This window comes from Symphalangus syndactylus, chromosome 9 (genome assembly GCF_028878055.3).
Source record: "Symphalangus syndactylus isolate Jambi chromosome 9, NHGRI_mSymSyn1-v2.1_pri, whole genome shotgun sequence".
Lineage (NCBI taxonomy): Eukaryota > Metazoa > Chordata > Mammalia > Primates > Hylobatidae > Symphalangus > Symphalangus syndactylus.
In genome coordinates this window covers 99,442,496-99,686,288 of record NC_072431.2, presented here as the reverse complement: position 1 = coordinate 99,686,288, position 243,793 = coordinate 99,442,496, and the positions used below count along the sequence as shown (strand labels likewise).

Below are 243,793 nucleotides of genomic sequence, written 5' to 3'. Positions count from 1 at the left end.
GATCATCAGGCATTAGATTATCTTAAGGAGTGCGCAACCTAGGTCCCTTGCATGTGCAGTTCACAATAGGGTTTGTGATTCTATGAGAAGCTAATGCTGTTGTGTCCGGAATTGGTGGGTTCTTGGTCTCACTGACTTTGAGAATGAAGCCGCGGACCCTCAGGGTGAATGTTACAGTTCTTAAAGGCGGCGTGTCCGGAGTTTGTTCCTTCTGATGTTTGGATGTGTTCGGAGTTTCTTCCTTCTGGTGGGTTCATGGTCTCGCTGACTCAGGAGTGAAGCTGCGGACCTTCGCAGTGAGTGTTACAGCTCTTAAGGTGGCACGTCTGGAGTTGTTCGTTCCTCCTGGTGGGTTTGTGGTCTCGTTGGCTTCAGGAGTGAAGCTGCAGACCTTCACGGTGAGTGTTACAGCTCATAAAGGCAGTGTGGACCCAAAGAGTGAGCAGCAGCAAGATTTATTGCAAAGAGCAAAAGAACAAAGCTTCCACAGTGTGGAAGGGGACCCCAGCGGGTTGCCACGGCTGGCTCGGGCAGCCTGCTTTTATTTTCTTATCTGGCCCCACCCACATCCTGCTGACTAGTCCATTTTACAGAGAGCCAAGTGGTCTGTTTTGACAGGGTGCTGATTGCTGCGTTTACAATCCCTGAGCTAGACACAAAGGTTCTCCACGTCCCCATTAGATTAGCTAGATACAGAGTGTCCACACGAAGGTTCTCCAAGTCCCTACCAGAGTAGCTAGATACAGAGTGTTGATTGGTGCATTCACAAACCCTGAGCTAGGTGCTGATTGGTGTGTTTACAAACCTTGAGCTAGATACAGAGTGCCAATTGGTATATTTACAATCCCCTAGGTAGACATAAAGGTTCTCCACGTCCCCACCAGAGTCAGGAGCCCAGCTGGCTTCACCCAGTGGATCCTACACCCAGGCCGCAGGTGGAGCTGCCTGCCAGTCCGGCGCCATGCGCCTGCACTCCTCAGCCCTTGGGTGGTCGATGGGACTGGGAGCTGTGGAGCAGGGGGCGGCGCTCGTTGGGGAGGCTCGGGCTGCACAGGAGCCCAGGGGGGTGGGGGAAGGCTCAGGCACGGTGGGCTGCAGGTCCCAAGCCCTGCCCCGTAGGGAGGCAGCTAAGGCCTGGCGAGAAATCGAGCGCAGTGCCGGTGGGCTGGCACTGCTGGGGGACCCAGCACACCCTCCGCAGCTGCTGGCCCGGGTGCTAAGCCCCTCATTGCCCGGGCCCAGCAGGGTGCCCACACCCACCCGGAACTCACACTGGCCCGCAAGCACTGCGTGCAGCCCCGGTTCCCGCCCGCGCCTCTCCCTCCACACCTGCCCGCAAGCTGAGGGAGCCGGCTCTGGCCTTGGCCAGCCCAGAAAGGGGCTCCCACAGTGCAGCGGCAGGCTGAAGGGCTCCTCAAGCATGGCCAGAGTGGGCGCCAAGGCTGAGGAGGCGCCAAGAACGAGTGAGGGCTGTGAGGGCTGCCAGCATGCTGTCACCTCTCACTGTGGCTCATTGGACAGGAGGTGGAGCTCAGGTGGTAATGCTCCTTTGCGGCTGCTCACCTCCTGCTGTGTAACCTGGTTCTTAACAGGCCATAGACCCATACTGGTCCACAGCCCCGGGGGTTGGGGACCCCTGATACACAGTCTCTTATGGAGCACAAATCTGTCTCATGTTATTCTTTCATTATTACCCATCATCCATCAGTGTGTCTTCACAGCTGGAACACGAGGGCCCCTGGACCAAGCATCACACTGTCTCCTGCAACTCTGCCCTTCTCTCTCTACATGTAAGAGCATATGGCTCTTTCTCACATAGCACAACATGTTCAAAAGAGGCTTCTCAAAGAACCATCGCAGGTTGAGAGGGGAAATCGCCTGGAGATTATGGTGCACTCTGCCACATTAAAGCCACATCCTATGGAGACTGTATAGGGTGAGACAGTTGCTTCCCAAGTGTGGTACATGTGCCAGTGGTGGTTGCAAGGTGATTTAGGTGAATGCATACCTTTCTGGTTTTGTGTTTGTTTTAATGTGTATTAGAGATTTAATAAGCACATAAAACCCAAGATCTTGTGGCTATTACTGCTTGGGAACACTTTCCTTTTAAAATAAATTGTAAAACATGTATGTGGATTTAAAGAAAATAATACATAAGTAACAGTATAGGGGTTAAGGGCTGAATTGTGTCCTTCAAAATTCCTGTGTTGGGCTGGGTGCGGTGGCTTACGCCTGTAATCTCAGCACTTTGGGAGGCCGAGGCGGGCGGATTGCCTGAGGTCAGGAGTTCAAGATCAGCCTGGCAACATGGTGAAACCCCGTCTCTACTAAAAGTACAAAAATTAGCTGGGCATGGAGGTGGGTGCCTGTAATCCCAGCTACTGGGCAGGCTGAGGGAAGAGAATGGCTTGAATCCAGGAGGTGGAGGTTCACTTGGCAGTGAGCTGAGATCGCGCCACTGCACTCCAGCCTGGGCACCTAAGCAGGACTCTGTCTCAAAAAAAAAAAAAAAAAATTCCTGTGTTGAAGTCCTAATGCCTGGTACCCCAGAATGTGACTGTTGAATAGGGTCTTTAAAGAGGTAATGAAGTGGAAATGCAGTCATTAGGGCGGACCCTATTCCAATACAACTGATGTCCTTTTAAGAAGAGATTAGGACACAGGCACATGCAGACGGCTAGCCACGTGAAGACACTGGGAGAAGGTGGCCATCTATAATAGAGGCCAGGGAGAGAGGCCTCAGAAGAAACCATCCAGCTGACACCTTGATCTTGGTCTGTAGCCCTCAGAACTGGGAGACAATAAAAGTGTTGTTTAAGCCACCTGGTCTGTGGTACTTTGTATGGCAGCCCAGGCAAAGGAATACAATAGGTAACATGCAGAAGTGGCAAAGATTGTGAAGGTGGAACCCAGGTGACTAAGTTTGGGGAAAATGTACTGGGCTTGGTTAGAAACCCAACTTTCCCAGTACCCAGCTGTGTGGGCCTCAGCAAAATCTTAGCCTTTCTGAATTTCAGTGTCCCGTTTTAAAGAATGGGGCCAACAGTAACCACCTAGCCAGGAAGTTGTAAGGATTAAAAGTGCAATCGTGAGTTAAGGGCTTGGTGATCAATAAATAGCAGTCTCATTATGGGAAAGCAGGCACCAAGGGGGCGAGGAACATGTCCTCTAATTTCGGTGCCCAAGAAGCAGAATCCTGGGCTTCCTTGCCCCCACGGTCCCGGCCCGCCAAGGTCAGTAGCGTTGGTGGCCCCAGAGGGGGCCGTGGTGCTGAGGGTGGACCTGAGGGGGTCACTTCCCTGTGAGTTTAGTCCTCCAAAAACAAGGAGGCATCCTTCCCATTTTATGTCTAGGAAAATGGAGCCTCGGAGCGGAGCGGTAATTTGTCCTTGGCCTCTCAGATGACCAGGGTCAGGGTCAGGGTGAGGCCCCGAGTCCGCAGCCCGTGGGCGGGGCCCTGGGCGACCCCGGGGCGCCCTGGCTGCGGCCTCCCACTCTGAGACGCGAGTTTGCAGGACGCCCCACCCCTTCCCTCCCGCCCCAGCCCGCCAGCCCCAGGGAAGGGGAGGAGTTCTCGCCGCGCCGACGCCGCCGTCGCCACGGCAACGCGGCCATACTGCGCCGGACAGCCCTAGCCGCCTGGTGCTGCGGCTCGGCGTGGGCCTCATGGGCAGAGCCAGAACCAGAGCTAGAGCCATGGACAGCCTCTTCGTGGAGGAGGTGGCCGCCTCCTTGGTCAGAGAGTTTCTCAGCAGAAAGGTAACCGCTCGCCCCCTCGAAAGCCCTGGAAGTGGCTCTAATTTGGGGGGACCATCGGGGTCTCCCCTGAAGGCTTTGCACCTTCTGGGAGGGCGTCCGTTCCCTGCCTACTGCCTGCTCCAGAGATGCCCCAGAAGAGCGCCGCTTTCCCGGGACAGGGGAAACTACATTTCCCATGAGGCGTTTCTGCCGTCGTCACCGGGCGCTTCCGCAAGGCAGGGTTTGAGCCCCGTCCGCTGCCCTCCTGGGGCATCCGCGCTCCGGGGCGTCGGCAGCTGGGGAGGGGGTTCGGTGGCCGCGCCAAGCAATCCTAGCGCGGGCGCACAGCGGGCAGGCCTGTGCCCCAGCCTGGCTGCCGGCCTCCGTGCGCGACCCACGCAAGTCAGGGTCCCACTCGGAAAGAACTTCTCCCCAGAGGGAACCCCCAAAGGCCCAGAAAAGTTCTTGACGGTCAAGCCCTTAGTCATTTTAGTCAACAGTGGGAATTCCAGCGGTTGCTTTAATTTTTTTAAGTTTTCCTATTGTCTTGTCTCAGGAGAGTTTTTGCAGCGTTCCTTCCCAAGCTTGGAAGGTCGTTAGCTGTCATCCGGCCTCAGGGTGGAGATGGGGACCTCGGTGGGGAAGGAGCTCGCCGGGAGATCTTGGGCGTGGTAGTGAAGGGGGACATACATTAGTTCATTCAACACATGGTGACTGAGGGCTGCACTCATGTGTGTTTTGTCTACCCTTGCAGTGTCATACCGGGCTGGGGCGATGGGCACTTGTCTGGTATGAAAACACATACACGTAATTTTTTGAATGGAGGAAAGGGGAAGGACTTTGAAGTCAGACGGAGAGGGTTCAAATATTTGCTACTAGTTTGCAGTGTGAACCTCCATACTTTACTCAATGCCTCAATTTCGTTATCTGTAAAACACGAAAATAAGACCTACCCTTTGCAGAGGATTAATACTAACATATGGGCAGCTCCCAAGCATTGGATCTGACATATAGATACAGTGTGCACGTAGGTGTTCCACTTTATACCTCCTCGCACCCTCACTGTTTCTGACACCAAACAGGTGTCTCTGAAGTGCACCTGTTTGGAAAGTGTCTTTGTGTGTTTTTTATGATTTATTTTTATTTGAAGAAAATTTAAATGCATTTGGCTTTGTCGCATCTGCCCTGTCTTTATGCTAATTGACCTGCCATCACCAAGTCCTGGCTGCATGTTGGATGTTAATTGACACACTCTGGAAAGCTGACTGTTACCATCATTTCTTTTGAGTCTGGGTCAGTGAACAGAACTGTTAGAGAGGGCTTCCTCATGTTCTTTCTTGAGTACAAATGAAATCCAGTGTCCTCACTGACATCCAAGCCTGTCCTGTAGCTTGACCCCAGCTTCCCATCTCAATCTCATTTCTAGCCTCTCCCACATCCCTTCCCCCTACCCCCCACTTGACATGGCCAAGTTCCCCTGGTCGCCTCTCCCTCCCATGTTTTACCTGGGCACACTAAGGCCCTAAGAGTAGAAAGAATTTGCCCACAGTTACTCAGAAGTTCACGGCGAGCTGGGACTGCAGCCCAGGTATACTACTTTCTCATCGCCTTCTGCTCCAGGGCAGAGACCACCGTGCTCCCCACAGAGTTTTGCACAGGCAGTCATTGCACCCAGCAGTCATAACCAAGAGAGCTGCCACCTTGGTCCAGGTACCTAGAAGTTGTCTCAGATTCTCGTAACAGCCCTGAAAGATAGGTATAAGTATTCCCTTTCACATAAGATTATCGTGAGACCAGGAGGGCAAGACTTGCCCAGGGTGAGCAGATCAGACCACGTAATTCCCCTGCTCAAACCCCTCTACTGGCTTCCCATCATAATTAGACTTCAAGTCTTTCCATGACTTGTCTCTGGCTACCCTCAGACCTCATATTCCATGACTGCTTTCTCTGCCCTCTACCCTCCAGCCACTTTGGCCTACTTGAACTCACCAAGTGTGGTCTGCCCTCAGGGAGAGTCATGATAGTCTGCTGGAGATGGCAGGGTCCACTGAGGTGACTCTTCTGCTGCCCAAGCCTCTTGGGTCTGTGGCTCCGCTCCTGCAGTGACTGTGCCATCCTCCCTCTGCTACCCTGCCCCATGGTCATGAGCTGGGCTTGTCGTTACCAGTACTGCTCCCTTTCCGTAATCTCAATCCCAAGCTTCCCACCTGTCAAAATTTCTAGCTCGTCCCCCTTCATAGCCCCATGTAAACTCGTCTCCAGCCTCACCACATCTATATTGCATTGTTCCTGCCAACTTTTCACAGTCTCTCGGGCCTACCATAACCCATCTACTTCTCACCTACCCATCGTTGTAGTTGCATCCTCTATAACAGGTACAGCTGTTTTGCCCTTCTCTCCCTTCATCATTCTCTTCTGATGGTAAAATTCCACTTGTCCTGCTCCACACTTGCACCCATAGAGCTGAATGAGATTGGAGAGAAACACACACCACCATGTTGATGGTGTCACTCTAAATCCATGGCCACTCACCCTTGTGGTGCCTTATGGGTGCCTGCTTACCTGATTGCAACTCTCCAGAGTCCTTGTAACAGTCCTGAAAGATAGGTGTAAGTATCTCTCAAATCCTGGATGACCATTTCATACCTTCTCTCTCCTCAAACCCGGAAGCTCCTTCCCCATCTAATTTCACTGAGAAAACAGAAGTCATGAGAGAAGTCCAGCAGGCTTCCACTACTACAGTTACTCACCTCACCTTCCTGGGCTGCACCGTTCACTCTGCTCTCTCTGGTGTTCCTGTGGATGAATTCTCCACACCCCTGGTTAGGCCTGCCCCTCCATGTGTGCATGTCCCCTCTTGTGTGCTCAGGGATGTCACTGTCTCCTGCACCATGCATTTCCCTCCTCTACTAGGTTACTCCTATCAGCACATGTCGTGCTCCTGCAGAATCCCATCTTGACCCCCAAACCCCAGCTACTGGTTTATTATTTCCTCCCTTTATATAGAAACCCCATAAAGGAGCTGTGTCTACTCTCATTTTAATTCTTTTCTCTGCTTTCTCAAACCCATTCTAATCAGACTTTTGTCCCCACCATTCCATGGAAATAGCTCTTCTTAGGGCCATTATTAACCTGGAATTTTTAGTCCTCGCCCTTCTTGATCTAATGATTATGTTTGTCACAGTTGATTGTGTCCTTCTGCTTGTCTTCTAGGAGACTGTCCCTCTTAGCTTTCCTCCTACTCCTCTGGATGCTCCCTTCAGGGTCTTCGCTGGTCCCCCTAGTTTCTCTGTCCTGTGCACTCTGGTGGGCTCAAGGACTCAGTTTATGGCTCTCTTCTCTTCTTCTGTCCATTCACTCTCAAGACATCTCAGCCAGTCTTGTGGATTCCCATACCATCTATATGCTGACAATTCCCAAATGTCTATCTCTAGCTGAGACCTCTCCTTGAACTCTTGAATTATTACAACTGCCTATTCTACATATCTACTGGGATGGCTAACAAGCATCTCAACATGTCTCTGATAGTGTTTCTGCTCACACTTCAGACACCAAATGTATGGGGGATTTTTTACAAACGAAATCTCCAACTCTCCAGACACCAATTGGGTGTCGTATAATTCAAATCAGTCCTGACACTACCTAGAGTTAGTGCAGACCCTGCAGGTTAAGTCAGGCTCATGACTGCCCCCACTTCAGATGCTAGTCAGAAGTCCCAAGTTGCCACCTGAACTTCTGACCAACTAGCTATACATTGAGGGTTCCCACAACCCCCTCCACAGTTTTAATAATGTGCTAGAATGGCCCACAGAACTTGGAGAAACACTTTACTTACATTTACCAGTTTACTATAAAGGACACAATTCAGGAACAGCCAGATGGAAGAGATGCATAGGGCAAGGTGTGGGTGGAGGGTCATGGAACTTCATGCCCTCTTCAGCATGCTGCCCTCCCAGCACCAACCTGGGAACTGCCTGAACCCCATCATTCAGGAGATTTTATGTCAATTCTGTTATATAGGAATGATTAAATCATTGACCATTGGTGGTTAGCTCAATCTATAGCTTCTCTTCCCTCTCTGGGAGATTGGGAGGTAGGGCTGAAAGTTCCAGCCCTCTAATCAAGGTTTACTCTTTCTGGTGACCAGCCCCCATCCTGAAGCTATCTAGGGGTCCCCAGCCACTAGTCATCACATTAACATGCAGAAGACATTCTTATCACCTTGGAGATTCCAAGCGTTTTAGAATCTATATGCCAGGAACCTGGGACAAAGAACAAATATATATTTATCATAATGTCCAAAACTCAATTTCTGATTTCCTGTTCCTCCTACAACTGTGCCCATTGGAATAAATGGCATCTCTGTCCTTCTAATTGCCTGGGCCCAAAACTTTGGAATTATTCTTGGCTTTTTCCTTTCTTGTGCACCTCATATCCAGTCCATCAGCAAATCTGTTGGCTTTATCATCAGAGCACATACAAAACGTAGCCACTTCTTACCACTTCTGTTGCAAACACCTTGCTCCAAGCCACCCCTTTGTTTCATGTGATTTGTGAATTGCTCAATAGCCTCCTAAATGGTTTCTCCTTAATCTCCTGCCTCCTACAGTTTATTTTCAACCTAGCAGCCAAGTGATCTTTCAAAAATATATCAGTTCAAAATAGTAGCCTTCCCATTTCATAAAAGGCCACAAGGCCTTTCCTTATGAGTCTCTGGGTGACTTCTGACTTCCTTTCCTCCTTTCCCCTGCCATGCAGCTCTAGATGCGCTGGCCTTTTGCAACTGGTTCAGGGCCTTTGCACTTGCTGTTCCTTGCCTGGAACACTTTTCTCCAAAGTGTCTGTGTGGTCTGCTCTTTTGATTCCCTCATCAATCAATGATGCCTTTCCTGACCACCTTTGATAAAGTAGCAGCCCATCCCCACACTCACCCTAGCCCTCTCTGTCTCCTTATCCTACTTTGTATGTTTTTTCCCCATGTCATACTATACTTGTCGTCTCTCCCCCTATAGAGTGCAAGCTCCCTGAGGACTGGGACTTTCATCTGTTCACTGCTCTGCCTCTAGCAACTGGACTTACGGACTAGTGATCTGTTCCCTTCGTTTCACAGATAGGGAAACTGGGACAGGAGTAAGCATGTGGATGATGCTGAACAAATAGCTGACCATCTAAAACAGTGGCCTTTGTCCTTGTCTTCCCTCTCCCTGCTTTGTCTCCCTAGTAGTGCATATTAGCAGCTGCCGCACTATACATTTATGGTCTGCTTTCCCAACAGAACATCAGCCCTTATTCCTTCTTTCTCTCCTGCATCTAGAACAGAGCCTGGCACATAGGAGGTGCATGACAGGTGTTTGTTGGGCAAATGAAGTTTGAATGGGCTGGATGGGACTGAGGACTAGCTGACTCCCAAGGGCACCCTTGTCCTCTAACCCAGTGGTATTTCTTTTCTTTTCTCTTTCCTTTTCTTCTTTCTTTCTTTTTTTTTTTTTAATTTTTTTATAGAGATAGGGTCTCACTCTTTCATCCAGGATGGAGTGCAGTGGTGTAATCATAGCTCACTGTGGCCTTGAAGTCATGAGCTCAAAGATTCCTCCTGCCTCGGCCTCTCAAAGTTCTGGGACTGCAGGCCTATGGCACCATGCCCAGGCCTCCGGTGGTTTTCAAATGCTGGTGTGCATCACACTTTAGAGCCAGGGTGAGGGTGGGGTTTGTTAAATGTGCAGGGCTTGCTGATTTGAACTGTTGACAGACATAAAGAATTATCCATCAGAGAGAGACCCTCATTATAGCATGTTCCACATCACTTTGACTGGAGGGAAAGCCATGGTTAAGCCCAGATGAAATGCGCGTGTTTGGTTTTGAACCCCACCTCTCCTTCAAATGGACTCTTCCCGATGCACCTAATCCACCTTTTTTCTGACACATATATCCATTTCTTTCCATTTCCCTTCCCTATGGCCTCCTCTTTCCTCTGTTTGTTTCAAGATTGTGTCCTTTTAGTTTCCCAAATTGACCTTCTTAGCTAAATTCATGGTGGGCATGGGTTTTGTCATGTTTCCCCAGCAGCTAGAGCCTCTGTAAAATTCTGAACACAAAGGCTGTGAGAGAAGCTGAAGCCTGTGTAGCACTGGGGGTCTGGAATCCATTAAGAACAAGGAATACCCCTAACACCAGGCTGAGCTGTTGGTAAGGCATGTTCTCAGCCTCAGCCATTTGACAATCATCATGGCCCAGTGAGGTGGGCAGAAAGCAACTGCTGTGGTTGTCTTTCAGATGGAGAAGCCAGGCACTTGCGAACAGGACCCTCACTTCCCCAACCCCAGATTTTCCATTGCTAGAGCATGTCTCAGCTGGGCCTTGAACCTTGGTCTTCTGGCACTTCTGGGTGGGACGATGGAAAGTGGCTTTGCTCATGACTTAGCATTTACCAAGAGCTTCTCATGGGACTGGGTCCCAGAGTCACGGACTCACAGATTGGGATGGTTACAACCTCCACCTGTGATGTGATTCCATTGTGTTACCTTGGGCAAGGCAACCCCATCTCCTGGTTTCCCCATCTGAGAGTGAAGGGAATGAATATTAGCCTTTTGTTTATGTTTTCTCTTTTGTTTATTTTTAAAGCTTCATATACTATGGTTCCAAATCTAGGGCCAAACCCAGGACTCCTGTGTGTGAGTCCTGAACTCACTCCTTATCTGTGAAATGGCCTGAAAACTTCAGCCTTCACTTAGCCCATGAGGCTGTTGTAAGAATCAGAATAATATTAATTATTGCAAAGGTGATGTCAATTGTAAAGGTTATATGAGAATTATCTTGGTGACATCAGGAATCTTTTGCTTGTGCTTTATGAGAACAGTGGGCTTTGATTTAAGATGGTAAACAGCGATTCAGATTTCTTCCCTCAGGGCTTAAAGAAGACATGTGTGACCATGGACCAGGAACGCCCACGCTCTGACCTCAGCATAAACAACAGAAATGATCTTCGAAAGGTTTTGCATCTCGAATTTCTCTATAAGGAGAACAAGGTGTGTGCTTTCTAAGGTGTGGTGTGGAGTCTTGGAACTGAGTTTGGCACTGCCAAAGCACTCACGGGCCCTGCCAGTGACAGGAGAGGCTTGAGGTGCTCCTGGCCTGTCACACTTGCAGTCAGAGAGAAACGGACCCCCCAAATGTGGACAGATCCCCAGCGGGAGTGGGTTTTCCATCTCGGTCAGCTGGTGCCGCCCATTGGCAAGTTGTGTGTGTGTGGCTGTCGGGCTCATTTTGAACAGAGCCTGTGGCAGTGCTCAGCCTCCCACAGTTATTCCCTGTGCTCCCTCCTCCCAACATGAGGCTATTTTTAGTAAGACTGTACTTAAGAATATCATATCCAGTTATACTAAAATTTTCCATTCCCTGCTTATGTAAGAGTTTCCTTCTTCAGTTCTGAGTAATACCTTAGTCTTGAGTCTCCTGTGACATATAATTTAGGTAGAGGACGGAATTGGGTTCAGCTAACCCAGGTGCATTAGAGTTGGGAAAGCAAATGGAACTGTGTTTTCTTGGGCGGGAAGGGGGCTTCTCTGATCCCCCAGACTTGATCTCCTCCAACCTGCTATTATAGGCTTTCATGGCACCCTATAGTTTTCCTGTTTTTGTGTTTATCACATTGGCAATAGAATATTTATGTGATTTTAAAATTAGTATCTGCCTCCCCCAATACCTTGGACACAGCAGAAGCCAGAAATGCAGTCTTTTTTGTTCACTATTATATCCCCAAACATAAAGTGTTGTCCAACGGTGTGGTGAATAGTCAGTATTTATTTGTGGAATAAATGAATGACTATATGAATGAATGAAACTACACTTTCTACTTAATTTTTTTAATCTGTTATGAAGACAGAAAAAGAATGGGCTGTCCAGCAAATGTTGCCGTGTGGTTGGGCATAGTGTCAGAGTCAAAAAGAAAATGATATAGTTCAGCATTTATCACAATTTTTTAAAACAATAAAATGATATCTCATGTGGAAGTCCAATATGCAGAGCAAAGAAGGGAAAATGCCCTATCTGAAGTTGGGAAAAGGAGGTCTTGCTTTATTGGCTAGCCTCTCAGGGTCCAGCTTTAAACCACCGATCAATTCCCTCCTCTCAGGAAGGGGAGCTGTGAGCCAGAGAGAGTTGAGAGTTGGCTATCCAAGGTCTCACGGTCAGTTACCAGGTAGGGTTGAGGCTAGAACCAGGTGTTTTGATTCCCAGTCCTATTGTAGGAGTGATGATCAAGCATATTTTAATTGTAATCCTTTTTTCAAATGAGACTTTAGCAGATTGGATTCGTATGGTGGTAGGACCAAGGCTATTTTTTTAAGACACCCAGAAGATCCACCGAACCACTTGAAAACTATGCAAGTACATGTCATAGGCCAGGGAGGAACCTAGGCCAGCCATCTCTCAGTAAAGTAAAGGATGGAATTTCAGGCAAACATATAAACTAAAAACAACTGGCACCTACAGGAGCACTCAGGTTGCCAGAAATTCTCTTGCTCCCCTTTGAGGAGAAGTAGGCAATGGCAGCCCCGTGAAGTTTATCAGAGGCTCAGTAAAGACATTAAATAGAAGGCCTTTGTCCTCTGGGTCCTGGGGTGACATGCAGGCACCTCTGTCTCCTGTCCTGTAGCAAGTACTTTCTAAGTCCTGTGGAAAGACTGGTGACCCAGGCAGCAGATGCTCTGCAATCCTCCGTCTGCTGTATTCTAAGGCAGGAGAGTGGACTGTACACTTTAGGAGAATTTTGCACAGAGAGTGAGACAACTACCCAGAAAATTCAATTAACCATTCTGGTTACATCGGGCTTTTAACGTAAATGTACCTTACCTAATTTCCCAAAAGTGTCTTTGACATTCAAGCTATTTTTATTCCCTCATTGTAATATAGTCTTCCTAAAGTAATTGTTATCTTAAGATACTTAAGATATTTTCATGAGCTACTGATAAGTGCCCTGATTTATACAGTAGTTATTAGCTGTTATACAATGAATCGGAGTGTATATTTTACAGGAAAATTACTTATTAATATCTATTACATAATAATTTTGACATTCATTCAGCACAAAGCTAGCCTGATTCCAGGAAAGCCCTGCAATTTAATGTTAATATTTCCAGTAACTTGTTCTAACCTATTAGATATAGGATAGATAAAAATGCCTATGTAAATTGAGATTTTGAAAAACAATATCTAGATTCATATAAAGGCTATATCTGTTGTGAGCCAAGTGATGTGAAAAAGCATAAGGGATAATCAGGCAATTCAGGGGCTACAATAAATATAGTATCTTTCCCCTAACTCTCTTTATTGTAAGCTTCATTTAATCTTGGACAAAATAGTTTTTGTTTTTAATCTCTTACTGAAAACAATAGTAAAACTGTCCTGGTTTTTGTCTGATGAATCTGTTGAGTTTGGTCGTAGTCCATGGGCTGTGGGTCTTAGTCCTGGAGTCCTGCTGCATGGATGAGAGGAGTACGAAGGGGGAGGACTTGGCATGCCCTGAGGGCCTGCTCTGCCAGACTCCTTGTCAGGTGCCTTGCTAGTCTGCAAAATCACAGCGTGCCCCATGTCCAGCCATGGCTCCGCAAGTCCTGGGTGTCACTGGGCGAGTGGGTTGGGGACTGACATATGGCTGGGTCCCTGAGGCCAGCCTGCATATTGTTGCATGAATAGCTGTGTTTATCCAAATTACTTAGGGGAATTTAAATCCTTGCTGTTCTGGTGTAGTAAGTGTCAGTAGGGTGTGAGAATCTGTATTTTTAAAAAACGTCCAAAGGGAATATTTGGTATAGGCAGGGCTGGAAAATACTGGTATCGTTTAATTCCAAAATCTACTACTGAAGACTTTCATTTGCCTTTTGTTTTTAAGGTTGGAGTGTAAAGTGAGTCAGTCCTGACTGCCTCTCTGTGCTCTTCACGTTAACCTTCTGCGTCAGTTGTCTCTATCATCACTGGTGTCAGTGTTAGATGCAGAGCTTACAAGCTAAAAAAATATTCAGGCCCTAAATACTTATGAATCTGTAGGGTTAGTGTTCCCTACAGATTCCATTTTTTAAATGAAGGGATATATATTTTATAAAGTTATTCCTTGGAGCAAAAAATCAAGAGGAAATTTGCTTGGGCATGCCTCTATTCCTATCACATTTTATTCTAGTTGTTTATTGAATCACCTGCCTCATGCATTGGATGCTGGTTCTTTTAGGGTAGAGATTTTGTTTTTGTCTCTGTGTCCCTACCCAACATAGTACCTGACATATATAATATTTGGCCAGTAAATGTTGGCTGAAAGCTTGTATGAATGAATGAGAAGTTGATAAACTTAGTCAAAGAAGTGGAATAGTTGTCTTTTCCACTGTTCCCTGAAGCTGTATATAATGATTTTTTTTCTCTCCCAATGATAGGCAAAGGAAAATCCTCTAAAAACAAGCCTTGAACTTATCACCAGATACTTTCTGGATCACTTTGGAAATGCGGCTAACAATTTCACTCAAGATACCCCAATCCCTGCACTCTCAGTTCCAAAGAAAAATAACAAAGTGCCATCGAGATGCTCAGAGACTACACTGGTAAATATATATGACCTTTCAGACGAAGATGCAGGATGGAGAACATCATTGTCAGAAACAAGCAAAGCCAGGTATCTTTTCCCATTATTGTGTTTATTAGTTTCCTATTGCTGCCATAACAAATTACTATGTACTTCATGGCTGTGTCAGTCAGTAGTCTCCAGAGGAACAGAATCAATATGGTCTCCGTGTGTGTGTGTGTGTGTGCATGTATCTATATGCATATGTACCTCTATGTATATATAAAGAAGTTTGGCCAGGTGCAGTGGCTCACGCCTGTAATCCCAGCACTTTGGGAGGCCAAGGCAGGAGGATCATTTGAGGCTGGGAGTTCGAGTTAAGCCTGGACAACACAGAGAGACCCTGTCTCTACAAAAACAAAAAAAAATTAGCTAGGGGTGGCAGTGTGCACATATAGTCCCAGCTACTTAGGAGGCTGAGGTGGGAAGATCACCTGAGCCCAGGAGTTCGAGGCTGCTGTGAGTTATGATCACACCACTGCACGGTAGCTTGGGAGATGGAATGAGACCCTGTCTCTTAAAAAAGAAAAAAAAAAGGTTTATTTTAAGGAGCTGGCTGATGGGACTGTAAGGGCTGGCAAGTCTGAAATCCATAGGGCAGGCTGGAAATCTGGAAACTCAAGACAGGATTTTTATGTTACAATCTTGAGAAAGAATTTATTTGAGAAACATCAGATTTTGCTCTTAAGGCCTTCACCTGATAGGTTGTGGCCCACCCACATCATTGAGGATAATCTGCCTTACTTAAAGTCAACTGATTGTAAATGTTAATCACATTTACAAAATGCCTTCACAGCAACAGCTAGATTGATACTTGACTAAACAATTGGGTACCGTAGCCTAGCCACATTGGCACATAAAATTTAATCCTCACAGTAGTTAAAGCAATACCAATTTATTCTCTTACAGTTCTGGAGGTCGGAAGTGTAAAATCAGTCTCACTAGACTAAAGGCAAGGTGTTAGCAGGCCTGGTTCTGTCTGGAGGTTCTGAGGGGAAAATCCATTTTCTTTTCTTTTTTGGCTTCTAGAGGCCACCTATGTTCCTTGACTCTTGGCCCCTTCTTCCATTTTAAAGCACATCACTCCAGCCTCTGCTTGTGTTGTTACATCTCCTAACTTTACTACTACCTTTGATCCTCATGTCTCCTTCTAAGAAGGACCCCTGTGATTACATTGGGCCCACCAGATAATTCCATTTAAAAATTCTTAATTTAATCACATCTGCAAAATCCTTTTTACTGTGTAGCTAGCCCACTTATGTAGTTAACCAAAAGTGGGTTAACCCACTTATGCCTAGTGTTCCATTATTGGAACACTAAGCATGAGGGAGTTATTTATACCCTACTGCTGAAGGTTATTGCCAAGATCTGATTTTTCACTCATGCAAAAATTTAAAAAATTGCAACCTCTGACATAAATGAATTAATAGATTCCGGGGATCAGGATGTGAAAATCTTTGGGGGGGGTCACTGTTCAACTTCCCACACTCTGTGTTTTCAAAATCTCTGCTGTGAAGTGCTGTTATTTTCCTGTTGAGGCTGTGAGAATGGACGACTTTGTGATGAAGAATAGTTACAATTCACTGTGTTTATTTTAAATTCCATGATCGTAAGGTTCAAGCACTTGCTTTATTTGATTTTCTTTAAAACAGGGGTATGGTATTCTAAAAGGCAACAGAACACTGTAGAGATGGGAAAAATCTGGAAAATAAGCTCTTTTAAAAATCTTATGAAGAAAATGAATTGGCATTCTTGATTGAACCTCTATTATCTGGGAAACAATGACATTAAATTATGACCTTAAGACACTGCAGTCCCCAGTAGTGAGCTTAACTTCCTGGGAATGGGTGCTTTCTTCTGGCTCCATTGAAAAGCACTTCCTTTCCTGAGGGTCGCTGAAGCTCAGGGCATGGGTGTCGAGCTGCCAAAAGGTGGCACCATGACAAGCAATTAGCACAAGGATTCGGAGGTAGAGGGTCATAAGGGGCTATGAAGAAGCTCTTCCTCCAAGGCACTTACTACCTGGCTGGGAAGTGAAATACTTCTGGTACAATAAAAAGGCAACTAGGAAGTTGAAGCTCCTGAGTCCCACCCAGTTACCCAAGCCAAAAATTTGAGTGTTCTTACCTCTGCCTCGTCTGTCATCTTCTGCGTCTGTGAGTCCTGTGAGCTCTTCACCCAGAGTGATAATAGGCACTTTCCTTCTTTCCTCCTTTCTCTGCCCACCGGTGAGGGCCTCAGTTCACACTCCCATCCTCTTTTCCTGGTTAATTCCCACAGCCCCTCCCTGGTCTCCAGGGCTCTAGTGATCTTCCCCTCAAATCCACCCTTGCCCTAAGATAGCGTGAGCTTTCCACGAAAAGAGTCTGGCCATGCCGCTATCCTGCTGAAGGGCTTCAGACATTCCCTGCAGCTTTCAGGGTAAACTCCTTAGAATACCAGCCCCGGCTGCTCCCCTGAGCACATTCTGCCTTAGAGGCCTGCGTGCTGGGGCTGGGCCTTCTGGGGACCTCTTGCTGCCTGATTCTCTCAGACTCAGGTGCTGCCTTCTTTGGGAGCCCTTCGGGATTTCCCCAGGCTGGTTCCAGCCTCTTCCTCTGCCTGACATGCCGCAATCACAGCACGCACGACTACCCTCCCACATGTGACCCAGGGCCTGGTAAGCAGCTTGGCATAGGGTAGGGGGCAATACCCATTTATGGCAGAGCCCAGCGGTAGAAAATAGCTGAGCCTGTGTCACAGGAGTGCTGGCTTCTGGGTGATCAGAGGTAAGATTCCCCTTTGCCTAGGTCTCTCGCTTTGTCTCGTGGACTCTCACTCTTGTTCTTTCTCACTCTGTGCTTATTCTCACTGTCTCTCACCTTCTTTTGCTCTTTCTTGCTCTCTTACTTCCTGTCTCTCTCTCTGACACACACACACACACACACACACCCATTGGCACACCTGACTTCAGCTTTAGCTTAACAGTGGGGAATGCCAAGTTTGCTATGGGTCTTCTCCACGCCTCTCAGTGGTGTGCGGCAGGGCTGGGCTTTGCATACCGCATGACTGTACTGAAAGGTTATAGTTTTCCTTAATCATTCAGGTCTGGAAGACTAAGGATGCTCTTTAGTCTTAAGGACTTGAGGGGTCCTGTTATGGATCATCATCTCTGAATTTGTTTGCTTGTTTACTGGTCTTATTTTGTAGGGCAGACTCACCTTGATACCAGAGTATTTTCTGTTCCTTGTCTTTCATGATAACGCACTGGCTGGTTAGAGGTCATCATAGATTTATTAATGGGCTTGCTTTGACTGCCCATTGAATGTGGAATTTGCTGTCTTTGTTACTGATTCCTTTTGGGGAGTCTGTTTTAATGGAAATAATTCCTTTTTCACAGACATGACAATCTTGATGGAGATGTACTTGGTAATTTTGTATCATCTAAAAGGCCCCCACACAAAAGCAAGCCCATGCAGACGGTCCCGGGTGAAACTCCTATGCTGGCTTCTGCATGGGAGAAGATGGACAAGCTTCACTCGGAGTCTTCCTTGGATGTGAAGAGGATGGGAGAGAATTCCAGGCCAAAGTCTGGTCTGATTGTGCGAGGCATGATGTCTGGGCCCATCGCCAGCTCCCCACAGGTGGGGCTGTTGCTCTTTCTGTTGTTATGGGACTGGAGGCTGAGAACTGGGCTGGGCTTAAGGCACACCTGGGTTTATTTGGGGTACCCCACAGGGCAGTCCGAGAAGAGGGTCTGTGTGTGGGGTGAGAAGAACAGTGCCTCTGTTTTCTCCCTGGCTCTACTGTCAATGACACATGGGGCCTTGAGCAGGTCTTCTTTCCTGCCCTTAGCTTACCCATTTTGTTTGTGAGGTGGATGCCATGGTTTTCTGTTCCTCTGCTGGGTGAGAATACCTACTCAGCTTTGTCTTTGCAGTTCAGGAGTGGAGAACCTATCCAGGTTCAGAGAGCATCTTTAGACTGAGTGTGGTGGCTCACGCCTATAATCCCAACGCTTTGGGAGGCCAAGGTGGAAGAATCGCTTGAGCCTAGGAATTTGAGACCAGCCTGGGCAACATAACGAGACGCTTGTCCCACCGCCCCATCTCTACAAAAAATAAAAAAGTTAGCCAGGTGTGGTGGTGTGCATCTGTAGTCCTAGCTACTCAGGAGGCTGAGTGGGGAGGTTTGCTTGAACCTGGGAGGTTGAGGCTACAGTGAGCTGTGAGCATGTGACTGTACTCTGGCCTGGGCAAGACTGAGACCCTGTCTCAAAAAGAAAAGAAAGAAAAAAAGGAAAAAACAACATCTTTTAAAATAAATCTAAAACACGATAGTTAAAAGGGACTAAACCCCCCAAGCCTTATAGTTTCATTTATTCTGCTTTTATTTTTTTCTCTTTCGAAGAAAGATTCTAAAAATTTCACATTATTGTTTTATAGTCTCCCTTACAGGATGACCATGGTAGAGTTCCATTAAGCAGAGAGACAAAACAAAATCAGAGACAAATGTAAAAGAAGTTTGTAAAACAACAATCAGAAAAGCAAAACAGAAGCAAACACCAAACTCAAAGTGCCGTATCAGTCAAATCAGGGAGCCTGAGCCAACCAAAAACGGGGTGTCTGTGTCCACCTGCACTCTCAGTTACCTGTTGTATGTTTAGGTGTGGGTGTAGGTGCTGGCACTGTTCTCCCAATTCATTTCGAATTAGGATGGAAAGAAGTGAGTCCTCTCCCTGCCCCTGGCGCTATCTTGTGGGATCTTTGGTCAAGGTTTTTATTTCTCTTGGTTGCAGTCTCTTCTATTAGACCAGCTGTCTAAGGCCCCTTAGGGCTCTGGGATTTCAGTGCTCTCGAGATCATGCAGTCTTGGGGTCCAGATTAAGAAAGAGCCTGCCCGCCACTGTGTAGTTCAGGCCACACCTTGATGTCATACCCCATCCTAGGCCTTCTTGTTGGAGAAGGACATTCATAAACTGAACCCTGTCCAGGGGAAAGGGGCTAGAACGGTGAACAATTTGGAGGAAATTGAAAGATTTGGAGATGTTTAATCTTGTGGGAGGTTGGCAGAATGTAAGAGATTTCTTCGAATATGGAGGTTGGAATAGCCTGTCTCCATGTGAGATACTCTATTTGCAATCTTGAGCTTAGTCTATAAGCCTCCCGAGAGCAGGACACTGCTGTGTTTCTGTGTAGTGCATCGTGTGTGCTTGCTGGCACCATTATTGGGTTGAGTAGTATAGCCTTGCCTAGTAGCTCCAGACAGCACAGCTGGGACCAGCGGATGGAGGTTGGTATAAGAGCCCTCCATTAGTCAGAGCCACCTCAGCAGTGGAAAAGGTTGTTTTGGAAGGGACTCGGCTAGTTGTGTAAGAAGGAAGTTAGGTAACCCATCTGCTGGGGACACTGTGGAAGGAGCCCTGCCTGGGTGACAGTTTAGACTACATCAGTGGTTCTTAGACTTTTAGCCTCAGGCTCTCTTTATACTCTTAAAATTATTGTGGAGTGCAAAGAGCTTTTGTTTATGTGGGTGTGTCTATTGCTATTTACTATATTTGAAATTAAAAGTGAGAAGTTAAAAATATTTACTTACAAAAATCATTAAAAGTAACAGTAGTAAACCTATTACATGTAACATGGTATATGTTAATGAAAAAATAACTATATTTTTCAAAACAAAAAATTAGTGAGATGAGTAGCATTTTTTTGCAAATCCCTTTAACGTCTTGTTTAGTAGAAGACAGTTGAAGCCTCATGCTTGCTTTTGCATGCAGCGTGTTGCAATATGGTGTTTTGGTTGAAGTGTATGAAGAAAATCTGGCCTCACACAGATAAGCAGCTGGAAAAGGGAAAGTATTTTAATAGTCTTTTCAGAAAACTGAGATATTTTTCTTTGATACTACACCAAAACTAGACAAGTTGTAGTTTCTTAATGTGAAATCTTAAACCGTATCAGTGAACTTTTTGTACCTTATCAGTTTCCCTTGATATGTCTTGCACTTTGAATTTTTTACCCCTGAATGATTTAGTAACATAATATATTGGCCATTTGGAAAATATTGGTTACTGAGTTATATAGATCTTCCAAATGTGGACATGTCTCATTAGACAAAAAGAAAATCACACCAAAAAATTTCATTCATTGATGTCACCCCAAGCTCATCCAAGAAGTTTTTAAGTATTGCAATGCTCTCAAGCTCACGGTGGCAGATAGAAGTTTTCCAAAATTCTAATTTTTACCTGACAGCTTGTGTTTTATCACTGACAAAAATACACCATTTGTTTCCCTTGAGGTGACAGGCTCAATTGATTTTCAAGAAAATGCCTGCCAAATACCCACGCTTGAGTAACCATAGTTTGTCTGTCAGTGGTTCCATGAAAAAACCAGCAAGTTCACTCGCAGCCTAGACGGTCGTGCAGTGCCAGCTGCCATCCTCCACGCTCAGCGGAATGCCTGCACGTCCCTCCCACTGTGTCACTCAGGGTGTTGAAGAGATGTGTGCTGGAGAGTCTAAAGGCATAAAATGAATAATTTTTGTGTCAGCATGGACATTCCTCAGTGAAGTCAGCACTTTATTCACCTATTTTCATTGTGAGTGTGTCAGTGGTAAAGAGAGCCTTGGGCACTAGTGGAGTTTGGTGCCACTGCCTTGATTCATGCCTGGGGCCAGCAGTTTTTCCCATTATTGCTTTGTGCACAAAGTCAACACAGTGGAAAAAGGCAAATTGTGTCATCTTACTACTATGAAAATAGTTTTGAATTCCCTAAAAGGATCTGGGGACTCTTAGGGGTTGGTGGACTACTCTGAGGACCGGTGAACCAGAGGAGCACCAGGGTCCTGTCCTAGCATGACGTCCTGATCATCAAGCGTGTCCAGTGGAGACCCCCTTTATACCTGTGGTGTGAAGGAGATGGCTTGGACCTGCTTCGCTGCTGAGGGCATTGCTGCAAACTTCTCCTTTTGGTAATTGTTTTGGGAGGTGGTATCTGAAACCCGCAAAGGATGTTGAAGCATGGGTTGCTATAGAATTTCGCCAGATTCTCTAGAAGGGACATTGTGGCCTTTGAGTACCTTGGCCATACTTACTGGTTGCTCAGGAGAAAAGAGCCAAAGACTGTTGGGTATTTCATCATTTTTACTATATCAGTTCTGTTTTTAAGAATGACTTAAGAGGCTGGGCTCCCTGCAGCAGCTCCAGCTCCCTTCAGCCAGAAGTTTGAGTCTCCTCGGGAATGGTGACTAATGTTTTCCTCACTTTGTGGAGGGGATGTCCTGAGTGGCTTTGAGAGGAGGTGTATAGTGCTTAGTAATGTCTGCTTAGCCAGAACACTACAAAATTAAGGTTTCCTTATTCCAGCCCAGGCTTTACTATTTGGTCGTGGATTATTTCTGGAAATATTGAAAGGTTCAGAATTTTAAACCAAGGAAAAGTCTGGTAGGTTGTTTTTGTCTCCCCACCCTCCCATTAATAACAACATGAGTTCCCATTTCCTCCACTAATCTTTGACGGTAAGGGAGGATATTTGGATATTTCAATTGACTCCTCTAGAATTCATTGCAAAAGCTAAGCAAATCTTGAATGCCTATTAGGTATAGGCTGCTGAGTTGCGTGCTCTGTGAACACCAGAGGCAAATTAAGAATGACTTCTGCCATCAGGAGGGGGTTAAGACCATATGTAAGTGGGCACAGGGCAAATACGCATAGGAGTAGTGAGCGTTTGCTGACTGCTGCAATACGTCTGGCTCTGTGCTAGTGCCTTGCACAGGTCTCATTTCATCCTCCCTACAGTCTTGTTGGGGAGAAGTACTACAGGTGCCTCATCCCTCATCCAAAACCTTTGGGCTGGATATCTTTTGGAATTTATATATATTTTTTAAATCTTGGAAAGAAAGTACAGTGCATGAGCCACATACCACTTACTGCCTTTACTAGGGTTTGTGGTAGCACCCCGTAAGCAAAAAAATGACCATTTCAGCAACTCCATGTATGAATATTCACACTTTAAAAAGACCGTAAGCAGCCTCACAACAGTTAAGAATTTACCACAGGATTTTAAAAAACCTTTCATTTTCAGAGGTTTTGGGATTTATTTATTTTTTTGAGATGGTGGCTCGCTGGCCCAGGCTGGAGTACAGTAGTGCGATCTTGGCTCACTGCAATCTCTGCCTCCTGGGTTTAAGTGGTTCTCCTGCTTCCACCTCCCGAGTAGCTGAGATTACCTCGGCCTCCCAAAGTGCTAGGATTACAGGCATGAGCCACCATGCCCAGCCTGGTTTTGGGATTTAGAAATGACAGGTAGTGGATTGAGGACTGGTTATATTACAGGTGAGGAAATCAGGGACAGAGAAGTTAAGCAGCTTGCCACAGGTGACACAGCTGGTAGGTGGTGATGCAGACTGGAGCGACAGCTTCACCTGCTGCATGGACCTGCTCTCTGTAAGGGCTGCAAGAGAAAGGCCCAGGCCTGCTCTGAGGTTCCAGCAGGCGGGCTGTGCATCACTGAAAGCCCAGAGGTGGGGGCATTTGAGTAGCTACTTAAATAATAGGCAGGATATTAAGGGAAAGAGTCAGGGGTGGGAAAAGACATTCCTGGGAGAGACATCACATCATGGGCAAATGCTTGAAGTGGGATCTTTGTTTTCCAGCTCCCCTCAAAGGGTCCTCACTGCTTTTGTCCTTACTCCCTTTAGGATTCTTTTCACAGACGCTCTCTGAGACGGTCCTCACCGTCAAGCAGCTCCACCCAACCCCAAGAAGAGAGCTGGAAGGTCCCTGAGCTCTTTGTCCGCACCCAACAGGACATTCTGGCTTCGAGCAACAGCTCCCCCTCCAGGACCTCCCTGGGTCAGCTTAGTGAACTGACCGTAGAAAAGCAGAAAACCACTGCCAGCAGCCCTCCCCATCTGCCCAGCAAATGGCTGACCCCACGGGACAGGGCCAGGCCAAGAGATCCCTCCGAGGACACCCCAGCAGTGGACGGCAGCACAGACGCGGACAGGATGCCCTTGAAGCTCTACTTGCCTGGTGGTAATTCCAGGATGACCCAGGAGAGGCTGGAAAGAGCGTTCAAACGGCAGGGCAGCCAGCCCGTACCTGTCAGGTGAGTGTGCTATGCAAAGGTGACAGCTTTTCAAAAAGAAGCTCCACCTCGCACATGTTGTCTAGTCCCTTATGGCTCCCAAGGGGACTTCTTAGTCTCCTTGATCTCTCAGAACAAGCCTGCGAAGTAACCAGCAAGGCAGAGTTTGTTATGGTCAACCAGGAAGAAAACTCAGCCAGAGCTCACACACCTGGAAAGCTGAAGAATGCTCTAGACAGGGGTGTCCAACCTTTTGGCTTCCCTGGGCCACATTGGAAGAACAATTGTCTTGGGCCACGCATAAAATACACTAACAATAGTTGATGAGCTAAACAATATTGCAAAAAAACCTCAATGTTTTAAGAAAGTTTATAAATTTGTGTTGGGCTGCATTCAAAGCCATCCTGGGCTGCATGTGGGCTGCGGGTTGGACAAAACATACCTGCAGCAACATGGCCAGGCAGACATGGCTAAGAGTTTCTTGTGGGAAGCCAGAGATATAACAGTGATGAATCAGCTCCCACAAGGCTCCCTTTGGGCATTATTTCTATTTTATTTTATTTTTCATCCTATCCTTACTTTTATTCTTTACAATAAGCATTGATGATTCCTACATTGATTGATTTTTGAATGTTAAGCCAACCTTACATCCTAAGAATAAATCCCACTTGGCTATGATATATTATCTTTTTATATATCATTGGATTTGACTTATTAATATTTTGTGTAGGGGTTTTGTGTATAAGTTTATGAAGGAGATTGGCTGGCAGATTTCCTTTCTTGCAACAGCTTTGTCAGATGCTGATACCTAGGTTATGCTAGAAGTGGTCCCTCTTTTTCTGTCCCCTTGAAGAGTGAGTGTAAGATTGATGTGATTTCTTTCTTAAATATTTGGGAGAATTTACTGGAGAAATTTTCTGTGCATTAAGTTGAAAGGTTTTAAATTATGTATTCAATTAAAAACTTTTTAATTCAAATTTCAACATTCTTCTTGTATAAGTTTTGGCTAGTTGTATTTTTTCAAAGAGTTTGGCCACTTAATATGTGTGTTTAAATTTATTGGTATAAAATTGTGTAATTATATTATCCTCTTATTATCACTTTGAAGTTTGTAAGATCTGTAGTTATGTCTCTGTTTCATTCCTGTGATTGGTAATTTATGTTCTTTCTCTCTTAACTAGTCTCACTAGGAATTTATCATTTGTGTAATATACTCAAAGAAAACTTTTGGCTTTGTGTTTGTTTTCTATTTCATTGACCTCTGCTCTTATTATTTTCTTCATTCTGTTCTCTCTGAGTTTAATTTGCTATTTTTTCTAGTTTACTGATTCTCAGCCTTCTTCTTTTGTAATATGTTTTAAAGCTGCAAATTTCTCTGTAAGTAATGTTTTGTCTGTATTCCATAAGTTAATATGTTACATATTCGTATAACTTAGTTAATATATTTTCTAATTCCCATTATGGTTTCTTTTTTTTTTTTAACCCATGGGTTATTCAGACATGTACTACTAATTTCATACATTTAGGGTATTTTTTGTTTATATTTATATATATATTATATATATTGTTTATTTTTTGTTTATATAATTGTTTATATATGTATTATTCTTTATGATTACAATCCTTTGATATTTGCTGAGATTTCCTTCTAGTATATAGTTAAAGCTTATCTCTGATAGACAGCATGTATTTGGAACTTTAAATCCAGTCTGATAATTTTTTGTTCTAGTTGGAATAATTATGGCATTTATATTTTCTTTTTACTCAAATAACTTCCTTTAGTATTTTTTTTAGCAGGTATGTTAAATTTTTTTTCCTAGTTTTTGTTCGGAAAGTCTTTGGTTTGCTTTTTTTTTTTTTGGAGACAGGGTCTGACTCTGTCACCTAGGATGGAGCACAGTGGCGCAATCACAACTCACTGCAGCCTTGACCTCCCGTGCTCAGGCGATCCTCCCACCTTAACTTCCCAAGTACTTGGGACCACAGATGCACTAATTTCCACACACCTGGCTAATGTTTTGTATTTTTTGTAGGGACGGGGTTTTGTTATGTTGCCCAGGCTGGTTGTGAACTCCTGGGCTCAAGCGAACCTCCCATCATGGGCCCAGGGCAGGTATTCTCATGTAATATATGGTGAGGAGGGGCTGCTCGTGGAAGAGCAGCCCACTTCCAAGAGGAAAAAGGGCAAAGCTGAGCCTAAATGCCTTTTATTTTTTATGAAATTTATCAGTCATATAATTCACATTTCCTCCCTTAGGGTGGAGTGATTAAAGAGGGGGAGAATGGCCAGGTGTGCCAGACCAGCAGAGCCTTCTTCAAACTTCTAGAAAACATTGGGAGTTGAGAAAAAGCATCCTTCAACCCAGCAATTATTATCCCCATTTCACAGATGAGGAAACTGAGGCACAGAGAATCCAAGGAACCTGACAAGGTTCTGGGTGGATGCAGATCCAAGGGCGCACAGACTGGCAAATGGAATATGGGCTGGATTTCAGCTCTCTCTCACTGCCTCAGTGAGGCGTCTTTGTGTAGTGCACATACTACACAACTCTACACAGTGCTGTTGATTTGAAACCAGGGCCAAAGTAATCCCAATGGTAAATATATCTGCATCCCCTGCCCTTCCCAACTCCCCTCCATCAGTGCCCCCTTCCCCTTGTTCTTTGTTTAATTCAGTTTGGTAAACATGGGTCTCAGTCCTAGTGTGTACCAGGTCCTGTGAGTTCCTCAAGGGGAGACACACATGTGCACATATAATTCTTCTAAAGCGTGGGAAAGTACAGTGAGATGGCATCAGAGCTGGCCATATGCACACAGCCAGCTCCACCGCTCTGTCCTAAGGAAGCTGGAGGAGAGGGGGCTACTTGGGGCCCTTTTTGGGCCTCCAAACATCAGGTTCAGGAAAATCCATGGAAGTCACACCTAGGGGCACAGGTGGGGTTAGGGGGCAGGTGGAGGACGCAACCTGCTGAGATGTTAGGGGGTGTGAGTATCTGTGCAGTCAGGCCCTCCTAACTCTGACTCCTCAGATCTGACTCCAGGAGCTGAAGGGACTATTTTCTGGTTTATTTTTTGTTTTTCTTCTGTGTCCTTTCATATCAAAAGATGCTTGGAAAATATGTCACCTGGACTCCCATTGTGGGGGTTGTGGCTGTTTGGGGCCACCTGTCACTTGTCACTGGCTTGTCAGGGCTGCCCTCGTTGAGTTCCTCTCACCATCACTCAGAACTATGGGGACTCTGGCCCTGACTTGGGCAGTCCTCTAACCCTCGCCTCTCTCTCCCTCTGCTAGAGTGCCGTGTTGCGGGCAGGGGCCTTTCTCTACACATTTGTGGCTCTTGCTGTCACCCACACACCTGACCTGAGTAGACCCTCGGGAAACTTCAGATGTAGTACGGAGCATGGGAGAGGAAATTTTTACTTACAACCCCCCAGGGCTAGGTCTTCCAAGCCTCTTGGCTCCTCAGGGGCACTTCGTGAAGGTGGGTTGTTTGGAGGCACCTCACTTGTGTTGCGCACAGCCCTCTGTTGGGGTGTGCTGGCCTGTCATTTGTCTGAGGGTCCCTCAGAGTGAGTTTCTGGACCTGCAGATGGCCACATGGACACTCCTGTGGTTGGTTTTCTGCACATTAACTCAAAACACACCATGCTGGGCATCTAGCAATAGGTGTAGGCATAGGCTGCACAAGTTCCAGCCACTTACTTGCTCAGTCTGCTTCAGAAACCTGGGTGTAACTGTGGTCATGAATTGAAAAGAGTTTTATTCTCCCTTAGGAATTCAACCCACAGCAGTTGTCACAGCACTGACATCTAAGGGTCAGGGCTGGTGAGCAAATCTGTGCCCTGTCACATGGCTTCAACCATGGAGCCGTGGGATCCAGGGGTACCAAGACATGAAGGCCTATGGTATAAATGAGGGTGCTGAGGCCCAGAGAGGGGCACAGACTTCTCCAGGGTCACACAGACCATCAGGATCAGGGACCAGATGACCTGACAGTATAGGCAAATAGAGGGGTGCATGTTTTTCCTGTTGCTGGTGTAGCATTACCATAAGCTTAGTGGCTTGAGGACAAACACAGATTGATGGTTCTGGAGGTCAGAGATCTGAAGTATGTCTCACTGGTCTGCAATCCAGGTGTCAGCAGGCTGCATTCCTTCTGGAGCCTCTAGGGGAGAATCCGTTTCTTTGCCTTTTCCAGGTTTAAGAGGCCACCTGAATTCCTTGGCTCCCTTCCTTCACCTTTGAAGCCAGTGACGTTGGCTGAATCCTGCTCAGGCCGCTTTCTTTCTGCGTTTCTCCTTCCTGCTCCCTCTTCTGCCTTTGAGAACCTTTGTGATTACCTTGGACCCACCTGGTTGATCCAGAACACTCAACACATCTCAAGGTCAGCTGATTAGCAACCTTGATTTCATCTGCAATCTTAATCCCCCCTTGCCATGTAACCTAACACATTCAGGGGGTCTGGGATTAGGATGTGGACATAGTTGAGGGAGGGGGTCATTATTATGCCTGCCACAGAGGGCAGCTGTTTGTTGGAGCACTGTACATTTTTTTTTTTTTTTGGTCTCACTACGGTTTTTAAAATATTCACCTATTCTCTCTGTCTCCCTTCTGACCACTCTCAAAAGATTTTTTTGTGTTTTTCACATTTCCCCCTGTCTCACTGTCACATCTGTCTCTTTTTTATCTGGGCCTTGTGTGGAAAAGGCAACAGGAAACCCACAGCCATGCCATCCCCAGAAGCAGCAGGCTTAGGTGAGGGGAGGATGTCTAGCTTTGGGGCCTGCTGTGGCGGGTCCATGGAGCTTAGGGTCATCATTAATTTCATGAAATGGATTTTGTCTGGGAGAAAGTGAATATCTTCCCAGAGTACAACCTTGAGGTATGATATAGTCCATGCAATTGAAGTCTAATTGAGACTTTTAAAAAAGATTTTAAATTGAACATTTTAAAATGCAGAGTGGAATGCATGCATCTTTAGGACTTGTTTGCATTCTTAACTTCATAGACTGTCAGTGCTGGAAAGATCCTTAGAATCCAAGCCCTTTATTTGGCAGGCGGGGAAAATAGAGCCCCAGAGAACAGAAAGGAAATGACTCACTTGAGCTTTTGCAGGTGTAGCAAAGTTTTTTTCATAAACTCTGTTTTCACTTTGTAGTTAATGTTTAAAGCTTTCTTTTTAAATAGGTATGCTCCTCATGTATTCACTTAAAGCCTCCATCACAGATGTCACTAACCAACATATGATATCTTGCTCTTCATGTTACAGATCCTTTGGTTTTGGGTAGACTTGATTTCAGACTCTGAATTCCTGGAGTCATACCCTCTAAAAAAAAAAAAAGACCCTGTCAATTCACAGACATACTCGTTTATTCAGTTAATTTATTTAACAGCTATTTAGCAAGGACCAGCAATATGTTAAAGGTGGCTTGTACTGGCTTCGAATGCTGATTTTTAGTGCCCCTTCTCAACTTTGCATTCAGTGACATCACATTGGTAGCTTGGAATTGGTCATGGTTAGAATATTTATACCGTGGAGATTGGCAAATGCAGCAAATCAAGGTCCCCATCCCTGGAGAGCCAGTTGTTAACATTTACTAGCACACCACCTGTGATGGCCTACTGTGTGCCAGACCCACCAGCCAGTCAGCTGTGAACAAAGCAGATTGAGTCCCTGCCCTCTTGGAGCTTCCACTTCCAGTGAGACGAGGCAGCCACAATAACACCAAAACAAGGAAATATATAACATATCTGAGGATTACAAGTGCTAAGGGAAAAATAAATCATGGGAGAGTGACAGGGAGCCCTGTGGACAGAGCTGCTATTTTATAAAGAGGTAGCCAGGAAGACCTACCAGAGAGGGTTACACTTGAGAGGAGGCCAAAAAGGAGACAGGGAACATGCACTTTGATCTCTGGACGCAAATGCCGAGAGCAGTTGCGCACAGGCCCTGCAGTGGGAGCATGTTACTGATTGAGGCTGGAGCACATGAGGGAGAGAGGAAAAGAAGCAAGAAAGGAAGCAAGGGCTTGGTCATGTGGGGCCTGGAGGCTGCTGAATGCATTGGCTTTTACTTTGGATACTCCTGTATCTAGGAGATATAGGAGCCTTTGGAGGTCGAGCAGAGACATGCTGTGATCTCACTTGTGTTTTAATAGGATCCCTCTGGCTGCTGTGTTGAGTAGATTCAAGTGGGGAAGGAGGAAGGCAAGTGTGGAGGCAGGGAGACCAGTTAGGCAACTGCAGTAATAGAAGAGAGCTGATGGTGGCTTCCATCAGGGAAATGGCAGTGAAGGTGGTGAGACATGGGCTAGAATATGTGTGTATACATATATACAGACACACATCAGCAGGGCTACATTCTGAGAAATGCATTTTCAGAAGCACATCCAGATCTGTGGGCCCCTGGAGGCACTGAAGGACCCGGGAGAGTTTGGGGTGCACCTGTCTCTCTCCTCGAGACTGCTGAAGTGGAAACATCATAGAGTGTACTTACACTGATATAGATGGTGCAGCCTACTACACACCTAGGCTAAATGGCTTAGCCTGTTGCTCCTAGTATACAAACTTGGACAGCATGTTGCTGTATTGAATGCTATAGGCAATTGTAACACAATGGGAAGTATTTGTGTATCTAAACACATCTAAATTTAGGAAAGGTACAGTAACAAAATGATATTATAATCTTAGGGAACCACTGTCATATATGTGGTCTGATATTGACCGAAACCACATACCTCATTGGGATTTGCATATGGAATGGATGTGCTGTGTTAGAGAAAGAAAGGAGGCAAGGATAACTGCAAAGATTTTGCTGAACAACTGTAAAAGGGGGGTTGCCGTTCCCTGAAATGAAGACTGTGGGAGAAGCAGGTTTAGGTCGTGGTCATTGGGCCATAATTTATACCTCTGGTCTGCATGTTACTTTCTTTTTTTTTCTTTTTGAGATGGAGTCTTGCTCTGTCACCCAGGCTGGAGTGCAGTGGTGTGATCTTGGCTCACTGCAAGCTCCGCCTCCCGTGTTCACGCCATTCTCCTGCCTCAGCCTCCCGAGTAGCTGGGACTACAGGCGCCCACCACCACGCCTGGCTAATTTTTTTTTGCATTTTTAGTAGAGATGGGGTTTCACCCTGTTACCCAGGATGGTCTCAATCTCCTGACCTTGTGATCCGCCCGCCTCAGCCTCCCAAAGTGCTGGGATTACAGGCGTGAGCCACTGCACCCGGCCCTGCATGTTACTTTCTATCAGGCCAGTGGTGTTTCTTTGTGAACTGGCCTTCCTGTGGCCTTAGTTCAGGGTCCATGTACTTGCAGTCCACACATGTGAGCAGTGAGCTGTCCTGTTACTGTTGTGCTGTGACATTTTTCCTCTGGCACTGGGGTTTTATTGAAGCTGTTAAGAGGTTTCTACACCAGGACTACTACTAGAGCCCAAGTTAGTAGGATTGCTCACAGCTACTGTCTGAGGACAGTAAAAGCAAGTCCCCATCTCGCCTTTACGTCATGCACTTCTTTGTCCTGTGCTTGCAGGTTGCAGTTTGCTGAGCAGACCTCCAGGCCTCTCTGGGCCTCTGTGCTCCTGTCTGTAAATGAAGGGGTCGGATGGGCTGCTCTGTAATGGCTCTCCGATTCTACCCTCTACACATGCCTGGACCAGACTTCTGACTTCTTTTGTAATCTCTGAATCACCTTGATTCAGTTGACCTCTAAAGGCTCATCTTATGTAAATAATGAGCCTGTAAACCAGGGTCCTGTGACTTTGGAGTCCCTCCTAGACTGTGGGCTCCTGTGAGCATCTATGGTTATATAGTAAATGGATTTAGGACACAGCAACGTGGAATCACTCCCAGCCCTGAGTATGAGCGTCTGTCACTGGAGGCCTGTTCCAGGCTGTTCCTGGCTGCAGCATTTTGTGCTGAAGGCAGGCTGACTAGGGCAAGGTTAAATTCCACCATCCCTAACCCCTTCGCCTATTACTTGTTGAATGGTTTCTCAGGTTAGGTTCCTAAGAACAATGGTTCTTAAACTGTGATCTCTGGACTGGCAGCATCTGCATCATCTAGGAACTTGTTAGAAACAGCTTATCTGACCCACTGAGTCAGAAGTTTGGGGGTGGAGCCCAGGAATCTGGGTTTTAACAAGCTTTTTAGGTGATGTCATGCATGTCAAGCTTTGGGAAGCAATGCCCTAGGGGCCAAGCCTGAGTCAGATTCTGGTACATGTAATTTGTTGGGGGCATGCTCTCAGGAGGAAGTGGGGAGAGGAAAGTGGAACTGGGCAGGGGAAGTAGCTCAGCAAAGGTGTGAGGGCTAAGGGCTCAGGCTGATCCCCTGGGGAGATGCGGAGCATGAATTGACTCAGAGTTAGTCCCATGTTTAAGCAAGGGAGTGAGCTTTTTGTGCCCCTCTTAGTCATTGGCTGTGGGCTGCCCATCCTGGAGTGGGGCGGGCAGTGTGCAACCTCCTAGATGAGTTTGGCAAAGGACAATTCTCCAGAAAAGGATGCAGCTGTGAGCCCTTAGCAGCTGACATTGACAGCAGCTGGAAAGTATGTACCTGTCCGAGGCAGCTGGGCAGGACACCTGTGGCCTCCATGTCAGTTCTCATGGCTCCTTCTGCATTCACCCAACCCCTATGTATTACAGTAAAGATAAACTGCAAAGCCTGTCCCTGGATATCACCTTAGGTGCATTGGATGCCCTGGTGAGGTGGGCCAAGCAGGGATCTTTTACAGGTTAGGATACAGACTCCAGAAGGGGAGACTGAGATGAAACTGTTTCCAGTCTCAGACAGCCTTTCCTATCATGACATCTGCAGCCCTCTGCAAGAGCATCATATTAACCCATTACTGGCTTTATGGCTGGGTTACGTCCTTTTGTCTTAGTCAGGTGAGAGGTGTCATAGCCCAGGTAGGCACTGGGGATGCCAATGCATGATATGGTTCCCTGCCTCCAGAAGCCCAGGGTGCACTGGGATGCCCTGTGTAATTGGGTGCTAAATTGTGGCCCTCACAGAGGAGTGGAAGTTCAGGGAGCAGTTAAGGGACACTATTGAGGGGGCTTGGAGAAGCAGTGTTTAATGCAAAAGACTTCCTGGTGAACCAGTAACATTGGAGAAGGAATGGCTGTACTTTTAATTCACAGATCCAGGGGAAGATTAACCTGCCTTGTTCTGCTGTGGGTCACTGCAGCCTTGATACAGCCAAGGTCCCGAAGCCTCAGTGTTTCTGCCTTTGTATCTAAACACTCCTCTGACATTGGGCATGCGTGGCAGTTTTTCAGGTTTTGCAGAAGAATGGACAGTAGATGGCAGCAGATCTTCATCAATCCTCCCAACCCCAGCGCTTTAGTCTTGTTGCCCTTGTTGCATAATTTAATTCAGTGGACACTCACCAGGCCCCTACCAGACCTTTCTTAAGCAGTCCAGGGGGAGAGAGACAAGTGCATCCCAAACTCTCCCAGGTCCTCTAGTGCCTCTGGAGGCCCCCAGATCTGGAGTGAAAGCCACAGGCGCACAGATGCCTCTCTGTGTCCTAAGGGGGAATGAATTGTGCCAGCCGGGACTTGGAGGAGGCTTCACAGAGGATGTGGCATTTGAGGTTCATTGACTGTTCCCTGCTTCTGAGCATCCCAGCTCTGAAAACATCTGCACCTCATGGGATGAGTAATGGGGAGAATTTTCATTTTAATTTGTCTTTATGCATTATTTGGACTTCACATCAGACTATTAAGGTTCAAAATCTGACTCTTGAGACACACAATACCTAGTTCCTTTCTAGCATGCCGGGCATCCTGTGTGGATAGTGGCCTGCTTGGGCTCTTGCACTGGTTCAGCCTCACCTTCTTAACCTGTTCTGGGGACCTCTCTTCTGTGGTGGATACAGCTGTCCTCCACACCTGCCATTGATGCCCGATGCTCAGCCACTTCTCCCCACTTCTCAGCCTGTTGATCACATTTTACCCTATACATGTGCCCCCAGTCCACAGTGGAACACCATTTCTCTCTCCTTCTGATTGCTAGCCTCCTGAAAGTAGGCACAGGAGATTAAACATGAGAAACAGCTCCAGTGCATGTTACAGGCCACTCTGAGCCCTCCAAAAATGGGGTTGATGACCCCTAAACCTTGTGTGGTTATTATAACCCCAAGGTACCTTCAGTTTCATGGTTTCCAAGTCTCTGACCTGATGCATCTGTCAAAGGAAAGAGATTTCCCTTGACTCAGATTTCCTTTGAGATCTAGAAAGTGCGGCTAAAGAAGTGAGAGAGTGGCCACACATCTCCCTGGAAGGGAAGATGAGTGATCTTGTATTGTCCATCTGTGGACAGCATGGCAGCTCTGAGATCTCCCTTAGACCACACCTGGGCCCTTGCAAGCTCCATCCTAGGTTCTGAGTCCTGGGATACAGGCTGGGAAGATGTTCCATGCAGAAGTGGCAGCTGTTGGAAGGAAGTTGTTGAGGCTCTGAGATAATATTTGGGAGATGAGTGTGAGAGAGCAGGAGTGGTATTATGGAGAATCTTTCCTGTATTCCTTTTTTTTTCACTCCAAGATGCTTTTGTGCTGCTCTCTTAGCTATGTTCCAGCAGTTCCTGGCTACCAGAACCCCAAATAAAGTCCCACATAGAGGTTAATAGGACCACGACAACGCTGAGTGAGGTGAAGCATCTAGGATGCAAAATGTAAGGAGCTACTCACTCTCACAGTTGTTCAGCTGCAGGCTGGACACCTGCATGAACCTGAGGGGGAAGGTCTCTTTAAATTTTGCACCTTAGGCTTCTTGATTATCTCACCCTAATCCTATCCTGGTTAGCAGAGTCTGGCTGCTTTCTTTTGTTCCCTCAGTATCTTGGACAACCTTCAGTATAGAACAATGATTTGATAACTCATATTTATATTCATGAACTTTTTGAGGCCTGGAATGGGGCCTTATTTCTCTGTCTTTACTCAGCCATGTCTCTGGACCTGGCAATAATAAGTGCCAAGCAAATGAGAGAGTGCACTCAGCAAGGAGAATGGAAGGGAAAGTTCTGCTAATCTGTCTGGGATAGTATCATGAAACTTAAAAGTGGTAAGTTTTTCATATAATTGGAACAATTTGAACTTTAGTTTGCCTAATTTACTCAGTAATTTTTTTGTTCATACAAAACTAGTTACATGACTGCCTGATCACCCAACCATCTATCTAGCTAACCAAACATCTAACCAGCCATCTGACCACCCAACCAACCAACCATCCCAACCGACCAAACCAACCAACCCAACCAACCATCCAACCATCCATTCATCCAACAAACCATCCCACCCACCCAATCATCCCACCCACCCAACCAACCCACCCAACCAACCAACCTAACCAACCCAGCCAACCAACCATCCAGTCAACCAGCCAACTATCCAAACATCCATCCGTCCAACCAACCCACCCAATCAAACCAATCAACTCACTGTCCCAACTGTGATGCCCCATCTTTAAGTCGTCTTGAATGTTGCCTTCTTTAAGAAACCTTTCCTGATCTCTTCACTCTACCTATACTTGGACATGATCTGTTTCTCAGACCTCTCATGGCACATGTCGTGCTGGAGAGAGTTGGCAGGCTACTTTGTTCCTCCTGCTGGACTGTCAGCTGCCTGAGTATAGGAGTGACTTGTCTGTGTCCCTACCTTTTTGAGTTTTGCTCAGAATTATTCCAATAAATAAGAATTGAGATGGATTCTTGACTTTGCCTGGAATTTGGGAGGGGAGAATGAAGTATGAGGTCTTTCCTTAACTCAAGAAGTTCATAGAAGAGCAGAGTTAGTGACTTAGCACACAGAAAAAGTCAACTAAAAATAGCAGGCAGATCTGTTTCAGGGTCAGATGGATGGTGCTAATTGAGATGCCATAGGAGCTTAGAGGAGAGGGAGGGGGTTTTCTGGATGAAGCAGGGCTGAGCTGAGCCTTGAAGGCTGAGTGGGTTTGAATAGCCCAGTTTTGTGTGGCAGGGGGCAGTCTTATTCTTCAGGCCTTATTGCTGTGCCTGGAACATATTCATCACTCTTCTCTGCCTTGCTCTAAGCCTGAGGTTTTTTTGGGGGGATAGGGGTGAAAGTTTACTAGTATCCCTGGGGTCTCATTCCTAAAGACTGAAGCAGCTCTCTTGTTCTTCCCCAGCGTATTTTTCTACGGCCTGCATTGGGTTTTGCTGCATTTGCAGACATTTTTGCATAATGTACACTTATGGTGGGTCATGGAGAAAACCTAAGCTCATAGCTCCACCTAAGGATCATGGCATTTATTTAGGGAAAAGATGGGCATCCTTGTTCCTACCCTGTGATAGGCTGGATGCCTTGGGGCCTGACATAGAGAGAGCCAAAGTCTTTCCCTTGCCAAATCCCATTCAGTCCTGCTGGAGTACTGGGTGGATGCCTTCCCTCATGACTCTTGGGCTGGTTTTCTCAAATGGTGGCTGAGGGATGGAATTCTGCTGTGACTGTCAGAGCTGTGTCTCCATTTTGGAAAGATGGCCTCTGATGCTGAGTTCTGTTAGGGGCATATTGGGCAGAGTTCCTCAAATCACAAAGATGACCTGCCAGGGCAGCTTCCTGTATGGCTAGATTCCATGTGTGTGCCTCATTCCAGAAAATTCTACTTTGTTTTCTCTACTCATTCCACAAGAAGTTAGTAAAGCCATGGGATTTCTTTCATTTCCTTCTGAGGCCAGTTTTGTGGTCATAGGTCCCTCAGAAGTGGGGCCTTTTCCCGATCAAATAAACAGTTTTTGATCTCAATCTAAATATATGGTATTTAATTTTATTCAACAAAGCATTTATAGAGTGCCTCTTGCTTGTTCGAATGGTGTTGGGGAGAGAAATGCTGAAGATGAGGTTCCTGCTCCCAAGAGGCTGAGACATCCCGACAAATATGTACTACAGGATTAAGAAAAAGATGAGTGTGATAAGGGATCTGGCAGAGTGCCACAGAGATAGAGTCTGGATAGTTTGAGGGATAATTATGCTGTCAATATCTGTTGAGTCCTCACTATCTGACTGGCCCTGTTATAGGAGCTTTGGATGTATTACTTCATTTAATCCTGACACAACTTTACATATTTACAAGTGAGGAAACTGAGGCACAAAATGACCTAGCAGTCTGAGTTCATGCAGGTTTTCTGGCTCTTGGGACCTTAGTCTTAATCATTATCCTTGGCCCTGACCTGGGGGAAGAGGACTGTTGAGAGCTGGCATTAGCAAGGACATAGAGGGCAGGTCTGGCAGTTCAGAGAGTGGAAGAATCCCAAGCTGAGGGGATGCTGTGAGCAAAGAGGTGGGCAAGTTGGTGTAGCTGGAGCCCAGGGGATGTGTGAGTGGTGGGAAGAGGGTGGACTGCAGGCCCGACAGGTGCCCCAAGAGCCAGACCTTCTTCTCTAGGCAATAGGGAGGGATAGAAAGTTCTCTTGTGTTTTGGGTTCTGTTGTTTTTTAACCAGGAAGATGTGCCGCAAGGTGAGTCTAGGGGTGCAGCAGGTCTGAGCAAGGTGACTGACAGCAGGGCCCCCGCTGGGAAGGCAAGCGGGCTCTGGCCTGGATGTGCCAGAGGGGTAAGGAGCCAGGGAGCTGAGGAGGAGAATCCAGAGGATGAGGCAGTCAAGGAGCACTGTGGGCCTGGAGGAAGGGGAGGCTGGGCAGGTAGTTAGCAGGAGTAGGGGCACCTGAAGGGGAGGTGCTGGTTGAGTCAGGAAGATGAGGAGTTGTTTCTGGATATGTCCAGTGGAGTTTTTGTTTCCACAGTCAAGAGTGGGGCAGAAACGCAGGTCCCAGGCAATGTTGGGAGGAGCTGGCATGGGCTGAAAGCTCAATTCCCTGGAGGGTGGACATTGCCAAGGTCAGTATCTTGCAGTGGAGACCACATGCTTGGTGTGGAGCAGGGCAAGAAAAGGGAGTGGTCAGAGCAGAGCCCCACCCAAGGTGAGGGAAGAGCCAGTCTCCTGGAGGGAGGCAGGAGGTTGCATTTTCGGACCCTTAGGAGAGGTTGGGAGGTCACTGGGCCTGGTGATGGCGGTTCCCAGGTGGCTTTGGAGAGAGTTCCTTGAGCAGAGTGCTCGGGGGCAGAAAGTCAACTGTAGTGTGTTGAGGAATGGGAGGAGATGAGGACACATGTGGAGAGCCTTTGTGAAATAAGTTTAGAGATGAAGGGTACACAGGAACAGGGTGGCAGCTCAAGAAAGAAGAAGGTTAAGGAATAGGGCCTTTTATTCAGGACAAGAAAAATGTGTGCATGTTTGCGAGCCATGTTTGCACCAGCAGCAGAGACGAGAAATTCACCATTCACAGAGGCAGGGTGCACGTGCTTGGGCGGGGCCCGGGAGGGAACAGTGCTGACAATACCAGAGTCATTTTCTGTTACGCTCAGTAACGATAATTGATGTCTGTAATGATGGGCCCAGGGCATTACAAGTTCCCGAAGTGCCTTTTAAATCTCTAATGAAAGAGTCAATTCTACTCAGCAGAGTTGTTGAGTTACTTGAAATTTATTCCAATTAAGCCAAGCTTTGTTAAGTCAAGTTATTGAGATCTGCTATTTGGGAAACATTGCACTGTATTGTATTCTGAGACTTTGAAACTTGGCTCGCCATCTTTCACATATTTAGTAACTCTTGGCATGGTGAGGTTGAAAGGGCCCTGCTTTAGAATTGAACAGATTTGGGTGCAAATCCTAGCTCTGCCATATACTAACAGGGCAAAGGCAAAAACTTTTTAGCCTCTTTTAACTCTTTTAAGATTGTCATAAGGAATAAGTAAAATAAAATATATAAAATATTTGGCCCACAATGATTATTTTAATAAATATTAGCTTTCCCCCCACTCTAGCTATTTGGTTAGCCAAAACACCCATTAAAAAAAAATAGATGCATATATTCCTGAATAGATGGGGATTTTATGAGAAGGATGGAAAGTGAGGTTGGAGTCAGATTATGGAAGATTGTATGGTCAAAAGAGAAATGTTCAGGGTAGTTGTGAGAGCCATGGCCAAGGGCTCCTGTGCCCCTGGGCATGTCTTTCCCCTGGGGTCAGGCATATAGTCTTTTGGAAACTTGTGTTGATTGAATGAATTTGCCTGCCTTGAGGCATTCCTTCTTTTTTTATTGAAGGCTAGGGGAAGCTGGGTCTGTTTGAAAGCTCTGGAGGGTGAGGCAGATGTGTCTTCCTATCCTCTTCTAGAAGATTTTCCCAGGTCAGGCCTGGACAATGGGCTGGCACAATTGGCTCCACTTCCCTAGGCCCATGTGGCTGTGGTCCTCCATGTCCCTGCTTCTGCCTTGAGCCCAGGGTTTCACTCAGTTGTGTGAAGGGTCAAGATGCATGGAAAGTCTAAGGGAGGACAGTGGCATTTCTGTAACTGATGCTGCTTCCTTTGTTCCCAGTGTCATTTGTTTAGCCTTTCTTCTTTAAATAAAATTTCTTTTGAATGAGAAGAAAAGGAAATCATGTAAATTGAAAAAGTCCCAGATGGAAACTGAGACCAAGCACTTTGCCACCATCTGAGGATTAGAGGCTGTTTGGCAAGGCTGAGAGCCACGTCCATTATTTCATGTCCACCTCCTCATGGAGCAGTGGCACACTGAGTGGCCATATTCCAGAAGCTGCTGTATGGAGGGCAAATGATCTTATAAGGGCATTTTGGCAGGTATCTAGGAGTCAACCCCTGGAGCTGCCAAAGAAACCCATCCACACACAGAATTCTCCCACCCATAGTCTCCCTCTGCCCCTGCTCAGCTTCCTAACAAATCTCAAGTCACTTTCTAGCCTTGACATGGAAGATCAGATATCTTTAAAATTCAACACACTCCTGGGAGTATATTAAAAGAAGAAAAGAGAAGTTGAAAGTATCCATTTTAGATTAAAAAAAAAAAAAGCAGGTCTGGTCTAAGGGAGGAGACCACCCCTCATATTGTCTTATGCCCAATTTCTGCCTCCAAAGAAAGAAGGAGTAAAAACTAAAAGGCAGAAATGAAATCCACAAGCAGACAGCCCGGCGCCACACCCTGGGCCTGGTAGTTAAAGATTGACCCCTGACCTAATCAGTTATGTTAACTATACATTACAGATATTGTATAGAAAACCACTGTGAAAATCCCTGTCCTGTCCTGTTCTGTTCTGTTCTGTTCTGTTCTGTTCTGTTCTAATTACCAGTGCATGCAGCCCCCAGTCACATACCCCTGCTTGCTCAGTCGATCACGACCCTCTCACGTGGACTCTGTTAGAATTGTGAGGCCTTAAAAGGGACAGGAATTGCTCACTCAGGGAGCTGAGTTGTTGGAGACATGAGTCTTGCTGAAGCTCCCAGCCGAATAAAGCCCTTCCTTCTTTAACTCGGTGTCTGAGGGGTTTTGTCTGTGGCTTGTCCTGCTACATTTCTTTGTTCCCTGACCGGGAAGCGAGGTGATTAATGGATGGTTGAGGCAGCCCCTTAGGCGGCTTAGGCCTGCCCTGTGGAGCATCCCTGTGGGGGACTCCGGCCAGCTTGAGCGATGCGGATGCTGAGAGTGCTCCCGGGTAGGCAATTGCCCTGGTGGAATGTCTCACCAGAGCAGTGTGTGGCAGGCCCCTGTGGAGGATCAATGTGGTGACTGAACACTAGGAAGGAATTGGCACTTGGAGTCCGGACATCTGAAGCTTGGTAAGACTAGTCTTTGGAACTTGCCCACTCCGTTTGAGTGGAAGCGTGGCCTGATCACCCATGGCATGCCTGTACTGGCACTTTGGTTTTTGTTTTTGACTTGACTTGGATTGCTTGATACTTTGGTTTTGGTTTTGACCTGGCTTGGATTTCTTGATACTCTGATTTTGGTTTTGATTCTGGTTTGGTGTAAACTATAAAAGTGTGTGTGTGTGTGTGTGTGTGTGTGCCCTTTTTACCCGTTCTTTGTTTTGTGGTGTGCATGTGGTGTGAGCGTGGTGTTTTGTCTTGAAGAAGCATGGCAGGCACAAAGTAAGCCCACCCCACTAGGAACTATGTTGAAAAATTTCAAGAGAGGATTTAAGGGAGACTATGGAGTACTGTGACACCAGGAAAACTTAAAACTTTGTGTAAAATAGACTGGCCAGCATTAGAGGTGGGTTGGCCATCAGAAGGAAGCCTGGACAGGTCCCTTGTTTCAAAGGTACGGCACAAGGTAACCTGTAAGCCAGGGCACCCAGACCAGTTCCCGTACATAGACACTTGGTTACAGCTGGTTTTAGAGCCCTGTTGCCACCCCCCGCGGCACAGTGGCTGAGACAACAGCAACATAAGCAGTTGGCAGAGACAAGGAAAGACCAACAGAGAGAGAAAGAGGAAGAGACAGAGAGACAAAGAGGGAGTCAAGGAGAGAGAGAGAGGCAGAGAGAGAGAAAGAGACAAATGGGAAAAGGAAAAAGAGAAAAAGACAGAAAATCAAAGAGAGAAAGAGAGATATACAAGTAGTTAAGAAAAAAAAAACAGTGTACCCTATTCCTTTAAAAGCCAAGGTAAATTTAAAACCTATAATTGATGATTGAAGGTGTTCTCCGTAACCCGATAACGCTCCAATACCACTTTGTTGTCAGTGTAACCAAGGATGTATCCCGAAAGCACTGAGGCCTTCCTATCAAAAATCCTTAACCCAGTAACCTGCGGATGGCCCACGTGCATTCAATCTGTAGCGGCAACTGCTTTGCTAACAGAAAAAAGTAAAAAAATAACTGTTAGAGGAAACCTCATTGTGAGCACACCTCACCAGTTTGGAAGTATCCTAAGAAAAAAAAAAAAAGGATAATTTAACATTAACCACTGAAAATTCCCTTAACCCAGCAGATTTCCTAACAGGAGATCTAAATCTTAATTACCATACAAGGGCCCGACCAGACCTAGGAGGAACTCCCTTCAGGACAGGACCATCGATGGTTCCTCCCAGGTAATTGAAGGAAAAAAAAAAAAGCCATCTATACAATTCTAAGTTAATTTGGACAAAACAAGGTCTTATTAATAGCAAATAATTAAAATCCCAAACTTACAAGTGTTTCAACAAAAGTAAAGTTTGCTAAAAGTTAACAGTGTAACATGTATTATAGTAACTTCTAATCTTGTGGCCTTAGACAGTCTAGTCCACAGACATAAAGGAAGTTTGCTTTGGAAAAGAATGGTTATCATCTTCGAAAAAAAAAGGGGAAAAGGAGGGGGGGGCAGAATTTTTGTAAAAAGAGTGTTATATGGCACATTCTTGTCCTGAAATAAATTAACTGGTTGTCTAAAGAAAGAAATGTTTAGGCTGGGTGAGGTGGCTCACATCTGTAATCCCAGCACTTTGGGAGGCCAAGGCAGGCGGATCATGAGGTCAGAAGTTCGAGACTAGCCTGGCCAACATAGTGAAACCCTGCCTCTACTAAAAATACAAAAATTAGCCAGTCATGGTGGTGCCCGCCTGTAGTCCCAGCTATTCGGGAGGCTGAGGCAGGAGAATCGCTTGAACCTGGGAGGCGGAGGTTGTGCTGAGGTGAGATTGCGTCACTGCACTCCAGCCGGGGTGATAGAGCAAGACTCTATCTCAAAAAAAAAAAAAAAAAAAAAATTTGCAGTAAGTCAGAAAGTTGAGGCATGTCGAAGAATTGTCTGTGAACGTCGTGAAAGAGAAAAATGTTACAAAAAAAATTTATGCAAGAAATGTTGTATAATTTAAAAGTAACTAGACCTCCTAAATATAAAACTATTGAAAAAAAAAAACAGTTTATGTGCAAGGTGTACAAGGAAAGTAAAATAGACCTTTGGTAAAAGGATTATAAGGAGGCATAAGGATGTAAATTTTTACCTATATTAAAAGGTTAAAAAAATTGTTTTGAAGGTTTAAGCAAGTTTTAAAACATTAATTGTATAAAAAAAATTCTGTGTGTAAACATATTAGCTAAAGTTAAAGGGATCATCCAGTTTTTCTGTGAACTGTTCATTAAAGTAAAAACACGATGGGTTTTTCTTAAAGCACTAACAAAGATTATAAAAGGTTAAAAGGAGTCTATAAAAATCTTACCTTATGGTCCGACATTCAAAATTGAATAAATATGTATACAAAGTTTTATTAAAACTAAGTTTAATATTAATAGCACACTAATATAAAGGTGAAATTTAGCTTATCTGGTATAAAAATCATATAAGAAGCATTATTAAATATAAAATGGTGTTTGGCTTTCTTTGGTCTAAAAACTAATAAAAATAGGTGCTAAAGGAAATTTCTCAGTAAGAAGGCACCAAAGACTATAAAGTCCACTGTTGATGTCCCCACATTTGAAACAAAAAGTCAATTTCTTAGAAATTATGTACTTGGTCTATCTTCCACTTCTCTTTCCCTCAAAACTAAAAGTATTTTAGCACAGGTACCACCCCTAGAATTTCCAGTAAACCAGCACCAGCCTGAAGATCACCTTCTTATCAAAGGGTGGAAAGAAAAGAAACTCAAGCCAGCCTAGGAAGGACCCTACCTTGTGCTGCTAACCACTGAGACTGCTGTTCATTCAGTGGAAAAGGGATGGACTCATCACACCCGAGTCAACATGTTAACAGTTAACAGTGTAACATGTATTATAGTAACTTATACTATAAGACAGACACCTTTCCTGTGGGAAGACAGCTGCCTTGGGCAAAAACTGTATAATAATACTACAAAAACAGCCACCTAGTGGAGTTCAAACCACGCTAAGAAAAATCCGTTTAGTAAATTCCCAAAGATGCAAACTGTGTAAACCCACCCAGAGTCCCACTGGGACTGGACAGCCCCCACTGGATTATACTGGATATGTGGGCATAGAGCTTACACCAAATTACCCGACCAGTGGGCAGGTAGTTGTGTTATTAGCTCTATTAAAGCATCTTTCTTCCTACTGCCCATAAAGACAGGTGAACTCCTGGGCTTCCCTGTCTGTACTTCCTGCAAAAAGAGAAGCATAGCTATAAAAAATTAAAAAGATGATAAATGGCTCCCTGAGAGAATCATACAATATTATGGGCCTGGTACTTGGGCACAAGATGGCTTGTGGGGTTACCCAACCCCCATTTACATGCTCAACCGAATCATACAGTTACAAGCTATCTTAGAAATAATCACTAATAAGGCTGGCAGAGCCTTGACTATTCTGGCCTGGCAAGAAACTCAGATGAGAAATGCTATCTATCAAAATAGATTGGCTCTCGACTACTTGCTAGCAACTGAAGGAGGGGGCTGTAAAAAATTTAACCTTACTAATTGCTGTCTACACATAGATGATCAACGGCAAGTAGTTGAAGACATAGAAATATGACAAAACTGGTACATGTGCCCCTGCAAGTGTGGCATGGATTTGATCCTGGGGCCATGTTTGGAAAATGGTTCCCAGCACTAAAAAGATTTAAAACTCTTGTAATAGGAGTTATAATAGTAATAGAAACCTGCTTACTGCTCCCTTGTTTCCTACCTGTACTTCTTCAAATGGTAAAAAGCTTCATCACTACCTTCGTTCACCAAAATGCTTCAGCACAAGTGTACTGTATGAATCACTACCGATCTGTCTTGCAAGAAGACATGGGTAGTGAGAATGAAAGTGAGAACTCCCACTATTGAGTGAGATTCTCAAAGTGGGGAATAAGGGAGGAGACCACCCCTCATATTGTCTTATGCCCAATTTCTGCTTCCAAAGAAGGAAGTAAAAACTAAAAGGCAGAAATAAAATCCACAAGCAGACAGCCCGGCGCCACACCCTGGGTCTGGTAGTTACAGATCGACCCCGACCTAATCGGTTATGTTATGTATAGATTACAGACATTGTATAGAAAAGCACTGTGAAAATCCCTGTCCTATTCTGTTCCATTCTAATTACTGGTACATGCAGCCCCCAGTCATGTACCCCTTGCTTGCTCAATCGATCATGACCCTCTCACGCGGACTCTGTTAGAATTGTGAGCCCTTAAAAGGGACAGGAATTGCTCACTCGGGGAGCTCAGTTGTTGGAGACGTGAGTCTTGCCAAAGCTCCTGGCCGAATAAAGCCCTTCCTTCTTTAACTTGGTGTCTGAGGGGTTTTGTCTGTGGCTTGTCCTGCTACAGGTCCATTTAATATTTAATAAAGACATTACTACTGATTTATTATTCTTCTTTTTAAATAAAATAACTACAAAAGGGCCCGTGTGCCAGATGCAAGGATCTGGGAGAACTTAGACAAGGATCCTGGTTTTAAAAAGTGTTGTCATACAAACAAACCCCATGTGGATTTGGCAGGAGAGCATCCTTATTCTAAGGAGATGCAGGGTGAAATATTTAGGGATGGTATGTCATGATGTCCACAACTGGCTTTCAAAGCGTTCAGCAAAAGAAAAATAGTGTGTGTGTGTGTGTGTGTGTATGTGTGTGTGTGTGTGTATGTGTGTGTGTGTGTGTATGTATGCATCGAGAGAGAGAAAAAACAAGTAAGGCATGTTAACAATTTGTCACTATAAGTGAAGGGTATATGCTGGTGTGTGTTTTATTTTTCATTCAGTTTTCCTGTTAGTCTAAGATTTTTCAAAATAAAAGAGAATTAAAAAACACATGGAATAGATAGGAAAAATGAATAGTTAATAGTATCTATCTCTTATCTCTGGGTAATGATCATAAAGAAGTGTAACCAGGTTATTCAGTGCTGGAATCTGGGTGAGGTGATGGTATAAAAACCCAAGCCTAGCCCAAAACACGCTGAGGGAGCACCTCAACACAGCTGATGAATTTCTTGTTACATGGGCATCTGCAAGCTCTTGCACTCCAAAGAATCAGTGGTTACAGAAACAACAGCTTGCACATGTTTTCCAGGTGCATAGAAAACAGGCTTTTTCATGTAGGTCTGCTGAGCCCTGGGAAGCTGATTCCCACCTCCCTTTTCCAGACCAATCTTACCCCCTCTAACCAGCTGGGGCTGGAATCCTCACCCAACCTTCTGGTTGTTTTCTCAAAACTTCTGGACTTTTGCTTCCACCCCCATTGTGAGGCTCAACATGACATTTCCAACAGGAGATTGCCCAGAATGGGTCCAGCTGCTTCCGATGGTTTTCCATTTGTTCTGGAAAAAGCTCCAGATACCTTTGGTCAGTGCTCTTCCCGGTGTCTGCCTTGCTGGGGCCATTTCTTGCCCACACCATCCGGAAGGGGCTGCCGTTTGTAGGTCCCTGCACATCTGTCCTACTGGGGAGGGAGACGATGGTGGGAGAGTGCAGCTTGGAGAATCAAGGACTCAGGATTTTGGAGGGGGTACTTTCAGCCTCATGCCTGCATTAGATTCAGATCCTTAAAAACCAGAGAACCAGAGCCCTGCCAGAGGGCTTCATTCCGCTTCTGTAGAAGTTTCATTGTCAGGAGAAAAGGGATTGTGCTGCTTCGATTTTTTCTTTTCTACTTCTACAAACTCATGTGAATTATTGTTACCTTTTAAGGATCTGGGAGGGAAACTTGCCTGTGTTAAAGTGTTCAATCCCTAGGTCCTGAATTCTATGTGAGGCGGGCCTTGTGCTCCCGTGCTGTGGGGTTCATGGAAAGTTTCAGTACAGACTTTCCACCCTTAAGTGGCTGGATTCTCAGCCATGTCCAGCCCCTCAGTGACTGCCCTCACCTGCTGGGCTTTCCACTCACAGCCACCTGTGATGAACAGCTGTGGAACCTCAGCAGAGGCAGGAGGCAGTAACCCCAGAGTGGGGGCAGGGAGGAATGGGACCCACAGTTTGCTACCCAAGGACCCTCAACAGCCCATTTCCAGGGAAGATGACTGCCAGGAGAGGCACAGGGGGCTGGCAGGCTGGCTCAGGGACACAGCTAATTTTAGCCCAGGGTGTACTTGTCCAAATTGGGGCTGGCTCCCTCATGGAAATTCCACAGCTCTCTGGTTTTATGTGTATGAGTGGTGTAATGCTCAAAATTTGCAAAGCTGACTTGGGTTTAAAGCAACACGTTTCTTTCTCCTTCTTCTAAAAATGCCCAGAAAATAGTCATTTCTCTGTGCTTTGGGAGTAGGTCAAAATTTCCTGGAGGTTCTTTTTGCATGATGGGGCAGTGTGGGGTGGAAGGAAGCATAGCTCTAGGAAGCAGTCTTGACTTGATCTTGCTCTGGCCAAACCAGGGCAGGACAGAGAATCACAGTCTCTGTGCCCACGGAGACCTTTGGATCATCCATTTGGTGCAGTCAGTGAAATAAATTACTTTAAAAAATACTGGAGGACCAGCATCAGGTTCAGAGGCAGAGTCAGACATTGTGGGCCTGAAACTTACACAATGTGAGTGACCTTTTTAAGAGAAAGAATATGAAAGTATTTAATTTTCACAAATTTTCCAAAAATACAAGACCATGTGAACATACATTTCTAGGGCCTCTTAGAAAGGTCCCTGAAGCTTAAGCTTCATTAGCTTCATGGTAAATCAAATGCTATTCGGGTTGTTATTATTATTTTTTTCTGGCCAAGTAAGGACATTAAAACAATTTCATAAAATTTTACAAGTTGAGGTAGACATAATCTTATTTCAAGATTATGTCAACCTTTAAAATGAACAAATTAAGCTTTGCGAAACATTTTGCCGCATTGTTTTTTATTTTTCTCATGTCACCATGGACCTGTGTGTCCTGGACAGTTGGTAATTTTTCAAGCCTCAGTGTCTTCATTTGTAAAAAAATAGTGCTAAAAAGTTCTTATGCTGCTTTCTACACAGGACTTTCGTGAGAATTAAATTTTAAAATGTGCTTAGCAAGTGCCAGGAAAAGTAGAAGGTGCTGCTTAGATAAGCAATTATTATTGTAAGGGCAAAGCTACAGAACATTTAGCACCCTTAGAAGGTCACAGAAAGGTAAATCAAAGCTCAGGGAAGGTGAATATTTGCCCAGGGTCACTTAGAGAAAGGCATGAGCTCCAAAAATAAGTGGTATTTAAATGTAAGCCTCTTCACCTTTCTAAAAGTAAATGAACCCAAATTTCTTTCTTTTCAAATGCCTATGAGGTCAATCTTGGACCCTGTCAGAGCTGTTTCGAACGTGTGGCTCACAGCTCTTATATAAATGCCTATGTAGGGGAATGCCTTATAAATTTGAAAGGAAGATACTTCATCCTGGAAGTTGTTTTAAGTCATGCTTTGACATATTTAACCAAACAGAGCCTAAGTGGGTTTAGTGTTTTGTGGGACTCAGCCTCTTGGTGCAGCTTACTTCCTTGACATGTTGGTTGGCCTTTATTAGGACAGTCATGGGCAGGATTGGTGCCCCAGAGTGGCTTCTCCTAGCAGCTAAGTAAACATCTCCACACAGCTTTTCAGTCCACTGTGGAAACTGGCAGCAACTCCTTCAGGCAGCCACTCCTTCAGGCAGCTTGTCAGAACCTTCCCTTTTGTCATGCCAAGGATGACTTTAGACCTCCCTGGGACAGGGCCCAGGCTGTAGAGGCAATCCTTTCCATCCTGGGCTCTTACACCATCCTTGGGAGGCAGCCTCAGAGACCGCTGGGGAGGGAGGCTGGGCTGCCAGGAAGCCCTAATCAGAGGCAGCGTTAGTGGCCCCACCCACTGGGTGTGTAGCCTGTGGCCCACCCACACCTGGGACACCTCATGCTGTGGGCCAGGCATCTCATCACATCTCTAGCATTGGCCCTGGTCACTGGGCTCATCCTGCATCTCATGATGGGTGGGCTTGGTCAAGTCCAGCAGCCACGGGCTGGTGTGCAGAGGGGTGGAGGTGAGACCAAGATGAAGGGAGATCATGGGCTAGCAACATTTTGCTTGGTGAACTGCATACCCCAGGCCAGAGTGGTTAGTCAACAAATTTGAGTGTGTTCCAGAGACATGCTTCATAGAGATCACTTTTCCTTTGAGAAGATATTTTTCTCTCCCCGGGGTAACATCACATCTACCCACCCTTTCACTGCCTGTTGAGCAACTCCTGCCTCTTGCACCAGTCACCTTTTGGAGCTGACTTCAGCCATGCCCAGGAAACTTCAGCCTGAGAGAAGGGCAGGGAGGTGTGAATTGGGAGGGCCACAAAGTCCTGGTGTGTGTCTCCCCAAGAGAAGAGCAATCAGTCCTAATGCATTTTTGAGTCTTAAGAAAATGAAGGCAGTGCCTCAAATATCCAGCATGGGATAGATTAAAATAAACCAAGATGAGAGTCAGGAGCCTAAAACTCTATTTCTGCCTACTAACCAGGGGCCCTGGGAAAGCTCTGTCCTTGACTCCCACCTCCAGCAGGGCTGCAGGATTAGACTAGATGGTCTGGATTAGCCTTTTCAGCCCTTCCAGCTGGATGAGCTGTATCTAGGTGATCTCTGAGTACTCCTCAGCTTCCAGAGGGAGCATCCATTGAATACCAATTGCATGCCCGGGTCTCGTATGCCAAATTGGAAGAATAGGGAAATAATATGAGGGAAGGTCACATCTTTGTACAGTTTTGTTTTGCAAACTGCATGCCCTTGAAGAAAACTTCTGAGTCTGAGACTGTGGTAAATTTCTTCTCCGTTCCTGGAAGGTTCCAGAATCCAGCCTGACTCAAGGAGCAGAGATACAGGAAGGAGAAATGTTGGAACTGATTTCAGATCTTGCTCTGGCTCTGCATACTTCTTGTGAAGGACGTGTGCCAAGGCCTGTCGGGAGGGACACATACGGAAAGAGAGTTAAGCTGAGAAACCATCACCCCGACAGAACAATGGCTTAGGAGGCTGGAGTACAGCATGTGTTCTCTGCAGCCAAACAGCCTGGGCCCGATGGCTTTTCCAGGAGGATGAGGGGCCATCCGTTTCTCCCTCCCTCCCGCCCCCCTTCCTCCCAAATCTGTTCTCACTGGGCGATCCCTATCTTTGTCCACCTTTGTCATCATGGACCCAGAAGAGAGAGACTTGGGTATGCAGCCCAGTTCCCAATTAAGGGATTCACTGGTTTCAGGAAGATAATTTATTTGAGTTGAATTGTTAAGGCAGATTGTTTTCACAGGATTCCAAGCAGAGAGCTTTTCTCACAGGAAATGTCAGGCCAGCAATTCTAGTCAGGTTTTCCACATCCTTAAGAGGAAAGAAAAGACAGAGAGAAAAAAATATTCCTTTTATATGTTGTAGGTCAACCGTTTGAGAACTGGCAACTGCAGGGTATAAACTTAAGATCTGTTAAAGTTGCTACACATTGTGATAGTTAGTGCACGCGATGACTTCTCGATAACCCAACCCTTCATGAGACCTCATGTTCTTTATGGCTTAATTTGAAAAATGCCTGTGAATATCCAGTGGCCAAGGGAGGTAGAAGAAGCCCCTCCAGAGGCTCAGAGTCCCACTGAGCTCCCAGGAGATGAAGACACTGAAGAACTCCCATCCTCTTCCTGGAGCTTGGTTTCCTTGTCTGTAACACCAAAGGTCATGCCAGGTGACGTCTAAGTGCCATCCAGCTCTAACCACAATTCTGTACTCCACCTATACCTAGAGGAGCTTGGCTGAGGAGCTACAGGAAACTAAAGAAAAAAGGAGAGCAGGAAAGTGAAAGGAAAAAAAGCTTTTCTTCCATGGAGAACTTGGGTTTGTCTTTTTTTTTTTTTTTTTTTTTAGCATTCTACATTAAAAAAAATTTTTTTTAGTCTTTTTATATCAACTTGCCCTCAGGGATCTGACTCACAAAAACTTACTGCTTCTCCAGCAGTTCAGTCATTCATGAGAACTGTTGAAGTGATGGGGGTTATGCAGAGTCACTGATGGAAAAGCCAGGAAGGAGTACAGCACCGCTGTCCCTGGTGGGCACCACCAGTGTTTGCTGTGTACGTACATGGTCAAGAAGTGCTTGCAGGTGGGGAGGGGCTGGGTCTGAAGAGCAGAAGCCCAGGTTCCCGAAGTGTTGTGGTTCTTATAGCCCCTCAAAGACAACTCCGGCAAAAGGGAGGTTGAGACTAGAGGCAATGCATCTGTTGCCAGGTGATGCCAGTCTTACCTAGCATGTGCATGTCCATCCAGTTCCTATATGTCTGTCCATGTCTGAACAACTCTCTCATTCATTATAATCTAACCCTCTTGTTCATTGCAAAATGATGTTCTGTTTCATATGGGAGAGTGGTAGGAGTGCTGAATTTGTAGTCAGGAAACCTGGACTCTGGTCCTGGGGTTTTCAGTTTCACTCGCCTTGTTGCTTGGCCTCTAGTAAGTATATCACCAGCATATTGGGTATGTGTGGGATGCTGGACATCCTCACCTTGTTACTGACTCTAGCAGGGATGCTTCCAATGCCTCAGCGTTAGGTAGGATGTTCTTCAGGGTTCAAATAAAATCCTTTCCTTCCCTTGAGCATGCTAAGAATTATTTTTAAAGAAACATATATGGATATTTATTTTTATCAAGTGCTTTTTCTGCATCTATTTAGATTATTTTATATTTTTTAAATCTCTTGGTATGAATTACATTATTAGATTTTCTACTGTTAAAATAGTCTTGCATTTCTATTTGGTCATAATTTCTCTCAAACTCATGGTAATACAGTTGTCTATTGTATTTTATATTTTTGTATTTTATGTTTACAGGTATTAGATTTTTAGAATCAAGGTTGTGGTAACCTCATTAATCATCATTATCTCAACCAACACATAGCAATTTCTGTATGTAGGGTGCTATTCCTAGTACTTGATGTATTAACTCATTTAATTCTCATAACAATCTTTTGAGGGAAGACTATTATTAGCCCCATTAGATGAAAAATAAAGAACAGATGAAGAATCTGAAGCCCAGAGAAGCTGGACACTTGCCTGTCCTGCACAGACTTCTAGTGTGTCAGTGAGGTTTATAGCTGGGATGGGTGGTTCCAGAGTCCGAGTGCACTCTATTTGGGAATGTAAACTGGGGAGATTTTGTTATATTTGGTGGAACACATCAGTAAAACTCTTCGTGTGTATGTTGGGGCTGGAAATGGGGGTGAATTTTAAATTAATGATTTAAGAAAATGATTATAGGTAGTTTCAGATTTTCTGTTCGTTTTTCGTCAGTTTTGTGATTTTTCTAGAAAATGGTCCCATCTGTCAGTTTTCAGATATATTGGTTTGAACTTATTCATACTATTTTCTTCTTACTGAAAAGCTCCTATTGATAATGTTTAGTTTTATCCTTCCTTTTCACTCGTAGTATTGTTTATTTATACTCTCTTCTCTTTATCAATCTTGCCAAAGGTTTGCCTTTTTATTAATCTTTTAAAAGAATCAGTTTTGAAGGTTGTTGAATCTATTATTTTTTATTTCAGTAACTTTTTCATCTTGCATTTATTTTTCCTCCTTCCTACTCTCTTTTGGTCTATTCTGTTGTTCTCTTTTGCTGGGGGATGCTTAGCTCTTTGGCTTTCCACTGTTCCACAGTAATAGGTGCCTTTATGCTATACACTGCCCTCTCCATATTACTTTAACTGCTTCCCATAAGACTTTATAAGTTGTGTTTTTAATGTTAGCCATTTTGAAATATTTTCTGCCATTATTTCTTTAAAATGTTGTAATGCATGGGTTATTTTGGGGGAGTGTAGAGGAGCTATCTCTTTATCATTGAATTCTTTTTTTATTTCTTTATAATCAGAAACACAGTTTGGAATTTTTTGAGACATAATATGTGGACTGCTGTATGGTCAATATTTATACATTTGTGCTTGACAAGAATATATTATTTAACAGTTGGATGTTTTGGATCAAACATGTTATTTTAATGTTCAAATAGTCTTTATTCTTATTAATGTTATTTTTCTGCTTGATCTGTTAGTTGCTGGGAGAGATGTGTTAAAATTTTCTATCATGCTCACGGATCGAACAGTTTCTCCTTGTAGTTCTGTCAAATTTTTGATAATATGTTTTGAAGCTTTGTTGTTAGGAGCATAGAGTTTCATGATGGCTACATTTTTCTGTTGAATTTTTCCTTTTATTATTCTCTAATGAGTAAGTTTATCACTAATAACACTTTTTATTCCAAAGTCTGTTTTTATCTGATAGCATTTAGCTATATCGCCTTTTAAATGGCTAGTATACAAGTGGTATATTTTTGCCATGCTTTACTGTTACACTTTTGTATCATGTGTCTTAAAATAGCATATAGATAATTTTTAAAAGTAAAATTCAATCTGTGTCTTTTTTAACTGGCAAGTTTAATTTTTTTTGCCTTTAGTATAATTGCTGATTTACTTGAATTTATTTGTCCTGTTATATATCATACTTCCCTTTTGCCACATTTTTTCTTTGTATAATTTCTCCTCTTTTCTTGCTTTCTTATTTTTTAAATTAACCATTTGAAAGTGAACAATTCAGTGGCATTTAGTACATTCACAGTGTTGTATAACCACCACCTCTGTCTAGTTCTAGAACATCTTAATTTCTTCAAAGTAAAATCCCTTATGCATTAAGCAGTTTTTCTCCATTCCTCCCCCAACCCCCAGTCTCTGGCAACTACCAATCTGTGATATTTCACATAAGTGGAATCATATAATATATAAGCTTTTGTGTCAGGCTTCTTTCACTTAACATAATGTTTTTGAGGTTCATCCATATTGTAGCATGTATCCATACCTCATTCCTTTTGATGGCAGAATAATATTCCATTGTATGGGTATATAACATTTTATTTATTTACTCATTTGTTGATTGACAGTTGGGTTGTCTCCACCTTTTGGTTATTGTAAATAGTGCTGCCGTGAACATTTACGCACATGTATTTGTTTGAGTCCCTGTTTTCAGTTCTTTGGGGGTGCATACTGAAAAATGGAATTGGAGAATAATTCTATTTTTAACTTTTTGAGGAACTCCCAGACTGTTTTCCACAGTGGCACTTACTTGTGAATTAACTGAAATGTATTTTTTTTCTACTCCTTTCACATTTAGAAATTATACGTCATGTTTTTATTGTTCTAGTGGTTACTTCTAAATTTTTAATCTTACTTGACTTTAATCAATCCCTCTACCCCCTCAAAAAAATGTGAGATTTTAGGAAGCTTTAACTCTGATGATTGTTTCCCATTCCCATGCTCCTGTTTATTATGTCTGGTGTTTTAGTTTCCCTTTGTTTTTAACTGCTCTTAAATTAGTTACTATTGTTATTACTTTAATTGTTTTTATTATCAGTTCTCATTCAGGTTTATCTAAATGCTTACTGATTTCTTTTCTTCCTGATATGAGTCCTTAATCGTTCATTCAGTGAAGGTCTGTGATAGTAAACTGTTTTAATCCTTGTCTGAAAATGTCTTCATTTTGTTCTTACTTTTAATGATGTTTTAGTTGGGGATTTCAAAGTTGACAGTTTTTTTCTTTCAGCTTTGGAGATGTTATTTTATTGTCTTATGCCCTTGTCATTGCTATTGAGAAGTCTGCTGTAACTGTTTATAGGTAATCTGCCTTTTCTCTAAGATTTTTTTCATTGTCTTTTGTATTCCAGTAGTTTTAAAATGACATGTCTAGGTATGCATTTATTTTTACATGTCCATTTGAATCTCGTGTTTCTGTGAGGATGCATGTCTGGAAAGTTCTTAGCAATTACCTTTTCAGGTATTTCCCTTCCTAAATTCTCTTTATTCTTTCATTCTGGAGCTTCTTTTATATGTATGTTGGACTTTAGAAGTTTTTCCACCATGTCTCTTATTTGCTCCTTCATGCAGTTTATCTCTCTCCTGATTGGTGATATTTTGAGTAATGTCATCTGATAGCTCTTAGTAGTTAATGATGTCTTCACTATATCTAATCTACTGTTTATGTTTACCAAAAGATTTTTCCAAATTTTAAAGAAGTTCAAACCTGCAAAAAGCTTGAAAGAAGAGTGCAATGAATATCTGTAGACTTTTCACTTAAATTCAGCAATTGGTATGATTTTGTCACATTTGTTCTTTTGCTCTCTCTCCCATCTCCTCCTCCCCTATATATTATATGTATTTATATATACACTTATTTTTCTGATGATTCATTCTAAAGTAAAATACAGATATACTGACATTTCACTTGTAAATATTTCAGCTTGCATCTCCTAAGGGCAAGAACATTTTCCTCCACAACCACAGTACCTACAAAATTTCTTTCTTTCTTTCTTTTTTTTTTTTGAGACAGAATCTTGCTCTGACACCCAGACTGGAGTGCAGTGGTGTGATCTTGGCTCACTGTCACCTCCGTCTCCCAGATTCAAGGGATCCTCCCATAGTCCTGTAGATGGGACTATAGGCTCACACCACCAAGTCTGGGTAATTTTTGTATTTTTAGTAGAGACAGGGTTTTGCCATGTTGCCCAGGCTGGTCTCAAACTCCTGACCTCAAGTGGTCCTCCTGCCTCAGCCTCCTAAAGGGATTATAGGTGTGAACCACTGTACCTGGCCCAATAAATTTCATATTGATTCAATAACATTATCTGACATGTAGCCCATAATCAAATCTCTCTCAAGTGTTCCCCAGATATTCTTTTAGGCTTTATTTTTTTTCAATCCAGGATCCATTCGAGGTTTGCTCATTGTCTTGGTTGACGTGCCTCTCTATTTTATTTATTTATTTATTTATTTATTTATTTATTTTTAGACAAGGTTTCACTCTTGCCTAGGCTGGAGTGCAGTGGCATGACCACAGCTCACTGCAGTCTTGGCTTCCCAGGCTCAAGTGATCCTCCCACCTGAAGCCTCCCGAGCAGCTAGGACTACAGGCATGCACCACTACACTTGGCTAATTTTTGAATTTTTTTTTTTTTTTTTGCCGACACGGGTTATCACTATGTTGCCCAGACTGTTTTCCGACTTCTGGGCTCAAGCAGTCTGCCCACCTTGGCCTCCCAAAGTGCTGGGATTACAGGTGTGAGCCACTGTGCCCAGCCTCTAGTCTTTTTTAATCTCAGTTTTAGTTTTTCATGAAGAGAATGGGCTTGTCCGAAGAACACCCATATTCTAGATTTGTTGGTTTGTTTCATTATTAGGTTTACATTAAGCATTTTTTTTTGGCAAGGACAATACATAAGTGATGTTGTGTATTTCCTGTTACATCACATCAGGACCTCATTAATGTCAGTTTGTTTTATTTTGATGATGCTAAGTTGGATCACTCTGTTAAGGTGGTGTATGTCACTCTCTCTGTCATTGTAAAGATAACTTTCCCTTTTGCAATTAATAAGTAATCTGAAACTTTCAGACCATATGAATATCCTGTTCCTCAAAAACCTTCCATCCAGTTGTATTGGCATCTACTGATGACCCTTTCCCATATAAATGATTAAATTGGAGTGTGTAAAATGATGATTTTCTAATTTTATAATTCCTTCTACATTCATTGACGGTATTCTGTAGAAAAGAGCTTGTCCATCTTCTCTGTCTTTTCCTTGCACTCCCTCCACCTTCTTCCTTCTTGTCCTTCATTCCTTCCTCCTTCAGTAGCAGACTCATGAATTTTTTTTCAATATTTAATATATCATCTATCACCATTGTTATATGCCCGTTATTTCAATGACTGCATTTACTCCTCAAAACTGCCCATTCTTTTTTCATAATGTCTAGCTCTTTTCTTATGATTTCCATTCCTGTTTTTAAAAAGTTTCTAGTTTTTCTAATTTACAGCCTCTCTAAGATTTTTGCTCCATCTTGAGTCTTTGGGAGTCCTATTTGCTGTGTCTGTTGGCTTTCACTCATGGTACATCGTTTCTCATGTGTTTAAGAGTTTTTTAGTTTGAGCATATTTTGGTAGGACTTAAAAAAACAAATAAAAAAAAACAAAAAAAACCTCTCTCTTCCAGGGAATCTTGTTTGAACTGGTTTGTAGAAGTGCTCTGCCAGATAATTTTACATTACTTTGGTTAGGTGTGCTGGGGTATCATTGACTTGGGAAAAATTTATGTTAATTTCTTATATTCTAGATTCTTGTGCCATATAAATGGGGTAAATTTGAACTTCCTTGACAGTGGGTTCTGATAGTTCGTCAAATATATAGCAAATGTCTTAGTCTATTTTCTGTAGCATATAACAGAAAACCTGAAACTGAGTAGTTGTAAGGAAACAAAATTTGTGTCCTATAGTTCTGGAGGTTGGAAAGTCCGAGGATGGGAGGTCACATCTTGTGAGGGCCCTCTTGCTAGTGGAGGCTCTCTGCAGAGTGCTGAGGTAGCTCAAGGCATCACATGATGGGGGGGCTGAGTGTGCTAATTCAGGTCTGTCTTCCACTTCTTAGAAAGCCACCAATTCCACTCCCATAACAACTTGTTAATTTATGAACCCATTAATCCATTCATGAAGGCAAAGCACTCATGACCCAATCATCTCCTGAATGCCCTGTCTCTCAATTTGACCACACTGGGGATTAAATTTCAGCATGAGTTTTAGAGGGGTCAGATACTCAAACCATAGCAGTAAGTGATCAGTATCTTTATTTTCATGAGATGCCTTTCTTTTAGAACCCATAACTAATTTAGCTAAGAATCTAGGAACAAACACAGAGGAATAAGCATCTCGTCTTCTCAGTTTTTTTTTTTTTTGCTATTTATTTTTATTTTTATTTTTTAGAGGTAGCGGCTTGCATGATCATAACTCACTGCAGCCTTAAACTCCTGGGCTCCAGCAATCCTCCCATTTCAGCCTCCTGAGTAGCTGGGACTACAGGTGCGTGACACCATGCTCAACTAATTTATTTATTTTTTGTAGAGAGAGGGTCTTGATATGTTGCCCAGGCTGGCCTCAAGTGATCGTCGCGCTTCCGCCTCCCAGAATGCTGGGACTATAGGCATGAGCCACCACACCTGGCTTCTTCTCTGTTATTATGTGAGAGTGGCTCTTTCCACCAACCCAAGGATTCAGAGATTGAGTCCTGGTCCCATGGAGCCCAGAACACCAGCAGTGATCTGGCTCGTGCCTCTCCCTGGCGGGGCATGAGAGGAGCTGTGGTGGGAGGTGGAGGCCTTAGAAGAGGAGTGAGCTGAGTTCTGCCAGCTGGCCCCCATGAATTTATTAGTTGCATGCTTTGACACATGTCTCTGGGTTATCAGCACAATCACACTTTGAAAAAGTGTTTTGAGTCCCTTGATTTATCTTTTTGTCATTGTTGTTCAGAATAGTTTTCACTCAAAGGCAGGAACATGCTTTTAAACTGACCTTTTAAACTTTGTAAAGCTTATGCCACAGAGAGACACATGAAAGGAACAATAAGCACATTCTCTATGTGGAAGCATAATTGAAGTCTCCTCTGGTGATGAGATCTATGGGAACCTGGCACAAAGCATCTGAGCTGGGCTCTTGTAGCTGATGGATGGCCCTCTGGGTGGAAGTCCCATGACTGGAGAGAGAGGCCAAGCTGTACCCTACCCAGTGGAAACATTATTCCCACCATCTCAGCGGGCTCATGGCCACCTGCCTACCCTCAGGAGCCAAGGGAACCACTTGGGAGATTTGGCCCTTGTCCTGTGGTCTTCAGGAAGCCATGGAAGTTTCTGAGCAGGGGAAGGATGTGGAAAATAGAGGCAAGAGCAAAGTAGAGCATTTGAAGCCAGCAGCCTGGGTTTGAATCGTGACTCTGGCACTTCTAAGTCATGTGACCTTGTGTAAGCCACCTAGCTTCTGTGAGAATCATCTGGCATTGAGCACCCATTTATGGAGCACTGGCTACATGCTGGACACCTGGGATCCAGAGGAGACCAAGAGAATCCTGCAGTTCTTTTTTCTTCCTTGCTTGTAACTCTTACCATGGTATTAGTTTACTATTGCTGCCATAACAAATTACCACAAACTAAGTGGCTTCAAACAACATGAATTTATTATCTCATAGTTCTGGAAGGCTGAAGTTCCACTGGGCTAAAGTCAAGGTGTTGAAAGGGCTGGTTGTTTCTTGAGGATCCAGGGGAGAATTTGTTTCCTTGCCGTTTTCACTTTCTAGTACCCACCTGGATTCCTTGGCTTGCAGCTCCTTCCTGTCTGCAAAGTAAATCACTCCAATCTCTGCTTCCATGTTCACATCGCCTTCTCTTCTTCTGTGTCAAATCTCCCTTTACCTCTTTATGATAAGGATACTTGTAATTACATTGGTCCCATTTAGGCAATATAGGATAATTTCCTCATCTAAAGATCCTTCGCTTATTCTTATTTGCAGAATCTCTTTTGCCATGTAAAGTAACACTCAGGGATTAGGATGTGGATATAATTGAGGGCCGTTATTCAGCCTACAACACCACGCGACATTGCATGTAACATCTGTTCATTTTACATATCTGTGTAATGTGTTTCTTCTGGGCAGTGAGGTAGGCCTGCCAGATAGCCTCACGTGTGTGCTGGGTGAGTGAGTGAATAAATGAATAAATGTGTTCTTTGGAGTTGAGAAGAAGCTGATGTTCCACTTGGGCTTTAGAGGATTAGTGTGAGTTTGTTTGCCAGACTATTCTAGATGGAATGAGCAGCTTATGAAAAGATACAGAGACATGAGCTGAGACGCTCAGCATGCAGGAAATGCAGGCGGAGTGTGATGGCCTAGAGTGAGATGAGGCTGGGCAGTAGGTGACCAGGTCATGGAGAGCCTTGCAGAATACCCTCATGGGCCTGGATTTTATTTTTATAAGGAAGCAGTAAATGTAGTTATTGCCATTGTCTTTGGAGTTATCGCCTGGGTTTAAATTCCTGTGCTGCCACTTACTTGCTGTGTAACCCTAGGAAAATTACTAAACATTTTTGAGACTCAGTGAAATAAGTGCTTCATAAACCTGTTCTGAGAAGCAGATGACTTCTGAGGCTTGCAAAGCACTTAGCACAGTGTGTGGAACAGTCAAAGGAGCCTTTAGGAATATATTGGCACTCTTGCTGTTATTTTAATACATGGGATTATTGTTATTGTTGATGGTGATGATGGGGACTCTTTGAAGAATTTCAGCCAGGCTTCAGTGTCGTGGTCAGATTTGCTTTCTAGGAAGATGACTTTGGTAGCCATATGAAAATGTTGGGGGCCAAGGGTGGGTGACACTAAGGGTCAGGAAACCAGTTAGGAGCCTATTAAAATAATCTAGGTGAGAGGTGAAGAGGCAGAGAGCAGAGGTGGGGGTTCAAGAGAGATGTTATTGGATGCAGGATGTTGGAGAGATGTCTTTGCTGCTGCTGTGCCCTGCTTGAAATGGTTCAAGGAGGATTTTAGAGGCTTAGTACCAATGCCTTGGTCCTTAATTTTCAGAAAGGGACACTGAGGCACAGCAAGGGGAGGATGCCTTGCCTTCATCTCCAGATGAAACAGTAACAGACAGGATAGGCAGGGTAGAACTCAGGTCCTCAGCCCTTTGTTGCAGAGCGGGCAGAGGTGGGAGAAGTGTGGCTGGAAGAGGCTTCTGATGAAAGTGCAGTTCTTCATGGGTGGGGGTGCTCTGACAACCTCAGTGTCGACTGCCCCTTCCACATCCCTCTAACCACCCCCCTATGCCTTAACTCCTCTTTCCAGCTCATTCTTCCACCAGTCCCCACAAGAATGCCTGTAGAATCCTGGTGGTGTTGGGTGGAGGGATTTTGTGGTTTTGAATTAAGGCGAATGACTTGACTGAGTCGAGGAGGACACATGGAGGATGAGGACTGCCTGGGAGGGAGGGTGAGGGAGTTCTGTGTTCTAGCGCCAGTGAAAGAAACCCAGAGTCTGAAGAAGTATGTACTCAGGGATTTGGTACTGTGCGTCCTCTGAGGTCTTCCATTCACGCCCCTTCATACATCTTCAGGAGGAAACCAATTCAATGGAGTACACCAGGGCAAGATTACGATTGTTACTTCAATCATATCTTACCCTGCAAGGATGTTGGAGGAAAATATATTTCAATGCCACGCTCAAAAGAGCTGTCATTTTTTAACATAGTAAATGGGTTTTCAGAGAGTGATGTAATATTGTTATTTTTAATACATTCTCTTTAGAAATGATTTTACTTTAGTTCAGGTTGATGCATGCTGGAGAACAGAAAAATCTAAAGGGAGCTTCAGAAAATGCTCCCTCAAAGGGTCCACCTTTTAAGAAAGCTCTGTGTGCACATACTTGAATTTACAAATCAGAATCACAGGGCAATGTTTTAAGTCACAGGAAGATACAGGAGGGTTCCTTTAAACCCTTTCGTGCATGCCGGAGGTTTCTTATAAATAGCTGCTGATGGCTTTACCAGAAAGCTAGGAGAGAGGAAACAAACAAACGAAAAACATGGAGATGAGATGAACAAATTCTAGGCAATGATGACAGGAACTCAATTTGTGTGTGTGTGTGTGTGTGTGTGTGTGTGTGTGTGTGTGTGTGTTTCCCAGAAGTATTGCAGTGAAATTGGCGAGACAGCCTACATGCAGTGCTTGGCAAATGCCAACCTACAGAGCTGACCATCCTGTATTGGCTGGTGTATGAGTCTGTTTGTGAGAACACAGAATTGACAAGCATCATGGGGGCTATTTGGTCCCATCCCATGTGGAACCTGTGGCTGAGAGAGGGGGAGTATTCAAGGCACACAGAGGCAAGGCCAAGACTAGAGAGACCTGTCTCCTGAATGCCTGTCCATTGCTCTTAACAATCTTCTCTGCCGTTTACGTTTATCTGTCAGTCTCCTCTGGTACATTGATATTTTCTATTTTCCAGGAAAAATCAGTTGCTGCCGTCTGACAAGGTGGATAGTGAGCTGGGTGCCCTGCGGCTTGGTAGGTGCAGCGGGTGCCTCTGTGCTGTGCCCATCAGGGCCCAAGGGGTCCTCGTTTGCTCTGTCTGGGTGATGGGTGGTGGGGGGCCCCTTTCCTTCCACCTGACCTCAGCAAGTGGGGCCGGTCAAGTGAGTAGAGCAGACTACTCTCTCTCTGATTGTGTCTTCTACTGCTTGCCCTTCTCTCCTGGGGACATCCTTGTAAGAAGACCAGTCATTTCTGGATCTACACTGTGGGGCCAGAGAAGCTCTTTCTGCATTTGGTATTTTTTTTAGGGCCATTCAGTAACGGCCTCTTAGGAAGTTAACTAAGGTCTCCAGAAAAGAGTTCTCATTCAAAGTATCTGTATGGCTCTGTCTGGGAAGGCCCATCCTTTTTAAAAGTTTATCAGTGTATTATGGAGGCATAAGACACAAACAGTGAAGGCATTAAGTGTACAACCTTAAGTGCCCTGGTCTGCATCTTCACTTCTGTGTACATCTGTGTAACTGCTCTCTGAGATCAAGATAGAGCACATTTCCTTCCACTCTTTAGTTTTGAAGCTAACTTTTTTTCTCTCTCTTTCTGTAATTCCCTACTCTCCAAAGACTGATGCATTTGCAGGGTTTTGCAGAAGCAGCTAGAGACTGAGGATGTTGAGACCAAGGACTGGCCGTGAGAGGATGAGGCTTGAGTGCTGCCAACATTTGCTCCTTTTCTGGAGCCAACAGTTTACCTATTGCACCATTTGGGCAGACAAGAGCTGTTCACATGCTCTTCTTCTCCCTTTTGAACTCTCCCTTTTAAACTGAAGGAAGAAAGCAGTTCCCCTATTTAGAACTCTCTTGTGTGAGACGTGTAGTCTGACAGTTTGCTTTGATGAGGTTGAAAGAAAGGTGCAGGCCTCTGAGCTGCAGAGGCGGAGGTGGGGGTTTGTTTACTCTGCATAACTCATCCTAGAAGTAGCAGATCCTCAGAGCTCCCCAGATGGGGTAGATTTCTGTGCATGGCTGTGCAGAGTACACCATGGAGTCAGGAGGTGCTGGCATCCAAACCCTTTTTATGCACCGCTGCACTTTGAGATTTTGCTGTGAAAGCTGCTTGTGTTTGGACACCAGCAAAGCAGTTCCTGGTCTTCAGAACCCAGAGAGCTTCTACTGGAAGGAAGGCTGTTAGCAATTTTTAGAAGCAGCTGTTTGAAGTGTGTGTGTGTGTGCATGTTTTCTGGAGGAAGGCCGACCTCTCTTTGCTAATGGCTCAGCTAATGATTTAGGAAAGGAGAAGAAGGTGAAGGATAGGAGACCGTGGAACCCAGTCATGGAGAGAGTTCATGAAAGGAAAGGAAGGAGAAGTCTTGTGGGGGTCAGGGGGTTAGGGGTTGAGAAGTTCAGAAACAAAAATCAAATTTGGTTAGAGGAACAGCACTCCTTCTCCATCCCCGTTCATTTTACTTTGGTTCAGTTCAGTAAACTCTTGTCAGTAATTACCTGCCAGCGCATATGCAAGGCTCTGTAGAAGGCAGACCAAGGTGAATAAAAGGTGGCCTTGCCTTTTTGGAGGGTGGGGTGGGTAGGACAAAGGAAGAGAGGTGTCTTCCCATAGCAACACATGAAGCAGATGCCCAGCAGTGCCTAAGTGCTTTAATAAGCCAAGTTCTGTGATGGGTTTCTGTATTAGTCTGTTCTCATGCTGCTAATAAAGACATACCGGAAACTGAGTAATTTATAAAGGAAAGAGGTTTAATTGACTCACAGTTCAGCATGGCTAGGGAGGCCTCAGGAAACTTACGATCGTGGCAGAAGGGGAAGCAAACATGTCCTTCTTCACATGGCAGCAAGAAGGAGAAGTCCCCAGCAAAAGGGGGAAAAGCCCCTTATAAAACCATCAAATCTCAGGAGAACTCACTATTATAAGAATAGCATGAGGGTAACTGCCCCCATGATTTAATTACCTCCCATCAGTTCCCTCCTATGACACACGGGGATGATGGGAACTACAATTCAAGATGAGATTTCGGTGGAGACACAGCCAAACCATATCAGTTTTGGAAGCTTCCATAGTGTGTAGGTATTTAGTCTGAACTCTGAAGAATGAGCAAGGTCTTGTCAAATAGCAATATGGAAGGAGCCGCATGGGCAAAAGCCTGGTGTATGTATGAGAAAGATTGGTTGGAGGTGATGGCCCTGTCGGGGAGGGTGTGGGGGTCAGTGTGAGAGGAGGCTGAAGTGAAGAGTGGGCTGGGCAAGATGATTTTGAGTGCTGTGCTAAAGAACTGGACAGCAAGTCATTGGGCAGAGATTCTGTGCTAGTGAGATATCTAGGGCTGCACATTTGGGGGCTAGGTGTAGAATAGACTTTAGGCATACAAGCTTAGATGTTGGGATACTGGTGAGGGGCTCTTGGTGTAGTCCAGAGAAGAGCTAATGAGACCCCTGTTACCTGGGAAATCCAATGGGTATTTCAGGACCTGCCCAAATTTCACCTCTTATGGGAAGTTTCCCTGAGCATTTATGGCAGAATTAATTGCCTCCCTCTCTGCTCTGAAAACCCTTGCACTCGTCCCTTTTTCAGCACTTACTGGGTTATGTTGTAATTTTTCAGGGGGCTCTGTCTCTCCCTTGGCAGGGAGTTGCTTGAATGAAGGGGTGGGGCCTTAGTCATCTCTGACCTCTGTCCCACATCATCCCTAGTACATCATGGGTGCTAAAGAATGCACTTGCTGAGAAAACAGAAAGATAAGGACATATTCCTGTAACAGTGGAGAGACAGAGGCAACGGGGAGACAGGATATGAGACATTCTGGAGGCAGAGTGATCCAGAGGCTGGACTGGCATGGTGGGTGAGAGAGGGTGGAGGTTTCAGTCTGGGACTCTGGTAGAAGGCTAGAGGAGAGATGGGGTCTTTTATTGAAACTGAAGCCAGGAAGGGTTCTGAGTTTCTGGTGTTGGGGCACTTCCAGAAGATATCTTGTGGTCAGTAGGAAATTCTGCACAGGCTCCCAGAAAAAAGCTATGTGGCCCATTCTCCCTATGGAATCTTCCTATGAATATCATTCCCCTTGGTATCTTTGACTCCCTATTGAAATAAAATCCAATTACTTTATGCATATGTACATATATCCTACAAAAAGCACATAAAATGGTATGGGAAACAAAACCCCTTGCTTCTTTTCAATCAGACATTTAAACCAGGACCTTAAAAATAGCATTCTCAAACCACTGACATTTACAGATGGCCTTGTCTGCCTGGCCAACATGTCATTCTGGAGTGTTTTATTTTTCCCTTGCATGGCGTTCCCACCACATCTGGGCCCGAGGCCTGCTATATGGTCCTGAACCAACTCCCTGCACTCGGGCCAATTCCTCCCTGCAGAAGCCAAAGGAGTTTGCCTTTTCCAAGGGGCTCACCCTGGCCTATGCTCCATTGGCATCTGCTTTTCCTGGGCCCCCAGCCTTCATTCCCAGATTTACTTCATGGGACCCAGGCAGAGCATGTTTCAGGCCTGGCTCCCTCCCTGACAACCTCAGACTAAATAGAAACCTCTAAATAGGCTTAAATACTGTCACTTTGTGCCTCCAGGAAACAATCTGGCTCAAGCCATTGCAAGAAACCCTTCAGGGTCAGTCCTCCAGTAATCTGGAATCACTCAGGTTATCCTGCCCCTTTGTTTGGGGCCTCAGATGTCTAAGGTGGAGTTAATCACACATCTCTTTTCCTCCAGAGAACATTCTCAGTGTTGGTCTTTGCAAAGCCTGCCTATCAGTCTTCTTCCCTTTCTTCCTTCCCACTCTTTTTTTTGAGATGGAGTCTTGCTCTGTTGCCTAGGCTGGAGTGCAGTGGTGTAATCTCAGCTTACTGCACCCTCCACCCTCTGCTTCCTGGGTTCAAGTGATTCTTAGGCCTCAGCCTCCTGAGTAACTGGGATTACAGGCCCGTGCCACCACACCTGGCTAATTTTTGTATTTTTAGTAGAGACAGGGTTTTGCCATGTTGGCCAGGCTGCTCTCGAACTCGACCTCAGTTGATCCACCCACCTCGGCCTCCCAAAGTGTTGGGATTACAGGCATGAGCCACGACGCCTGGCCCCCTTCCCTCCCTTTTACATTTTCCTCTCTCCTTCCCTTTCTCCCTCTTAACTTACTTTCACTATTTATCTTTAGCCCTACCCCTTATACTCTTATTACCTTCCTTTCCCATAGGCAACCATTCTCTTATGCTTAATCTATATCTTGTATATGTTCTTGCAAAATCTATACTGTTTTGTGTGCATCATTTTTACTTGACATAGATAGCATTGTGTTATATATCTCATTTGGTTTCTTACTTTCTCTACCCAGCATCATGTTTTTAAGACCCATTCTTGTTGCTGGGTAGACATCTGGTCTTTGTTTTAGGTTATTTATGTAAGGCCATGGTCATAGGGTAGCTTTTCAGAGACGCTAACTAAGAAACTGTATTAGTCCATTTTCACGCTGCTGATAAAAACATACCTGAGATTGGGCAATTTTCAAAGGAAAGAAGTTTAATAGAGAACTCACAGTTCCACGTTGCTGGGGAAGCCTCACAATCATGGCGGAAGGCAAGGAGGAGCAAGTCACATCTTATGTGGATGGTGGCAGGCAAAGAGAGAGCCTGTGTAGGCAAGCTCCTGTTTTTAAAAGCCATCAGATGTCATGAGACTTTTTCACTCTCATGAGACCAGCACAGGAAAGAGCCACCTCCATGATTTGGTTATCTCCCACAATGTCCTTCCCACAACATGTGGGAATTATGGGAGCTACAAGATGAGATTTGGGTGGGGACACAGAGCCAAGCCATATCATTCTGCCCCAGCCCCTCCCAAATCTCATGTCTTCACATTTCAAAACCAATCATGCCTTCCCAACAGTCCCCCAAAGTCTTAACTCATTTCAGCATTAACCTAAAAGTCCACAGTTTAAAGTCTCATCTGAGACAAGGCAAGTCCCTTCCACCTATTAGCCAGTAAAATCAAAAGCAAGTTAGTTACTTCCTAGATACAATGGGGATACAGGCACTGGGAGAATGCAGCTATTCCAAATGGGAGAAATTGGCCAAAAAAAGGGGCCACACACCCTACGCAAGTCCAAAATCCAGCAGGGCAGTCAAATTTTAAAGCTCCAAAGTAATCTCCTTTGACTCCATGTCTCACATCTAGGTCATGCTGATGCAAGAGGTAGGTTCCCATGGAGTTGGGCAGCTCTGCCCCTGTGGCTTTGCAGGGTACAGCCTCCCTCCCAGTTGCTTTCATGGGCTGGTGTTGAGTGTCTGTGGCTTTTCCAGGCACATGGTGCAAGCTGTTGGTGAATCTACCATTCTGGGGTCTGGAGGACAGTAGCCCTCTTCTCACAGCTACACTAGGTGGTGCCCCTGTAGGGATTCTTTGTGGGGCCTCCATCCCCACATTTCCTTTCTGCACTGCCCTAGCAGAGGTTCTCCATGAGAGCCCCGCCCCTGTAGCAAACTTCTGCCTGGACATCCAGGTGTTTCCATACATCCTCTGAAATCTAGGCGGAGGTTCCCAAACCTCAATTCTTGACTTCTTTGCACCTGCAGGCTCAACACCACATGGTAGCTGCCAAAGCTTAGGCCTTCACCCTTTGAAGCCACAGCCTGATCTGTACATTGGCCCCTTTTAGTCATCACTAGAGTGGCTGGGATGTAGGGCACCAAGTCCTTAGGCTGTACACAGCACAGGGACCCTGGGCCCAGCCCATGAGACCATTTTTTCCTCCTAGGCCTCTGGGTCTGTGATGGGAGGGCCTGCCATGAAGACCTCTGACATGCCCCGGAGACATTTTCCCCATTGTCTTGCGGATTAACATTCGGCTTCTGGCTACTTATGCAAATTTCTGCAGCCAGCTCGAATTTCTTTTCAGAAAATGGGATTTTCTTTTCTATTACATTTCTTTTCTGTTGCAAGTTTTCTGAGCTTTTATGCTCTGCTTCCCTTATAAAACTGAATGCCTTTAACAGCACCCAGGTCACCTCTTGAATGCTTTGCTGCTTAGAAATTTCTTCCGCCAGATACCCTAAGTCATATCTCTCAAGTTTGCAAATCTCTAGGGCAGAGGCAAAATGCTGCTAATCTCTTTGCTAGAACATAACAGGAGTCACCTTTGCTCCAATTCCCAACAAGTTCCTCCTCTCCAAGACCTTATTGTTCATACTACTATCAGCATTTTTGTCAAAGCCATTCAGCGTGTCTCTAGGAAGTTCCAAACTTTCCCACATTTTCCTGTCTTCTTCTGAGCCCTCCAAACTGTTCCAGCTTCTCCCTGTTACTCAGTTTCAAAGTCACTTCCACATTTTCAGGTATCTTTTCAGCAGCGCCCCACTTTACTGGTACCAATTTACTGTATTAGTCTGTTTTCATGCTGCTGATAAAGATATTCCTGAGACTGGGCAATTTACAAAAGAAAGAAGTTTATTGGACTTACAGTTGCACATGGCTGGGGAGGCCTCACAATCATGGCAGAAGGCAAGGAGGAGCAAGTCACAACTTATGTGGATGGCGGCAGGCAAAGAGAGCTTATGCAGGCAAACTCCCGTTTTTTAAAACCATCAGATGTTGTGAGACTTATTCACTATCATGAGAACGGCACAGGAAAGACCCACTCCCATGATTCAGTTATCTCTCACTGGGTCCCTTGCACAACACATAGGAATTATGGGAGTTACAAGATGAAATTTGGGTGGGGACACAGAGCCAAACCATATCAGAAGCATTCTCATCTAAATTCAGATTCATATTTAAATTCCAGACTTTTTGTCCCCAGCCCAACAGTAGAATCTATCTGCTTGTTCAGTGGCCTGAGTCTCTAGGAGTTCCCTTTGTGCTGTGGCTGGTTCTCGCTGGGGAGAAAGGAGGCTGTAGCATAAGATATAAGCTGTGTGTCCTGGGAATGGTGGCCCTTGATACCACCCCTGCCCACATAGGCCTGCTCTGGCAGGCCCCTCTAGGGAGCTGGATTCACAGAGCCAAGCCCTCAGCTACCCTCTGGAGTTCACTCTGCTCAGCCTTGCCGGCACCATTGCCTTGGCATTGTTTCTCCCTGGGTCCTTTATCACTGTGTTCTGGTGAATGCAGCAGCAGCAGGTGTAATGACAAGGGGGCCTTAGCTAACTGGGAAGTCACAGCTGGTGCTACCGGAGACCCAGGTGGGACCCTCTCTAGGCCTCAGTTGTCCCACTGTGAGATAACAATATCTGGAATATGGCTTAAGGTCCCTGCTGGAGGTCCAGAACAGTGGGATGGCAGAGTGACTAGCAGTCACTCTCTCTGCCACTTTCCATTTGATTGACTTGGGGCCAGTTACTTAACTCCTCTAAGCCTCAGTTTCCTCATCTATAAGTGGAGATAATAATAATTACTTTCTCATAAGGCTGTGGTGGAGGAAGGTGATCAAATTCAAGCAGTCAATAAATGCAAGTTACAATAGTGATCATCTGCAATACTTCTTTTATCAGCAATGGTTCCATTTTCTTTCCTAGTCCTGTCCTCTTCACCTTTGTCCTCGGGGGAATGATCTTTCGAGTCATGCCCACCTTTTGTAAGAAATGTGTCTGAGCTAGGCTTTCCTGGTCCTGGTTCGATGGCTTAGGCCCCAGACACTTGTTCCACTGTATGTCCATGCGTGGAACTTTCTAGTGGGACCAGTAGCTAAGTCTCACTCGGCAACATCCTCATGGTATGAACAGGGCAGGGTTGTGACAAGGAGCGTGGACTTTCTTGCTCTGGTTGCTTTCCTTCCGCTGAGGGTCTGGGAACTTCAAAACAGAGCTGGGGTGAATGAATGCAGGGAGGAACCCTCCTTTCACTCAAACCTTCTACAAACTTAGCAATGTCTGTGGTGTTCAGTGACTTCATGTTCTGTTCTCCGTGAGTCATAACAAGGGATTCACATGGCCATGGTTTTCTTTCAGAGGATGTGGAGGATGAGTTGATAAGGGAAGAGTTCATCCTGTCCCCAGTCCCATCAGTGCTCAAGTTGCAGACAGCATCAAAACCAATCGACCTCTCTGTAGCAAAGGTAAGTGTAAGGAGACTCCTGGGTTAAATGTGTCTTGATTTGAATGGATATGGATGGTGTGATTTTGGTGTTTCTGCCCCAATCCAGCTCATTGTAATCTCTTGGTCATTGTTGAAATGGAAATTTGGGTGTGATGTAGAAGAAAATGTGAACTGAGAGTCAGGAAAACTGCAGTCTACTCCTGGCAGCTCTCGTTCCCTCTCCAAGACAAAAGGTGAGGGAGGAGGTTATGTCCTCCCCTCCAACCACTGTGGGAATAGAGCTGCTTCATCATGTCCCTGTGGGCACCCTTAGGGTGTGATGGAAATGGTCCAGTTGTCCCCATTAGAGCAGCGCTGCTCCTGTACTGGTCTCCTAAGCCCTGGCCAGGTTGCAGTGAGGGAAGGACAGGGAGGTGTTAACAATTCTTCGGCACTGTCCAGGTGCCCTCCCTTGGCCACTTAAAGGGCCCCGTGGTCACGGGACCAGGAGCAGGTTCCTGGCCACAGCAGCCTCCTCTGCAGGGGTGTCTTGGATTGCTCACCATCCTCGGCTACCAAGGTGGCTTCACCACTCCTGTGACCAGAGGCTCCTGCAGGATGGAATGTCATTCCTGCTGTCCTCTTCTGGCCTTTCACCAAGATCCAGGAGGGAAAAATAAAACTCCTAGGGACACAGCTAACCTCCTTCTCTTTCTTACTACATATTTACTCAGCATACAAATCAAAGAGCAAAATATTTTTCTAGAGGTTTTGTCCTTTCATTTCCTTCCCCTCTCCTCCCCTCTCCCCTTTTCTCTCATATCTCCCCCTTCTCCTTCCTTTCTCTCTTTTGAAGCTACAGAGGGTCAGATACACTTAAGTGGCCCCAAACCTGGGAGGAGGTGCTCTGTCATCTGTCACCACGCAGTGAGTCTTTGCAGAGCGCACTTATGCTTGGGGCAGGCCCCTTAGGCTCCTAAAGACTACGCAGCAGTAGCGTCTCCAAAAGCAACTGGAAAAAGTGAGGCCTGCAGAGAGAACAGGAGGGCCCAGGGCACGTGGCCTCTGTGGAAAGCAGAGTCCAGGTTCCCAGGCTCTGTTGACCACACTGTGCCTAGCGGGAGCTGTCATTCTGAGCCTTGACAGATGAATCCACACATCCTTTCTCCTGTGTGCCACCAGCCCACATTTGATGACATGTGAACAAATGCTTCTGTCAAAGAGATTTTTCCTTATATTTAATGAAAAGGAAAAAAAGAGCTGATTCTGGTGGAAAATAATGAGTCTGCAGGAAAGGTCTGGCCCAGAGAGGGGGTGCAGGGAAGTGGCTGTAGAATCCACCTGCTGGTCTTGGGGCTCACTCAAGGCTTCAGAGACCCCCTCAGATGTAAAACCATGGCAGAGAGAGGGCGGGCCCATCATGAGGAGAGTGGGTGGGGACATGCTGCCTTTCTCATCTGAGGGCCTGTCCATGGGGAAGGGATTGACCATTTTGGGGGCTCTGGAGGGTGATGCATGGGTTGATGGGAAATGAACAGTGAACTCATTATCAGCCAGAAGTCTGGAGAAGACAGATGTGAAAAAGCAGAGGGGCTGCCTTGAGAAGTGGTGGGAACCCCTTCACTGGGGGGTTGGGGTGGTTCAGGCAGAGTTCATGGGGGACCGCTCACGAGCAGCATCACAGAGGAGGTTCTTACGCATGGTGGAGAGTTGTACGAGACCAGGAGTTGGCAGACACTTTCTGTAAAGGGCTCAATAGTGTATTTTTGGCTTTGCTGGCTGTGTGATCTCTGCTGCACCTATTCAACTTTGCCATCATGGTATGAACGCAGCCACGGATGGTATGGAAACAAATGGGCTTTGCTGTGTGCCAGTAGAACATTATTTACAAACAGGTGGTGGGGGCAGATTTGGCCCATGGGTCACAGTATACTAACCCTGCACTAGAGCACTGGCTCTCAAATCCGGTGCACTGTGGAATCACCTGGGGGAATCTTAAAACTACTGATACTGGGGTTTAATTGGCTGGTGTGTTTTCTCAACATCAAGATTGTTTCTAGGAACTTCGTATCCTAGATGGTTCTAATGTGAGGTCGAGTTTGAAAACCCCTAGTCTTGCCTGTGGGAGATCAGAGGACCTCCAAGATCCCTTGCAAATCTAAAATTTTGTTTCTCAAGGCCCCTGTAAGGAGCTTACAAAGATTTTGGCCCATGTCAGCACAGGCTAGCTTGGTTTAAAGATGTTCCAGAGGTAAGACCCTCAGGATTGAGTTTCTCTTTCCTCAAATATAAGAAGAATGAGCTTGAAAAATAAAAAGAAAAGAGATGAACCATGCTAGAAAATTGACTTCCCTGCTAGAATTCAAGAACAACTTCTGCAGGAATATGCACACTGAACATCGTATTGTTGCTTGCTTTTAAAACAACCAGTAAAACTCTCTCTTCTTTTTATAGGAAATAAAGACCCTTCTGTTTGGTTCCAGCTTTTGCTGTTTCAATGAAGAATGGAAACTTCAGAGTTTTTCCTTTAGTAACACAGCCTCGTTAAAATACGGCATTGTGCAGAACAAGGCAGGTTGCTCCTAGTTTTCCTTGGGACCTTTCTGCGGGGCCATCATGCATAGGGGCGGGTGTATCTTCCAGTTTTGGTTAATCCTGTGAGCATTAGCTGGGCTATTCTGGGCCATCCAGCCCCACATGTGCTGAGTTGTCACTTGGTACAGGCACTTCAGATGTGGCTGGTGGAGTGAGAGCTGGGGAATAAGACCCTCTGCTTTGGAGATGTTCAAATTGAACATGGATTTAAGAACACTTGCTGTGAGTGGTGCAGGTGCTGGGATCCTCAGCAGGAGAGAGCAGTAGGAGGCCTTAAGTCTGCTTGGGGCCACTAGAGGGGCCTTCTTAGGCTGATCATTGAGAGATTCACAGGATTTTGCAGATAGAGCTGGAAAAAGGGCACTCCAGGCAGGTGGCAGCATTAATGAAGGGGAGGTGGTTTGAAAGTCTAGGGGCTGCAGGAAAAGGCAGAGGGATCAAGTGTGCAGAGCAAGTGCTTGAAGAGAAGGATGTAATAGAAGCTGGGCTAGCGGAGGCCAATGGTTGCAGGCCTAGAACATGGCTTATACCCAGTTCCCACATTATACTCATGGGCAGAAAATAAGCTAAACCCAGGATCAAGAATCAGCAGATGAGCAGGGCAGCTTGGTCCGGTTCAGTTTCTTAAGCCCCAGGAACCTCCCCTGCCCCACACTGCCTGAGGTCGAGCCCCAGGACCACCAGCTTCTGTCCCTCCCTCTCGTGGCCAAACTCAGCTGGTCTTCATGAGCACCCCAGCCTGCCATTCAGACAATCCTTAAACTGGATGAAGTCTGTTTGTGTTGTTCAGTCCCACTAGCCTTTGCCAATGTGTCCAGGAGTCAGATCCTGTGCTAAGCCCCGTGATGCCTACAGAGATGAGCTCCTCAAGAAGCCTCTGCACTACAGGGTGGGAAAGGACAAAGATACACCTAATGTGGTGCTGAAGCAGGCCACGAGTGGGGCAGAAGAGAGCGCAGAGCTCACGTAACCACAGGCTGCTGAAGGGGCTCACTGCCAGCCGCGATGGTCAGGAAAGGCTTCTTGGAAGAGGAGGCCTTTAGGATGGGCCTTGAAGTCTCGGTAGACAATTAACACCCTCAACCTGTAGACACAGAAACATTTCCCTAGATGATGGAAAACCTATGGTGATGTCCTTGGCTTCACAGCTGACTGGTTATGAAGAGTCACTTTCCTCCCATGACACACTGCCAACTGTCCCCTTCCCCTAGGAGTGGACACAGGGCCTTGTCACTCCCTCTCTGTGACCCAAGGTTAGTGTGTTGGAGAAGCAGTTGCCACATGAGAGGCCCTTCTGTTGCAGAAGGCAGGGCCCCTTTACTCTATCAGTTGGGTTCTGGGGTGGATTTGGGTGAAACCAAAAACTCTGCCCCAGGCCAGTTCTCACTGGCAGCAATGGTCTCATTCTTTGCAGGGTGGTCCTTGCGGAGTCCTGGCAGCTGTCCAAGGCTGTGTCCTACAGAAACTCCTGTTTGAAGGAGATAGCAAAGCTGACTGTGCTCGGTAAGTCAGTGCTCATTCTGGCAATATCTTGTTTTCCCAAGTCTTCCCTAGAGTGTCCAGAAAAAACAAGCAAGGAAGCGTGTGTGTTCCCTGATATTTCCTGTCTTCTGCAGGTCAAGAAAGGAGAGGTTAATGGAAGCTAGCTGACAAGGCCTGCACAGACCAGTGTTAAGGGGACTTGTGCTCGTTTGTTTCTGAAAGTGGGGAGGGTTCTCAGTGGTGCTCCACCTGGGAAGGGGCTGCAGGAACGACATCGAAACCAATTTCCCCTCCTCAGACGGCAAGCTGCCCGAATCCCTTCCACCCACCAGGTCGACCTGCTGACCTTTTGACTGAGTCCAGGCCTCCCCTCCCTCCCCACGCTATCTCCCTTCTGCCAACATTCATAACCACACATTCCAGGCCGCCCCACAGATCGTCACTTCCACTCCCTGCAGCCGTTCAGTTTCCATTTCACACATTAAGTGTTTGCACATGAGCACCTTATTCTCATTCATTCAGCACACATTCCTGGAACATCTGTGTGCAGGCACAAATGATACAGGGGAGAATTAGATGAGTTCTGTCCTCTCCAGAAATGCTCCTTGAGGTTGAGAGGCAGATAGAAAACCCCAATCCCATACCATCGTTGGTGCCAAGATGAAAGGATTGGCAGGGCACTGGTGGGGCTGGAGGCGAGGCCTCCTTGAGGAAGTGATCTGCCTCTCTTTCCCTCCCTGCAGGCCCAGTTACCAGCTTGTACCGAGTCACCCTCAGAGCTACAGAACTTCTGGCAGTTGGCCTTTAAAAAAAAAAAAATTTTTTTTAGTTAAAATATAACATATACACAGTAGTTATACTATATATGTTCTGCTCAATGAATTATCACAAAACCGGACACCCATGAATACATTGTCTAGATAAAGAAAAAATATTTCTAGTACTCCAGAATAATCCTCTGGTACCCAGCAGGTACCCCTATTCTCCTGAAGTTATATTAATAATTAAATGGATTTTAAAACCATAGCTTAATCTTGCCAGTTCCTGAACTTTATTGAAAGGTACTTGTTCTTTGAAATAAGCATTTGAGAATCTTTTTTAAAAAAGCCTGGGTGTTACCCAGACAACAAGGCCCATTTCCCATGCATTCCTGGGAAAGACACTGTTCACTGGGAGAGCCATCCAGCCAAGCTTGGTACTCCAATGAAACACATTTCACCAGCATGGATGATTTTGTCTTAGATAGGGTTCAAGTTAAGGTGGCTTTTCATGCTTGGCATCTTATAATTTTTTCCAACGGTTTTGCACAATCGAGGTGTTTCCTCTCCAACCAAAAATGCTAATCAGCAGCACAGCAATGTAACACTTCCGTGGCAAGATCTCACCTGTCCTTGTTCTTCTCTCTGCTTCCCCTCCCCTTTGCTCTCAGGTCTATCCTTCATGGCTCTTGTCTGCACAGGATCAGGCCCCACTGCCTGCTCTGGAAGTTCAGCCCCACAAAGGGCTGGGAGGTTTGAATGTCATGGGCAGAGACCCTGCCATCAGCTCTCCCTGGTGGGCTCAACACAGTCCTGTATGCTCAGGAATGCTCCTGACTGGGTGGAACTTGCTAAGTGAGAACCGCTGGCAGCTCTCAGAGGGTACAGGGATACTGAGCACATATGCACCTACCTACCTACCTACCTTCCTTCCTTGCACTGAAAAAAATGTGCAGAGTGTACTTACCAGGTCCTTAGCAGGGATACAGGGCTGAACAAGACACATGCAGGTGCCCTCATGGCACCTATGATTGAACAGGAGAGCCAGACAGGAACAGGTGGTTACAGGGGATATGCATGGTGCTAAGGGTTCACCTGGACATGAAGTGGCTCAGGGCGGGCAGCCTGGTGGACTGACATTTTCATCTTACGGAGATATGAAGGATGGACAGAACCCCTGATTCCCCTTCATGTGCATCCTTGCACACTCTTATTTCCCCTAATTTTTTTCCCCTTCCCGGCAAATATTCTCAAACTCCTTCCTGAGCCCTCAGGCTCTGTGCTCAGGCACTGTGCCTGCTGGCTCCTTTCATTGCACAGAGGCCACATCTTTGTGGAGGCCTCCTGGGACTTCCCCCATTAAGATAAAGCCAGGCCCTGCCTATAATAACTCCACTGCCAGTTGGTGCTCTTGCTCATCGATGTGGTTACCTGTCCACATCTGCTGCCACCTACTACTGCCCACCCCACTCCAGAACACAAGCCCCGTGAGAACAGTGACCTTCCTGAGCTGGTTCACAGCCAGGGCCCTGGCATCCAGCCCTGTGCCTGGTCCACAGAAGAGGCCCTCAGAATTTTTGTTGAGAGAACACATGGACAAATGAATGAGTTATCCAAACAGGGAGGGGAGGCAGAATGGTATTCCAGTAAAGAGAACAAGATGTGCAAAGCCTGTGGGCAGGGAGAGGAGTGGAGGAGTCACTGGGGGTGGTTAGGGCAGCATTTGGAGGAGGAGGGTGTGATCTGGGGTAGTGGCAGTTCAGTGCCAGGCTGCCAGAGGGGCCTTGGGTGCTGCCAGCTGCTTGGATCAAGCCTTGGCCCTTGCAGGAGATTGTCTCTAAACTCATTTAGGCCCAGTGCTCCTTCAGAGTTGCTTTTGAACTTCAATGTGGACTTCTGGGGAAACTTGCGGATGGTTTCCCAACAGTCAGGACAAGGCATTTAAACATGTTCTAGGAAGAGCCGACTCTGCTCAGGGCACAAGGCAGACTTGGTTTTTGTTACCCCACCCCCACCCTACTAAGGGGATGTGAGAGCTTCTGTATCCCCCAGGCCACATCCATGGGGTGGAAGCCCACTGCTGTCCACACCAGGGAGGGAAGGCAGGCCTTAGAAGGCAAAAGCCATCCAGGTTGGGATCCCAAGGGGGTCTCTGGGTAGAAAGAAAACTGCTAAGCTGGAGGAGTGAGGTTTTCTATCTGTCATTGCCGGCCAGGCAGGTACCTCCTAGCTGCAGGCCAAGGATGGTGCAGCCCAGTGGGTCCTGGTGCCATGGGGGTGGGCAGAGGAGGAGGGAAGAAGGAGCTGCTGGCCTGTTGGGGGTCATCATGTGTGGGAGTGTGCCAAGTGCCAAGGAGCCAGACCTTATGGGGGGGCCTGCCTGGCTGGACCAGAGGAAGTCTGTGCTGTGTAGCTAGGAGAGCATGGCCTGCTGGCCAGGGCCGCCACCTCCAGCGAGCCTGGAAGGATTCATGGTATAGGAGTGACCTCGCCTTTGTTTGGAGCCCTGCAACTCTGGGTGCTGCTTGTAGCCCACCCCCTGGGCTGGGTGCTGCTTGTAGCCCACCCTACCGCTGCTGCCCCATCACAGAGGTGCTGTGCTGTGCAGGTTGAGTGAAGCGGTCTGACTTCCTGCTCCCACAGACCTCCTAGCAGGCCTCAGGGGACATTCTTCAGACTCAGCTGAGAGGGAGGAGTGGAGAGCCTGGCTCAGTTATGGAGCTCGCTGAAAAAGCCTCAGGGGACTCAGGCAGAGGTGTCACAGGGAGACAAGCTGGGGAGGCCCAGAGACCGTCTCCCCTGACCCCAGCAAGGACTGGCCTCCTCCTGGTGGTGGGCCCTGAGCAGCAGGCACCAGATGCCCTCCCCAGCCCTCCCAGCCCAGTCTCCTCCCACTCTCCGGCAGTGGTCCTGCCTCAGGTCGCAGGTAGATAGGGGTTGGGGAGGAAGAACCCTCCTGAGGACAGGTTAGGGCTTCTGTCAAGTGAAGACCCAGAAGACCAGGGAGTAAGGGCCTGCTGCCTGGGGCCTGGAGAAGAGAAGGGAGGTGGAGTCCATGTCACTGCTTTGCCAAGGCCCTGAAGGTCAGAGGCTACAGAAGGTTGTCCTTGCCAAGTGGGTGGGTGTCTAGCCTGTAGATGTTGGTGCCCAGGCTGGGAGGGGGAATGCCTGGCTTTGTGCCCCTCAGCCACCCTGGGAGAGGGGAAGGGTGCTGAAGAGGGTACCGGACCAGGTCAGGACCTGGATTATGGTTGTATGGAAACAGGGCATCACTTCTCCATTTGCGAACTAGGAATAGTCATCTCTGGCTTGCCTAAATTGGACTCAATAAGAAAATGCAAAGTCCTTTGTAAATCTTCAAGGGCTCTACAAGTGAGTAGGGCCATTGAACTCAGCCTGCCATGGTACAGATGGGGAAACTGAGGCCCAGAGAGGGAAAGATGGTTGTTCAGGGTCACATCTGGCATCCCTGGCAGAACCAAGACTGGCACCTGGTGCCCCTATATCACACTGTGCTGCTGTGCCCTGCAAGAGGCATGGAGCAGTGGGGGCCCAGGGAAGCCAGGAGGGAGGCTGAGGGCTCTGAGTTTTTAGACTTCCATCGCTGGACACCCACACAGACTCCTAGGGACCAAGGGGTGGCTCTGTTCATGAACGGCTTCACGGTGGAACCTCCCCTTTGGCTTTAAGTTAGAAAAGATGAACACAGAAGAGCACAGAGAGCAACACAGCAAACACCTTCAGAGCCCCCGCCCCACACAAGCAAAGGGAAACACTGGGTCACGTGGGCAGGAACCTCTCTCAGTCCTCAGCTTCTTGGTTTCATTGACTTATATAGTTTTCACATTGATTGATTGTGTTATTGATGTTCCTTCAAAAGCCATGTGTGAATGGTTGGGTGTGAGGCCTCAGCACTCCCTTTTGACTCTGAAATTCTAGGATTTCAGACATGATCCAGCTTTAAAAAAAAAAAAAAAAAAAAGAAGGCAGGCTCCTCTGTTCTCTTCAGGAACACCACAATGACCTGCCATCAGCTGCCATCTGCTCTGCGGCTCTGGGGAGCTCAGGCCCTGTGGACCCAGGGGCAGCCCCTGCACTTTCCTGCCTGTGTGCGGGGTCTGCCTTGGCACTGGAGGCCCCCACCTCAGATGTTGCCCACCACCACTGGTGGGGAAATGGTTCTGTGAAAGCAGATGGAGGATGGGATCAAACCCTCCAGGGAAGTCACGCTGAAATAAAGGCATCTTGGCAGCGGTGGTGTTTTTTCTGCAGGACTGGTCTGGCTTCATTAAGACTCATTCCATCAGGCCGGCACCCGGCCTCTCCTCAGTCGGGAAGGACGGAGCTGGGCGGCAGGACTTGGTGTTTTTCCACTTGAGAAGATGCTGTGCCAGCTCGGCTCACAGAAAGAGATGAAGAGCTCTTGATCCCCCTGAAGGCCTGGAGAGAGCCACAGGCCAGGAACGGCCCTCAGAGGCGGGTGCAGATCTAAGAGTCGGGGAGTCCAGGAAGTCCTCGTCTCACTTCCACTTCCCCTCTGAAGTTGGGGAATTCGAGGCCCAAATAAGGAGGGGTGCTTGCCCAAGGCCTCTGTGGACATTGGTAGCAGAACGCATGGTCCTGCAGCCCCAGGCCAGCGTTTCTACCCCCTATTGCAGCTTTTGACCCTGAGAGGGGGCAGACAGGGAGCTCCCCCAAATTGTCTATAGACTCTGTACATGGCTTCATAGGCACGTCACAGTGGACAGGTGAGGCTATTTTGAGAAAGTTAGGGTAGAAACATCTCTTTCATCTGAAACACTTGGGTAATTTAGGTAAAAGCAGGATGTATTATTCCCTCAAGATCATTTATTTTCCCTATCTCTAGATAAATTCTTTTTCCTGCACTTCACCTGTGAGGAATTCGACTCTTAGAGAAACTTCTCTTGGTTTAAGAGCCTGGCCAGGTGCCAGCCTTCTGGGAGGAGTCTGACTGATCAGGAAATGCAGACCTGTTTGTCAGCCGGGTTCTGCCAGTGAAGGCGTGCGCTGAGCTATCTGGTAAAGGCCTGGGCGATTCAGACGCAGCACCTTTCCCTGTTGTCATCTGTGGGTGCAGCTTCTCATGCAGGCACATACAGCCCTGGCTAATCTGGGGTGGGTTAAATCCACGGTCCCCAGCCTTTTTGGCACCAGGGACTGGTTTTGTGGAAGACAATTTTTCCATGGACTGGAGGTGGGGGTGGGATGGTTTCGGTATGATTCAAGTACATTACATTTATCATTAGATTCTCATAAGGAGTGCGCAACCTAGATCCCTCGTATGCACAATTCACAATAGGGTTCCTGCTCCCGTGAGAGTCTAATGCCACTGCTGATCTGACAGCAGGCGGAACGCAGCTTCACTGGCTCGCCCGCTGCTCACCTCCTGCTGTGCGGCCTGGTTCCTAACAAGCCACGGACCAGTGCCGGTCTGTGTCCTGGGGGTTGGGAACTCCTGGGTTAAAGACAGAATGGCAGTGTTGCAATTATGCTTTGGGGGCATCTGACCCAGTGCCTGCATTTGTAGGTGGGCAGGGAAACAAAGGCCAGGGAGGGCAACGGTTTCACCAGAACCTGTGAGCCAGGAATCCAGCCCAAGCTCTTACCTGTCTGACCACTGTACTTTTTCCAATTCTACTGTGTTTTCTAGAAAACTGTGTCTCAAAAGAGAAAGATGGAGAAGGCCCAGGGAAGAATAGAGAGACTGGCAGAGTTACTAACTGGAAGCCAATGAAAATAATGAGGACTTGTGCTTGGAGATGTGGTGGTTCAAAGGGGCTGTAAGCAGAGCCTGTAGGATCAGGGGACAGGCCCCGCCCAAGAGCAAGATCTCTTGTGTTACATGGTGCTGAAAAGACAGGGTCAAAGGCAAAGGAGGCTGGTTCCTGAAACCAGGTGCCCAGGGCGGTTGGTTCTACTTACCCAAGCTCTCCTTCTTTCCTCAGTGTTTATTTTTTCCAGTTTTTACTAACGATCTGCTCTGAGTAAATCACTGTGTCTCCATGCCTCAGTTTTCCCATTTTACAAAGAGGATATAATAGTACCTCCCTCATAGGGTTGCTTTAACAATTTGATGAAATAACATGGAAAGAGTTTATAGCAGTGTCTGGCACATGATAAATACTCTATATGTGTGTGTGTGTGTGTGTGTGTGTGTGTGTGTTTTGTTTGTTTTTGTTTTTTTTTTAATGTTTTTGGTTTTTTTTGTTTGTTTTTAGAGACAGGGTATCACTCTGTCACCTAGGCTAGAATGCAGTGGCACGATCATGGCCCACTGCAGCCTCCAGCTCCTGGGCTCAAGCAATCCTCCTGCCTCAGCCTCCTAAGTAGCTGGGACTGCACGTGCCACCACACCTGGCTGATTTTTTAATTTTTCTAGAGAGTCTCGCTATGTTGCCCGGGCTGTTCTCAAACTCCTGGCCTCAAGCGATCCTCCCACCCAGGGCTTCCCAAAGTGCTGGGATTACAGACATGAACCACTGCACCTGGCCAATGTTGGCTTTCAAAATCTTATTTGTTGCTACACTGAGAAGCTTCCAACTGAGAATTACCTGCTTCAGTTAAGTTAGTGTAGAAGTGTTTGACAGGGGGTCTCCTTACTTCCAGATATGGAGCTTTTCCAGCATAGGTGTTCTAGGCAGAAAGTACACTCCAGGCATGATTTTGTGTAACGTCTATCCATGTCGGGGAACACTGGTCACACCTGTGTTGTAGGAAGACACGCCCCCACCCCCACCCCATGTGTATGTGCAATGGTGATTGGACGGTGGGGTGAGATGGAGCAAAACTGCTGGTGGGGCACTGGCTGTAGCAGCTGAACTGAGGGGCAGAACACCCTGGCCTGGGCCACACAGCAGGGGGAGGGTGGGCATGAGGTACTCAGGATGTGCAGTTGACAGTACATGGCCATCATTTGTATGAGAGCAGGGCATGAAGCAGGAGCTGTGGGCGTGATGGAGTCACATTTGCGGGTTCTGAGTCCAGTCCTTTCTCCTTTTTCTGATAAGCTCTGCTTTCCAGGGACCCCTTAGTCCTTGGTGTGGGCTCTCCTGAAACCTAGAGCAATGTTTTCTCATGGTTGTTTTCATAGTGAACCATGACCTGGGCCAGTGCTCCCAGCAGCTGGGGCATCCGGTTAGGTGAATGCTTGGTAACTATTTCCTCCAAGGAACATAATGGGCTTCCTGAGGCCAAAGAAGTGTCAGGCAGTCGCTGTTTTATTTTCTTAAGTGCTCGAGTGCTTGTTGCTTGTCTCATTGGATTTGAAGGATTTCCAGTGTCAGAGGCTTGGTGTCAACTTTCATATTAGATGTTGGAAATTCACTTTCCCCTTGTCATGGCCCAAGTGGGGACTTGATGTTTTCATAAAGACAATAGTAATAGGCACCACTGATTGAATAGTCACCACGTGCCAGCCACTGGTCCATGGACCTTACAAACATCTCGTTTAAAGCCACGAGGGAGGTGCAGTGGTCATTGCCAGTTTATGGATGAGGAAACTGAGGGGCCACTGTGTTCTGTCACCTTTTAAAGTAATTGGACCACAGCAGCCTGGGTGTAGGTCACTGGCTATGTGTCCCAGGCACTGGGCAGTGACCACATGCTGCCCACTGTGGTGGGCTGGGTCCTGGTCTCTTGGTTTCTTTTCTCCTGCCCTGGGAAAGAGGGACAAACTTCAGTATTCTTCCTCCCCGGCACAGTTCCGCATGGAGCTCAGGAATTATTTGGTGACTGAAGGCAGGGAACCCCCTCCTCTGTATTCCTTTGAGCCCTAGCAGGGTCTTCATCAAGTCCTTTTGTTTGTTAGGGAGAGACCAGCTAGCTTCCCTATGAGTTTTTAAAAAATTTGCAGAATCCAAGAGAAGCCTAGAAGTACACCTCGAAGGAGTCCTGGGAATGTGAAATGGAAAGAAATATGTATATTTGGCTGTTTCCTTCCCTCTCATTCAGTTCGGGCACCAGGGACCTCTTAGTTACCATTTTTATTATAGAGAGGTCTCTGCCATGTTTGATACAGCTGACTGCCTGTCCATTTGCTCCTACGACTGTGTCGTGGCACTCTCTCCTCATACTGCCCCTCTGACCCTTCCTCCTCTACCTCCGCTGATTCCTTAGAGTTCCACAGGGTTCCACCCTTGGCCACTGTCTCTGCTTTTCCTCATTCTGTCTCTGGGAAATCTGTGCCCAGCCCCAGCTGCTCTCTTGGGCTTTCTACATGTCTGACAGCCTTATCTAAAGATCTGAGTGCATCTCAAACTCAGTAAGTCTGAAGTGCGACTCATCATCTTCTATTTGCAGCTACCTCTTCCCAGCCACATTGTCCTTATTTCACTTGATGGCACCACCATGTGCCCACTCAAAACACAGAGCTCATCCTTGAATCCGTCCTGTCACTCATCCCCCACTCTGTGTGTCTAAATGTCCAGCAAGTGAGGCTGCTGTCCCCTTGGCCCTAGGAGTGAAGAGCACCTGCCTGTACATGCTACTGACTCCAGGGGCTTGGAGGTGGGCATGGCCAGGGCCAGGGCAGGGTCCTGAGATGGCAGTCATTCCCGAGCACTGCTGGCTGGGCCTCCCAGTCCCTGCCGGAACTCATAGCCCTTTCTCTCACACACTTCTGGGCTCCACCAAGCCTGCAGAGCCCTCTTTGCTCCTGTGGGCCCTTTCCTCTGCCTCCTCCTTCACCAGCCCCACCCAGGGCCTCCCACTTGAAGGCACCTCCTTTGGCCCTCAGCTGTGGAGATCCCTCTTTCCTGGGCTTTGCCTTGGGGCTCCTGGGCTGCAGGTGGCCCCTCTGCAGGCCAGGGAAATAACAGGCCATCTGCGGAGGGGGCTGCCTGACTACACTAAGCAGAGCTGCACCATCTCAGCCTTGTGTCCACGTGAGCATAAATGCCTTCCTTTTCTTGTCCACAGGGGACTGCAGCCTTCAGATGCCCACCGGACCCACTGCCTCACCCTGGCCCTTGCAGACATTGTGTGGCGGGCAGGGAGCCGAGAGAGAGCCGTTGTCGCGCTGTAAGTGGTTCCGAGGTCTGTGTTGCTGTGGCTCATCGTCTGCTGGCAGCTGCCGGCAAGCTGGCTGTGTGTGCTCCTATCCTTGGGTCCTGCCGGTACCCACCCTGTGCCACATGCTGGGATGAGCCCTGCAAGCCAGCCTGATGTGCTGAGCAGCTGCAGACTCAGGGAGAGCCCTGGCCTTCCATGCGGCCCTGTGATGCCCTCTTTGGGCTCCAGTTCTCATGTCAGAAGGCGTCGTCTGTCTGCCCTGCCTTCCTCCTGAGGAGCTCTGGGGGTGACCCCTCAGAGGAAGCCTCTGAGCCCTGCAGCCAGCTCCTCTCTATAGTTCTCTGATCTGGAGGCCTCGGGAAATAGCCCCTCAGGTTGAGTCAGTCCTGACCCCACTGTACTGCTCTTCCCAGTCCCCAAAGCACATTGCCATTTGCTCTGTCACTTGGGTCCCCATCCCATAAAGACTCAGGGAGGTGAGGTGGAGCCCAGGCCCTGGACCCAGTTATCCTGACCCGCATCGTCTCTTCACCACTGGCCCCATTCTACTGCATATAACCCACATGCAAGGTTTGCTGGCTCTTCAGCCTGATCCATCAGAGTGGAAGCATCGCTGTCCCAGCTGTGAGGCTAAGCGATAGTAAAGGAGATCACTTTTGGGGCCAAGGACCATACTCGGGGCACATTGGTCACTGTAGCATATTGCTTCAGAGAAAGGACTCTTAGGTCAGACTCCCAATGCTGTTGCTTATTGGCTGTGTGACATTGGGCAATTGATGTAATCGCTCTGTTTACTCATCTGGAAAATGGGGATGATTATAACAATTACTTACTGGGATGACTGTGAGACCTAAATGAGTCAGTATAAAGAAATGATATAAATATGATTTTTAGTTTAAATCATTTTGTCAATATGAATAGCTGATAAATAGTAATAATTGTGAAGTGCTTAGGACAGTGTCTGGCACATACTAAGCACCACGTGTTAGATATCGTTATTTGTTTTGTTATTATTACTGTCACTTGTCTTTGTTACTCACCTTCCAGTTAACTTATTAACCCTGGCCCTTACGGTCTGCAGGGCAGCCCTGAAAACAGATGGGGCAGGAATTCAATTTCTCCCTGTTTTACAGATTAGGAAACAGAAGCCCAGAGAGGGAGGGTGGCTGGTCCAAGGCTACACAGCCACTAAAGGAGCACGGGGCCCCACACCCGGCTCCAATTCCTGGACATCTTGGGCTGCACACCCCTGGGGACTGCACACCCAGGGGGAGCCTCAGAGAGGACGGAGGCGGAGTTCCTCCATCAGTGAAAACAAAGGGCAAGTCAGCATTCCGCAGTCTGGAAACACATTTGTCAGTTGTGGGTGAGAGTCAGACTTCCTACTGTCAGGACTTGGGTTTGGGTTTGGTTATTCCAAGCTCTCCCTTTGCGGTCTTTTTCCTATTTCTTTTTTTTTTTTTTTTTCTTTTAAATCCTGCTATTGGAGTTCTCTGGGCCCAGCCTAGTGGGTGAGTTCAAAGTGGGGAAAAAGGAGAAATTCTTGGCTCCATTTTCTCTCTGGAGCCACCTTCTTATTTGTCCTTATTTAATGACACATGTGGTTTCGCCCCAGCTGGAGGGCACGCCTTCTTTCCACTCAGAGGACTCATGCACCTTCCTTTCCTTTTTAGGGCTTCAAGAACACAGCAGTTCAGTCCAACAGGGAAATACAAAGCAGATGGAGTCTTAGAAACAGTACGGCTTTCTGGAAAATTATCACGCAACTTTTGGCTTTGTTTGGGGACTGTCTCCTTTCATATCAGTAAATCCTTCCTCAGCTGGGGACAGGCTGGCCTTCCGCAGCCCAGGTCCCAGGAATCCTCATCCTGGGATTAGGGTGGGGACAGACGTGGGATGGCTTTGGGGATGGGTTCCTGCTACAGCTGGCTTTACGGCCAAAAGGCTGACTGGCTCCCTGTCCCCTCGAGGGTGTGCAGAGCTGAAGTCTGTACGGAATGCCTTTTGGTTAAGCCCCGGGCTTCCCTGTGGCTTCCCTGTGTCCTTCTTCCTCTTTCTTTAGCATCTGCTCCAGGATTGTTGTGGGAGGGGGTGGCGCAGGGGTGGTAAGGAGAGGGAGAGAAAGTTAGAATGTGGGGAGGAACTTTAATAGCATGGAACACCAGCCATAAAGCCAGATCTAAGTCATACACAATCGGGGAAATAATGGGAGACATACATTTTTGTATTTTGTAAAATATAAAAACAGTGAAGTTTTTCAGCTACCTCTTGCCAACCTCTTCACTGAGAATTTTTGTTTTAACAAATTAGTTTCGTTTGACCTCGATTTGGGCACGTGTTGCCCTGTGACCCTAATTGAGGGTCTCGCATTGTTGAATGTTTTCTCTTGAAGTGTTTTTTCCTGGCCTGCCTGAAAAAGCAAAGGAGACTCCTAAGGGCTGCTTCCTGCTGAACTCAGGACACGGCCTGTTGGCTTCCACTTGGCCTGGCTATTGTGATTTGGATATGGCCCCTGCCTGATCCACCTCCCTGACAGCCTCCTCTCTGATATCAGTGACTCACCCATGGGGTGCAGCCCTCCTCTGTTGGGGCCACACAGGATGCTGGAATTCTGGGGTCTCAGGCCCAGAGCTGCCATAGGGCCACCTGAACCCTGGCGACTCCAGCGGTACCGGCCAGCCTTTCAGTCACATACAAGTATGGTCGTGCCTCTCAGCCCTGACCTGGGGACGCTGCTCTCTGATGCAGGGACATTCCCAAGTTGGATTTTGTAGCTACTAAAGCCAGGGAGCAGAAGCTAATTCAGGATGGGGCACTGCACGGGGCTTGGGCCACTCATCCTGAGTGTTTGTGTCTTCTCAGCTCACGCTTCACAGTTTGACCTGCTATGAGGACCTGGTGACTTTTCTTCAACAAAGCATTCATCAGGTATGAAGCATGCCTTACTCCTGTGGGATGTGCATCACTAAGCCTTCTGATTTCATTGTGGGAACAATGCTGTGAACTGGAGTTGTTCTCCCTGTCGTCCCACCCTGGGATGGCGAGGAAGCTGGGAAGGAGTGATGCTGGCCCCTGGTTGGGGGCTGAGGAGAATGGACTTGGGGTGAGGGATCTGGCTCCTGCCATTGCATCCTCAAGAGCTGGTCCTGAAGGCAGGGCACAGGGAGCAGCCACAGCCAGGGCTACCGACAGCAGAGCTGGATGGGTGGGGTCAGGACACAGGAAGCAGCTGTTAGATGGAGGTCACCAGAGCTTTCTCTCTGTCCGAGTGGAAGCAGCCGCCACTGGAATACAGGAGCTCTTTATCAGTGGAGTGCGTCCTGGGACCAGCTGGTGAGGTGACCAGAAAGCGGCTTCTTGGGTGGGTTGGAGGGCTTAGCAGTGTGATACACACCTTGATTAGTATCCCTGGGGTGGCAGGGCTGTTCTAGGTGGGGGCTCTGGAGCCCCCCCACCTGCCAGAGGAGAGCTGTACATCCACTCCTGGCCATGAGCTGGGCGGGACATGGCCAGGGCCAGACAGCAGCAGATCGCAGGGCTCCGAGAAGTCATGGCAGAGCTGTGGTATCACAGGCTCTGTGGGGAGGGGCTACACACTCCAGGGGTAAAGAGCGCGGTCTCTGGAGCTGGTTGGCCTGGCTTTGAATCTAGTTTCACCCTTCAGTAGCTCGCTGACCTCAGGCAGCTTACTGAATCCTTCTGTACCTCACTTTCCTCATTTGTAAAATGTGGGTCAGAAGAACAGTGCCTGCCTCAGAGCATCGTGCAGAGAGCCTAGGGCAGCTGGCCTGTGCTTGATGTTCTCAGTAGTTGTTAGCTTCTGTTGTTGACATTAGGATTGCCATTGTAATGATGCTCTAAGGGCAGCCTTGAGATGGGTTCCTTGTAGACATGTAGAAATGAGAGGGAGGCATTACAGAAGGCAGGTGTGGCCTGAGCTAAGGCCAGCAGACCCACGACCTCTGAGACCCCCACTACGAGGCCTCACAATTCTGACATCTGTGTGTCAGGATTGAAGCAGCGGAAGAACACAGACCTTTCTCTTCTGGTGTGCTGGCTGGTCCCTGAGCTTCCCCTTGCCTTCCCTTTGGCCTTCTGGATGTGGGATCCATTCTTTTCGGCCCCACAGAAGGCACTGGAGGGTTTGGTGGTAAGCCGGAGAGTGGGAGAACTTGCTGGAAATGGGACCAGGACTAAAGCTCCTGCTGTCAGACTGCCTTCCGCAGAACTTTCCCAAAGACCCTGAAGGCTTGGGCACAGCCCTGGGAAATGATCAGGCCCTGGCAGCACCAGATGTCCCTTGGGTAGGCAATGGAGCCTACCCTAGGAACAAAAGGAGGCAGGTGAGGTCACCGGAGGGGCAATCCACCTGAAGTGCTTTCACCCCTCAGCCTGGGGAGAGGGCTCAGGGCCTGTCCCAAAAGCATGGATTAGGATGGCCCCCTTTCTACGTGAGTTGCTCTGTCCAGGCGCGTGGGAGGAGTGCTGGCTGGGGCATCGGGAGCCCCAGGCTGTCTGTCCTTTGCTGCCTGTTCCCAGCTCTGGTTTCTCACTGGAGTCACTCAGCAGGCCATCTGCTGATGCGGTGCATCCACCGCCTGGCCTGTGCAGAGGAGGCCTGGAGCAGAGGCCTGGGGGCCTCCTCTGGCTTATTCTTTAGTCACATGTAGCCTTGGGAAAGTCACTGGGTCTCAGTTTCCTCATCTGGAAAATGGAAGATGGAGCAGTTATCAGGTAGCTTCCAGCTCTTCGTCATCTCAGTGTGGTTCTCAAAGAAGAACCTTAAACACGTGAAGAAGGGTGTCTTCCAAATGCAGTACTAGGCAGTCTGAAGGAGCAGAAAGGAGACCTGCTGTTGATCTAGAGTGTCGTGGGAGTGCAGCAGTCACAGGAGAGACGAGCAGAGCCTGATGGCGTCCGTGTGTGGGATCTGGCCAGGTTGGCCAGGAATGGGATCACCTGGTCACACTCTCAGCTGAAACAGAACGTGGAGCCACCAAAGCCAGGAAAAGGAAGTGACTGGTGAGGCTTCAGGGGTTAAGGTGGAGCCTGAGGGTGATTGCTCAAATGGCCACAGATCCTGAGGCTTGTAGCTGCCCACTGATGGACTGGGGTGGCCCCTCAGCACCAGGACCTCTGCATCCTTGTCCATGAGATAGAGCCTCCCCCTCAGCCCGTACCCCAGGGCTTTGATGAAGCCTAATGAAGACAGGGACTGTGGATGGGGTTCAGAGAGTGGGATTTGTTCCAGGGCGAAGGGGCCTCCTTTCAGTGATGCCTCTGGACTCAAAGCAATAGCCTCCTCGCCTGGCTTTGGTCCTTGGTACAGGCGGTCAATATTTGGCCCTCCTCACTCTGGAAGGCAGCTCTCGCCCTGCAGTTTAATTCATGTTTTTGCTGGAAGCAGTTGAGCTGCCTCAGCACTGCCCTCACCAAATTCATTTTTCATGGCCTGGGCCTAAGAGGGGTTCCTCGTGCCAGGCCTGGAAATGTACACCAAGCCATCTTTGCCCAAAATAAATAGCCTCCTTGCTGTGTTTTCATTACTGCTTACCCTCTGGGCAAGGTGTCTGGCAGGCTCCTGGCAAGCTGGAGGATGCCCCCGCCTCTGCCTCCCATTGGAGTTCCTTGGTAGACTCAGGTCTCTATGGAGTGCAGAGCAGCACTGGAAGAATGGCCCCTTCTTCCCAAATGGCCCCACTTTCTAGACCCTGATGGCAGTTTTCAGGCCAGTCGCCTTGCCTGACCTCGCCTTTCAATGCAGGCATGTTGCCCTGTGGCCTCCCATGTCTTGGCAGCTTGAATTTGATGAGATAATTGTAATAAAAGTTTTAAAAAACAAAATGGAATATTGGTGCCATTTAGTTGTGTTCCAGCAAGGGCAAGAAGCCTCAAGCAGGGTTCTTCCCCACCCACTGCAGAGAGGCATGTCCAGGGCTCAGGGGGTCCCTTTGAGGGTGTTCCTAGGACTGGGGGAAACGCTGGCATAAATGTCATAATAGTTCCCCAAATTTACACAGAGTTGGGGTTTACAGTGGGCTTCTGTTTCTGTTATTTCATTGCAGGTAGGTAGGCATTATAGGCATGGCGGAAGGGGAAACAGACCACAGACCAAGAAAGTACGGCAGCTGCCCCAGGACAGCATATATGTCCATGGCAGAAGGCAAGAATTCTAGAAGGAGAAACTGAGACCAAGAACACTTTGTGACTGTCCAAGGGGAGATGGAAATTTGTGGCAAATTAGATAGGCTTTCTATGGAAAGGGACACCGAGACCAAGAGCTTCGTGACTTCCCTAGGCAGCATGCAGAGCCGGGACAAGGGGCTGGTGGCCCAAGTCCTCCTGAGCCTGCATCGCCCTGTGCAGGGGGAGACATCAGCATTACTCTTTGCCATTGTCAGAGCACTTCCACAGACATTGTCTCAAGAATGTGCACCATAAGCCAAGGAAATAGGCCAGGTGGGTCTTCATTATTCCTGTTTTGCAAAGAGGAAACTGAGGGCAGCAGAAATGAAGTGGCTGGCCTGAGATCACCGAATTAAGATGAGGTTGATTTAAGATTGTTGTTGATTCATTCATTCCATTCCTACTTCCAAAAAAAGATTGGAAGTTGCTTTTAAAAGAAAATGACGTCCTCAGGGCTCTGCTGTGCCCCCGCATAGTCAGCTTGCCCTCTCTTGCTTGCGGACCTTTGCACGTGCTTCTCCTTTTGGAACAACGTTCACTTTTCTGATTCCTTACTGTCCCTTAGGTTTCTGTTCAGACATCGCTTTCTCCAAAAACCCTTCCTTGATACTCCCTCCCCAAACTTGAAGTGTGTGTTGAAGGCCCTTCCTGCGTGTTTTTGAAGGAGCCTACATTTCTGTCATGGCAGGACCCCTTCTCCCAGCCTTTTCAAGTTGCTTATTGTTTTTTCTTCCCTAAGTTACTTCCCCAAGAGGAGAGATCCATATCCACCTTGTTAACAAGTACAGCCTCAGCCAGGAGAATCTTCGGCACAGAAATTTCACCAATACATTTTTTTTAAAAGACTGATTGACCAAGTGAATTCCTAGATGACAATAAATAGTATATTTTGAGGAAAAGAAAAGGTAATTTTTTCAGAAGCTTGAGCTGCAATAGTTACCATAGTAGAGCACCATATTTGGCTCTGAGCTTCCTGGCAGCCAAGGCAAAAATGTAAACATGGTAAGTTTTATAATTTTCATTGTCTGTTCCAGGAGAAACAAGTTGGGATTTTTGTTTCTAATTTTAAGTCCAAAATGTGATTACACATAAGGAACACTAACTATTATAACAGGCGGTGTCTTCAGTCACAGTTCATGGTTTCCAAAGTGGAATGGGTGAGGCCTTCACACTGACTTGCAGGTGGGGATGGTGTTTCTCTGGGGAGCAGAAGTGACATGGCCCATTCCAGTAGGCTGTGGCCCACTGGGCTCACTGGACAGATGGGCAGGGCAGAGCCAGCTTTGTTCTAACAGCTAACACAGGTGCCAGGCCCTGTTTGAAGTGCTTTATAAGGATTGACTCATGTAATTTTCACAACTTGATGAGGGTAGGTGCTGTGATTATTACCCTCTTTTTACAGATGAGAAGACTGAGGATAGAGGAGTCCAGGAATGTTTCCATGGTCACATAGCAAGGAGTGGCAGAGCGAGGATTTAAATTAGGCGGACAGGCCCCGGGACACCAGCTCCAAACCAGAGTTGGGAGGAGGACTCACTTTGGATGCAAAATCTAAGGGGGTGCCAAAAATCTCAGAAATTAGCAAAACCTATCTTTTTAAAAAATCAAAGTTAATCAGAAAAATCCACAATGAACAAAATACCAAAATGTTGATGTTTTAAAATATATATATAAAAATTTAAGACATGCATCTACATGGCTGCTTCCTTCGCCTCACCGGATCCTGACTCTGCTCCAAACCTGCTCTCTGCTGCTCTCAGCACAGCACAGTTCTTCTGAGTAAGGGATCTGGAATTAGAGGTCCCTGGAGTCCCAGTGTGCTGCTGACAAGCTGTGCGGCCTCAAGCTGGTCACTCAGTTTCTGAGCCTCAGTTCCACATATGCTAGAGGGCAGTAATCATAGTACTGTCCCCCCAGGCCTGTTGGAGTGTTCGGGGTGATAATGCCCATTAGACGCTTGCACCATAATGGAGCTGGCCATGACTGTTGCTGTCTCGTGAGTTTTGACGATTCTGAGGTCACTGATGCTCTCTGTGGTGGCCCCTGCATCACCCTCGCTGTGCTGTCATTGTCATTCGGGCCGTTCCAATGTTCCGTCCTTTAGGAGGTCAGCTTTCGGGTCACCCAGCAACCCCAGGGCTGGGCTGGAGGCAGTTGGCTCAGGGCAGGCTGCTCCCTGGGGTGTGGCTCCCACAGAGGTGTGGGGCTGGGAAGAGGGAGGTGCAAATGGGATGGAGCTCATTTTTCTCTCCCCCTTCCAGTTTGAAGTGGGCCCCTATGGCTGCATCCTGCTCACCCTGTCTGCCATCTTGTCCAGGTCTACGGAGCTGTGAGTATCTTTCTCCCTCAACTCCCTGGGACTAGGCTGGTCTATCTTGTTCACTGCTGCCTCCCTAGAGCCCAGGATGGTGCTTGGCACATGTTGAGGGCTCCGTGAGTGCTGTGGAAAGGATGAATGAAGCAGTGGAGTAGGGGAAGGTCTGCTGGTGGAGGAGAGAAAGCAGTCACATTCTACATATACACGTGTCCAGGGCTACCATGTGTGTGGTGGACAACCTGAAAGACACGCCACCAGCCCTCAAGGAGCTTGCCTGGAACTGCAGTGTGTGCACATGAGCACTCAGGGGGATGCCCCTGGCACTTGTGCAGGGGATGGACAATTGAGGCTGAGACCCAGGAGATGGCTGAGGGCCCTCTAGAGCTCAGGACAGGAAGGCCTTGCTGTAGACCAAGGCAGCCCTGCAGCTGCATGGACAAGGCTGGCATCCCGGGTGGTGAATGGGCAGTGGCCAGGAGGCCCTGGAGGCAGGGAGAGGTGGCAGGGCGGCTTGTCCTAATCTCCCCTGCCTGACCCCTTTTGGCAGGGTCTCTATGCTGCCTCTGTATCAGGTGGAACATGGCCCCCCAGCCTGCTCCACAGCTGGAGTTTCCCCGTGAAGCTCATTCGCTAGGAGCTTTTTAGGCCTCTTTGTCTGTATTTGTCACCTGGGCATGTCACCAGGAAGTATAGCCGATTAATAGCGCATGAATGGCTGTGGAAAGTACAATTGATTGCCCCATTCACTTTCAAGCAGAGGACAGAGCCCTGGGGGCCTGGAGTCCTGGGAGAGTGAATCTTACTTTGAGGGGTGCATGGAGGGGAGGAGTTGGGAACAGCTCTCAGCCGGTGGGCCCTGGGAAGTGGGGAGGCAGGGTGAGTAGCCTTGTGGTGCCCAGGGGCGGGAGGTCACAGCAGGAGACACTTCTTTCCTGGCCTGGTTGGGTCTGGTCGGTGCCCTCCCTGTTTCCAGGGGCCTCTGCTGTGGATTCGGGGGAGGACGGTGGGGGCTCTGTGGCCTCGTGCGCCAGGCTGCCTGCTGCTTGCTGCTTCTGACCTTATTAAATGCGGTGAGCGCACAGCGCTTTCCAACTTGTAATCCTGCCGTAATGATATGATTCATTCCTGGCGTGGACTCACGTGCATGGAGACCATAAGCTGCACCACCTTCTCCCCAGGACTGGGTTTGCTCCTGGTTTGGCTCATTCCTGGGCTGAGAGGTTGGGTGGGAATCTCCAGATCTCCCTGAGGGGAAGCTGCACTCTCAGGAGGGCCAGGCTCAATGATGCCAGTCTCAGCGCCCCCATCCATGTGGGGGCCCTCTGGCTCTGGGAGTCTAGGGCTCTGTGCTCGAGTGTGTCAGTTCTGGTGGTCACCAGGGCAGCCTGGGAGTGGGCGCCTTGTTACATGCATGCTCCTGCATGTAGCCCTATCCCTCTGAAAGGGGCTTCAGGGTTCCATGCCCAGGCCAGTCTTCATGTTGTGCACAGCTGGGGGACTAGGGCTGCTTCTTCCCCCTCCCTACCCTTTCCAATCAAGCTGGGCACCTGTGGGGAATTAGTGTGGGGAATGCTGCCCTGCTGGACCTGCACAGCCTCATGCTTATGGGCCTGAAGTCACACTCCTGCCAACACGCATACACAAACACACACATAGATACACACAGATATACAGATGTGCATACATGGCCACACACAGAGACACACACTCAGACACACAAAAACTCACAAAGACATGGACACACACAGAGACACATAGTCAAGCTGTTCTTCCAGGACATCTGAGGCCCTTCCCTGTGTCCTGCAGGCAGATGGTCAAGGCCCTGGGGCAGTATAGGCCTCTGCCTCCCAGACGGCCCAAATAGAGCCCTGCTGTGGTGTTTGGGCCAGGCAGGCAGGCATGAGTTGGGCTTCATCTTACCCTGTGGCCTCCCCTTCTCTTCTCCTTAGACGACAGTGTGTAGGCAGGTTTCATTGCCAGCGGTAAGGATAGCGTCTGTGAAGCTTCCCGTGTGCCAGGCTCTTTGCCTTAACATTTTGCACACGAATGCATCGAGTCCACAGCAGCCCTGTTAGGTGGGCACCGCTGTGAGTGCTCTCACCATCCCTGTTTTTCAGAGGAGGAAGCAAGGCTGAGGGAGGTGAGTAGGCTTCAAGATTTTACAGCAAGTAAAACTGGTGGCCCTGGGCCCCACCCAGGCCATCTGGCCCCAGAGCTGGCATTTTGGGCTTGCTGTTTGAAAACCTGAACTTTGGGAAAAGTTGGTTGGTTTTAGGCCTGACTCTCTACTCCTCCGAATAGAGCTGGAGTTTCTTCCTCTAACGTGGGAGTGAGAATTCCTGCCTCATAAGATGTAGCTGTGCTTAGCACAGCTCCTGGTGGGTACAAGCCAGGAATAATGGCCACGGCTGGTCTGACCCTATCCCAGGAGCTCAGATGCCTCTGTGTGCCTTCTTGTCTTTTCTTGCCTGCAGCCTTGGCCTGTGGTGGAGGCCGTGCTGCCATCTCGGTAGGCACAGCCACAGGGATGTCCAGCAATTCCTGATGGGGCTTCTGTGGTGACGCTCACCCTTGGCAGGCATGTCCGGAGCAACCGAGAGCTCCCTGTCCTGAGGGCCACCGGAGGGGTGAGGAGGCGCCTTGGGACCAAGCCCCGCCCAGGGGCATGCAGTTCAGAGGTGTACTTGAGAAGACACCCAGCTCTCTCTGATTTGTTCAAGTTCAAGAGAACTTTAGTTAAGCTTTTAGTTAAACTGAGGGCTTCAAGTGAGGAACAGGGCAGGCCTTGGGCAGCCTGTGCTGCCTGGGGGCTCCTCCAGTGCTCCCTCCTGACTGTTGCATGCCTCCCCCGAAGGGCTGCAGGAGATGTGGGCATCTGAGTGAAGCTAACCCTCCCACCCCACCTGGGGCCCAGGGGAGACTCCTGAAGAGGCAAGACAGGAATGCCAGCAAGAATGGGAATAGCCTGGGCAGTCATGGCGCTGCCCAGATCCCATGAGACAGCCACACTGAAATTATTTCAGATAATGTGCTAGCATTCCTGCATGTGGGAGTGCGCCCGTGAATAAACCATTCTCTGGCCTTCCAGAGGGTAGTCCCCAGAACAGCCTGCTCGTCTCGCGTGCCAGGCACACTGCACTCCAGCGGCGCTCCCTGCATCCCGTCACCTCCAGCCTTGGCTCTCTGAGGGATACCAGGCTCTGCTGAAGGTTTGCAGTGATTCGCAGGGCAATGATAACAGTTCTGGGGCTGGAATCCCAACTCTGCCTGCTGCCTCCAGGGCTAGCAGCCAGCAAAGGCCTTTCTCTACAGACATTTGGACACTTGGGTGCAAATGTCACCCACCTCAGGCTCCATTAGGTTTGTCCAGGGAAGCCCAGCGGGGTGGCAAGTCACAGGAAAGCACTCACTTTGTGACCACAAGAAGAGCACCAGGATACCTAGCTCCTCAGCGCAGCTCAGTCACCCACAGCCGTGTGGCTGACCCAGCCTGTGCCTTAGGTTCTTTATCTAATAGGAGGGGTTGGGCTGGTGCTTTTAAAACTATGTTTGTAATGAAAACAAAATCTGATTTTTTTTTTTTCCCAAATAAGCTTTATTTTTAAGCTCACTGTGTGAAGCAGATGCAGCAGAATGACTTTGATTAGAGCAGCAGAGGTGGGAGGGAGAGGTCCCTGCTGCCCCTCCCCAGGCTGCCAATCCAGCACCAACCCCTGCTCTCCAGCCACCATCCCTGAGACCCCCCTTTGGAGAAGCCCCAGCTCTGCATATGCAGCTTAAAAACCTCAGGACCAGATGATCGCCGAGGGCCTTCCTGTTCTGGGGTTCAGATTCAGCTTTACCAAAGAATCCTCTGATGCCATTTCAGGGCAATCTGTTACCACTTTGGGCAATTGAAAACATGTCCTGGTAGCAAAAGGAGACAGCTGAGTCTCCGGGACCAACTGCGGTTCAGCTCGAGAGAAGCAGAGTGGCGGGCTGAGAAAACCCAGCCAGTTCTTTACAAACACAGTGTGTGTATGTGTACATTTGTGGTGGTGTGATGGTGTGTGTGTGGATGGGAGAGATTGGTGACACTGTATGGCCGGGTGTGAGATGACATGGGTGTTGGTGGTTGTGTTGGAGATTGTGTGAAGGGTGACTTGATTGTGTACATGTGCATGTGATTGTGATATGTGTTGGAGAGGGCGTGGTGGTCCCTCCCCCTTGGTGAGGGTTCTCTGACTCATGCCTGGGCACTGGAGGCTTCTTTTCTTTGGCCCTTGCACCAAAGTCAGTGTCTCCTGTCTGTTGGTCATTGCTAACCCAGACCAGAACCAGGGTGAGGACACCATGGACAGATGTAAACCTAGCCAAGTGCTGCCGACCACTGCCTGCCTGGCCACTTCATTGTCAGAGGCCCCAAGAACAGTCGAGAAACAGACCTTTGAGGTTTGTTTATCCCAGGCTGTGCAAAGCCTTGTGAAGGTTTTTTTTCCACTTGATTTCAAGCCGTTTATTTTCTTTTCTAATATCTCGAATTGCTTACGGTAAATCTCATGCAGGATCTCATGCTCGCCAAGCTTTGCTGCTTTTCAAACCACATGGCTACAACTTTCCCCAGGGAGCTCTCGCAAGCCCCAAGGATGCTCAGGGTCCTGGGGTCAGGACCAGCTCTGAACCAGACCTGGGCAGCACTGAGCATGGGCTACTCCGGTGCCTCAGTGGAGCACAGACCTGGCCAGGTCATTGAGGCCCTGAGAAGGTCCAGTGAGGGTGAAAACCTTTTCATGCAGTAGATTCTTGGCCTTCATTACAGCAGCAAATTCAGCTGCCCAAAGTCAATCTTGAAAGTCCGGAAGAGGTGGTAGCTTGTCATTTGTTGAAACAGTTTTAGAACAGCACAAGCTAGGTGCTGAGGGTGAGGGATGACACTGGGCAGAACTCACACCATGTCACTCTGTGGCTCTTCGTAACTCTCCTCAAGAGATTAAAAGCAATGGCAGCAACAAAATTGTTGATTCCTTTGTGCAAATAGTCCTGAAACAAAAGCCAACCATGAGTGTTGGTTGGAAAGACAGTGACAGAAGCTCAATTCCCAGCCAGTGTAAGCAGAAACAAAGCTACTGACTGATTCCTATCAGAAGCCCAGGCTTTAAGAGGGGCTGGATCCAGGAACCCAGACATTGTCTTTGGGAATTGGTGTCTGTTCTTTTGTGTCTTCTCTTTTGGCTCCTCTGTCCCAGCTGCATTCTCAGGAAGGTCCTCCTGCACGGTGGGCTCAAGGGAGCCCTTCTCCAGCAGCTCCTCAGCCTGCTGGGTGCTGGCTGCTGGCTGCCATTCCTGGTGTGATTGCCGTGGCCAGGCCTAGGCTGCACCATCACATACGTATGGACATGGGGTATCCCCAAAAGGCAGTCACCGCCCAGAGAAGGCCACCACATCCGCTAGCAAAGGGATAGGGTAGAGTCAAGAAACAAATATCTGAGAACAGGAGAGCAGATGTGGGTTTGGGGTGGGCTGAGCCTTCGTGGAGGCCCCCAGGCTCCTCTCCGTAGTGGAGAAAAGAGATCACCAAGCTTTCTGTTCCAGCAAGTGCGGGCAGCACTCACCCCATCAGAGACCCTCTGGGGGGAATCACGGGGGTGGGTGGTTCATGGGGTGAGATGTGAACAGAGGCTGTTCCCCTTGAGAATCATGGGTTCTTGGAGGTTCAAATGTGCTGTTCTGAATGGGAGGGGTCCATTTGATGCTCGTCAGCTTACCTGGGACTCTGCTGAGCCTCTGCCAGCCCAGGATAATGAATAATGAGGTGTGAACAGAGCCACCCAGACCAGGAGCCTGACCCCTGGGCTCCCGTCTCTGCACAGACACCCTGGCCTTGTGGCTCACTTGCTGTCTCTCACCTGAGTCTTCCCCCAGGTCACATGTGAGGCAGGGTGGGTTGGGTAAGTATCCTTCCTACCCAGCGTGCTAAGACCTTTTGAAGCTTAGCTGGGAAACAGGAGGAGAGGAACTTCCTCAATAAACTCCAGCCGAACTTTAACACTGATTCAGATTAGGGCAGAGTCTCCACTAATGAAGATTTTCAGCAATGTCACAAGAGACCAAGGTGACAATGGAAGGTGGACCCATGGGGGCATGGATGCCAGTGTCATGGAAATAGTGGGCCCACCACTGAGACTCCACTTCCTTACATTGACTCTGTCTCTCTCCCTGGTCCCATCCCTGGGAGCCACCTGCTCCTTTGTCCCCAGGCCCCTTTACAGGGAAGCAAATTCTGTCCTGTAGATCTCTGCCTCGCTTCCTCTGGAGACCCTGTGCAGACACCTGACCCTGTGGAAGACTGAATCTGGAGGCTTAGCCTCAGCGGGAGCTGGAGGTAGAGGAGAGAGGGAAAGGGCCCTTACTGCCATCCTGGGCCTTTGTGGTCTTGTGGCAACCCAAGGGATGGGCCTACAGGCTGGAACCCTTATCTCATTTACAGGTGTGAGAACTTTGAGAAGTGAAGGGTCAGTTAATGGCACAGTTGGCAGCATCACCCGAGGCTCCTGGCTCTCAGTCGAAGACCCTGTGCCTGCATTGTCTTCCCTGGACTGTGGGAGGGGTAACAGGAGCTGCTCAGCTGTGTCTGCTGACTTAGAAAGAGAGGTGGCAAATGAGGCCCTAGATAGGCCCATACCAGCTGGGTGCTTGACTACCTGCTGTCCTCGTGCAGTGCAGCTGGCATGGGCTGGGCTAAAGCAAGCCAACTGTGCCTGGGCCAGACCCCTAGGCTGCTGAGGTGGCAAGTCACAGCCACTGAGCTGTGAGGACAGTCATTCTGCCGTGGACACCAAGCCTGAGAGCTGGGTGGGAGGGGCCCACCTGGCACAGCTGAGAAGGGGGGCCACACCCAGGCTGCTGAAGAGCTGAGGGGGTCTCCTGACCCTCGGTCCTGTGTGCATCTCCTGCCCCTACCCACTCACCCAGGGACCTTACCTACATGTTCACGAAGGGCCAGGTGCGCAGAGAAAGAGGACAGGCCTCAGAAGGAGGGAGACGTAATTAACCTGCTGAAAGGGTCTCCTGTGCCGGACCAGCCTCAACTGTGCAGGTGGGGTGCTCACTTCCACCTGCCTCTTCCAGCTCCTGGAAGCTGTTCCACCAGGGCCTTTCTCACATGCAGTGTCACCCGAGGTAGGTGTGGGTAGGGTCATGTTATTTAGGGGCACAGTTGCTGTGCACCTGCAGGGTCTGGAGACCAGTTCTAGCCCTCAAAGTCCTTGCCACCTGGAGAGGCAAGACAGGTGTGTGAAAAGCAGTTGGTGGGTACCCTTAGGAAGAGGAGGAGAGATGGGGCATTTCTGTCCCTGGGGTGAGTGAGATTTTAGAGGAGGTGACATTTAGCAGGGCTCTGAGGGATAAGTGGGAAGGGTTTTGGCAGGCAGCAAGAACAAAGTAGGCAAAGGCCACTGGTGGGGGTTTGCAGGTATCAGTTGCAGAGGGTCTAGTTGGGAGGGAAGGAGCTGGACATGGTGGGTGGGAAGAGGTGGGTGGCAGAAGGCATCTTGGGAAGGGCTTTGGCCAGCTGCTGATGAGCCTGGGGCCCTGCTTTCCCTTCTTCCTTCTTGCAGGTCCCTCTTTCTCCATCCTGCAGAGCCTTCCACCAACTCTCCCCCTGCCTCCTGGGCTCCCATCCTAGCCCTCTCCTCTTACTGCTTTGAGAATGGAAACAACTTTGACCCTCTAGCCTGTGGGGCGCTCTGCAGTTTGCAAGACCTGATATGGTCTAGTCCCTTATTGCAACAGCCCTTTGAGGTAATTATTGTTATCCCTGTCAGGATGACACACCGGAGGCTCAGAAATGGAAAGCGATTTACCAAAGGTCACGTAGTGCAGGTGGCAGAAGGGGCCTGACACCCATTGGTTCTGACTCATCGTCTACTCTCTCTTGGCCGTCCTGGGAAAACAGTTGATATCCGCTCTATCCAAATCCTCTTCAGATATTCACAGCTCCATTTCAACTGCTTGGAGTTCTCAGTTTATTCTGGGTTCTTGGCCGTGATATGAGTGGTTGAGATGGCAGGAATCATGACCTCTTGGTCATTGTTTTTTGTTTTGTTTTGTTTTTTGTTATTATGGTTGTTATAGTAGAAAAAAGGAAGTGACATTTACCGAATGCCAAATGCTTTATATAGTTCATCTCATTCAGTTCTCACAGCAGTCTTTAATAGAAGGAGGCATCATCGTACCTGTATTGCAAATGGGGAGACTGAGGCTCAGAGAGGGAAATAACTGATAAGTGGCAGTAATTGGATTTGACCAGGGCCCTCTGACTTTAGAGCCCAAGTTCTCTTGGTTGTACCACAGCTACCCTTACACTATTGATGTTGTCCTTAAAAGTCAATATAAACCCCACGAAAGGGCTGTTATCTCTGGAGGTTGCTGCTGGTGGGTGGGGGAAGTGTGGTCAAGGGTCAGTTTCTGGGAGCGGCAAGCAAGAGCTAGCCTGGTAGGACAGGGTTCCTCCAGGGCCTGGTGCCCTAGTGGTCAGGTGGAGGGGGGATAGCTGGTTGGGTCTCCCCAGGGTAAGTACTGCCTACTTCAGGCTTGATGTTTTCAACAGAGTCATGGATCAGGCACACTTGTGCACATCCTAGGAGGCCCCTAGAGATTTCTCGCTCCAGTCCTCTGGTTTTCTAAGTGAAGACACAAGCTGAGAGAGAGGTCAGGACATGCCTGAGGTCACTCACCAGTCAGGGGCTGAGTGGACGCTGCTGTTAGGTGAATGGCTGTGACTGTAGGCTGGGACCTGGTGTCTAGGCCACTTGGACTTATTTTCCTTCTTATTCAGAAACTTTTATACCACATGCCCAGATTCACACAGGGAGGCTTTTAGATGAAGGGACAAGCTGTGCCTGAGCCAGCAATGGTGGGGGCTAGGGGTAGGGCTTTGGGACCCCGGGGCTTGCTTGGAGCTGGCTGGCCTGGCTGATCATCCTGTATTTCAGGCCACAGCAGACACTGTGATGTTGGTACTAGGGACAGAGTCCTAGTCCTGCCTACTCTGTGTGACCACAAAACCACGAGTCCTTTTTACTGACTGGACCTCAGTTTCCCCATCAGTAAAACAGAGATGGTGGTCTTACCCTCCTGGCCTTACAAGGCTTTTGAGAGAAAGATGCATTTGAAGGTGCCTGAGACTATGTAGATTCAAGGCCCATGCGTTGTGCAGCCTGCTCAGTGGCAGAGCCTCTTCCCCTTCCGGGATGTATGGACAGAGGGCAAGTGGAGAAGGGAAGCAGAGGGCCCTGAGTCTGGGCTGACATCTGTCACTAACTCAGGGCCAGTTCCCTACTCTCTCTGGGCATTCATCTTACCTTCTGCAAAATTCCGAGCCTTGCAAACTCTCCCAGGCCTGATATCCTCTTTGTTCTGTTTCTTGGTACAGCATAGTATCTCAGGGACCTTCTGATGGTGGACAGAGTTGGGAGGTTTGGTCCTTGCTGGCACCCTGGGCAAAGCTCTCTATTCCTCCTCCTCTGTCTTTGGGTGATACAGGCATCCCTGGAGGCTGGGTCATCACCCCAGACCCTTGGTTCAGGGTTCTGACCCTTCGCTCCCAGAATGCTGCGGAGGTTGGTGTCAGGGCAGCCAGGACCAAGCCTATTCTGTGAGTTTTCACCCCCTGGTCAAGCCCATCTCTCCTTTGTGCTTATTGGATTGAAATCCCAGCAAGCTCTGCTCCCTGGAGAGGCCCCCAGTGCAGGACAGCTTCCATTTTGTCTGGTCCTGGGCCCTCCTGGCTCCTGTCATCCAGCTTGGTGCCTGGTTCCTCAGGCTGTGCAGAATTCTCTGAGGGCCCAGGGTCGTCCAGCCCCCAGGAGGACATGAAGGAGACAGCTGCTCATTAGACTGGATGGTTAAATCAGTCTTTGGTAAGGGACTGTCACAGCTGTGGCTCAGGTGGCCCCTGCTCCTAGGATGCTGCATGTCCTTGGAGATCCAGGGGCTGATAGAGGAGGAGAAGGATGGGACAAGCCTCCACACTGCCTTCAGCCCTTATGTTTCATATAATGGGCTTCTGCCTGTAGTATTGCATTTGAAGAAAGGGCTCTGAATCTAAAAAGATGTTGGAGGCCACTTGTGTTGGTTTCTAGGGCTGCCATAATGACAGACATTTGTGTCTCACAGCCCTGGAGGTGAGAAGTCCAAGATCAAGGTGCCAGAGGGTTGGTGCCTTGTCAGACCTCTCTCCCGGGCTCGCAGGTGGCCACTTTCTCACTGAGTCCTCACTTCATCTTTTCCTTGTGAGTGTGCATCCTTGGTGTCCCTCTGTGTGTCCAGATTTCCTGTTCTTCCAAGTTGGATTGCATCAGGGTCAACCCTAATGGCCTCATTTTAACTTAGTCACCCCTTGAAAGGCTCTCTTTCCAAATACACATTCTGAGGTGCTGGAGGTTAGGACTTCAACATATGAATTTTAAGGAGATGCAGTTCATCCCATTACACCTCTCATCTTGTCAGGCCCTCGTGCTGCAGGAGGGGAGACCAAGGCCACACAGCAGGCTGGGACTAGCCATGTGGATTACCTTCTCTCTGGGGCAGTGCTGAGGCTGTTGTTCCTCTGCTCAAGGACTCCTCACACTCAGCTCTCCAGAGAATTCCCCTAGAGGGAGGTCTGGGCATCTAGATTTGCCAAAGTTGTAAATCTCTTAAACCATAAGCCACTCCTTGGCGTCTCTCTCTCGAATGCCCTGATGTGAAATGCAGATGTTCTCCCTTTTAAGATCTCAGCACACTGCTGTATTTCCCATCGTGTTTGCACCTAAGGATGCAATTACCATTTCCTCCCATTGTCCTTTCTGCCTGTCCCCCTGCTCCCAGCTGACGCAGGCTCTCGAGCCCGCTGGGTGAACACGAGGCAATGAGCTTATGAAGATTGGACTGCTTCTAAAAGCTCCGGGTGGCATGGGGCCAGTGATGCTTATCGGCCCCCCTCAGGACCCTTTTGAGGTTATTTTCTTCTCTTCAGAAGATGCTTGTATATGCTGCAGAGAGCATTTCCATCAATTCTTCTGCCTGAGCTAGCGCCAGCCGAGCTCTATGCTCTGCCATGAGTCACTCCCAGCTGGCTCCTTCCCAGGCCTGCTGGGCTATCTGTGGTGGGTGAGCCTCAACCACCCTTCCCAGAAGACCCCCAAGCCTTAGTGGTTCTCTGCAAGCTCCTGCAAAGGTAACCCCAGCTCATCTTCTCATGTGGACCATAAACCTTCCGTATTTGGCCATGGTTGTTAAAAACCACAAGCAAGTGTTTTCCCCAAGTATTGTGGAGCTGGAATTTCTAAACTTGTTTTGGAAGCAGACAGAGACCCAGGCGTGTATTTTAGGCTTGTGGGCTTATGGCAGATCTTAGATTTAAAGCATAAATTGAGACCAAGTTTCTCTTCTCCGCTACTGAAAGAAAAAATAAATGCTCTGACTGCTAAGCCCTTCCTACCCCTGGGTCTCCTCTCTAAATCTTATACCTGGCCTTTCTCTTTGGGGTGTGGTTGAAGGAAGGGGGCCAGGCCCTGAACACAGTGCTGGGTGGCTGTGTGTGCCCCCGCCAGGGCTGTGTGTGCCTCCCAGAGTCAAGTGTGCCTCTCAGGGTCATGTGTGCCCCCCAGGGTCCAGTGTGACCCCCAGGGCCGTGTGTGCCCCCCCAGGGTTGTGTGTACCCCCCTGGGTCGTGTGTACCCCCAAGGGCTGCATGTGACCACCAGGTTCAAGTGTGACTCCCAGGGTTGTGTGTGCCCCTAGGGCTGTGTGTGCCCCCCAGGGTCATGTGCAGAAGTCGGGGGGAAAGGCCTGGGACCCAGGCTCCCTGGCCTCACCTTGCCCCCCAGAGCCAGCCTCTCTGCGCTTCTTCCCACATCTATAAAATAGAGACAGGAATTCCTACTTCACTCGAGGCTGGGGGTTGCAATTGCCACCTGCTGAGCACAGTGAGTAGATAGCAGCTCCTTCCCTGTGTGCTCCTTACAGGGCTCTGTTCACCAGAGTTTTCATCTCCCAGAGGGATTTACATTGGGGTGGCTAAAAGGAACCATGTCCTGATGGTAGGCTTCCTAGCAGGACAGCAAGCCGGGAAGGAGGATGGGGTCTTGGGAGGGTTTTCTGCCTCATGTGCGGCACACCTCTGCTTACCGGGATACTGAATTGTTCTGGTTCCTAGCAGTGCTCAGCCCATTTCTTTCAGTTTGGGGAATGTCTTCAGCAAAGTAGGTTTTCACCTTGCACCTTTTGAAGGACTCCATTCTGAGGGTGGAACCACAGTGGTACCATGGGGTGGGGGCACAGGCCACAGAGCTGGGCACCCTTGAGCAAGACATCCCTTTTCTGAGGCTTGGTTTTCTCGAAGGGTTTTAGGGAATAGTGTGCGTACAGTGCCTGGTGCAGGAGCAGGTGGTGGTGACTGTTGCTCTATAACTCAAGGAAACATTAGAGTCCATTCCTCCCATTTTACAGGCTGGCAGCCTGAGGCTTAGAGGTGGAAGAGGGTTCCTCAGTCTACACCATTGGTAGTGACAGTTGGGATGTGAATTCAGGACACTGGATTCCAAACCCAGAGTCCTCTCTTCTGTGTCACGCTTCAGTCGCTGTTCTCTGGTGTAGGCAGAGCCCTGGTGCGGCTGGAGTGGAGGCCATTGCCCAGAGAATGCAGTGAGCTCTACTCTAGGAGGCCCGGGCTCTAGCCCCATCCCTTCTGGGTGGGAGCCTCCTCCATGGAGGGCACAGAACAGAGTGCTCAGGTTCCCACCAAATCTGGAATTCTGGGTCTTAGCCTGGAACCTAAGGGGAGCACCTGGTCACCTAGCGAGGTTTGCAACCTGGATCAGGCAGAGCTGTGCTAACAATGTTTCTTCTTGTGTTTTCCAGCATCCGCCAGGACTTTGATGTCCCCACCAGCCACCTGATTGGAGCACATGGCTACTGTACACAGGTCAGGGGGCGCTGTGGGGCCCAGTGGTCCTTCCCCCTCCTCTGTTCCTCAGAGAGGGAGGTGTTCTCCTCCCTCCTCTTGCCCAAGAAAAAGGCAAGTCCTTCTTGCCTCTGCCAACACCCTTCAAGCAGCTTTCACGTGCCCACCTCTGCTGGGTTTCACTGTCATGTCATGGAGACCTAGAAAGAGAGCTCAGTTTAGCTTCTGTTTCTGGACAGCTTTCTGTGCACTGATCTATGTGCTCAGAGCTGCAGAGGATGCAAAAGAGGCTGAACTCAGACCAAAGTGCTACACAGCCCGGAGCCCAGGACACAGGGTGTGATGTCTCAGGCATGGGCCAGGGGACCCTGGGTCCAGCTGGGGAGATGATGGCTCTGGCCTCTTCTACGTTTGCACAAGGTATTGTCTTTATAGCCACCCTTCTGTCTGCATCTTTACAAAGGGGCCCTTAATGGACCTCCCAGGGGCAAAGAAGACCCTGAGCACAGTTGCTTGTCATCGGTCCTCTCAGTCACCCAGGTGACACCAGGGAAGGGACCTTTTCAAGATGTTACCTAGTGAGCATCAAAACTGGGAGCTCAGCTCTACACCTGGCTTCTATCCATGCCTTTCTCCCCATGATGAGGCCTCCCAGAGCGGCCACACGGGCCACAGTGAAATCTGGCTGTCAGCACATGGGGGGCCACAATGCATAGCATGGACGGGCTGGACAGAGCTGCACATCTTCTGGGCCCAACTGAGGACTCAGTTGTCCTGGGGGTCCTGGCTCACTTGCACCCAGCTCTGGAAACCTACCTGGGCACCATACAAGGCAAGCTTGGGGCCTGTGGTTTGTCCAGGGCACTCACAGAGGGACCGTGGGGTTGGCTGCTGCCCAGCACCCTAGAGGAAGGCCTCACGGGGAGTCGCTACTCTTCTGGCTGCCCGGAGTGGCCTCACTCTCACTCCAGGCACCTGCCCTGCCCCCTGGGAGCTTCCCCTTTTCAGCGAAGGATGCTGCCCAGGTGTAGGCAGTCAAGCAGGGTGCAGAGGAGCCCGTATCAGAGTCTGGGGCTGGGTCCCAAGCCCTGTTCTCTGTTTCACTCACAATATGAGCTGGGACAGTCTTTTTCCCCTCCTGCGCATCAGTTTCCTCATTTGTGCAAGAGGCATTTGGACTGGACCAGGACTGCTTACACTTTGAATGAATCCCCTAGGGGTCTTGTTGAAGAGCAGGCTCAGATTCAGTGGGTCTGGGCTGGGGCCTAAGATTCTCAATTTCTATCAGGCTCCCCAGGGAGGGTGATTCTGCTGGTCCACGGACCACACTGAGTAGAAAGGGACTGCTAAGCTTTGCCATTGTGTGACTTTGGAGTCTAGGAGCAGGGAGAGGCCTGATGCCCCTTCTTCACCATCTCAAGAAGGCTTCCTGCTATGAGGAAGGTTCTAGACACATATCAGGGAGCAGGGGCTTTTATCCCTCTTGAAAAACCAGATGGGAAAACTCGAACTCACCTGAAAAAGGCTGTGCCTTTCTCAGCAGCTGCTGCCCCTGAGGTGTATTATTTTACTGCAGACATTTCCTCCAAATTCTTGTGTCTCATTTCCTCTACAAGGACACAATAAGTCCCCTTTGGTATCTCCCTCCAGTGGGGGTCCCTCTGCGGCAATCAGAGGAGGCCTCTTTTACTGTCACTGGGACAGGGGTGTTGGTGTTAACTGAGGGATTTATTAACCCCCGATGTCATTTTCACGATTCAGGGGAAAACACCTCTATAAACTCTGCCCTCCAGAGTTTACACTGGTCAAGGGCCCTTCTGGCCATTCCTACGTGCTCCACTGTGGAAGTACTGCCTGCCTTCTTGCGTCACAGGCAGCGCCAGCTGTGGCAGAAAGTGGATGAGACAGAGAGACCTGCCTGCCCTAGTGCTGGGGCTGGGCTCACTCAAATTCCTCCTCAGTAGGCCCTTAGAGGCCACCCTTCATCTTGAATCTGTTCCCAGGCAGATAGTACCATGAGGGTAACAGGGTTGGGGGAAGAGGGAAGTCACATGGGATAGAGAGAGCCAGATGTGGGTGGAAGCTCAGCTCTGGCCCTAATGGGCCATGTGGCTTGGGTAACCAGCCTGTGAGCCCCAGTTTCTCCATTCCTAACAGGAGGTTGGACTCCTGGTTACCCTGCATAAGGAAGGGACCTTCCAGCCATATTGGTACACCAAAATGTGGGAGGCATGGGTTGCAGGTGACTGCTGGAGGAATGTTGCTCCACATGTCACTGTCTCCAAGTTCCAGGGTTGGCATGCTTGTTGGCTTGCCAGGTGTGTAGCTTGAGTCACAGGACCACCCAATGCCTCATGCCACGCAGCAAGACAATGGCAGAAGCAGAGCTAGAACTCAGACCTAGTGGCTTCCTACTCCCACCTCTCTGCTTCTGTTCTTGCTGCCTACTGAAGTACCTTCCTCGGCTTTCCCTGCCCCGTTAGAACCCCACCGTCACTAATGAAGTTCAAACAAGCCCTGGAGTTTAGTTATTGGTACTGCACTGTGGTCAGTTTCCTGGTTGAGATAATGGGCTCAGGTTATGTAAGATGTTATCATTGGGGGAAGCTGGGTGAAGGGTACACAGGAACTCTCTGTACTATTTTTATAACTTCTTTTGAATCTAAAATTATTTCAAAATAAAAAGGTTTCTTTAAAAAATAACATTGTTTAAGACTCACCCAAATGTCACTTCTCCTTAAAGCTGCCCTGACTCGGTCATGTGGCCTCGTGTTCATCTGGCTCCAGAGTACTCCATGCACACATTCTTACAGCCCCAGCCACATCCTGCATTGAGTCAATGTGCAGGCATGCACCTGACTCCACAGTCTAGACCCAAAGCACATGTCAAGAGCCATGTCTGACCCTCTCACCAGTGCCCCCAGTAGCCTACAGCATAGGACAGGCTCCTGTGAATGGTTGGTACTCAATGAGTGCTTGTGGAATAAAGGTGGATGGGTGCCTGGAGTTACCTTGATGAGAAAAGTTGGTGCCTTTCCCACAGGGCTTGTGGGAGAATTGAAGTTACAGCCTCCTCTGCTCTCAGGCTCTCTCCCTCCTTGCTTTCCTTCCTTCTCCACCCTTTTTCTCTTTCCCCAGTCTCCTCTCTACTCTTTCAGTAACTGATTCAGACTTGATGAGTCTTTCCCCTTTCTGTCATCTGCAGGAACTTGTCAATCTGCTCCTGACTGGGAAAGCTGTGTCCAACGTTTTCAACGATGTGGTTGAGCTGGATTCTGGGGACGGGAACGTCACACTTCTCAGAGGCATTGCTGCACGCAGTGATATTGGCTTCTTATCTCTCTTTGAGCATTACAACGTGTGCCAGGTACCCAGATGCTCACGTTCACCACGAGTAGGGGAGCCTGACTCTCTGGAGCAATGAGAAGGAGGGAAGGGGGGAAGGAAAGCTGGACTCCACTTCTCAGAGCTGGCTGAAATTCGGGTCCAGTTGGAATCACAGAGGGCTTGGGAAGAAGTACAGCTTCTCTGCTGTGGCTACAGGCCTGTAATTCTGACCCAAAGCCAGCTGATACCATGTTCTGGGGAAGATTGTTTGAAAACGACTTTGAGGGATTTCTGCTGTGATTGTGGGTCACAGTGGCTGCAGCTGGTGTCTGTGTGGTGGGGGAGCCTTCTCAAGGGACAGGAACTTGAGGTCTTAGGCCTCGTGTTAGTTTCCTAGGGCTGCCTAACAAAGTACCACAGACTGGGTGGCTTGAAACAACAGAAACTTAACTGTCTCACAGTTCTGGAGGCTGGAAGTCCAAGATCAAGGTGTCAGAAAGGCCATGCTCCCTCTGAAACCCATAAGGAGAATCCTTCCTTGTCTCTTCTAGCTCTTGGTGTTTTCTGGCAATCCTTGGCATTCCTTGACCATATAGTGATGCTTCTATAGATGTATCACTCCAGTCTCTGCCTCCATCCATCATCACAGGGCCACCTTCTCCCTTTGTGTCTTTTCTTATACAGACCTCAGTCATATTGGATTAAGGGCCCACCGTACTCCAGTATGACCTCGTCTTAACTAATTATGCCTGCATCAACCCTGTGTCCAAATACAGTCACATTCTGAGGTACTGGGGGCTAGGATTCAACATATCTTTTTGGAGGCACAGTTCAACTCATAGTAGGCCTCACGCATCCTGTTTGCTGGCATGTGGTCCCTCTGCATCCTGTGTCACTGCAGCCAGGGTCTCAGAAAGGGCTGGGCCCCCAGGTAAAGCTGGATAGGGCATGGGTGACTGTACCTCTGGGGAATGTGGCCAGGGGCTGAGGGGGCTGGGCAGAGGAGCACTGGACCCTGCCTTCTTGTTCCAGCTGCCATGGAACATTTTTCTGAGCATTGCTTTCCATGGCTTCAGAGAGTCCATTTTTCTGTGGTTGATTAAATGGGAAGGGTTGTCCTGAGGAGCAGCAGGAGCGCTTTTCACAGTGGCCACTCCCTGCAAAGATTCTTGGAGGGTCTGGTTGAGGCCTCATTCACCACCTATCCTCAGAACCAGGACACAGAGATTGACTCAGCGGGGCCGTGCAGATAGCGCCAGGCGATTCCACCCTGGATTTCCAGGGTGGAAAAAGACTAGGGTTTTAAGCCAGGGCTCAGTTTTACCCATCCTTCCCACATGACCACATGTTGGGGTGTGCTGTGTCTTGCTAATGACCCATGTGGGGCAGCCCCCTCCCCAGATCCCCTCTCTGGATTATACCCCCAGCACGCCAAAAGCAGACTTCTGGGTCCCAAAGACTTGGGGGGAAAAAGAATGAGAGTGGCTGCTTCCTGGCTGTGCTGGTGTTAGGAGGGAGCCCAGGAATGTGGCTGGTGAGAAGCACCAGGCTCTCGAGCACCGGACCCTGGGTGTGCTCCGAAAGTATTCAGCTCAAAATTCCATGGGCCAAGAGAGGTAACCTTGGCCAGGCTCATGGAATTCCCAGGCTCACCATGAGCTCTGGTTTCATTCTTGGGTTTAGGGCGTTGGTCAGAGAGTAAACTATTTTCCTGTGGTCTGTGGAGGGCACTTGATGGGAAAACCAGTTGGGGTCATCCTTCCCTTGGAATAAAATTGAAGAAATTCAGGCCCTACAACCATCTCCCCTCCTCATGGGCTTCTTGGATCTGCATAGACCCTCTGCTGTTCTGTGCTCAGCTGAGGACTGGGAGTTTTGTTTCCCTGCAGTAGGTGGATGCTTCCTTCCTCTGCCTTGCAACTGCAAGCTCACTAAGGAAGGAGCCCTGGCCTCCTCTCCTCCTCCATGAGCTCACTGAGGGCTGGGCCTCAACCCCTGCCTTCCACTGAAGACTCAGGGCCCGGCAGCTCAGACAAACCCCTTCCCTCTTCTTCTTCTTCTTCTTTTTTTTTTTTTTGAGACAAGATCTCACTCTGTCACCCATGCTGGAGTGATCTCAGCTCACTGCAACCTCTGCCTCCTCTGTTCAAGAAATTCTTCTGCCTCAGCCTCCTGAGTAGCTAGGATTACAGAGGCATGCTTTTTTTTTAAGTAGAGATGGGGTTTCACCATATTGGCCAGGCTGGTCTTGAACTCCTGACCTCAAGTGATCCACCCACCTCAGCCTTACAAAGTGCTGGGATTACAGGCATGAGCCACTGCGCCTGGCCCCTTCCCTCTTCTTTAATACCACCTTCCATCCCTTCTGTCCCCAAGTCCCTTGGACCCTACATAGTTAGCCACATTGGACATAGAAGGAGTCCAAGGGGGTCCAGCACCCAAGCCTGGACCTGGACTCAGAGCCAGGGCCCCTGCTCTGGCCTGGCCTGGCCCTCCCCTCAGGCAGCACAGACACAGCCATGGGGAAGACTGGCATTTGGAACAGCCTGGGCCATGACGTCCACAGCGTTCACTCACTAGCAGGTGAAGCCCCTCACTTGCAGCCTGTCTCCAGGCTTCTCACTGCAGCCTGGGGTTCTGGAGCCCTCACTGGGTATGTGGGAGGAGGAGGTCCTACCTAAAAGTGAGCTACCCAGATGACCCATACTCAGGGTGTACCTGGGGTAAACAGATGAAACTCTGGGCTGGAGAGACTCACCCCCTGCCATAAGTAACTGGCCCGGCCTGGCTGTGTCCTGCAGGACCTCCATGGGCTATCTGTGACCCCACCAGCTGGTCTTGCCCATCTGACTTCCAGCTGGCTCCCTCAGTCCCACAGCTGGCCCAGGACAAGGCTCACCAGTAAGGGGTGGACTGCATTCTAGGCTGCAGTTGGAGCCCAAGCCCCTCCAGGCTGATGGTCATGGTGGTGATGGGGGACTGACAGTCCAGGAGGGATGGGGTGGGACAGGGAGTTTAGCCTCAACACTTCTTTCATGACCTGCAAGGCAGGTTCATTGCCGTCTTCATGAAGGGACCCACAAAGGAAAACAGCTTGACAGGCAGAGTTCTGAAAGCTCCATCCTCCTCCCATCCTCCCCAGCTCAGAGATGGCCACCATCCACCCATTTACTCAACCAGAAGCACGTCCTCTCCATCAGGAGGACATGTGCCTCCCCCTGAAGTTGTTTCTCAAGCCCATCCACTTTAACCAGGTCAGAGCCACCAGCATCGCTGCTTCTGACACCTGTGACAGCCCAGCCAAATTCAGCTCCTGTCCCCATCGCTTTCCCCCTTTCCAATCCTGTCCCTTCACTGAAGCCAGTGTGATCTTTAAAAATATACACACGATCATATAATTCCTTTTCTCTGGACCCTCAGTGGTTTTCCAGTCCTCTGAGACTGTTGTGAGCTGAACTATGTCTCCCCAAAATTCCTGTGTTGAAACCCTGACTCCCAGTACCTCAGAATGTATTAATAACTGTATTTGGAGAAAGGGCCTTTAAGGAAATGATTAAGGTAAAATGAGGTCACTAGGGTGGGTCCCAATCCAGTATGGCTGGTATCCTCCTAAGCAGAGGAGGTTAGGACACAGGTCACACAGCAGGAAGGCCTTCTGAAGGCACGGAGAAGGCAACCACCTACAAGCTCAGGGGCAAGGCCTTCAGAAACAACCCTAGTGACATCTCAGACCTCCAGCCTCCGGAACTGTGAGATAATAAATGTCTGCTGTCTGAGCCATCCAGTCCGTGGTATTTGTTATGGCAGCCCGAGCAGCCTAATGCAGAACTAAAATCCAAAACTTCCCACCACCCCCAACGCCTTGCCAGACCTGCACCTGCCTTCCTCTCCCACCTCAGCCCACACCACTCTCTCCTACAGGCTGGGGCTTTTCTCGGGCTCTCTCCCACCTCCTGGCCTTTGTGCACGCTGCACCCTCCACCTGCCCAGCTTTTCCCTGTTATCGTTTTTGACTTAAACGTTACTTCCTAAAAGGCAGCCTTTCCTGCCCTCATAACCCCATCTAAGTAGGGGGTCCTTCTCATTGTCCCCTCCATACCTGGTCAATCACCATCAGGGTATCTTAATTATGTCCTTCCTAGGGCCTCTTCTGGATTTTAAGCATCGCATTTCATTGCCTTTAAGATGTAAACTTGCCCACATTTGAGCACTCCTGAAATTCTGATGCATTATTACAGTTGATGGTGTGTCAGACTTTGACACACCTGCTTTTTCTTTCTTACTTAGTGATACAAAAAATAATGGCGAATCTGAGGGCATCCTGGATTCATTGAAGTGCAGTGGAAATGTATGGGTTTGATTATTTAATTAATATGTCATCCCCATCAATCTGGTAAGCTCCATAAGGACAGCACTGTTCTTATTGTCTCTAGCACTATGTCCCCATTGCTGTCCTTAGAAATGACACACCATAACTCTGTTCTTAGAAATGCCACACCATAACTGTACGCAAGTAAATGCTGATCCTTTTAAATGAGTGCTTCTAACCTGGCTGTCCATGGATGGCTTTAGGCCATTCACAAGCCCCACCCTAGAAGATTAAGTAATCCCTAATTGTGCTACATGTTCCCCCACCAGGACAAAGTCTCAGACTGTGCTGTAGGAAATGTGGCCCTCCCCCGCACCCCCCCACCCCCGACTCCGGCCTCGCCCCAAGCCTTTGGTTACCCAAGAATTTAAAGGAAGTGAATTTCATCTCTGGAAAATGTCACCCACTTGGAAAGAGGCTCCTGAATGAGGAAACTCATTTATAAAGTCTATGGGCAGCTTTTTTCCCTTAATCTCCCGACTGTTATTTCTGCGTGGCAAGCTGCGCTTTTGTCCCTCCGTTGGAAAATTCAGGGTGGCTGATTATGCAAAGGCCTGCTCCCTGGTTGACTTCGGGGCTCTCTCCCTGCCGTAAATGAATGCTGGGTCCCTGTGTCAGGGTTCCCTGTTCCTGGCGATGCCCTCACCAGAAAAGCCTCTTTGAAGCATGGAATGGAAGCCAAGTTTACGTGGGGTTTAGGCACGTCCAGCCACGTCCTGTAAGACATCTAATTCCCCCACACTTCACTAAGGAATGAGCTCTGCAGTCCACTTGAATGGCACACAGGGCTGGGGTGAGGCCTCGGTGTCGGGGGAGGGGACACTTGAACCGTAAGAAAGGATGAGCACATTGTAAAGATTGTCCTCCTACCCTCTGGAGGAGGCAGCTTTAAATGTGCAGGAATGTCACTGGGGACCTGGTTCAGGACCTTCGGAGCACAGCCCCTCTGTCAGAGACATCCCAGACCAAGATGGGAGCTGCTCAACCACTCTCCTGTGAAGGGTTCTGGAAAAAGTATGCCCTTCTCCCCACTGGAAAAATAATTCCCATTCTTTCTTTAATCCACAGGCTGTAGCTGTAAATACCTGAGCATGCAAACATCTCCCTGGGGCTGGTAGGGATTAGGCCAGAATCAGCCTGGCCCGTGGCACGTACATAGCTGGATAAACCAGGGCCCAGGGTCAGGAGAGGCGCCGCCCAAGAAGTGTCAGGGGCTGGGGGAAAGTGCTTGGAGGCCAGGCATTCGGGGCTTCACAGCGGGCCCTTGTCCCTTCTCTTCCCATTGCAGGCAAGATGCTAGCAATGTGCTGAGGGCCCTGGTGCTTATTCCTGTGTGTCTTCTTCCACAAACACTTCCACCATGAAATTCCCCTGCTTGGAATGCTCCTTATCCAAGTGTTGCTGCAACCTCAGTGCCTTGCTGCACCCTGAATTTCTCTGGCCCCCCATTCCTGGCACCCCCCACGGACTTCTCACTCAGACCTTTCCCTCCTGGCTCCCCAGGGCTCCATTCCTACTTGTCTTTACCGTACAGTTCTAGTTCAAGTCCTGCTTCATCCATGAGGAATTTCATTCACCTGACATTTGTTTACCCTGGGCTCCTGGAACTTAAGGGTATGATCTGTCGAGCATGAGGCAGAGGTGCTGCGGCTGAGGTGGGTGGGCACCTAGTGATGTGCTCACTGGGAGCTGGAAGGAGGAAACTATTTCTGCTCCAACAAGGGATTTGGGAGATGCAGGCTGTGCAATGGTAAGCAAGCTCTAGGCTAGTGGACAAGCTGAATTTGTTTGAGGGGAGTGGGAAGAATTGGTTAGGAGGTCACTGCCGTGGTGGTGCAGGTTGGAGGCTGAGTAGATCTCAGGAGGAAAGGCTGGCAGTGGGGGAGCTCTTGGATGCAGAATGAGCAGTACTGGGAACCATTAGATGTGGGAGATGAGGGGGCGAGTGATACCGGGTCTCGGGTCTGTATGGCAGAGGCCCTGCGAGCAGCAGCAGGTGGGGTGGCAGGGCAGGGATGGCCCTGGGAAACAGCCCAGTGGCCTGAGCAGCGTGAGGGGCTCCCAGCATCAGACGCAAAGGTGATCTTCAGCAGGGCCTCTCCGAGGTCAGCCCTGCCTTGAGTCAGACAGAAAAATGCCCGGGCCCCTTTCCCAGGGACCGCATTTCACATCAGGCCTCTCCCTCATCCAGGTTGGCTGCTTCCTGAAGACCCCGAGGTTCCCCATCTGGGTGGTTTGCAGCGAGAGCCACTTCAGCATCCTCTTTAGCCTGCAGCCGGGGCTCCTGCGTGACTGGAGGACTGAGAGGCTCTTTGACTTGTACTACTACGATGGCCTGGCCAACCAGCAGGAGCAGATCCGGCTGACCATTGGTGCGGGCCCTCACCCCCCCCACCCAACCCTGTTCCCAAGGAGCCTCCAGGCTGGTCACAGAAACCAGCCTTCCTATCCACCGCCAACCCCTGTGACAGAGAGCAGTGCAGACGCCAGCATCCAGACTGGGGGATCAGAGAGCCAATGCCAGCAGGACCTCCCTGCAGGAGGCAGCCAGAACTGGGCCTTGAGCAGTGGGTGGCATTAAGGGTGTTGGGTATAGCCTACACCCCATGGTAGAGAGCCCTGAATACTATGCTGACAAGTTTGGATGTATTCTTCAGGCAGTGGGGAGCCATGGAAGGTTTTGGAATCAGGGTGGTGAGATCAGAAGTATTTTTAGAAAGAGTGTTGTGATAGTTGAAGTGGGACACAGGGGTGGGGACCAGTGAGTTGTGCAGGTGAGAATGGATGTCAGGGATGAGGGTGGGTCCAGTTGAGATGGAGAGGAGGGGACAGGGACTAGAAGGGGGCGGGTCCCGGGAGTGGTCAGTGCTGACCTCAGGGTGAGTGCAGGGCCCTGGGTGACGTGTGTGCCTCTCTCCTCCTTCCCAGACACCACCCAAACCATCTCTGAGGACACTGACAAGGACCTTGTCCCACCCCTCGAGCGCTGCATCAGAACCAAGTGAGTCAAGCCCCTCTCTGGCTTTGAGCCTCACCCAGAATAGCTTTGAGGAGCCATGGTTGGGGGTGGTCAGGCCTGCAGGAAGGTGGATAGGTTCCTGGACTACCCTGATTCAAAGGGGTGTGATGATTGGAAAGACACAGGTTTCTCCACTCGTGGTCACTGGGGCCCAGGTTCAGGAGTGTGTGGTCTGCAGTGGTGATGCGTCTTTAGACAGCTTCTGACACTGCCCTCATGGTTGGGGGTGGGGGCTAAATGGGCACCTCTTGAAGCCCCTCCTCCCTCAAGGCAGCAGCAGGCAGATGTGGCAAGTACCGTTAGGCCCGAAGGAGGCAGGACAGGGGTGCTTACCTGAGGGTGGGGGAGGCTTGAGCAGGATGGGAAGCTGGGAGGCCTGGCCCAGCCTGGGGGTGGCAGGAGGTGCTGCCTGGAGCGGCACCCTCTGCTTGTGGAGGAGCTGGAGGAGCAGCTCCACCATTCTGAACACTGAGCAGCGTGCCTATGGCCTCAGAGGCTGGTGGGACCTTCAACTCCTCTGACCCAGCCCCTCTGTATTTAAGGGGAGGCTGAGGCTCAGGCCAGGGGAGGGGAATGTTCAGTAACTGGGGTGAGTTGGGGCTCACCTCCTTGCTGTGTTCTCTGAGTGGGCCCCTGGGCTGGTGGGGCTGTAGCTGTCAGAAGTGCTCCCCTTGCCCTGGCAGGCCCTTCACAAAGCCCTTGGGGAATGACCCAGAGGCCTCAGCATGCATGAGAGGAGCAGCCCGGCAGGGAGAGGCCTGGATCCTAGTCCCTTCTGGAGGAGCGGTGGAACTGGTAACCTTTATGAGTGTGGGCTCTGGAGAGAAGTTGCCTGGGTTCCAGCCCTGGTGTTGCTGCTTCTTGGTGTGAGCTACTGGACCTCACCTTCCTGCACCCCACTTTGGCATCTGTAAAATGGGGGTGATGCATACCTTGCTCACTGGACCTTGTGAAGAGTGTCTGGGACATTACTAAGTGCTCCATGGTGTTTATGCTCACGATAATGACCTCAGCCACTCCTGATTTGGTGTGATCTCAGAGAATCTCCATTTCTCTGCCCGTGAAATGGTTGGGGTTGTGGCAGGGGGATGCAAAATGGCGAGGCCCTGCAATGCTTACTGCCTGAGATCCAGGGGGCACAGCGAGCTTAGGGTTGATGCCCACCACAGGCAAGCGAGCCCTTGAGAGGAGCTGCAGAGAAAGAGAAATGTTCACATGGTGGAAACACCAGGAAGGGGAAATGGGAGGAGCGCCGAGACATCCTCAACATGCTTTGTCCGTCCGTCCATTCATCCGTTCGTCCATCCACCTGCCCGCCCCCTGAGCCAGGGATGAAGCATTCTTACAGGGTCATGTGCTGGTGCTTCTTTCGTCAGGAGGATTAAGGGCACCTGCAGGTCGCTTTCCTTTCATGTACAAAGGGCCACTCATTCAAAGTGATGAGAGAAAGGCAGCAGTGGGGACAGGAGGTGACACCAGCCTTGGCATCTGTACAGGACAGCGTAGGAGGCCACAGGGCATCCTTCCTGCAGGTGGGCCTGTTGAGCAGGGCTCCAACACCCTGGACACAGCCTCAGCTTGCCTCTGGACTCCTGGGACCCTCTCTGAAGGCCTCCATCTGACTCTGTGTCTCTCTACCCCTCACAGGGGGTGGCCCACCACCTGAAACCTCTCCACTGCCTCTTCTGGAGTAACTCCTTTTTCCCCAGAAATTATTCCACTGCATGACTCACCAAGCACCTCCCAGCGTGGGCCCAGGATTGGACTTCTTGGGCTCAGCCCTAATTGACAATTATTTGAGATCAACCTGGGGCTTTGGCCCGCATGGAGCACAGTCCATGCAGAGTGAGAGTCTTAGTGTGTGGACACGGGCCTGAAGCTCCTCTTCCTCTTCTATTGGCTGCCTCCATCTCCCAGTACTTCTTTCCCCTGCCCCTTGTTCACTTGCAAGCAGGTGACAGTGAGGTTATGTGGGAAGCAGAGAGGCTGCATGATTTGGGCCAGGGCCCTGCCCTTCTCTGCCCTCACATCTGCTTATTGTTGTGTGAGCTTGGACAAGGCTGAGCCCCACCACCTTCTTGAGCAGTCATGGATGGAAAATAATTCTATTTGTGTAGCACACAGGGGCTAAGGGGAGCCCATATGCATTTGTGGCTCATGCATGGGGAAAGTTTGCTCCAGAGCAGTGGCCTTCAAGCTTCAGGGGCATCGGAGTCATCTGGAGAATATGTTAAAACACAGATCACTGCCTGTAATCCCAGAACTTTGGAAGGCCGAGACGGGTAGATCACCTGAGGTGAGGTCGGGAGTTTGAGACCAGCCTAACCAACATGGAGAAACGCCATCTCTATTAAAAATACAAAATTAGCCGGGCATGGTGGCACACGCCTGTAATCTCAGCTACTCGGGAGGCTGAGGCAGGAGAATCACTTGAACCTGGGAGGCGAAGATTGCAGTGAGCCAAGATCATGCCATTGCACTCCAGCCTGGGCAACAAGAGGGAAACTCCGTCTCAAAAACAAACAAAAAAACAAACAAAAAAACCCAAAACCAAAAAACACAAAGCGCCATGCCCCACACCAAGGGTTTTTGAGCTTTTTATTCAGTAGGTCCAGGGCAGGGCCCAAGAATTTGCATTTTTAAGGAGTTCTCAAGTGATTCTGATGCTGCTGGTCCCAGGACCACACTTTGAGAACCAGGTAAGGGCAGTGCCCACCCACCCCCCCCAACCCTGCTGCCTTGTGAGAGTCGGGTATCAAGTGAGGCATTGATTCTCTGGCCCGCCGTAGGCACTGGGCCGGGGGAACCTTCTTCCTGGCTCCATTAGCTATCCCCTCATCCCCAGGTCTGTGTTCCATGTCTGCTAGAACTTTGCTGACACCAGCTGCCTGCCTGTTCCACTTCCCCCATCAATCCCCCATCATGGTGGGTCCACCTTGGCAGTTATTCCTAGAAAAGCTGAGTGGGTGAGTGGAGAGTGGGAACACTGCCCCCGTACCCGCCAGGTAACATACCACTGCAATGAGAAACAGCAGGCTTAGGGGTAAGTCCTGCTGTCTGTAGGAAGGCCCTACCGTGTCAGGAAGGGGATACACGTGACATCGCGGCATGAGCTCAGGTCATTTCAAAGGCTGCAGTGAGAGCCCAAGTTCCTGATAAGATGCAGCTGTGTGCCCACAGCATCTTGTCCATCTTGCTCGGTAGGTGGGGCTGCAGGGTAGGCCAGCCTGGTGGGCAGGTAGAATTCCCCCACATCAGGTCAACCCTCATAGAACCCCTGGACTGGATACCACGGAAGAAACAGCTGAGTAAGACTTGGCTCCTGCTCTCAGAGAGTTTGCCATCAGCCTAAAGTCAAGTTTGGAGTCAACCCTGTTACAGTCCAGGGAAAGATGCACCACCCACCCTTAAACCCAGCTCTGTTGCCCTGCAAGAACCCCCAAGCCACACAGCTGGCTGTCTGGCAGCTTGCTTGGCTCTACAGAAAGGCCTTTGGGTACCCCCTGTTATCACGTCTTCTTTTACAGACAGGGAGATAGGGGCCTCCAGAACGGAGGTCCGTGTCCCAGCCACACTTTGAGTCACAAGCTCCAGGGACTGCGGCTTACGCTTTCGCTATCCCAGCCCATTGGAAGGTCACTGAGTGGGCAGTGACTTCCCACCACCTGGCTTTGTTGCCTAGGTGACATTGCACAAGCCCAGACTGCTGGTTTCGCCTTCAGAGAAGAGCATCCTAATTCAAACCATCCCAGACCCCATGTGTCTCTGCACTTTGCTGTGACGCAAACCTCGGCCTGAGAGAGTCTCCTGTTACCTTTGCTTGTGTCAGGAATGTGGGCTGTCCCCTGCCCCCTCCCCCTGTTATACTGTAACCATCTCAGCAAAAAACAGGCTAATTTATGGTCATTTCCAAACAAGACACACACAGTGACCTCTCTCATGCTTCCAGCCTAGCTAGAGTGAGAAGAATGAAACGGTTGTCAACAGTCCAGAGAAAAGAGGAAAGAACTCATAACCGGAGCCTGGGGCTGGGGCACAGATGTTTCTGTTCGGAGGTGCAGACAAGAAATTGAAAATGTAATTCCAGCTGGGTATGGTGCCTTCGAGGGGCAGAGGCAGAGCCCCCGCTTCCCTCAGCTACCCCCACTCTCTGCGGAACCTCCCATTCAGCTTCTGTGCTGACACCATTTTGCCCAGGCTCCCTGTCCATAGTGCCTCCCAGCCATCGGAGGAGCATTCTCTGGGCGCTGTCACTCCCCACTGTCCATGCCAGCCTTCTTCTGATGCTCTGCCCCCCACACACACCTGCCCTGTGCTGGCTCTGCAGTCATCAATCTGTGTGAGCTCCAGAAGGTCTGGTTCTGCTCCCAGCCTTAGTTTCCCCATCTGTCCCTGGGGTCTAAGGATCCCTCTCCTGAGCTACCGTGAGGTTGAGAGAAGATCTGTGGAAGCACTGCCTTTCCTGTGAGCCGCAGTGGCCTCTGGGCATGTGTTGGGGAGGAGGAGGGATCAGGTGGTGGCAAGTTGGGCCAGGGCTCAATGCAAGGCAGGGCTTTGAATCGTGAGCCAGTGAGGACCATGGTTTCCCTGCTGAGTGCCTGGGAGGGCGGGGCCGCTCCCTAAGCAGGTGTCCAGGAGGAGCAGCTGGCCTGGGGGGTTGTGTTCATGCAACAGCACCCCCACCTGCCACCTCCACCTGGAGCCCAGGCTTCAGGCACTGGTGAAACCAGCTTTGCCTTGGAGCCTGGCCTGGGTGCTGACGGGGACCCGTGGGTGGCCTGGCAGTCAGAGAACACTTCTGCAAAGAGGAATCTGGATCTGATCCTGCAGGATGGCGGACTGGGCAGGGCCCAGAAGGGGTTAAGGCCCAGGGGTGAGGGCTACCCACGTGGCTCATCCTAGAGCTGCTCCTCATTCCGAATGGCTGGAGCACGGGAACGGAAACTTTCACACAGGCCTATTTGTCTGGAGATTCAAAGTGTGCAAGAGGAGTCCCTGGATGCTTTTCTACCAGTCAGGAGCTTTGAACTCAGGCCTGCTGTCTTGTCCTGGCTGACACAGGCTCTATCAGGCATCTTTTTCCCCATGAAAAACACCAGATCCATCAACGTTGAAAAGCAGTTAAGGCAGGTAACCACCCCTCTATTGCACTGATGCCTCTGGGGGGAGGGGGCCTTATTTTCCACCATGAAGTGCCTTTCTCTGTGATTTTGAGTTGACTTGAGCACCAGGGACCATGGTGTTTTTACGGAGCGAGTGGTCTCAACGGGACAATTTTGTGCCCCTGGGGTTATTTGCCAATGTCTGAGAACATTTTTGGTCGTCACAGCCCTGGGAGAGGATGCTAAACATTTCACAGTGCACACGACGGCCTCCACAACAAAGAATTACCCAGCCAAAATGCCTAAGGTATGGAGGATGAGAGACCCGGCTATAAACTGGCTGGCTGTCAGCCGCCTCTTGCATTAGCGCTGATGAATGAGTCTGGAACTTTGCTTGTCTCTTCTGCTCCCCAGAGGTGTTTCCATTTCATCCCTCCCCTTTCTGTGCCTGTCCGCAGTTGTTGGTTGCATATGCAGAGCCCTTCTTACGTGTCCTTTTAATTGACTCACAAGCTTTCAGAACCATTCCAATTGGGGAACAATTCGATTCGCCCCCTACACTAGCACAACATGCGTCATGGCTCAGCCCTTTCAATTTTTAAAATGTCTCTGCTTTGATTTCCTATTGTAATTGCAAACTGCTTCCCTCTGGTGTTTCCAGTACTCTCCCTGCATTTGCACCTGTTGGCTGGATGGAGCGGGTTGGTTATGTCTGTGGAAAGCCTCAAAACCAAGCCCAAACTCAACAGCCTGATAGTAAGACTCAGCCACTGTGGTGACACAGATGTTGTCTAGATGAGTAGATGAGTGTGACTCACCCCTGCACTGAAGCAGCTTGCCAGGATTCAAGGAATTTGTAACTTGGGAGCTCATAGGAGGTACTTCAGTCTTTCTAAATGGGGAGGGTAAAGACTTGAAAGGATAGAGAGGGGCGGGGTGAAGGGGCCTGGGGACCAGGCTGAGAGCGGGCATGTTGCTCTTGTTCCTGCCTCCCTTCTGCCACCCTCTGGGAGTCTGGACTCAGGATGTGTTCCTTAGTGTCCAAGATTTCAATGCTTACCCACAAATCTTAATAGAACAATAAAAGCTTTTTAATGACACACTCCAAACTGCAAAGATGATGAACAGAACAAGAAAATTGAAAATCTCAAACCCTCATTGTGTTGCTGCAGATTGCTAAGGTGCTTTTAACCCAGCAGATGTAATAGATGAACTCAGTACCCAGGAACTGGGGTCAGCACAATGCCTTCCCAGCCTGCTTACCTCCAGAACCTGCTCAGTTGTATAAGCCAGAGCAGTGGCCATTTTCCTGCTGGTTGGACCTATATTAGCCAGTATAGGACATCATCAGACTCCACCGCCAAATAGTATCAGCAATGGGCACTCACCACTGAGGAGAAGTCTAACTTCGCCAAGCCAAGCCAGTTTGTCTCTGAATACGGCCCCAGTGTCTCTTATTTGAGCAGTGAAGATGAACACTATGATGCGGATAAATTCCATCAAAGTGGTTCAACCCCAAAACCCAATAGACTCCTCTGGATCTGCTTGACACACAGAAGCCCAGTAAATAGTCTGAAGCACTTGGATAGCGTAGAAGCACTTAATTCTTCCACATCCAATGGAACAAGTGATTATGCTGGCCTTTTCACTTCAAAACGATTGATGAAGGGGAGGTGGGGTTGTGGATGAACATGAAAGTGTTACCGTGTACCTCTTGTCACAGGTTAGACTGGGAATGGATCTCACTAAGGTTGTTCTTTCAGTATTTATTCTTGAAATATCTTTTAAAAATGTATGTAGATATTTTTGCACATCCAGATCTGTTTCTAGGCATTTATGACCAGAAGGATCCCAGGAACCAAATGGTTCAGGTGGTAAAAGGGTACCTATCAGCCTTTCAGGCAGGCAGAAAAGGATTGATTGCCAAAAGGCCATACAACCTGATTTTGGGTGAGATCTTTCAGCATCACTGAACATCACCAAATGGATGGACATGGAGGAGGACGCGGAGAAAGTTTTGGACACAGTTGCCCCAAACAGTGTAACATTCCTGGCTGAGCGTGTTTTCCAGCATCCACCTGTTTCAACCTTTTATGCTGAGTGTTTTAACAAGAAGATACAATTCAGCATTCCTATTTGGACAAATCAAAATTTCTTGGGTTGTTGACTAGGGAGCACAACGTAGGGCAGGACTGCGTCTTGTGTCTAGGCTAGGATGAACGTGACATCCTTACATTCCCTGATGGTATGCATGATCTATCCTCACAGTGTCCTGGGAAGAGCTAGGAGGATAATGCAATATTAATTGTTCCCAAATGGGCTGTATGCAAATATCTTCCACATCAAACCTTTCTATAGGAGCAAGAAGCACAAAATTGCCGTGAAGATTTTTTTCTCCAAATGACAAGAAATCTTTCTGCTCATTGGAAGGGAAATGGAATGGTATAAAGTATTCAAAATATGCAAGGGGAAAATCCAGTCTTTACAGATACCAAGAAGTTGTCTGTAACCAAGAGGGAAGTGAGTTGGAAGAACAGAGTCAGTATGAACCTTGCTGCCTTTGGAAGGGACACTTTCAACCTAAAAATTAGAGACTTTGATGCAGCAATTGAAGGAAAGCACTGACTTGAAGAAAGACAAAGAGCCGAAGCCTAGGAAAGGAAGAAAGAGATTCAGTGGAAGTTTAGGCTATGTCATAAACATGGGGAACAGCGGGTTAAGGATGAACCATTGACTGAAATCTCTTGGTGGTTCCAAGCCTTCTGTTGGAAAATGCAACTGTGTTACTTTGGGAGAACCTGTTCCCACCCTTCTCATCGCAGTTCCAATGTCAGGAATCCTAGACTTTCTGGATGTAGATGTACAATTCAGTTGAAGTGAGAAATGCTTCCCCTTTTTCTTCCTCCGTGGCGGTTAGATTTTCTTCAATCCTGAAGAAAATCTTCAGGTTTTGAAAACAAGATGTCTGTTCCCTGCCCAAACCTCATACTTTAAAAGCATTTATGAATTCCGGCCTCAAACTCTGCATTGTAGAACTGCTGTGAGATATTTAACATCTGTTTCCTAGTTCATATATAATCTTAGGATATCTGTATCTGTATAATATACCTAGTGCCAGATTTTATGTAAACACTCCATCTGCTATACATTTGATTCCTCTGAGTGTTTTTAGAAAATTAGCACCATGTGTTAAAATCAAGTGCTAGGAAATGTCATGGTCTCACCTACAGTAACTTTCGCTTTGCAGCTGAACTGTTATTCAGTTATCTCTAACCCTGGACCACAATTTAGTTATACTCCGTGCTTCTTCAGGTTAAAAAACAAAACAAAATAAAAAACTGTCATGTTACTGCAGTGCTCACAGCCATTCACTACCTTTCTGTGGCTCTCAGTAAAGCCCAGAACCCTTACAAGGTCCTGCCAGCTTCCCGGCCCCTCCCCACCCTCTCTCCCCATTGTTCTGCACTCAGCCATATCTAGGACTGCACAGGTGCCTCTAAAGTGCCAACCGTTGGGCCCTACTGGAGAGCACCTGGTCCAGATGTGTGTGGATCATTCATGTCAGTGGAGGGCCTCAGTGGAGGGCCCATCAGTGCCAGGCGCAAAGTAGGTTGTGGCACAAAAGAATGCATCACCTGCTGCTTGGCCTCTCCATTACTCTCTGGGGTCCTAGGTGTATTTGTGTTTTGTAAGAGACTGGTGTGTGGGTTTGTGTGAATTTGGAGGGGTGAGATGAGCAGAATGGAAACCGAACTATTCAAAGCCTCCAAGACAAAACCTTCAGGAAGTGGAGGCAAGAGATGGGCTGTCATCTGGGACCCTGAAGCTTGATCTCTCTTTGTCTCTCTCCTCACTCTACGCTTAGGTGGAAGGGGGCATCGGTGAACTGGAACGGCTCAGACCCCATCCTGTGACCGTTGGATGTGGGTAAACCCTGTGGTTCACCACTCATCACCTCATCACCGAGGATGACAGCTGAACCCCAGGCCTCTGGGGCAAGTCTCATGCAACCCCAACCTGGGTCAGCATGGCTGCAGAAGCATCCAGAGCCTGCCTGCCCCGTCCATGAAGGGCCCACCCAGGACTGTACTGGGGACCCAGTGTGTTGCTGGGTCCCCTCCCAGCTGAGCTGTGACTGCTGAGTACTGGAAGGAGCTTGCCAGGGTCTCTGCTGCCTTTGTCTGCATCCCTCCCTTGCTCCCCGCTGGGTGGCCCCTCACCCAGGCCTCCAATGTGGTTGGCCCCAGGGACTTATTATTTCTGGTAGCTGGCTTTCTATAAAATGAGTCAAACCCATGTCAAGGGCCCAGGCTCATTTGTTCTATAGCTGCAAAGAGCATGGTGTGCACTGTCTGTGCTGATCATGGCTGGTATGGGGAATGTGGTAGGGTGATTCGCCCCAGAGCCCTTCTGAGGCCCCAGGAGAATGGAGGTGGACCTGGAGGGTAGGCTGGACCTGGCCAAGTAGATGTGGGAAAAGAGCCTTCCAAGGAGGAGGGACCTCTTGGCCATGGGGGGACAATAGGACAGGGATAAACAGAGGGACTGGGGACTGGGTGAGGTCCCTGGTGCCTGTAGGGGAGCATGTAGGGAAAGGGCTGACTGAAAATGTGGGTAGGCAGAGCCTGTGGAGCCCTCACATTCCAGAACAAAGATGGCATAAGTTGGAATAGGAAAAGTGTGATAATCACTCATGAAGGGGATATAGTAGTCTGATCCTTGTTTGTTCCATTATTGATATCCCACCAGTTTCAAAAAGAAGATGAAAACATGCAGGAGTACAGTGGCCTGCTGATGAAGAAGGGGGTGAGGAGAGAGGTTGTGTGGAAAGCACAGTGAAGGACTCCTCTGCAGTGGTTTAAAAGAATGGGATGGATGCAGGAGCCCGGGGCAGAGCACTAGCCTCTCAGGGTTTTTATCACATGGCTGCCCATATGAATGCTGCCATCCCTGTACCCCACCCTGTCTGTGCCCAGTGAGTGCTGCAGTTGGGACTGTGAGGGGGCTGTGTAGAGGTGGGTGTGTACACACAGGAACCAGGGGATGCACACCTGCTGTGTCTGCTCTGGCCCAGGGAGAAGCCTGGGAGAGCCACCAGCACTGGACAGCAGCCTGTCCCCAGCTTCCATGTGCCCCTGGGGCTCAGGACACAAGCAGCTCAGGAGCTGTGTCCCTCTGCAGTACTGGCTACAGGAGACCCCTTTTATTTTAGGCGCCAGGCATGTTGGGGGTGAAACTCATTTGGTGGTGACAGCAAAAGCACTTGTCTTGTGTTCTTGTGGATGGGGCATGTGTAGAGGCCTGACTGTTGGTCTTTGGGGAGAGGCAGGCAGAGAGCCAGTCAGGCTGGGAGGGAAGTGGGAGGGTAGGGACTGCTCTGTCCAGGCTGTGCCGAGGCCCCGGTGGGGTTTGCTATGTAAACTCCAGCAGCCATTCACAGCAGGCTTCCAGCAGAAATGCTTCCTATATATCCCTGAAATGTTTATGCATTTGTTTTCCTTGGCCAGGGATAGGGCGCTCCAGCTGAGCACCCGGGCAGAGGAAATCGGTTTCCCAGCAGCAGCCTTGTTTATCAGCCTGGGAAGGAAAAGTGTGTCTTTTCAATGAAACTCACTTAACCTCCTGACCAAGGTCCCTTTGGCAGGGCTGGAGAAAACAAACTATTCCCAGTGTTGCTTGAGAAGACCATTTCCAACAAATTACAAACCTGCTTATCTAGAAGCCAGGTACATTGTGCAGTTTGATGTTCCTTGCCTAGGTTTTCCTGGAATGGAAGATGAGCACAGCCCAGCACCATCCTCCCCCAGACCCAGACCCTGGGACAAGTCCATGGTGTTGCCACCAAGCCTGCAGGAATGAAATACAGGCCCCTGACTCCTCACCCGTGGGCGATCTCCATCCAAGGGGCAGAGTTTTCTAGGGAGACTGTGGGTGGGCTTCAGAGGGTCCAGAGCCGCCCAGATTATGTGAAAGTTTCCCCTCCCCTTGCAGTGGTCATTTTGGGAGAGGGAGTTGTGGTTAGCTTTTGTCACCTTTCCACCTTGTCCTTGGAGTCCTCCCCAGATGCCCAAGCTGGCTGTGGCTCCTCCGGGGAGGAGGGGCAGGGCGGCAAGCTCTTAACCTGTCCTGCAGCGGTGCTGGGTGTTGCTATGGGCCCTCTGATGAGCACATAGGAAGTGCTGGCCTCCTCTTTTGTGAGGGGGTTTCCCGCTGCTAAGGACTGCCCCACGTCAGCTGATCCCCCCTCTAACTGCTACTATGGCAGCTCTCCATCCCCTCTGCCAGAGCCAACCTCTCCTCCACCACCTTTATGGAAGACCCGAGTCTTCCTTCTGCAGGATCCACACTTGAACTGTGCAAAGCACCAACATATCATTGCCTCCAAAATCCTGGAGATCAGACCTTCCCCACTCAGCCCATCTCCTGCCCTGTCGGGAGCTTCTCACCTTTAACCTTCCCCACTCCATGCGAGTGTCCCACATCCTGGGGGCACACATCAAGCTTTCAGGCAGTCTCCTTGAAGCCTCCCTCACTTGGCTTTAGAAGCAGAGATTCACCCTCTCTGCTCCCCATGGCTAGGGGAAGGGGACCCAGGGACCCCAGCACACTGATGCTTCTTTCCAGAGACATCCTCACTAGCCCCTGACCTCTTCGACTGCCAGCCCAATACTTCCTTCATCTTCATGCGAATGGTGGGAGGATCATTTGCAGCACTCTCCCTGTTAGTTCTACATAGAGGGAGCACCTGTCAGAAGAGCAGTTTCCAGAACTGCAAGAATTCCCCGGGGGTCAGAGCTGGGCCAGGGCTTGGAGGGGTGTTGGAGGCTGTCCTAAGGCAAGGTTTGTCGAGATTCTACCTGACTGCTCCCCAGGGTCTCCATGTCTGAGCCCAGAGGGAACACAGGGATGGAGGCAGGACCCAGCCCATCCAGAGCACCAGCCCTGGAAGAGGAGCAGCAGTGTTCCCGCCTGCCGTGAGGGCCGGGGCTGGTGAAATCTCAGAGAGGCTTCCACAGGCCCTAGGCTCTGCTAAGCAAGGGTGGCACAGCAAGGCGTCTCTGCCCTAGTCCAGATTCACCACTCAAAGTACTGTCCTCAGACCAGCAGCAGCAGCAGCATCGCCTGATGTCCAGGCTTAGAAATGCGGGCTCAGGCTGTGCCCAGAACTAGTGGATCAGAGTCTGCACTTTCACTTAAAGCCCTGCTCTGGAGGTTGTGATTTTGTGGGGAGACAGTGTGAAATGCGCAAGTGGCCCCCAAAATGAAGTACTGAAGGCATGTGTGGGAGGCGCTCATGGGCACACGAGGAAGAAGCTGCATCAGATCCCAGGCTTGAGTGCAGCCCTGACTTCTCTGCTTCCTGCCTCTGGGCCTTGAGCACTTGACTCGAGCTCATTGGGTCTCAGTTTCCTCATCTGTAGAATTACAACCTCCTAGGGCTGGGATGAGGATTAAGTGAGTTATTACATGGTGCAGTGCTTAGAACAGGGCTTGGCACAGCATCAGGACTTGGTAAACGTTGGCTCCTAATATTTCCAATGAGATAGGAGGTGGTGTCTCATCCGGGTGTTGGAGGATGAGCAGTTTTAACAAGTGGCGAAGTAGATGGAAGATCATTCCAGCTGAGAGGAACAGTGAAAGCAGAGAGACCAGGGAAGTCCTTGATGTCTGCAGGTCTCCTCTGTGGTGACCACAGTGTGGGAGGCCCAGAGCAGTAGGAGTGGAGGCAAAGAGCAGGAGAGGGCCTCAGACGATGGTCTGGGGCTGGGACGTTTCCCTGGGAGAGAACTTCTCAGCGTGCTACTTCAGACCTCTCTCTCCCTGGCAGGAGAGTGGGGTGTGGGGCAGAGGCTGGGAGCACATTGAGGGGATGGAAGTGAAAGATGGCTGGTGGCCTTTGCTACTGGAGGCCCAGTGGACCATCCTTACATGGCCACTGAGCTCTTAGGGGATCCTAAAATTTGCAGGAGGCAATCAGGCTGCCAAGTCTATTTGCAGGTATTTCTCCACCCACCACAGTCCGCCCTACTCCCTAATCATGCACTAATCCTCATGGGGCTGTGGGAGCTTTAATTACCAGGCAAAAATGCCAGGCATCTGCGATAATAGAGATTGCTTAATGCAAACTCCAGCATGAGGGGGTGGACTGATAGGTGGGTGGGGGAGGGGCCAGGCAGAATGCTGCTATAGTGCCTGCACGTGTGCTCCCGGCAGACCTGTTATGCACAGAGAGGGATCAGGACCCTGTTGGTCAAGGGCCAGTGGCTACCAACGCCTGCGAGTGGCCTTTCCTGCCCTTCCTTTTCATGCCAACTCTCAGACTGCGGCGCTTCCTTCCATTCTCCTGCTCACCTTCCCACAAAATACCCATCCTGTGTTCTGTTCCTCCAAGAAGTCACTGAAGGCCTTCTCCATACAGATGGGGAAACCGAGGCCCAGACAGGAATTGTTAGTTAAGAGCCCTCCTGGGCATTTCTTTTCCACAGGGGTCTCTTGGAGACCAGACCACCAGATGGTCTTGGGGCTGGATGGAATAAATCTGATGGGGGGTGGGGGTGATTCCAACCTGCCTCCTTTTGCCTCCCCTCTTGCTTCCCCCTCCAGCCCCACACCTCACCCACCACAGACCCCAGCAGTCTCTTCCCCAACTGCCCCTGGCTGCCTGCAGCCTTCCCTGGTGCTCTTTGATTCACCTGGGTCCTTGCCCGCTGGCTCCCCATGTCCATCTGTCAAATCCTACCCATCCCACAAGGCCAGCTCCAAGGCCCCTCCTCCAAGAAGCCCTCCTGGATTACCCAGCTGAAAGTTCAAGTCCTCCCCTCTGAGTGCCCACAGGACTCAACCACCTCCTCTTTCACAAGCCTAGGTCTTAATAGTTAGAGGGTGTCGGTCACCTGGCCACAGGTTCCTCTGTTGTCACATATACACAAGCAAACACACAAGCACATGCACACACACGCCTGTACACCTCTAGTGCTGTTTCCTTACCCTGGGCCAGGGGCTCCTTCCTCCCTCCCTCCCTCCCTCAGGTACCTGTCCCACCCTGGGGGACAAGCCCAAAGCTCCTTCTGCCCACTTTGAGGCCCCTCCCCTGCTCACACCCACTCCGGGCAGAAAGCCTCCGCAGCTGGGTGTCAGGGTGGGAAGGTGCCGCCTGAGGCTCCAAACCGTTGGTTCCAGGTGTGGCTTTGAGATTAAACCTGGCACCTTTCCTGTGGCCCTTGATAAGGGTGATCCTGGGTGTTTATCTGGCATTTTCTGTTTAAGGCCTGTCTGAGGTTCAGCAAAGTCCCGCCTTCCCACAGAGCCCTCGGAGCCCTCCGTGATAAGCACAGCACTCACAGGTCCACCTCCCCGTGGCCTGCTCTGTGGGTAGCCCAGGGTTGGCACCATCCCTGGGCCCTGCCTCTCCCCTCCCCAGCACAAGGACTGACCCTGAGGAGTGCTCTTAATAATTATATCAGAACAGTTTCGTAATCAGGAACTGCCGTGCACGGGAACTGTAGTCTGTGAGAGGATTGTTCTGTTACTGATTGATCTCCCACCACCCTGCCCTTCAAACTCCAGGCTCAGATCCTTGGATTGTATTTGGGGGATGGAGCTCAGATGAGGGGAATCCTCTTGATGGGCTGGAGCAGTCAAAAGCTTCTTGAAGGGGGAGGATTGAAACTGGACCCTGAAGGAAAGTGGGTGGGACGAGGGGCAGAGAGCATTCCAGGTAGGATAAGCAGAGGGTCTGGGTTGTCAGGGGCAAGGGGCCTGGGGAGTCTGGGGGTGGTGGGAAGGTTAAGGATGTCAGGGCTGGATCCTGAAGGGCTTCGAATGTCAGGTTAAGGAGCTTGAGCTGTGAGCACTAGGGAGCCATGGAGGGTTTCAGAGCAGGGCAGTGATGGGTCCAAGCTGTTTGGGAAGACTGATATGGCAACAATGTGGAGGACAGATCAGAAGAAAGACGCTAACTTCTTCACTGGGACCATGGAGAGGAGGATTGGCTGTGAGAGAGCCTGCTTTTTTTTTTTCTTTTTTTCTGTTTTTTGAGACAGGGTCATCCAGGCTGGAGGTGCAGTGGCACAATCACAGCTCACTGCAGTCTTGATCTCCTGGGCCCAAGCAATCCTCCTAAATCAGCTTCCCAAGTAGCTGGGACTACAGGTGTATGCCACCATGCCTGGCTAATTTTTTAATTTATTTTAGTAGTGACAAGGTCTTTCCGTGTTGCCCAGACTGTTCTGGAGCTCCTGAGCTCAAGTGATCCTCCTGTGCTGGCCTCCCAGAGACATCCTGCCTTTTAGTGCTTCAGCCAAAGGAGCAAGGTGGTGGGCCCATGGACCTGTACCCAAGTCCCCGCTCTCTTCCCTGCTTCCTGGTTGGCAGATCTCGCCTCCAGCAGCGGTTCCCTCTGCCTGCTTCTCTGTCAGCACTGGTGGCTGCAGCTCTCCCGAGAGCATCTTTACAAAACATCCCTGCCACATGATGAAGGAAGGCTTCCTCTGCCCCCCTGCCTTGGCAAACCATGAAGGAGGGGGCCTCAATTCGAGGAAGCGCCCAGGGCTTTGTTCTGGCTCCGGCCATGGCTGGACCCACTGTCTATTGTTTTTCATGCCGTTGGTGACCTTGGGCCAGCTGGACTGGACTGGCTGGCTCCCACCTCCAAGTCCATTGCGGAAGACAGCCAGGCTGGCAGGGTGATTTTCAGTCCCTAGGTGGCCTTGAGTAGGGCCCCTGCCCATGGAGAGACTTAGTTTCCCCAGCTCTTGGGGGTCCCAGTTGGCATTATGGAGACCGTTTATCTCCTGAGGACCAGGAATCTCTTATTAGGCAGGAAAGTGAGTTCCCAGCCCCAGAACAGAGACCCATACCTCCTCCTGTGTCTGCTGCTGTTGGGGGCCATTGTCCTGGATCTGTGGATCAGAGGCCCAAGTCTGCCTGCCATTCCCTCTCTCTTGGTTTTGGGGATCCTTGCTGCACCTACCATAGGGTGTGGGCTGTGAGAAAAGGGGCTTGGGTTGGATGATGGAGTGGTTAAAGCTTGTACTGGAATTTGGACCACCTGAGTTTAGATCTTAGCTCCAACCTCTCAGTTGTGTCACCTTAGCTAAGTTACAAAACACACACACACACACAGTGACCTTTCTGAGCCTCAGTTTCCATGTCTGTAAAATGGGAATAATAACAGCATAAACTTTATAAGATTGGTTTCAGGATTAAGTGTAAGTTGCCTAGAAGAGCACCTGGTGCCTAGTAGGTGCCCAGTAAATGTTGGCTCTTTTGCCATGAGCCGATAGGAGGGTGCGGGGGTTGGGGCACGTTCACCTCACTGAGATTCAGGAAGGGTGACCGTATGAGATGCTGTGATGTAGTGAGGCCTGCTGGGCATTGTCTCTGTGTACTGACCCCTGGAAGTCAGTCCCTCCCTGTACCTCTCCAAACCCAGCCCTGAAAGGCAAGGCCCTCTCCTCCTTTCCTTGGCTCTCCAGGCCCCATAGCTGCTCCTGGGCCAGCTGGATAAATGGCTTCTTCTCTGCCTGCCCCCTTAAGGCCATTCCTCCCTGCTCTGGGCTTTGGTTCTCTGCTTGTGAAAGGAGGTGATTGGATGAGGAGGCCCAGCACAGCGGCTGGGCCAGCAATCCCAGCAGTGACCACTCCCAAGACTGAGATCAAGGGCAACAGGGGCAGACACTGTGCAGCCCCTAATGAGCCTGGCACTCACACCTCCCTGGTGACAGATAAAGAAACTGAGGCTCAGCCAGCCAGGTGCTTGCTCAGGGCCTGAGGCTAACAGATGGCAGGTGCCCAAGCTCTCCCTGCTCATTCCTTGCCTCCCAGAGGATTTGCTGGGATTCTGGAAGGCCCCCAAGCAGGGCAGAGGAGAGGGTGGGGCTTCCTGGAACCCCTCCTCTCCTATCTTCCTTTATTTCCTGAGACTTATTTTGGGGACTCTGGAAAAATCTGTGAGTGTCTTGGTTTCTATACCCGTGTGCTATTGTGTGAGAGCCCAGCCTTTCCTTCAATTCAGACCCCTCCCCTCACCCCTCACAAGCAGTCCGGAGGGAGAGATGGGTCAGTGCCCCTGTCTGGCCCACCTAGAAGGCAGCCAGCCCGGGGACGTGACGCAGCCCCAGTGCCTCCTGCAAAACCCACTTCCTATCACCCCTAAGCCACCACAGAAAATGCCAAGCACTTTTTCCTTCTTCCCAGCTAAGGCAGACACACCTTGGGTTTATTTATCTAAGGATTTTCCATTTCCTTTTCTGGAAAGTCGTTTGGGTCCTGCACGTTGCTGTCTTCACAAAGGAGGCTGGGAAGAGAGGCACGTGTCCCCAAGAAGTGAGAGTGGGGAAGGCTGAGAACCCAAGACCTGTGGGACTCAGCAGTGCTCACCCTGACACCTGCCTGAGGCTGTGATGATGCTCAAGGCCTCTTGGGGTGGCCTGTTATAGGAATAAACCTGTTTTAGGAGTGAACAACCCAGGCCAGGGCAGTGACTTCCCCAGGGCCTCATAGCACGAGGCTGCCAGGCCTCCCCTGCTCGTGACTATGCTCACAGTCATCTTCAGAGGCCCTAATTGTCTGAGCTGCTCATTCAGCCCTGGCTCCCGCTTGGACGGACTTAGGTGGTGTAGGACTCCCTGAGGGCAGAGCTCCTATATCTTTACTTCTACACCCCAGCCCGGGTGCTCCCGAGGCACAGCCTGTCCTCCTCATCTGCACCAACCCAGGAATGGGAAGCAGAGCATCCCCATGGCTCCAATTCAGGCTACGGAGAGAAGACAGGCTCACGTGGCCACATCCTGGTGGCAGCATGCCATCCCCGCTCCACCAGCTCCTCCCTGAGAGTCAGAGCTGACTGTGGGGAGAGGGGCAGTGAGGGAACCTCCCCTGCTCCTGCCATGGCTAGAAGCCCACCCCTCCTGGCCCTCTTTCTGCTTGGACCTTCCTCTCCCCAAACCACCTCCCTTCCTTTACACAAACAAATCTGTCTGCCATGTTCCCTACTCCAGGAAGCCTTTCCCGATTACTGGAAAGAGGTGGGGCTCTTCCGCAGCCCAGAGATCCACCTCACCCCTTCCTGTGGCTCAGGCCTGGTCCCAGCTGCCCACCCCTACACACCAGGGCAGCGTGGTAGAGCATCACAGCTCCAGGGTTCCTCCATTGGCAGGGGCGTTTGAGTCCACTAGTGCCTGAGCCAGTAAGTGGTGGCAAGATGGTTTCCTATGGGCGTTGACCATGGCACTAGATCAGGCTTGGCACCAGGGCACTGTGTTATCAGAACCATGACGACTCCGCATCAGGGATTCACCCTACTGAGGTGCCCGGTCTGAGTCCTTTCCATCAAAAGCCCTGCTACAGCCTGCTTTTCAAATCTCCTGATAGGAAGATCTGCTTGATCAATTCCCTGGACGGCCAGAATCGGGGAAAAGACTTCCTATTGATGACGGGCAGCTGTCTCTGTTATCATAGAGTAAGAGTTGGTAAATACTTCTTTCCTTTCTTACCATGACTTCCAGGAAGCGCAGATGGAAAGTGATGCTCAATGGCAATCTGTCTCTGATGCCACGAGAAGCTTCCTTCCTCTCTTTGGTTTTATTTTCACTAGATTGTTGTTAGGAGTTTTTCTTGTAATTCAGTCCCTTAGTGTTCAAAGTGTCGTTCTGGGACCAGCAGCATTGGCATCGCCTGAGCGTTTGTTAGAAATACATAATCTCAGGCCCCACACGGCCCTACTGAATCAGAATCTTCATTTTAACAATACCCCCAGGTGTTTATGCTCACATTATAGTCTGAGAAGCACTGATGGAATTCCAAAAAACTTTTTAAATCAAAGTTGCATGAACTAAGACCTGTGATGCGTCTTCTCCTTTCCTATCCCAATTTCCCTACCAGGGGCCTCCCACGAAGCCCTGTCCAAGCCCAACCGCACCCCATTCAAGCCCCATCCCTTCCAAGCCCCACCCCTTCCAAGCCCCATCCCTTCCAAACCAGCCCTTGCTCTGATTTTGCTCTTCATTCTGCTCCCTGGCAGGGTCAGTTACTGAAGGCTGTGGGAGGGGACCCTCTGTGTTGTGGTCTGTAGGGATGAGGAAGATAGCAAGCTTGTGCCCCAGGATCGGGACCCTCCAGAAGCTGGCTGATCCCTCACAGACTATGTTGACCCTCCTATTGCACTGGGCCCTTAGGGTTCTGCTCCTGGGCCAGGAGGGAACACAAGACTGTTCCAGGCAGGGCAACTGTTTCTTCAGATGCCTTGACCATGCGTGCACATGTGTGGTGCACTCCTGGTGAATGGGACATCATAGGTGGTCACACTGGGCCCAGGTACTGTCGCCAGGACGAGGCAGGAGCAAGGAGGGCTCGAGAGACCTGGGAGTGGTTGGCCTGAGGAGCTGCGGCCCCAGGGAGTGGGTCCTTAGTCCCTCTTCTGCTCCAAGAGCTGTCACTAGGTGGAGGGTGCAGGAAGTGTTGGATCTGCGGCCTGCAGGGCAGCACTGGGACAGAGGGCTGAGTTCCTGGAAGCCACATGTAAGGAGCAGTCTTCGGAGCTGGCCCACGGTGGGACCGGCTGCCCAGGAAAATGACCAGGGCCCCACCAGGGGAGCACCCACGTTGGGGTTAGTGGCCCTCCAGCAGGGATTTGTCCAGGGGATTCCAGAGTCTGAACATGTGTGCTCCCAGGCTGCCTTTGTGAGGCCTTCAGATCCCCAGCCTCCATGAGTCCAAGCTCTGCCTCCTCCTGGAAGGCTCTGTGACTTCTGCCCTCCTGATCAGCTTCTCCCCACCACTCCAGGTGTTTGTGAATCTGGGCACCCTTCCAGCCTTCGAACCCAGGGCTTGGACCTCCTCTGTCCACCCATCCTCAGGCTCAGTGGGTAGGGATGGGCAGGAGACAAGGGCAGACCCATGATGCAGGCCTGGCAGGCCCCTCCATCTTGGCTAGCCCTGAAAAATGGCCACTTCGAAAGCCTCTGGTTCTCGAACACCAAGGGCTTGGGGAAGGACCCTCATCCCCCACACCCAGGTGGCTGCTACTGCTGTATTTAGCCTTCTTCACGGGCCTGGGCCTGGCATGGGGACCCAGGCTTCCTGAGTTCCAGGTCCTGCAGCCCTAACCCCATCTGGCCCTGGCTCTTCAAAGGCCCCTGTGGTGCCAGCCTGGAGTGGGGTGTTCAGGGAGGAAGTGGGGACACGAGTCCTGCCTCGGTCATGAGGCAAGTCCTCTGCCCTGCTGCATGCCCTGCCAGGGGCCACTTTGCTGTTTATGGGGCTGGGGAGGAGTAGGTCGAGACTGGTTCACTGTATATGACATTGGGGAAGTTACCTGAGCCCATGACCTCAGTTTATTTTGGTGCTATGGGGTTGTAATGGCCTGCAGATCCTGCTGCTGTGATGTTCCAACGCTCTGGTGACAGGAGGGCCTGCAGGACGTGGCATGGGGGGCCTGTGAGGTGGCTTCCCAGGACCTGTGTACCTGTAGAGCAACATCATAAAGCAGGAGGTGTGTGTGCTGGGGCGAGGCTGGGGAGCTGGGAGCTGGCTGAGACAGGGGGCCAGGGCAGGGGACCATGTCATCATTTTCTCATTAGGTGAGACAGTGATCTGCCCATGTGAGATGATCTTGCTGGCCCTGTGGGCTCCAGGAATGTTGGCTTCACATGAATAGATTTACCAGATGGACCTCAGAGGGAGGGGGGTCTCTGGGTGGGCGGGGGCAACAGTAGGCCCTGCCCACTCTTCCTTCCACCCTTCTAGGCCTCACCCCCCCCAGCCCCTGCCCACAACATCCTAGGGGAGAAAGACCAAAGGAGTGTTGCCCCACAGGTGGCCCTGCCCCATCCCTGCTCTTGGTGGCCCAGCATACCTTCCTAACAGTGCCTGGTGGGCTGGCAGGTGGCAGGTCCTGTTCAGCTTTGAACACCTTCCCAAGCTGCCTGCACACGGAGCCCACTCCCCACCTGGCTGTGCGTAGAGGACTGGATCAGGCCCAGTCCCTGCCCTACTCAGGGTTTGGGGTACCGTCTGGAGATGGAGACCAGGACACACATAGCAAAGTAGAATATCCCCAAGAGTGGGCCCAGGAAGCAATGCAGTCACAGAAACACCCATAGCTTCTCTGTTCTGCCATTTAAACTCAGCTCTCGGTGAGGACAGGAGGTGCGGGAGGTCCCTGGATGAGGGGCAGCACAGGTGGCAACCGCTGTGAGCACTCAGAGGGGCCAGAGAGACAGGCTCAGGGCTGCAGGTAGTGGAGGCCACAGTGTACATGGCACAGGCCTTCAGAGGTGGCAGGGTGACAGTGACCACGTGTGCATTGCTCCATGTGTGTGCATGTATGCACACGTGTGTCCTCACATGTGTATGTTCAGGCACACACGTTTGTGTGTGCACACATGTACAGGTGTGAAACGTGCATCGCGTGTGTGCAGATGTGTGTTGTCGGTGCGTGTGCATGTGTGTGTGCAAGTATGTGTTTGTGTGTCCATGAAGCCCATGCACTGTCAGAGGTGGAGGAAGGGATAACCAGGCCTATGGCCAGGTCTATTGCCTGCTTGTGACTTGGCAGGGCCTGCGTCAGGAACTGTGGACCCATCCTGAGGGAGGAGAGGGTTAGGGACCCACCCTCCACCTGGAGCTTGTTGCACGGTCCATGTGAGCACAGCTGGAGTGTGCCCATCTCCAGCCCCGCCCTGTGCACTGCTGGCTGGTGGTGGTGGTGGCAGTGGTGGTGTCGGGGCCACATTATGACTTTTGTGTGCCGGGGTTCTTTGGCCTTCATGGGCCCTTTCCTCCAGACATTAAGATATTAGATATTCAATTTTACAATTGCATTGGCATTAAGATGAATATATGAATCCTGATGGTGAGGCCTGTTTGAACAGCCCTGAGTGCAGTGAAGAAGGAATTTCACCAAAGCTCTGGGGCCACCTGCATCTAGGCCATTCCACCATTGGGCCCAGGAGGGAACATGAGACTGTTCCAGGCAGGGCATCTATTTCTTCAGCTGAAACTCACTGGGCTTTGCATGCTGGGAACACCGAAGAAGCCAGGGAAGCTTTGGCCTTTGAAGCAGCTGGCTTGAACCCGGAAGCTCCCAGAAGATCAGACTGGGCCAGGAGGCGGTGGGAGCAGTGTCAGTGGCCACGGTGCTCTCAGGAGGAGACAGAGCCAAAGAAGATGCAGTGAGAGGTGGCAGAGGCAGCAGCCACCAACGACAGGGTGGGACTCACGCCAGGGGGACAGATGTCATGGGAGCCTCCAGGAGAGGGAGAAGTGGACAGAGAGTCCAGCACCCAGAGACTCCCTGTGGGGACACCTGGCTGGAGGTACGGGGTGGGAGGGGATGGGGAAGGGGAGCATGAGAACCACAAAAGGCCAGCAGATGGCCCAGAGCCATGAGGCAGTGGCTGCTGACTCTTCAGGGACTGCGGTGTCAATGGGGGGGGTTGACGGGCCTCTACCTTGGCTCTTGTTAAGCAGAGAAAGGAGGAGGAAGAGGCTGGGTGTGGCAAGCAGAACAAGCCAGGCAGGACTGGAGACCCAGGGTTCCAGCCTGGCTCCACCATGCCCCACCAGAAAACCCTCTGAGCTTCGGTTTCCCACGCACCAGAGGAGGGTGTCAGATCCGGTGCTATCTGACCCCCTCTCCCAATCCTGGTGCTTTGTAATCTAACAAGCCAATGTGGGAGACTTCTGAGGGAACCCAGGTCGGGAGGAGCAGAATGGGAGGCTGCTGGGGCCTAGGAGAGAGGAGGAGCTCGGCGTAAGGATGTGCTCCAAAGCCACTTACACACATGACGCTTCCTTCCAGGGCCCCACAGTGCTGAGGCAGAGCCCCTGTCCTGCCCTGCCCTCCCTAAGGGTGTGGGCTGGCAGCATGGCACAGATGCCACCCCCAGCTTTTTCTGCAAGTGAGGAATGCCTGCCCTTTCGGGCCAGCAGGGATTCCTCACCCTCAGGGCAGGGCTGGGGAAAATGTTACTTCACCCTTCCTGGACTTCCTTCCCACAGAGTTGGGGTGGAAGTAGGGCCCAGCCTCCTCAGGGCACCCTCATTCTGAGAGTTCAGTCTGACTCTCAAATCTCTGCCCCCATCCCTGAATGCAGCACCTCAAGCCCTCATGGACCCCAGCCTGGCTGATGGCAACTTTTTCCCATACTGTCTCTGTGGCTCATCCTCTATGGCATGAAGCAGGGACCATTGCTGGAGAGTTGATGGTAAAACATCAGAAAACCATGCTTTCCAGAAAGAAATGAGTGCAACATTATCCCTGCACCCCTAGGACAGTAAGCCTGGCCAGTGCTCAGGGCAGGCAGTGGCGGGGGTGAGGAGGGGGTGGGGGCAGGGAGAGGAGAAGTGCATGGGAGGCAGTAGCCTAGAAAATTACTAAATTGTTCCAGCTCTGGTGAATCACTGGTGGCCCGCTAAATCCGCTTTTGATTTAAGAGAGATCGTGTGACACCTAAATGTTCAGGAATTATCTGTCAGACAGGGAGGAATTCACAGGCTTTGAGAGGTGGGTGCCTATCTCTTCTCTTGGGGGATTGAGATAGTCAGCAGATGCCACCAGGGTCAGCCCCCACCATGCCCAGCCCTGTGCTCAGCTCTGCAGCAGGGCATGGTGGGCAGAGACAAAGAGGCCCAGGCCCTGCTTCGGGGACGGTGGGCCTGGGATGAGCACGGCCTGGGCCTTCACCGAGGGTTCTCTTGTGGAGGAGGGGTCAGGAGGGGCTGCTACAGCTGGGGAGGAGGGCGACAGCACTGTGGCAGAAGGAAGAGTGTGGGTGCCAGCACCCAGGCACGGCCAGCCTGGGATATGGAGCCGGGGCCTCTGTCTAGAGCAGGAAGGTGTGGTGAGGACCTCAAAAGGACAGTCAGTGGAGAGCTCCGGGCAGAGGAACTTGAGAGGCCCTGGGGCCATCCTGTCTCTTTTCTGGGTCTGTGTGCTCTGGGCCTGGGCCCCTCCTGCTCCCCCGGGCTTGGAGAGGGCTGGCCTTGCCTCGTGCAAAGGGCCACTCTTAGACTGGTACCAAGTCTGGCCCATGGCCTCCTGTGGGTGCAGGCCTGTGCGGGTGACCTGAGAGCCAGAGCCGGCAGGTCAGAGTCAGGAGAGGGATGGCAGCGGATGCCCTGTGCAGGATCTTTAAGCAAAGCCAGGAGCCACTGGTCAGTTGGGATGGATTCGCTGGGAGGAGCATCTCTGATTTTTCACCTCCTTTCTAGCAGCCTCGGGGACTGGGTCCTTTCTTCCCACCCTCCATCAGGGTTCTCTGCCCCAATTCAGGAAAGCCTGAATGATTCTGGAAAATTCATCCAAGCTGTGGGCGAGCTGATGGTGACTAGATGGTCAGGACCAGTCTGCTGTCTGAGTCCCCTCCTACCCCAAACTCCATCTTCCTGATGGCCCTCCTGGAGGGAATGAAGTCACTGTTTCCCCTAGCCAGGCTTGTGGGTGGGAAATCCTTGCTGGCCCCGGAGGAATGGTCCATCCCGCCTCAGCCTCTCTGCCCTGCACTTAGCAGAAGCTTCTGGCCAGTGATAGCCTCAGCCACACCCAAGTTCTGGACCCTCAGCCAACATCCGAGGCTCCGTCCACCCTCCTCTGGATGAAGCCCAAGGCTCTCCCACCGGGAGATGGGGCCCAGACAGTCCTGGGAACAGCCAGCTCTGGCTGGAACGTGGGTCTCCCAGGCACGTCAGGAATGAGGCACATCTGGAAAAGCCTTTGCCGAGACCATTGCTGTCAGCAGGGCCAGGCAGTGCCCAGCTTCAGTGGCCTCATGCCCCGCCCAGGGCTCAGAAGTGGGGGTGGGGGCAGCCCCTTTATTAGCTTGGCTCAGGCCCAAGTCAATGGGAGGACCCAAGAGCCAGCAGAGGGCGAGGGGACAGCACCTGCCAAGTCAGGAAGTCCTGGAAGAGAGCTGGGCTGCACACAGCACCTGCCCTGGAGCCCAGCCTCCTAGGGCTCACTGGGACCACAGGGGTGGCTCTGGCTGCCCTCAGCTCCTCTGGTGCCCACTCTTAGCCTGGTGCTTCCATTCCCACCCCACCACCCTAATTATACAGGGTTGTTGGAGGCTGTCCCCTCCCTCCCTCCCCACCCCCAACCCATCCTGGCACCTCTCTGGGCCTGCAGCCCCCAGATTTTGTACTGGGGTTCCTGTCTGGTAACCAGGTCATCAGGGGCCCTTACTGACAGGTGTTCAGAGAACTGCATTTGGGCTCTGGGATGGGGGCGTCCTGAGTTTTAGTGCCAGCTCTGCCTTTCCTTGGCAAGTCACTTACAATCTGAGCCTTCCGGGGTTGCAGGAAACAGGCCCCAGCTGGACACTGTGGCCTTTCTTCCTTCCTTCCTTCTCTGGTTGGCCTGGATTTGTGGCAGATCAGGGAGAAGGAGGCAGAGGGGTTGGAGACGTCCCTGGGCCTGGGGCTCCAGCGGCAAGCCTTTCTCCTTTTTAGCCACGTGGCCAGGTAACAGCCAGAGGGTCCCTCGGAGGTGGTGGGCACATGAGCTCTGTATTGGCATTCTTGGCCGTGCCTGCATTCTGGTGGCGCCTCCTGGTGACAGCCATGCCTTCCTCCAAAAGAATGGAGCCATAATGGTGGTATTAAAGGCAGAGGCACACTCACAAGGGGGAGAGGGTGGGAGATGCAGGGGGTGGTGGAGTGACACCCTGAGGACCCTCATAGCCTCCTGAGACTGGTGGGCACCTACCTGCCTGGACAAAAGTGCTTTGCCTGACCACTTCCCCCTGGTCCCCCTGGCCTCCTGCCCCAATGCAGAACAAGGGCTTCTGCTGAGCCCACACACACACACACACACACACACACACACTCCACAATACCTCGATCATCAGCCACCATATCCTCACCTAACCTGCGGGCCCTCACACCAAGATGGAAACTGCATGTGAACAGGAGCTGGTCTGTCTGGCTTGTGGTTGTCTCCCCTGTACTCTGGCATGTGACACACACTAAACATTTATCCAACTATATGTTGGATAAATTAGTAAGTTCCAGATGACTCTTACCCACATGGGCCCCCTGGAAAAAAATGGGTCCTCGGCTGCATAGACGCTGACCCAGCCACGGACACCATCATGGACACACGGGACATGCCTGGGTCCACGCAGGCCGATTTTCCTGTCTCTGCCACTCTGCATGGCCACACTGGCCTGAGTTCAGTGGCTCCTTGCGGCCTGGTGCCAACTCTGCCCCTGCTTCTTTCCTCAAGTCTTCTTGGCTGAGTCCCAGCACCTGCCAGCCTCAGAACATAGCAGGGCAGGGACAGGTGAGGGGAGGAAGAGGTGTGTATGTCCCTCAGTAGACAGAGTCTGCAGGAGACACCCAGGAGCCTGTGGCCTGAAGGGAAATGGCCATGTTCCAGAGGACCCTGGTCTGAGGGGTGCTGCCCCTGCCCTCAGGAGCCAGGTCTGCAGGAGAAACAGTTTGCCCTCCAAAACTTCAAGGTGAGGGGATCCTAGCCCTGCAAAGAGAGCTCTGGTTGGACGCCCCTGAAACTGACCAGAGAGCTCCTCATGTGGGTCAGTGTCCCTGCCAGGGCATGGGGCCAGGGGCATGAAGGAGTCTCCTAGAGCCTGGAATGCTGAGCCAGGGCTCCTAAGAGGAAAGGATGTAGAGGAGGGCGCAGGAAGTAGCCCAGTGGGGCCAGTTCCCTCTCCTGGACAGCTAAGAAAGTACGTATGACCTTCGGCCACCCGGGCTGTCTGAGCAGGCAGGGCCTGCTGGCCAACACCGTCCTGTACAGGCACTTAGGGGACTGCATCTTCCCCACCTGCAGCCCCAGCAAACACACACCAGGCTGGTCTCTGGCAATTCACCCCGAGAGCCAGGCCACAGCTGGGCAGAGGGGTGGCCAGTAACAGCTGGTGTCATTCTCTGCAGGATGGCCCCTGGACAAGAGGCATAAGACCCACTCATCCTTGCCCTGCCCCAGGCACACTTAGAGAAGTCCTCTCACCGGGCCTGTTTCCCACCTATAAACGGGAAGATGCCAACACTCCCGAGTGGGACTGTGGTGGGGCAGGCAGGAGGTGGGAGGAGAGCCCAGATCATCCCAGGCCCTCCCTAGGGGGCGCAGGGGGACCCTCCCTCCTGGGTCTGGTTCTTCCAGCACGTTCCATGCAGCAGGCAAGATGACCAGGCCCAGGGGTTCCTGACAGCTTGTTGGCCCTGGAGTCCAGATTCTTGTTGCTTGTTGGCTGGCACTAGGCCTCTGGATTGGAGATGCCCAGGGCACAGGCGGCCCACGGGGATCTGCAGCAGGGCCTCGGCCCCTCCCTCTGCAGGGGCTCGTCTGGCCCCTCCCGCTCTCTGCCTCTCCTCATTTATCTCTCCCTTTCTGCTTCTTGGCTCTGGGTCCAGTCCTATCTCCCCTGCTTCAGTTTGTCTTTTCCTAGCCCTCTGTGCTCTCTCTGTCTCTCTCGGCCCTGCTTGTCTCACTGTCTCTGGCTGGGGATCTGTCTCTTTCACTTCCACTTTTGTTCTATTTCCCTGCAACTGTCTTTCCTTTCTCCTTGTCTGTCTCTTCTTCTCCCCTCAGCCTGCATCTCTCTGGCTCTCCCTTTCTCTCCTGCTCCCTCCCTCCCTCCTCTCCAGCACCTTCCAATGCCAGGTGGGGCTGCCATTCCTTCTACCTTCCCAGTGAGCCGCCAGTGTGACTGCCTTGAGAGGAAAGTCCTAAACTGTCTCCATCTTCACCAACCTGCCCTCAAATCATTGGTTCAAATTGCTCTCGAGAAGTTTGGGGGCTCCCAGGGCGGGGGCTTTCTAACGGCTCTGCCTAGCTCAGGCCTGCCCTCAACCGCAGCACGGAGGGCAGCCACAGACAACCTCTCTGCACCTTCTGATGCCTCCGTGCCCCCATCCACAGAGGCCTGGCTCTGGGGGACTGGGGACTCTGGGACATCCCTAACATGGCATGCAGTGGCCATGCGAGAGGACCTGACTGCCCCTCTGGAGCCCTGGGCCCAGGGACTCCAGGCCAGTGCCTCTCTGGGTTGGGATGGGGATGTCAGGCCAGCAGGATCATGGTGCCTGCCTCCAGGGAGGGCAACGTCCACCCACCGAGTCCAGCCCACCCACCCCACCCACTCCGGAGCACCTGGCTGTGCCCTCAGGAACTCCCTGAGCTTTGCACACAGGGCAGAGACACCTGGATTTCTCTGGTCCCCTGAGTGGGGCCAGCTTGGAAGAATTTCCCAAAGCCTATTAGAGCAACGGCTGCCTCCTGCCTGCCTCCTTGGGCTGGGCAGGGCTGAGGGCGGAGGGAGGGAGAGAGAGAGAGGGAGGGGGAGAGGAGGAAGGAAAAAGTTGGCAGGCCGACAGCAGAGCCGTGTCTGCATCCATCCAGAGGAGGTCCGTGCGGTGTGGGGCGGGCCAGGAGCGAAGAGAGGCCTTCCTCCCTTTGTGCTCCCCCCGCCCCCCGGCCCTATAAATAGGCCCAGCCCAGGCTGTGGCTCAGTTCTCAGAGGGAATTGAGCACCCAGCAGCAGTCTCAGGCCAAGCCCCCTGCCAGCATGGCCAGCGAGTTCAAGAAGAAGCTCTTCTGGAGGGCAGTGGTGGCCGAGTTCCTGGCCATGACCCTCTTTGTCTTCATCAGCATCGGTTCTGCCCTGGGCTTCAAATACCCAGTGGGGAACAACCAGACGGCAGTCCAGGACAACGTGAAGGTGTCGCTCGCCTTCGGGCTGAGCATCGCCACGCTGGCGCAAAGCGTGGGCCACATCAGCGGCGCCCACCTCAACCCAGCTGTCACACTGGGGCTGCTGCTTAGCTGCCAGATCAGCATCTTCCGTGCCCTCATGTACATCATCGCCCAGTGCGTGGGGGCCATCGTCGCCACCGCCATCCTCTCAGGCATCACCTCCTCCCTGCCTGGGAACTCGCTTGGCCGCAATGACGTGAGTGGGGTGTCCCTGGGCTTGGGGGGTTCTGGAATGATGCTGAAAGGCACCGGTTCCATCCTCTGCCCATTGTGCAGATGGGGACACTGAGGAATGGAGAGGACAAGAGGTTGCTGGAGGTCACGTAGAGAGCTGGGGGGAAGAGCTGGGGCTGGAACTCAGCTATGCATGCCTCCCAAAGCCTGTTTTCTGCCAGGCACTGTGGGAAGCTGAGATCCAGAGAATAATGGTCTTGCCAATGTCCCCTGCAGCGCATCTATTATGGGGAATAAGCTTGGCCAGCAGGTCCTCGCCCCTTGGCTGTAGCTTTTTGGCCCTTCTCAGTCCTGCCTGTGCCGCCAGCTCTCTCCTCCGGCAGCCCTGCACCCCGGGGAAACTTTGCCCGCTGTCCCCAGCCACCCTGAACCAGATGCCCAGCCTGTCTGCAGTTGGCTCTGCAAGTGTGTGAGCAGGACTCCCTCAGGGAGCCCCCCATATTCACACAGGTTTCCAAACAAACCACCTCTAGGAATCAAGAGAAAGGCCCTCTTCCACTCTTTTGCCCCTGGGGATTAGACAAAGATAAAGGAGTGAAAACACTTTCTGGGGCTGTTTGAAGGCAGTTTTCCTGGATTACAGTATGGGCTGGGGGGCAAGCGCTGGGCTACATGGTCTCCAGGCACTGAGAGGTGTGGCGTATGTGCATGTGCGTGTACGTGTGTGTGTGTGAAGGTGTGTATGTGTGCATGTGTTTGCCAGCTTGAGTCTCTGTGCTTGTGTCAACTGTGTGCATGTTTGTGCTGCTGTGTAAGGGTGTGTGGGAGTGAGTTTGCAACACGTGCCCATGGCTGCTGGCTTGAATGGGGTCTGGACTGGGGTCACTAATGACAAGCAGATGCTGGTGACTGGGTGGCAGCTGTGGAAAAGAATGTCTCCTGGGCTGCTTAGCGTGGCAAATTGGCCCTGGTGGCAACTGCCTGCTGTCCCAGACACGGCCTTTCCCAGCTCCTCAGACAAGTGCAAACTCAGGCCGGGCTTGGGCCACAGCAGGGGACGATTTGGCCTGAGAGACTGAGGAAGGCTTGGAGGATGTCTCTGAGGACCCAAGGGACAAGTGAGCAGGCTTGGGGGTGCCCTCACAGGGAGGGAGAGATGCTAAGGAGCAGAGAGGAGGACTCGTCTAGAGAGATGAGGCTGGCGGGGCTGTGGGTAGGGCATGTTGGTGTGGGGACGGTGTGGGCCATCTCTGAGGGCGCCTCAGAGATGGCAGATAGTGATTACAGCAGCTGTCCTCTCGCTTCTCAGCCAAAGTTCAGATCCTGCGGCTGGCAGCCTGGGGGAGGCTAGGTGAAGGTCTGGTGCAGAGGGCAGCTGGCTCAACCTGGCCATGGGGGGCTTAGCACTTTTGTGTCACAGTGACACCTCACCCAACCTCCTCTGCAGCCAACCTCTGCTCGGCCCAAGATTGAAGATTAGCTCCGTGGGCTGGAGTTTAGACTTTAGCCAGTTTAGACGTGGCTGCGGGGGATGTACGGGACAGAGCTCAGGCAGGCCACATCAAGCTCTGCCCCCCAGGCCTCAGTTTCCAGTGGGGGCAGAGCTTGTGGCCTCAGGGAGTTCCGCTGGGTAGGGTCAAGCTCACACTGAAGCTTGGCTGGGTATGATGGGCTGGGGGAGCATCCCTGTAGGGGAGGAGATGTGATTCCCAGGCTTTCTGGCCCCGTCTCTTCCCTCCCATCTCACAGGGCAGAACCTCTGCACCTGCTGGCGAAGGCTTCACACTCTAGTATGCGCATCCGAGGCAGAGGCGGGAGGGCGGGCCCCTTCTGTGCCATCTGGATCAGAGGCCACACCCGACTCCCGTGCCCCATTCCCTCCCTGGCCTTCATTTTTTATAGTCACCCCAATACTTGGGCTGGGCGTGTTGCAAATGGGAGAGAAAGAGGAGCAGCCTAGTGTGGGGGCCGGCCCTGGGCTGGGAGGCAGACACTTGGGTTCAAGAGCTGTCTGCTGCTAACTTGTTGAGCTTCTTTGGAGCTGCGGACCCTGACTCTCGAGAGGGGACTTAGGTCTTGTGACCTCACAGCCACACCCAGACAGCCAACTCACTTCATTGCTTTGAGCTTATCACCCATCCCAGGACGGCTGGCTAAGATCAGCCCTGCAGGGGCAGTGCTGAACATAAGGGCGCTAAGCATGATGGTGGGGGCTCAGGCGCTGCCCTGTCCCAACAGTGGAAGGGTGGGGTTCAGGACCTCGACTCTGGGCCTAGAAATAGAGAAGGTACCCCCCCTAAGGGCTGCCGTCAGACACTGGCCCTGGAACTGGAGGGGCCTCAGGGGTGGCCTGGATGCCTCAAGAGGAGCAGGGAACAGTCTGGGCAGCAGGTGACACACTCTGCTTCATGACCTGGGGTAGGCTCCTGCAGCCTCTCTGGCCCTGAGCCCCACCCCAGCCAAAACCTGGGTGGGGCAAGTGGTTGGCATGGAGATTTCCAAGGAAAACAGAGAAAGATGTGGCAGGAAGTGGTTGGGGTGAGTCAGGGGGTGTCCCTTCGGGACATGTTGGGGACAACTTTCTCCTGACTGAGTCAGGGCTCAGGATACACCCTAGAGAGACCGTGGGCCTCCATCTAGCCTGCAAGGTCCCGGCTAGTTCCAAGAGCCAAATACCAATTTTGGCCAAGGGTGAGAGGCTCTGAGGCTGGGGTGGACACTCTTGCCTGTCCTAGCTCAGCCACTAACACCATGTGGCATCACACAACAGACCGGCCTGTGTGGCCCTATTTCCTGTCTATGAGCTAGGGACATAGCAGGGTGTGGCTGGGCTCTGAGAAGTAGGAGATGCTGGTGGACTCAGGATTCCTGGCATTTGCTGGCTTTTTTCATTCTTCTGCTGTTTGGTCTGCTCAGCCGGCTCCCTGCAAGCATGACCAGGGACTGCTGGGTGCTCATTGCAGGGCTGGGTTAGCCCGGCTCCCTCCCCAGAGAAGCCCACAGCCCTAGGTCAAGATAAGCCAGTGCCCAGCTGCCTGTGATACGAAGCAGGAGGCAGGTGCGATAAGAGGTGTCAGGACGGGCGCGGGAACTTTTGAACTTAAGGGGTGGGAGGGCCAGGAAGGCATCAAGGAGGAGGTTTCTCAGGAGCCTGAATGTGGAGACACTGGCAGAGGGAAGGGGCAGAGAGACTGTGTGAGCACAGGCTAGGAGGAGGTGGGGGCCGTGGTGCGGGAGTTGTTGCCTATGGTCAGGCTGGGGGTGCATGGGAGGCGGGTGGTGAGGGCTCAGGATTCAGGCCAGGGGCTGCATCCAGGGAAAGGGGTCTGGATTCCCAGAGCCTGTGATTTCAGCCCGCTGGGCTCAGGCAGAGGGCAGAGCTACCCATTTTGGGGTCTTCTCCCAGCCCTGCTAATTCGGGGCCTGACTGCTCAAGAAGTGTTTCTACCTGCAGCATCAGGGGCCTGACTGAAGCCCTAAGCTCTCCCCTTTATCCCGTTTTTCTGGGCTTCAGTTTCCCCAGCCATAGAGTGAGAGGCCCCTTCATGCCACCAGTTCTCCTGGGGGTGCTTCTGCCTCCTCTAGAGCTCAGGGGAGGGCCGGGGAAAGGAAGGCAGAGTTTCCATGTCCCTGCCCAGCCCGTCCTGCCCAGGGAGGGGCTGGGGGCTGGGTGGTGATGCCACATCTGGGACATATAATTACTGTTTCCGCCAGCCCCAGATGAGGGGGAGGGCACAGAGATGGGGCGGGAGCTTTGTGGTGGAGACTTCCCTCACCATGGAAAAACCTGACGCTGCTTCCCCTTTAGGGCTCTCAGAACAGCCCAGCCGGTCCCAGTGTTGCCCACCCTGATGCTTGGCCCTGACCGGGACTTGCCCTGGGAACTCCGAAGGGGCCATGCTTTGAGAGGGGACACGGCCCCCTGGGATGCCTGTCTGAGGGGCTCACCCCCTGCTCACCACTCCCAGGCCACAGCCTCCTGTCACACCTTGCCTTCCCTCCTCCACCCCAGGCAACCTTCTAGCAGCGTGAAGTGGCCATTAGCTCACTGCAAGCCAATTCCAGATGGTGCCCCACTTAGTCTAGGGCCCCCACCCAGCAGGGGCCATGGCCCTTACCTTCTGGAAGCACCAACAAGTCTGGAGCCTCCTGAATGGCTGGGATCTGAGCCCTCACACCGGGAGGTGAAGGCAGGAAAATGCTGTTCAAGAGACCCTGCAAGTGGCCAGGATCCCCTCAGTCAGGGCTTCCCCCTGGGGACGGAGGGGCTTCGTGCCCACATGGAATGGTGCCCAGGGGGATCATGAGGGGCTATCTTCACTCAGCCAGGAGCTACAGTTCAGTGGGGTGGGCAGACTCTGAGGCTGAAATCTCCAACTTAAAAGATATCCGGAAAGGCTGGAAAATGCCCCCGGCCCTTTCAGCAGCTCCTTTCAGTGCCTGCAATCTCGCTGTCAGGGCCCCTTGAAAGGCAGATTTCTACTCAGTGTAAAGAAGGTTGTTGTTGATATTGTTGTTGACATGAAGGGGCTGCCTCTAAGTCAATAAGCTCCCTGCCATTAGGGGTGTGCAAGTAGATGCTTTCTGGTGGGGAGGCTGCTTTGGGGGTGCCAGTCTATGCGGGGGTCCAGTGGGGTGGGTGACAGGTTCTGCAACATAGGCTTTGTGTCACGCTGAGATCAGCAATTCTGATGGCCTGCGGGGGATCCTGTGCTTAGGTTTCTGGATCTGGGGCTGGAGAGTGACCACCCCGATGTGAGGCCGGAGGCACTTTTGGAGACTGACTGGGGCTCAAATCTGGGCCAAGGCCTCCATTTTACTGATGGGGAAACTGAAGCCCACAGAGGCGTGGAGACTTGTCAAGGTGGCACTGCCTCCTAGCCCTTGATTAGTCCTGCTGCTCCAAGGTGTACACACATGGCACAAACACAAACATGCACACACATGTGCCCTCACATGGGGGACACACACACACACGGTACACAAAGCACATTCTCAAGACTGGGTGGTGCCACTCAGGCTCTGGGACCCAAGGAGGGTTGGGTGGGGGTTCCCCAATGGAGCCTTTTCCTCTCCCTGCCCTGGAGTTAGGAAAAGAAGGAGGGAGGGAGGGAGGAAGCCATTGCTTTGTGTATTGTTTCTTGTCAGGAAGATGAAATGGCTTCTGGGAGCAAATAAAGGGCTTGTTGAGACCTGCTGCTTTCTCACACAGGGGCTCATTTTTTTCTCTTCTTTTCCCTCTCTAGCTGGTAGTGGCAGCTGTGTGGGTGTGTGACATAGGGAATCAGTGAGGCACTCAGAAGTGCCATCAGACATACCAGTGCAAACACACAGCACGGCCTCCAGGACCTCATGTCCTGCAGAGATGCCTGTATGATATAGCTGTTCCCAGGGAGACCGAGGCACTTGGTCAGTACCTCATCAGTTGATGAAAAAGAGTGTGCATTCTTTAATTCAGGGGTACAGGGTTTTCATATTTTTCTTAAATCAAGCTTTTAATTATGGGGTTCAAACCCTCCCTGATCATGTTATTGGTAGTTTTTGGCTGCTTCATTTATTCTATACATTTCCAATAGAAGATTGTTAAAATTTTTCACTCTGGTGGTAGAGTGATCCAGTCCTCCTTGTAATTCTGTCAGTTTTCCCCTCATTTATTTTTAGGCTATGTTGTTTGGTGCATACAAGTGGGGGATTTTTGTAGTTCTTTTATAGATTTTTTTTTTTTGAGACAGAGTCTCACTCTGTCGCCCAGGCTGGAGTGCAGTGGCACTATCTCGGCTCACTGCAAGCTCCGCCTCCCGGGTTTACGCCATTCTCCCACCTCAGCCTCCCAAGTAGCTGGGACCACAGGCCACCACGCCCGGCTAATTTTGTTTTTGTATTTTTAGTAGAGATGGGGTTTAACCGTGTTAGCCAGGCCAGGATGGTCTCGATCTCCTGACCTTGTGATTCGCCCACCTCGGCCTCTCAGAGTGCTGGGATTACAGGCATGAGCCATCGCGCCCGGCCAGTTCTTTTATAGATTTTTAAAATTTAATTATTGTGTAATAAACCACTTACAATCTAACAAAAAAGAGAAAGAGAGAGTCAGCCCTGGACACATGTGGTCATCACAGACACAGCAGACACTTATCTACAAAGACACACAGAGGCACACAAAACCAGGAATACCCCCAAGTCCACGTGTGAACACCCATGGAGGAGTGACACTCTGGGGCCCACATAGGTCCCCTCACTGCCCAGTGCTGAGTCCCGGAGGCACTGGGGTGGGCAGGGCAGGCCTTGATGTCTCCTGTCCCTTGAGAACGAATGCTCAGAGCTTCAGTCAGGCCTGGCCCTGGAGCCTTCTCTTCCCCAAGACCGGGGCACCAGGGTGCCCAGGCCAAGCCAGGGGCCCCATGCCTTGGAAGCCACCCTGGTTGGCCTATGGGTAGCAGGGAGGGCTTAGAGCACATTGCCTGGAGAGATCGTCCCTGGGCTGCCCTAGAGCCAGGACACACTGGCAGCCACAGAACCACCTTCTGCCAGCTCCCAAGTCCAAGCTGGGAATAGCCAGGTCCCTTGACTGGGCCCAGGAGTGGCCAGCCCATTGACCTGTGAGTGTAGGGTGGCACAGACTATGGGGCAAGGATCCTGGCTTTGCTGCATCCTCCCTGGGCCTCAGCCTCCACATCATCACCTCACTGAGCCATCGCACAGGCTGCCCTCCAGGGCTCCCAGAGGCTAGTGATTGGCCCATTGTTTCCAGCTAGAAAGTGAAGAAGACAGCCCTGGGTCCGGAGAGCATCACTGGAGCCAGGCTGCCCCTAGCGAGGGTGGGAGTTCTAGAAAATTAGCATTCTCTGCCACTTCTATCAGCACACAGTAAGCCTCCCCTCAGAGATGTGGGCAGAGAAATGGCAGAGGTCCCCCACTCTGTCCTCACCAAACTCCCAGGCCAGGAGGAGATGCACCCACATAGGCCGCAGGAAGGTTGATTTCCTACAAGATGCACAGAGAATTCAGTGAGGGCATGGTGGGTGGGAGCAGAAGTTAATTCCAGCCAGGGATCTGGGAAGGCTTCTAGGAGCTGGTGGGGTCTGAACTGGGCCTTGAGTAGTGGGCTTACAAGGGCTTAGCACAAAATAGAGAGCTTGTATCTTTCTGACGCTTCAGAAGAAATGTGTGGATTATTCTTTTGGTAATACTTGCATTCACACAACCCAGGGCTGCAGACAAAAGCGGGAAGACAATTGAGAATTGAGAATTGTTCTGATTCTTACTTTTTTTTTGCCTTAATAAGACCCGGGCCAGGCAAAACTACCTGGGGATGTGCAAATATATATATATATATATATATATATATATATATATATATACATACACATATATATGTATATATATACACGTATATATGTATATATGTATATGTATGTATATATATGTATATATGTGTATATATATGTATATATGTGTATATATATGTGTGTATATATATATATATAAAACAAGTGACTACAATGGGAACTGGCCTTGTTTAAGCAAGTTTTCAAATTTAATGGGTTGTAAACAGTAACGTACATTTTGAAGTATTTTACCTGCTCTTTCCTGGACATTGAGTTTCAACAGGCCTTTGAGTGCCCCTTCCAATTCTGAATTATCAAGTGTTTCCAGATGTAAACAATGCAAGTGTATTAGATAGTTGAAGGAAGGTTGTCAGTAGATGTTGAAGCAATCAGGGGAGGCTTCCTGGTGGTGGTGGTAGTGGGTATTGGAGAGGAAGGCTGTCAGCCCATGTGATTCTCAGCAGTCAGGAAGGCACATTCCAGAATTCCCAGGGCAGTTGGCTGACCCCTCCCCTTCCCGAGGACTCAGAGTACAGGGCTTGGAACTATCACCCTCTGCTCTGCCCACTTTGCATGAAAAGCATGTTGTCTTTGGGTAGGGGCTGGGGCTCTCACACCTGGTTAAAAACCAGAAGAGATGAGCTCCTTCTGGTCACATCTGTGAGGGATGGGGCTGGGAGGGTTCTGCAAGGCGGGAGCCACTTACAGCGATGACTCCATTAATCATGGGGGATGGGCTGGTTTCAGGACTTCTGCCAGCTAGCAATTAGGCCAAACCTGGAGAGCAGAAGAGAGAGGAATAGAAGGAGCCGCGAGCTTCCTGAGGGCTCAGATACGGAGGGACAGGGGCCTCACAGGTGCAAGTGTGGGTGGGCATCAGGACTAACCGGGCTGGCCTCACCAGCCTCAACCCCATTCAGCCTGTCCTAACTCTGGGCAGGCTTCTGCCAGCAGCTCCACCTGCCGTCACTCCTTCTGCTTGTCACCAGATCCAGCACACACAATGAGAAGAACCAAAACAAGAGTCACTACCACTGCCCCATCCCTCCTGCGTCGACAACTCTTTCCAAATGCCCTGAGACGGCCCCTTGGGCCTTTGAACCTCCCAGCTGCTCTGGAGAGCAGGCATGGACAATGAGATCCATTTTGCAGATAGGAAGACTGAAGACCAGAGGGGATAGGCCATGCTCATGGTGCCAGAAAGTAGAAGAGTCAGAACCTGAACACAGGGCTTCTGCCTCTTTGGCCCAACCTTGGGACAGAAGGAAACTGGTCATTGGCCAGAGGGCTGGCGGACCTAAGGGATGTAGCCCTGGGGTCCGCCAGGAAAGGCCCAAAGCTGGGGCTGCAAGGCAGGGGAGGGGATGTGAGTCATTCCCTGTAACCCAGGGCTGCAGACAAAAGCGGGAAGAGAATTGTTCTTGTAGGATGGCCTCAGGGTGGGGCTGGGAAAACCTCCAAGGTGTGCCCCCCTACCTTGGATTTTGCAAAATTCCCTATGGCCTTGGAGACACTCCCATATCCTGAGGATGGGAGCTGGGTAGGGAGTCTCCCAGCTGGGAAGTGTTTGGGTGCACCAGCCCTGCCTGGGAGAAGGCAGCCTAAGTGGCCTCATCTGGGCATCTTTGCAAGTGAGCCTTTGCTAATGTGGTCCAGCTCCCCTGTGTGAGTGCACTTAGCCCCTGGGACGGCCATAAAGCGTAGTGGAAGGTGCTGGGGCTTCCTGGGGAGGGGTCCTCTAGGGGCAGCTGCATGGGGAGGGCTTTCATGACCTTGCGGCAGCTCCCATTCCCTTTTCTTTCCATGAGTCATGTTTCTAAAAGTAGCCCAGGAGTAAGTGGCAGCCAGACGGTGGTGGCAGGGCCTATCTGGCCAGGCAGAGGGAGGGTGAGGCTGGGGCCAGCAGTGGGGAGGAAGAAGAGAGAAGGAGAGACAGGGAGGGCAGGGCCAGAAGCAATGGGAGACAGGCCTTGGACCAAGGAAAGAGACAGGGGTGGAGAAGGAGAGAGAGAGGGTGGAGACAACAAGGGAGGCAGGCGCAGAGGAGAAAGAGGGTGGAGGGAGCCAGGACCTCACTGAAGGCCTCCTCAGCCCTGGAATTTAGATGCAGTCGGGCATGGGGTGGAATGTTCTGGACTTTTGGGTATGAAGCCATGTCCCCTGCTGGCCTTCCCACCTTTTTGCATCTCTTCTCCTAGGAGTGCTCCTGACCATCACCTTCATGCCTGGGGCTCGCCCCTTGCCTCTGGCCTTGGTACCCCAGAATACCCTGGCCTGGATGCAGCTGGATGCAAAGGCCCCAGCTCACCCCAGGCCTCTCCAGCTTCTAGGCAGAGTGGGGCCTGGGTCTAGGCAGGTATTAGGGGCTGGGCTGGAGTTTCATCAACAGCAGTGGGTGGGTTCAAGGCCTGATTTCCACTACCTGTTGTGTATGCTTGCCAGGGACCCTGTGATGGGCTCTGAAGGTCCATCTGAGGGTCTGCCCTTCATGCCTGGGCCTGGGAGACCTGGGTATCCTTGGGGTCCTGGACACAGTCCCTGCCTACCCTTCTCACCAGTCCTCACCACCTCTCTCCCCTGCAGCTGGCTGATGGCGTGAACTCGGGCCAGGGCCTGGGCATCGAGATCATCGGGACCCTCCAGCTGGTGCTATGCGTGCTGGCTACTACCGACCGGAGGCGCCACGACCTTGGTGGCTCAGCCCCCCTTGCCATCGGCCTCTCTGTAGCCCTTGGACACCTCCTGGCTGTGAGTCAGGGGCCCTCCCAGATGGAGGTGGGGGAAGGGAGGGCGGGGGCTGGTGGTGTGCCCTGCCATGGGCAACCAGTGGGACTCCCGACAGAGCTCTTGCCATTGGGTGGAGGATGGCGGGTCAGCGCTGGGGACTGGGGGCAGGGTCCTGCCCAGCTTGGGGTCAGCACTCCTCTTTCCCTGGGTCTCATTGTCCCCCACCCTGATTGTTCTCTTTCTCCCTCCACCTTCTCCCTCCTCTCACTCTCTCTTCACCTGGGACTCTCTGCCTTTGCCCCTCCCTCTGTCTCTTTCCCTCACAGATTGACTACACCGGCTGTGGGATTAACCCTGCTCGGTCCTTTGGCTCCGCGGTGATCACACACAACTTCAGCAACCACTGGGTAGGAGACCTACAGGGGGTGGGGTGGGAAGCTTTGATGTCCCATGGTAAGCCTGACCCCACCCTCACAGTGTCCCTTCCTGTCCTGGAGGCTCTGGGAGACAGCCAGAGGACAGGAAATCGGGAAACTGAGGCCTGCCATGTAGAGGCAGGGTGGGGTCACACTGCGAGCAGTTTCAGGCCTAGTCTCTGCCCTCCCAGCTTGGCCCTGCCCCATGCTGCCTGGCCTCCAGGTCATCCCAGCTGCATGGTTGAAAGTGGGGCTCCAGATCCTGGCTCAGCCACTTTCGAGTTCAGCATGACCTTGCGCAGTGTGCTTGAGCCTTGGTTTCCTGAGCTACGGAGGGTGATATGGTGGTGCCCACCTCTCAGGGTGGCCGAGAAGAGGAAAGGGCTCACTCCCTATCTGCAAACTGAGCTCAACACAGAGGAGGCGCTCAGTGGATTTTAGCCCTTATGGTTGTGGATGTGGATGTGCTAGGCCAGCTTTGCATTAGACAATGGTCTCTGGGGCCCTTCCAAAGCTGGGAGTGTGGGGGCGGTGGCCTTCCTCAAGAAGGGGCTGCTACTGCCCATGCCTGAGCTGGGCCACGCAGAGGCAAGGAGGTGCCCCTACCACATACTCTGGCCTGGGCCAGTTCTGAGGGGCACTGGAATCAGGATGTTAGGATTTGGCTCTCCTACCTGCCTCCATCCCAGGTGGGAGAAAACCTGTCCAACGGGGTAGTGGGCTGGGGGGTAACCCAGGGAACACTTCCCAGGGGCTTTTGAGTGGAGCCCTCTAAACACACCTGCTCTGTTCTTAGATTTTCTGGGTGGGGCCATTCATCGGGGGAGCCCTGGCTGTACTCATCTATGACTTCATCCTGGCGCCACGCAGCAGTGACTTCACAGACCGCGTGAAGGTGTGGACCAGCGGCCAGGTGGAGGAGTACGACCTGGATGCCGACGACATCAACTCCAGGGTGGAGATGAAGCCCAAATAGAAGGGGTCTGGCCTGGGCATCCACGTAGGGGGCGGGGGCAGGGGCAGGGGCGGGCGGAGGGAGGGGAGGGGTGAAATCCATACTGTAGACACTCTGACAAGCTGGCCAAAGTCACTTCCCCAAGATCTGCCAGACCTGCATGGTCAAGCCTCATTTGGGGGTGTTTCTATCTCTTTCTCTTTCTGTTTCCTGGCCTCAGAGCTTCCTGGGGACCAAGATTTACCAATTAACTCACTCCCTTGAAGTCGTGGAGGAGGTGAAAGAAAGGGACCCACCTGCTAGTCGCCCCCTCAGAGTGTGATGGGAGGTGTGCCACAAAGTCCCCCCTCGCCCCAAAGTTGCTCACCGACTCACCTGCGCACATGCCTGGGATTCTACCATAATTGCTTTGTGCCTTTGGGCACGGCCCTCCTTCTTCTCCTAACACGCACCTTGCTCCCAGTGGTGCTTGGAGGGGGAAGAGATCCCAGGAGGTGCAGTGGAGGGGGCAAGCTTTGCTCCTTCAGTTCTGCTTGCTCCCAGGCCCCCGACCCGCTCGGACTTACTGCCTGACCTTGGAATCGCCCCTATCTCAGGGCCTCAGCGACCTCCTTCTGCAAAGTGGCAGGGACTGGCAGAGCTCTACGGGCCTGCAGCCCCCAAGTGCAGACACAGTATGGGTCCAGAAGACATGGTCTAGACAAGGGCTGCTCTTTCCACTTGCCCTGTGTTCTTTCCCCAGGGGCATGGCTGTCGCCACACGCCTCTGTGTACATGTGTACAGAGCAGACAGGCTACAAAGCAGAGATCGACCGACAGACAGCCAGGTAGTTGGAACTTTGTGTTCCCTATGGAGAGGCTTCCCTACACAGGGCCTGCTGTTGCAGAATGAAGCCATTTAGAGGGTGAAGGAGGAATACGCATGTTACTTCTCTGAGTTTTAGTTGGTCTTTCCATCTATCACTGCATTATCTTGCTCATTCTTTCACTTCTCTACTCCCTCTGGTCAGTGTAGACACAGGTCACCATTATGCTGGTGTATGTTTATCAAAGAGCGCTTGAGCTGTCTGAAGCCCAAAGCCTGAGGACAGAAAGACCCTGATGCAGGTCAGCCCAGGGAGGCAGATGCCGTTGCTGGGCCTGGGGGTTTTCCAAGCCCTCAGCTGGTCTTGAGCAGGATGGAGCAAGCTCTTCTCTTGCTCATGAGCTCCTGATCAGAGGCATTTGAGCAGCTGAGTAACCTGCACAGGTTTGCTGTGTGACCCCTGGCCACAGCCTTCCCTCTGCATTGACCTGGAGGGGAGAGGTCAGCTTTGACCTGATAAGGTAGCTATAGTTGCAGCCCAAGGACAGTTCAGAGATCAGAATCAGCTTTGAAGGCTGAATTGTATCTACATAAGTCCATTCAATTCCACCAGGGCCAGAGCAGCTCCACCACTGTGCACTTAGCCATGATGGCAACAGAAACCAAGAGACACAATTACGCAGGTATTTAGAAGCAGAGGGACAACCAGAAGGCCTTTAGCTATAACCAGTGCATCACATCTGCTCACTCTCTCCTCCATTCCCTAGCAGGAACTTCTGGCCCATTTAATAGATAAAGAAACTGAGGCCCGCGGTTTCAGCTAGACAATGATTTGGCCGGCCTAGTAACCAAGGCCCTGTCTCTGGCTACTCCCTGGACCATGAGGCTAATTCCTCTCATTTCCAGCTTCTCAGTTTCTGCCTGGGCAGTGGCCAGGGGCCAGGAGTGGGGAGAGTTGTGATGAAGGGGAGAGGGGGCACACCCACCTCCTGCCTGGTTCTAGGCTGCTGCACACCAGGGCCCTGCATCTGTCTGCTCTGCATATATGTCTCTTTGGAGTTGGAATTTCATTATATGTTAAGAAAATAAAGGAAAATGACTTATAAGGTCCTTCGGGCTTCCTGTAGTTTTTCTTCTTTTGATGCCGTGTCCCCACAAATGTTTCTGGATTCCTCCCCAAGGAAATTCAGTGCACTGCTAGAGACCCAGTCTGAGGAGGAGCCACTGCCTCCCCTTCTGCCTTCAAGACCCCTGATCTCAGGTGATGGATACAGCCACACCACAGAACCCCATCTGAGGGACACAGGGTCCTACCCCTAGTAGGAGACTTCCAGAGCCCAGAGGGATGACTTTGGAGACCTGGGAGCAGGGAAAAGGGGCAGGCTTCTGATCAGTTTAAATGGGCCAATGAGAGCCGTCTCTGATTCTGGAGTATGGAAGGGATGGGGGAAAGCAAGACTGAAGTCTAACAGCCGCGAAGTCTAACAGCCCCCTCATCCCCTCTACCCTCCACAGAGCAGGGCCCAGGGAACACTAGGGATTTCTCCACCTTCCTCCCTTCCTCCACTCACATTTGCAACCCATCTGACCTGGGCTGGGCGTCCCATGGGAGACAGACTCGCTCGTCAGAGCCCAGTGCAGTTAGGGCTACTTCAGGCTAAGACTGGGACCCCAGCTCCTGACCCTCCCGACGTGCACACACACTTAGTAGTGCCTGATAATAGGGAACAGATATCACCATGGCAGTGGGCTGAGGCAGGAAATAGTGTATGGACAGGTCCTGGGGCCCCAGCACTGCTCCTGGGAGACACATGGTTCCTGTCCCCTCTATGGAATGCCTAGCTGATGGTGATATAAGGGGGGCTGGGTCTCAGGGAGCCAGGGGCTAGGCACCCCCAGTGAAGACTGAGGCCGTGTGGATGGAACAGGGTTTCTAATTTAAGTGTGCCCTGGGTCACTAGGCTGTCTCAGTCCCTGCAAATCAGTGCATCACATCTGCACACTCTTTTCCGTTCCCTCGCAAAAACTTCTAGCCCATTTAACAGATAAGGAAACTTATCTCCCAGCTTAAGAGGGGCATATAAATGGCAGAGTGCCAGCCAAGCTATGGGAATTGGGTATGGGCCAGCCCGCTGCATCCCAGGCCTGCCTGTGAGGGTGTGCCGAGGCTATCTCTCACAGCCCTTCTTGGCTTGTCTCCTTAACTGGTCCCATTCTTCTAGGCCTGAAGCCCTCCCTCACCACTATGGGCCCAGCCACCCCACCTCAAATCCTACTCATTCGCTTCTACCCCCACCCCCATTTCACCCCCATTCCATGGCACAGCCTTCTTTCGTGTATTGCTTAGATATGATTTCTAGACTCCTAGAGCCACGAGGCAGGGCCTGAATAAGACATTAGGGAACTGGTATTTCTTGAGCACTTACCATGTGTGAAGAATCTCCCTGAGATTTTGCATACATTCGCTCCAATCTTTACAACATCCTTGGAAGGTAGAGATAGGTGTACCCATTTGTAGAGGAGGCCAGGGTCCCTGAAGATGAAGTGATTTACCCTAGGCCACACAGCAGGTTGGTGGCAGAATTGGGATTTGAACCTATTCTGCTTGGCTTCAAAGATCAGGCTCTTCCCACGATGTGGTCTGGGCCAGTTTTGTCACGATTCCTGCTAAGTTAAGCTCTGGGCTAGCCAGGAAGCCAGGCTGCATGAAGAGGACAGCCACTGCTGCAGAGTGGGCATGGGGAGGGGGAAGGGAGGAGAAGGGCCAGCCCCAGAGCCATCCAGCATCAGGAGAAGCCAGTTCATTCCAGGGATAACTGGATGTGGTGTCACCCAAACCTCCCTGCTGCCTTCCAGGGCCTCTCCTTGGGAGGAAAGTGTCTGAGAACCATGTTCACCCAGCAGAGTATCTGAGAAGGGGAAAGGCAATGCTGCACCATGAGGGATAATAATGCACTAAGACGGGCCCTCAGCTACCCATCAGGCCAGGGGGCAACAGCTTTGGGCCAAAGTGATCCCAGACTCTTCCTCATCTTCCAGTCTGTGGGTTTAGTGCTCCAGGCACCTCATCTCTTTGGGGCTACCCCGACTCTGATCTTCTCATCTTCTGTACAGCCCAACACAGGGAGAAGTTTGAGGGAATAACAGATGAAGTGGGGCTCCTTGGGCAGCTGAGACCTTGTCTGTTTGTTCATCAGACTTTAATGGAGGTAGTAAATTTCCTGAAAACTCCCAGGATTCAATCTTTGTCCTCAGGCTGTTGAACATTCAGGCAACTGCACATGTGATGTGACTTGGTGAGGGGCACCTGTCACGCATCTCTGACTGGGTCCCTGATGAGACCAGACAACAGGTCACTATCTCCATCAGACACCCTCCTGGCCCTCCCCTTGAGACTTGCACACGGAATGGCTCAGCTGGCTTGGAAGGTCATGCCCTCTGCACCTGGCCCAGAAGGAAGCAGGATGTAATCTAGCAGCCACTGAATCCTAGAATATTTGTCTTTCCATTAAACTCACAAGAGCAAAAAGTTATGGTTCTGCAATTGCTCCATTTATTCTGAGGCCCCCTAGGAACCCTAGGAAGATCAGGTCAGCCAGAGCCCGGCAGTGAATGTTCACTTCAGCCACACATATTTATGATCTCAAGCATCGGATCAACCTCTTCTGGGTTTCTAAACATTCAGGAGTCTGAAATCCTTACAGATCCATATTTTCTTTTTGACATTTCACTTTCTCCTCCAGAATCAAGGGGATTCATCTTTCCTGGCCCTGGAGAGGTGTTGAGAGGTTATAGGGAGAAGACTTGATTTCTCAAATACCCTGGACTAGGATTCGTCCACTGGTCAGAGATGTGGTGAAACTTCAGCAGAGTTAGTGGCCCATAGTCCAGGCCCTGCTCCCAGCACCCTCATCCATCTCAAAGCTCCTGTGGGCTCTGAGGGCCCAAATAGAAGGGTGTGGGTGGCTCAAGGCCACTTGACCACAAGGACCACGGCACTCTTGGGAGATGCGGTAGATGCAAGGAGGGTTCTCTCTCTTTCGGGATTCTTAGGCGGTCCTCAGTATCCCTGGAACCCAAGGCAGGAGTCTGGAAAAGCACCGGAGGAACTGGTGCCAGGGCCCCCACCCATGGCGTGGCCAGGCCATGTGCTGGCCCATTGGGATTTTTCCATCACTCCTGTAGGTCACACCTTCACTGGTCAGAAGCCTCTCTAGGAGGGGACAGTGATTAATGTTTCATGGAGGAACTGCTGGGCATGACGCCTTGTTATCTTTAGGTTTAGAATACAATGAGGACGATGAGTGGAATTTGCTGCCGAGCTGGGGGCCAGGGTGGGGCCATTCTTGGGGGCCCGAAGACCCAAAGGTAGTGATGTTTACTGTCCTTACTGCCAAAAAGGGGGCGATTATGTAGGTAGAGAAGGCAGGTGAAGCCCGTGCTTACATGGGTGTCTTCCCTAGCCCTCAAGAGCCCGCTAGTCCCCACTGATACCTTGGGCCCTGGTGTGCAGAGAGATCTGTGGCGAAGGGTATCCAGCAATTTCAATGAGTCCATCCTGCTTAGGTGATTCTGCTTCATTCCAATAAAGCCATGTTCTCTGCATGTAGGATTTTGCTTATTTTTTTGTTCTTTCCAGTGCATCTATCTGGAACTGGGTGAGAGCACAATTGATCTTCAGCCATATGGGCTAGTACAGCTTCACCTGTTTTTTTTTTTTTTTTTTTTAAGAGATGAAGTCTCCCTCTGTTGCCCAGGCTGAAGTGCAGTGGTGCGATCTCGGCTCACTGCAACCTCTGTCTCCTGGGTTCAAGTGATTCTCCTGCCTCAGCCTCCCGAGTAGCTGGCATTACAGGCGTGTGCCACCACACTTGGCTAATTTTTGTATTTTTAGTAGAGACGGGGTTTCACCATGTTGGCCAGGCTGGTCTTAAACTCCTGACCTCAGGTGATCCACCCCCTTCAGCCTCCCAAAGTGCTAGGATTACAGGCATGAGCCACCGTGCCCGGCCCACCTGCTCTTAAAATATTAAAATCTTTTCGTCTGTTTTGAGCTATCCAAGTAACATCCTCCCATCCCTGCTCTCTGGCTTTCCTAGCTTCCTGGCCTCTCTCTATTCTCCCCCAGACCTCCCCACAATCCAGCACTCAATGGGTTAAGGGGGCCCCTCAGACCCTGTCCAGTACTAAAGTTGTGGGATAGTTCTGATGGATTGGTGTCCCCATCATACCAGGATGGTATATATTTTACACATCAACCCTGGGTGGGAAGGAGTAAGAGGTGCCTATCCAGCAAGGTCCAAGTTAGAAAAAGGGTGTGTGTATGTGCACGTGTGTGTGTGTGTCAGCAGATTGGGGCACACAGTCCAAGGCTGGAGTCCAAGGCTCCTGCCCTCTCTGGTCCTCAGTCTCCCCACCTGTAAGGAGAGTGGGTGAAGTGGTCCCTTCTCTGTGATGTCTGTGGTGTCCCAGTCCCTCCCTGACCTGGAGGTGGTGCTTTGCTTCATCTGGAATGCCCAGGGAGTGAGGCCAGGTGGGACAGTGCATGTGTGGGGTGCAGCTGGGACCTGGGGGGCATCTTTCCCCCAAGATGCTCCCACTGTGCTCTGACGGCTCTGCTGCGTCTATGCCTTGAGTTATGTGGAACTCAAGAGACGTGTTCTTCCTAACAGATGTCACCACCAGGTACTAGACTCAGTTTGCCTAGAGCCAGCATGCTCTCCAGGTAGAATATTGGTTTGAGAAGGCTGGCCTGGCTTGTGTTCGTTAAGGGTGAATTGGCATACATTTCTCAATAAGCTTAAGTAGGTAAGTAGATATATAATTTGTAGAAGAGTATTATCCTTTCTCCCTCTGAAATAGTAATATGAGGGAAGCTGATTCAACAAATGAGTCCAATCCAAAAAAAGCAAATCAGAGAATTAGTGCAGATGAAAAAGTTCTTAAGGATTGAAGCTTACGATTCACAGCAGTCTTGAACATTCTGAAAGGGGTCAACATGTCCCTGGTGCTTTATTTCATATGAGTGTTTTTTTCTTTAAACTTAGCTTATATTTTTCATAATGCAACTTAAATAGATGTAATAACTTATGCCTTTAAGGAACTCAAATTGGAAACCAAAACAAATCAAACCAATGAAACTAAGAAAATTTATTTTAATCATGTATGTGTAAAGTTGGTGGCTGGGGGTGGTGCTCATGGCACACAGGGTGTTAATACATTTGGAATATCTCTTTGGGGGTGTGTGTGTGTGCATGTGCACGTGTGTAGGAGGTTCAACTCTTCGGAGAGTCATGTCAGGCCTGTCAGCAGGAATGCCCACGCTGCATCTGTGCACGTCTGTGAGTTGCCTGTGGGCCCAGCTGCAGGGTCTTCTTCTGGACTGTGTCAGGCTACTGCCTGCCAGGGGATGACAGGATTCATGTGGACTCCAAGGAAACCTTTAAATCTAGCCTTTGAACAATATGAGGGCACTTTATCCAGACCCAGTCGCAGAATAGAGGCATATTGCCGAGTTGTGGGCAGCTGATGTTGTTTTCTCCTGCTGGGAAGAGCAAGTTCCTGGGGGTCTGGTGGGAGTCTGGGCTCCCCTTCCTCACTTGCCAAACGAGGCTGGCAGGACCAATGCTCTCATCCATCTTCTTTGCCAGATCCAACGTCTAACCTTGGACTGATTATACATGAAATATTTTTTTGGGTCAGTGAACATTTTTTTTCAATAAGAAATGTATAACAAATTTGAAATGTGATAAGAATGTCAGTAACCTTTATATTCATTGATCACATTTCCTCAGCTGACATTCCTTGTCAAGTCAGGCACTGGGAGGTGAATTCCATATTTAAGACGGCATAGCGTGGCCAGAGCTAGTTTCGTGTCCCAGTGAAATCATTGACAGAGGCAGGTTGTGGAGGCTGGTCACAGGGGATGTGGCCCCATAGTTCCAATAGGCCATCTCGTGCGTGCCAATGCCAAGCGCGTGCCAACGCCAAGCACGCGCCGCGGCTCTGAAATACACCTCAGGGTGCCCTTTTCTAGCGTTCTGTGCTTTCACCCTGTGTCTGGGTCTCAGCAGCGAGGAGATGGACTCAGGGATCTCCTCGCCTTCCTATGCCTGTACCTTTTTCTGTCCTGCCTCACTTTACCCCCTCTCTCCCATCTGTGTCTCTGCAGACCTAAAGAGGAGTCTCCACTCCACGCCCTGCGGGAGGATTCCTGGGCCCTTGGGTGGGATGACTCTGTTAAACTGTTCGTGAAGTTCCCTGGAGCCGGTGAGCCGCTACTGCGCCTGGATTGTAGCTGACGGGCCGGTGGCAGCTTCCATCCGAGACGAACTCTAAGAATTTCCGCTGCTGGCAGTGACCTCCAGGCTGGGAGGAGCAGCTGCATCTGCCTCCGGGAATGTGAGGTCTGAGACACCATGCCCAGGAATGCCTCCATGGGCTTGCAGTTTCGGTTCCAGAAAATTCGGAAGGCTCCGGACCCCTGCCCCTTTCACTCCTTCTCCCTAAGTGTGAAGCTACACAGGCTACCCTAGGGGAGATTTTTCTGGAGGGAAATACCCTGGAGAGTTGGATTTGAAACAGCTTAGCAGCCAGAGGGGACTTTACCAATAGGTGCCACCCATGCTCCTGGCTAAGGCCTGAGTGGAGTGGCTTGGGGAAGTCACCTGCCCTCTGTGGTCCTCGCCCCGTGAGGGTCCCAGCTCTTGGAGCTATCGACTGATTTTCACAGGTGGCGAGGTAAGTTTGGAAACCACATCAGCCTCTTGGAGCCTCACCATTCAAGTCAGCAGAGTAGAGGCTCTGACAAGTCCCGCAGTAAGAACTCATTTTATTTAAGCCAGTGTTCACCAAACTTGTTTGTCCACATAACCTTCTTTCGGAAGTAACATGGATTACCATTTCAGACAACTGGATTTCTATAAAGCACCTATTGTAAATGCTGACCTGGGTGTTATCTCTGAGGGCCCCTTAGCTTTCAGATTGCCCTGTATAAAACCTCAGGGTGACTTAGTGTATCAAAACCTCTTCTGAGGGCAGGTGTGAGGGAAGAAGGAGGAAAGTGAGGTTTGGAGTTCCCAGTGATGGTGCTGGTGAGGTAGTAGGGAGAGGGGGCAGGTATGGGGTGTGCCAGAGACAGAGAGAGAGAGAGAGAAGCAGGGAGAAAGAGAAGGAGAGAGGAAGAGATTGTAACCCTCCCACACTCTCCCTCCAGGCCCATCACTGATTAATCCCTGTGCTGCCCTGCTGGGGTATCTTGTACAGGAGCCAGCAGCTTCTCCTGGGGGAGAAGGTCCCCAGGAACGAAGGCTCCATGAATCATTGACTGTCCTCCTATTGTGCTGGAACCAGCTGGGGCTGGTGTCCGTGCCAAGCTCCCGGAGCTGTGGGCAAAGGTGGTGCAGGCTGGGGGTGAGCCCAGGCAGAACTACAGCCTCATCCAGACGCTTCCAAAATAGGCCAATCCCAGCCCATCTGGATGGGCTCTGCACACCGAGACTCCCTTGATCCCGAGCCCCTGCAGCCAGTGGAAGTAGAGTGAGCACTGGGCTAGGAGTCGGGGCCCAGAGTTCCAGGCTCCCCTCTGCTACTGACTCACCGTGGCACCTTGAAGGAGCCCCTTCTCCTTTCTCGGCCTCAGTGTCCCCATGTAGACATGGGGATTGAATTTGAGAGTCCTGAAAGACACTCCTGGCTCGAGGATTTTGTCCAAAAGCTTTTCAAAGCCTCATGCCTGGAAGTCTATGTGTTGGCCTTGGGGCCTTATTATCGAGACCCTAGCCGATCTCCCGCAGCTCTATCCTAAATCACACCTCACGGGCTCCACGCTTGCTCAGTTTCACTATCAGGGACACACAGAGGGCTGAGGGTCTGGGGACCTTTCTCAGAGGCTCTGGCATCCCAGCGACCAGCGTTAGGTGGGGCCACTGTGAAGGTCCACTTGTAAAAGGGGTAGGCCTGCACTCACCCTAGGGGATCTGCTGCCCCTGCTGCTGCCTGGCTGTGTGACCCTGGGCAGTCTCTCCCTGCGCTGAGGCCCCATAACACAGCCCTGAGAGGAAGGCCTGAGGTGGCTGCTGTGTGCTCTCACTGTGGAGGGGCCTCTCTCTGTCCCTGCTGCAGGAGCCAACAGCCAGTCCTGCCTGCCCGCCTGTGGGAGGATGAAGCCCGTGCAACCCTCACAGGCCTGGCTCTCATTCCACACACTCCGGGGCTTATCCGGGTGGAAACATCACTCTGGCACCTCAGCCCAGCTCTTGGGGAAGCTGCCAGAGAGGCCCCTTCCCCGGGTCCTCCCAGGGGAACCATTTTCAAAGCTGGGAGCTCAGCACTCCCAGGGAGACGGTCTTCAAAGCCCTGCCCATGTGCCCACATCACCCCTACCCTCTGCTGCTGGACTGTAATCCTTCGGGGATCCCTGCAGGGCAGGTTCTGGGGCTTAATGCACTGAGGAGGGAGTTAGGCTCCTTAGCAGGTGGGGCTGAGGTGGAAGCTTCCTGTTGGCGTGGTTGTCCTGGGACCTCCGTGTCTGCCTGTGGGGATACTTGGGTGCGAGGACACGAGAAAGCCAGATGAGAGCTGGAGGTGATGGGGTTTGACCAAAGCCCAGACGCCTGCACCGTCATAGAGCTGGGAACACTGAGGCCAGAGAGATGGGACCTGCCCCAAGTCACCTCTGGGCTCAGTCGCAGAGATGGGACTGGAGCTCTTTCTACTGCCCCGAGCTAGTGTTGGCCCTCACCTCTGATTGCCTTTTACTGTGACCATTTCTCATTTCTGCTTTTCTCTGTCCATGGGGGACAGTCTCACACCATCCCTGCCAAAGCCTTTACAGCCCCCTGAATGGCCCTAAGCAGAGGCACGATCGCCAGCTCACCTGTCCTTGCTCTGAGCACCGCCATCCCTGCCGGCCTCTCTTCCACCATGAGTCCCAGGAGACAGTTCCAGGGGCAAAGAAACATTCGCTGAACAAAGGAGAAGAGGAGAAAACAGTGTTCAGGGGGCCCGGGCCTTGTAGGCTGGGCATTCTGGCCAGGCCAGGGGCACTGGTTCCCCAGGCGCTGAGTGGAAGGCCTGTGGTGTAGGAGCAGAGGCCAGAGGAGTTGCTGGGGAGGAGGCTGGCCTGGGGGAGCTGAGCAAACTTATGAGGCTCAGAGCTCTAGGTGCCTGTGATTTCAGGATGGAGTCTGGGCTTTGGAGATCAGGGGTCCCTGACTTGGGTCAGAAGGGAGGCTACAGTCGCAGCGTGGTCAGTGAGGGGGCAAGAGGAGCACCGTTTGCAAAGTCCCTGCTGTGTATTTGGCACTGCGCAGCAACTTCATTTCATATTTACTGCTTGGCTTGATACTCATAAACGAGCTGAGAGTTAGGGATTACTCATTCATTCATCCAAGAAATATTTATCAAGCCCTACTATTTGTCAAGCACCATTCTGGGTGCTGGGTATTGAAGAAAACAGACAATGTTTGCATTTTATAGATGAAGAAACTCTAAATCAGAGAGGTTAGGCAAGCAACCAAAGTCACACAGCTGGAAAGGCCTGGGACTAAGTTCTTTGCCTTTGTCTATAATGGTTGGGCAGAAAGGCAGGGCGGTGGAGTAGAGAGGGCCCAATGGCCTTGCTATGTGAGCGAGAGCCAGTCACTTCCCCTCCCTGGACCTGAATTTCCTCAGCAGACTTTGAGGCCTTTGGCCAAGCAGTCTGGAATAGCTCCTGTGCGCAAAAACTGAAATTAAAATTTTACATCGGATAGCTACTGATTTTTGAGCATGTTCTATGCATCAGACCCTGGAGTGTCTATGGGGAGCCATTGAAGTTCCTGAGCAGGGGTCGGGGGAGCATCCCTGAACTATGCTTGCCCCTGGGCCCTTCCCAGTTCTCCAGGACCTCTTGTCCTAGGGGTTATCAAGGGAAGCAGCTGAAGCTTTGGACAAACAGTAGGGGCAAGCAGGAACACAGGGACGTATGGTTTATAAATAAGGGAGCTGGGTGGGGCAGGGATGGATCGGGTGGGAAGGATGAAGGTTGAGCTGCAGGGAGAGGCCAGGAGAAGGCCTCAGGAGACATCCATCTGCTCCTGGTACTCACCAGCCCCCACCACCCTGGGGGCAGCCCCCTCCTCTGGTCAGAGCTGACTCCAGCATCCCCTGTGTCTAGCCCCAGGCTCAGCATCTCTGAAGGGGGCACCAGGGGCCGGAGCTCTGGCCTAGCCCTCCAGGTCCTCCCAGAGGGTACCAGCGCTGCTTCCTCCATGAAGTCTTCCACGCTGAGTCCAGCTTATCTTGACCACACCAGTACACAGCACCAGGCCACCCACGTTTGTAAACAAAAGCATAGGATCATCAGCCCTCAGTGCTCAGAGAAGAGGGGTCAGCAATGAGGGAGGGTACTGCGGGGAGAGGAGACTTGAAGAAAGGGTAGAGGCTGGGCAGTTGGAGAGGAGGGTGAGGGAGGGGAGGAATTTAACCTGGGGAAGGGGAGGGTTGGTGGGGGATTTTCTCTCCATCTCAGGCCCTGCCCCTCTTGCCTGTGATACAGTGTTTACCTCCTTTCCTGCCTCTCCCAGTACACTTTACGTTTTTTATTTGATTAAAATAATAAAACATTTGTTACTTATATAATAATGCATGGAACTTAGTAGAATGGTTCAGACCACTGGCTCTGGAATCAGGTTGCCTGGGTCAGAATCTGGGGCCAGATACCAGGTGTGTGAACTCCAACAAATCACTGGTGCCTCAGTTTCCTCATCTGGAAAATGACCCACCTCATGAGGTTGCTGTGAAGATTAAATGAGCTAATATACATAAAGTGCTTATTAAAGGGCCTGGCCCATAGTAAGCGCTAAATGAGTATGAATTATTAGAGATGTAAATTATAAAGTTTAATAACATAATAAACACTCATGATCCCAACACTCAATTCAGGAACTGGAGCGTTTCCAAAGTTTGCATCTAGCTTGTGCATCTCTCCCACTCCCCTAGCATCCCTTAAAGGTGTCTACTATCCTGAATTTTGTGTTTGTCATTTCTTTGCGTAAAAAAGGAAACATTTGTATTCATGCCTGTATGCCTAATCAATATATTGGTTCACTTGATTTTTGAGCTTTATAAAAATGGGAGCATACTGTAGATAGCCTGCGGGCTGTCCACTCAATCTTCAGTTTCTGGGAGATGCATCCATGCTGTACCTGTGGCAGTTGTTCATTGTTTTGGGGAACTCACCACCCTTGATTTCTTCCCGGCCACTGTTTCCCACTCCTGACCACAGGGAGAGCACAAAGCCCACCTTGTGTGCCCCAGCCTCCAGGCCCTCAAACTCCCTCTTCTGCAGCAGTCTGGCTGTCCCCTTCCTCAGCACCCTACCCCTAGCTGTCTAGCTCTGTCCCTACCCAGACTCAGGCCACATTTTTAGACACTGCCTTTTCTCCCATCTGTATGTTGCTCTGCAAGGAGTGACTGGCCGGGGGCACCAGCCTGGGCCTGAGTCCTTGCTTTGCTTCTAATTGGCTGTGTGACCCTGGGTGGGCCTCCTGCCCTCTCTGGTCCTCAGTCTCCCCACCTGTAAGGAGAGTGGGTGAAGTGGTCCTTTCTCTGGAATGTCTGTGGTGTCCCAGTCCCTCCCTGGCCTGGAGGTGGTGCTTTGCCTCATCTGGAATGCCCGGGGAGTGGGGCCAGGTGGGACAGTGCATGTGTGGGGTGTAGCTGGGGCCTGGGAGGCACCTTTCCTCAGGATGCTCCCATCGTACTCTGGGGGCTCTGCTCCCTCTGTGCCTTGAGTTAGTGTGTAATAACACTTCAAACCAAAATAAGCACATTGAAATTTTGAATCAAAGCCTCGAGGGGAGTTACAGCATGCAACTTGGGCTGCAGACAGCACCCAAGGCTGGGAACCTAGGGGCCTGAGTCCAAGTCCCAGCTCAGAGAACAATTTCCTGTGAGACCCTGGGTACTTCAGTTTCTCCTTTTGCAAAATGAGGCCAATTCTCCATGCTGGGCACATGTGAGGAACAGTTGGGTCTGTGTATCTCACAGGTGTATATATCTCACCTCTCTAGCCCCACTCCCCTCACAGGGCTGGCTAGTGAAAGCTTGCTCCAGTAGAAACAGGGCAAAGTCTGCAGTGAAGTTTAAAGTTTATAAAGAAATGAGTTATCCATGCACAAATCAAAGCACCGTCTTCGCTTGGAGGAAAACAAAGTGTCACATTGTTCTCATGTTGTCTGGCTGAAGGCCAGTGTTTCTTGCACACACCTGCCCCCCCACACCTCGCCCTCACCCCTCCCCCTAACAGGTGCTACCTCTTTTGCCTGCTTTCCCCCAGTTTTTCCCTATTTTTAATGATTTTGATGTGGAAACTTCCAGACATTAAAAAACTCTCATATACACAAATACAGTTTTTTTAATGGAAAAAATCCCCCACATTCTGCCACTTGCTTTTTCTACTAAAAATCTTTATATTTTAATAAGCTTTATTGAGGAATAATTTACACACAACAAAATTCAGCAAGTTCATGTGTACACTTTGGTGATTTTTAACAAACGTGGATCATAGGGTGACAATCATCATGATCCCTGCATAGGACATTTTTAGACATTCCTAAATGACTGCAGGGGTTGAGTCTGCTGCTGGGAGAAGGAGAAAGAGGCATCTGAGGAAGGAGCCAGGGCCTGTGGGGCAGTGGGGCTAGGCAGGCCCTTAAGGATGGTGCTTCTGCCCCAGTGGGGGATAAGGATTCCCTTCCTCAGTTCCATCATTTCTGTTCAGCAGCAAATTCACTTTGGAACAGCAAAGTTGACTTAAAAGTCTTTTTTTCTTTTATTTTTAATTAATTAAAAAATTTTTTTAGAGGCGAGGTCCGCTGTGTTGCCCAGGCTGGTCTCGAACTCCTGGCCTCAAGTGATCCTCCGACCTCAGCTTCCTGAGTCTCTGGGATTAGGAGACATGAGCCACTGCTCTCGGCTCTTGACTTAAAAGTCTTAATAACCTAAAGCATCTAAATGTCATTATTAAGAGTGTCCCCAGGACTCTCAGTCCTGGTCCTTATCCTGCACCTGACCCTGGCCAGAGCCTAGCCCTGGCAGTCCTGACTGCAGCCCTGTTTAGAGCTGGGTCTCTCAGGGGATCATGTGAGAGCGGCAGATGGCTCCAGGCCGCCAAGCCCCTGCAGCCCTGCAGAGCCACAGTTAACTGAGGGCTGGGGCTGGCGGCTCCTGTCTGTGGGGATCCATTCTGAGGTCCCAGGGCCCCTGTGTCTCTGCAGGACTGCTGCCTGCGCCTGAAGGAAGAACAGCATGGGGCGCAGGAGAGGGACTACACCCCAGCCAGGGAAAGGAGTCGCTTCCAGGCCCTCAAGCAAGGGAGATTTGGGCCAAATATCCAGAAACTGCTGATCCCCAAGGCCCAGCGACCATCTCCAAGCCCCCGGCCCCAGCTCTGGGCGCCCTTCAGCCTGCGCATGCCTGGTGCCATCCTGAGACCGGGAGCTGTCGGCCGTTGCGCATCAGCACCACCAGGGGGCACCAGTACAGGCGGGACTAAACCCTAGGAGTTTCATCATCCACCAGACGCGCTCTCTGAGAACTTGTCCCTCCTGGCGGTTAAGGAGTCCATCTGCTAATGGGATAGACAGCCCAACTTAAAATCTCGGCCGATATCTCTGATATCCGCCAAGATTACAAGGAAAAACCATAACACCAGCTACCTCCTATATTAAATTTAAATATTTTTAATTGTGCAAGTAGTGAGGGTACAAATAAATTTTTCTTAACAATTGAAATATTGAAATTAAAGATCATGTTCCTTTTGACCATCCCCCCCACATCCCATCCCTTTCCTCTTTTCCCTATTTTTATAGTTGTAGACATTAAAATATATGCAAATATAGGGTTTTTTAAATTCAAAAAGCACATACATTGTACAACTTGTTTTTTTCTACTAAAAATCTATAAATGTTAATCAGCTTTATTGAGGAATAAATTTAGGTATCATAAAAATCACCAATTTTATGTGTTCAATTTGATGAATTTTAACAAATGTGTCCAATAGTGTAACCACCATCATGGTCACTGTATAGATTTCTGACATTCCTGAAATAGTCTCTCTTAACCCTTTCCAGTCAATTCATAATCTCACCTCTGCACCCTGGCAACCTCTCATCTGCTTTCAGTTGCTATAGTTTTACTTTTTATAGAATTTCATATAGATGGATTGTCCTGCATGGAGTTTTTGAGCCTGATGTCTTTCACTTAGCTTTTATAATGCTTTTGAGATTCATTTATATAGTTGTGTGTAAGTAGTTTGTTCCTTTTTATTACTAAGTAATATTCCACTGTATGCACACACCATAATTTACTTATCCATCCATCAGTGATGAACATTTGGGGGTGTTCCCAGGTTTTATCCACTATGAATGAAGCTCCTATGAACGTTCTGGTACAAGTCTTTGCGTGAATGTATACTTTTGTTTTTCTTGGGGAAATACTTAGAAGGATTGTTGTGTGGTATAAGTGTATGTTTAACTTTATGTTCATCTGCTAAATGGTTTTCTACAGAAGCTGTACCATTTTGCATTCCCACCAGCCACGTAAGAGAGTTTTAGTTGCTCCACATCCTTGCCAAGACTTGTGTTGTCAGTTTTTTACTTTAAGCCATTCTAGTAGTGTGTAGTAGTATCTTATGATGAAATTTATATTTCTCTAATGGCTTATGATGTTGAATACCTTTAAATATGCTTATTTTCCATTCACATCTTCTTTGGTTAAGTGTCTATTCAAATCTTGTCCATTCATTTAAAATCAATTATCTCCTTATTATTAAGTTGTAGGAATTTTGTATATAGTCTGGGTATGAGTCCTTTATAAGACATATATTTTAGAAATATTTTTTCTCTTTCAGTGGTTTGTCTTTTCATCTTCTTAATGTAACTATGTCTCTTTAACTTTTTATTTTGAAATTATTTTAGACTTACAGAACAATTGCAAAGATAGTACAAAAGTTCCTTTAATGGCAACATCTCACATAACCACAGTGCAATGATCAAAACTAAGAAATTAACATTAGTATGACACTATACCTAAACCACAGACCTTATTCAGATTCCACTAATGTTCTTTTTCTGTTCCAGCATTTGACCATATCCCCTTGGTTTCCTCTATCTGTGACAGTCAAGTATTTTGTTCAGTGTCCCTCAGCTTGGGTTTGTCAGATATTTTCTCATTATTGCATTGAGGTTGTGGATTTGGGGGAAGAATACCAAATGCCCTTCTGGTTACATTATTTCATGAGGCACATGATAAGAATAGGACATTATCACTTGGTGTCTGATGGGTTTCTCCACTAAAAAGTTATAAATTTTTTCCCTTTGCATTTAGTTTGAAAGTTTGAGGGAGATACTTTGAGACCAAACCACTATCCTTTCTTTCCTTAAACCTTTGCTTTCCTCAATCCTGTAATCCCAGCACTTTGGGAGGCCAAGGTGGAAGGATCGCTTGAGGCCAGAGGTTTAAGACCAGCATCAGGAACAAAGCAAGACCTCATCTCAAAAAAAAAAAAAAAAAAAATTAGACAAGTGTAGTGCATAGTGGCACGTGCTTGTAGTTCCAGCTGCTCAGGAGGCTGAGGCAGGAGGATGGCTTGAGCCCAGGGGTTAGAAACTGCAGTGAGCTATGATCGTGCCACTGCACTCCAGCCTGGGCAACAGAGTGAGATGCAGTCCCCAAAACAAAAACCAAAAACAAACAAAAGAAAAGAAACAAACAAATCTTTTGCATTCATTGGTGAGTTTGCCTGCAGCAATTATTACTATGGTGTTCTAATGGCAATTTTCTATGCTTCTCATTCCAGCTACCTTTATTAACTGGAATCCTTCTGCAAGAGTTTTCTCTTCTCCATCGTTTATTTGCTATGTGTGAACTCACGGCTGTTTATTTTACTCCTTGGATTGTAATCCAATCTTATTTATTTGGTTGCTCAGATGGCCAGCCTTGGCTGTCGGGAGTTCCTCTAGGTTTGCTCCCGTGTTCTTTGGCATGCCGCCAGCCCCCTCCTCTGCCTTCTTTTCTTTCCTTTTTTTTTTTTGAGCATTCTCCATCTTTCTGGAACCATGAGATGCTCCAGGATTATCTTGAGTTATTTTTGCCCCAGACCTGGAACCAACTTCGTCAAGCAATCTTAATTTTTTTTATTGGAGAATGGTAAATATCATTAATAGATATCAAGATCTACGTGCCAGCTTCTATGCGGTGGCTCTCTCGTCAGACAGAGCTAGGAAGTATATGAATGTGTACTAATTCATTTGTATGCAAATTGTCTGTTTATCTATTAATTGATCAGTCGATCAATCCACCAAGTTATTGATCCACATCTATCTATTAAAGAAAAGCATGACTTTACACTGACACTTGTGACTACAATCCAGCACAATGTGTTCATTCTGGCATTTTCGCTTTACTTATTTGTAACTTTAGCTCTCATTAACCACAATCTTTCTTTGGATCTTATTATCTACAGTATGTTTACTTATTTGCCCTGTTCTACTATACAAGTAAAATATTTTTCGACTTGTTACCTCATACTTTTGTGAAAAACAAACTTGACAGGTAGAGTGCACTGTTTATGGACCATTCTTTTAATCTTTAATCTCACAGCATCCAGGCAAAATACTTAGATCCGATCCTTTCTTTTTCATCTCCAGAGTGATTGTGTCATATGTTTGTAATACAGTCAGTTTCATTATCACAGTCTGCATTCAATCTTGGGAACCCCTGACATCCTGTTTTGTTTTTTTTATTGTTGTTTTTAACTATTTGCATACAGTAATATTCACTCTTCGAGGTGTACAGGTCTATGGGTTTTGGCAAATGCGTGGAATCTTATATCCAAAGCCACTTTATATACAGAAGAGTTTTTTAACCCTCCCAATTCCCTCATGCTGTACTTATGTAGTCAAACCTTTCCCCCACTCCCGACCCTAGGCAATTACTTATCTGCTTTCTGTCTCTACAGTTTTTATCTTTCCTAGAGTGTCACATAAACTGAATAATATAGTATGTAGCCTTCAGGGTTTGATTTCTTTCTTTCACCTACCAATGTGGATTTAAGATTCATTTACATTGTCGCATAAATCAATAGTCTATTACTGTTTATTGATGAGTCATATTATATTGTGTCACTGTTACACAGTCTGTTTAACCACTCATCTGTTGAAAGAAAGGTGATTTCCAGTTTTTAATAATTATGAATAAAGCTGCTATAAACATCTGTGTGAAGGTAAGCATAAATGTTTGATTCACTTAGGTAAATACCCAGGAGAAGGATTGATAGTAAGTATATATTTAACTTTAAAATAAACTGCTAAAGTGTTTTGTAAATTGGTTGTACTATTTTACATTCTCGTTAGAGTTCTCAGAGAGTTCCAGTTGCTTTGCATCTTGGCAAACAGTCGGTTTTGTCAATTTTTAAATTTTAGCCATCCTAGTAGGTGTGTAGTTTGTGGTTTGTAGCTTGTGGCTTTCATTTGCATTTCCCTAATGAAATATGACGTTGAAGATCTTTTAGATGTTATTTACCATTTGTGCATCTTTCTTGATGAATTGACTGTTCAATTCTTTTGTTGATTTAAAAAATTGCATTGTCTTTCTTAATGCTGAGGTTTGAATGTTCTTTATGTATTCTACATACAAGTTCCTTATTAGGCATTTAATTTGCAAATATTTTCTCTCAGTCCGTGGCTTGTCTTTTTCTTCTCTTTGCAAAGCAAAAGTTTGTAGAATTTTGTTAAAGTCTAATTGATCAAGCTTTTTTCCCCATACGGATTGTGGTTTTAGTATTGTATCTAACAAGTTTTTCCCAAGCCCAAGAATATGCAGATTTTTTCCATATTTTCTTCTAGGTAATTTATTATTTTATGTTTAAATTTAGGTCTATGATCCATTTTGAGTTAAGTTTGTAAAAGTTGTGAGGTATGGACTGAAGTTCATTTTTGCTTTTCCAAACAAATATTCAGTTGTTCCAGCACCATGTGTTGAAAATACTGTAGTTTCCCCACTAAATTGACTTTGCACCTTTATTTAAAAATCAGTTAACTGTATTTGTGTGGGTCTATTTCTGGGCTTTTTATTTTGTTCCATTCATCTATGTGCCTATCCTTTTGCCAATACCACACAGTCATGATTCCTGTAGCTATGTAGTAGGTGTTAAAATTGGATCGTGTGTTCTTAACTTTTTCCCACAATTCCCAGAATTGTGTTATCTATTTTAGTTTCTTTGTTTATCCATGCAAATATTAGAATCAGCTCAATTATATCTATAGAAACAGCTAAGTGGGATTATGTTGAATCTATAGATCAAATTGAGGATAATTTGCATCTTAATAATATTGGATCTTTTAATCTGTGAATACAATATAGCTCTCCATTTTTTTCAGGTTTTTATTTCTTTCACTTATATTTTATAGTTTTCAGCATATTTTGTTATATTTATCTGTATTTTATTTTATGAAGCTATTATATGTAGTACTTTTAAAAGTTTGATTTCTGATTGTTAATTGCAAATGTATGGAAATATCATTGATTTTGTACGTATTCTTGGATCTTGCAACATTGCTAAATCTACTTATTAGTTCCAGGATCTTTTTCTGTAGATTTATTTGGATTTTCTACATAAATTAGGGTTTCAACCAAAACAGCCAGTTTTATTTTTTCATTGAAATCTGTATACCTCTTATTTCTATTTCCTGGCTTCTAACTTGATGTTGAATAGGAGTAGTGAAAGAGGGCATTTTTCTTTTGTTCTCCGTTTTAGGAGGAAAGCATCACTCTTTCATTGTTTAACATGACGACTGTAGGTGTTTTACAGGTGCTCCTTTGTCAGGTAAAGGAAGTTTCTTTTTATTCCTAGTTCACTGAGAGTTTTTGTCATGAACAGATGTAAAATTTTGTCAAAAGCTTTCTTCTACATATCTAGAGATAATAATATGGTTTTTCTTCTTTAGTTTGTTAATATAGTGAATTATATTGATTGGATCTTGAATTTTGAGCCAGAAATATATATGTATGTATTTCTGGACTCAAGTTGCGAATACTTTGTTGAAGGTTATTTTGTGTATATTTTTAAGAGATGTTGGTCTGCAATTTTCTGCTCTTGGAATGTCTGGTTTTAGTATCAGAGCAATGCTGACCTCATTGGCTGACTTGGGAAAGCACCCCTTCCTCATTTTTTCTGGGAGAGATTGTAAAAAAAATGGGTATTATTTCTTCTTTAAATGTTTGCAAAAATTCACCAGTGAAAGCTTCTAATCTTGAAGTTTACTTAGTTGGAAGGTTTTTTAAAAGACAAATCAGATTTCTTAATTATGAATATGTCTATTCAGATTATAATTTTTTTCTTGAGTGAGTTTTATTAAAATCTTTCACATAATTAGTCTATTTCATATAAGTTGTTGAATTAATGATATACAATTGTTCATAATATTCCTTTATTATTCTTTCAGCATTCATAGGATTTATAGTGATAACATTTTTTTCCTTCGTGAAATTGGTAACCTGTCTTTCCTTTTCCCCTGAGGAGTTTTTCCAGATATTTATTAGCTTTAATGATCTTTCTAAAAAACCAGGCTTGGTTTCATTTGCTTTCTTTGTTGTTTTTCTTTTTCCTATTTCATTGATTTATGCTATCTTTATTATTTGCTTTCTTATGCTTATTTTGTACATAAGTTGTTCTTGTCTGTTATTTTTGTGGTGGAACATTAGGTCATTGGTTTCAATATTTCTTCCTTTTAAATGTAAGCATTTGGTGCTACAGATTTCCCTCTAAGCACTGCTTTAGCTGCACCCCACAGATTTTGATGCATTATATTTTTCTTATCAATCAGTTCGAAATATCTACTAATGCCCTTGTGATTTCTTCTACAACCAATATAGTATTTAGAGTATACAGTTCAACTTCCAGATATTTGGGGATTTTCTAGACACCTTTTTATTAGTGATTTCTGGTGTAATTCTATTATGGGCAGAGAACATACTTTGTATGATTTCAATTCTTATCAATTTATTGAGACTTGTTTTGTAGCCCAGAATATGGTCTATCATGGTTAATGTTCTGTGTGTACTTGAGAAGAATGTGTATTCTCTTGTACAAAATACTAGATAAAAGTTTTATTAGATAAAATATTTATAAAGATTTTTCTACATGTGTCAATTTGGTCAAATTGATTGTGTTGTTCAAATTATCTATATCCTTACTTATTTTTTAAAATGAACTGTTATTTTTAAAATGAAATCTTAGTTTTAGAATAGTTTTAGATTTATGGAAAAATTGCAAAGGTAGTACAGAAAGTTGCCATCTACCTCACACACAGTTTCCCCTATTTTTAACATCTTATAATAGTGTGATACCTTTGTTGCAACTAATGAACAAATGTTGATACATTATTATTAATTAAAGTCTATACTTTATTCAAATTTCTTTAGTTTTTAATGTAATGTCCTTTTTCTGTTTCAGGATTCCATCTAGGGCAGTACATTATATTTACTCTTCATATTTCCTCAGTTTCCTTTGGGCTATGACAGTTTTTCAGATTTTCCTTGTTATCGATGACCTTGACGGTTTTAGGGAATATTGGTCTTGTATTTTGTACAATGCTCTTCTAATGATGTGGTGGGATGAATGTTGGTGATTCGCCCCAGATTCATATGTTTCTGAAATCCTAACCTCAATGTGATGATATTAGGAGGTGGGGCCTTTGGGAGATGATTAGGCCATGAGAGTGGAGCTCTCATGAACAGGGTTAATGCCCTCATAAAAGAGACCCCAGACAGCTAACTTGTCCTTTCCACCAAGAAGATGGCTGTCTATGAACCAAAAAGAGGGCACCCACCAGACACAGAATCTGCTGACACCTTGATCTTGGACTTCTCAGCCTCCAGAGAAATAAGTGTTTATTGTTAAAACCCCTCAGCCTATGGTATTTTTGTTATGAAAGCTTGAACAGACTAAGATAAATGGGATTTGTCTGATGTTTTCCTCATACTTAGACTAGATTTGTGGGAGAAAGACCACAGAGGTAAAGTGCAGTTGTTATCATACCATATCAAGAGCATATACTATGAGTATAATTTATCATAGTCAATATTATCCTTAATCACTTGGCTAATACAGTGTTTGTAAATTTTCTCCAGTGTAAAGTTTTTTCCTCCTTCCCATTTGTGCTCTTTGGAAGGAAGTTGGTAAGGGAAGCCTATGTTTAAGGCATGGAGAGTTATGCTCCACTTTTTGAGGCTGGAGTAGCTACATAAATTATTTGGAAGTCTGCATAGGCCATTAGTCTATCCTTCCCTTTTATCTATTTATCTAATTGTTTATTCATATAAGTTTGGATTCATGGATATATATTTGATACTTTGGGTTATAATATAATGTTATTTAATTAATTTTGTTGCTCATATTGTTTCAGCTTTGACCACTGGGAGCTCTTTCTGTTGGCTCCTGTGTCCCTTTGATATAATCCCATTATTGTGGAACTTGTGAGTGCTTCCTTACTTCCTGTAACTATAAGAAGTTCCAGATTCATCTTGTAAATTTCCTGCCCCAGAGTTAAAATTGGTCATTTTTTTAAAGGATTCCTGATTCCTTTTATTGTGGAATGATATTACACACCAAGATCTGGGCATTAGATATGCTCATGGCTGCTGGGGTGTCATTGCTTCTGTGGTCTTATATTTGCTTTATTAATTACCCAGGAGCACTGAAACCTCAGACTATAATTTTGGATTTGTCTATTTCTTTTTTAAAAAAAATTCCTTCTGTGCTTTCTTCATACATTTTAAAGTTTTGTTATTAGGTGCACACACATTTAGGGTTGTTATGACCTCTTGATTGGTTGATTCTGTTATCATTATGGAATGTCCATATTTATCCTTGCTACTATTTCTTGTTTACTTTACTGAAATTTTCTTTGTCTGATATTAACATAATCACTTTAACTTTCTTTCAGTTACATTTGCATGGTCTGTTTCCTTTGTTTAACTTTTAACCTATCTTTGCTTTATATTTAAAATGGGTTTCTTGGAGGCGGCATGTAGTTGGGTCTTGATTTTGTTTTCCATCTGACAATCTCTTTAACTGGAGTAATGTCATTTACATGTAATTTATTGATTGATGTTGTTTGATTTATTCCTACAACTTTGCTATTTGCCTTTTATTTGTCTCATCAGCTTTCTGTTTTGTCTTGCTTCTTTTCCTTTTTTTGATTATCATTTTTATAAGATTTATCTTATCTCCACTATTGACTAATTAATCATATCGCTGTTTTATTTTGTTAAAAGTAGAACCTCACAGATTTCAAATATACATAACAGTTTACCTTCAAATTATATTATACTGCTTTATATAGAATAAAAACTTTACAATCATATACTTCTCTTTTCCTCCTTCAATCCTTTTTGCCATGTTTTCATACTTTTTACTTCTGCCTAGGCCACAAACTCCACAACATAACTATTAGTTGTGCTTTAAGCAATCAATCATCTCTTTTTTTCATTTTTAAAATTGTGGTTAAAATATACATGACATAATTTGCCACTTTAGCCATTTAAAAATGTACGGTTTAGTGGCATTAAATACATTCACAATGTTGTGGAAACATCTTCACTATCTAACTTTTAATCATATCAAACAGAAACTCTGTACTCATTAAAGCAACAACTCCTCATTATCTCATTTCTCCAGACTTTGGTGATTTCTATTCTATTTTCTATGTCTATAAATTTGTCAATTCTAGATACCTTATATAAATGGAGTTATACAGTCTTTGTCCTTTTGTGTTTGCCTTATGTTGTTTAGCATAAAGTGTTCAAGGTTCATCCATGTTGTGGCATATATCAGAACTTCATTCCTTTTTATGGTTAAATCATATTCCATTATAGGTATAATAAATCATATTTTGTTTATTCATTCATTTGTTGATGGTCACCCGCCTTTGGCTATCATAAATAATGTTGCTATAAATATTGGTGTACAAATATCTGTTGGCATCTCTCCTTTAAATTTCATTCATATATACGTGTGTGTGTGTGTGTGTGTACATATATATATATATATGAGTGAAATTGCTGGGTCGTATGGTAGTTCAATGTTTACCTTTTTGAGAAACTGACAAACTGTTTTCCACAGCAGCTGTGCATTTACGTTTCCACTAACAATGCCTGAGAGTTCTGATTTCTCAGCATCCTCATCAACACTTGGTATTTTCCTTAATTTTTTTAAAAAAATAACCGCCCTAGTGGATATAAAGTTGCCATTGTTAGGTTTGTTTGACCCTTCCAAATCTCATATTGAAATTTGATCCCCAATGTTGGAGATGGGGCCTAATGGGAGGTATTTGGGTCATGAGGGCAGATCCCTCATGGAGGACATATTAATGTCCTCCCTTTGGGGATGGTGGGTGAGTACTCACTCTGTTAGTTCCTGTGAGAGCTGGTTATTTAAAAGAGCTTAGCCCCTTCCCTTCTTGCTTCCTCTTCCACTCTGTGATCCCTGCACGTGTTAGATCCCATTCACCTTCTGCCACGAGTGGAAGCAGTCCGAAGCCCTCACTAGGTGCCTATGCTGGTGCTATGATTCATGTACAGCCTGCAGAACCATTAACCAAAGAAATCTCTTTTCTTTATAGATTCCCCAGCTTCAGGTATTTCTTTATAGCAGCACAAATGAACTAAGGCAGAAAATTGGTTACGGAGGAGTGGGATGTTGCTATAAAGATACCTAAAAATGTGGTAACAGCTGTGGAACTGGGTAATGGGAAGAAATTGGAAGAGTTTGGAGGGCTCAGAAGAAGACAAAAATATCAGGAAAAGTTTGAAACTTCTTCAAGATTTGTTAAATGGTTTCAAAAATGCTGATAGAAATATAGATGGTAAAGGCCATGCTAATAAGGTCTCAGACAGAAATGAGGAGCCTATTGGGAACTGGAGGAAAGGTCATCCTTGTTAAAGAACTTGTCAATGCCTAGGGCATTGTGTCCATGCCCTAGGATTTGTGGATGACCAAACTTAAGAGTAATGTTCTAAGGTATCTAGTGGAAGAAATGTCTAAGTGGCAAAGCATTCAAGAAGTGCTGGGGTTGCTTTTAGTGGCTTATGATCAGATGTGGGAGCAAAGAAATGACCTAAAAGTTGAATTTATGATTAAAATGCAATCAAATCATAAAAATGTGGAAAATTCTCAGCCTGGCCATGTGGTAGGGAAGGAAAGAGCATTTTCAGGAGAGAAATCCAAGGGTGCTGCAGAGCAACCTCTTGCTAGAGAGATTAGCATAGATAAAAGGGACTCTATAACTTAAAAAAATGGTAGCCAGGTGCTAATAGTCAAGACAATGGAAAAAAGTTCCTGAACACATTTCAGAAATCTTCAATGTGCATCTCTCAGCATAGGCTCAGAGACGTAAAAGGACAGAATAATTTTGGGGGAGAGGTCTGTGGCACTGTTGCCCTATGCTGCCTGAGGATACTGCTTCCTGCATCCCAGCCACTCTGACTCCAGCTGAGGGTCAAATGGCTTCAGGTACTGTTTGAGGTGCTTCTCTGAAGGGTGCAGCTATAAACTTTCATGGCTTCCATGTGGTGTTACGTCTGCAGGTGCTCAGAATGCCAGAGCGGAGGAGGCTTGGCAGCTTTCGCTTACATTTCACAGAATGTATCTGAAAGCCAGGATGCCTGCTAAAGGAGTGGAACCCCAACAGAATGACTCCACTAAGGCAGTGCTACTTGGAAATATAAAGTTGGAACCCCTGCAGAGAGTCCCCACTGGGGCACTGCCTAGTGGCTATGTGGAAGCAGGACTGCTGTCCTCCAGACCTGAGAATTATTGATCCACCAGCAGCATGACACCTCAGCCTGGAAAAGCCACAGGCATTCAAGTCTAACCCATGGTGGAAGCCACAGGAATGTTTGCAGAAAAGCCATGGGGGTGTGGCTGCCCAAGGCTTTGAGATCTCACTCCTTGAACCAGTGGGGCTAGGATGTAGGACTGGAGTCAAAGGAGAATTTTTTTTAGCTTTAAAATTTCATGTATGCCCTGCTGAGTTTTGAACTTGCGTGGGGACTGTTACCCCTTGCTTTTGCCTAATTTCTCCCTTTTGGAATGGAAATGTTTGCCCAATGTTTGCTCTGTCATTGTATCTTGGAAGTAAATAACTTGATTTTGATTTTATAGGATCATATCTGTAAGAAACCCGCTTTGAGTCTCAGATGAGATTTTGGACTTTGGACTTTAAAGTTGGTGTGAAACAAGTTAAGACTTTTGAAGCCTATTGGGAAAGAATGATTATATTCTCTATGTGAAAAAGACATGAGATTGGGGGTCCAGGTATGGAACACTATAGTTTGTTTCAATCCTCCAAACCTCAAGTTAAAATCTGATTCCCAATGTTAAAGGTGGGGCCTAGTGGTCCAATGGTTTGGGTCATGGGAGCAGATCCCTTGTGAATAGATTAATGCCCTCCTTGGTGGGTGTGAGTGAATTGGTTCTCACTTTATTAGTTTCCACAAGAGCTGGCTGTTTAAAAGAGCCTGGCACCTTCTCCCCTTGCTTCTTCTCTTACTTTGTGATGTCTGCACATGCCAGCTCCCATTCACCTTCTGTCATGAGTGGAAGCAGTTTGAGGCCCTCACAAGATGCTGGTGTCATGCTTTTTATACAGCCTTCAGAACTGTGAACGAAATAAACCTCTTTTCTTTATAGATTACGCAACCTCAGATATTCTTTGTAGCAATATCAAACAGAGTAGTTCTATCTCATTCTGGTTTTTACTTGTATTTCCCTAATGACTAATAATGTTAAGCATCTTTTCAGTGGTGTAATCTTTGGAGAAACGTCTTTCAGGTCCTTTGCCTATTTTTGAATTGGGTTGTTTAGTTTCTTATTGTTGAGTTGCATGTTCTTGCCTTAGTCTATTCTCACATTGCTTTAAAGACATACTCAGGACTGGGTAACTTATAAAAAAAAAAAAAGAGAGAGATTTAATTGACTCACAGTTCCTCATTGTGGGGGAGACCTCAGGAAACTTACAATCATGTTGGAAGGGGAAGCAGGCACATCTTACATGGCAGCAGGCAAGAGAGAGCATGTGTCAGCACAGGAAAAACTACCATTTATAAAACCATCAGATCTTGAGAGAATTCACTCATTATCATGAGAACAGCATAATAATCACCCTCATAATTCACCTTCATAATCCAATCACTTCCCACAAGCTCTCTCCCTACCTGGGGATTACAATTCAAGGTGAGATTTGGGTCAGGACACAAAGCCTAACCATATCATTTCACCTTGGCCTCTCCCCTCTCAAATCCCATGTTCTCACATTTCAAAATCAATCATGCCTTCCCAACAGTCCCCCAAAGTTTTAATTCATTTCAGCATTAACTCAATAGTCCAAGTCCAAAGTCTCATGTGAGATGAGGCCCAGGAGCCTGTAAAATCAAACTCAGTTTATTTACTTCCAAGAAACAATGGGGGTACAGACATTGGATAAATGCTTCAATTCCAAATGGGAGAAATTGGCCAAAACAAAGGGGTTACAGGCCTCATGCAAGTCCAATATCCAACAGGGCAGTCATTAAATCTTAAAGCTCCAAAATAATCTCCTTTGTATCCATATCTCACATCCAGGGCATGGTGATGCAAAAAGTGGGCTCCTATGGCCTTGGGTAGCTCTGCCTCTGTGGCTTTGCAGGGTACAGTCCCCCATGCCAGCTGCTTTCATGGCTGGCATTGAGTGTCTGCAGCTTTTCCAGGCACACAGTGCAAGATGTTGGTGGATCTATCATTCTGGGGTCTGAAGGATGGTGGCCTTCTTCTCATAGCCCCACTAGGCAGTGCACCAGTGGGGACTCTGTGTGGGAGCTCCAATCCCACATTTCCCCTTTGTTCTGTCCTAGCAGAGGTTCTCCATGAGGGCTTCACCCCTGCAACAGACCTCTGCCTGGACATCCAGACATTTCCATGCCTCCTCTGAAATCTAGGTGGAGTTTTCCAAAACCTCAATTCTTGACTCCTGCAGGCCCAACACCATGTGGAAGCTGCCAAGGCTTGGGGCTTACATCATCTGAAGCAACTGTGGGACTATATGTTGGCACCTTTTAGCCATGGCTGGGACACAGGGCACCAAATCTTGAGGCTGCACAGAGCAGGAGTGGGGACCCTGGGTATCCCACTCCTGGTATCAAAATCTGTTTTAGTCAGGGTTCTCTAGAGGGCCAAAACTAATAGAATATATGTATATATGAAAGAGAGTTTATTAAGGAGAATTGACTCACATGATCACAAGGTGAAGTCCCACAATAGACCGTCTGCAAGTTGAGAGGCAAGGAAGCTGGTAGTGGCTCAGTCCAAGACCGAAAACTTCAAAAGTAGGGAAGTCAACAGTGCAGCCTTCATTCTGTGGCCAAGGCTTGAGAGCTTGTGGCAAACCATTAGTGTAAGTCCAAGAGCCCAAAGTCATCTCTCTCCAATGCTGGATGCCTCCTGTCCTCAGACATAAGACTCCAAGTTCTGATGTTCGAGGGGAGGAAGCATCAATCATGGGTGAAAGATGAAGACTGAAAGACTCATCAAGTCAACTTTTTCCATTTTCTTCTGCTTGCTTTTTCTAGCCATGCTGGCAGCTGATTGGATGGTGCCCATCCACAGTGTGGGTGGATCTTGCTGAGGGTGAGTCTTCCTCTCCTAGTCCACTGACTCAAATGTTAACCTCTTCTGGAAACACCCAGAAACATCCAGATACACCCAGAAACAATGCTTTGCATCCTTCAATCCAATCAAGTTGACATTTAATATTAACCATCACAGTGCTCTTTATATATCCTGGATATTAATGCTTTATCAGATATATTATTTGCAAACATTTTCTCTGATTCTGTGGATTGTCTTTTCACTCTCTTGATAATGTTCTTAGATTCCCATAAGTTTTTAATTTTGGCAATGCCCAATTTATCTATTTTTTCTTTTGTTGCCTATACTTTTGGTATCATAAGTAATTAACCATTGCTAAACCCAAGGTAATGAAGATTTTCCCTTATGTTTTCATTTAACAGTTTTGGCTCTTAAATTTAGATCTTTATCCATTTGTTTTGAGTTACATTTTGTATAGGGTGTAAGGTAAAGGTCTAACTTCATTCTTTTGCATATTAGCATCCAGTATTCCTCAACATTGTTTGTTGAAAAGACTGACTTTTCCCCACTGAACGACCTTCACAGCCTTGTCAAAAATAAATTGGCCATATCTGTGAGGGTTTATGTCTGGCTCTGTATTCCATTCCATTGGTCTATATATCCATCTTTGTGCCAGCACTACATTGTTTTGATTACCATAGCTTTGTAGATTTGAATTTGAGAAATGTGAGACTTCCAGCTTACTTCCAGGTTTGGCTTTGTTACAAGATTGTTTTTACTTTTTGGGGTCTGTTGAAACTCCATATAAATTTTTGCGTGGGGTTTTCTATATCTGAAAACAATAGCAATAAAATTTGTATAGATATTGCATTGAATCCATATATTACTTTGGGTGATATTGTCCTCTTAACAATATTATGTCATCCAATCCATGAACAGAGGATACATTTCCCTTGCTTTAGATCTCTAATTTCTTTCAGCAATTGTGTAGTTTGCTATGTAAAAGTATTTCACTTCTTTGATTAAATTTATTCCAAACTATTTTATTCTTTTTGATGCTACTGTAAACAGAATAGTTTTCTTAATTTGCTTTTCAGAGCACTCATTGTTAATGTATGGTAATACAACTAAAGTTTGCATGTTAATTTTGTATTCTTAAACTTTTCTGAATTTGTTTTTTAATGAACAAAAAGAAATATTATAGTCTAAATTTTATTCTCAGCAGCCACAAAAATGATTTTGAATTCCGCAAAAACAAAAAAAACTTTAAGATGGTCCAAGTTTTTATTTCACACAGACATAGTTGGCATTTACATAGCAAATGCTTGGGGAGTACAGCACTAGCCAAGGAAGTTTACACGATTTACATAGTAGTTGGTGTTCTGCATCACTCCTACCCTTTTTGTTATCACGAGTGTCTAACATGTATGGTTTCCAACTCCCTGCTTGGCTCAGCTCCTTTCCGGAGAGACTATTTTATTCGTTACTTAGTCTGGGTGCCTGAGTCGTCATAGTACTTGTCTGGTATTAGAGTTTCAATATCATTACCAAAATAAAGCCATCTAGACAAAAATTTAAAGTTAAATATTAGCATAAGAAATTTCAAATACTTTTTCTAAGACACTTATGTCAAAAAGAAGCAATAAGAAGTGACATAACAGCAAACATATGTGCTTTATGTGCCCGTGACTAGTTGATTAACACCTTTATATGAATCAATTTATTTCATCCCCACATAGAACCTTTTAGATTACCTTGTTATCCCCATTTTAGAGAAGGAAAAACTGAAGCACAGAGTGATTAAGCTAGTAATAGGCAGATGTAGGATTTGAACTGATGCAGATAAGTGTATGGCCCTGAATTTTTTAATTAATTCTAACAGTTTTTTTGTGGATTCTTTAGGGTTTTCTACATATAAGATCATTTCATTTGCAAACAAATAATTTTATTTTTTCCTTTCTAATTTGGATGTTTTTTATTTCTTTTTTTTTTGCCTAATTACTCTGGCTAGTACTTCTAATACTATGTTGAATAAAAGTGGTGAAAGCAAGAAGTCTGTCTTGTTCCTGATCTCGGTGAGGGCAGAGGGGATTTTCAGTCTTTCACTGAGTGTAACTGAGTGCAAACTGTGGGTTTTTTTTTTCATATATGGCCTTCATTATGTTAGGGAAGCACCCTTCTATTCCTAATATACTGAGTGTTTTTAATCTTGAAATGGTGTTGGATTTTGTCACATACTTAATCTGCATCATTTGAGATTATCTTTTTCAAAAAATTTATTCTATTAATGCAGTGTATTACACTGATTGATTTTCAAATGTTGAGCTACCCTTGAATTGTTGGGATAAATTCCACTTGGCCATGCTGTATAATCCTCTTAATATGTGGTTACATTTGTTTTGCTAGTATTTTGTTGAGTATTTTAGCATCTATATTCATAAAGATCAATTATCTTCTAAACAGTGTAAAATGAGAAAGAAGAGACCTTTTATTTTCAGTTTTATTCACCTTTTCTAGTCTCTGCTTCCCTTCCCTTCTCTTCCCTCATCTCCCTTCCCCTCACCTCCTCTCCTCTTTCGTTTTTTCCTTTTCTTTCCTTTTTGAGATGGGGTCTCACTCTGTCACCCAGGCTGGAGTGCAGTAGCACAGTCATAGCTCACTGTAGCCTTGGACTCTTGGGCTCAAGCAATCTTCATGCCTTAGTCTCTTCAGTAGCTGGGACTACAGATGCATGCCACCACACCTGCTAATTAATACTTTTCTTTCTTTTTTTTTTTGGTAGAGAAGGGGGTCTCTCTTACATTTCCCAGGCTGGTCTTGAGCTCCTGGCCTCAAGCAATCTTCCCTTTTCAGCCCCCCAAAGTACTGGGATTACAGGCATGAGCTACTGTGCCTGGCCACTTTTCATTCTTTAGTGTAGTTCCAAATTTTCATTTGTTCTCATCTTCCTTTTGACTTGAAAAGGTTCCTTAGGCATTTCCTGTAGTGCAGCTCTGCGGAAAATGAATTATCTCATCTTTGATTTCTCTTTAAAAGTCTTTGCCCTCATATTTGAAAGATATTTTCATTAATAAATAGATATAGTTTGAAAGTTTTTTTCTGGAAGTGCTTTAAAAATATCTCTCCTCTGTCTTCTGATTTGCATAGTTTCTGATGAGAATCTATGGCCATTCTTATTTTTGTTCTGCTGTACACAATTTGTCTTTTCCCCTTTGGTGGCTGATAAGATTTTCTCTTCATTACTGTTTTCAGTAATTTATAATAATTATCATGTGCCTTGGAGTGTTTTTAGTTTATTGCTTACATTGTTCATTGAACTCCTTGAATCCTTGATATATATTTTTTATCAACTTTGGTAAGGCTCAGCCATTTTGTTATTCAAATATTTTTCTGAACCTCCCTTCCTTCTGTGACTTTAGTTCCATATATATTAGACCCCTTGATATTGTTCCATAATTAATTTATACTCTGTTATTTTTAAAAAGTTTTTTTCCAGTTTTTACCCAGTCTTTTCTTCCTCTTTGCATTTTATTCTGCATAGTTTAAATGAGCTGTCTTCAAGCTCATTGCTCTTCATTCTGCAGTGTCTAATCTGCTATTAGTTGCAACCAGTGTATTATTTTTTTCATTTCAGATATTGTATGTTTTATTTTAATAAATTGAATTTTGGTCTTTTAAAAATATCTTCCTTCTCTATTTACTATGACCATGTTTTACTCTTTGTAAAACATGAGGCTTATTTGTAATAATTGTTTTAACATCTGTGGCTGCTAATTTCACCATCTTTGTCAGACCTGGGTCTGTTTCTATTGATTTATTTTTCCCTTGGTTATGAATTATAGTTTTTTACTTCCTTGCCTGCTTGATAAATTTTTTATTGGATGTAAGACATTGTGAATTTTACACTGTTGATTTCTATATTTTATTTTGTTTATTTAAGTGGTGTTGGATTTTTTTTTCAGTGAAGTTATATTTTGGATCTTTTTAAGGTTTGCACTTAAGCTTTGTTAGAATGGGTCCAGAGCAACCTTACTCTAAGGTTAATTTCATCACACTACTAAGTCATTACTATTATACATTCATGCCCTGTGTGTTACACGTCTTATTTTTTCCACTTAGGCTAATGAGAGCACAGACTATTTTTAATCCTATGTGAGTTTTGAGCATTTTCTGCCTACTCCATTCCAGTTATTCTTTCTCCAGCCTTAGCTTCTTCTCACACATTCTCAGATAGGTATCCAGCCAAAGACTGCAAGGTGGAAACATTGGGGAGGACCTGTTTTCACAACTGTGGAATTCTGTCTCTGTGTCATGGTTCTCTCTCTAGTGCTCTGCTTCAAAAATGTCACCAAGCTTGGCTTTCTCAGTCGCTAATCTTTATTTCCTTTACTTATAAAAATCACCAGACTATGTTTGGGTTTCTCTTCTTGAGCTGTGGCCTGGAAATTGCCTCTAGGGAAAAACAAAGAACAAAAAACTGGCTTCTAGGGATCAGCTTGTCTACTAATGTCTGAAAGTAAAAGGTTTTGTATATTTTGGTTGAAATTTTTGTTGATAAGGTAGGAGGGTAATAGTTCTTGTTACTCCATCTTGGCTGGAAGCAGTTCCTCAATATATATTTTTAAGACATCTCCATGTTGATGTGAGGGGTCTCCAGAAAGCTCATGGAAAACAAATATTATGAAAAAAACTATGTATAGGTTTCAAAATTTTTTAGCACTGAAAAAACTGGTACTAACTTATTATAATGTGTCCGAACAGGATCTAGTTGGAGGCACTAAGAAGGGTAAGACATAAGTTTGAAAAGAGCTCTTATCAGAGCAGGCCAGGTGACGTGGCTCATGCCTGTAATCCCAGCACTTTCAGAGGCCAAAGTGGGCAGATCACCTAAGGGCAGGAGTTCGAGACCAGCCTGGTGAAACCCAGTCTCTACTAAAAATACAAAAATTAGCCAGGTGTGGTGGGAGGCACTGGTAATCCCAGCTACTCAGGGGGCGGAGGCAGGAGAATCACTTGAACCTGGGAGGCAGAGGTTGCAGTGAACTGAGATCGCATCACTGCACTCCAGGCTGGGTGACAGAGTGAGACTCCATTTCAAAAAAAAAAAAAAAGAAAAAAGAAAAAAAGCTGTTTTCAGAGCAAAATAAATTATGCTTTAATTGCAGCAAGAACTGATCTCAAATTATGATGAAGCTTGGGTGGAAGAATGGTGAAATAATTGATACTTTATGAAAAGTTTAGGGAGACAATGCCCCAAATAAATTGGCAGTTTACAAGTGGATAATTCCTTTCAGGAAAGGATGAGATGATGTTAAAGATAAAGCCTGTAAAGCCGAGGCGGGTGGATAACGAGGTCAGGAGATGGAGACCATCCTGGCTAACACTGTGAAACCCCGTCTCTACTAAAAATACAAAAAATTAGCCAGGCGCAGTGGCAGGCGCCTGTAGTCCCAGCTACTCAGGAGGCTGAGGCAGGAGAACTGCGTGAACTCGGGAGGCAGAGCTTACAGTGAGTCAAGATTGCGCCACTGCACTCCAGCCTGGGCGACAGAGCAAGACTCCGTCTCAGGAAAAAAAAAAAAAGCCTGTAGCAGCAGACCATCCACATCAATTTGTGAGGAAAAGAATTAATTTGGTCATTCCCTAATTGAAGAGGACTGATGATTAATGGCAGAAACAATAGCCAACACCATAGACATCTCAATCAGTTCACTCTACACAATTCCAGCAGAAAAATTAAAGTTGGGCAAACTTCCCAATTGATGGTTGTCAAAAGCATTGCACCCAGATCAACTGGAGAAAGAGCAGAGATTTCAGCAGAAATTTTAAACAAGCAGGTCAAGATCCTGAAACATTTCTTCAAAGATTTGTAAGAGAAGATGAAGGATGGCTTTGCCAGTACAATCTTGAAGACAAAGCATGATCAAAGCAATGGCTACAAAGAGGTAGAAGTGGTTCTGTCAAAGCAAAAGCAGACCGGTTAAGAGCAAAATTCATGATGAAAACAGTTTTGGGGATGCTCAAGGTATTTTGCAGGTTGACTTTCCGGGGAGCTAAAGAACGATAACATCTGCTTATTATGAAAATGTTTTGAGACAGCCAAAGCTTTAGCAGAAAAATGCCCAAGAAACCTTCACTAGAGAATCCTTCTCCACCACCTCAATACTCCTGTTCATTCTTCTCATCAAACAAGGCCAGTTTTGCGAGAGTTTTGATAGGAAATCATTACACATCCACCTCACAGCCATGATTTGGCTTTTCATGATGTCTTTTTGTTTTCTAATCTTAAAAAATCTTTTAAGGGCACCCATTTTTCTTTAGGTAATAATGTAAAAAAGACTGTGTTGACGTGGCTAAATTCCCAGGACTCTTAGTGTTTTAGGGATGAACTACATGGTTGGTATCATTGCTTACAAAAGTGTCTTGAAAGCTTATGTTGAGAAATTAAGTTTATATTTTTTATTTTTTAATTCTATATTTCCGTGAACTTTGTGAAGTCCTCTTGTACAAATAGATTTAGTTCATACCTTTTAACTGCTCATAGTATTCCATTGTATGAAGAGATCACATTTTGTTGAGCTATTCCTTTCTCGCTGGACAATTGTGTTGTTTTCTGGTTTTTACTACATGCTGTAAACAACACGGAACTCAGAACGCAAATACCCAGAACTGGAATTTCTGGCTTATAGGGTATGTTCATTCTTAAATTCATTAGATAATATCAAATTGTTTTTCAAAGTGGTTATACAAAATTCACTCTCATCTGCAGTTTATGAATGCTCCCATTTCTTTACATTATCTTCCAGACACTGTGTTAGTAGACATTAAAGTTTTAGGCAATGTGATAGGTGAAAATGGGTAGCTTATTATTATTTTTATTTTCATATTCTTTAGTATTAGTAATGTTAAACATTTCTTCATCTGTTTATTGGCCTGTATATTTCACTTCTTTTCTGAATTGCCTATTTATATCATTTGCTTACTTTTCTACTGAGTTATTTTTATCTTTCTTACTGATTTTTTTCTTTTCTTTCTTTCTTTTTTTTTTTTTGTGACATAGTCTCATTCTGTTGCCCAGGCTGGAGTGCAGTGGCACGATCTTGGCTTACTGCAGCCTCCACCTCCCAGGTTCAAGGGATTCTTCTGCCTCAGCCACCTGTAGCTGGAACTACAGGTGTGCACCACCAGGCCCGGCTAATTTTTGTATTTTCAGTACAGACAAGGTTTCACCATATTGGCCAGGCTGGTCTCAAACTCCTGACCTCGTGATCCACCCGCCTTGGCCTCCCAAAGTGCTGGGATTACTGGCGTGAGCCACCATGACCAGCTGATTTTTAGATATTTTTAAAATACATTTTTGATACTACAGATTTGTTTGTCAGGATTGGTTGCAAATATTTCTTTCAGTTTGTAGCAGAAAAATGCTTTTAGTTTTCATCTATGGCATCCTCTCTTGAACACACATTTTAAAATGTTGATGTGGTCACACTTGATTTTTTTCTTTACGATTTTTATTTTATATGACACTCTCTTTTATTCTAAGGCCATAAAAATGAATTTCTATTTTTTGAAGCATTTTCATGATTTTGTTTTTTTATAGTTAGAATTTTTAACCTAGAATTTATATTTCATAAATGTGAGCTAGAGATTCAATCTTATTTTTTCATACAAAGAATCAGCTGTTCCAGTCTTATTTGCTGTTAGTCCATCTTTGTTACATGCTGTCATAAATGATTGTCCACTGTGATCTAGGCTATGTATGAGGTTCTTTATAGTACAAGGCTTTCTTTGTCCACTTATCCCACCAATCCTATAAAGAAGGTGTTAGTATCATCCCCACTTTTTAGATGGGAAAACGGAGTCTCATATGCTTTGGATGTTTTGTTGTCTCCAAATCTTATGTTGAAATAGACCTGCATTGTTGGAGGTGGGGCCTGGTGGGAGGTGTTTGGGTCATGGGGGTGGATCCCTCATGAATGGCTTGGTGCCCTCCCCATGGTAATGAGTGAGTTCTCATTCTGCTAGTTCATGCAAGAGTTAGTAGTTTAAAAAGCCAGACATCTCCCTTGCTCTCTTGCTCCCTCTCTCACCATGTGATATACCAGGGGTTCCCCCTTCACCTTCCACCATAAATGGAAGCTTCTTGAGGCCCTCACCAGAGCAGATGCCAGTGCCATGCTTCCTGTGCAGTCTGCAGAACTGTGAGCCGCAATAAACCTCTTTTTAAAAATATAATACCAAGCCTTGGGTATTCCCTTATAGCAATACAAATGGACTAACACAGAGGTTCAGAAAGGCTAAATGACTTGCCAAATGTATGACAGCTAGCAAGTGATGGAGGCAGAATTTGAATCCTGAGTGTATACAGAATTAACTAGAGAAGACAGCTCCATGAAGAAACAGGCCTGCAGGGATCCTTGGGGAACATGTACAGTTAGAGCAGGGTTTCTCAGCCTTGGTCTTATTGCTCTTTGGGACTGGATAATTCTTTATATGGTCGAGGGTGGGGGCATCCTGTGCATTGCAGATGCTTAATAGCATCCCTGGTCTCTACTCATTAGATACCAGGAGCAACTCACCACCCCACTCCTCACCCCAACTCCTAGTTTTTATTTTGATAATAAAAAATGTCTCCAGACATTGCCAAATGTCCCCTAGGGAAGCAAAATTGCTCCAGGTTAGGAACCACTCATTTAGATAGTAATAACTATTATTAATTATCACTATCAACCTCAATAATTAGCCATCATTAATGCTAAGGATATTGATGCTAATTATCAACAGTGATTAATTGTAAGACTTTTTTTCCTGGTGCTGTTGCTTCTTTGTAGCTGAGGAACAGAAGGTTCTAGCTTTCCCTTCAAGTTATACCTTTTCAGTACTCTGCTTTTCCAACCTGTGAGCTCTCAGCCTGCCAAGAGAGGAGCTCTGCTCTCCCCTAAAAGTGTAAAAGTGTGCAGAGCTCTGTGTGGCATGCTGCTTGCACCCTTTTCACAGTTAAGCTCATGAAAACACTTGCACAGGGTAGGAGGGTTTTGGAGCTTGGGGTGGTTCATGTTTTCTTTTCGAAATATTTTTTTTTCAGCATTTTGTTGACAATGAAGAAAAATGGAAAAATAAACCCCTGCTGATGTCAAAATAAGCCCTAAATCCAGATGTAGCGGGGGCGAGGAGCCTTCAACATTCATGATGTGATCGGGCTGTAAACACGTCTGGTGTTCTAGCACACAGCCCAGCAGCTTCTGTGAGTGGAGACGTGCACACAAACATCAGGACCTGTCGGCTATTGGTATATTCAGGTCTTTCAGAGGTGACATCTTTGACATTTCAAAATGCTGTGCAAGATCCAGGGGAATTTAGAACACTGTCTTTAGCCTGGCCAATGGAGACCCTGCATTTTAAAGTCTAAAACTATAATAAAAGCGACGAGGCAATGAGTGTTCAATATAGTTTGGCTGTGTAAGTCTTCTCATTTCTGCTACCGATGAGAGTTGTCCTCCCCCTATACAAGATGGCTTGACCCATGAATCCTTCCCAAGGCTTCCAACCAACCTCATTTTCCCCTCTTGCCGTGAGAGTTTTGGAGAGATTTTGATAAGCCCCCATATGAAGTCCAGAGCCTTGATGCTTGCAGCTTCAGCTCACCAACCAGGCCAGAGTCCTTGCCCAGTAAAGGACCCACGTCTTGCTGAAATGACACATTCTTGGCCAGCCCATGCCAGTGCTTACAGATCACACTTCCTTTCCTAAGACCATTCCAACCCTCCATCTCCACTAATACCATACCCTTCCCCTTCCCCACCAGTTCCACACAGCTCTGACCTCACTCTCCAGCCCTGTGGATGAAGCTAGGAGCACACATCAAATAACCTGGGAGCTTCCCAAGGGCAGGCTCAGGTCCCCTTCCTATTCTCTAAGATCTCATCAATCTGAGGGGTCACACCAATGACGGCCACCAGAGACCTGGGCTTAGAGAAGAAAGTGGTAGAGAATATTGACCAAGTGACCTGTGGCTGTCACCTCTCTGGGCCCTTGCTATCAGGGCAGACACACAAGCAGACTTACAGCCAGAGTAGAAGGTGGTGATGGTGGGGGCTCAGCCCCTGCCTGCCGGAAACAGAGTCTCACCTCAGGGTCAGCGCTGAGCTGAGCAGGTGTCCTGCAATCCTGGTGAATATTCAGCGGTCTGTGTCCCCTTGGCTAGCTCCTGCCTATGCAAACAGCCACCTGAGAAGGGGAAGCAGAGGGTGCGGTGGAAGCGGCTGTGTCAGGGGACGGCAGGGGAAGGAAGATAGCCAAGGCCTACTGAGGCTGGTGGAGGGAGCCGCTGCTGGGCTCACCATGGACCGCCAGATGTGGGGGGCCCATGTCTTGTGCGTGTTGAGCCCGTTACCGACCGTGAGTAGCCAGCTGAGACCCTCCTGCCTCTCCCATTGGGCTCCAGATTTGGGAGCCACAGGGCCAACTGGAGCCGGGCAGAGACCCTACTGATCTTCTCCGGCTATAGAGTCCCTCCCTACGAGCAGGTGGCAGGCTGTGGCTTGGAGAGCCCCTGACACTGGGGCTCCCTCCCTCATCTCCCTCCTCCCGGCAGTCTGTAGTGACTCTAGGTAGAGCTATTAACACGTCCTTCCAGGGGCTGAGCTGAGCTCACCTTCTTGTTGCTTCCCCCAGGGCCTGGCTGTGCCCTCTGGGGGCCACAGAGACTCTGTCTGCCCCAAGACAGTGCCTCAGAATTGGGGAGGCAAAGTCAGGCCCCCCTCTTAGTCCCCCCAGTCTGCTCTTTCTCTCAGCTGTGCACTGTGATGCTTCCACATGCTCCTGTGGTAAGATTTCTGGACCCCTCCTTAGCCCCATGACTCTCTGAGCCACTCTCCAGTTTGGTGGTTTCCTTGGAAGAGGGTGTGGCCAGGGAAGGAGTGGAACCTAAGGAGTTGGTGGAGACCAGCTGCTTCTGCTCCAGGAGTTAGGGGATCCATCATCCTCTCACGATGCTGAGAGCTGGAGAGGCTTTTGGCAACCAAATAGTACTCCGTGGGCTAGAGCGCTGGAGCACGGGGCATCAGGAGAGAGGGCCCTTCCTGAATGTGCTGCAGTTTCCCAGTAACTTTCCAGGAGGTTACTGCAAGTGACAGTAGGGACCAGGCTGGGAGTCACAAGGTTCTGGGATGGTGGGGGCCTGAAGCATTCTTCCTCCGCTGCCTTATTGGAGGGTGCTGCCCCTCCCGAGCACCTTGCTACACCTGCTCCTAAATGTACAGGCTTTGGGCTTGAATCCTGGACCCATGAAACTAGCCGTGTGACCTGCAAGTTCCTCAGCCTTCCTGAGCTTTGCTTTTATCTCTTTTGTTAAAAGAGAAAATATCTGCTGGCCCGGGTCGTTGTGCATTGAGTAGAATCTGATTTGTCAAGGGCTGGGCATAGGGGTGCAACACAGGAAACTTCGACTGCCCCCTGGCTGCCATCTGTGCGCGCTCTACAGCAAAAGCTGTATTTTTAGCAGGGGTACCCAAGACCTAGTGGTGGCCATTCAGCAGATGGTGCTAGCACCAAAGCTAGAACTCAATCACTGTTTGCCAGTGTGGGCTCCATCCCCTGCAGATACCAGGAAGAGCAGCAGGCACAAATGCAAGGCCTGGGGGTCCAGGGCAATGGAGCCTCCCCTCAGGGGTGGGTGGGGTCCAGGATGTGTGTGGGGGTGACTGGGAACCCCAGGATATGCTTCCCCAGTCCTAATTCAGCAGGAGCATTTGGATAAATCTTAGAACGATCTATCCTTCCACTCCCACCACTTCCCTCCCTAGAATCTCTCCTTACATCTGGCCCTGTGACCACACATCCTGAGTCATTAGTGGGGCTTCTCTGAATTTCCCTCCTTCTCTTAGAGGTGTGGGCACTGTCTGTCCATCCTTTTGGCACGAGGCTGCTCACCTGGCATCCTTTTCCCTCAGTGGCTTCCCCAGATTGGCCCTGAAAAGTTTCCCAGGCAGGGTTGGGGCTTGCCAGACTGTGCAGTAGGCAGAAGGATAGGCAGAGACCACAGCTTTTCCAACAGCCCAGGGTCCATGTCAGGCTGATGGTGTGAGAAAGTCCCATACAGGCCCGTCTGCCCTCCTGCTCTTCCTTCCCCGCTTTGTGCACTCAGTCTGTTGGGAGATGTGGGGGAGACACAACGGGGCTCTGCCCTGAGATGGACCTGAGATTAATGAGTCCTCGGGAGGAAGCCAAGAGCTGAGTCCGGGGCACCCACCAAAATGAGACCTGGAGCCTGGGTAGTGGGTGACATCTGCACCCTGGGGCCTTGCAGGGCCAAGCAGGCGATGGCAGAGCTGCGTCCAAGCCATGGACCCATGGGGTCAGCAGGGCGGGACAGGAGAGACTTCTCCTGCCAGGGTAGCACTGGTGGGGGTGACCCTCCTTACTGGGCTGGCTCTCCAGATTTTCTCCTAGCCCACAAATCTGCAGCAGAGCTCTCGGGTCTGTCCATGTGGTCACCCACCATCTATTGTCCCCGCTCTGGTGGTCAAAGTCTCTACTCTCTGACCCCAGCCCTGGTCTTACATCTGCTACGCTATTTGCTGTGCCTGCATTTCTCCCAAAGAACACTAGCTGTTAATTAAACATTTGCTGACATGGATCCTGCTAGACATCGAGGGTGTGTGCGTGTAGGGGGGGATGGGCCATGGGGAGAGAAACATTAGTCCTGAACTGATACTTCCCAAATACACCTTTTCCCACTTCCCTTGTCCTTGCACATGCTGTTCTTTCGGTTCCAGAATCTCTTCTCCCCACTGTGTGTGTCTGGCTCTAAAAAATGCTCCTTTGTCCCCAGGTCCAGCTCAAATGCCACCTCCCCAATCCCTGTGAGAGGGACACTCCCTCCCATGGTACCTGTCTTGCTTCTTTTTGTTTTTCTGAGACGGAGTCTCACTTTATCGCCCAGGCTGGAGTGCAGTGGCACAATCTTGGTTCACTGTAACCTCCGCCTCCTGGGTTCAAGTGATTCTCCCGCCTCAGCCTCCCGCGCAGCTGGGATTACAGGAGCGTGTCACACCTGGCTAATTTTTGTATTTTTGTAGAGATAGTGTTTTGCCACGTTGGTCAGGCTGGTGTCTAACTCCTGACGTCAGGTGATCCGCCACCTTGGCCTCCCAAAGTGCTGGGATTACAGGCGTGAGCCACTGCACCCGGCCCCTGTCCTGCTTCTGATCACAGTTTGCACAGGGTCTATTACGATCCAGCCCTTCTCCCTCCCCCAGCCCCTCCTCTCCCGTGAAAGCCTGGGGGAACAGACATCTACACTGGTTGACTTGGATGTGTGTTTTATACAAAAATGTGTATGCTGTATACCCAGTTCACAGTGCAGAAAGTATGTTTTGTAAACTTGGCTTCCCTTATATGTATCTGTTTGGGCTCTGGCCTGCTGGGAGATCAGTTTTGGTTTTCCTCCAGTTTGGGGCGGTGGGAAGGAGAAGTGCTAGAAATTCCTGCTGTTCACTCCCAGTTCCCTGGAGAACTTGTTAAAATGCAAAGTGCTGGATCCACCCTGGATCTCTGCGTATTCCTGCTTCCATCCCAGTGGATCTCTAGTTGGTTCTTGAGGCACACTTTCAGAAGTACTGCTAGAAGACTCCCCCCCAAAAAACCCAACTTGTTTCCAGCTTCCAGAGATCATTTCTCATGGCCACTGTTGCAGCACAAGATCTGGGAGGCTCCTAAACTATAATCTTTCAGGGTTGCTCAGCCATCAAGGCTATGATCCTTTCATCTACACATCCATGAAGCCACGCATCCATCCTTACTTACACAGCTCTCTCACTCAACCACTATGCACCCATCCATGCAGCCAGTCATCTGTCCATCCATCCATCTGTCCAAATCCATCCATCTACCTCCCCAGCCATATATTTGTCTGTCTGTCTGTATGCTCATCCATTCCACCAGTCAGCTGCCTAGGCAGTCACTCCTTCCTTCCTTCCTTTCTGCCTTCCTGCCTTCCTTCCCTCCTTCCTTTTTTATGCACCTTCACCTCATTCATGTGCTCACTCATCCATGTGCTCATTCATTCATCCATCTTCTCTCTCACTTACTAAGTGACCCATTTGCTCATGTGTTCCTCCCTGTGTGCACCCCTAAAAGCAGAGACTGAGACAAAGTTCAGAAATTTTAAATGGTTTCCAGTGGGGTAAATCCAAAGTATTGGCAGAGCTGCATTCCTCCTGGAGACTGTAGAGATTAATCCATTTCCCTGCCTTTTCCTTGGGTTGATGCCCTTTCTCTATCTTCAGACCAGCAGTGTAGCATCTTTAAATCTCAGTTCTCACGGCACACATCCTCATGTCACCTTCTCTGATTCTGACTCTCTTGCCTACTGCCCACCCTGTAAGGAGCCTTGCGATTACATCAGGCCTACTCAGATAATCAAGGATGAGCTTCGCATCTCAAGATCCTGAATTCAATCACATCTGCAAAGTCCTTTTGCCGTATAAGGTAACACATTCACGGGTTCCGCAGATTAAGATGTGGACATCTTTGGGGGCCATTATTCTGTCTACCAAGGTAGTTTTATGCAGAATTGCTTCCAGGGAGCAGGAGTGGAGAGCAAGGAGAGTGACACAGGGAAGGAGGAAAGGCCCTGATGAGGATGGAGCTGGCCATCCCTGTGAGATCTTCGGAAGCACATTGTCTAATGTGTCTCAGAATTTACTTCCATGAGACAGAATGGAGAAACATCCATTCAAACCTAGGCAGACCTAAGTTTATATACCAACTTCCCCTCTTCCGGGGTGACCTCGAGCAAGTCAGTCAACCCTAACCTCTGCTTCCTGATCTGTGAACTGGAAAGAACAAGAGCATTAACTGCACAAGAGAGGATTAGACCTTCTGTTCTTTCTTTCTTTCTTTCTTTCTTTCTTTCTTTCTTTCTTTCTTTCTTTCTTTCTTCTTTCTTTCTTTCTTTTTCTCTTTCTTTCTTTCTTTTTTCTTTCTTTCTTTATTTCTTTCTCCTTCCTTCCCTCCTTCCTTCCTTCCTTCCTTCCTTCCTTCCTTCCTTCCTTCCTTCCTTCCCTCCTTCCCTCCTTCCCTCCTTCCTTCCTATCTGAACATCTGCCAAACACACCTGAAACTACTGTGAGCAGGTCTTTGCCTAGGATTAGGGCACAGAAATGAATCAGGCCTTGTCCCTGTTCTCAGGTCATGTGGACCACAGAGCCCAGAAAGGCACCCAACTGGCTTGGCTCATCCTGTTCACTGTTTCCAGCAGGTATTGGGCCACATGTACCCAGAATGTGACTTCATCACCCAGCTGAGAGAGGATGAGAGTGCCTGTCTACAAGCAGCAGAGGAGATGCCCAACACCACCCTGGGTATGGGGTCTAGGAGGCAGGTGGTGGCTTCTCTGATTCCTTTATATCCTCCAGCCTCACCCCTTGGATTACTGGGGCAGCCCTGCACCTGGGCTGAGTCTCCACTGCTCCCGGCTCTCTATCCAGGCTGCCCTAGGACCTGGGATGGGCTGCTGTGCTGGCCGACGGCAGGCTCTGGCGAGTGGGTCACCCTCCCCTGCCCGGATTTCTTCTCTCGCTTCAGCTCAGAGTCAGGTGAGGGGTCCTGGGTGTGGCAGTGGGAAAGGGAGGTGCTTTCATCTGGAAGTGGCAGAATCTGGCAGACACATCACTGGATTGGGGGCAGGCCGACCTGGGTTTGTATACCAACTTCCCCTCTTCTGGGGTGACCTCGGGCCAGTCAGTCAATCCTGACCTCTGCTTCCTGAGCTGTGAACTGGGGAGAACAAGAGCATTAACTGCGCAGGAAAGTATTAGAGTGCAGAACCTGTAAGTGCTGGACCTGGATGCCCTCCAGGTGTTAGCAGGAGGCTGGCTGCAAGGGTGGAGGCGGGCAGGCCTGTCTGACTGCCAAGACACCATCAACTGCTCAGGACGGAGAGGGTGGGGCACTCTGCTGCTCTGCTTCACCTCCCTGGCCTGGGTGCCTGGACAGTGAGGGCCTCTTTTCCCCCTACTGCCCTTAGGATGCTGGCAGCCCAGCTCACCACTCCTCACCCCTCAGGGGAATAATCCTCTCTGTGAAGAGATGGCGCCTTTGAAGCCAGAGATAGAAGGCCCCATAGTGTGTCCCTGGGCAGGCTAGACCTGGGCCCCAGGCCTCTGGAGCCACTCTCTCTGTTGCTCAGAGGAACTGTCCATGCAAACCCTGCCAGGGTCACTCGATGGTCCACGGCACCCCCAGCCCCATCCTGGGGAGAGGGAAGGAGTTGTGGCTAGAGAGTCTTGCTTGCCTCCCAGGGGCTGTGAAGCGGGATTGTACCATCACTGGCTGGTCTGAGCCCTTTCCACCTTACCCTGTGGCCTGCCCTGTGCCTCTGGAGCTGCTGGCTGAGGAGGTAAGAGTCTCCTGGCATCTTGGAGGAAGGACTGCCATGGATATTTGTATGGGTGGGTGTATAACTGTAGGGGCCACCATTCCCTAGCCTGCAGGTTGGAACACTACTTACAGTAGGGTTCCAGCAGAGAGCAGTGAAGTGTCTGGAGGAGAGGAGGTCTTTTGCTAAGTTACTCAAGGGTGACCCACCGGCCAAGTTACTTGGAGGGGAAGGGGGGCAGAGGGCAGGTGGGAGATCTGCCGGCTGGCTGTCTTGGTTCTGTGCCCAGGCCTCCAGGACAGGGAGCTTAAAGTGGTTCCAGAGGAAACAAGGTTCCTGGCAGCCCTGGGAAGCTCCTTTCCGTCTCTGGCCCTCAGTCTGTGGAGCAGTGTGCATGGTTGTGGTGTGGGCAAGTGAGGGAAACTCAAGCCCAGGGTAATTGCAGAGAGCTCCTAACACCAGCCAGCACACCCCACACTTGTGCATCCAGCAGGGCCTTTGCAAGTCACTCCCACACCCATCATCCCATTTCTCTGTCCCCTTGATCTCTGAAAGGTAAAGCATGACTGTAACCATTTTTCAGATGGAAAGACTGAGTCAGGGACAGGAAGTGATTGCCTGGACCCCACAGGAGAGCTGGGATTGGGGCCAGTGCCCAGGCCCCTGCTCCCTTCCCTTGCCTGCACCCTCTGTCTTCAGGGCCAGGCTGGACTCTGACTGATCCAAACACTTGGCCATGGAAACCTTTTGCCTGCCTGCCTGTGGCTGTCCCCAGGTGTCCCTGGCTATCTCCTTTATTTGGGGACATTGTGTTCCCAAGCTGGTGAGCAAGCAGGATGTCAATAAACAAGCTGATTTCCTCTTGGGCTTTTGTCATTCCCCAGGGACATGTAGTTTCTGCGGCTGCCTCTCCTCACCCCCAGAGCATCATGAGTGTTAAGCATCTCCACTCCTCGCCACTGCCCCTCCCTCACCCGCAGGTCAGGTGGAAGGCAGGCTGTAAACTAAAGCTCCAGTGCATAGGGGGAGCTTTCCATGGTACCTGTGGACACCTCTGCCTCCAGATGGGGACTGTTGTGGTGGAATGGCAAAGGCTTCATCTGCTTGATGGTTGTCAAGCCTCTCTTTCCCCCAAAGGCCCAGAAGCTGAGACTTTCTTCTGTCTCTGCCCTTCCCAGGAATCTTACTTCTCCACGGTGAAGATTATCTACACCATGGGCCATAGCATCTCTATTGTAGCCCTCTTCGTGGCCATCACCATCCTGGTTGCTCTCAGGTTTGTCATCCTCATCACCAGCTCAAGAACCTTCCTTGGCTCCCTATTTCCCAGAGGGCCAAGTCTGCTTCCTTGCCTGCATAGCCGTGAACTTCCCACATCTAGGCACCATTCCCATGTCTAACTTTCCCTTCCCTTTTCCCACCATATAGACCCATCTCTTCAAACACCAGAACTCACTCCTACCTCTGACCCTTTACTCACGTGGCACTCATTCTATTTGCTGGAATTCCTCATTGTTCTCAGTGTATTTATATCTGAGAAAGACCAGCTCCTATCTGCATCTGACAGTCCTCTGCCTCCTGCCTGGAGCCCCTCTTGACTGTTACAACTCTCTGACCATTGTCCCTTTTAAGACCCCACCCCCTCCTCCAGCCTTCAAAGTCTGAGCACTGCATCTGGCCTGTGCTGTTCTTGGTCTCATGGGGATGAGTGTCTCTGATCATCCAGAGGGCTCCCATGGGCAGTACCTGCCGTTTCTGTCTCTGTTTCCTGAGACTATGAGCACTCTCGAGACAGGGACAAGACATTCCTCTGTTTCCACACTTACCCTGAGCACAGGAATGGTTGCTCAGCTGTCCTGCAAGGGTTAAACTGAAGCCTCAAGTTCAGCTCAATTCAATTCAGTTTGATTGCCTCCACTTTGATTTGATTCACCTCCTGCCCTGCTCAGCCCAGTTGCAGCACACCAGAATCCCCTCTCCCGGCTTGCTTCTTGTTCCTCATTTCTCCCATTACCCCCAGGAGGCTCCACTGCCCCCGGAACTATGTCCACACCCAGCTGTTCACCACTTTTATCCTCAAGGCGGGAGCTGTGTTCCTGAAGGATGCCGCCCTTTTCCACAGTGACGACACTGACCACTGCAGCTTCTCCACTGTAATGGCCATGGGTGAAGGGGCTGGGCAGGTGGGGGAGAGAGGAGGTGGGATTACAGACCCAGATGTGCCTGCCCCAGCCTTCCCTGCCCTATGGGCTGACCCTGGGGCTCCCGCATGGCCAATTACAGAACAGGAAAATGTTCACCTCCCATGTCACTCCCTAAGTCCTCACGCCTTTCCTGGACTGTGGTGTCGATCCATGTCATTTCCCACATTGCATGCTCTACTCCGCATTCTGTAGTCCAACCTAGACGATGTTTCACTATGCACAGCCTTTTCCTTTCCTTTCATCCCTCCCTGAGCACTCATTGGTCTGTGCTGGCGGTGTGTATGTAAGGGGCTGGGAGGAGCTGGGTCCCTCCTTCAGGAAGAGCCCGTGGGACAGAATGCACACAGATTAGGGGACTCCCGAGTGGAGGAAGCTGAGCGCTAGAAGAGAACGAGAGGGGGTTTCAGGGAGGAGGGGACCCTGGAGCTATGTTGGCAGCAACGATAGGGAGATGGGGAAAGAGAACATTTCAAGAGGAGGGACCAGGGTGAACAAACTCTCAAAGACAGGAGGACCTGGGCCATGTCCAAGAAACTGGGAAGGCACCATGAGAGAGGTGGGGTGGAGACAATAAGAGGCAACTGAAATTAAAGGGAAGTTGGGCAGAATGTGCAGACCCAGCACCTGCTAGATCCTCTACAAGTGTGCTGGAAATGAACAGCGAAATCAGCTAGCAAACTAACACATGACCTCAATTAACTGATGAAAGAATTAATCATACTTCATACTGAGCACTTATTTTGTGCCAGGCATTGCACTAAGTGCTTTATATGTATAGTTGTCCCTTGAACAACATGGGGTGCTGAGCCCCCTTTCAGTTGAAAATTCAAGTATAACTTTTGTCTCCCCCAGACTTAACTACTGATTGCCTACTGTTGACCTGAAGCCTTACCAATAACATAAATGACCGATTAACACATATTTGTCTGTTACATGTGTTATATACTGTATTCTTACAATAAAGTAAGCTAGAGAAAAAATTGTAAGAAAATCATAGAGAAAATAAATTGACTGTTTTTAAATGGAAGTGGATCATCATGAAGGTTTTCATCCTCATTGTCTTTATGTTGAGTAGGCTGAGGGGGAGAAGGAAGAGAAATTGATCTTGCTGTCTTAGGGGTGACAGAGATGGAAGAAAATCTATGTGTAAATGGACTTCAGCAGTTCACACCTTTGTTGTTCAAGCGTCAGCTGGCATTATCTCTTGAATTTTTAAAACAGCTTAAAGAAGAAAGCATCACTTTAATCCCATTTTGTAGAGGAGAGGCAACTGGCAAGGTCACCCAGTGGCACACGGGGGGGGCTGGGATCAAACCTGAGCCAACTGAACTCAGAGGTGGTCCTGCTCCCCCGCTGGCAGGTGATCAAGTCATGCAGTGAGTGAGTGAATGCAAGGGTGCCTGTGTGTGTTTTCTGCAAGACAGAACTGTGGCTGAATAAGTCACAGCTCTAGTGATTGACTTCAGGTCAGGAAGAATGGGGGTAAGTGAAAATAGAAGTAAGTCTTAGGCAGTTTCCATTTAATCCTTATGACAAGGACTTGAGCTAGGTATTGGAGGTTTTTCCTTTTACAGACGAAAAGCTAAGGTGTGTGGAGATTTGCACAGGAAATAGATAGTAATTAGAAGCCAGGCTGTCTAGATCCCAAATCTGTGCTTTTAACGCTCACTGTATATCACCACATCCCCTCTCGGGTGGCCCAAGGAGCTGGATGTCCCAGCCTAAGGTGGAGGGGCCTGGAGGTTCTGTATCTGAGTGGGGTAGAGGAGACTGGGGGGGGGGGCTCCAGTGGGTGTCCCAGCTCTGAAGCACCCAGGTCCCGGCCCCCAGGTTCTATGCAAGGTCTCCGTGGCCGCTTCCCATTTCGCCACCATGACCAACTTCAGCTGGCTGTTGGCAGAAGCCGTCTACCTGACCTGCCTCCTGGCCTCCACCTCCCCCAGCTCAAGGAGAGCCTTCTGGTGGCTGGTTCTTGCTGGCTGGGGTGAGCACTGAGGGCGGGTTGGGCACCATGGGGAGGTAAAGGGCTGGGAAGGCCCAGGGAGTTTACATAAAGGCCCCTCCAGCTCACTCTGAGGCCCAGAGAAGGAGAGGGACAGGCCACAGTCCAGCAGCAAGTGTTGGAGGGTGGGACCAGGGCCCTGGCTCTGGGGTCCTGCCTGGCCCTGCCTTTGCAGTGCCCTACGTGGCTGATGGCGGTGGTGGGAGGTGGCGCCAGATCTCAGAGTCAAGGATGCAGACCCCCTCGCTTGTGTCTCCCCTGTACTCCTGTAGGGCTGCCCGTGCTCTTCACTGGCACGTGGGTGGGCTGCAAGCTGGCCTTCGAGGACATCGCGTGAGTCGGAGCGGCCATCTTGTCATACCTGCTGGTCCTACATGGGGTGTGGAGTGGACAGGCAGGCCATGGGCTGTTCTCCAGGCTGGGAAGAGGAGGAGGAGGGACTGCTGGCTAGGATGGGGGGGTGGGAGAACAGTCTGTGAGTAGCACAGAAGGGGCATGAGCCAGGCAGGAGAGTGGAGCTCAGATTCCCAGGGCTGTGGGGCTGGGGGAAGGTGGGGTGACAGAGCTGCCAGGGGGCCTCCTGGAGAAAGGGACGTGTTGGGGCCAGCAAGGAGGCATTGAACAGAGTTCAGAAACCTTTGTCCATCTAGGTGGATAGAAAGGGTGAGCCCAGCCTGGATTGGGGTGCCCCTTTGGGTGAGAACCTAACTGGCTGAGACAGGAGAAAAGGCTGGAGGGAGGTGGGTGAGACCAGAAGGCATGAATGTCCGAGAGAGGAGGGAGGTGCGTGCGTCACCACGGTGACGGGACTTTCCAACAAGGGCATTCTTGCCTCTCTCCCCAGGTGCTGGGACTTGGACGACAGCTCCCCCTACTGGTGGATCATCAAAGGGCCCATCATCCTCTCGGTCGGGGTCAGTCCCTGGGCCAGTGTCCTTTGCTTTATTCAGTCAACCTCCCTGGAACTACTGACGGGCTGTGCACAGCAGGAAATGCAACTCCAGGCTGGGTGTCTTGAAAACTGGGCTCCAGCCTTGCTCTGCCACTGATTCTGTGTGAGGCCCTCTCTGGGCCTCAGTATCCCATTGGTAAACCAGAGGAGTGGTGGTCTCCATCAGCATGCAGGCTGTTCCAGCTCAATTTTGATGAACCTAATGTGCTGGTTGCAGATCATTTACCACTGCAGTGAGAGACTGGGGGTGCGGGGTGGGGGCAGTAAATGGAGTCTGCAGCTAAACCCCTCTCCTCCCTCTGCTCTCACACACAACACAGAGGCAGTGAAGACTGCTTTGCATGGCTTTGGTAAATGTACAAATGTTTTGCAACTTAGCAACTGTGCAAAGTGAGGGACATCTGCTTTGTGCTAGAGAGGAGCCTGGGAGGTGGCTGGAGGCAGGTGGCAAGGCCTGATCGCCCCCCTTGATCCCAGGACTGGAGAGGGACAGGAATCCTGGGTCCTTCTCTGTCCAAGGCTCAAATGTGGGACCCCCCAGCTCCAGGCTACAAGTTCTGGAGCAATGATCCGTGCATTCACTCACCTGCACATTCTCACGTCTCAAGGATTTAAATTTTCTAGTCCCCAAATGGGCTGGGGCTCACCCCAGCCACCCAAGGCTACCCCCTGACCCTTGTCTTCCACCTTCCTACGCCTCTATTTCCAGGTGAACTTTGGACTTTTTCTCAATATTATCCGCATCCTGGTGAGGAAACTGGAGCCAGCTCAGGGCAGCCTCCATACCCAGTCTCAGTATTGGTACTGTGTGTTTGTGTCTGGGGACACTGGGAAAGGGTAACTGGAGGGGGATTCAATGTGGTGGTTCTGTCTCATCCAACAGGCATTCATGGCCTCAGCCCCATGCTCTTCCCTATGTTCCAGAGACAGAATAGACCTGGCCCCTTCCTTCTAGGGGATCACAATATTGGAAGGATGAGGACTCCAAACAGCCAGTTCCCATGCCAAATAGAACAATGAGTGCTGGGATCAATTTCTATGGGAGCCTGGGGAGAGGGATCCTTTCTAGATGAAGGGTGGTGTGGTCAAGGAAGACTTCCTGGAGGAAGTGGTTTTGATCCACACTTTGAAAGATGAATAGACTTTCAGATAAACTGGGGCAAGAACAGTTGGCAGGGGAATCAGCAAGATCCAGCGCCCAGAAATAAAAAAGCCCAGGGTGATTGTGGGGAGGTGGCGTTTCCCAAGGTGGCTGGTCCACAGAGTGGATATAGGGAGGTGGTAGGAAGTGAGAGGAGATGAAGTGCACATGACAGTTTCTAATCCCAGGCTTGGGAGCCTAGGATTTGTCTTTCCTGCAGGCGTCTCTCCAAGTCGACACTTTTCCTGATCCCACTCTTTGGAATTCACTACATCATCTTCAACTTCCTGCCAGACAATGCTGGCCTGGGCATCCGCCTCCCCCTGGAGCTGGGACTGGGTTCCTTCCAGGTGAGGGCCCCCGTAGGCACTCTTTCTTTCCATTGGGGGTGCTGGAGGGAGGTGCTGTTGCCCATGGGCCTTGGCTGAGTTCATGACAGGGTGAGGGCTATTCTTTTTCATCTATCTATTCAAATATCTGTCTGTCTGTCCATCTTCCAGCCACCCATCTATCTATGTATTCAACTACCCATGCATTCTTCCATCCATCCATCCATCCATCCATCCATCCATCCATCCATCCATCTATCCATCCATCCATCCATGCATCCATCCATCCATGCATCCATCCATTCATCCATACGTCCATCTACCCACCCACCAACCCATCCATCCATCCATCCATCCATCCACTCACCTAACCACCTACCCACCCACCCATCCACCCACCCATTCATCCACCCACCCACCCATCCATACATCCATCCACCCACCCACTCACCTATCCATCCATCTATCCATCCATCCATCCATCCATCCATCCATCCATCCATCCATCCATCTATCCAATCTATTCAACTCTTACTGATCCCCTATTATGTGCCAAGTGCTGTGCTCATTCACAAGGGATGCAGAAATAAAGTCAGAGAAATGGGGCCAACAGTACAGCCCTGGCAGCCTTGCTATGACAATTCTTTGACAATGTGCCTGGCACATAGTAAGTAATGAATGCATCTAAATTCCCCTTTCAATCAAACCTGGCCCAAGCCATAGCCTGGGGATGAGTAGGGAAAAGGTAGCAGAAAGACTGTGGACACCTTCAGGCCAGGCCAAAGGGTTCTGATGGGGTCTTTCTTCTTTGGCCCCACAGGGCTTCATTGTTGCCATCCTCTACTGCTTCCTCAACCAAGAGGTGTGTGACTTTTGAGGCTATCCCTCATGGAGTTCCCCTCCCACCGGACCTAAGGCCCCTCCTCCTCTCTCCGACTCAGGCCCTGTAAACCCCACCTCAGGCCACACCTTGACGCCTGTGAGCTTTTGTGGTAGTCTGTCCTGAGCTTCTGGATCAAGCTGAACTGGAATGTTTCCTGTAAACATCTCTTATCTATCCTTCCTCTGAGCTGGGCCAAGTTCTACTAACTACTCTTCAGGAGGTGGAGGAGGCCTTTCAGGGATCAGGAAAGGGATTAGGATAGGGAATCCGAAGGAATCCCCCAGTTCTGTGTTCCTAAAATTGAACAACAAGGAGAGTTGGGGAGGGGGTACGCCAGCTGAGGGAGAGACAATCAGAGAGAGCAGATAGAGGAACCAAGAAAGTCAGAGGTAGACATACAGGGAACTAGGAAAATAACCAGATGCAGAGACAAAGAGGAAGATCCGGAGCCCAAGAAACAGAGCGCACCTAAAGGAAACCGACACACAAAGAGAGTGGATGGAAGGGGAGATAGACGTGAAAAGACAGAACAGATGGTGCTGCTGCACACGTGGAAACGTGGGGACATGGCAGAGACTGACGCAAAGTGAATTCCACCCAGGAGACACTGAATTTCCCCCTTAGGACAGTCCTGCTCTAGGGGGAGAGGCGGGGGAGAATTGATCTCAATGCCCCAGACTCCCAAGTTCCACCTTTGTGCACCTGCAGGGCCATGCGCTCCCTGTGCTGGCCATGGATTTGCCACGGGTTCTGCATTCTGTGAGAGCTGGCTGCAGATGCCCTGTCCCCTTCGCTGTGGAGTGTTGCTCCCATCTCATCTGCCACCTCTGTCCCTTACTGCTCCTTCCCCTCTCCCTCTCTTTATTCGTCACCTGACCTCTCTAAGGCCCTTGCAGCCTCATCTGGTGTCTGGGTGTAGCAGACCATGGGCCCTGGGGGTCCTGGGAGGGGCAAGAAGCATCCCGGGCTGAGGCTAGTGGGGTGTGAAAAAAGTGTTTCCACAGAGAGTTGTGAAGGGAGCTGTCTCGGGAAGCAGTGTTGGAAACCAGGTGGTTACATACCTCTGGTGATGGGGAGCTTACTACCTCCCAATAGCTCTTTCTGTTGTCAGGCAGCTGTGGAAAGATCATCTTTATGTTGAACAGATATCTGATTCCTTTTATCTTTCACCACAACCCCAGTTCGGCTCTACTGCATGAGGCACATTTTCTCAGCACCTTATGCCCCTGAAAGCCCCTCGGAGATGTGAAGATACAGACAGAACCCCCACCCCCCAATCCCACCCTTCCACCTGGCCCCAGGCTAGTTTTCTTTTAGTTACTTTCAGTTTTCTCAACTGCAACCCCTCAGAGTGAATCCTCTCTCCCTTCAGGTCATGTCCTCTGCACAGATTTCCAGTGGCCAGAATGAGCTCACAAAATTGAGCCCCAGAGCAAGGAGTGGTCTAAGTGATTAAGAGAGAACAGGGTGGTTATTTGGCCAGGAACTCAAGAAAGCACCTATAAATGTCTTTAGCTGGGCTCAGACAAAGGCAGGGCTAAAAGGCAGAGAAAGGAGCTAAAAGAATGGTGAGAAATACTCACAGGAAGGAAAAAGTATCCTCCAGAGGTAGTACCTAGCAGTACCTGTGGCCAAGCATGACTTTTCCTGCCCCATGTCTCTGTTTCTCTTACACGGCCTCTCCCTGCACCTTAGTCTCATTGGGATTGAGTAGCAAAGCCACAGGAGGACCTTCCTAACGTCCTCTTCCTTGTCCCTGGAGGTGAGGACTGAGATCTCACGGAAGTGGCATGGCCATGACCCTGAGCTTCTGCCAGCCTGGAGGACCCGTGCTAAGTGGACCACGCCTTCCCGCTCGGCGGCAAAGGTGCTGACATCTATGTGCTAGGCTGCCTCATCAAGCCACTGGAGTCCACACTTGAACTTGGGCAGCTACCATGGGTCTGCCATGCTCTGGAGGAGCAAGGGGGCCACATCCCCACCCAGCTGTTACCCAGCCCGGGGCAGGGGCAGCCCTTCCTCCCTGTCTCTGCATCTGACTCTCTTTTGAGGTCCCTGTATGTCTAGCTCCGACTTCTGTGGTCCCTCTGTGTCTGCTGTCATCCGTTCCTCTTCCTGGGGCCTGGGGCTCTAGCCCAAGACTCAGAGAAGCCAATAAACCTGTAAATGAATAGACGCATGTTTGAGTGAGTAAATGGGCCTCTAAAGGGGAGCACGCCTGTGTCCTTTATTTGGACATCTGGTGCTGAGTTGTGTTCATCATTCCTCAGTTCATGCTACATTATGATTATTTGTGCAAGGGGCCTCTTGTTTTATTTATTCTTAAAATGTACTCTCTTTTGTCTTCACCACTCCCATTCGCCTCCTCTCACAGGCAAACAAGCGAGCATGCTTAATGCGAATACTTGTGTTTCTGTGTGTCTTGCAAAATACATGGTGTTTTGTGTGTCTGTACTTTACATAAATGCTGTTGGTCATATGCCCCATCCTGCTTCTAACGTTTCCCCCTCAGCACTGTGCTTTTAAGAGATGCTCCCGGGGTGGGTGTGGTGGCTCATGCCTGTAATCCCAGCACGTTGGGAGGCTGAGGAGGGCAGATCACCTGAGGTCAGGAGTTCGAGACCAGCCTGGCCAACATAGCGAAACCCTGTCTCTACTAAAAATGCAAAGAATTAGCTGGGTGTGGTGGTGGGCGCCTGTAGTCCCAGCTACTTGGTAGGCTGAGGCAGGAGAATCGCTTGAACCCAGGAGACGGAGGTTGCAGTGAGCTGAGATCATGCCCCTGCATTCTAGCCTGGGCAATAAGAGCGAAACTCTGTCTCCAAAAAAAAAAAGAAAAAAAAAAAAAAAGAGAGAGATGCTCCCGTGTTTCCCTGCATACATCTGGTCCATCGTTTTGGCTGTATGTGGTGCTGTGTAGAGTCATTGCCCACGTGTTACTGTCCTGTCCTGTCTCCCCTGCACTCTAGTGAACGTGCACATGCCGGTCCCCTCCAGGATCTGTGAGAGTGAGCCTCTATCCGGGACTCACACGCAGGAGGAGCAGTGCTGGGCATCCATTATGCCTCCTGTTGATGTGACTCGGTGGTGCCAGATTGCATGCTTCAGCTCTGCACTCCAACCAGCAGCTCTTGAGGTCCCTAAGTCCCACAGCCCCACCAACACTTGGCATTACTCAGCTTTGTGATGTTCACCAGCCAAATGGGTGTAAAGTGCCATGGCACTGTTGTCCTAATTTGCATCTCCCTGATATCTAATGGGTGTAAACATCTCTTGCTGTACCCGCTTGCCTTTTGGGTTTCTTCTTCTGGAAATTGCTTGAGTCTCTTTCCCTATTTTCCTCTGGAGTGGAGATGCCTCAACTCCAGGTCTTTCTCTTATGTCCTCCCCATTGTGTGCCCTCCTGGGTCCCAGCATACTGCCTGCTGTCCCCCACCCAACTGACGACTCCCTTAATGTAACACATCTACATAGTCTGTCCCTCTTCCAACCTCCTTCTTGGCAGCGGGGAGGAGAAGGAGACCCAGGCTCTGTCTGTGGGGACCTATTTATTGACTGACAGTAGTAAAGGGAGATTCCAGTACAGAGAATAGCCCTACTCGGGCTGATCGCCAGGTGCCATTTACCTTGTCCTGGCCCTTGCCTAGGTGCCTCCCTTCTCTGTGATCCCCTGCATGGTGGCCCTCTCCTCTGCACGGAGGATCTAGCTTGTCCTCCATGGCCTGCCTGGACCAGGTATCTTTTCTCACTCACTGAGAACAGAAGGAGTAGGCATCCTTTACCTGTGTTGGCTCACAAGTGTGTATCTGGTGGAGGCAGCGGATGGACATCCTCCTTCCTCACAGTCGTGAGAGTTCCAGGGAATGGAGACACAGCTACATGAAGCCCAAGGCCACACTGTTGCCCACGACGCCCGGCTGCCTGGCACCTTCCTGGTGAGACAAATGTCAAAGTGCGGGCCCAGTCTGAAAACCCATCATATTCAGTCTCAGATCATAAAAGTAATTAATATTCATTGCAGGCATTTAGGAGATGCAGAAGGATTTTTTAAAAAATCAATCATCGTCTTATTACCAAGACATTCACCATTGATACTTGTGTATGTTTCCAGAAAGATTTTTTTTCTGTGTTTTGGAAGTATCTTGAGATTATATTATATTTGTAAAATTGCATATGATTTTTTATGCATTAAAACAATATACATTATATAGAGATGGCCAATAAGCACATGAAAAGATGTTCAATATCATTAGTCATTAGGAAAATGTAAATCAAAACCACAGTGCAATGTTGTTTCATGTCCATGAGGATGGCTAAAAAGAAAACAAAATAGCCAATAACAAACATTGGCAAGAATGTGTAGAAATTGGAACCCTCATGCATTGCTGGTGGGACCAGAGAATTGTCAGGTGCTTTGGTAAAAAGTTGCACAGTTGCTCACAAAGTCAAACACTGAATTATTCAGAAAATCCACTCCTAGGTATATAGGCAAGGGAATTGAAGATGTATGTCTACACAAAACTTGTACATGAATATTCATAACATCATTATTCATAGTAGCCAAGAAGTAGAAACAACCTAAACATCCATCAACTTATGAATGAATTAACAAAATGTGGAATATCCATATGATGGGATATTAGCTCCATTTTTTCTGCTTGAGGTAATGAAAAGTTCTAAAATTAGATCGTGATGATGGTTGCAAACTCTGAGAATACACGAAAACCACTGAACTGTACACTTTAAAATGGTGAATGTTATGATACGTGAATTCTATCTCAATAAAGCACTTATTAAAAATGAGTAAATGAGTGTTTGCTGGAGAACACTTGCAGACAATTTTTCCGCTACATAATTTGAAAAGTCTATATAAATTATTTATTTAGCCAATAGTTATTTAACAGATATTTTATTTGTGAAAGTTTCTCTCAATTTTAAAAATAAATATTTGTTACAAAAATATTAGCCGGGCGTGGTGGCAGGCACCTGTAGTCCCAGCTACTCAGGAGGCTGAGGCAGGAGAATGGCGTGAACCTGGCAGGCAGAGCTTGCAGTGAGCTGACATCACACCACTGCACTCCAGCCTGGGCGACAGAGCGAGCCTCCGTCTCAAAAAAAAAAAAAAAAAAAAAAATTGTGATGATAAACTTCCTTGCATACATTTTTTTTCACATATACCTCAAAAAGACAAAAACTTAAACTCCTAGACCTTCAGAATAAATTATCCTAACGTGGAAGAATGTTTGAACCAATGCAATGCACATGATAAGTCTTTTAGTACCTGTTGGCAAATTGCCTCCCAGAAAATTGGTCTAGAGAATTCTTGCACAAACAATATAAGTGTTACAGTTTTTCTGCATTGTTATTATTTTTTGAGACAGGGTCTCACCTGTAGACCAGGCTGGAGTGTAGTAAAGCGATCACAGCTCACTGCTGCCTCAACCTTCTGGGCTCAAGTTATCCTCCCGCTTCAGCCTTCCCAAGTAGCTGAAACTACAGGCATGCACCACCATACTGGCTAATTTTAAAATGTTTTTGTAGAGACAGGGTCTCAGTACATATTTCCCAGTCTGGTCTCAAACTCCTGGGGCTCAAGCAATCCTCCTGTCTTGGTCTCCCAAGTGCTGGAATTACAGGCGTGAGCCACTGTGCCTGGCTGGCATTATTATATGTTTCTCTGAGTTTTAACTGGTGTTAGCAGTGTTAGCAATGGTGTTAGCATAGTGGTGATAGTAGTTAGTGTTAGCTAGCTTGGTTAGTCCTCTTTAATATTAGTTGTGACTAATTTTAGTGGTTAGCAGTTGGTAGAGTTAGCGGCTAGTTAGTGGTTAGCATTAGTTAATGTTAGTCGTTAGTGTTGGTGATTAGTCACCAGTTAGTTTAGCAGTTAGCTGTTAGTGTTAATGTTATTTAATGGTTAGTGTTACTGGTTAGTTAGCAGGTAGTGGTTAGTGGTAGTGGCTAGTTAATGGTTAGTGGTAGTGTTAGTGGTTCATTAGTGGTTAGTATTGGTGGCTTGTTTGGAGTTAGTGTTAGCAGTTAGCTGTTAGTGCTAGTTAGGTAAAGTTTAGTGGTTAGTGTTACTGGTTAGTTAGCAGGCAGTGGTTAGCGGTAGTTAGTGGTTAGTGTTAGTGTTAGTGGTTCATTAGTGATTAGCGTTAGTGGTTAGTAGTGAGTGGTTAGCATTAGTCAATGTTAGCTAGTGGTTAGTGTTGGTGATTAGTTACCAGTTAGTTTAGCAGCTAGCTGTTAGTGTTAGTTAATGTTATTTAGTGGTTAGTGTTACTGGTTAGTTAGCAGTGAGTAGTTAGTGGCTAGTTAGTGTTGGTGGTTCATTAGTGATTAGTGTTAGTGGCTGGTTAGCAGTGAGTGGTTAGCATTAGTTAATGTTAGTTGGTGGTTAGTTAGCCATTAGTGTCAGCACTGAGTGTATGATATTGGCAGTGGGCAGAAGCAGCTCACTCTGTGAACTGTCCATCCCTCGCTTACAGGTTTCACAATGGCTGCAAGTTCACCTCTTGCTCCCTTTTGGTTTCAACTGGAGCCTCAAATTCCTATCACTTCTCTTGTCTCTTCCATGACAGGGATTCGCAGACTGGGCCTACGATGCAGGTTCCTGGGCAGATCCTTTGACTGGTAAGCTCTTCCTCTCTCAGGACTCCAGCTTCCACAACTGAGCGAGGGGGTGGTGGGGGGAGTTGGTCAGGAGATGATGTCTGAGGAAGTCTCACCAGGGACACTGGATGGCAGGCAACGAGCTGGGCGGAGAAGCGCAATGATCATCCTGGCCACCAGGTGGCAGTCTAACTGCAGCCAAGAGCCCTGGCTGGGCCGACGGTGCTGCTTGCGGGAGCTGATGCTGGAGATGGACGCAGGGGTCCAGGCCTGACTGGAGCTCAGCGAGCCTAAGGGGCTGGTGGAGAAGGGGCTGCTGGTCTGGGCAGCCGAGGTTGGGAGGGAGCGTCATGGCGGGAGTGTGGAGGAACAAGACATCCCCACGCCCCCCGCCCCCTGCCCCAGACCCCAGTGTTGATGAATAAGAAGCGGATTAAGAAGAGTGAGAGCTGAAGAGACAGGAGAATCAGAGACCACGAGAGCCCTTGCAAGATCCGGAGCACAGGGGCTTCCCTGGGTCCCAGGCTTTCTGCAGGACTCGCCCCCATCTACCCCGGTGTCCTCCTTCCAGCCAGCCTCCCCGCGGGTCCTGAGAGGAGAGTTTCCTAAAGAGAAGGAAGAAACGCAGACTTCCCTCCTGTTACGTTGGGGCTCCTCTGTGAGAAAGCGGAGGAGAGAGGAAAATGAAGGGCCCAATCTGTCCCCAGAGAGCCCCCAGGAATGTTGGGAAGATCTGCAAGGATGAGCCTGAACCTAAATGTGAGAACTGGTGTGCCAGGCTCAGACTCTCTGGGATGTGGGAGCTCCGAGGACTGGGTGTGGGTGTGGGCAGGAGCAGTCAGGGAAGGCTTCCTGGATGAGGGGACTCAGGCAGGGAGTGTAGACCCTAGAGCCCCACCAGGCCAGGCTGCGCAGTGGTCCCTTTCTACCGTTTGCTGGGCAGAAAGTGGAATGGGGCTGATCTCAGTTTAGAGAGCAGTACTTGGAGGAAAGTTCGGGTAGGAGGGTGGTATCAGGCCCAGCCTTCGTTCTCCCCAGGGACTTTCATGGCATTCCTGCTAGGGCTCTGGATCTGCTGGGCCACACATTTATCCATGTGGTGAGTGTTCACTGAGTATCTGGGAAACAGGCACCTTGCTAGAATCTGAAAATACAGCTACAAGCAACTCTCAAATGTTCCCCTACGCAAGGGGCTTAGGGTCTGGTTGGCAATGACCAATTTTACATGTCAATATGACTTGGCTACAGGATGCCCGGGTATCTGATTAGTCATTGTTTGTGGGTGTGTATGTGGTGGTGTTTCTGGAAGGGCTTGGCATTTGAATGGGCAGACTGAGTAAAGCAATGGCCCTCCCCAGTGAGCAGGCACCAGCCAACCCTTGAAGCTCTGAATAGAAAAAAAAAAAGGCAGAAGAAGGTTGAACTTGAGCTTTCTCTGCCTGGCTGTTGAGCTGGAACATCTATCTTCTGCCTTCCAGGATCCTGGTTCTTAGGCTTTCGAATATACCACCCACCCTCCAGGGTCTCTGGCTTGCAGAGGGCAGATTGACTTCTCAGCCTCCATAATTGCATAAGCCAATACCATACAATAAAGCTCTTTCTACACTGTGTGTGTGTGTGTGTGTGTGTGAGGGGTGTGTATATAAAATGTTGGTTTTATTCCCTGGAGAATCCTGACTGATACAGAAGACATTATTTTGGGCTCTCTGTTGCAGACAACAGGACCCACTGGCTGAGTTAAGTAAAAACAGGACAAGTTTAAGGACATCAGGTAGCTCCCCTGTCTCTAGGAGGGCCTGAGCTCAGGCCCAGAGGCAGTGCCCATCCCACACCAGGGGGCCACTCTGGCAAATTCCTCATTTCACCACTTTTGGTCATGGACACAGCTGCTCACACTACCAACACCAGGGACAGAATGCCAGAATAACCACATGGCTCTCCTGAAAAGCCAAACTCCTTCCCTGCCATGCTGGCCAAAAATTTGATTCCACCTGGCACCAGCTTCCTCTTATTGCTCTCTTCTGGATCTAAGTCCCACAGAGTTACCCCTGATGGCACAGTCTAGTGACCCTGCCCATTAGCTGCAAGGAAGGCTGGTACAGCAAGCTCAGACCTCTAGCTTAGAGAGGACCCTCCTACTGTGACAAGGTTCTCAGACACAAGAAGGGCGTTCAGAATATGCTGGCTGGCCACAAGCATGACAGATGTGTGGCACCAAGAGACAAGCACACCATTCAAGCAATCACATAATAATGGTGACAGATGCAGAAAGAACAGCAAAGTGTTGGGAGAACAAATATCTAGATGACCAAACCTTGACTGGAAGTGTAAAAAATAAAAAGGCTTCCTGGAGGAAGTGACAGCTAAGCTGAGATTGGAACCATGAGAATGAGTTGGCCAGGAAAAGAAGTGGATTAAAAATAAAAATCAGGTAGAGGAAACAGCACGTGTGAAGGCCCAGAGGTGGGAAGGAGCTCGGCGTGGGAGGAGATGCAAGTTAGCTACTGTGGCTGGATCTTAGCAAGAAAAGGGGAGCATAGGGAGGGTGGCACCCAGATCATGCAGGGTCAGGAAAGCTATGTTAAGGTTTCATCTCAAGAGGTACTGAAGTGTGTGATGTGACGAGGCTTAGGTGTTTTAAATGATCGCTCTGGCTGGTCTACGAAGACTGAATTTCAGGCAGAGACCTCGGCTGGAAGCAGGGTGGCTGGAAATGGAGACACGTACCAGGATGATAGTGGTGGGAAAGATAAGGACCCAGTCCAAAGCTGTCTAACTCAGGGATGAAACTGTGAGAGCAAGAAGACGGACGGAGGCGTCCCACAAGCCTGCTGGAATGAGGAGAGACAGAGGAGCAAGCTTTTGGGGTAAGAGCAGGAGCTCAGTTTGGGCACGTTGGGTTTGGGGTGCACTGAGACAGCCAGCAGGATGCCAAGGAGCAGGCTGGAGTGAGGAGCAAGGCCCGGCTCAGAAGTGGGGTTCATGAGTGGCCGGCATATTGGTGGCGTTTGATGCCAAGGGCATGGGGGGGCCCCCCGCAGTGAGAGTGAGGAGCAGGATGAGAAGGGGACTGAGAGCTGAGCCTGGAGGGATCCACACAGTCACAATCCCACAGGGGAGCAGGAGCCCCCAAAGGAGGCGGAGCGAGGGAAGGAGTGCTCAGAGAGGTGGGAGGAGAACCAGATGAATGTGGGATCCTGGGGCCCCAACAAAGATCATCCCAGCGAGGGGCTGGTGAGCCGGCCGAGTGCTGCCGAGCAGCCTTTATGAGAGGATTTGGAGGCACAGCTCGCAGCAAGAGCGGATTTGGCGGAGGACAGACTTGGAGGCTGGGCTCAAGGGTGCTGAGAGGGAGCAGCTGGGGCAGCCCTGGAGAACAACCCTTTACGGAGGCTCCTCTGGGAGGGTGGGGGGAGCCAGAAGGGAGGGGGAGGAGTCATTTGGTTTTGTTGTAAGAGGCCAGCCTGGAAAAATGCCACGAAGTGGCTATGGGAGTCACTGAAAAATGGGGGGCACATCATGGAGCGGGGTGGTGGAGAAGGAGTGAGAAGACAGGTCCCGAACCCAGTGTGGGGGCCTTGGCTGGGAAAGGGGACTCTGCCCCAGAGGCTGGCAGGTGGGTTTGTGGCCTGGGGGTGGGCAGGAGAGGGAGGCCAGCTGCTGGCTCCTGCATTCATCATGAAGGTGAGGTTCCTGGCCTGCTGGGGGTGGGCACCAACAGGGGGTGGGAGTGGAGAGTGGGTGGGTCTTGAGTGTGAGGGAAAGTCCAGACAGGGCGGGGTGGAGAGGACTCAGGGTGGGGAGCAGGAACCGAAAAGCCCCAGGCACTGGCCCCCTGCCCTCCGGAGCCTGGGCAACCAGTCCAGCCATCCTGCTATGGCTTCGCCCTCCCAGCTTTGGGGCTGCCAGAGGCCCTGGCCCTGGAACTGTTAGGAACAGGGCTGCCTTTGGGGCAGATCCAGGCTTTGGAAACCAACAGGAAACTGCAGATATTATTATTATTTTTTTTTCTGACACTGTGTTCTGCCTCATCTGTGTGACTCTCTCGAGTGGATTTTTCTCTTCTGGCTTGGTCTCGCACACTCTCTGTCTCTCTGCATCTTTTTCTTTTTGAGGCCCCAGATTTCAGCTGTGGGGAAGCAACAGAGCAGCCCATCAGGCAGCTGCCCCATCTCCACGATACCAACATCTGAGTCCCGGGGCTGGCTGGAGGTGGCCAGAGCTTTCCGCGGGCATGCAGGTGGCCAGCTAGCCCCATCTGTCAGAATTCTCCTCCGGAGTGCTCTCTGCCCATCCCCCACACCATCCCTCCCTCCCTCTCTAACTCTCCTGTCTTCCCCTCATGGCCATCCCCTCCCAGGTGGGGTGCTGTGCATGTGAGGGAGGGCTGTGTGACCTTCAGCCTGCCACTCCCTTCCCTGGGGACCTTTCTTGGGCTCCAGCTTCCTCGCAGGCGTCCCTGGGAGTAGGTCAGGGCCTGCGAGTCTCCCTCCCTCAGAGGCGTTGCATAATCAGCCCGAGGCCCTGTGCACATTCCCATGGTTACGGCGCTGGGGAAGGCTGGCAGTGGTGGCATCGCCATGGCACCAGCGTGGCCCTTGGCTCTGCTGGGCGTGGCACAGGCACGGAGGGGCTCTGGGCTCTGGCTGCTGGAGAGATTGTTGTGGGGGACGACCTTCCTCTTGACTCTTTGCAGAGCACCTCAGCTCAGCGGCCACGGTGACCTGGGAGCAAACCCTTGGCACACTGGCTGGCTCAACACAGACCAGACTTGGAGTCGTGGTCTCAGCCCCAGCCTGACCCCAGACCCGGCCTGCAGCCCGTGTCCTTTGCAGCCCCTTACTCAGTCCTAACTTGGGCCCAGTTGGAGCCATCATGGAGCACAGCTAGGCCCTCCCCCAAGGCCCTGCGAGCATTTCCATCTGCACTCTGCCTGCACTCTGGCCATGGCCTCAGCCCTCCGATCCCGTGCACACCCCCACTCCCCCAACCCCTTAGTTCAATGTTAAGGAATCAATAATACATATTAAACAAGCTGTCTGTAAACAGAAACAGACATAAAACAAGGTTATGTATCAATCAGTTGACAAAAATGTTGTGACCACAGGCTCACGGAGCCTGTCTGGGTTTTTTCCCAGTCGCTGTGGCCGCCTAGTGAGGTGGTCTGCCAAGAGTCAGGAGGAGGGCCGTCCCTGCAGTGATCTCTCTGGCAGCCAGAGCGCAGAGCCCCTCAGTGCCTGCACCATGCCCAGCAGAGCCATGGGCCATGCTGGTGCCATGGCGATGCCACCACTGCCAGTGCTGTACCCGCCACAACCAGTGCTGTGCCCGGGGGCCTTCACAGGGTGGAGAGGAAGAGTGGCAGACCCAAGCCTCGCTTTTGGGGCCAGAGAACAGACGTGTGTGTGTGTGACTCAGGCCATCAGAGCTGTGCGGGTTCAAAAGTCACAGGTCAGTTGGGAGTTGGGGGTCACAGCAGGCAGGAAGTTCTCCTGGGAGAAGCAATGGTGGGTGCGTGGGGCTGGAAAGGCTGGATAGAATTTGAGGAAGGGAAATGCCAGGGAGGTGGAACGGCCGCCATGAAGGTGGAAAGTCCAGAGCTCAGAGTGCAGGACCTGCTAGATGGAATTTGATCTCTCAAAAATAGACCGTGTGCCTGTGTAGAAGCTTCTCCAGGCTCACCTCTGCACAGAGCTCAGGGAAGCATCTGATGGCTGGGAGCAAACTCTTGGCACACTGGCTGGCTCAACACAGACCAGATTTGGAGTTGTGGGTTCACAGGGCTCGGGGAGACCTGAACCTCAGCAGGAAGAGCTTCATGCAAGGCACACGAGAGACCCCCACGCATAGCCCCTCCTGAGCCCAGAACCCTTTGTCCGGCTGCCGCTTTGGCTGCCCCTTGAGCTCCACGGCAGACCCCTCATCACAGCCCTCTTGGCCCTCACAGGGTACAGCCCATACAGTAGGGACAAAACAGATCCCGTCACTCCCTGCTTTCTGATTTGACCAGGAAAAAATAAATCCAAGTTCCTTTCTGCAGCCTGCAAGGCCCTTGGTGTCCTGGGCCAGTCCAGCTCTCCAACCTCAGCTTCTTTTGCCTTCCTTCCCTGTGCTCCGCTCTGGCCACACTGGCATTCCTGCTGTCTTCTGATCCCCTGAGCTTGTGTTCATGTCAGCTCAGCTGCTGCTTGGAACACTCTTCCCCTAATGCCTCCCATGGCTGCCTTCTTCCATATAGCCCCCATTCAGTGCCAATGTCACCTCCCCAGAGAGGCCTGTCCTGGCTGCCTAGTGACATCACTCACTTTCACCATTGCATTTCCTTGTTTTATTTTCTTCACGGCACTTAGCAGTAATTACAGACAATGCTCATTATTTGTGGTAGTTACGTTCCATAAAGTCACCATGAACACTGAGTTAGCAAACATGGAACCATTGCTCCTAGGGGATAGGCTCCTGTGAGCCTGTGGTCACAACATTTTTGTCAACTGATCGATACAGTCAATACATAATCTTGTTTTATGTCTCTTTCTGTTTACAGATAGCTTATTTAATATGTATTATTGATTCATTAACATTGAACTAATGGCCAACAGCACTGTGACTCATGTCTGAGTGAAGCTTCTCTGGCACACGTTTTCCTTGTAACGCACATCACAGCCCTCTTGCACATAGGAATGCTGGACAGCACTCCAGCCTACACTCGGGGGTCACTTGAAATAGTGAAATCATCAACAAAAAGCACAAAAATGTGAAACACACGACACTAAATACCACTTGGTGACAGTATGTAAACAAGGGAAGGGACGCTTGTTTACAGTCTGAGAGCTGCAACAAGAAGTCAGAGCATCCCCTGCTTGGGCTCTGCTGGGAGGTGTGCATTGGGCCACTCAAGCTTTTCTCCACTCTGCGAGTGTTCAAGAATGACGGTGGAAGCGCTGCCAGTGTTGACACTGGGGTTAGAAAGCAGGCAAATTTACAGATAGGGAATGTGCGAGTAATGAGGGTTAAGTGTGTGTCATTTACGTATTTGTGTGTTATTGTTGGTCTTCCCATTGTCTTACTGCTGCATCCACAGCACCTGAAACAGGTCATGGTGAAGATTCAGTAGATGTCTTTATTATTTTTAAATTATTATTATTATTATTTTTTGAGAGGGAATCTCACTCTGCTGCCCAGGCTGGAGTGCAGTGGCGTGATCTCGGCTCACTGCAACTTCCACCTCCCAGGTTCAAGCGATTGTCCTGCCTCAGTATCCCGAGTAGCTGCGACTACTACAGCAGTGCACAACCACACCCAGCTGATGTTTTGTATTTTTAGTAGAGATGGGATTTCGCCATGTTGGCCAGGCTGGTCTCGAACTCCTGGCCTCAAGTGATCTGCCTGCCTAGGCCTCCCAAAGTGCTGGGATTACAGGTGTGAGCCACCGTGCCTGGCCCTATTTTTTAATTTTTTTGAGACGGGGTCTCTCAGTATCAAGCTGCACACAGGCTGGGGCTTGGAGTGACTTCTCAGCACCCAGTCCGGGCTGGAGTGTGGTGGTGTGATCATAGTTCACTGCAGTCTCGACCTCCCTACCTTGAGCAGTCCTTCTGCTTCAGCCTCCAGAGTAGCTGGGATTTCAGGTATGTGCCACCACACCTGCCTATTTTTTTATTTTTATTTTTTGTAGAGACGGGGTCTTGTCATGATGCCCGGGCTGGTCTCAAACCCCTAGACTTAAGTGATCCTCCCGCCTCAGCCTTCCAAAGTGCTGGGATTACAGGAATGAGCCACCGCGTCCAGTATCACAGTAGATGTCTAATAAGTATTTATCGATGGACTGCCCTGGCCTCCCCCACCCAACACGCACACACACACAATCCTTAGGAGTTCTCAGAGCTTCTCTCCTGGGCACCACAGGCAAGGGAGAGAAGAAAGATTCTGGAAGAAAAGCGGGGGTAGGTGACAGCCCTTATCCTAAAGCGTTCTCACCCCCATTCTCCCTCTCCTTATGGTCAGACCTGTCGCTCAACACAGGGAAGCCTGGTGTGCACATGTGGTTATGTCCACTTCCCCGTAGTGTCACCAGGGGCACAGGCAGTACGTGTCCAGCTTGGCAGAGGTTGCCACTCCTGGTCCTGCGGGAATGGTGTGCATGCATGTGTGTGCGCACAGGAGCATGTGTGCTGAGGGTGCAGGCACGTGCCTGGGCATGTGCCCGAGCTCTGCCCTGACACGGCCTGCCGGCTCCCTAGCAGCTGGAGCACCCGCTGTGCTGACAGGGCCTGCAATCACGGGAAATTACCAAACCCAGAACTAAAATTAAGGCTGCTGCTGCTGCCGCCGCCGCCGCCACAGAACCTGTTTGTGAGCCAAACGCCTGGAAGAGGCCTCGGGAGGAGGCGCTGCGAGGAACTCGGGGGACAGGGATGAAGACTGGGCAGGGAGGCCACAGAAGAGGAACACCAGCTTCCACTTGGCAAGTGCCTATGGAGTGAAATGTCAGGTGCTGTGCTGGTGAATCTCCACACTTTATTTAGCCATCACAATAGATAGGTATGGCCCCCCTTTGACCACTAGAGAGCTGGGTATCACAGACGTTAAGGCTCTTAGCTAGCAGAGCTGGGATTTGAAGGTGGGACTGTCTGACACAGGGACTTGGACAGATCTCTGGACCTTGTGGGGTTAAGTGGAAATGTGCCCCACAAAACGTTTGATTCTGGTTTTTAGTACGGTACTTGATGTAAAGAACATCAAAAAGAAGCCCCTGAGTTTGTAATAGCCCTCCTCCTGCCTATAGCGTGACCTGTAGTTGGACCCTGTGGGAACTCACACATGCCTCCAGGAAGGACAGAGCCGAGCATACACACCAATTCTACCGAACCAATGGAACCCATTCCCACGCACAGTCCCCCCACCCCCTGTGGTTCCGGAACTGGTGGGTTCTTGAACTCGCTGACTTCAAGCATAAAGCCATGAACCTTCACTGTATTAAAGTCCTTAAAGATGGTGTGTCCCGAGTTTGTTCCTTCTGATGTTCCAATGTGTCCAGAGTTTCTTACTACTGCTGGGTTCGTGGTCTGACTTCCCGGGTGAAGGTGCAGACCTCTGCGTGAGTGTCACGGCTCTTAAAGCTGGCGTGTCTGCAGTTACCTATTTCTCCTGGTGGGGGGGGGGGGGGGGTGTTCATAGCCTTCCTGGCTTCAGAACTGAAGCTACAGACCATCCTGGTGAGTGTTAAAATTGATAAAGACAGCAGTGACCCAAACAGGGAACAGCAGCAAGACTTATCACAAACAGGGAAAACACAGAGAACCCACAGGACGCAAACCCTTGCGACCAGGTTACCACTGTTCTCTCGGGTGGCCCTCTTTTATTCCCTTATCTGGCCCCACCCACATCCTGCTGATTGGCCCATTTTACAGAGAGCTAATTGGCCCATTTTACAGAGAGCTGATTGGTAGATTTTACAAAGAGCTGATTGGTCCGTTTTGACAGAGTGCTGATTGGTGCGTTTACAATCCTTTAGCTAGACACATAAGTTCTCCAAGTCCCCACCCCATTAGCTAAACACAGAGTGCTGATTGGTGCATTTACAAACCTTTAGCTAGACACAGAGTGCTGATTGGTGGGTTTACAATCCTTTAGTTAGACACAAAAGTTTTCCAAGTCCCCGGCCGTCCCAGAAGCCCAGCCATCTTCATCTCTCACTGGCAGTCGCTGCAGGAGTTTGCGGCACCTAGCCTGGGCACTCCAGCAGCCTGGAGGAAGCTCCTTCCAGACAACCAAGAAGAAAAGAGGGGAAGCGAGAAAGAGACTGAGACCAGCCATCTTGGCCAATGACCCCGCGAAGAGGGAACGGGGTCCATGCACAGGACCCAGTCTCCTATGAAGCCCAGCAGGCACCGGCCTGCCGAGCCCGCACCCACCCGGAACCAGCGCCAGCCCACGAGCGCCGAGCACAGCCCCAGCACCCACCTGCGCCTCTCCCTCCACACCTCCCGCGAGCAGAGGGAGTGGGCTCCTGCCTTGGCAAGCCCCAAAGGGAGGCCCCCACACCACAGCGGCGGGCTGAAGGGCTCCTCGAGCACCACCAGAGCAGATGCTGAGGCCGAGGAGGCGGGGAGAGTGAGTGAGGGCTGCTAGCACGTTGTCACCTCTCACCAGCATCACTAGCGCGAGGCTCCACAGTGCTTATATGGGGGCCTTGGGGGGCGCAGTATCAAGCTGCACACAGGCTGGGACTTGGAGTGACTTCCCAGCACCCTGTGGCCCTGAAGGGCCCCTGGCCCCAGAAGGACCCACCTGTGATCTGGAGAACGAATCTTCTCCCCTTCCCCACTCACCCTGGCCAGCAAGCAAATGATGAATGAACCATGGGGGATGTCTGTCGAGGGGCCCTGGCTGAGGGCAGCGGCAAGTGGGCACATACCCATGCTGCTCCCACCCCCGCCAATCTCAAGGAGAACCTGGCTCACAGGTTGGAGGCTGTGGAGAGAGAAAGCTGGGCCCCGAGGCCATATGGCATTTGTTGGCACACAACCTGGCTGGCCTCCAGCCAGTCAGCGCCTTCATCTGACTTGGCATAAAAATGACAACAGCGCCAGGCAGCATTCTAGGATGCACACATCCATACACAGTCCTTACAGGGCTCTTTGAGAAAGGATCGTCATCTCCATTTTACAAGTGAGAAAACTAGGGCATAGAGAGGTAAATGATTTGCCCACAGCCGCCCAGCTGGGAGGCCAGGGCACCAGGACATGGACCGTTGGCTTGGGCAGCCTGGTAGCAGAAGCTCTGTGCTGACCACCATGCTACATGGCCTCTCTCAGGTCCTCCAGGCACTTGGCCCTTCCCAGGCCAGGTTCACATTGTGCAGGTGGCCTGGTGGATGGCCCTCTAGCCTCTGCCTGAAGACGGCCAGCGTGGGTGCCCACTCCACTACCCCTGACCTGGCTCTGTGGGGCAGAAGGCCGTCCTGGACAGGGGCTGAAGCAGCTCTTCAGGGCGTCGTCTGCCCACTCAGCCTCTGCTGCCTCCTGCCCCTTCTGCCTCTTAGTGGCCGTCACAATGGCTGCGGACCTGCTCACCCGTCGGTCCACACAGCCCTGGCCCAGACTGAGAGGGGCCAGTCGTGAGACCAACTGTGTTCCAGGCCCAGGCTTGGACTTCTCGTTAGCTTTAAAAATCTTTCTTGTGTTTCGGTTGTGACTAGCATTTAATATTTTTTGATGGAATGCAAGAGAATAGAAACTAGAGCATGAGTCAATACTGCTTCTTGAAGCTTTTAACTCCATGTTACATACATGCACGTGTTTATGCTGAGTCAGAGTGAAAAATGAACTTCTCACTATGGGAAAGTGAAGAACAAGTTTGAACGACACTCAGTCCTGAAGATTGCCTTCTCCTTTCTTGCATCCTATTTTGGTTCCTGCATTGACCCCCAGCCAGCCCAGGTCTCTCCTCAGGCTGAGCCCAGAAGCCTCCTGCTCCCGGCCCTGCTGAGCCATGTCGAGATATGGGCACACAGGGAGACAGGAAGCCTTGTGGACTGGGCAATGAGAAAAGGAACCAACCGCTGCATAATGTACGCTCACCACGTGCCAGGCTCTGTGCTGAATGCTCCACCTCCATTGTCTGTTAAGTCTCATGAAGTAGGTGGCGTGTTCCCTCCGTTCCACAGATGAGGAAACAGGCGCGGGCTCTTCACCTGCTTGCTCAGTCATGCCACTCATGGAAACGTCATAACTGAGTTTAAATCTGGGTCTTGGTGCTTCCTGGGTCACTCTCTTCACACCTGCCTGCAGCACTGCTTGGGAGCAGTGGGCACCCAGGCAAGCAGTGATCAGGTGCTTGCCTGATCCTCCCACCTCACCCCCCTGGTCACCTCCTCCTCCCTACACCCGGAGCAATGGCTCCTGTCAAGTTCCTCCCTCTAGGGCCCAAGGGGTTCAGTGAATCTAATTCGAAGCAGCTTTTTAGTCCTGTGACCCAGAGGCTTGCTGAGGGCATGGGGAGGGGACCAGACTGTGGAGAGCCAGGCCTGAGGCCAGCAGGCTGTTGCGCAACCTGCAGGCTGCACAGCCCCAGCCCTGGGGGTTGCATTTCTCCCTTTACCTTTTCCCCATTCAATCCACAATAGCGGCCTGGGGGCAAACACCACATTCCTGGCACTGTGGAGGCTAAGTCACCAAGAGGGCCCCACACTCCCTCATAGAGCTGCTCAGAGCTCTCTCCACCGTGGACCGGCGCTCAGCCTTCAAAGTGGAGGGCCTCTTCCTCTCTTGCCTCTCCCTTCTTGGAGGCATGGGTTCCGGAGTGGGCACTATGTTTGTCGTTAGTTGCACGTGGGTTCAAGCCAGGTTTGGGTGCACAGGAAGATATGGTGGCTATTCAACTATTCAACCCGCCCCCTCAAATAAAATCCCACTATGACTGAAAATAAACCCTATTACTTGCCAAGTCGTCCCCATTTCACTCGAAGTAAAACACCAAAGGCCTTACAATGGCCTACGCAGGACTACAAAGACCTCCGAGTCTTGCCTCTCTGGACAAATCTTCTTTCTTTTGTTGCTCACGCAACTCCAGCCTTGCTGACCTCCTTGCAGTTCCTGCCCCAGGGTGTTTGCACTTGTCACTCGCTCTGCCTGGAGCAGGTTTCCTCAGACACCCACATGACTCACTCACCTCTTCACTCTTAGTCCCACCTGCAGCCTCTGCAGCGGCTTTTGCTATTTCTTCACTTTATTTTTTTCTCCATGGCGCTTACTACTAAAATGCCACGTAACTTGTTTATTTACTTTGTTGTATCATTTCTCTTTCTCCATTAGAATGTAAGCTGCATAAGGGTGGGTTTTTCCGTCAGCAGTGCCTAGCACAGAGCAGGCATGAGAAAAATGTTTGTGGAAATGAATTGAAATTGAATTAACATAGTCATAAGGATGTCCAGAATTCTAATTTCCCCCATGACTTCCCTGAAGTTTCCATATCAAATTATTTGAAACCAAAGTCACCTAAAAAAATCTTTCTGTTTTCCTTTGGGTGAATTCCAGCTCTGATTCAGGGCATAGCCCCACTACGGCCTGCTACAAACAAGCACTTGGAGGGTTTCTGAGGCCAGGCTGTATGCTGGATGCTGTAAATAGAGACGTGAGAAAGAGAGACACCACCCTGCCCTCCGGAGCTCACAGCCTTGGGGGAGGCCCACAGGGAGCAGGTGGCAATGACGAGAGTTGTGACAGGGAAGCCCGGGGGCTGTGGGCACCCATGGGAAGGGAGAAAGCTCCAGAAGGAGAGAACAGTCTGTGTAGGTCTGTTAACTCCTCGGAGCTGTTTCCTCACATTAAGGCTGAGCCTGTGAGCTGACTTGGAGGGCAAATGAGAGGACCAGCTGCAGGACGCTCTGCAGGTGACACGCAGATGCTAGCTTTCATTTCTTGCTCCTCACTAGGGAAGCAGGAAGGCAAGGTGGAGATTAGTAAGCCCATTTTACAGATTTTGCCATGTTTATTATAAATTATGTGTTATTATATTGACAAATAATTTATTATTTATTAATATCTTTTCCTGTGTGTAACTTTCTCCCCCTTGCTCAAATTTTAGTTACATTGAGAACTCCTGAAGGACTGGGACCCTTCCACGTTTCTTGTTTCCTTCTTGCCCCCATCTCAGCAGAGCCCAGATCCAGCCTTGGTAGATCAGGACATTGGGACTCAGAGAGGGAGACTCACTCGTCTGTGGTCACACAGAGAATCAGAGCTTGGGCAGGGGCTGGGGCCAGGCCTCCTGCTTCCTTGCCTGAGGCCCTTCTACTGCCAAACACGTGCTCTTCGGAGCCCGTCTCTAGCCTGTGTCTAGGGTTCCCTCGGAAGAAGCCGTGGCCCATGACCCTGCTAAGCCTTCCTCCACTCCTCCAGCACCCGTGGGGCCATCGAGCTCAGAGCTGCAGGCCTGTGGGGATGGCTGGAGGCGTGGGAGTCAGGGCAAAGCCGGTTCTCACTGAGGCCTTTGCGTGCCTCTGCCAGGGCTCCCCAGTGCCCTGGCTCCTCCCTTTCTCCTCTGAGGATGGCCAGCTCACTGGAGCAGCTCTGGGAAGGACCACAGCCCGCCCTTTTGCGACAGACTCTCCCAAGCCTCAAGAAAACTGATCTTCAGGGCTAGACGGGCTGTCTAACTTCATATAGATGAGGAAACTGAGGATTAGAGAAGGCAAGTGGCCTGCCCAGGTCCAGCGGCCCAAGGCAGGACTAGGTCTGGAATTAGAGTTCCGTGTCACCATTGAGCCTGAAGGTATCTGTGCTTTTAAGGCCTCTAGTGTGTTTCCTCTGGGCTGGACTCCTAGCGTCTGGGTAACCTTGTATATTCGTCCATTCTCACACTGCTATAAGGACATACCTGAGACTGGGTAATTGATAAAGGAAAGAGGTTTAATTGACCAAGTTTGGCAGGGCTGGGAAGGCCTCAGGAAATCTACAATCATGGCAGAAGGGGAAGCAAACATATCCTTCTTCCATGGCGGCAGCAAGAAGTGCCCAGCGAAAAGGAAAAAGCCCCTTGTAAAACCATCAGATCTTGTGAGAACTGACTCAGTATTACAGGAATAGCATGGGGGAGACCGCTCCCATGATTCAATTACCTCCCATCCCTCCCACGACACGTGGGGATTATGGGAACTACAATTCAAGATGAGATTTGGGGGCGGACACAGCCAAACCTTATCGCCTCACATAGCTCCAATGACAGGGTGCTCACTACCAGTCTGTGCTTCCTCTTGGTTCCTCTCCATTTCTATTCCCTTGAGCCCTGGACCCAGGTCTTAGGGGTCAGGTTTCCTGTGGCCTTCTCTGCTCTCCCACAGCGTGCTGCTAAGGACCTCCTGAGTTTCTCTCTACCCATGTTTATACAGGGGGCTCCTGACACCCCTTCTCTGCTCTACACAGCACACTGGGGCCCAAGACAAGGTTTGCTCATTCTTGTCATTCATTTATTCAAAAATATCTAGGTGTGGTGGCATGCATGTGTAGTCCCAGATACTCTGGAGGCTGAGGTGGTTGGATCGCTTGAGCACAGGAATTCGAGGCTGCAGTGAGCTATGATCGTGACACTGCACTACAGTCTGGGTGACAGAGCAAGAGTCTGTCTCTAAAAAACAAAAGGAAACAGGCTGGGCACGGTGGCTCACGCCTGTAATCCCAGCACTTTGGGAGGCCAAGGCGGGCAGATCACGAGTTCAGGAGTTCGAGACCAGCCTGACCAACATGGTGAAACCCTGTCTCTACTAAAAATACAAAAATTAGCCAGATGTGGTGGCATGTGCCTGTAATCCCAGCTACTCAAGAGGCTGAGGCAGGAGAATCGCCCGAACCCGGCAGGCAGAGGTTGCAGTGAGCTGAGATCATGCCATTGCACTCCAGTCTGGGTGACAGAGCGAGACTCTGTCTCAAAAAAAAAGGGGGGGGAACAAAAAACCCCCACAATGTTTATTAAACCTATGATGTACTGGGTACCAGGTACTGTTCCAGGCATCATGGATAGAGTAATGAAAACAAAAATATCAGACCAAGAAAAGACGTGAGCAGTCCCCGACTTAGATGCCTCACTACCATTACGGACCCTCTTGCAACTGTGAGACCCATAACCAGAAGGACAGACTGTCAAGGCAATTAAGAGACGAAAAAAAAGGGAAGTTCAAAACAGAAATAGGGTGAGGCACAGAGAAAGTTTGCAAAGCAATGGTTCCGAGTTTAGCTACAGTCCTTCTCTACCAGGAAATGACAAGGCTATCCTTTGACCCTTTTCAGGACTTGGAGGCGGAGGAGCCCTTGGGAACATCCGGAACATCTGTGAGCCATTCTCTCCCACTGAGGAGGACTGGGCCAGGGCTAGTGTGGGCAGGGGGTGGGGACTGGGAGGACAAATAGATCAAGTGGGACACCCCCCAGGCCTCTTCCTGCTCCCAAACCCCAAACATTGCTTGCAGAACCTGGGCGGCCTGGCGCTTTCCCATCCTCACCACAAGACTCCCTAGTCCTGCCTCTGGCTCAGCGTGGGCCAAGCCTACCCCGTCCACACCCTCTGCAGGGTTCCTTCCAGGCTGGGGGTAGCAGGAGAGAAAGCCAGAGCTGTGTGAGATTAGAGGAGGAAGAGCAGGCCAGGGAGGAGGCTTTCTGCGGGCGAGGGCGTGGCTGGGAGGAACTGAACTAGAGGGAGGCAATGGAGGAGCCAGGTAGAGGGGGGGATAATAGAGGGGAGCAACTTCTACTGCAGACTGCCAGTGACATGAATCGAAACTTGCCCCTACCCTTGCTCTTGGGGTTGAAACTTGAGGATGGAAGGTGTTATGGACTTAATTTTGTCCCCCTACCCCCTGATTTATATGCTGAAGTCCTAACCCCCGGTCTTTCAGAGTGTAATTATTCAGACACAGAACCTTTGAAGAGGTAATCATGTTAAAACGAGTTCATTGGGGTGGGCTCTAATCCAACATGATGGGTGTCTTTATAAGAAGAGGAGATTCAGACACAGACAGACAAAGGAGGAAGACCATGTGAAGACACAACCAGAAAACATCTGTCTACGAGCCAAGGAGAGAGAGGCCTCAGAAGAAACAACTCTGCAGATACCTTGATCGTGAACTTCCAGGTTCCAGAAACATAAGGAAATGCCTTTCTGTGGTTTAAGCCCCCCGGGCTATGGAATTGGTTATCCCAGTCTGTGGAATTGGTTATGGCAGCCCGAGCTGACCACACAAGAGTGACGCTGTTCAAACAGGGCACCATCCACTGTCTTAGGGATGGGTACTTTCAGTTCACTGGGACACCCCACTGTCTGGGCACTCTGCCAGGAAAGAGACATACACACCTTCAGGCTCACAGTCCTGGCTTATGATTTCCCATGGATTAGGGTCAAAACGGGCAACTGGAGAAGTTGATACTCTTCATTTGAACTAGACGGGGTGATCTTTGACAGAAATCAGTCTGCTTGGCGAGCTGTATTTGCTTTCAAGAACATAGGAAAAAAAACAGGTACAACATTGCCAGTACAGGGACCAACCAGAGGAGGAAGTGCCACTGCCTTCCTCTTGGACTCTGAAGGGATAGAAGTGTCCTCTTCCTGCCTAGAGCCATCAGATTCAGGGACTCATAAACATATAGCAAATGCCTGAGGCAGGGCAGTTCACAAAGCTCAAGGATGTACTGGGCTGCTGAAACGTCTTATCCTTGAGGGGAAGGGTTGGTTGTTCATGGAATAATTGTGCAAATAGCTAATTCTTTCCTATTCCAGACATTGGTGACAGACTGCATTTTTAAAGCATGTCACATGTGTCACCTTAATTAATCCTCACAAAACCCCAGGCACTATCAGCATCTCATTTTACAAATGGGAAAATTGAGGCACAAAGAGATGATGTGACTTGACCAAGGTTACTCCGCTGATAAGGAGGAGGGGTAGTACCATCAGTTGGAGAAGGTGTGTGAAGAGGAAACCTCTGGGGAAAGGTTAGGGAGCAGGAGACAGTCACGTGAGCTGCCTTCTGAAGTCTTACCCCTCAGTTTGGAGTGACTTTGGGACACTTATTTGCACACTTCAGTGAAAAATAAAAACTCCTTTTTGAGGTCCAGAGAGAATTTAGTCTGAGGAGGATAAGCCCTACAAAATGTGGTTATTGAGACAACCAAAAAAGTCAGTCAAAGTGGACAATCATAAACAATGACAAACACCTTAAATATTTGGAGACAACTTAAAAATCATATATATTCATTAAGCACTCTTGATGTGTGGCCAAGGCCTCTTTTTTGAACAGGAGTCTGCTGGCTGATGAGAGTTCTTTTATATCTTTATTTTTAAAAAACCACATGCATCATGTCTCATCTTTGATTTCCTGTTTTGGTTCCTTTATAGAGTAGGGAAAGCATAAAATCCCTCGCTGGGTGTCATAAGGGCTGAGTCCCCATTCCCTAGCTCTCTTTCTTTCTGTGCATAGTGTAGGATGGCTCTTTGGTTCCCATCTGGAGTTAGTTATGGCCACATGACTTGACTTGATCAGTGGACTGTAATAGAAACGATGAGTGTCGCTTCTGGGCAGACGCTTTAAGAGTTGGCTGAGGCCGGGTGCAGTGGCTCACACCTGTAATCCCAGCACTTTGGGAGGTGGAGGCAGGTGAATCATCTGAGGTCAGGAGTTGGATACCAGCCTGGCCAACATGGTGAAACCCCATCTCTACTAAAAATACAAAAAGTAGCTGGGTGCAGTGGCAGGCACCTGTAATCCCAGCTACTCAGGAAGTTGAGGTAGGAGAATTGCTTGAACCTAGGAGGCAGAGACTGCAGTGAGCTGACATTGCGCCATTGCACTCCAGCCTGGGCAACAGAGTAAGACCCTGTCTCAGGAAAAAAAAAAAGAAAAAAAGAAAAGAAAAAGAAGAGTTGGCTGGGCATGGTGGCTCAGGCCTGTATTCTCAACACTTTGGGAGTCCAAGGTAGGAGGATCGCTGGAGCCCAAAAGTTTGAGATTTGAGTGAGCTATGATTGCACTACTGTACTACAGCCTGGCTGACAGACTGAGATCCTGTCTCTATTTTTTTCAGAAGAGTCAATACATACTTCACCATGTACCTACAACCTCAGGTACTGGAAAAGGTTCAGATATATTGGGGGAACCATCCATCTGGGCCTGAGGCAGAGCCCCATTTAACCCATGATAGGCATGTAGCATGAGTAAGAAAAAAACCTGTGTGAGATTTAAACTACTGAGATTTCAAGGATATTTGTTACTGCAGCCTACCCTTTCTTATCCTAACTGACACACTCATGAAGTTCTATGAGTATAGTCTTATTCTTGGCTAGATGTATTTAGATACGTTTCTCCAGTATTTTAATATGGGTCTCACTCAGACCTCATTCCACAACAATTCTTTTTAGATACTTGCTTTTACTGTGTGATATTCAGGAACCCAGCCCTTCTTCCTGGTGTTACTTCTATAGTGAAAATATGGAACTGCAAAGAGGCATCCACTGTGCATGTACAGGGCAGCTCTTATGGGTATGGTCATCTGGAGCATCCTGAGGTCAGGTACAAGGCCCTTCTCTTCTCCTAGTTGAGAGAGACAATTTCCCCTGTTGTGAGAGACAATTTGCCATGGTCCATGAGAACATATGCCATGGACCCATCCCTGAACATTCCTGCTGGGTGTGCCGAGAATGCAAGGCTCTGGTCACTCTTTACCCGGGCTGTTTTGCAGGGCTGTATTTGCCATGAGCAGCCATGAGAGATGCAGTAACACCTCCCACCAGGAAAAGACCAGGTTTCTTTCCACTTGCTAGAGAAGTGGCAAATGTTCCAAGCTCAGTGTTACTCTCCTGTAACGCGATCCACTGGGTGACTGACCATCACGGGCCCTTTGCATTGTCTTTGTGGGACTTGGGTGACGTCAGAGAACCGAAGCAATCCTATGCAGCTCTGGCTAGTGCTTTTGCTGTGAGTGATGAAGGCCTTTGTCTCTGACCCAGGAGTGTTGTATCTTTGGCTGGATCCATGGAACAATAGCAGGCTAACTTGTTAGCTTGTAAATTTGGTAAAAATCTCAGACACTGCACTGTTCCTGACATCCCAACTCCAATTCAGCATAGGACTGGGCACGTAGTGGAATGATGGGAAGTAAGGCTTGTGCTTTTCACTTACTGATCTTGGGGTGAGGGAGTCCCAGGACAGCCTTTCTCCATACCTAATTCTCAAGTGGCCATTTCACTTCCTGAGCCTCTGTTTTACCCTCTGCAATGGGGATAACAATCTAGGACCCATGGTGCACACTCAGGGCTGTTAGATTTGAGAGTCTGGGGGAAGATAAATGTTGCTGTCTCGTAAGCACCAGCTGACTTCTGTCTTTTCTTGAGATAATGCTAGCAAACTTAGACCCCTCCCAGAGAGACTTAGGGCAGAGGAAGGAAGAACTCACTGTCAGTAAGAAAGAGGAAAGTGACTAGGAGAGATCCAGTTGGCTGTGGAGTCTTCCCTTCTGGAGCTCTGCACAAACAGGACAGAAACTTGCATGTTTTCAGGAGGCAAGATCAGACTGGGTACCTCCCAGGGCTCTGTTTGGAATGGGAAGCATGACACCCACCTCCAAGAAGCTGATGGGAAGGACTTGCCCTAGTTTCTAGCCAAGAATTTGAGTTTGCTATGTCAGGACAGCAGCAGTGGCCTAGCAAAGGTAGATGGCAGCCAGAAACAACGTGAGATGCATGTGCCATCTCTCCCTAGGCAGTGCTGGAATTTGTCCCCAAACACATACCTAGCAAAGACAGGGTGCATTCATGCATTTCACATTTAATAAATCTTGAAAAAATAACTCAGTGCAAAATTGAGGTAAAAAGAGAAGCGATAGTTGTTTGTCTGCACCCTCTCCAACTGTGGCATCTTTGCTGTGCCCTCAATAACTGTCACATGGGAACCTGTGTGCCCCTGAATTCCTCCGCTACACTTCAGGGAAGGAGGCTGGCTTAGGGAAGAGTGATTTGTGTATGCTCACAGGTCGGACTGGAAGGTGAGAGAGAGACGAGGTGGTAGGATGGCTGCAGCAGCCCTGGTGAAAGGTGAGGAGGGCCTGAACTAGGGAGAAGTTCAAGGACATTGGTGAGGTCTACTTCTCAGCTGGGGATGCAGCTCGTGACTGTCTCTGGGGCCCCAGGGTGGCATCCATGAAAACCCTTGTGTTTGCTCAGCCCCTGCATCTGGCTGAGGGCTTCCTCTTCTGCAGAGGATTCTGGGAAAGGTTGCCCCTGCCAGCCTTTAGTCCTCAGGGATGGGGGTTGGGCCAGGCTCAGGAACCTAGCCTGCGCCTCGCCATCCCAGACCCTCCCCACGCCACACCAAGGAAGGGCCTGTCACCAGGAGAAGTATGACCCTCCCGTGTCTGAGTCCTCATTTCACTTACAGCTCGGCGCTAATCCAATTGCTGGCTCTAACCTAATTCTCCATTGTTGCTAGAGTCCTTTGCCTGCCGATATTAAAAATCTTTTCATTTAATTGTGCAGAAGATAGATCCTCCTCAGCCATCAGGTGGTAAATATAGAATAGCTGATGTGTAGCTCTAATTTCTTCCCTGGCAGGCCTCCTGCAGTTCTGAGTAATTGGGGACCAAGAAGCTCTGGGAGGAAGGAGACAGGAAGGAGAGAAGAGGGAGGCAGGGTGAGGAGCTGGGACCTTGCTATTGTCAGGAGGTTACAGATCAAAGGGATCTGGTCAGTATGTCCATTTCTGCAGGGCCAGTTGTTTTTCTTCTGAATCTCTCACGCTACCTGGTGACTGCGGTCCTGAGATGTTGCAGGAGAATCACGTGTTCCTCCACCATGGGAGATCCAGATGCACCATCTGAATGTATCTTTGGCGAAGGTCTTGGGATCCCCAGGTCACCAAGAACCACAGCTATTTGATACACCAAGACCCTTTGTGATGATTGAGTGTAACCCTCTGGTTTGGGGACCACATAGTTTCCCAGCCAGGCACTGAAAGAGTTGATAACAGATGACAAGCATCTTGATTTCTATCCAAGGAAGGAAAACTATGTGGAACACTGTGGTCACTGTGTGTTCCCATAGGAGAGGGACAGTGGCATTGAAGTGAGGCTCCAGGAGCCATTAGCAGGCTCAGGGTCCTCTCTCATTCACCCAGCAGAGGGCCGGGCTCCAGTTAAAGTTACTGGCCTCACACTTGGCCACCAAGGAAGAAGGAAGCATCCTAGGAAGAGCCACAGGTCACCAGACACTGCCTCTCTGGTGGCTCAGTCCCAACTGGGGCTTTCCAGGACTTCACAGCTTCCAGGACTCCCTGGTGCCCTGAAGAACATGGCAGGCTACTCCATCTCTTGGAGGGAGGACTGCAGCTTCCTCTCAACTGCATGCTCAACTGCTGTGAGCTCCCAGCTCCTCCTGCCTGTCCATTGGCAGACCTGAGCTTCTGAGACTGCTCCTGCTTCCCTGTGAGAAGTTTTTGCTGCACCTCAGCTCTTGGACCCCCTTCTCTCCACCCCACCCTCTCACAGGCTGTGGGGGCATTCCTCCTCCCCGACTGGGGACCTCAGGTAGCCTTTCCTTCCCTTTTCCCTCCTGCCTCAGAGGGAGACACAGATATTTCATGGGAGTGCTGGTTTCCTGAGCACTTGGGGGATTCTCAGGGCTCCATCCCCGCCTGGCCCCATCACCCCAGGCCCTCTGGGAAGGTCTGTGCTCTCTGACTCCGCCCCCTGTACTCTCCAAGACCAGCTCCTCCTCTCCCCCACTAATACTGGGTTTTGCAACCCCCTCTTCCCCACCCTTCTCTACCTGCTGATCCAAGATCCTTGGGGGAAGAGGAGGGAACCCTTACGGCTTGGGAGCTGCGGAATCCTCTGACCAGGGGATCCTGAAGAAGGTGACTAAGGTGGTTTCCAAGACCCTGGCCTGGAATATTCCCACTGCCCTTCTCTGTGAGTTATTCTCCTCTACGGCTCCTGCATCTTCGGAACAAACAACAGCAGAGCATGTGACTGCTGGAAATGCCCAGATGGCTCCAGTCACAGGATCCCTGCATGTCCGGGCCAGAATGGCCAGCACAGCTGTCCCCTTCCCTGTTCTCAGGTGAGGAAATGAATAGCACGTGGGAAGGCCACCCAAGCTCATGCAGTGGCTCCATGCTAGGACCCCGGCTTCCTGGCTCCAGTCTAGACGCTAGACATTACTGTTCCTCTTGTGAGAATGATAGAGAACTCACAAGGACAGGGGTCAGGATGACAGAGTGTCAAAACCAACTCTCCCCTCTGTCAGTGGTGTGACCTCCAGCAAGTTACTCAACCTCTCTGGGCCTCAATTTCCTCATCTGTAAAATTAGGGTGATAATGGTATCTCCCTCTTGAGGTGACACGAGAATCTGCTTAGATAACCCTCCCAAAGCTCCAGCACGCTATCTCGCACATGGTAAGTGATAATTAGCTATCACACAAAATTCAGCTCCATTGGATTGAAAATTTCTCCTCAAACTAATGTGAGGAGCATTAGCTTTTCAAGCAATGAGCAGGCATTTAATTTACTCCCTTGGAAAATTGAAGGGTTCTGCGTCGGGGAACTATTTGGATGACTTTTCCAGAAAAAGAAGGTTGTGCAGATGTCTTTTTTGCCGTCATAGAAGTTTCCCAGCATAGAACAGGGGCAATGGAGTCCTTCTGCTCATCTAGACGCTGCCCCTGGAAGCAGAGGGAGCCACCCAGGCCAGGCTGCTGCTGGTTTTACTCTGGAAGGCCTGCAGAAGCTCAGGGCTGCCCCGATTGTAGCCTGCCCTGCATCTCCGGCTGTGCAGGGCTGTGGGAATCCCTGCCCTGCCTCCCTGGAGGCTTCAGAGCAATGACTACACCCCACGGTTCAGGCCCTGGCAGGGCTTCAAGCAAAACTGCTGATGTTTACTAGGGCTGGGGCTAAAGAGTGCCTACTCACCTGGGCTGCAAAATTTAAGGAGTGCCCCAAACCCCATAATCAAAATACATAATAATATCCTATATTTACAAAACAAAATTAATTTAAAAATCCATGATGAACAAAACATCAAACTTAAGTAAAGGCAGCATTTGACCTTGTGCCGGCAGGAGCCTGAGAACGAGTGCCTTTCTCATTTTGCCCTACCCCAGCCCTGAGTCCTGGGGCTCCTCCCAGATCAGTGGAGTTGGCCTCTCTGGGAATGGGATCAAGATGGGAATATTTGGGAAAAGCTCTGCAGATAATTCTGCTATCAGAGGTTTGAGTACTCCCACTCTGAAAGAAATAATAAATGAAAACCAAAGGTTGCAGAGGGGAAGGGATGGGAGATGCCATGTGGTCCCTTCACAAGGGACTGCAACTGTTTAAGGGTTATATGCAGACAGACAAGAGAGGTCCCATAGGCCAAGGGGACTGCCATTCTGCTTTTCCACCTCCATCCCTTTGGGACATTCTCTGTCAATTCTCTTAGAATTCAGAAACTCCTAGAATGATTAGCTGATATGACAAATTAACTTGCTCTGTCTTTGGAGACCCTTTGCTCTATCGTCTCCTACCCCAGAAAACTAGGGTCCCTCCCTCTGCTCATCCACATCCCACACAGACTTCTAGGCCCAGCCCCATGTCTTCTCTCTTCCAGGAAGCCCTTCCCAATGCCTCCTGTTCTGGGATCTCTCCCTCCATTCCTTCTCCAGCACACAATTGAGATCCTACTATCTGACAGGCCGGATTACGGATATACAGGGATTGAATTTTTAAAAAACTGTATATGGGGAATTCAGATAATACCTTCACATAATTAAATTCTACTAGAAGGTTTAGAATGAAAAGCAGCAATCTTTGTTCCCTGTTTCTCCAAGCCCAGTGCCTCCTTTAGGTTCTGATCACCCTTAATTCTCCTGGGTGTTTCCTCTAGTATTTAACTCAATTTTTAAATATACGCTAACACAGCATTTTTTTTTTTTTGATACATCAATTTTGGGCATTAGCTTTTGCTATGGTAAATAGCAGGTGAAGCTCCCATCTCCCTCCTGCTTCTCTCCCCCTATCGTCTCATCATCATCATTATGTTCCAATTTTTCATTGAGGACAAGCACTATCGAGGCCATTGCACATTATGACTATGCATTCTTTTTTATACAGCCTTCCTTTGTTCTGGAGTTAATAACCCCCTTTTTAACTCGCCTGATGTCTAGTATCTATTGTTAATTTTTTCTAAGTGCGCCACATCTCTGCCACTCACTAATCAGAAATCGTCTCCGTTCAATCGAATGTATCCGTTTCGTTTTTCCCTCTGTTTCCTGGCTCTTCTCTGAACTCCTTGCTTGCTGGGTCTGCTACTCGACTGTCCTCTTAGGACCTCTCTCTTCAGCCTGAGATTTACCTTCTCTGTCCTTCTCCGTTAAGTTTCTCATTTCTGGAATCTCTTTTCTTTCTCTTCCTTGGTTTGTTCCCTGTTTTGGTTGCATACATCCTCCCATAGTGTTCTGAGAAAGGGGACATAGGAAGCAACATGTTCAGTGCTTTTACATCTGAAACACCTGAAAATGTGTTACTCTCTGCACATTTGATTGATGGCTTCCCAGGGCATAGGTTACCTAGGTTGGAAATACTTTTACCTCACAGTCTCAAAAGTCCTGACCATTGTCTTCTAATTCCCAGGACTGCTAAAAAGCAACCTAATGGCATTTTGATTCTTTGTCCTTTGTAACTTGCTTTGTCACTGTGTTAGGCCATTCTCGCATTGTCATAAATTCCTGAGACTGGGTCATTTATAAAGAAAAGAGATTGAATTGGCTCATGGTTCTGTAGGCTGTGCAGGAAGCATGATGCTGGCACCTGCTCAGCTTCTGGGAGGTCTCAGGAGACTTACAATCATGGTGGAAGGCAAGGGGGAGCAGGCATGTTACATGGCAAGAGCAGGAGCAAGAGAGAGAGAGGGGAGGTACTACACACTTTCAATTAACCAGATCTCGGGGGAACTCACTCACTATCACAAAAGACTGTACCAAGGGGACGGTGCTACACCATTCATGAGAACTCCTTTCCCATGATCCAATCACCTCCCACCAGGCTCCTCCTCCAACACTGGGAATTACATTTCAATATGAGATTTGGGTGGAGACACAGATCCAAACCAAACTGGTCACCTTGGAGGCTTCTCAGATGTCTTCACTGCCCTCCCTCTGTTTGTCTGTGCATCCTATTTCATCCATTGTGCTGGGCACTAAGTATCGCTTTTATTCCAGAAACCCTGTCCTTCTAGGCCAGTAAACTTTTATGTGTAATTTCTTTGATAATTTCTTCTTAATTTCCTCTCATCTTATGTTCTGGAATTTTCTTCAGCCAGATGTTGGGCTTCCTACAATGGAGCTCTAATTTTTGTTGTTCTATTTCCCCCCTATGTTCCATATCTTTTACTTTTTTAAATTTTTTAAAATAAATTTCTTGTACTTTATCTCTCATTCTTCTATTGATTTGGTAACTTATTAATACTTTTAAAAAATTTCCCAAGAGCTCATTTTTCTTCTCTGTTCCTTCTTCAAAGCTTTCTTGTGTCTGGATTCTATATATATATATATATATATATATATATATATATATATATATATATTTCATTAAGAACGTTAATCATAGTTTCTGTTGTTATTGAAGTTTTCTTCTGTTCCCTGCATTGTCTCTATTTTCTCTAGGTTACTTTTTTCAGTTTCTTTGTTTGGATGTTGGACTTTAATGTTGGAGGATTTTCTCACATGTCTGGTGATCCTTGACTGCCAGTTCATATTTAAGAGAGACTCTCAGAGGCTGACTGAAGCCCTCTGTGCCTGGGCAGGGTGGGGCTACCGGTGGGATTCACACGGTAAGCCTGTCTTTCTGTTAGGGGATGCCCAAATGTGAGATCTTACCTTTTTCTGTGGCTTTGTTCAGGCCACAAAAAAAAAATTGTGCGGGCCACAAAAAAAAATTCTTCTTCTTGAGAAGAATCAACATCCTGCCTGAGTGGCAGCTACTGGCTCTCTGGGATGCAGAAGCAGTAGTGGGAATCACCTGAGAGATGTTTCAGAAGCGAAATTCCACAGGACTTATTTTTTTCCTAAAGTTAGGGATTTTTTTTTTTTGTTTTCCTGTTGTTTACTTAGTTTTCTATATACCTATCATGAATTCTCCCTCAAAATCTGCAACAAAACCTAAAATGGCTTTCAATTCTGCCACCCTCTTCAGGGAATCTATCAGTTCAAATTGTTATTCTTTTTTTGGAGACATGCCCCTTAGAGCCTCCTGTTCCTGCCTGGAAGGGCTGCTTTCCAGGTCTCCCCAGCTATCATTCTAGAACTGTCCTTCCTCATCTTGTTGAAGGCTTTCTTCTCCTCTCTTTCTAATCAGCTCCACTGTGTCTTGGAGGCAATGGCTTCCAACTTCTTTGCTAACTTCCTTGTTTGAATGTAGCACACTCTCCAGTAACTTCCTGAAAAGCATATACAGAAGGTACATTTTGTGACTCCTTCTATGTCTGATTGTGTATTTATTTCACTTTTATTTACTCTTTGTTTTATCTACAAGATGGATAGTTTGGTTAGGTATGATATTCTAGGTTGCAAAAAAATTTCTGTCAAAGATTTTGAAGGCATTGCTCAATTGTTTTCCCATTTCCAGTATTTGCTGTTGAAAGGTCTCATGCCATGCTCAGTCCTTGTCCTTTGTCCTTTGTATGTGACCCATCTCCCCCTTGTTTTTAGTTTTTTCTGCCCCTGATATTCTGAATTTCATGATCATGTGCCTTGGTATGGATTCTCTATGAGTTGTCCTATGATTCATGGGTGCTTTCAAAGCAGAGACTAATATCCTTGGGTTCTAGAAAATCTTGTATCATCTCTTTGAAAAATCTCCTCCTTTTGCTTTCACTTGCTGGAACTCCTGTTAGTAAGGGGTTAGCGCTTAATGACTTGAACCTCCCATTTCATATAAAAGATATTTATATCTCTCTTATTTTCTAACTTGTCATCTTGTTCTATTTTCCAAAAGATATTTTCAACTTAATCTTTCAGCCTTTCAGTTGAACTTTTTTATTTTTATTTTTATTTTTTTTGAGACAGAGTCTCTCTCTTTTGCCCAGGCTGGAGTGCAGTGGGGCAATCTTGGCTCACTGCCACTTCCATCTTCTGGGTTCAAGTGATTCTCCTGCTTCAGCCTCCCAAGTAGCTGGGATTACAGGCGCGCACCACCACGCCTGGCTAATTTTTTGTATTTCTAGTAGAGATGGGGTTTCACTATGTTGGCCAGCCTGGTTTCAAACTCCTGACCTCAAGTAATCCACCTGCCTCAGCCTCCCAAAGTGGTGGGATTACAGGTGTGAGCCACCGGGCCCCACCTCAATGAATTTTTAATTTAAGCTATGATATTTTTCTTTTTACTTTCTAGAAACTTTTGCTTATTCTCTGGATGTTTCTTATAAAAATAGGTTGGGTGCAGTGGCTCATGCCTGTAATCCCTGCACTTTAGTAGGCTGAGGTGGGTGGATCACCTGAGGTCAGAAGTTTGAGACCAGCCTGGCCAACATGATGAAACCCCATCTCTACTAAAAATACAAAAAAAAATTAGCCGGGCATGGTGGCAGGCGCCTGTAATCCCAGCTACTCAGGAGGCTGAGGCAGGAGAATCTCTTGAACCTGGGGGGTGGTGGTGGCAGTGAGCTGAGATCACGCACTACACTCCAGCCTGGGCAACAAGAGCGAAACTCTGTCTCGAAAAAAAAAAAAAAAAGTAGTATTATGTTCTTCCCCATTCTGCCAGCCAACCCCATGTATCTAATATATTTTATTAATTTTCTAAGGGTATTAGCTATATTTTTAGTTTTTTCTCCTATTTGTCTCTGTTTCCTCGAAGTCTCTGTCTCTGTCTGTCTAGTCCTTTCCTAGCTCCTCCTCTCTG

General features: G+C 49.0%; 3 protein-coding genes across 5 annotated transcripts; all 3 read left to right on the top strand.

Moving 5' to 3' along the window:
* The first annotated feature begins 3,571 nt into the window (after positions 1 to 3,571).
* Positions 3,572 to 124,379, top strand: MINDY4 (MINDY lysine 48 deubiquitinase 4). Of its 3 annotated transcripts, none has more exons than XM_055293509.2 (18): positions 3,572 to 3,759; positions 10,644 to 10,763; positions 14,160 to 14,395; positions 17,724 to 17,967; positions 23,019 to 23,428; positions 60,925 to 60,983; positions 68,907 to 69,013; positions 71,428 to 71,544; positions 72,983 to 73,071; positions 82,746 to 82,847; positions 84,512 to 84,575; positions 85,701 to 85,766; positions 91,286 to 91,353; positions 104,224 to 104,287; positions 107,472 to 107,633; positions 114,154 to 114,334; positions 114,891 to 114,963; positions 123,949 to 124,379. In XM_055293509.2, the coding sequence occupies exons 1-18, from the start codon at positions 3,667 to 3,669 to the stop codon at positions 123,995 to 123,997; spliced, it is 2,304 nt and encodes a 767-aa protein (XP_055149484.1). In that variant the 5' UTR covers positions 3,572 to 3,666; the 3' UTR covers positions 123,998 to 124,379. The 3 variants fall into 3 exon arrangements, with proteins under 3 accessions (XP_055149484.1, XP_063465775.1, XP_063465774.1); XM_063609704.1 differs by having other exon boundaries at positions 3,658 to 3,759; positions 10,630 to 10,763; XM_063609705.1 differs by lacking the exons at positions 107,472 to 107,633; positions 114,154 to 114,334; positions 114,891 to 114,963; positions 123,949 to 124,379 and adding an exon at positions 104,506 to 105,134 and having other exon boundaries at positions 3,625 to 3,759.
* A 19,178-nt stretch (positions 124,380 to 143,557) lies between these two features.
* On the top strand, positions 143,558 to 157,314 carry AQP1 (aquaporin 1 (Colton blood group)). Its single transcript, XM_055293510.1, has 5 exons — positions 143,558 to 143,998; positions 153,885 to 154,049; positions 154,355 to 154,435; positions 155,241 to 155,399; positions 155,620 to 157,314. Exons 1-5 carry the CDS (start codon positions 143,615 to 143,617, stop codon positions 155,719 to 155,721), a joined length of 891 nt encoding a protein of 296 aa, XP_055149485.1. The 5' UTR covers positions 143,558 to 143,614; the 3' UTR covers positions 155,722 to 157,314.
* A 37,784-nt stretch (positions 157,315 to 195,098) lies between these two features.
* On the top strand, positions 195,099 to 210,936 carry GHRHR (growth hormone releasing hormone receptor). The gene is made up of 13 exons (XM_055294457.1): positions 195,099 to 195,271; positions 200,136 to 200,238; positions 200,365 to 200,472; positions 201,178 to 201,275; positions 202,433 to 202,530; positions 203,275 to 203,407; positions 205,289 to 205,442; positions 205,733 to 205,793; positions 206,305 to 206,374; positions 207,122 to 207,213; positions 207,774 to 207,903; positions 208,703 to 208,744; positions 210,528 to 210,936. The coding sequence occupies exons 1-13, from the start codon at positions 195,215 to 195,217 to the stop codon at positions 210,651 to 210,653; spliced, it is 1,272 nt and encodes a 423-aa protein (XP_055150432.1). The 5' UTR covers positions 195,099 to 195,214; the 3' UTR covers positions 210,654 to 210,936.
* The last annotated feature ends 32,857 nt before the right edge of the window (positions 210,937 to 243,793 follow it).

What these genes read in the sequence shown, in the direction of transcription:
- GHRHR (XM_055294457.1), top strand. Translation starts at nt 195,215, where the DNA reads ATGGACCGCCAGATGTGGGGGGCCCATGTCTTGTGCGTGTTGAGCCCG. An exon ending in TGTTGAGCCCGTTACCGACC is followed by an intron (nt 195,272 to 200,135) that starts GTGAGTAGCCAG and finishes TGTTTCCAGCAG; the next exon opens with GTATTGGGCCACATGTACCC. An exon ending in ACTGCTTCCTCAACCAAGAG is followed by an intron (nt 208,745 to 210,527) that starts GTGTGTGACTTT and finishes TTGTCCCTGGAG; the next exon opens with GTGAGGACTGAGATCTCACG.
- MINDY4 (XM_055293509.2), top strand. Translation starts at nt 3,667, where the DNA reads ATGGGCAGAGCCAGAACCAGAGCTAGAGCCATGGACAGCCTCTTCGTG. An exon ending in GAGAGAGCCGTTGTCGCGCT is followed by an intron (nt 82,848 to 84,511) that starts GTAAGTGGTTCC and finishes TTTCCTTTTTAG; the next exon opens with GGCTTCAAGAACACAGCAGT. An exon ending in TTGTCCAGGTCTACGGAGCT is followed by an intron (nt 91,354 to 104,223) that starts GTGAGTATCTTT and finishes TGTGTTTTCCAG; the next exon opens with CATCCGCCAGGACTTTGATG.
- AQP1 (XM_055293510.1), top strand. Translation starts at nt 143,615, where the DNA reads ATGGCCAGCGAGTTCAAGAAGAAGCTCTTCTGGAGGGCAGTGGTGGCC. An exon ending in ACTCGCTTGGCCGCAATGAC is followed by an intron (nt 143,999 to 153,884) that starts GTGAGTGGGGTG and finishes TCTCCCCTGCAG; the next exon opens with CTGGCTGATGGCGTGAACTC. An exon ending in CCGACGACATCAACTCCAGG is followed by an intron (nt 155,400 to 155,619) that starts GTGGAGATGAAG and finishes TCCTGGCCTCAG; the next exon opens with AGCTTCCTGGGGACCAAGAT.